This window comes from Symphalangus syndactylus, chromosome X (genome assembly GCF_028878055.3).
Source record: "Symphalangus syndactylus isolate Jambi chromosome X, NHGRI_mSymSyn1-v2.1_pri, whole genome shotgun sequence".
NCBI classification, from domain to species: domain Eukaryota; kingdom Metazoa; phylum Chordata; class Mammalia; order Primates; family Hylobatidae; genus Symphalangus; species Symphalangus syndactylus.
Window position 1 is genome coordinate 52,257,748 of NC_072447.2, and position 288,358 is coordinate 52,546,105.

The window sequence follows — 288,358 nt, forward strand, 5'->3', positions numbered from 1 at the left end:
AAAAAGTGGGCCTTGAGCAAGGTTTTGACTGCAATTCGTTTATTGGAGGAGGGGGTATAATCTTAGGAAGCATGGCAAAAGAAAAGAAGGAAAATCAATATACTGGGTGTAAATGAAAGGGTTACTACTGTGGACAACTGGGGCTCAGTGTCACTGGCCACCTTCTGAGATACTGGGTAAAATATGCCTCAGAAATATCCTGCTGATTGCTGAGGATGCTCAGATATGTATCCACTCATTTCCATCCCTAATCGGTTTAGGGTCACTATTAGGGACGGGGTGGAAGTTAACACTTGATACTTCTGTCCTACCCTACTGGCAAACCAAGCATGCTCCCATGGCCAGAGAGTGCCCTCTGGCAAATAACCGTATGGGTATGGGAGTTATTTACAGGAAATTTCTAGGGTAGAGCAAGAGGATAGGAGAACTACAATTTTATATTGCTTATGTTGCTCTCTGGTTGTTTTTTATGTGTGAGTTTTATCTCACCAACAACAATGAAAACTTTTTGAGTGCAGGGGCTACAGCTTATATTTATATTGATTCCCCCCATAAATTCTGGTGAGCTCCTTGCCACTGCAAGATTAAATCCCTTAAGCCCTTCATGATTGGGGGGCCCTGCCTTCCTCTCCAGACTTTTCTTTACCATCCACTTTCTCATCCCAGGCATCCCAGCCATTCCTCAAGCGCCTTCTGTCTGCATAGAATACCCTTTCCTCCCTTGTCCAATGGGTCAACACTGATAATCTGTCAGGATCAGCTAAGTAGCTCTTCTTTCTTAAAGTATTCCAAGTTTTCCCCAAGTAATCATGCCCTCTTTTGCAAACCACTACCTGGTTCTTACTTCTACTATACAATTTATCATACTGTACTGAAGTCCTGCCTGTCGGAATGTGAGCTTATTGAGAAAGTAATGTGTCTTTATCCAAAGCACCCAGTTCAGTGCCTGCTATGGAGTCAATGCTCAATAAATACTTTTGGAATGAATTAATGAACGTTACCAATAGATACTTTCTGATTAAATAAAACAAGTAGTTGGACATACCCTCTTTGGATACCCTAAAATACCCCTCAAATATTTGTAGATTGAATGTGTGGTCAGGAAGAATATTCCCCAGAATAGTGTGCCAATGCTCTTCAGCCAAGGATGACCAGGAACACGGCTATAATTCAACAACATGGGTTTTTACTCGTTGCAGTGAGGAAACACACATCATGGGGGACCTTACAGTGTCTCAGTAAGAGTGTGTTAGAAAGAAACTATTATAAAACTGGGGCTTTGGATGAATGTTGGGGAGGGGAACAAAGAAGCAGGGATTTGCTCTCGATCAGATGCTGTCAGAAGTGGGGGCAATCCTATGATTGGGCCTGTCGTGAAAGGCACCGTGGCTCGGATTTCGTCTGTGCTTAGACAAAATTATGAAGTGACCTTGTTCTGTTTCATTTTCTAATGGTCTCAGGGTATCTTTATCTGTGTTTGGTATTCTGTGAGATTGTTTATGTCCCACAGGAAAAAAAAAAATGGCCTGGCTGTGAGCATTTGGTCAGCTTGTAGTAATACTGAGGTGTAACTGTGAACATCAGAGAAGTTCTGAACATCAGGAGATGCTTTTTTTGAGGTGATGAGAGAAAGGCCCAAAAGAATAAGATTATATGTACAGGTACTGATAGCACTCACAAGGGTGAAATGAGAGCTGAATAGAAGAGATTAAAACCGAAAAGCAAACTCGATCTTCCATCATGCTCTGTGACCTTTCAGGTTGAGAAGAATATTAAATCCTGAAGCTCTGCTTAGTCCTAAATGTATATAATGGCTAAAAGAAATAGATTTTTTTCAACAGAAAAGCAAGAAGCACAGATCCTCCTTTGAAGATATAAACCATAAGCCCTGAAAAATTAAAATACTTAATCCAGCAGCAATATCACTTGCGTAGCAATAAAATAATAGGATTTCCTTTGCCTCCTTGTTTTGGCTATTCTCTCTTCTAAAAAATTGTTGACATACTTTTGGGTGATAAGAGTTAGATAACAAATCTGAAAGTATATAATTTATATTTTGGAATAAAAAAGGAATATGGAATTTTCTGTTGGTTAAATTGTTTATGAAGCCCTGCGACTGGAAATCTAATTCCAAATGGTCACTTAAAAGCCATTACACTGTTTATTCAACAAATTGTTTTAGAGCACTTAGTATAAGTTAGGTACCATGGTAGATGCAAGAGTTACGAAGATGAATAAAACAAATTCTTGTACTAGAAGAGCTTACAGTCCATCAGAGGAGACAAATAATCACTGACATAAAACAAACCTACTAACTCTCTGTCAGAGTTTCCCCCCCTGGCAAACGAGGTGACAGAACAGTTGCCAGACACAGAGAAAGTATAGCCTTGAGCAACTGGGTCCCAATAAATAGTCAGTCTGATTTAAATTATCTGAGACTGATTTTTCAGGGACAGCTTTTTATTTAAATATAATTTCAAACTTACAGAAAAGTTGCAATAATAGTACAAGAACTCTGGTTTACCTTTCATCAAGATTTACCAATTGCTTTCCTAACCATTTGCAAGCAAGTTAGAGATATTGTGCCCAGCAACACTAAATACTTTAGTGCATGTTTTCTTTTTTAAAAAAAATTTTTAATTACATAGGTTTTTAGGGAACAGGTGGTATTTGGTTACACGAGGAAGTTCTTTAGTAGTAATTTATGAGATTTTGGTGCACCCATCACCAGAGTAGTATACACTGAACCCAATTTGCAGTCTTTTATCCCTCACCCCCTCCCACCCTTTCCCGAATCCCCAAAGTCCATTCTATCATTCTTATGCCTTTTCATCCTCATAGCTTAGCTCCCACTTATGAGTGAGAACAGACAATGCTTGGTTTTCCATTCCTGAGTTACTTCACTTAGAATAATAGTCTCTAGTTCTGTCCACGTTGCTGCAAATGCCATTAATTTGCTCCTTTCTAGGGCTGAGTAGTGTGTATATATATATATATATATATATATACACAATTTCTTTAACCATTCGTTGATTGATGGGCATTTGGGCTGGTTCCATATTTTTGCAAGTGCAAATTGTGCTGCTATAAACATGCGTGTGCAAGTATCTTTTTCGTAATGTGTGTTTTCAAAAAGCAAGAAAATTCCCCTATCTAACCACCATGCAATCAGAATTGCTAAAATCCTGAGGAGAATGTTTGCTTCTTGGGGAGTTTACACTAAGCAGAAAGCTTACATTAATTCAAAACTCATTCCTAATGTGTGTCCCCACCCCAATCCCCCAGGGATTAGTACCTGCTTTATTATTATTGCAATGAATAAATTATTCATCAGGGTGGCTAAACAGCTTACAGAGATAAATAACACGACATGCGTGTAATAAAGATATTTCCCTTTTCTAAATAAGTAGCACTTGTAACTCAACCTGTAAGCCTGTGCTTCTTTCCAGAGAGGAAGAGTCCTCTAAATGGTACCTGAAGAGCGGGAGCTTTTAACAGGCCCTAGTGCAAAAGAGTTCAAGGCCTCAGTGATGCCTAGAGTTCTGATTGTGCCAATTCAGTCCCTGCTCCCTCACTCTGGTATATCCAAGGCTACCACAAAGTGGAAGGAGGAGGATGTGTGGGCGAAGAGTGGGTGGAGAAGACTTCCAAGAATTGGAAACTATGCAGACTAGCAGCCGGTAGTTCATTAGTTTTACTTCTGAAACGACCCCTTTGTGCAGCTTGTCCTTCCTGAGAAAGAGGTTAAAATGCTGCCATGGCTGCTTTTTAGCAGTATAGTGATTGAAACAATCCCAGGGCCTAAATAAGATGGCTCTACTTATTTGGTTGAGGAGAGAGTGGTCCTCTTATTTTCTTTTTCTCCCCTCCTACTCACTGAACATCACATCAAAAAATGAGCAAATTCCTACACTTTACTTCCTATTCCTATAGGAGCTATTTAGAGGGAGGAATGCTCATTAAAGGAGATTCTAGAATCTAAAGTTATCTGTTTTACTGAAACTGGGAAGCAAACTTGAGATGTTATTAGCACAGCTAGGACACAACTGATTAAAGTAGCTAACATCTATTGTGCATTTAGCATATGCTGGGCCATTGCTTAAGGGCATTTCATGGTTTATCTCATTGAATCATCACTATGATCTATGAGTTGGGTAGTGCTATGATTATGAGCATATGTGTCCAGTTTTTCAGATGAATAAGCTGGGGCTGAGAAAGGTGAAGGGACTGGGCCAAGGTGAGTTAGAATGGAGGCAGGATTTAACCACAGTAGTCTGGCCCAGAGCCCACTGCTCAACCACTGTGCTACCTGCCTTCCAGCTTCCATTTGCCTATAGTCTAGTGGGAGTCATAAAAGAACTAAGAGAAGAAGATGAATCCAGACTGGAAGTGGTTGGGCTTCTGGCTAGGCCAGGCGCCTCACCAGTCGGAGATCCTGGACCCCCTGGCCAAGCTCACCACAGGTGAAGAAAAAAATCCACCCCTGCTCAGCCTGGAGCGAGAAGGTGACCAAGGAGGAAATAGTGGCAGCCAAGCTCAGCATGACCGTCACTCACAGCAATGAGAAGCATGACCTTCACGTTACCCTGCAGCAGGTCCAGCGGTGAAGCAATTGCCCAAGACCTGAACCAGGTTGTTGGAGAGGCCACAGGGGTTCCACTGTCTTTTCAGAAACTCATATTTAAGGGAACATCTCTGAAGGAAATGTAGATACCTTTGTCAGCATGTGGAATACAAAATGGTTGCCAAGTCATGTTAATTGGGAAAAAGAACAGTCCAGAGGAAGAGGTTGAACTGGAGAAATTGAAAGATTTGGTGAAGCCTGTGGAGAAGAAAGTTGACGAACTGTAAGAGTTGAATAAACAGCTTACTGGACTCCAGCAAGGTTTTCTGGCCAAAGATTTGCAAACTGAAGCTCTCTGCAAACTTGATAGGAGAGGAAAAGCCACAACCAAACAGTTTATGAAGATCTTGGAAGAGATCGACACACTGATCCTGCCAGAAAATTTCAAAGACAATAGATCAAAAAGGAAAGGTTTGGTTAAAAAGAAAAAAAAAAAAAGGTCAGGCGTTCGTAGCTCAGTGTGGCACAGTGGAGCAGAACATCTGCCAGGAGACCCAGCAGCTGCAGTCTACAAACTTGGCCCTGGCTGAGTAAGGTGTGGCAGAAAGAGGCTGTGCTGCGCTGAAGAACAGCACCACCAGCTCTGCCCTCTCTGGAGCAGAATTTACCTGATTTATTCTAGGGACAACTGGCGTATTGCCAATTTTCCTACTCCTACCCCAATTCTCAGTGAAAAACTGTTGTCCTTGTGATCTTGAGTAGGGCGCTTGTCTGTTTTCTCATCGTGTCTCTGTGGCTGTGTGGTCCGGCAGCCTACTTTTTCTGGAGAGGGCCTCCCCTGCCCAGGTTTTCCCAGCTACTTGACCTTCTGGTGCTTTCTGTGGGCTGGTGCAATCTCTCCTTTGTCCTGAGATAGTTCTAGGTTTATAGGCCACCCTGGTCTTCAGATACACGAGAGCTTTTTTGCTCTTGTGATCACACAGTCCCATAGATATAAAACCAGAACCACTAGGAGGTTGCATTTATAATCAGGAATGTTGAGAATGGCTTTAGAACAGGTGTTTGGCACATAGTAGTCCAAGTATCCTTCATTGTGACCTAATTCCAGAACATCAGGCTGGGTTATTGGTTTATAGGCATTGTTCTTACCTTTTAGTGACCTGACTAGCCTCAAGACATGAAATATCAGGGGGCCATTCCTGGAATGAAGCCTATGGTTGATGCATGGACTTCCTCATCCCCAGTAAAATCTTCAGAACCCAGTGTTGACTGAGTCCGTGCTTGAAACCAGGCAGAGCAATGGCTTAGGAGGGGCAAAGAGGGGGAGCCACAATGAATAAAGCAGGCTGGTGGTGAAGCCAACCATAAATTTCCCAGGAATGACATGTGCTTCCTTCAAGGGCATTTCTATTAAAAATACCCTTCTGAGATCTGTATTTCCTTCAAGGCCATTCTTGTCCATTTTGTGGACTCTCCCGCAGAATAACTGTTATTAAAAAAGTTTGAGCACAGGCATGGTGGCACATTCCTGTAGTCCCAGCTGCTTTGGGAGGCTGAGGCAGGAGGATTGCTTGAGCCCAGGAGTTTGCATGTAGCCTGGGCAACATGGTGAGACGCCATCTCTGAGAAATTAAAAAGTTAACAAATAAATAAAACAGTTTGAATGCCCATCTTCAAGCAGAAGAATGTTTTCTTTTTGTTTTGGTTAGTGAGAAAAACCATTCTGTGGTTCTAGGCATAATTTATGTTTAACAGAGTAGCCACAACATTTAATAAGAAGTTACTGTTTGCTAGACATTGTTCTAATTTTTTAAATATATATTCACCATTTAATCCTCACATAAGAAGTAGACAGGTATTAGCCCCGTTTTGGAGATCAGGAAACTGAAAACACTTAGGTAATCTGCTCAAGGTCAGACAGTACATGGCAAAACCAGGGCACAAAGCTGGGCAGTTTGGTTTCAGAGCCACTGTTTTTATGCTCTACTGTACTACCTCTCAACCAACATAGGGTTACATGCTCCCATTCTCTTAATTCCTCTCCCTATACTTTTATCTTCCATGTTAGTCTTTCCACTTCCTCTCTGGCCCTCTCTAGTTCATTCTCCCCAGAGCACTCTGAGTGATTATAAAATACAAATCTTATATCATCAGTCCCCTGCTCAGAAACCTCCAATAGCTCACTACTTCTCTTAGGATAAAAGCCAAAGTCCTTACCTACACTTTCTCCCATCTCATCTCGAGCCCCTCTCCTGTTTGCTCTCTGCTGTCAGCCACTCTGGTCTTCTTTCAGGTCCTCAGATGCACTGTGCCCTCTCTTACCTGGGGGTCTTTGCACATGCTGCTACTTCTGCTTGGACGGCTCCTCACCATCCTTCCTCCACCCCCATCCCTTGTGTACGTAACTCTTATTCATCCTTCAGAATGTAACTCAAAGTCTCTTCCATGGAGACCTCACCTACTGCCTTGAGACCATATCAGGCCTCCAGATGGGAAGCTGTCATGGCTACCCATAACTTTTCTTTCACAGCATTCACCATAGTCCATGATAGCTTATTGGTGGAATTATCTGGTTAGTATTTGCCTTTAACACTAGACTGCATGTTCCTTAGGTTAAGGAGCTTCTTTGTCTTGTTAACAGCATTATTTCAAGTACATTGTCTTGTATATGGTAGGACCTCAATAAATATTTGGAGAACAAAACAAACAAACAAACAAGGTGAACCAATGCCAAATGACTGGGTTGAGTTGGTCAGGGAAAATTTCACAGAAGGCAGATTGGAACTAGGCTGAAAAGCAGGCTGGGTTTGATTTGATGAAGTGGGCTGTGAAGAGCATTCCAGGTGAGGGGAACCAAAGGAGCTTTACATGTCCTGGGACCAGCAAACTGAGCAGTTCGGTTATGGCAGAGAGCTCTTGCAGTCATTTGCAGGAGACCTTTATCACACTTCTAATCCATGAGAAGTAGTAGTGTGAATGTGAAGAACTCTCAGAGCCCAGTGACTATTGGTGCGTATTAGCCAGGGCACAGGGGCACTGCAATGACAAGGCGATGGGCCTGCCAAGCTCTCCCTACTTCCTTTGGGCTGCCAGCATTCCTCTGAGTCTCCATGAGGTTTGTTTAATTCAGGGGGTGGCAGTAGGAAGCCCTCACACATTCTCCACTTTGGCTTTACCATCAGCAAAGCTATCTTGTTTCCAATCTGGCTTCTTGGATGCAAGGCAGGATGAGCAATTGGCACCCCCAAAACTTCAACAATGGGAAAGTAATAGAAAATTCAATTTAAAAGGTATTAATAAATTCTACAGGGTAGACTAAGAAGAGTCTTGAAGGCTGGTATAAGGAACTTGGTCATACAAGAATTATTATAATTCTCTGTGCAAGTACACACACACACACACACACACACACACACACACACACACACACACACACACACAATGGTTATCCATAGAGGAAATCACTGTGGGACTTGTTTCCAAATTAATCTCTTGAAATTTAATGTCATCAAATTCCCATCTTCCACAAATAAATTTGCCGAGAACCTTAAGTCATTAGCAAGTAAGTGTTTTCCAAGAATTATTTGATGACCAAAGAACAGTTTAATCTACTTGGGAGACTTTAATAAAGCTTTCTTCTACAATCCCATTCTTGACATTAAAAAACATAATAAGTAATGGTTTGACAAATATTATGTATTATTTGGAAATACATTTTCTTATCCTTCTTCACAAACATTTTACCTCAAATTACAGCCTTTCAATTGGTCTCATAGGATTAGGTGATTTTTTTTTTTCTCATTCAGATTTATGTGTTTATATTTGTGTGCTAATTTGAAAATAACTTTAAGTACATATTTTAAGTACAGAGATATGAGTTTTCAATCCAAATCTGAAGATAATTGTTAACTGCTTCTGTACATCTCTTACTGCCAACAACCAGTAAATGGGAAAAATTTTCTCTAGGGAAACAGTTTCCAGTATATTCTTCTTTATTATCAAAATACTTTGCATGAAAACAGGAAGATACAGTTTTCTCCTTAACTAAGCAAAATAGTTGTCCCAATCTCTGCAAAATATTCTTCCTATGACTCTGACCCTTCCATGATAAAAGAAATGATAGCATGCCTTTGGTCTTCCTGCTTCAGGAAGCAAAGGAACTGTACGAAAAGAATTAATTTTTCTTCTCACTTTTGGGGTTTGAGATAAAGTTGTAACTCCAGCTTTTCAAAGTGCAAAGAAAACAATTCACACCTATTACTATCTGTGGGACACAAATGTATAGATTTAGGAGGAAATAACTGGCTAGAAAAATGAAACGCATTTTAAATAAAATGCTACACTTGCTGCTTCTCTTCTCTTGGCTTCTATAATTTAGCCTCCATCTGACCCACCTCCATTCTAATTGCTTTGGCTCTCTTAGTGTTCCTTAAAATTATCTTCCCTTTTCTCTAAAATGAACTGCAGAGCCATTTTTTAATCTGCATTTTAAAAATTTACTTTATTTATCTACTTAAAACACAGCCTTGTTCCAGAGAGGGTTTAAGGTGGCTTCAAAGGATCCATAACATACACCAAGAAATGAATAACAAATGGGACAAGAATGAAGCTTACACTAAAATGCTTATACAATTCTACTCATTTACTCTGGGTAGACTACAAATTGGTCTCTAAGCTTTCTAGCAGGCAGTCTAGAAAAGGAAACTTAATTAGTTACATCACTTACAGTGTCTGTAAAACAAAAACAAAAACAGACCAATTATCCAAGTGAAGCGCTGGTATTCCTAATACTAAGACCAGAACGAAATTTCTCTTGAGAGGCTTCATAAAGAGGTCAGCATGTGATGTAACCGCCAGCGTTCTCTGTAGCAACCAAATGGGAGATGCAAAGATGAATTTCACAGGGCTCTTACTGCATTTCTCTGAAAAGGTAGATGGCATCGCATTAACTTGAAAAATCAGGAAAAGCAATTTTATCATGAGTTTAGGGGTTTCGGAGGGAGGGATACAATATGATATATTCTAGATACTTGCCTCTCTGCTCTGCTGGGCAAAACCAAGGATAACAGTTAGAACAATCCAGTACCCAGAATGGCCTCAGGGAAATTATTAAACCATTAAAACTCTATGCAACACTTTGTGAACAGGAAACTGTATTTTTCTTGACAGACAAAATGCAGTTTTATTAGATCCTTAAAATACACACGTGACTCACAAAAGAACAATTTCTTAAAAACTCTAGAGCATTAAACCGACTGCAGATCCTTCACGCTATTCTGCAAACATTTTTTTTCCCTCAGCCTAGCATTTTTTTTTTTTTTAATTTTGCAAAAAGAACCTTTTATTGTTTCCATTTGGTCTATGGCTTGGTGAGTACTTCTGGATGTTGAGAAGCTCAGGCCGAAATCCCGAAGCCAGAAGAATGCAGAGGGGCACCTCGAAGGTTGCTGGGCTCTGGAAGCTCCCAGTCGTCTTTGAGCCTTCTGAAGAGATACTCCACCAGCCCGGCCTGGGGGCTGGCCAGCCTGCGGAGGTTGGTCAAGTAGTTGCCCATCTTCTTGATGAGTTTCACCTCTCGGTCTAGGAAGTGCTTTTCCAGAAAATCACAGAGATTGGGGTCTGTGTTGGCAGAACCTAGGGCATGCAGATCCAAAAAAGCCTGGTTCAGGTTCTTCTCCAGGGCCAGGGCGGCTTCCATGGCGGCCAGGCTGCCACTCCACTCATCTCGGAGCAGCTTCTGCTCATCTTGGAAGAGGCCGCAGCTGCTGCGCTGGTTCTACATCAAAAGATGCTTGGCACCCTCGCATTTCTCTTCAGCTAGCTTGCGAAAGAAGTGGCCCACGCCCTTGAGAGCCACGTCGTCGCCTTCGAAATAGAAGCTCAAAGAGAGGTAGCTGTAGGAGGCCTGCAGATGCATGTTGATCAGGCGGTCAATAGCGGCCTCCACCCCAGCGGTATACTTTTGGCGGCTCTGGGTGCTCACGGTTGGCGGGCAACCAGGAGCTAACTACAAAAGCTTGTTAGCTGGTCCCAGAAGCGAGAGATAATTGAGCAGATAGTCACGGAAGTTGTGAGTGGAGAGGCAGGGTTAGAGGGTGGGGAGAGGCAGCATGGGTAGAGGCAGAGTGGGGAAGGTGGGGAGAGGCGGGGTGGGGAGGGTGGGGAGAGGCGGGGTGGGGAGGGTGGGGAGAGGCGGGGTGGGGACGGTGGGGCTTGGTGGGGTTGGGTGGGATCACAGGGCGCAGAATCTCTCAGCCTAGCTTTTTTTTTTTTTTCTTGCATGTAAGATTTATTTTGATGACATCATTCAGCCAGGACCCTGGTTTATTAGTAACATTGTACATATTCAAATTTCTTAAAGAAATTTAATTTTTTAAATACATTAAGGGGCTACAAATGTACTTTTGTTACATGGATATATTGCATAGTGGTTAAGTCTGGGATTTTAGGATACCTATCACCTGGATAGTGAACTTTGTTCCCAATAGGTAATTTTTCAACCCTCACCACCCTCCTTCCCCACTTTGCAGTTCCAAGTGTCTATTGTTTCCCTCTATATATCCATGTGTATCCATTAGTTAGCTTCCACTTATAAGTGAGAACATGTGGTATTTGATTTTCTGTTTCTGAGTTACTCAGGATAATTGTCTCTAGGGCCATCCGTGTTGCTGGGAAAGACATGATTTCTTTTTATGTCTATGTGGTATTCCATGGTGTAGATATATCACATTTTCTTTTTCTAACCATCCATTGATGGACACTTAGGTTGATTCCATAACTTTGCTATTGTGAATAATGCTGTGATAAACATAGGAGTGCAGGTGTTTTTTTGATATCACAATTTATTTTTCTTTGGGTAGACACCTAGTAATGGGATTGCTGGATCTTGGTAGTTCTATTTTTAGCTTTTCAGAAATCTCCAATCTGTTTTCCATAGATGTTGTACTAATTTACATTTCCACCAACAGTGTATGAGAGTTCCCTTTTCTCTGCATCCTCTGTAACATCTCTTGTTTTTCTGACTTTTTAGTAATAGCCGTTCTGACTGGTGTGAGAGGGCATCTCAACGTGGTTTAAATTTGCATTGCTCTGATGATAAGTGATGTTGAGCATTTTCATATATTGGTTGGCTGCTTGTATGTTTTTTATTGAGAAATGTCTGTTCATATTATTTGCCCACTTTTAATGGGGTTATTTGGTTTTTTTCTTGTTGAATTTTTGGAGTTCCATGTACATTCTGGGTATTAGTCCTTTGTTGGAAGCATAGTTCGCAAATATATTTCTCTCATTCTGCAGGTTGCCTGTTTACTCCGTTGATTATTTTTTGCTGTGCAGAAGCATTTTAGTTTAATTAAATTCCATTTTTCTATTTTTGTTTTTGTTGCATTTGCTTTTGAGGTCTTAGTCATAAATTCTTTGACTTGGGCAATGTCCAGAAGAGTTTTTCCTAGATTTTCCTGCAGGATTTTTATAGTTTCAGGTCTTACATCTAAGTGTTTAATCCATCTTGAGTTAATTTTTGTATATGGTGAGAGATATGGGTCCAGTTTCATTCTTCTACATATGGCTATCCAATTTTTCCAGCACCATGTATTGAATATAGTGTCCTTTCCCTAGTGTATATTTTTGTCGACCTGGCAAAGATCAGTTGACTGTAGGTATGTGGCTTTATTTCTGGGTTCTCGATTCCGTTTCATTGATCTATGTGTCTATTTTTGTACCAGTATCATGCTGTTTTGGTTACTATAGCCTTGTAGTATAATTAGAAGTCAGGTAATATGATACCTATAGCTTTGTTCTTTGGCTGTTTGGGCTCTTTTTTTTGGTTCTATGTAAATTTTAGGATTGCTTTTTTCTAATTCTTTGAAAAATGACACTGGTAATTTGATAGGGGATACATTAAATCTGTATATTGCTTTGGGTAGTATGGTCATTTTAACAGTATGGATTCTTCCAATCCATGAGCACATGTTTTTCTATTTTTTGTGTTTGACTTCTGTGATTTCTTTTACCAGTGTTTTGTAGTTCTCCTTGTAGCATTTGATAACAATTTAATTCCTCTTTCTTTCCTAATTGTTAGAAAGGAGTCTTTATTTGTCATTTGGCTCATTTTTTACCATAATTCTAAGATGAGGTAAGAACATCAAAAGTATTCATAGTGAAATCCCTCTAAATCTTCATTTATGAGTTAAAACTCCCTTGTTTTTAAATTTAGAGGCTTATACACATATTTTTTTCCTGCTCCTAATCCCTCATTGGGAGTGACCATTAGTTACAGTTTGTCCAAAGTGGTCCTGTTGTGTTGGTATAATAATTAATAGCACCCGTTTCCCTCTCAAAAGGGTCCTTGTTTGGAATATATATTACATGGTCACCTTACCCATTGAGAAGGAAAAGAAAACCTATACTATGAATAGAGTTTGTGAAACATTGAACTTGACCATGATTTGTTTCCATTTTACTACTTAATCATACCAGTAAGAACCCTATCATAAATTTTCTATTCATCACTTTATATTTTTATTCATTGACCTAATTATTTCTTCTAGAAAGTTCTATTGAATGGCATATGTACCAGGTGTTTTGTTAGGTACTGGTGGCTTCTTAGGATTCAGGACCTTGCTCCATTAACTGAAACATCATGTGAATGAGTGCAAAAGATGAAAAATACAGATTTATAAATCCTACCAAAATAGAAAATAATCCATATAAGTTGAATGAGTTGGCCATTTCCTGTTGGAAGATGTTCTCACAGGGTCTCTTCTGGCTTTGTGAGTCCATGCTTAGTATTTTATTTTCCTAAATACCACTTGTTTGGTGCTGTTTCACAATTAGAACACTTTTGTGTGTTTTCTAACAAACAAGAAGGCATATTCTATTCAGGATAAACAAGATTTGAACCCCAGAGAAGAGAGTTTTGCTTTGAACTTTGGACTTTGGACTAAATAAAAATAAAAATTCATTTTTTTCAGCAACTTTCAATTTGTATTTTCTCTGTTGCTGAAAACTGACATCTTAAAATTTTAAAAAGAAGCCTAGAGTCTTCCTTTACTGCTTAAGGTAAAATATGAACACATATCCTTTATCTAAATACAGGATATATTGTCATTTTTAATTTCATGGATTGTTGTAGTCCAAAAGTATTCTCATATTGCATTTGAAGTTTGCAAAAACTGTTAGTATTCAGAAATAGTCACATTTTTCAATCCTGGGGGGAATTAACTGGATAAAACATGAGTGCATAGTTCTGCAGTCTTCCTGGCCTTGGTTCTAGGGCAGAAAAGAGGCTGGCAGTGTAGAGGAGGAGGAAAAACAAAAATTCAAACCCAAGAACAACCCTAGCAGGTAACTAAATAAGAGATAAATTAAACCAGATGCAATACTCTCCAAATGACTGCAAAGAAAATGATTGTTTTCTACCTTGTACATAAACCATTAATCATCATATTGACCTTATGATAAGGAAATGGTAAGCTTAGAGAAAACTTCACCATATAAAATATTACCTGCATTGCAGCATGTCAGGGTCATTTAATATATTTCAATTTCCTATACATTTACTTATTCTTCTTGGAAGATAAAAATTTCTACATAAACCTTTCCAGATGAGATAGTTTTCTGCCTTGTGCAAATGTTGACAAATCTTTCCCTCATTACTTTAGAAAAAAAAAGAGCCAATATCAGATCCATACTCTGGAGGTAGTTAAACACGCAGCCGTTAGAATCAGACCAAGGTAGGCTCCAAACCCAGCTTCGCCACTGTGAGTGTGAACTTAGGCAGGTAATATAACTTCTATTAGCCTCAGCTTTCTTGCTTATAAAATGGAGATGTTAATATCTCACAAGTATGCTACAAAGATTAAGTGATAAAATGCACAAGAAAATGCTGCCAAACAAGTAGAAAGAACTCAAAAAATGGTGCTGTATGATCGATCAGTTTTGGAATAAAATTGTAGAGATCCTCTCAAACCCCAGTAAGTATCAGAAGCAGATCCCAATATGTTTTTGATCCAACTTTTCTCACTGCAGACCTGTTTTGCTGAATCACCCTCTGTGGGTGGCTACACCCTTTCAAGCATGAAAGCACATAGGTACAGCTTTGAGTGTTCAAGATCAAGGCATTTAGAACACAAGCAAAGGCAACTCCTCTTCTCTTGGCTGAGCAAGCATCAACAATGCCTCCTGAGGCACTGATCGTTGTGGAAGCAGGAGGAGCAGTGCAAAGGTGGCAGAAGTATGTTTTCTCAGTTCTCCAGACCAAGATAATCATCCATTACAGAAAAAAAAAAAAGAATGAGTGCCTATTTTGTAGGATAGGGTAAGATTCTGAAACATTACACGTGAGTGGTAAAATTCACCTTCCCTTTCACTCAAATATAGACCTTGGGATGCCTTGAGAATCTTTGATCAGATTCCCTAGAAGTAGTCCCTGATATGAGGATTCCTGTGCAAGTGATTTATTGGGAAGGTGCTCCCACAGGGAGACCAGAACAAAGTGGGGAAAGCAGGACAGAGAAAGAAGCCAATAAACAAAGCTTCAATGTCAGGAAATATCACAGCTTAGTCATGATCTCAAGGTGGAGCTCTGGGGTGCAAATCACACCTAGAGTTTATTTCAACATGAGACAAGGGAACTGGGCTTTTATATTCTTGCCCAATGGTGGTGGGCCTCCCGAGGGTGATAAAAAAACCCCAGGGTACATGGGAGGTATGTACAAGTGAAGCAACTCCATTAGCCCAAGAGAAAGCCACCAAAGAAGGTCACAGGTACTAGTAACTAGCAGAAAAGCACCCTGAAATTGGGTGCTGAGCATATCAAACAGGGAGAAGGGAATTTGGGTAGGGCGTGTACAGTATGCAGCACCAGCTTGCTACCCTGCTTGACCTTGGAAGGTATCAGAATTCAGCCGTAATGAGGAACCCCAATCAGAACCTTTTTTTTTAACCAGGAATCTAATAGATAAGATGAAGACTGTCTTATAGGTATTAACCTATATTTATTCTTCCTTGCTACTTCCATTTACAGGGAATACAGGGGTTTTGGAACCTACATCTATAGTCTCCTTTACCATCCCTGAAACTCTGTCACTCTCATCAGGGGTCTCATTTGTAAACATACCAGCCAAATCAGGTCCAAAGCTCTGGCTAAGAAAGCATTTGCATCTTTTATCTGACCCTCTACTCCGTTTGACAGCATTCCCCATATTGGAACCACATATTGATTTTTTAAATAGCTTCTCACAAGTACTTAAAAGTCAAAATATCCCTAGCAACCGAAAAACTGACAGGCTGTGAAATAGCTGCTTAAGGACCTGTCATCCAAACTGAACTCACCTGAAAACTGATGTTACACAAACAGTAAAATGGTTTCTGTGTATTTATCATTTTTCTAAAAGAGACTATAAGGGGTACTGAGTTTAGTTCTGAGCTGTTCTGCTTTAGACAAGGGACCACCTTGCACCAGGCGGTTATGAAATAAGAGTTGTTTCATTTTCTTCTCCCAAAACACACACACACTCAGTCTCCTCCTCACCCCACCTGTGCCCTCCACTAAAATCACTGAGAAGCTTGCCCATGGCCCACCCTAACAGGTTTGCTTCCCCAAATCCTACCTTCCCTGTGCTTCCCACAGGTACCTCAAGCAAGCAGCACTTCTCAACTGGGGCTGATTTTGTCCCCTGGAAGACATTTGGCAATATCTGAAGATATTTTTGGTTGTCACAGCTGGGGAGAGGGCACAACTGGCATCTACTGTGTAGAGCAGCATTTTTGGCCTCTACATCAATTTTTTAAAAATCAGTATTTAAGGGGAGACACTGTTCTGTGCACTGTCTCTCCCCCGCATCAGACAAACAAATACATCTGTATATGTACAAATGTAAATAGCTTCACACAAGTACTTAGAAGTCAAAATATCCCTCGCAACCCAAACTGATGTTACACAAACAGTAAAATGCTTTATGTGTATTTGTCATTTGGTATATCTCCAGCCCCAAACGAATGTCAATAATGCTGAGGTTGAGAAACCCTGTATATGTTGGTGTCTTAGTGTAGGTTTCGTCAAAAACAGACCCTGAGACAAGGATTTGAGTGCAACTAGTTTATCTGGAAGGTGATCCCTGGAAGCACTAGTAGGGAAGAGGGGAAATGAGAGAGTGAAGGGATAAATAAAATAATAATAAAATGAGACAGTGAAGGGGTAACAGCAAGTTACCCCTATGGGGACCTAGGACTCATTCCTGCTGAGGAACTCTTGGAGATTGTGTGGAGCATGCCTTAGAGTTATCCCAAACAAGGCCATGGAAGCTGGAATAGTTATCTTCTAATTCTCCTATGTCATTAGCTGAGGACTACTTCCAAAGATGTTAACTTTCTGGCACTTCCGGCCTGCCCTTGAAGAACCAAAAGCAAGCCCTGAGATAGAGAGTTGTAGGTGTTTGCAGAAGAACCTTCATGGGCATGTATGGGCATGGTGAGTGCTGAGGGGTTATGAGTACCATACCAACAATGTCTGCTAGAGTTGGTCCTCCAAGAGAAGATGTATGGGGATTTATCTTCAGTTTCTTTTTCTGAGGATGATGCCTTAGCCAAAAATAAAATTCTAATCATGCCCCCAGTAGGTGTCCTGAAGACAAGCAAGAGTGATATGTTTTAGAGGGACCTTTTTAGAACATGCAGTTAGAAAGGCCCTTAGAAACCATGTGTTCCAGCTCTATACCAATGCACAAATCCCTTGAAGAACATCCCCAACAAATAACCATCTAGTCTTTTCTTGAATGCATTGAGGTACCCAGGAACACGTTAGCTCAGGAAGCTCGCCCATGCCATTTTTAGAGAGTGTGATGTAGGGGAGCCAAACAAACGTGAATTTAAACTTGGTTCTGCCACTTAACGGCTATGCAACCTTGTGCAAGTTACTTAACTTTTTTGAATCTTACTCTCCTTAGCTATAAAATACCAGCAATATTATCTACCTCTTAAGATTACTGTGAAGATTAAATAAGATAATACAAGGAATTTAGCTCAACTTCTGGCACATAGTAGGTTCTCAATAAATATTAGCTGTCTTCACCCCTTTTTCTTCTCCACCTTCCCAAATCTCATGTGTCAGCTCTGTACCTCATAATACTTTTGATCTTTTCATTTTGGTTCTAGCTTCCAGAAGAACAAAAAATAAGTCCAGCCCATCTTCCCACTAAACTAAGACTTCCCCCTTCTCCACGGAAACACACCTGGCTTACTCCACCATTCCTTACATGGCCTGGCTCTGTGGGCCTCTATTCTCTGGTCTCTCCCCAGAAGGTTTTGGAATCCCCTCAAGGAGATAGCTGCAATCTCATCCTGACCTGGGGCAAAATACACTTGTAGATCACGTCCATTTAATTTTGATGCACATAGATCAAAATGAGTTTTGTATGAATAGTCTTCTCTTTTAACATAAAGAAAAATCTAAAATATGGTTTAAACTTCTTATAGTCAGAAAAGAGGGCAGGAAGTGATTCTCTTTTTCTTTACCATGCTCTATTTTAACTCTTGAAAATGTTTCTTCCATGCTGTATTTGCCTCTCTCCCTCCATGATGAACAGTGCTTTCTGTTACTTTTTTCAAAGGAAAAATGTAATGTTTCATAGAAAGAAACAAGATTCATATCCTGAATAGAGGTGGCCTCATATCTCAGACGAGCTGGCAAGTCTGTCCTTGGCAGTTGCCAAGAGGTGGGTTGGACAGATACAGCTTGAGCTGGAAACAACATCCAGCCTTGAAATTTGAAGTGGCAAATTTTGCAATGCCACTCTCTCTTTCCTGCTTGAAGCCCCCGAATGTACTTTCTGGTCATACTGAAATCTGGTTGGAGAAGGAAATCACCTGACAAGAGATTTTGCTTTTCCTTACCTATAGCATGATCCAACTTTTAAAAATATATGTGTGTATGTATAAGTGTATATATATATATATATGTATATATATGTGTATATATATATGTGATGTGTGTGTGTCTGTGTGTGTGTATAAAGATGTGTGTACTAAAATACTAACAGTCGTCTCTATCTGTGTGTGACCAAGTGTTTACTTTCTACTTTTCTGTATTATCTGATTTTGGGGGCAATAAGCATGTATTTAACATTGCTGCAGGAAATTAGGGGAAAAAAGACCTGTTTCTATTTTCAAAGAAAAGGGGGAAACTTGCTGTCCTTTCTCAAGTAGGTCATATGATCTTTGCCCACAAAGCAATGAACAGGGCTCAGTGTTTGTCTCCTGAAGCCAGAGCTAGCTTGCTGAAAGGCATCCTTTAGCCTCATGGGCACCAAGCTATTTTTGCATGAAAAAATTGAAATTCAGGAACATGGAGGGCTTTCTCATCCATTCTTCCTCCCTTACTCCTCTAGGACTTCACTGGCAACCCTTCTACTCCCTACCAGCCACCAACAACTTGAGGTTCAGTCTGAGGACTGAGAAGAAAAGAGAATCCCTCCTGGGACTGAGTTGGCTTCTAGGACAGGAATGTTGCTTTATACTTCTTCCATATTCCCTGCTGGGTCTGGCACCATGATTGACACAAAAAATAACAGATGCTCAGAGTAATGGAACCTCAAAGGTCATCAGTGCTTAATAATTTCCTAATGAACAGATTAAATGTGGCTACTGGTCACTTTACCTGCTTAAGAGGTTTAAGCCACAGAATCAGATGCCTCAATTCATCCAGAGACCATCCTCAGCCAGTTCCCATTCTCAATGTCAAGGAATACAAAGACATGACTGAGCATTTATGCCTCCATGAGTGGGACAGGAGAAGGGGCCATGACCCATGGTGGGACTAGCACCAACAGGTCCCTTTTACAGCATTCAGGGCTGGTGATAGCTGCATGCCTGGCATTCACACAAATCTGCCCTCCCACAGTGTTCTTGCCCCTTCCTTGGGGTGTATGGACATGGCTGCAGGCCAAAACACAGCTCTGTTCACCAATTCAAGATAAGGAAATATCTATCTGGGCCTGACTTTCTATATAAGTACCAGATGGTAATGATTAAAATTAAATTAAATTAATGTTTGACAGTCCATGAAGGGCATAAATTGCATAGTGTGCTGCTTGTCCAATCTGTCATCTTGTTTCCCTCAGCTCAGGTCAACAAACAACAGCTGAAAGCTCCATCTCTGAGTCAAACAGTAGCTTATTTCTCTGCTATGGAAATGGCTGCTCAGTTTACTAAGTTGAAGGCTTCCATGCTGCCAAAATTGTGATTAAGATGCCTTAAAAGGCAGAGAATTCTTTTTGCCACAATCTCCAGCAATCATCTCCCAAACACAGTAATAGCAATTACTGGTTAGAGTTCAGAAACTGGGAAATTTGAACCTGGCCTAAGAGTGAACCATTGCCAAAATCACAATGCAATTTTCAGCTCTAATGACAGCCTTCTTCATTCACATGGTTTCTAGAATGTGTGGGCAGTACTGATGTGTTATCAAGTTGCAAAAGAATTCATGGCATCACATTTTAAAATCATCCATCTGCCAAGTACTCCCTTCCTAAAAACTTTCAGATTTAGATTTTTGCTCCTTTCCCCTGTGTTGTTCAGGAATCAGTGTCCAATATTAACTTTTTAGTACTTAAACCCCAAATAACGTTTCAACTTTTGCACTTTTACACAAGAACTTTGATGAAATTTTCAAAATGTTCAGCATAACTTCTTTGGTGAGAAAGATTGGATTCTTCAGGAGCAAGCCAAATAGTAGAACAAGCTACTGAAGACAGGCACAGGGTGCTGGAAGTTGTACCACCCAGATTGCCCTTCAGGAATGAAACACTTCTTTCCCCAGTTGCTGGGAGAGCTGCACTGCAGGGGTATGGCCATCTGCCCTCAGCTCCCTTCGGAGATTGCCTCCACTGAAGAAAACTGCCCCACCCAAGATTTCTTCTCCTTCTAAACTCTGAAGGGCCATCCCTGCCTTTCTGGTTATTTTCTCTACCCAGGCTTGTCTCCCAGATTACTGCCTGAATTCCTCCCAACTTCATTCAGGTCTCTGCTCAAATGTTGCCTCATCAGAAAGGGTTTTTCCTCATCTCTTTTTCTAAAATAACATACACTCAGCCCTTTCCCATAGCCCCAGCTCCAGGGCTCTCTGTGCTCTTACCCTGCCTTCATTTCTCTTATCACTACCTGCCATTATTTACACATTTATCAATTATTTTGTTTAGTGCCTGTCTCCCCACTAGCACATAAGCTATATGATGGTTGAGAATTTGGCTGTTTTGTTCATTGCTTTATCTCTACTATCCAGAAAAATGCTTAGCACATATATAGAGATTCTCGATAAATATTTGTGAATAAGTACATGAATGAGTGATTAGTTGCCTACTATCTTAGGTACTTCCTACTGCTTAGGCTGCCTAGCTCTCTCACTGCACATCTTGGGAATCAGAGTCCTGCCAAGGTAGCATAATAGTCAAGAACATAGGCTACGGAGTTCGACTGGCCTATTCACTTAGTTCATAAACAATTATATAGTTCTTAAGTTGTGCTGGGCATTGCCCTTGGCTCTTATGCTATTAATACATTTAATGCACATAACAGCCGTAAGAGGTAGGTGTTATTCCCATTTTAAAGGTGAAGAAACTCAGGAACAGAGGCGTTAAGTAATTTGCCCCAGGTCATACATCTAGTAAGCGACAGAATTCAAATGCAGGCAGTCTGTCTCCAGAATCTCTGCCACTTACCAGCTGTATAATTTTGAATAATCTCCTCTCTGAACTGGTTTATTTGCCCATGCACATGAAAATAATAATACATACTACACAAAATTATAAGCAGTTTTAAATGAGATGGTATGTGTTAAATACTTAGCAGGGATCCTTATCTACACAAGCACTTAAGGGGCAGTTGCTATCATTTGTATCCCAGTGCTTTGCCTTCCCCTACATCCCAACAGACTGCATGGACTTCCAACTATTACCCCATGTTTCATATTAGATGCCCTATCTTGACTGCTTGACACTTGCTGAAGGCCTTGAATGGCAAACCCACCCACCATTCTGATGTTCCATGCACAACCCAGCCTTGTGTCACCTCCACTCTTGACTCCACTCTAGCTTTGCCCTACCGCTCTAGACAGAGCTGGGGCCAGGTCAAGAACTCTTCAAGTCTGCCCTTCCCTGTCAGGTCTTGAAATAAAATGTATCCTAGAGGCATAAGCAACAAAATTCAAGTGGCATGACTTGCCTTTGATAACTAGCGCTACAGTTCCTAGTTCCCATTACCTGGCATAATCACTCAGATAAGCCACAGCCCAAATTTTACCAGGTGTTCTGGCCACTCTGATGCACTGTCCAGGTCCCTCTTCAATGAGGTTCTTGTTGTCTCCGGTGCTAGGAGCACTGATGGCAGACAGCCCTTAGCTCTCAGCTTCTTCAGGGATTGCCTCAGCTGAAGTGAACCACTGTGACCAAGAGGTAGTTTCCTTGATAACCTTCTGGGGTTGTCCATATCCAGTGACCTACCAATGCAGGAATAGAAATTCCCAGCCACCTTGCTGCTTGGATAATTGGCAAGCCACATGTAGGAGAATGAAACTGGATCCTTGTCTCTCACCTTATACAAAAATCAACTCAAGATAGATCAAGGACTTAGATCTGAGACCTGAAACTATAAAAATTCTATAAGATAACATTATAAAAACCCTTCTAGACATTGGTTTAGGCAAGGATTTCATGACCAAGAACCCAAAAGCAAATGCAATAAAAACAAAGATAAATAGCTGGGACTTAATTAAACTAAAGAGCTTTTTCATGGCAAAAGAAAAAGTCAGCAAAGTAAACAGAGAATGCACATAGTGGGAGAAAATCTTCACAATCTATACATCTGACAAAGGACTAATATCCAGAATCTACAATGAACTCAAACAAATTAGCAAGAATAAAACAAAAAATCCCATCAAACAGTGGGCTAAGGACATGAATAGACAATTCTCAGCAGAAGATATACACATGGTCAACAAACATATGAAAAAATGCTCAACATCACTAATAATCAGGGAAATGCAAATCAAAATCACCATGCAATACCACCTTACTCCTGCAAGAATGGCCATAATCAAAAAATAAAAAAATATTAGATGTTGGGGTGGATGTGGTGAAAAGGGAAGACTTCTACACTGCTGGTGGGAATGTAAACTAGTACAACCACTATGGAAAACAGTGTGGAGATTCCTTAACTAAAAGTAGAACTACCATTCAATCCAGTGATCCCACTATTGGGTATCCACCCAGGGGAAAATAATTCATTTTTGGAAAAAGACACTTGCACACGCATGTTTACAGCAGCACGATTTGCAATTGCAAAAATGTGGAACCAGCCCAAATGCCCATCAATCAACGAGTGGATAAAGAAAATGTTATATATATACATATGATGGAATACTACTCAGCCATGAAATGGAATGAATTAATGGCATTTTCAGCAACCTGGATGGGTTTGGAGACTATTATTCTAAATGAAGTAACTGAGGAATGGAAAACCAAACATTGTGTGTTCTCACTCATAAGTGGGAGCTAAGCTGCGAGGATACAGAGGCAAAAGAATGACACAATGGACTTTGGGGACTTAGAAGGAAAGAGTGGGAAGGGAGTGAGGGATAAAAGGCCAGAAATTGGAGGGCTGGGCGCAGGGGCTCACGCCTGTAATCCCAACACTTTGGGAGACCGAGGTGGGCAGATCACTTGAGGTCAGGAGTTCGAGACCACCCTGGCCAACATGGTGAAACCCAATCTCTATTAAAAATACAAAAATTAGCCAGGTGTGGCTGGTGGCGAGCTACTTGGGAGGCTGAGGCAGGAGAATTGCTTGAACCCAGGAGACGGAGGTTGCGGTGAGCCGAGATCATGCCACTGCACTCCAGCCTGGGTGACAGAGCAAGACTCAGTCTCAAAAAAAAAAAAAAAAAAAGACTGCAAAGTGGGTTCAGTGTATACTGCTCAGGTGATGGGTGCACCAAAATCTCACAGATCACCACGAAAGAACTTATTCATGTAACCAAATACCACCTGTTCCCTAAAAACCTATAGAAATAAAAAATTAAAAAAAAAATTCCCAGCCACCTTGGCCCAACAGGGGGCAATTCTGAAAGGCCATTCTAACTTCAGAGCTCCCTTGGGGGTCTGCCTAGGCTGTTGTTGGGCCTGCATCACAGTTTATCTTCTCCCTCTACCTGCTTCTGCTTTTTTCCCCTCCTTTCCCCAGATATTGGTCCCAAGGGTGCACCCTAATAAACATCCTGTCTCCTATGCTCCGTCTCAGAGTGGACTTCCCAGAATAAAAGCTTAGCCTACAACACGTGGTCCAGCCCAATTCACTGACACGTGTTGCAAGGTCGCAGGATTCCTCTAGAAACTACTAAACCCAGGTGACAAAATGGCTTCCCAGGATTATGACTCCCTGGTTGCTTCCCCAATTCATCCTGTCATTTTTTACCCCTTCTCAGAGGCATGACTAGTGTAGCCTAGCTGCTTACACAAAGCAGCCAGAAAAAAATGATGCCTATTAATCAGTTCTTGCCTGCTGCTGATCACCTCAGCTCAGGGCTTATCTTTCCTCAAGGAAGTAAGACAGATGATCATGGGTTGCCACAAAATGCTGGTTCTTTACTTTGACCTCCTCAGTCCTGGGAGGATTTATCAGCCAACAACAAGCTCATTTAACTACACGTCAGAAGCAGACAAAGAGTCAGTCATTAAGTGAATATAAACAACTAGGTGCTTCACATGTTTGGTAAAGGCCCGTATATTTATAAATATGCCTTTGGGCAAGGGTCAGCCTCAGTGATACTCACTTTGGGAATAACAAATCCCAAACCACTTATTTGTTATGAAAATAAATGACATTTTGATCTCAGTAATCATTTAAAATTCTGTCCTTTTAATGGCCCATAAAATCTTAACATGCTCCCTTGCATGTCAGATTTCCTAAACTACAGCTGGATCAACCTCATAACTTCCACTTGATTACCAAGAATAGATAAAATGGCCGGGTGCAGCAGCTCCCACCTGTAGTCCCAACACTTTGGGAGGCCGAGGTGGGCGGATCACCTGAGGTCAGGAGTTTGAGACCAGCCTGGTCAACATTAGTAGAAAAACCCCATCTCTACTAAAAATACAAAAAAAAAAAAAATTAGCTGGGCGTAGTGGTGGGCGCCTGTAATCCCAGCTACTAGGGAAGCTGAGGCAAGAGAATTGCTTGAACCCGGGAGGCAGAGGTTGCAGTGAGCAAACATGGTGCCACTGCACTACAGCCTGGGTGACAGAGTGGGACTCCATCTCAAAATAAATAAATAAATAAATAAATAAATAATAAAATAATTGCCTTATTTTAGTGTGTAGTACTGTGTGCTGGATAAACTAATAAAATCTTAGAAGATAAAAATGCAGCAGAGCATAACTGCTTATTTTTCAGATTTACTAAGGGAAGATACTTTATCTAATTAAGTAGATCTTCCTAAGCAAATCCTTTGCTGTCACAGCATGTAGCCTAGTTCTTACAAAGGAATGAAAGGAACACTTGATAGTCTATTGGTTTCTCATATTCATTTTAGTTTTTTTTAATGTACTTTTAGAAATACTGTTTCATTTCTGATCTTAGATTATCTGGCTACCCAAAGTAGAGCTGGTATTGTTAGGCAGGCCTGAGTCCTGATCAATATTCCATTCTTTATAGTGAAAGATGATATAATTGATGCTGATCCCAATCTGAATGGACAATCACAGCTGTAAAAACAGATGCTAGACTCCCAGGCCCATCCCAGCCATACATTTCTATTCACAGTGCAGGGCACTTGGCAGAGATGGGCATTTTGTGTCAGTAAGCCTCTGATATCCCTGGGCTGTCTGAAGATTATTTTTAAAAAGTTATGATTCACTGCTGATAGGGCTAGCTGCCTCCTGGGATTCTACAACTCCTATGGCACCTGCTTTGAGAGTTTTCATCTATGCCTCAGATACCTACAGTCACCTCATTTCAGGCCCCCTATGTTACTTGGATCACAGGAACAATGAATTGATAAGGGCTTAATTAAAACATTCTGTATAAAACATTTTATGGTTGTGAACGTCACTATAGGGGAAATTACTGCAGTTTAACATCTGCCCATAGGAGCTTCAGACTTAGTTGAGGAAACACAATTAAAGCAGAATGACGTTTGCCATCATTGAAATAGGTTGTATGACCACCTCCATAATCTCAAAGTGAATCACAGGGGTCCTTGTTAAAATGCAGCTCTCATAGCCCATCTACTGAATAAGAATCTCTGGATTGGTGATGGAATCTGCATCTTTAACAAGCTCCCTAAGTAATTCTCATGCACACTTAATGTTCAGAATCATTACCCTAGAGACTGATTATTTCAGCGCAGGCATGGTTCCTGCAATGCCACAACTAGTTAGTGATTCTCTCTGTGTTTTGGAAGGAAATAGCAGCATTCAGTGATGATCACCACTGAAATGTGTGATTAATCATTATAATGATGGTGCTGATGCCTCACCCAGAGCATCCATCCCCAGCTGCTTACACCATCTTACCCAGAACTGTGACTAGCTCTATTTATTTTATATTTAGTAGCTATGAGTGTTGGCTGCTAACAGCTCACAGCTGCAATGTTCTCTTGAGAATTACTCTCAGCTGATGGGAACCTCACCCAGAGATGCCTAAGAGGTTATGTACCCACCAGCACAGTCAATGACAGACTGGTATGTAGGAGCAAAAATCCAGTCCCTTTGCCTCCAAGGAGACAACTGTGTGGTGCTGTCTTTGCTCTAGAACTTCCTGTGGGATCAGGCTGATGCTAGACTTCTGCTGAAACCGTATTTTTGCTTAGCCTCTTCCCCTGCCTTTCCTGCTTCCCTCACTTCCTTCCTTACAGGTTTCTCCTGAGAACATTTCAAAAAATAAGTGTTGGAGAGGATGTGGAGAAAGACGTTCACTTACACACTGTTGGTGGAAAAGTAAATTGGTATAGCTATTATGGAAGACAGTATGGAGGTTTCTCTGAAAACTACAAATATAGAACTACCATATGATCTAACAATCCCACTTCTGGGTAGACATCCAAAGGAAATGAAATCAGCACATTAAAGAGATGGCTGCATGCACATGTTCATTGCAGCATTATTCACAATATCCAAGGTATGGAACCAACCTAAGTGTCCATCGGTGGATGAATGGACAAATACACACACACACACACACACACACACACACACACACACACACACACACAATGGAATACTATTCAGACTTGAAAAAGAAGATCTTGCCTTTTGTGACAATGTGGACATGGATGAATCTGGAGAACATCATGCTAAGTGAAATAAGCCAGGCATAGAAAGAAAAATACTGTGTGATCTCACTTATATATGGAATCTTAAAAAAGTCAAATCCTGTTCATAGAAACAAAGAGTAGAACAGTGGTTACCTGGGCATAGGAGGGTGGGGAATAGGGAGATGTGGGTCAAGGATACAAAGATGTAGTTATGTAGGATTAATAAGTCTCGAGATCTAATGTACAGCATGAAGACTATACCTAATACTGTATAATGGAAATTTGTTAAGAAAGTAGATTTTAGGTGCTCTTACCGTAAAAAAAAAAAAAAATGGTAACTGTGAGATAATGGATATGTTGACTTGATAGATGTGTTAACCATTTCATTATGTGTATTTATAGCAAAACATCATGTTTTAGAGGCTTTTTCTAGGGGGAAGATGTTATAAAAATAACAAAAGTAACTGTGATAAATACAGAGATATATTTGCAGCAGGATATAAAAGAAATAGAAGGTTCTGGTTCCAAGTAAAATGGGGGTAACTCCACCCTGCTTCTCCCACTCAATGCAGCTACAAAACCTGGACAGAATGCATGGGGCAGCTATTTGAGGACTCTAAAAATTAAACAGTGGTGGGCAGACTAGGAGAGAAGACAGGCCAGAATCTGAAGTACTACCAAATTGACACTGAGTTTATCATTTATTTTTCTTCTGTTATCCCCGACCTAGAATGAAGGCATCCTGAAACCTAGAAGTGGGTACTCATGCACGGACAGAAAAGCTCTCTAATTCTGTCTTGAAGAGCAAGAAAGAGATCTCCTGATGCTCAGAGAGAGGGTGGTTGTGGGAAGTCCTCTGAGATTTTTCCCTTTTCTCTGTGCTTCTGTACTCTAGGCCATCCTGCAGTAACTACGGTCGCAGCAGAACAGCAGCAGCACTGGGGGCCTACGGATGCCTAAAATTCTGAGGGAGGAGAACCACTGTTTCTGATCAGGATGGTTATGTTCCAAAAGGGTGGGGTGAATCCCCATTGCCTTTTTTCTTTCTATCTGCCCTCCTGCTGTTTCAGTTCAGGACTGACATAGGTTCAGTTGTTGGAAGTGTGCAGCACAGCATAGTTATATAAAGCCCCATCTTTCTTAGGCTGTAAGACGGTCACAGCCTGTAAGTTGAGCCCCAGGGAAGAAAAAGTAATGGGGACATTTTGGGAAGCATGAGGAAAACAACCCCATAAAATTGTGAAGTCCTAGGCTCCCTCCCTAGTTATGCATGTATGGATCTCACACAAAACAATATACCAAAGATTTTGAGAATGAAATTATGGGACAGAACACTGCTTAGGTTCTAAATTGGCTGTGGGTTTCACACATATGAGACAGACCTGAATAGCACTGCAAAAGCTTTGGAAACTGAACTGACATTGGAACCACAATTCAAAGAAGGCCGGTTGGAATGTACAGCCTGAACCCAATCAAGTTGATTGTCTATCACAGCAAAATGAACTACATTCCCTACAGGATGAAAGACACAGAGTCTCATAACCTAGAGTCTTCCAAGATGTCCAGGATAAAATCCAAAATTACTCAGCATAGAGAGAACCACAAAAAAAGCTCAACTCTCATGGGAAAAACAACCAACAGAAACAAACGCCAAGATGACACAGACACTGGAATTATCAGAGACTTTAAAACACTAATAATTAAAGAGTATAATTGGATTGTTTGTAACAAAAAGAAAGGATAAATGCTTGAGGTGATGGATACCCCATTTACCCAGATACAATTGTTACACATTGTATGCCTGTATCAAAATATCTCATGTACCCCATAAATATATAAACCTACTATGTACCCACAAACATTTTTTAAAAATTTAAAAAGAGGAGGAAATACTCTCAAAATAAATGAGAAGACAGAAAGCCTCAGCAAAGAAATAAAGGATATAAAGAGGAATAAAATGAAAAATTTAGAAATGAAAAATACAATAATCAAAATAAAAACTCACAAGATGGGCTCAATACAAAAACAGAGATAACAGAGGAAATAGTGAACTTGTTGGGAGATCAATAGAAATGATCCTATCCAAATAATAGAGAGGAAAATATATTTTTATAAATAACAAACAGAGCCTCAGGGTCCTGTAGGACAATACTAAAAGAGCTAACATTTGTGTCATTGGAGCCTTAAAGGAAAATGAGAAAGAATATGCTGCAGAGAAAATACGTAAGAAAGTAATGGCTGAAAACTCCCCAAATTTGGCAAGACATAAACCTACAGACTTAAGAAGCTCAGCAAATTTCAAATAGGATAACCCTGAAAAAAATCTGTGCCTAGACACACCATAATCAAACATCTGAAAACTAAAGACAAAGAAAAAATCTTGAGAGCCACCAGAGAAAATGACACATGACTTACATGATAATAACAATTTGAATATCAGCAAATTTCTCATCAGAAACCATGGAAACCAGAAGGAAGTGAAATGCCATTTTTTTAAAGTGCTGTAAGAAAAGAATTGTCAATCCAGTCCTTCAGTAATGAGGGTAAAATAAAGACATTATCAGATTAACTAAAACCAAGAAAATTTATTACCAGGAGATGTTTTCTCAAAGAATTGTTAAAGAAAATTCTTCAGACAGATGGGAAATGTCACCAGAGAGAAAGCTGCAACATCAGGAACGAAAGAAAAGCAATAGAAATGGTAGACATCTGGGTAAATAGAATATTTTTTCCTCTTGAGTTCTTTAAAATATGCTTGATGATTGAAAGCCAAACATAACATTTTGTGATAGGATTTTCAATATATGTAGAGGTACTACATAAAAGGCATTTACAGTATAAAGGGGGTAGGGGAAAGGGACCTATAATGGTGGTAATTTTTTTCACTTGAAACAGTAAAATATCGATTCAGAGTAGACTCAGAAAAGTTCAGTGCATATATTATAATCCCTAGAAAAAAACACAAAAAATAGTGTTTGTAGTGTTTTCCTTTTCTCTGATCAGTAAAAAACAAACACAATAAAAGTAAAAATAAATAAATAAAAAGGCAGTAAAAATACAATAGACAAAATGGAATATTAAAATATGTCCAAATAATCCAAAAAGGGAAGAAAAAGAACAAAGAAATGAAAAATAGAACAATCACAAAATAAATAATAAAATAGTAAGTATAAATCTAAACATATCAATAATCACATTAAATGGAAATGTAAAAGTCAAAAATTGTCAGAATGGATTTTTTTTGAAAAAGATCCAATTATACACTGTCTGTAAGAGACTGACTTCAAATATAATGATATAGGTATATTAAAGGGATGAAAAAAGATATATTAATACCATGCCAATACTAATAAAAACAAAGCTGGAGTGACTATATTTAAAGAATAGATACTGGCAAAGTGGCATGCTGCTGAATCTAAGCTACATGTCACCAATAATTACTTAATAACTCTTTTATTTACATTCTTTCTCAGAAAAGTTTTACCTCATCTCACTTATAGACCTTCCAGACATCCAGATACTAAAAAGCTTCCCAGCACTAGCTAGACAATTTTTTTGTGAAATGTTCACAGGTTTTGAATTAGAATCTTCCAGACTGTTCTATCTAATGGCTTACCTTAAGAACATAAGACATAACATCCTTCTCAACTCTGTTAGGTGAGCGACAGTTTTCCAGGTAGATTTCTGTTTCCTATAAAAAAATTAATGTTATTTTTTCATTTTCATTTTACAATGATAATTAAACCTACCTGATATGGCTGTACATACTAAGATGAGATACCTTATGATACATGTTTAGCACAGTGCTTGCCACATAGTGGGTACACAATGAACATAGTTTCATTCCTCTTCATTTGCATGCCTTAGAGTTATGTTTGCTAAGTAAATTGAGAGTAAGGTCTGAAGTCTCAGATAAGGTTTTATAATGGGTATGTAACGATCTTGGCCTTGAAGAGAAGCCAAGGATTGGGTGGAAAGCAAAAAAGAAGAAAGGCCTCCCAGGCAGGCCCTAGTAATAAGATAGCATGAAGGTAACCTTTGAAGTTCCAGGCAGCCAAAGGTAGGATTAATGAGTAAAGAACACTTGACAAGTAGTAGGGATATTGATTTGGAATGTAGCCTTAAGGAAACACCATGAAAAAAGTCTTACATTTGTGGATTTGAGTTGACTTCAGGCTAGCCCATGGTCACATGGAGAAATAAGCAATATTTTTCTTTGGTGCTTTTCCATTACTTATTTTTGCTGTCATTTCTATCCTTTCAGTATCTCTTTCAAGGACTCTAGTGTACTACGTATACTCACTTATTTGGGAGGAAAGTGGGATGAAAAATATCTAATTTATACTAAGGAGTTTTTGACCTAATGTATTAACCCTTCTAAATCATCATCAGTTTAAAAGAGAACCTTGGTTTGCCTTGTGATTGATCAAGAGAAAAGACTCTTCAGTGATTCAATTTCCAGCACTTCTAAGTAAGGAAGATTTTTTTTTATCAGAAAGGCTATCAACTCAAATCATAACAAAAAGATAACTACCCACTTCATTTATGGGTGGGAAGAACCCAAATTTATAGATCTAGACATGCACAGTCCAGATATAATCATGCTTTAGTGTCAACATTTTAAATGAAGCTTTAGAAGAATTTGCCTCAATTCCTCCTATACAGGTGTTCGTGCTGAACAATAGGGAGAAGCACTGCAGGGATTCCTGGCTGATACAAAGAAATGGAGAAGCAGGCAAATGAGGAAAGTCAACACCCAAGATAACAGTACTATATTAAATTCAAAGGGCCAGATGCATGATTGCCAACCATCCTTCATGTTTGAACTTAGGAGAAGATGAAGTTCAAACTAAGAAATGGTCAGGAGCAACTGTTAAGTCCAAGGTGGTTACGGTGACCAGTCCATCCATGACATCTGCAGCTTATGTTTCCTCAGTGACTGCCAGTTGTAACTAGCTTCAAAGGTTAAAAACAGAGCAAGTGTGGAAAATGCAGCAATAGACTTCTGATGCTGTAGGGAAATTTTAAATAAATATTAGAGCAGAATTGGTAGCTATTAGAACACTGAAGTTATGAAGCTAGTAGAATACAGAAGTTATGACACATGCTACCACAGGAGGTAGTAAAATCACTATTTAAAGACTCATTAGACACTCATTCATTTTTAAGACAGGATTTAAGAAAAATAATGAGATCTATCTTGTGGTAGTCCTGAGATATGAGCTAAATAACCCACGAGAGGTCTCTTCAAATCCAAGCGATTCTGTTTAAACGTTAAAACCCATCTGCTAGAATGGAAATTAAATCCGATAAGCATTCTCCTTAGAAAAACATTGCTTTGTATGAGCAATGCTCTGTTTGCTCTTCTCTTTCTCTCTTTTCATCCCTTCCAAATTAAAAACTGGCTCAAACCTATCTCAAAAGTAATTTTCTTGATATTAACCCCAACAATAGGATTCATATCATAATATACCAAGAATGTCCAATAGACTACATCTTGATAAAGGATTCCTGAACTTTGTGTTGGGAAATATTCTGAAGCTGCATTTAGAGAGCTATGGCTGATTAGCAATGCCTGCCCTGTGCAGGAAGGGGGATTAGAGCATGCTTACCAGGTGTTTGTTACTCTGCCTATGTAACAAACAAACCAGAGTATTGATAATTAAAAGCAATAAACAGACAATCTAATATTTTAATATTCTGAGGCATATATGATCTCATGGGCATCAATGAGATTTGATACATGGTATAATAGACTCCTTCCGAGAATATGGAAATAAGAGGCTAGTCATTGTTTAAAACAAAGAGATTCAATAGAAGAGGAAAAGATGTAACACTGGTGTATACTAGGAATAGATAAACATTTTTTGCAAGTCTACTATTCTAAGGTTGGAACCCTAAGGAAAACGTTTAGGTATAATTTAAAGGAGAGAGGAAACAGAACTCATATTGCTATTGCCATATACTACACTGCACGGCCTAACGGAGGACACGTGGTATTCTTCTAATATTGATTACGAAACTGATTTTAAAGGCATAGATAAAGCTGAACTTGAATCATCATCCATTTGAAAAGCCATGCCATTAACCACAAAGCTATACTGCCTAAACCTTAGCTGGGACTCTGACCTCTCAATGCTTAATAACTTTTATTTCTTTTGATAGCCTGGTCTACACAGATGTCTAAAGGCCTTCAAGGTTCACAAGGTAAATCTTGCTGATAAAATCACATTGGTTTCCTGAAAAGCTTTTTCAGGGGATTCAACCCAGAATGTCTCAAGCCTGGAGTCAGCAACCATATCTTCGCTCTTCCATTTAAAGTTGTGAAGATCTATTTTGTGGTTCTGGTGGTTGTGGTAATGTGGAAGACCCTAGTAGAGTGCACTCCTCCAGCCCCCTATCTGCTTTATCTGAGACAAGTCAAGTGTGTGTGGCAGTTGGGGATGAAGTGAGGAGAGTTGCCTGACATATTGTTGGAACTCAAAAATTTATCAAAAGAATAAATAGTTGAATGAATGAGTGGAAGTATTGAGACCACCTTAAATAGTGGAAAGAAAAGTGCCTGCTGGCCGTAGAACAATAGACATGACAAGCCAGAAAAACAGAAGCAGGCTAGTGTAGATAAGATTAGTACTTTCCTACTTTACTATCAGCAACCATCCTCCTAAGACCAGAAAACTGGGACAGTTTTGCTTAGGAGGCATGTATGTCTGTGGGATAATACCAAGACAGAAAGGCTAACCCTTCAAATTAGTAGAGGGCAGTTTATGTGGGCATGATGACATTTGGCAGCACTTAATTTGGGCATTCTCTAGCATGTACAGCATGGAATAAGAGGGTCATACAGAAGACCATATAAGTGTACAGTTTGTTCTAACTGTGAATCTGGGCTTGGACAAATAGACTTTCTTCTTTTTAATAATATACTGGTATGTTTGGAGATAAACAACATCTAAAACTTATGAACCTTTAACAATTTTATTGGAGGAAACAATTGTGGTTAGTTTTAGTGATCAAAGAAAAACTTGAAATCATTTCAGAATAAGAAATTGATTTTGTTTTTAATTGGCTGTTTTCTGAATTTCTCATTTTGGATTTTAAGCTGTGCTGCTGTTCTTTTAAAGAAAGAAAGTGTTTGATGGTGTTTGAACATCTAAGTAAATTAGGGTATAAGGCTGTATGAAATTGGGTATGTTTAAGCCTCATTTTAAAAGTGTCTGCGCAAAAACAAAAATTGACAAATGGGACTTAATTAAACTAAACAGCTTCTGCACAGCAAAAGAAACTATGAACAGAGCAAACAGACAACATACAGAAGAAGAGAAAATATTTGCAAACTGTGCATCTAACAAAGGTCTAATATCCTCAACCTATAAGGAACTTAAATTTATAAGCAAAAAACAACCCCATTCAAAAGTGGGCAAAGGACATGAACAGGCCCTTCTGAAAAGAAGACATACACGTGGCCAACAAACATATTTTAAAAATGCTTAATGTCACTAATCATTAGAGAAATGCAAATCAAAACCACAATGGGATACCATCTCACACCAGTCAGATGGCTATTATTAAAAAGTCAAAAAAGAACAGACTGCTGAGGTTGTGGAAGAAAGAGAATGCTTATACACTGCTAGTCAGAATGTAAGTTAGTTCAATTGTTGTGGAAAGCAGTTTGGCAATTTCTCAAAGGACGTAGAACTACCATTTCACTCAGTAATCCCATTATTGGGTATATACCCAAAGGAATATAAATTGTTCTACCATAAAGTCACAGGCACGCATATATTCATTGCAGCACTATCTACAACAGCAAATACAGGGAATCAACCTATATGCTCATCAATGGTAGACTGGATAAAGAAAATGTACATATACACCATGGAACACTATGCAGCCATAAAAAAGAATCAGGTCATGTCCTTTGTAGCAACATGGATGGAGCTGAAGGCCATTATCCTAAGCAAACTAATACAGGAACAGAAAACCAAATACCACATGTTCTCATTTATAAATGGAATCTAAACAATGAGCACATATGGTCACAAAGAAGGGAACATTAGACACCAGAGCCTACTTGAGGGGGGAGGGTAGGAGGAGGATGAGGATAAAAAAAACTACCTATTGGGTACTATGCTTATTACCTGGGTGATGAAATAATCTGTACACTAAACCCCAGCAATAAGCAATTTACCTATATAACAAACGTGAATATGCACCCCTGAACCTAAAAGTTAAAAAAATATAAATGAATTAATAAAAGAAAGTGGCTGTGCAGAGGATATACAGTCTTGGGAATGACTGGTGTCTAGAATCTGCTACCAGAACAAGTTTTGCCTCGGTGAATACTGACTTTGCTTTGCATTTATTTAGACAATGCTTCTGCCTTTTATGTTTTATCATTTTCAGTTATTCACAAGCATAATATTATGAAATTAAATCTATATCAATAATCTCCATTTGGGTTTTGATATCATTCTAATTGAAATAGCTCACTATCCACTTGGTGAAGTTATGCAGAAGATAAAGACATTCTCAGCTCCAATTTACTCATTATCATGGATTGTTGTTGATTAAGAAAAGGTACTTTATACTACCAGCCATCCTCCACAGAGGCTCTATATAACTTGTTATACTGCTTAATTCAATCCATAATTGAGAAATAGGCAGAAATATTTAATTCACTCTGTGGTCTTGGGCCCAGAATACAACCGAGTTTTCTCGGGAATTAGAAAAACTAGGAATTTGTAAAATGCATGTTTTCATGTTTAATTAGGGGAAATATGTAATTATGTCTTTTTGAGCTGAGGACGAATTTTCATAGAACTCATAATTCCTGGGTATTATCCATTTATGGCAAGGCAGACTATTAAGTGCTGGGAAATTAAAGCTGTCCAGGAGCAGCCCTCATCAAATGAGGGATGAAAATTGATTGGATAAGTACCCTAGCTCTCAAGCTCCTTAGATGGGATAACTCTGAGGTGCATGTTCTACATTACAGGACAGCAAACTATTTCTGTTAGGGGCCAGATACTAAATATATTAGGCCTTGCTAGTGACATTATCTCTATTACAATTACTCAACTCTGCTGTACAGAGATTACAGCAATGCACAGAGTTGTAATTTTGTACAACAAAAGTAGCCATAAACGATTTGTAAATAAATGAGCATGGCTGCATTTCAACAAAACTTTATTTATGAATATTAAAATTTGATTTTTTGAGGTAATTTACGTGTCACAAATTTCTTCTTTTGATATTCTTTAACCATTAAAACCATAAAAACCATTCTTAGCTTACAAGCTATACAAAACGAGGCTAGATTTGGCCCATGGATTGTAGTTTGCCAACTCCTGTTCTATATTATCTCTTGAAGTTTCTCTGGAGCTTATACAGTGGTATCTTCAGTGGTATCTTGCTGGAGAACTTGGTATTGTTTTCCTTTTTTTTTTTTTTTGAGACAAGGTCTTGCTCTGCCACCCAGGCTGGACTGCAATGGCATGATCATGGCTCACTACAGCCTTGACTTCCCAGGCTCAGGTGATTCTCCCACCCCAGCCTCCCGAGTAGCTGGGATTATAGGCACGTGCCAGCACACCTGGCTAATTTTTGTATTTTTTGTAGAGACGGGGTTTCGCCATGTTGCCCAGGCTGGTCTATAACTCCTGGGCTCAAGTGATCCACCTGCCTTGGTCTCCCCAAGTACTGAGATTACAGGCATGAACCACCAAACCCAGCCCATTTTCCTCTTCTTATCTGTCTCACTTCCCCATTCACCTAACAGTGTTCCCTGGAATCACCTCCCAAACAAGCTACATGCATTTGAATACTTGTCTTGCAGTTTCCTTCTTGGGGAAACAAAACTAAGAACTGGGCTGATTAATCACTGAACTGAATATTTGTTGCTTGGCATCATGAAGACCACAGGAAAGAGTCCTAGAATTCTAAGAACAGATGCAATTAAAGACTCCTTCCAGTACAGTCATGAGTGACTTAATGATGGGGATACATTCTGAGAAATGCGGTGTCAGTAGATTTTGTCCTTGTGTGAACATCATAGAGTGTTCTTACACAAACCTAGATGACATAGCCTACTACACACCAGGCCATGTGATATGGCCTATGGCTTCTAGGTTACAAACCTGTACAGCATGTGACTGTACTGAATACTGTAGGCAACTGTAACACAAAGGTCAGTATTTATGTATCTACACATAGGAAAGGTACAGCAAAAATATGGTATAAAAATGGTACAGCTGTATAGGATACTTAACCATAAACGGAGCTTGCAGGACTGGACATTGCTCTGGGTGAGTCAGTGAGTGAGTAGTGAGTGAATGTGAAGGCCTAGGACATTACTGTTCATTACTGTAGATATTATAAACACTGTACACTTAGACTGCAACAAATTTATAAAAATATTTTTCTTTCTTCAATAATAAATTAACCTTAGCTTACCGTAACCTTTTTACTTTATAAACTTAAAAAATTTTTAACTTTTTTACTGTTTTGTAATAACAGTGTAAGATACACTTTATATAACTGTACAAAGATAACTTTCTTTATATCCTTATTCTATAAGCTTTTTTCTAGTTTTAAAATTATTTATTTATTTTTTACTTTTTAAACTTTTTGTTAAAAACAAAAATACAATCACACACATTAGCCAAGGCTTACCATAGAGTCAGGATCATCAATGTTCCTATCTTCCACCTCTACATCTTGTCCCACTGGAAGGTCTTCAGGGGCAAAAACATGCACAGAGCTGTCATCTCCTATGATAACAATGCCTTCTGGAATACCTCCTGAAGGACCTGCCTGAGGCTGTCTTACAGCTAACTTTTTTTTTATCAGTAGTAGGAGTACATTCTAAAATAAAGATAAAAGTACAGTACAGTAAATATATAAACCAGTAACAGTAATTTATTATCATATTTAAGTATTATGTACCCTACATAATTGTATGTGCTATACTTTTATATGACTGGCAGTACAGTAGGTTGTTTAAACCAGCATCACCACAAAGATGTAATGCATTGTACTATGACATTATGATGGCTACAATGTCACTAGGCACACATCATAGGAATTTTTCAGCTCCTTTATAATCTTATGGGACCACTGTCATATATGTGGTCCATGGTTGACTGAAAGATAATTTCAAGAGTCAGTGACATAATTGCCCATTGAAGTTATGTGGTCCATGACTTATATTCTCAGACTCGTCGTGTGGTGGGTTAAAGGAATAACCTTTATCATTGCAATCTTCTGACTAGCACCTGAGGTAAAACTGAGAGTGTTAATACCTGCAATGAGCCCAAGGCAGCCATTTCATCTTCTTGGATCCATCACTCCCAGACTCTCATGCTGGGTTTATCAGCAGTGAGGACCCAAAGGTTCCTCACAGCAGCAGGTGCTGGTGACTCAGAGTCAACAGAGTCGTGTAACAGTCTGCAGGAATCCAGGGGCATTAGGCATGATGATAACTATTGCAGCAATCTCTGTAGCCATGGGGATTTATGAAATGTGTTTTCTTCCCAAAGCTCCCTGCAAATAACCAAAGGATTGAATTATTTCTAGATCAAGAACAGCAGGTGGTTAGACAGGACATTCATTTTTTGGTTCCATCTCACTCATTTTATGTAGTAATTGCTTTCTCTGCAAATTGAAAAAGCTTTCCTCACCCCGTTCTCTGCTGTTCCAGATGGCTGTACCCTCTCAACCTGGCAGGTGCCTGCCTGTTGGCAGTGAGGCTGTGAACTTACTAAGTGCAGCATTTTCCAATCTCCAGACACAAATGAAGCGATATTGATTCTCTACTAATGTCAGGCTTCTCTGAGGAAAGGATAGGCCACGACATGTGGACTATAAGAAATTATGAAGCTATTTCAAGCTCTAAAGTACTAGAGACTTGTGCATGGTTTAATAAAAACCTATTTCCTCTAGTCCTACTTATTATTCAACATACAACAAAAACATAATTGTAAACTTAAAAGTAAAAAAAGCTGACAATCCAGAACCAGCTCTGGGGTATTTACAAGTTCTAACAAAATGCCTCCAAAATGTGTTTTAATTTGGTTTCTATTAGCAAGTCTAATCCACTGGGACTCCCTAATTACTAAGGTAAGTCTTAACTCCCTTTCATCATTATTCTCTCTTTCAGTCCAAAATAGAAAGAAATAAATTCTTCTTAAGATGCAAATTTTAACTTGAATTTGAGTCCAGCAAAGTAAGCTGTCACTGGTTCTTTTTGAGCCTAACCCTCTAGAGAGCTTCATTTTAAAATTCAAATACAAGGAGATTATTTATCAGTGTGGTTCTGGCAGTGACATAATTGCCCCTTGAAGTAAACAAGTTGGCAGCTTTGCAAAAGAGGAAGTGATTGTTATTTATTTATTTATTTTGTATGGGAATTAGGTTCTGCAAACAAATCCCTCTGACTACTGAGGCTTAAAAAATGCTGTATGGTGTTCAAGTGAAAAAGCAACATGAAGCCAGTGAATGGCCATGGTCACAGGGTGTGGGAAGTGAAGCCATAGTAATAAAAACCAAAGTGCCAGGAAGTGGCAAACCAATGCCCAGAGCTATAAGCCTGCTGAAATTTCTAGTCTAGGTTCCACATTCCTTCTTGAAAAATACCTTCCTCTTGATCAGACACACAAAGGTCTGTGTTTCTGTGGTGTTATAGCATGCAGCTGGGATAGAGTAGGGTGAGAACTGGCTCAGGCATGGGACATCCGGGTTATCTTCCTGCGTGTAATAGTCTCTGGGACCATATGCTGCAAGCTGAGGCAGAGGAGAGAGAAGAGCTATTTCTTACCATCATTTAGCTGCCAAGTCCTGGCATGCTTTCACCAAATTACATAACTAGAGACAGCAGGTGTGTTTCAGAAGCACATGGACCATCACCCCATCTCCCCAACACACACACACACACACACACACACACACACACACACACACACACACACCTCACCTAGATCTCTCTCCAGGTCCACCCCATCAACTATGTTCTGATCTGCTTATTAATGCTGGAAAATTCACAGCTAGTGTTTCATTCCTTGGATGTAAGGCTCTGGTTTTTAGTAATGTGCATATAATCCTGGGATATATCGCATCTGAATCCCTTCACTTTTTAATCCAAACAAACCCACAATGTTTGCTGTAAATAACTCATTCAAAATACTCACAAAATTAAAGGGATAAGCTCTGTTAATCACATCTACTTTACTGTACACAGGTAGAGGGAGGGTGAGGCAAAGAATGATGCAGGAAGAGGAGGCTGTGTGATCTACCTAATGATCAGGTTGACAGAAATAAAAACTACCATTATTTTAGCCAACTCAACCTCTAATTGCCATAAGCAAGATTCTACACAGGTGTTCATTCTTTATACTTTCCAAGCCTTACTCTTTTCTATGAATGATATGTATAATAGAATAAAATTTTAAAATGAAATTCAGATCAAATACCCTGTTTGGGGACCTGGAAATAAAATTCATCAGAAAACTCTATGTGATTGTATCTGTTTGGCCAACAGAGATATTGTTATATGGCATTTCTCCAAGTTCCCACTCTTATTTATATCACTTTTCTATCCTCATAACATCTGTGCTTTTAGGAGTGTAGTAATATACTTAACTGAATACATTTCTGCTTAGCCAGGAGGAGATGCATAAAGATGTGGAAATACAGAAATTGCGATATCATCATAGCATAGGGAAAGACGAACACTCATAAACAGAGCATAAGTTGGTGGAAAAATGTGGCCATTTTATCAAAATGTATTATGTGATATAATTTAATGTAGTAGTACTTTTCCCAGAAACTTCATTGTGTAAAAGCACCTTAACAAACAAGTGGACTGAGGTACAAGATATATACAAGATACAAAAATATTCATTGTAACATTGCAAATGTGGCAAATGCTGGAAACATCCTAAGTGTTCATTAGTAGGTAAAATAAATTATTATTTATTTACATGATGGAATCTAAAGCCACTAAAATAATTAAATAAGTGGATAAAATACCTAAGATATTTTATTAACTGTATGCATATGATCATACATAATTTTTTTACAAGTAAAAATGGACATGCACATTTTCCTGTGGTTACCTGTAAGAAGAGGGATGTTGGCAGGGGAAAAAACTTACTTTTAATTTCACAGTCTTCTGAACCGTTTAAATTTTCCTGTTGCAAGTGATCATTCATTACTTATATGAGATAATAATAAGAAAATAAAGAAAAACAAAAAATGGGGAAAGGAGAAAAGCAAATTGCCCTTCTGGGAGCATATCCAGGTGTCATTTTGGCTTACATTCTCTCTTGGAGAGTGGCAATACTGGGTTGGAAGAGATCAGCACTGTCTTCCCTGATGTGCCCCGAACATCACTGTCCCTGCATATTTTATATATTCATCACCATAAACTAGTATCTATCTTATTTGGATCAATGTAAACAGCTCATAGTACCTCTTGGGGTAACGAATTTCACAAGTTTATCACCCCGACTTCACAGCTATCAGTGTGCAGAGAAGACTATGACTCTAAATTTAGTCCCTTCAATCTTTAAGAGCTGTTTTCCAGGTGCAGGATTATAAAGGCTTAACGAGTAAGTCAGTGATCATCCCTCTATGTCTTTCAAAAATGTATAGTCTTTGACTCTGTTACTCATCTTTGCTTTTCCAAGCAGAAGTATCACAAATCTTCCACTGCCTTCAAAGAGAGAGATCGCCAGTTTGTCCAATCTATTAGCGGCCCTTATCTGGGAACTTTCCACCTCCAATATGAATTTTTTTAGAGATTTTAGAATCAGAATTGCAAATGGTTTTCCCAGCATAGTTGGGCAGGGATTTTATACAGTGTTCTCTGTTTTGTTTCCACTGCCTTTTTTCTTGACAAGTCCAACTGCTTGGCCAGCTTTTTGGAACAAGTTATCCAACTCCTTTTAGCCATTCTTTTCCCTCTGCAAGACACCAAAACCTCCAGATAAAAATGAAAAATGTTCAGATGTGTCTAAATCATTGAATCCCAGAATAGAACTCAAAGAGTCATTAGATATAATCTAGTCCAAACCTCCTATTTTATAAATGGGAGAAACTGGCTGGGTGCTCATGCCAGCCAAGGTGGGAGGGTCACTTGAGGCCAAGAGCTCAAGACTGGCCTGGGCAACATAGCAAAACTCCGTCTTTACTAAAAAAATTTTTTTTAATTAGCTGGGCATGGTGTCGTGCCCCCTGTAGTCCCAGCTACTCAGGAGGATGAGGTGGGAGGATTGCTTCAGCCCAGGAGATTGAGGCTGCAGTGAGCTATGATCATTGCCATCAGCCTGGGTGACACAGCAAGACCCTGTCTCTAAAAAAATATATTCTTTTTCTTTTTCTTTTTTCTTTTATTTCTTTTTTGGAGGCAGACTCTTGCTCTGTCGCCTGGGCTGGAGTGCAGTGGCACAATCTTGGCCCATTGCCCCTCCACCTCCTGGGTTCAAACGATTCTCCAACCTCAGCCTCCCAAGTAGCTGGGATTACAGGCATGGGCCACCACGCCCAGCTTATTTTTGTATTTTTGGTAGAGACAGGGTTTCACCATGTTGTCCGGGATGGTCTCAAATTCCTGGCCTCAAGTGATCTGCCTGCCTCAGTCTCCCAAAGTGCTGGGATTACAGGTGTGAGCCACCACACCCAGCCAAATAATTTTTTAAATAAATAAACAAATGGGAGAAACTGAGGTTCAGAGAGGTCATATTAGTCCATTTTCCCGCTGCTGATAAAGACATACCTGAGACTGGGAAGAAAAAGAGGTTTAATTGGGCTTATAATTCCACATGGCTGGGGAGGCCTGAGAATCATGGAGGGAGGCAAAAGGCACTTCTTACATGGTGGCAGCAAGAGAAAATGAGGAGGAGGCAAAAGCAGACACCCCTGATAAGACCATCAGATCTTGTGAGACTTATTCACCATCACGAGATTAGCACAAGAAAGACCAGCCCCCATGATTCAATTACCTCCCTCTGGGTCCTGCCCACAACATGTGGGAATTCTGGGAGATACAATTCAAGTTGAGATTTGAATGGAGACAGAGTCAAACCATATCAGAGGTTAATCAAGGACTCTAACTTAAATCTCCCAACTTCCATGCCAGCCCCTTCTCCACCACATTTGTATACAAGAGATAGCCAAAATATTTAATACCTGTATATGGCACAGGCACTGGACTGACGACTCACCTGAGTGTTGGGGCAGGGTCCTGAAGGCAGCCCAATGTGGTGGGCAATAGCTCTTTATTTTCTGGGTCAAAGAGTGTTCTGTGGGGTCCTGGGGAAGGAGCAGAGGTGGTTTCAGTGCCAGGTGGAGGGGGAGTGTTGTGGAGCTCGGTGCGACGTCTCTTGACCAACCAGTATGGAAGTATTTAAATATATTAACAACTGGGACAGTCGTCCTAGTGTGTCCCAGGTGTGCAGCAGTTGCATTGGTCTAATTTAGATAAAACTTAGGTGTACATTTTTTCTTCATTTGTATACTTTGATGTGTGAAGACTCAGAAGCTCTGGCCAAGTGATGTGCTTTAAATTTTTCAATATTTAGACATCATAAAAATGCTAGGTACTCTAGACATTACACATAATTAAACAAAGTCCTAGGGGTCTTACAGGCTTTTAATATCAGTCATGAAAATGAAATCTTTTTTTTTTTTTTTTTTTGAGATGGAGTCTCGCTCTGTTACCTGGGCTGGAGTGCAGTGGTATGATATCAGCTTACCATAATTTCCACCTCCCCGGTTCAAGCAATTCTTCTGTCTCAGCCTCCCAAGTAGCTGGGACTACAGGCGTGCACCATCATGCCCAGCTAATTTTTGTATTTTTAGTAGAGGTGGGGTTTCACCATGTTAGCCAGGCTGGTCTCGAACTCCTGACCTCAAGTAATGACCCCCGCCTTGGCCTCCCAAAGTGCTGGGATTACAGGCGTGAGCCACTGTGCCCAGCCGAAAATGAAATCTTTAAATTGCAAAATAGATGTAGCTCCACAGAAATATGAACTCTCTAAAAATGCATGAGCTACTGCTTATCCATCTTCAAGGAAAAATGAGTCACAGTAATGTTTCCCTCTGTGAAACAGATTTTAAATTGTGATTTATGCAGTTTAAAAGCAGCTAAGTAGCCTGTGTCAGTAAGACTATCATGAGATGGTTTGATGGAGACTATTTTGGATAAATTACCAAATCAACTCAATTCCCCTTCCTCAGAGCCAAAGAGTAAAGAATACCCAGGAATGGCTGTGTGTGTGTGTGTGTGTGTGTGTGGGTGGGTGTGTGTGTGTGGGTGTGTATGAAGAGGTTCTTTGTTCTCTCCTTGTTTCCCTCTCTCCAGCTCCTCAGGAGGTGCTACAAAGACACAGCATACGTGAAAGCTAAACAACAGCATGTACATAAATATTCCTCCTCCTCCCCTGCCTAAAACCAAAACATCTATCCCACAGCTTGAAATCCCAGCATTTCATCTGGCCTTTAAAAGTCCCCCCAAAAAACAAAATTATTCCTGAAAAGTCTTGAATACTTAAATCTCTTTCCACCACAGAAAAATGGGGTTTAGTTTCCCACAAAAAATATTTTCTCATCTATTTATTTAACAGATCTTTCAAAAATATCAAAAGTTAAATCACACTTTGTCCCACTTTTAAAGAAATTGCCTTATTGAAAATAAAGACTATATAATAGAGATATAGAAGAGGCTTAAATATATATTGAATGTGGGATGAATGAAAAAATTAATCAATATGTATGTATACCAATTAGACCTCAATAAAGCTGCTTAAAATTAATTCACAGGAAGTTTAATACTTGACCTGGGGACTTCTGATGCCATCTGTATCATCTAGGGTTCAACCGGAGAAAGAAAACCACTACATACACACGTACACACACACAAACAGATTTAACCTTACACAATTGTGGAAGTTGGTTAAGTAGTCTCGGTAAGGTTGTCTTTGCCGCTTGTGATGCTGGAGCTTAAAGTCCACAGGGCAGGCAGTTAGGGAAGGGAAGATGGCTATGAAATGAGGGAAAGCAACAATAAGTTGGAACCCACAAGCACAAGCTGAAGACAAGGATGGGCTGAAACCTGTGACAGTTCTTGTTGATTCTGACCTTAGCATTGAAAGAAATGGCAAAAAACTGCAATTACCTTTGCACGGACCTAATAGTATGATTGTTCTGTGGAGGCTGGGGAGCCTTCATCACAGGGCTAAACTCACACACCTTATGCAGGAGTAGAAGCATTGGAAAGAGGAGTCAGGGGAGAGTGGAACAGTTAAAGCCCAGCTGCTGACTCTCTCCAACGAGGACAGTTAGCAATCAGTGACAATGTGTGAGTTACAAAATGGCTGTTGTTCTCTTCTGCTATTCAAATCTTACGTAAGAATTTATCTTCTGGCCCACTTTAACCAGAAACATATAGGAAGGGGATATCTTAAAAATGTAGTTGAGACTTGCCAAGTTGACACATTCCAAAGCCACCACAATAGTCAATATATTCTAGGGAGAGAAGTGTTAACATATTTCTGAGAACCAGGTTTTCAAAATGTGGAACTGAAGGTATTTACTCAGCAGGGTAAAGAAGAGGGCAAGAGTGGTGCAAAAAGAGGTAACAAAGCATATACTTGTTTAGTCACTCTCTCTCTCCTTTCATTTATTAAAATTGTGTATTATTTATTCTGTGTCAGTCCTGTACTAAATTGTATTTGCCAAAGATGGCCATAATATATCCCTTCCAGCACAATCACCTTACATTGTGATGTTAACACTCCTATATCAAGAGATGTGGTCTACATTTACTCCCCTTAAATCTGGACAGGACTGAGACTATGGCAGAAGTGACACTGCATGACTTCCGAGGCTAGCTCATAAATATGATTAATTTCCACTGGGCTCTCTATCTTTCTGGAGACTCTCATCATTTACCCCATGTTATGAGGAAGCCTAACCTATATGGAGAGGTCACATGGAGATGTCCCAGTTGACATTTCCAGCCATGATCTCAGCATAAATCAGCCAGCATCCATCACTAAACATGTAAGTGAGTGAGTTTTCAGATGATTTCTGCCCCCAGTCTTTAGGCATCCCTTCCCCTCCAAAATAAAGAAAACAAACAATGCCATACGGAGCAGAGAGATGAGCCATTCCACTGAGTCTTGCTCAAATTACAAATTTGTGAGCAAAATTAATGTTGTCATTATTTCAAGCTACCAAGTTTTGGGGTAATTTGTTACACAGCCATAGTAACTGAAACTGGCTCTTTGCCAGATCAATAAAGTATATAATGGGCAATATATATTATGTTATTAAATTGTACACAATTACCTAAATCCTTTTGCTTTAATATTGGTTAAATTGGCTTCAAGTTAAGTTTTTAATCAATACTTTTGTGTAGTGGGTTTTTTTTAACTTTTTATCTTGAGATAAATGTAGATTTGCATGCAGCTTTAAGAAGTAATACAGAGAGAGAGAGATCCCATTTACTGTTTACCTAGTTTCCCTTAATAGTAACATCTTTCCTAACTATAGTACAATATCACAGCCAGGAAATTGATGTTGATACAGTCTACCAAACTTATTCAGATCTCACCAGTTGTACATGCAGTCATGTGTGTGTATTTAGTTCTATGCAGTTTTATCACATTTGTAGTGTTATGTGATCACCACTATAGTCAAGATAGAGAATAGCTGGGTGTGGTGGCCGATGCCTATAGTCCCACATAGGAGGCTGAGGCAGGAGGATTGCTTGAGCCCAAAAGTTTGAGTCCAGCCTGGGCAACATAGTGAGATCCTGTCTCTACAATAATAATAATAATAATAATAATAATAATAATAATAATAAAATTTTAAAATTTTTATTATTATTATTTTTTATTATTTACAGATCATTTACAGAACAGTCCCATTACAAGGAACTCCTTATGCACCCTTTATAGCCACAGCCACCTCTCTTCTGCCACCACCACCTGCCAACCCCTGGCAACCATTAATCTGGTTTCCATAACTACGATTTTGTCATTTCAAGAATGTTATATAAAATTCATTCATTATGGACTGAATGAAATCATGTGGTATGTAAACTTTTGAGATTATCTTTTTTTACTCAGCATAATTCTCTGGAGATCCATCTAGGTTGTTATGCATATTGATAGCATGTTCCTTTTTACAGCTGAGTAGTATTTCATGGTATGGATATACCACAGTTAAGTGTTCACTCCTTAAAGAGCATTTGGGTCATTTCCAGTTTTTGAATATTATAACATCCATGTACTTTTTTGTGTGTGTGACCATACACTTTCATTTCTCTGCAATAAATGCTCAAAAGTGAAATTGCTGTGTTGTATGATAAGCATGTGTTTAGTTTTGTAAGAAACTGTCATGTTCTTTTTCAGAGTAGCCATACCATTTTCCATTCCCTTTAGCAATGTATGAGTGGTCCAGTTTCTCTGCATTATCATTTCAATACGTGTGTAGTGATATAGCAATATTTTTTTGTAATATGATCTGACTAGATATGTGTAAACTCTGTTCCTTCTTGTTTTCACCACGGATCTTATTTTCTTCAGAGCTTCTAGGCCTAGGGCCTGCTGAGAAATTTCACACCTATGTCAAATGGTGAGGGGATCTTTTGTTTTTTTTAACACTACCTCGTTCCCCTTGACCATCCTCCATGAGATGGAGAAGAAAATGAGTTATGTGGGCTCCATAGCTAATGGCTGGCTTTCCTTTTTTAAAGAAACTACTCCTAATAGATATGCAGAGGCTTTGTTCCAAAAAAATTTAAATACATTTTCTGCAAGATATTTTAAGTAAAAAAAATTCAAGATAAAGAATGATAAGGTTAGGGACAAGATTAAATATAAGGTTTAATATATAAAATGCATGAGGTCTCTTGCAATTGAGTCACAAATTTGCCTGTACATTTGTAGAGTTAAGAGGGAAATGTGGTGAATTATCTATTTCACAACACTCATAGGGAAATAATAAACCAGTTTCTCACAGAAACCCAGCCTGGTTCTGTGACCAGAGTGGAAATTCCCCCATGTCTATGGAGGCCACGTAGGTAATGTAAGTGAGTGAAGCAGATTGGGAATAAGACAATAAGGAGTAGGGGCTGGGGCTGTGTCAAACTGGAAAGCACATGCACAGTCTAAGGGCAGCTACTATTACTCAGCCTCAGCCAATATTCCCAGAGGGAAGCATAAACCCTGTGTTGCCAGATTTATTTTGACTTTTAATATATTAGCAACTATATCAGTGAAAACAATAACTGAACAAAATGCTTCTGTAGTCCAGAGCTGGTCAATCACTGCCAGTTTAAAACCTCTGGCCTTGAAGAGTAGGCAGAAACATGTAATGCAAGACAATCCTTATAAATATGACCTCTTTCAGCCTAGCTTTGGGTAACTATTGAATGTCACTGAGTTGGTGATTAAGATTTCTGACATGCACTTAGAATGAAGATTGTATGGCTGGTCAGGTATGGTGTCATACACTTTTATAGTCAGCCAACAATAATAAAAATACGAACAAAAGACTTGAACAGGCACTTCACGAAAGAAGATATCCAAATTGCCAATAAATATATTAAAAGTGCTCAGTGTTATTAGTCATGAGGAAAATACAAATTAAAACCACAATGAGATAAAACTACATACTCACTAAAATGATAAATATAAAAAACACCCACTCAATTGTGGATGAAGATGTGGAGTAATTGGAATGCTCCTACATTGCTGATAGGAATGTAAACTTGTACATCCTTGTCATTTCTAATGAAATTTAATACATTCCTTCCTCATTGCCTAACAATTTCTTTTTTTGTGTCATATCCAAATGTTTATTTAACTCATAACCTCCATAACACATTAAGTTGAACTTAAAGAAACGAAAGTAAAGCATCTGAAAATTGATCTGTGGATACAGGATATTTCTATAGGAAACAAATATAAAACATGAGACTCAATGAGTTTGATGGTGATAATAATTAATGCTTAGGATTCAACTTATATTCTAATTAATCTAATTGGGTTAACTACAATAATGAAATATTACATATTTTCCTCTTATGACTTTGTTTTTGTTTTTTTAAACTTTTATTTTAGGTTTACGGGTACATGTGCAGGTTTGTTATATAGGTAAACTCATGTCATGGGAGGTTGTTGTACAGATTTCGTCACCCAGGTACTAAGCCTAGTATCCAACAGTTAGGTTTTTTGTTTTTTTGTTTGTTTTTCTCCTCTCCCTCCTCCCATCCGCCACCCTTGGGTAGGCCCCAGTGTCTGTTATTCTCCTCTATGTGACCATGTGTTCCTATCATTTAGCTCCCGCTTATAAGTGAGAACATGTGGTACTTGGTTTTCTGTTCCTGCATTAGGTTTTTTTTTAATTTTTAGATTTTTTATTTCAATAGGTTTTTTGGGGAACAGGTGGTGTTTGGTTACAAGAATAAGTTCTTTAATGGTGATTTCTGAGATTTTGGTGCACCCATCACCCGATCAGTGTACACTGTGCCCAATGTGTAGTATTTTATCCCTCGCCACCCCCACCCTTTCCTCCCAAGTCCTCAAAGTCCAATGTATCATTCTTATGCCTTTGTGCTCTCATAGCTTAGCTCCCACATATGAGTGAGAACATACAATGCTTGGTTTTCCATTCTTGAGTTACTTCACTTAGAATAATAGTGTCCAATTCCATCCAGGTTGCTGTGAATGCCATTGTTTCATTCCTTTTTATGGCTGGTAGTATTCCATGGTATATATACCACATTTTCTTTATCCACTCATTGATTGATGGGCATTTGGGCTGGTTCCATATTTTTGCAATTACAAATTGTGCTGCTATAAACATGCATGTGCAAGTATCTTTTGGGTATAATGACTTCTTTTCCTCTGGGTAGATACCTAGTAGTGGGGTTGCTTGATCAAACAGTAGATCTACTTGTAGTTTTTTAAGAAATCCCCACACTGCTTTCCATATAGGTTATACTAGTTTACATTCCCACCAACAGTGTAAAAGGGTTCCCTTTTCACCACATCCATGCCAACATCTATTTTTTTTTTATTTTTTGATCATGGCCATTCTTGCAGGAGTGAGGTGGTATCGCATTGTGATTTCGATTTACATTTCCCTGATAATTAGTGATGCTGAGCATTTCTTTCATATGCTTGCTGGCCATTTGTATAGAGAAAATCTTCACATCTGACAAAGGACTAATATCCAAAATCTACGAAGGACTCAAATAAATTAGCAAGCAAAAAACAATCCCAAAACTTCTAAGTATGTACTAACCAAAAGAAATGCATGTATATATCCATAGAAAGACTTGGACAAGAATGTTCGGAGCAGCTTTATTCAGACCAGCCATTAACTGAAAACATCCCAAATGTCCATCAACAGGAAAATGAGTAAACAAAAAACTTTGGGGTATATTCATACAGTGAATGAGCAATAGAAAGAACTAATTAGGATGCATCCAACAGCATGGATTAATCTCAAAAACATTAGGTTGGGCGAAAGAAGCCCTACACAAAAGAGTATATACTGTATGATTCCGTTTATATAAGGTTCAAAAACAGGCTGGGCCTGGTGGCTTATAACGATAATTCCAGCACTTTGGGAGGCCAAGGCTGGAGGATCATTTGAGCAAAGGAGTTCAAGACCAGCATGGGTAACATAGTGAAACCCTGTCTCTACAAAATAAATAAATAAATAAATAAATAAATAAATAAATAAAAATAAACAAATAAAATTAGCCAGTCATGGTGGCTTGCACCTGTAGTCCTAGCTACTAGGGAAGCTGAGGCAGGAGGATCACTTGAGCCCAGGAGGTCCAGGCTGCAGTGAGTCATGTTTGTGCCACTGCACTCCTACCTGGGTGACAGAATGGGACCCTGTCTTACAAAAAAAGGATTTGAAGTTCAAAAACAAGCACAACTTGTGGTAATTTTCAAGCTGGTTGCCTCTGTGGGTGGGGGAACTGACTTTAATTCTGGGAGACAGGAATGTTCTATATCTTGAGCTGGGTGGTTACACGTTGTATATTTTTGCTAAAATTTTCCAAACTGTACTCATAAAATCTGCACATTTTACTATACGTAAATTATATCTCATTAATCTACTAAAATAATAGTTGGGTCCTGGAATAAAAAAAACAACGACAAGAACACTGCTGCCCTGGCCCAACCAAACTATCCAGCTTCACACAGGGAAGAAATGTCAGCCTCCATGCTGGCATGTTGTACTTGGGTGCATGTGCTGGGCTAGTTCCCACATAGAAATGGCAAAACAAGCTTCTAGAGTGCCCGAGATAGAAAATCCTTCTTTCCACCGAGGTTTCCTACCATACAGAGAGGCAGTACATGCTAATGGCTAAGAAAATGACTTTGGAGTCAAATAACATAATTCAAATTTTGGCTTTCCCAAATATTAGCTTGATGACTTTGAGGAAATTCTTACTGTTCCACGCCTCTCATTGCTCATCTATAAAATGGGTATGATAATACCTTCTTCAAAGTATCATCATGGTGATTGTCTGCAAAGTGCTCACTTAGCACGGTAACACCCATATGGTAAAGTATTCAATAAATTGTAGCATTTCATTCTATATTCATATAGGAACCAAATGTCTGAACATCTACCTTTCAAAGCTTATCTAACATCTTCTCCTTAAAGAACTTTCCACTATTCCAAGACTCCTAGGAAGAGTAACTTACTGAGTTCTTAAGGCCTTAGTGCAAATTACTTTTAGAAAAATATGACTTCCCTCAGAGAGAAGCAAGGTGGGTAGGTCATAGGGTAATTTACTTGACATAGATGTAGGGGAAAGCACTGCTAAAGGAAGAGGTGTCATTTGGGATTCCTGTTTGCAAGTAATTGAAATGATCTTTGGCTTAACCGAAGGCAGAGGCTGGAAAGTCAGGCCTGGGCTTACAGAAACCAAGGTCACTCTGTAGGCCTAGGCTACACAATTCATAGCAACTAATTTAAAGTAGGTAGTAACCAATAAACGCATGACCTACATTTGCTTCATTGCATCAATTCCTCAAGATCCAAAGTTTGGGGATAGAGTATCACATTTGTCTAGTTTACGGTCCCACCAACAGCGTGAAAGTGTTCCTATTTCTCCAAATCCTCTCCAGCACCTGTTGTTTCCTGACTTTTTAATGATCGCCATTCTAACTGGTGTGAGATGGTATCTCATTGTGGTTTTGATTTACATTTCTCTGATGGCCAGTGATGATGAGCATTTTTTCATGTGTCTGTTGGCTGCATAAATGTATTCTTTTGAGAAGTGTCTGTTCATATCCTTCACCCACTTTCTGATGTGGTTGTTTAATTTTTTCTTGTAAATTTGTTTAAGTTCTTTGTAGATTCTGGATATTAGCCCTTTGTGAGATAGGTAGATTGCAAAAATTTTCTCCCATTCTGCAGGTTGCCTGTTCACTCTGATGGTAGTTTCTTTTGCTGTGCAGAAGCTCTTTAGTTTAATTAGATCCCATTTGTCTATTTTGGCTTTTGTTGCCATTGCTTTTGGTGTTTTAGTCATGAAGTCCTTGCTGTAAACTAGTTCGACCATTGTGGAAGACAGTGTGGCAATTCCTCAAGGATCTAGAACTAGAAATACCGTTTGACCCAGCCATCCCATTACTGGGTATGTACCCAAAGGATTATAAATCATGCTGCTATAAAGACACATGCACACCTATGTTTATTGCGGCACTATTCACAATAGCAAAGACTTGGAACCAACCCAAATGTCCATCAATGATAGACTGGATTAAGAAAATATGGCACATATACACCACGGAATAATATGCAGCCATAAAAAAGGATGAGTTCATGTCCTTTGTAGGGACATGGATGAAGCTGGAAACCATCATTCTGAGCAAACTATCACAAGGACAGAAAACCAAACACCGCATGTTCTCACTCATAGGTGGGAATTGAACAATGAGAACACTTGGACACAGGATGGGGAACATCACACACCAGGGCCTGTTGTGGGGTGGGGGCAGGGGAGAGGGATAGCATTAGGAGATATACCTAATGTAAATGACGAGTTAACGGGTGCAGCACACCAACATGGGACATGTATACATATGTAACAAACCTGCATATTGTGCACATGTACCCTAGAACTTAAAGTACAATAATAAAAAAAAGAGTTTTTATTATTAAGATGGTATGCTCTCACAGGGCAGAAACTATAGCTATTCTTTATTTAAAAATATCAGATTTGCCGAGCTCAGACCAACTTCTCTTTCCTGGTTCTCAAACTAGGCAAGGCTAGGAAAGACTGGATGTCTTCGGCTTCCAAAGGGTGAGGCAGGAACCTGGAATTACCTTACACCAAGACTACCCTAATCAGGGGGAGATATTCACCAAAAGAAAATTGGGGTACCCTGGGAAGTGGCAGTGGATACTGGGCAGCTGGAAAGTAACAAATATCTACAGAAACAAAGGGCACAGTAGTGGAGGGCCAGAAAATACCATTTCCTCCTTCTTAGTGGGTTCTTAAGAGACCTTGTATTTGGAGCTCAACAACTTTTTGGTGATCCTATTATTAAATTCATCTCAACAACAGCTCTGAGCAGTAGAGAGGGACTATCAATTTATTTCCTTATTAGTGACCTGTTCTGTCTCATTGTATTTATTTCTTAACAGTCCAAGTGCTTTCTGTGGAGGTTAGCAGGAAGCCTAGAGCAAATATTTAAGAGCATCATTTGTTACATTATATGTTCTATATATTATATATTATATATATTTTTACACATATAAAAGTTAAAAGATTAGGGTGACTTCTTGCACAAATCTTAGTAAAACAACTGCACTAGCTAGTAAGTTATACGCAGTAGTCATTAAAATATTGAAATATAGGGAAATGTAAATTTTAGCTCATTTAAATGTTTCCAGAAAAAATATTTTATTTTCATAGAAATGTTACTTTGGTGTTGCCTACTACAACCTTTTTGGGAAGAAGCAGGCCAAAATATAAATTTGAAAATTGTACTTAAAATTTATTTTAATTTTTAAATTTCCCTCAGACTTTCTTATATACATTTTTCCTCAGCTTGAGAGAAATCATGTGCTGGCATACTACATTTTTTAATTCAATATGAACTTTATCAGAAAATATTTTTACTTCAGCTAATCTCTGTGTGTGTGTGTGTGTGTGTGTGTGTGTGTGCGCGCGTGCGTGCTTATAAAGCCTTGGTGAATTTTGACAACTGCCTTTTCTGGGTGGTATAATATCATAGCTCTTTTGAAATCATTTTGAATTATGTGTGAATGTCAACCAATTCAAGTACACTTCTGCTCTATAGGCAACTTCATTTAGTTAAAAAAAAACCTTGTTTTTACCATAACACTGTGCTTCACAAAAAATAATAACAACTTTCATATTATATCACAAAACAAATAACTGAATCCTCAACGTTGAACTTTTAAAATGAATTTTCAATAGAATTCAAAACAATATCATATTTTCCCTTTGACAGAATGAACTTCTAAAACTTTTACTTTGATTCAACGAATTGGGTGAAAAAAATTTAGCCATCATTGGAATTAACAGATTGTTTTATTTGAAGCATTCAATATCATTGATATAAAACTGACCTCACTTAATTCTTTGCAAAGCTCTGCTAATGAAGTGAACACAATAACATCTATCAGTTCATTTTTAATATATACACATGAACACTTGGAATAGAAATGAATGGCATTAATTTAGGAAAATGATGATTTGATCTAAATTAAAAGTCATGCTTTACTGAGTGATATGTAAATACACATTCTGAAGACGTATTAATACATGTTAAATTGCCATCTTCGGGCCCAGGCTTCTTAAATTAACTATGAAGTTTTGAAACTACGAAGTTTTCTAAGTGCAGCAAACCATCATGACACATGTATACCTATGTAACAAATCTGCACGTTCTGCACATGTATCCCGGAACTTAAAGTAAAATAAATTAAAAAAAGAAACGATGAAGTTTTGAAATAAATGTCTATGTATCTTTCACAGATCTACCTCCTCAGATTTTATATAGCCAGTCAATGATATTATTTTGGCTCCCAGGTTGGCTGGTAAATGGCTCCTAAACTTTTGTGCAAATTACATGTCCATGATCAACTTTCTTGAGAAACGGAAAGTCAGTAGTTCGGTTGTTACTAATAATCATGTGCTTCATTTGTTTTTCAAAATGAAGCATCTTGTTTACAGCTTAATATATATGCATATAAAACACACTTCTGTCCCCTCCCCCATAAGCGGGTCCAGGCAGCTCCTTCCTACAGGCGGCAGGGGAGAGGGCCATCAGGGCAGTGCCTATTTTCTCAAAGGCACTTACCCTTCCCTCCCAAAATGCTCCCTGCCTCCAGTTCCAATACAGGGGGCCAGGCAGGAAGCCCCTCTGAAAAAGAAAGGGTTCCCCCCAAACTCCCACCCCACCTTGGTTTGAGCTGCAGTTGAGGAGGACCTCGCTGAACTCTTTGGGACCCCTCATTTCTGCTCCCTGTTACATCATCCAAGCCAGAAGCACAAGTCACAGGTAGGTGGGGTTGGGGAGAACTGGTATGGTGTTGGCTCAGTCAGGTGGTTGCTCTCCTTGGAGGACCCCCCAGGGCTGATGTCTCTGAGGCTGTAGAATCCTGATTTGGACTCCTCCAGCCCCCTATTCACACCATATTTTGTGAGGTGAGCTCCTGGGCTCTCACTGGCTGCCTGAGGGTGGGGCTGATCTCAGTTGGAGTCAGAATCTGAGGAGTCCCTTGAAGAGGAGGAGCTGGTGGATTCATTATCTTCATCCTCACTGCCATCCTCCTTATTCTTGTCCCTATCCTTGATCTCATCCTCAATGCTGGACTTGGAGGAGTCCCCACCATCAGAGGAGTCACTAGTCTCATCATCTTCCTCTTCTTCCTCTTCATCCTTGTTGTCCTTCTCCTCAGACTTCTAATTGGACTTCAGGGTAGTCCAGCTGGACTTGGAGTTCAGGTCTCAAAGCTTAGTCATGCTCTTACGTTTATTGGAGATGTACTCTTTATAAATTACATGGTCCTGGGGAGACAGACTCTTGATGCAGAGGCCCAGGTGTACCTTGTACACTTCTGCTGCTCCTTGGCCAGCTTTTTGTAGTGCTCCTTCTGGCTCTGGGAGATGTGCTGCCAGCGGCTGCCAATCTCCACCACGCACTCCTTCAGTGGCAGGTGTTTCAGCTCCCCATTGGACAGCAGCTCTTGGAAACTGTTCATGGGAGGCTTCTTGGTTTCTCCCAGGAACTTTATCTTCTTGGAAGAGTTTCTAGCAGCCAGAGGTGCCTGCATCTCACTCGGCTCTCTCTCGTATCACTTTTGGTGTTTAGCTATCTTCTTAATCCATAGCAGTTTCTCCTTCTTCTTTATGTTACTGCAGGTCATCTCCATGGCTTTTGAGGCCTTCACTCAGTTGTTCTTCAATTGGGCCATGTAGTCACTAATGATGCTCTGTTACCAGATCTTCTCTGCTGTCTTGGGTGACTCTGGCAGCTTGCCTTGTGCCTAGTGCTTCCTCCTGGGCCTTGTTCTTGGCCTTCTTCTTCCCAGATCATTCCACATTTGGGCCATCAGGTAGGTCCACTCACTCCCAGAAAGCTCAGGCTGCTCCTCCCACAGCTGCTACCACTTCTCCTCAAAAAAAAAAAAAAAGAAAAGAAAGAAAGAAAAGAAATGAGCGCGTCCAATATGGGCCACTTAGGCTTCTCTGAGCTGCCCTTACCTCCATCTTGGGATGGCTTCTTGGAGGCCAGGCTGGTGGCTTGCTTCTTGTTGCTATTCAACATCTTCTCCTTCCCCAGGACCCACTACTGCTCCTCCTTGGGGAAGTCTCTCAAGTAAATGGAGGAGCTCCACCTCATAATGTTTCTTTTCCTGAATGCACTTCTTGTGATAGGCATCCTTCTCCTTCCGGAAGAGGAGCTTCCACTGTTGGCTGCACAGCACCATGCACTCTCTGCTGGGTGTGTCCTTCATGTCAGCCATGAGCTCTTCTCAGTACAGCAAGTAGCTGTTTGGAAGTGGCTTGGTGGGTCATCCACCAAACTTGTCCTTGAGCTGCTATTCTCAGCCTTGGTGAGGGTGAACTTGGTGATGCCCACCCCACTGATATTCGGCTCAAGGTGCTTCTGGATATAGTCCCACATGGTCTCCTCATATTCCTTCTGCCGATCCAGGGCTTTATTAATCCTTTTCAGCCTCTTGTTGTCCAAGAGCTGAGACCCCTGCTTCCTAGGAAGTCCTTCACCTTCTTACCTCCTTCGTAGTGGCATCTGGGCTCACTTTGAGATACACCCTCTTCTCATGAGTGTACCACAGTTGCTGGGGAATTTGGGGCTTCTTGGGGATATCTGACTTCTTGTCATTCTGGATTGGGTCAGAGTGATCCTCTTTGAATTGGGTCAGGTTTCTACAGAACTTTTGTTTCTCCTTATGGAAGCCCTGAATATATTTTATCTTCTTCTCTGGAAGCTGCTTGGATTTCTTGGATATAATCTTGGTCAGGTCCAGATTGCTCATCTCAAGGGGAGTTTCACATACTTGTCCTGCTTCTCCATGAAGAAGGGAAATAAAGAATCAGGGAATTCCTTGGGAAATCTGCAGGGTTTTTTTTGTTTGTTTGTTTGCTTGCCTTTGTAAGGATTTGTAACATGTTTCTGAGCATTGAGAATCAATTCCGTCAATGTATGGAACTTCCTGGCCTTGTTAGAAATCTCTACCCATTCAAGCTTGCACATGTCTACAGAAAAGTCCTTAAATGCTACATTTTCCCACTCCATATGTGACTTGGTAGTTTTGAACTTGGAGCTGTCATTGACTGTAAAGTAATTTTTCAAGCATTGTGGCAAAGTCAGCATGTCTTCCTGGTACCAGCAGTCTTGGCCTTTGGGGGTGGCCATTTTCAGGTCTGTGGGGCAGTCAGTTTTTCTCTTTATCCTCCAGGTGTCCAGCTACCTCTTCCATGGTGCTGGCTGACAACCCAGGACCAAAGCCACCTCACCCTTTAGAAGACATACCAATTCCCACTCAGGCAGGCTGAGAGGTGAGGGACTTTCTATCCCTCTCCCCTCCCAAAGAGGAGGTGGGCACAGGTCCCACACTCTCAGATATAACCAGCCAAGACCCTAATAGACTTAATGGGTTGGTAGATGTGGGAGCATGCTCCTCCTCTTCTTCCTAACCTCTCCCCTATCCCCTGCAACCTGGCTCCGTGGTGTGCACACTCCCCTGCCCACTGGAAACTGCTTCCTGCTTCCATGTGCAGTGAGCACCCACCCTCCACCTTCCTTCCCCAACCCTGGCCAACAAAAACCTCTTCATCCTTGGAGCACCCACCCAAGGGAGGCTCCAGGCTAGAGGGCCTGCACTTCACTTTTAAAAACTCATTGTAACTAAAAGGGTTTGTTGAAAAATAAATGCATCATCAAACAATAAAATTGTTGTAGATTAGCATCATACAATAAAGAAAAAAATACTGTAGTAAGAGCATTCAGGCTAATCTCTATATCAAGGGTTGGCAAACTATTGCCTGCAGGCCAGATCTAACCTATAACCTGTTTCTATAAATGAAGTTTTATTGGAACACAGGCACTCTCATTTATGATTATTGTCTATGGTTGCAACAGAGACCTTATGACTCACAATGCCTAAAATATTTACCATCTGGCACTTTAAAAAAATGTATGCTGACCCCTACTCTATATGTAACATGGCAGGGCTGGTCAGCCTCTATTTCCAGTACATATTTTACATACACCTAACCCAGTGTTTCCCAACCTTGGCACTATTGATATTTTGGGTTGCATAATTCTTCGTTGTGGGGGGTACTGTCCTGTGCATCATGGGATGTTTAACAGCATTTGTGATCTCCAGTCACTAGGTGTCAGTTAGCACCATCCCACTTTTGACAGTCAGAAATGTCTGTAGACACTGCCAAATATCCTCTAGTGGGCAAAATTGCTCACAGTTGAAAATCACTGACCTAACTTGTAATTTTGTACTGATCTCACAAATTGGGACATGGCAATGTCATGCAACTTGAGGCTGTAACTTAATACATAGCACAACCGGCTGCTACTTCAAGTGGCCAGTGGAAGCAAAGCAATGTGGAATACTTTTCCCACTACCTTCCAAGGCCATGAAACATTAGCCGTCTCTAGTCACAAATCGAATGCCCTGCATTCTGTCTTTAGAAAGAATGTATGAGTTTTTTTGTGTTTAAAAAAGGTCAGGAAATGAGTAATGAGTTATTGTTAATCATTTTTTAGACTTAACTATGTGTTAGGGCGAGAACTTGGTTCACTACCTGTGTATCTTACACACTGCTACAAAAGATTATGACAGAAGCTTCAAGTATAAAGTGGAGGTCTACTAAATCTATCAAACAATGTGAGCTGAATGAGTAAATAAGTAATGCATAATAAATCCACTACACAATTTCTAAGTCTTTGGATTCCCTCACCTATATCATACTGAGAAACTTTTAGCATCTCAACTTCCTTTACTCTGGCCCCCTTATTGAGTTCAACTAAACAAACAATTGGAACTACTCCCAGCATCTTAACCTAACACAATGGAATCAGAATCTCCTGGTAAGTGCTTCTTAAACAATGAACTCAGCCTTATCTAGTATTTTGTCCTTCCTTCATTGGGATAGCACCCACTGAACCTATTATGATTCTTGCCAATATCCATTAGTAAATTTGCAATTTGGCAACTGGAGCCTGCCATGACCTGATTTTAGTTTAGGTGTTGCAATAATCAGAGGTAGTGGGCTAAATAGAATTTTCTCCCCTTTTCAAGGTAACACTCTCAGCAAGGTTGTTACAGGGTCTTCAAAGAATGAAGGAACAGCCTCAGCAACCAGGAGAGAAAGGAAGATTCTATGGGGTTTGGGGTGAGTTATATGAGTCTTGCCATATGTCCCCATTTCAATTCTTGGGATCCCACTCTCTCCTAATCCAAATATAACTTTTATGTAAAATATCTGGTAAACCAATGTTTTTATGCAGCAGCCCAAGAATCAAAATCTGAGTTTTGTTTTCAACTATCTCACTCCAGTGGCTGCAAGTGATAAGAGATTCTTTGAAAAAAATCACAGAAGTTCCACAGTTTTTTGGTTTTGTCTTGATATAAGACATTAAGGCTTTGAGGTTGCTTTTCTTTTCTTTAAGCTGCCAAGTTCAGCTAGAAGCAGCTAGGCTATACTGCAAATTCTTAATTATTTAAGTCTTTCATATTATTCTATTACAACTACCACTAGATCCTTCAGAGTCTTGCCCAAAATGAGCACATTATTCCTAATGAGCATAGATAATAATTAGCTATTTCTTTCATTTGAGCATGTCTTGGACTACTGGTTGAGTCTTTAGAGATATCAACAACAATTAGAAGAGGTAATAAATCTGAGATTTCCCCTTATTTTCCTGAGGATCTGTTGCCTGCAACCTCTTTTGGTACCAATTTCTCAATCAGGTTGGTTATTAAGTAGAAAAGTCATTCATTAATAGTTCTCACAATTGCTCAGAGCCCTGGTAAATTGAGCTTGAAGCCAAACTTCCAGGAATAAACCTGAAACCATGCCTCAAAACAGACTTGATAAACTACTGCCACCGATTGCTAGGGGAAGCCTGCATTGCCACTATCCTTACACCACATCTATGGCAGGAACTCAACTTTGCAATCACCAGAAAGCTGCTGTCATTGTACCAGTAGATGCTAGGCACATCTCCAGGAGAAATGGAAGCACCAAAGATTGCTGCCTTCTAAACCACAATCTTACATGGATGCATTTGATTGCTGGGTCTAGGTCACATCATGTACAGTAGTTACAAGTGGGGCTGTGAATTTGAGTTTATACTCTTATGTTGGAGTCCAAAGGCCAGAGAGCCTGGAGTTATTTTCCAAGGACAGGAGAGGAATAGTGTGTCCCAGCTTTAGCAGATCCACACATTCATCTTTTCTCTGCTTTGTTCTTTCTGGACCCCCAATAGATTGGATGGTACCTGCCCACATAGAGGGTAGATCTTCTGCACCAAGTCTATTTTGACTCACAGCTAAACTCTTCTGAAAACACCCTCACAGACACACTCCAAAATAATGCTTTACCAGGTTTCTAAGTATTCTTTAATCTCATCAAGTTGACACCTAAAATTAACCGTAACACACACACCATCCCAAAATTTAATGTTTTAAAGCAACATCTATTTTGCTCACAAATGTGAAATTTGGGCAAGAGACAATCTGTTTCATTCAGTGTAAGCTTGGGGATAGAATCACATGAAATCTCAGTCACTCACATGTCTAGTGACTGATGATGGCTTTCAGGTTGAGACTTTAACTGAGGCCACTGGCCAGACACCTACATGTGGCCTGTCCATGAAGAACCAAACTGTCTACCCCAACACAGCTTACTGTCTACATTAACCTGACTTTACTATTCCATTGTCTTTGTTAGTATAACTTTAGTATTCCAGTAGACTATTGCCCAGAAAGACAAAAGTTGCAAGTAAAATTATTGCTCTTTACAGGAGTTCCTGAAAGTTGTATCATCATTCTTCAGTAGAAGAGTTTACATTGTAAGATTATTTGAGCCTCTAGCCTCAAAACGCTTACCTTGTAGTATCCACCAATCCTAAGATCCTTATCCTATTCTAATCAAGCTCCCGTGTTGAAAGACTCTCATAAACCAAACTCCCAGCACTCAATATAGCATCAGACCTTGTCCTCCTGCTCTGAGACTCTCTCAGATTCCATGAAGTATCACTTTAAGCAGCATATTCAACTTAGTCTTTTCAATGTGTTGTTCTGGTGGTATTTGGGAAGCCAGCATTTGACACCATGTGGCCTGGGCTTCTTTACAACATGGTGGCTAAGTTTCAAGAGTGAGTATTCCAAAAGAAAGCTATGTAGAAGTGATATAGTCTTTTTAAAGATAAGATCAGAAATCACACAGCATCGTTTACACCACATTCCAGCCATGGAGGTAACCACAAATGTTCAGCCAGGTTCAAGGAAAAGGGGATTAGACAACACAATTTGATGGAAGGAATCAAGAATTTTCAGACAGGTCTCTAAACCATCACATCCCCTAAACTCAATTAACGTTGTCTACAGGTTCTTGGAAACTGCAATTTTAGGTACAATGCCTAAGGAAGCCAACTTTCCCATAGGCTAATTGATATAAACAAGAGTGATGAGATTGATATAAACACGAGTGATATAAACAAGAGTTCCTATGGCATATTTCTGGTCACAAAAATATCACCAAACTTCTAAATAAAGACCAAAACACGTCTAATATTAAACATATTGTCGTGGGGTGGGGGGATGGGGGAGGGATAGCATTAGGAGAAATACCTAATGTAAATGATGAGTTAATGGGTACAGCAAACCAACACGGCACATGTATACATATGTAACAAACCTGCACATTGTGCACATGTACCCTAGAACTTAAAGTTAAAAAAAAGTATAATTATCACCAATTATTTGATTTTGTTCATAGAACCATACCAAATTTGAAGAAAAATGAAATCAATGAGAAGCTTTGTTTCTAAGGTTTAAAGTTAAAAGGGCAATTGCAGTTGTCCAATAACTAAAGATAATTTAATTACTTGTTGAAAATTATTTTGGCTTGATTATCTAGGAATTGGTAATCAAAACATAAGAGCATATTTTTGAAACTGATAAACTGAGTTGTTTTCTTTTTCTTTTTTTTTGAGATGGAGTTTCGCTTTTGTTGCCCAGGCTGGAGTGCAATGGCACGATCTCGGCTCACTGCAAACTCCACCTCCCGGGTTCCAGCGATTCTCCTGCCTCAGCCTTCCAAGTAGCTGGGATTACAGGCATGTGCCACTACGCCCGGCTAATTTTGTAATTTTAGTAGAGACAGGGTTTCTCTATGTTGGCCAGGCTGGTGTTGAACTCCCATCCTCAGGTGATCCACCCGCCTCGGCCTCCCAAATTGCTGGTATTACAGGCATGAGCCACCGCACCCCGCCATGAGGTTTTTTTTTTTTTTTTTTTTTTTGAGACGGAGTCTCGCTCTGTCGCCCAGGCTGGAGTGCAGTGGCGCCATCTCTGCTCACTGCAAGCTCCGCCTCCGCCTCCCGGGTTCATGCCATTCTCCTGCCGCAGCCTCCCAAGTAGCTGGGACTATAGGCGCCCGCCACCGCGCCCGGCTAATTTTTTGTATTTTTAGTAGAGACAGGGTTTCACCATGCTAGCCAGGATGGTCTCGATCTGCTGACCTCGTGATCCACCTGCCTCGGCCTCCGAAAGTGCTGGGATTACAGGCGTGAGCCACCGCGCCCGGCCCATGAGGTTTTTTAAGATAAGCATTTCTTATTTCAAAAGGAAGGTAGTAGTTCTAAATTTTAATTCTACACCTCAAATGTAATTCATTTTAACATTTTATCTACATCTGACTGATTTTATCAATGTAAAATAAAGCAGGTGGCCCAATTCAGGCAAACATATACTGAGCATCTGTTGAATGAGGCCTTGTGCTAGGTGTGACAAAGAATATAGAGACAAGAATAAATGCTCATTTGTGGTTTACTAAACAAGAGAACCAATAACTTCAGTGGTGAGATGTCCAGGAAAATTTTATAAGAGTTGCTACTGATAAGCTCAATTCCACATTCTGCTAGGGAAGAGAGAAATTGCGTAAGAGGATAAAATAATACAACTTTTTGTTTTCAGTTTTGGCTGACTTCCCAAAGGTGGAGGAAAACCAGTAAATTCCAAATACATTCACATGGCGGAGTGAGGCATCGGACTTGCAAAGAGGATGGAGCAAAAGCAATAGTTTTCAATCCTTAGGATATCATCTATCTTGAAGTTACATCATTGGCTTCAAGATGGCCACTCAGCTTCACATATTCTTCTGAAGCTTGGGAGACTGATGTCTGACACTCTCAGAGATAAATCCAAAAGAAAGTGAATATGGCTGATGCTGACCTGCCTGATAACACATTGAGAGAGTACTGCATTGGAAGTGAGATGCACTTTCCCTTTCAAGCAACAGTGGGGCAAGGGTGCTTGAATTTTCTCATGGGCCAATGGAAGGGTGGAATTGGAATTCTGCCCACGAGGATTCAATCCTATTCTGCTCTTCTATTCCAGAGCCTTTCCACACTTACTCCCACAGGCTGAGCAAAGGGCCTGCATTGTTTCAAGTTTTCCCCTCCATATAGACAATGGATGGATACTTTATTTCTCCAGTGCTTATGGGCCTAATGATTCATGACTGTGTTAGCCCCTTTTACCATTTTCAGGGGTTGCAGGAAAAATAATCCTAGGAGATTCATAATTAGAGCAGAATGTGGCCCAAACACCTGGCAATCATGTTCATCATTCTCATTTTTTACCTAGATCATCCTTGATGCCAGAGCAAGGTTTACTCAATCTGATGGACACGCCTTTTATTTCTCTTGGCATCACCCACCTCTAGATAGTCATAAAGGATAGTGGATGGCTTATTATGTCAAGTATTTCTCTCATAACTAAATAAATTATATAGATAATGCAGTGTCTGTAAGTACTTGAGGAGACTTGGAAACCTTTTACGGTCATCAAAATGAATATTTTTCTATTCATCAACATTCACAACTATTGAATCTTTATCTGTTTGTATGGTTTATACTGGGGCTCTCCACCCCTGTCCCCCTGCCACTATTATTTCTCCACTTGGCCATTCCCATTCAGAGCCTTTCACCTTTTATCTCTGACATAGCTTGGTTCAAGAGCTTAATTTTTTTAAGGTACCATGATCAAGTCAATTTATATCCTGAAGAAGGGATTACATGATGATTCAAATTTGGCATTGCTACACATAGAAGATATCTGTGTGATTTACTTACATTTACATATTGACTTCCATGACATCTAGCTTAAATCTTGACAGATGAAGGAACCCAGCAGCAGGCTTTGGGAAACATTTTTTCAATTAATAGTACATTTCGTTATACTAAGGGGAGGATTGAACATATACATTTTATTATTTTACCTCAGTTTTGAGATGGTGTACATTGTTTTTTGCTTGTTTTATGTTTATACTGCCAGTGTTTGAAAATAAATATTCATAATCCCTCCTTTTTTACACAAAAGTTACATATGCACTATATTATAAACTTGGCATTTTTAGTTAATGATATATTTTAGAGTTTGTAGTATATCAGGACATAAAAAGCATCCTCAATCTTTTTATGGTTGCATAGCATTTTACTGTGTGGATGCATCATAATTTCTTTCTTTCTTTCTTTCTTTCTTTTTTTTTTTTTTTTTTGAGACAAAGTCTCACTGTGTCGCCCAGGCTGGAGTGCAGTGGTGTGATCTCGGCTCACTGCAACCTCTGCCTCCTGGGTTCAAGTGATTCTCCTGCCTCAGCCTCCCTAGTAGCTGGGACTACAGGTGTGTGCCACCAAGCCTGGCTAATTTTTGTATTTTTTTTTTTAGTAGAGACGAAGTTTCACCATATTGGCCAGGCTGGTCTCGAACTCCTGACCTTGTGATCCACCCGCCTCGGCCTCCCAAAGTGCGGGGGTTATAGGCGTTAGCCACCACGCCTGGCCATGTATGGTAATTTCTTAGACAAATCCCCAATTGTTGGACACTGGGTAGCTTCCAAACTTTTACTATTACCAAGAAAACCCAGCTACAACAAACAACCTTGCCTATACATTTCCTTATATATGTATGTGCATACACGTATGTACATATACCTATCCAGAGGTAGAATTCCTGCGTCCAAACTGCATGAGTAATTTTGATGAATATTGCCAGATTGCCTTTCACAGGAGACGTACTATTTTCCACTGGAAATATATATGGGTGCTTGTTTCTTTACAGAGAGGGCCATAGTTTTTAATGAACTCAGTTTGTTTTTTTTTTTAATTAAAAACAAAACAAAACCAAAAAAACAAACAAAAAAAACTCTCATTTTAGAGTCCCTCAGCCAGAATCAGGCTTTACTTTCTCTGTGTGGAGCCAAGTTCATTATTTCAATTCACAGACGGTAACTCATGGGCAAATAGGTTTTTTTCTAAACATAGGTCTTAAGTTATTACATTTTGAAACATTTTTTTCTTTTGATTTCTGCTAAATTTCTATTTACATGATACATTTTCTTTTAACTAGTACTTCTTAAAAATTTGATATATTTGATCCATCAGGACAGAATGGTGGTAGCTCCACGTGGAAAGATAGGCCTATGTTCATACACACCATAAAATTTTTCCACTTCTTTACTCAAAAAATAAGGGTCCCTTGAGGCTAAAGATTATCACAGTTGACCTCGCTGTCAGAAATATTACCAGTTTGTGAGATACAAAGAACTAACTACCCTTATACATTTATAATTTATCATTTTATTACATAACTAAAAACTACTTAAAATATAAAATAACTCATTTAGGAACAAGTTTTTAGATAATTCATCCATAAAGAAAATTCATTTGGTTTTTCAAAGAAAAAGAGGAAAACAAGATTGGTGATACCATGAGCATATTTTGCTTTTAAATAACGACATGATGTTGGTCAAAAATTTATAATGTTTTAATATATAACCCCATATGACCACCAGAATTTGGGATCTTCCTTAGGTGTAGTGTCATAACAATAACTACAATAACTCACATGTTTGTGGTACTTATGGTTTACAAAGTACTTCCATGTACATGATAATAATTTCAGCTGTCATTAGTTGTATATGATATACACTAGAAGATATTAATCTCTTTTCACCCAAAATGAGAGAAATAAAAATGCATTATTTACTTAAAGTCAAAAAGCCAGTAAGTGGTAGATCATAGAGACAGAATGGTAGTTGTCAGTGGACGTGGGGAGAGGGGAATGGGGAGTTATTGTTTCATGGGTACAGAGTTTCAGTTTTTGTTTTGTTTTGTTTTGTTTTGTTTTGTTTTTGAGATGGAGTCTCACTCTGTCGCCCAGACGGGAGCGCAGTGGCACGATCTCAGCTCACTGCAACCTTCGCCTCCTGGGTTCAAGTGATTCTCCTGCCTCAGCCTCCTGAGTAGCTGGGATTACAGGCACGCGCTACCATGCCTGGTTACTTTTTTTTTTTGTATTTTTAGTAGAGATGGGGTTTCACCATGTTGGTCAGGTTGGTCTTGAACTCCTGACCTCATGATCTGCCCCCCTCGGCCTCCCAAAGTGCTGGGATTACAGGCGTGAGCCACCACACTCGGCCAGAGTTTGTTTTACAAGATAAGAGTTCTGGAGATGGATGTTGGTGATAGTTGTACAACAATATAAATGTACTTAACACCACTGAACTGTACAGTTAAAATGGTTAGGATAGTTTTATATTACGTATATTTTACCACAAGAAAAAAAAAGCCAGTGAATGACGGAGCTTGAGTTTGATATCTGTCCAACCTTTTCTTTCTACTCAAAGCAGTTATTATCCCCATGTTACAGATGAAGGGACTAAGGCCTAGAGGGACTGAATTGACTTACGTCACATAACTATCAGTGGCAGAGTTGGAGTTTAATATAATGTAAGTGATTTTACATGCAGAGGCTTAGCATAGGAAGTAAAAATAAAATCAAGGGATCAATTAACCACTAAGGACTGGGTAATCCTAGGTTAATCACTTCATCTGTTTGGGCCTCAGTTTACTCAGTTGTAAAATAAAGAGACTGATATAAATCAGAGGTTTTTTTAAAGTCAATGTTTTTGACCATGACTAAAAGTAAGAAATGTTTTATATTGACCAATACACACACACACACACACACAACCACCACCACCACCACCACCACCACCACCACCACCACCACCACCACCACCACCATCACCACTGCCAGCATACCTTATCCTAGGTTGGGTTTCCCAGATGTAGATCTTGAAATAGGGATTTGAGTACAATTTATTAAGGATACGCTCCCAGGAGAAACTGGTATTGGAATAGAAGAAATAGAGAAAAGAGGAGGAAAAGGGTAGAAATCAACCAAGTGTGAGATTTCAGGTGAAGTCCTGGCCTCAGCCTTATTCCACAGGGAGCCCTAGAGCATAAAATACTTCATAGAATTTGACCAGCCTTGAGGCAAGAGAGTTAGGCTTTCATACTTCATCACCAGTCAATCACTGGTTACAGACTACCCCAATACTATGTAACATCCCAGGCATTGCAGCTCATGGTACCTGTGGTAGCCAGTCCCCTAAAGGTGGCCCCCAATGGTCACTAGCTCATGGTATTCACACCTTCGTGTAGTTCCCTCCTACACTACACCATTGTTGGTCTGTGTGACCAATAAAATACAGCAGAAATGGTGGTATGTTGGGAGGAGAAGGAGGAGGGGGGAAAAAAGAAAAATAAAGAAATAAATAAAAAGAAATGATGGTATGCCACTTCTGAGATTAAAATGTAAAAAGCTGTGGGATCCATCTTGGATTCTCTTTTTCTTGGGTCACTGTATCTGGGGGAAGCAAGGTCTCATTTTCTGAGTAGTCCAATGAAGAGGCCCATGACATGGACTCTCATGACAAGGAACTGAGGCTTCTAGCCAACAGCCAGCAAGGAACCAAGGCCTGCAACAATGACTTGAGTTTGAAGGCAGATTTTCCAATCTAAATCAAGCCTTGAGATGACTGTAGCCCCAGCTGACAGCTTGAGCGAAATCTCATGACAGACCCTGAGCCAGAACCACCCAGCTATGTTGCTCTCAGTTTTCTGACCCTCAGAAACCATGTGAGATAATAAATGTTTGGTGTTTTAAGTCACTAGGTTTTTGAAAAAATTGTTGTGCAGCAATAGATAAACATACACTGGGTTAATGTAGCTCCAATAGCTGAAGGGTAGTTCTCTGAAGAGCTTGAGGGGATATCCTGTAGGAGAGTAGCACAAAGACGCTGGGGAATGGGCAGAACCAGTAGAAGAGACCTGAGTGACATAAGCAGAGCATCCATCATATCTGCTATTCCCCCCAAAGCAAACATTTCATAAAACAGCACTTATTATATGTGATATACTCTGATATTTTTTATTCTTTTTATTAAATGCTGAAAGAGAGCCCTCAAATTGATTTCATAATACACTAACAGATCTGACGTCCAGTTGAAAACAGTGAACGTAATCATCTTTAAGGCTCCTTATAGATCTAAACTGCTGTAATTAGGAGGTGGCACAGTTGTTATAATGATAACTAACATTTAATAAGCATTCACTATTCCAGAATTGTTCTAAGCACTTCACATAGACTGTCTTACGTGAAAACAGTAAGGTAGGTACTATTACTATCCTCATTTTACAGATATGAAAACTTGTAAATGTCAGAGGCCAGGAGGGAATCCAGGCATTCTGACTCCAAAACCTATTGTCAAGAGTGTAGGCTTCTATATTAGACTGTTTGGGTTCAAATTCTGATTCCAACAGTTGATCAATAAATGTTTTCAGTTATGATGATGATGTACCCAATTATTAGAAATTCACTGATGGCAATAATTCTCCCTATTGTCAACAGTGCAGGCTCCTGTATCAGACTGTTTGGGTTTAAATCCTGATGCCAATGGTTGATAGATGTCTTTTCAGTTATGATGATGACATACTCAATGATTAGAAATTCACTAATGGGGATAATTCTCACAAAAGGAAGTTTAGGGCCAGGGTTATGTATATCAACATTGACTGAATTCAGCAGTTCAATGCATTGATAGTAAGTTCAATGTTCTGCTCCACTTCAGCCACACTGACCCAGTCTTCACTTTAAATGTAGCCACTCATGCATTTCAATAAGAAGGGGCCTTGGCCTAGGTTACATAATGTCTGCATGCTTTAACAGCTAAAGTACACTTCACTGTAACCAAATAGGATAGAAGGAATTTCAACATATTCATTTTTATGTATTGGGTTCATTAAAGTGCATTCAAAGATAATTCTCTAACAAACAAACCTAACTAAAAATACACTAGTCACCATCATGTAGAAAGTATTCCTACTAAATTCAGTGAACATTAATTAACCTTTGGATTTCAAAAATAGGATCAATAAACATGGTGTAATTGACTAAAAGTGGTAAAAACTATTTGCAGAACCTGGACACCTGGAACTATCATCTTTTTGGTTAAATTCCTCTGAGCCAAGTCTCTATCAATTATATCTTTCCTTTCACAGGAATAAAGTATTTGTCACAGGTATTAGAGTCAGTGTAAAAGCACAACATCCTTTTAATAAAAGATTCTCAGTAATCAAAAATTCATATACCTCCAGAATGAATTATTTAGTGCTGGACACATATAGGGGAAATGTGTCAGGAGGATGTTTCAGCAGCTGCTGTGCTGTAAGGTGACATGGAAGCTTTAGAAAGAGGGCAGAAAGGAAAAAAGGCTTAAGTCCTACTTTAGATGCTATTGGATGATTATGGATTATAAGGAACAAGACTGGTTGCAACCTTGCTTGGAATACTGCTAGCAGGGGTAAGACAGTTTTCTCATGTTACCTATTTTTTGGAAAAAAAAATATCATTTCTAATATGTTGCTAAAAAGGGATTTATAGAGGATGTCATATTTCTCAAACCAAATATCAATCTCGATGACCTAAAAATTGACAATTCAAAATAAAACTTTTTCTAATTATAAAAGAAGTCATGCTTTTACAGAACACTTAATAAATGTAGAAAATGTAAAGAAAAAACACAAAGTGATGAAATATTGGCTTACGAAGTAATAATTATTTATATGTATATATACATACACATCTCCAAATTTTGTGTCTGTGTGTGTGTGCGTGTGTGTGTGTGTGTATCTCTAACTTGGCATCACACTGTAAGTTCATTTTGTAATTTTACTTTTTAAATTTTTATTGACCATCCTCACTCCCTCCTCCCAACTACCTTTCCCAGCCTCTGGTAACCATCATTCTACTCTCTATCTCTGTGAGTTCAATTGTTTTAACTTTTAGCTCCCACAAATAAACGCAAAGTTTTTCTTTTTGCGTCTGGCTTATTTCACTTAACATAATGACCTCCAGTTCCATCCATGTTGTGGCAAATGACAGCATCTCATTCTTTTTTATGGCTGAATAGTACTCCATTGTGTATATGTGCCACATTTTCTTCATTCATTCGTCTGTTGATGGACACTTAGGTTGTTTCCAAATCTTGGCTACTGTGAATAGTGCTGCTATAACATGGGAGTGCAGATATCTCTTTAGTATACTGACTTCCTTTCTTTTGGGTATATACCCAGCAGTGCAATTGCTGGATCATATAGTAGCTCTCTTTTTAGTTTCTTGAGGAACCTCCAAACTGTTCTCCACAGTGGCTGTATTAATTTACATTCCCACCAGTAGTGTACAAGGGTTCCCTTTCCTCCATATTCTTGCCAGCATTTGTTATTGCCTTCTTTTGGATAAAAGCCATTTTAACTTGGGTGAAATGATACCTCATTGTAGTTTTGATTTGCCTTTCTCTGATGATCAATGATGTTGACTACTTTTTCATATACCTGTTTGCCATTTGTGTATCTTCTTTTGAGAAATATCTATTCAGGTCTTTCACCCATTTTTGGTCAGATCATTATATTTTTTTCCTATAGTTGTTAGAGCTCCTTATATATTCTGGCTATTAATTCCTTGGCAGATAGGTAGTTCAGAAATATTTTCTCTCATTCTATGGGCTGTTTCTTCACTTTGTTGATTGTATCCTTTGTTGTGCAGAAACTTTTAAACTTGATGTGATCCCATTTGTCCATTTTTGCTTTGGTGGCCTGTGCTTGTGAGGTACTACTCAAGAAATCTTTGCCCAATCCAGTGTCTTAGCGTTTCCCCAATGTCTTCTTTTAGTAGTTTCACAGTTCGAGGTCTTAGATGTGACTCTTCAATCCATTTTGATTTGATTTTTGTATACGGTGTGAGAGAGGGGTCTAGTTTCATTCTTCTGCATATGGATATCCAGTTTTCCCAGCACCAATTATTGAAGAGACTGTCCTTTCCCCAGTGTATGTTCTTGGGAACTTTGTTGAAAATTAGCTCACTGTAGATGTATGGATTTGCCTCTGGGTTCTCTATTTGGTTGCATTGGTCTATGTGTCTGTTTTATGCCAGTATCATGCTGTTTTGTTTACTATAGTTCTATAGAATAATTTGAAGTCAGGTAATGTGATTCCTCCAGTTTTATTCTTTTTGCTCAAGATAGCTTTGGCTATTCTGAGTCTTTTGTGATTCCATATAAATTTTAGGATTGTTTTTCTATCTCTGTGAAGAATGTCATTGGTGCTTTCATTGTAATTTTATTTTTTTTTACTTTAAAAATATTGTGGGAATTTCCTTGTGTCAAATTATTCTGCTTCAATATTAATTTCATAGCTGTATAGAATTCCATTCTATGAACATAGTACTTGTAAGTCAGTTATCTAGTCAGGCAAGCAGAAACTACTCTATATATTTAATGCAGAAAAGGACTCAATGTCTTCCATTTAGTTTCTCAATTCATACAAAACTGCATCCAGGCCATCACCAACCATTCTATATGACAAATGCTCTTTTTAACAACCCCACAATATCGCCCCTTACCACAAAATCTTCCTTCAGCTTAATCTCTCCCACTGTAGGTTCCCACGCCACCTGTAATCCTGCTCAAAGCAGCCCTGAGAAACATTGCCCATTATCTCTCCATACCACCCCACCAAAATTTTCACTGCCCCAACACTTCAACGCTATTTTATGTTATTTTTCTTATTAATATAAGAAGACAGGAATGTCAGGCATCTGAGCCCAAGCTAAGCGATCATATCCCCTGTGGCCTGCATGTATACATCCAGATGGCCTGAAGTAACTGAAGAATCACAAAAGAAGTGAAAATGGCCTGTTCCTGCCTTAACTGATGACATTACCTTGTGAAATTCCTTCTCCTGGCTCAGAAGCTCCCCCACTGAGCACCTTGTGACCCCTGCCCCTGCCTGCAAGAGAAAAACCCCCTTTGACTGTAATTTTCCACTACCCACCCAAATCCTATAAAATGGCCCCGCCCCTACCTCCTTTCGCTGTCTTCTCGGACTCAGCCCACCTGCACCCAGGTGAAATAAACAGCCTAGTTGCTCACAAAAAAAAAAAAAAAGTAATTTGCTATAAGGTACAAAAAGTACTGAAAAAACACAAAGGACAAACGTGTGTATCAGTTAGCTATTGCTGTGTGACAAACCACCTTAAACTTACTGGGTTTATTTTAAAAACAATTCTGTGCTCAGCAATGTAGGCTGGGCTCATCTGGGTAGTTCTCTGGTCTCTCAGCTGAACTCCTTCCTGTTGGTTTTGGGTTGACTTTGCAGATTGTGGCTGGGCTCCCTTACATATTTGAGTTATCAGTGGAGACAAGAGGGCTGGCTAGACTCTGATGCACATGGTTTCTCATTCTCTAGCAGGTTAATCTGGGATTATTCCCATGGCAATCATAGGGTTCCAAAAGAGTGAGGAGAAGATGGTGAGTCCCCTTGAGGCCTAAGCTTAGCAGTATCACAATGTCATTTTCACTGTTTTCTATTGTTCAAAGTAAGGAATAAAGCCAGCCCAGATTCGGAGAGAAAAGAAATAAATTTTACTTCTTATGGGAAGAGCTGCAAAGTCACATTGAAAAAGGTCATGGAAAGGGAGAGAAAGAATTTTGGCTAGTTTTACAATTGATTACAGTATGTGTTACCTAGAGACCAGAAAGCTCTGCTACTCCTGAGCTGGGACCCACAACCCATCACTTAATGCTGATCTGTGAGTGACGCTAACACTGCTGCTTTTGAGGGTGCTGCTCCCACTAAGTAGGAATACAGGATGCTATAGCTTTACTAATGCTGTTAAAACTGCCACAGATGTTTTGGAAAGAAATGGCTGCCTATAGTCACTGTTGCTGCTGCTACTACTGCTGGAGGGACTTCCGGAGACAGAAAAAAGAGGCTTCTTTTTCCCCTCACCTCATAGTCTCTCCACCAGTGCTTCCCAATGGCAAACCTAACAGGAGGCTAATTAGGAAAGGAATCTGAAAAATGTAGTTTGTGGGTTTCTAGCTCCCTGAGATACAGAGAGAACACTGAAAGTATAACTGGGAGCCAAGCGAAAAATTACTGCACAACAATATAATGTTTTAAACTGATCTCCTGTGTTGAGACACAACATAAGTGTGGAAAGCAAAGCCATCAGTCGGATAGTTTCTGAATCCAGTGGACAATGATATTTAATTTCTAGGACAGGTATTTAAGAAGGGATATGTTCTCCTTCAGCTCAGCAAGAAAAAGGTAATACATAAAACAGAGCACCTCTAAGTAATTCTGTTCTAGACATCCAAGAGCAGATTTGTGTTTATTATAAAGGGAAGAACACTGGAGTTCTGTGCATGTGGAGCAACAATTATACAGTTGACCTCAAAAATTGTTTTCTTCGCATTATATTCCCATTTGGTTGAGATCTGCAGATTATTCTTAAGTTATGATTTTTGTACCTTGAAATACACAAAAATTTTACTTGCATTGCCCTATGTAACAGTAGTCACAGAATAACTATAAGGTCCTGATAATAGTTTTTCAAAATGTGTCTTTAGGGTTTAGCCTCTATACACAAAATTTTTTAAATGCTTTAATTTTTATTATAAAAATAATTCTTGTATAAAATCAAGTGAGCGTCTGCAAAGGTAGAATTTCTTCTTAATACCATACAGAGATGGTCATGTATGTTTATCCTGATTTTTCCCCATAAACACTCTAATGTATTTTGTGATTATAATCACTGAAGTAGGATATTACAATTCTCTAACTTAGAAGTTAAGAATTATGTATAATGTGTTTTGCCTTGTAGATCTTGGGTTTTAATACAGTTAAATGTAACTATTCTTTTAAAACTGCATCATAGAATTCTATAGTATGGATATACTGAAATTTATTTTATCGTTTGTCTTCCCATGTAGAGTACAAACTCCCTTAGGACAAGGACCTTGTCTTTTGGCTCACAGCTATATCCCCAGTGCTAAGAAAAGTGCCTGGCAAATAGTAGGTATCTAAAAAAATTTGTAGAATGAACGAATGTATGGCAAAACATTATTGATGAATATTTAGATATTTTCCATTTTCACTATTCCAATAATGAATTTTGCAATTAGTATTCTTGCAGATATATTTTATACATGTATTTATCTTTCTAGGGCAATTCATAGAGAAGGAATTACTGGGTCAAGGAACAAAAACAAAATTAAAGAACTCTAACCCCTCTCAAATTCATCCCATGTTCAGGAAGTACCCAACATGAAGGGAGGTGGCACTTATATTTACAAACCCAGTCTCTCTAGCCATCACTTGAGTGCTACCATTGTAAATCTCACGAATGTAGTCCTGTTACTAAGTGGCATTGGCTTTTTAATTTGTTCTGTTTTGGGGAAGTTGTCTGAGTCTCATGTTTCTACCTCATGTTCTGATCCATTCAACTGTCATTCTGTTGAAATGAGAACAGTACCTTTTGTCCCTGCTATGTTTTGTTAAGCAAGCTATATTGGCTACAAAACTTTGTGCTCCCAATATCTTTATGAACTTTTTTTCTAATCTGGCTTTGTTAAAATCATCTCATTAACCCCCAATGCTCAGGGTAAATCCCTATGGAGGAAAGGTAAGGGCTTGCATCATTCATTTTATGCCAATATTGGGCTATCCTCAGAACAGTTCTAACCCTCTGACACTAACCAAGGCTCCTTGAACCAAGTTTTCAAAGCTCAGTTCTTTCCCATCTTCAGTCGAATGACTTGCAAACATACCCTTGACAGGTCTAGTCTCACTCCTGTAGATGTTTCAGAATCCCAGGGTAAAATGTCATTTGGGCTGCTCAGGTAGGGATCCTAGAAATACTCAGATATATTCATAAATATAGAAACAGATGAACAGGGGTATGTTCAAATTTCATATCAGCAAGTTTTCAAGATAGTTCAGGGTTTCCCCCCCTTAAATCCTAAAACTTTAATATTTTAATCTTTGGGGTAGAAGGCTTCCTTTATAGAATATTCTTTTCTGATTACAAATGTAATATATGATCATTTAGAAATGTTCAGAAATAGAGGAAATATAAAATAGAGAAAATAAAATCACCTATAACTTCCTTCCCAGAGGCACCACTGTGAAAATTTTATACACATTTTCATCCAAACTCTTTTCTATATGTTTTCACACAGTTAAAGTCAAATTGCATATACTTTTGTTGTTTGCCCTTTTCTTAATAACAAAACTTTTCCTTTTTGACTACAAATGCTCTTCATATACATACTTTCTAATAATTGTATATTAGTCCACTGTTTGGATGTAACATATATTATCAGGGTTATGTGTTTTAAAAGCTGTCTTGCAAGTTTACTCAGAATAAAAAGTCAGTCATATTTTCTTTTATCACCCAGATCCACTCAGTCTTGAGTGCTGTCTATTCTATTTCCAAACAGTTTATCTGTCCCAGAGGTTTTAATCCAAGCTGGAACATCTGGGAAGCTTTTAAAAAATTCTGATTGTTGGGGTCCTGCCACAGACTGATTCAATCAGAATCCCTGAGGGATAGAGCTCAGGCATTCACATACCTCAAATCTCCCCAGTGGATTTTCATATAGCCACAATTGAGACGAAGTGGTCAGGCCAGCCCCTTCTCTCCAGCCCCACTGCCACATCCCTAGGTGGAGCCCTCCCTCAACTCCCAATGAGGCAAGTGCAATTACCTCCTAACTCTTTTCCTGTTTCTTGTCTCTTTCTTTGGCAACCTCTCATCCTTCATACTCCTTCCCAAGTTACTTTCCTAAAACACAGGTCAGATCACATAGCTCCCCTATTGAGAGACCTTCCACTGCTCCCTACTGCCTTCACTGGTGAGTCTAATTTGGGCCTTCTACCGCCACAGCCCAACCTATATTTCTATATTTTTTCCTCCTCTAGGTCCTTGTATTAGTTTGTTTCATTTTGCTGATAATGGAATACCTGACACTGAGTAATTTATAAAGAAAAGGAATTTATTTCTTACAGTTGTGGAGACTGAGAAGTCCAAGGTTGCAGGGCTGTATCTAATAAGGGCCTTCTTGCTCATGGGGACTCTGCAGAGTCCTGAGGCAGTGCAGGACAGCACATGGGGAGGGGCTGAGCATGCTAATGTGCTAGCTTAGGTCTCTCTTCCTCTTCTTATAAAGCCACCAGCTCTCCTCTCATTAAAACTCATTAATCCATTAACCCATTCATTCATTAATCTATAAATGGATTAATCCATTCATGACTGCAGAGCCCTCATGACCCAATCACCTCTTAGAGGCCACATTTCTCAATACTGCTACATTGGGGAATACGTTTCAGCATGATTTTGGTGGGGGCATTGAAACCATAGCAGTGTTCTAGTGTGCCTTGCCACTTTTCTTAGCGAGCTTTCTGCTTTTGTTCAAACTGCCTTTTTTCACACTGTTCCTAACCTGTAATGATCTCCTTCTCCAATCCTCAAAGAACACTATCATCTTATTCATACTTCAAGGCCCATTTCTAATATCATATCCCGATTCAACCAGTCAACAATCATCTATTGAGGGACTACTGTGCACCATTCATTAGTTCAACAAGTTTTTGAGTTCTACTATATCTAGGTGCTAAGGAGATAATAGTGAACAAAACAGACAGAAATACCTTTCCCTGTAGAACTTACATTTTAGTAGGAGACACAGGAAAGAAAAAAACACCTAAGCACATTTTCATAGATAAGAAAATGTTAGATAAGTGCTATGCAGAGAATTAGAACGTATAGTGACTGGGTGGCTATTTTTGTTTGAAATGGCCTCTCTGAGGAGGTGACATTTATACTGAGATCTGAATGACAGGAAGGAAGGGACCAATCATTCAAAGTTTAGGGGGCAAAGCATTCCAAAGAGAGGATCAGCCAATGTGAAGGCTCTGAGGTGGAATGAAGCCTACTTGTTTGAAGAACAGAAAGAAGGCCAGAGCAGCTGAAGCACAGATCCAAAGGGGGAGTAGTGGCAGAGAGAGTCAGAGCCAGCTTATATACGCTTTTGTTGTTGTTGTTGTTTTGTTTGTTTTGAGACAGAGTCTCATTCTGTCGCCCAAGCTGGAGTGCAATGGTGTGATCTTGGCTCACTGCAACCTCTGCCTCTTGGGTTCAAGCAATTCTCCTGCCTCAGCCTCCTGAGTAGCTAGGATTATAAGCATGTGCCCCCACACGCAGCTAATTTTTGTATTTTTAGTAGAGACAGGGTTTTGCCATGTTGGCCAGGCTCATCTCGAACTCCTGAGCTCAAGAAATCCACCCGCCTCAGCCTCCCAAAATGCTGGGATTACAGGCGTGAGCCACCATGCCTGGCCTCATATATGCTTTCTAAGTCAGGGCAAAGAGTTAAAATTTGATTCCAAGTGCAATGATGAGAAGCCACTAGATAATTTTAACCCAAAGAGTGATATGAAATGGTTTGTGTTTGAACAAGATCACTCTGGTTGTTGTGTGAACAACAGATAGAGGGGGTGACAGTAGGAGCAGGGACCAGGTAGATGCTTTGGTAGCAGTCCAGTTTTCCTTGAACTACTTGCTGAATTTGAAGCAAATAAAAAGCAAACACTTCTCTTACTCTTAGGCAAAAGATTAAAATTCTTAACGTCACCTAAAAAGACCTGGATGGGCTGGCCTCTCTCCAGCCTTCTCTATATCTTCTTTGCCTCCTGCTATTGAGCCTTGCTGATCTTCCTTCAGCTCCCCAACCTACATCATTCCTTCAGGCCACAAGACACTTGGACTTGCTGTGGTTACATATTATTTCTGTGTGTTATAAAATACACATACAATTTACCACTTTACCTGTTTTAAGGTGTACAATTCAACATTAAGTACATTCCTACTGTTGCACAACCATCACCACTATCTAGCTCCAGGACTTATTCGTCATCACAAGAATAAACCCCATATCCATTAAGCGGTGACTCTCCATTAGGGTTAGCCCTTGGCAACCACTAATCTGCCTATGGATTTGCCTATTATGGACAGTTCATATAAATAGAATTATACATATGCATCATTTTGCATCTGGCTTTCACTCATCATAATGTTTTCAAGGTTCATCCAAGTTGTATCATGCATCAGTACTTCATCCCTTTTTATGGCTGAATAATATTCCATAGTATAGATACGCCATGAAATAGATTTCATTAATCTACTTGTCACTGGACATTTATTTAGGTTGTTTTCATATTTTGGCTATTGTAAATGGTGCTACTGTGAGTTGCTCGGTGATGTGGCAGCTGTGATTATATATTGATGCATTATAGATCAGTGAATCTTAGACATGTGACAGTTTCCTATGGCTGCTGTAACAAAGTACCACAAGCTGGGTGGCTTTAAAAAAAAAACAGAAATGTATTATCTCACAGTTCTAGAGGCTAGGAGTCTGACATCAAAATGTCAGCAGGGCCATCCTCTCTCTGAGACTCTGGGTAGAATAATTCCTTGCCTCCTCCTAGCTTCTGGAGGTGACCATCAATCCTTGGCAGTCTTTGGCTTGCAGCTGCATCACTCTGATCTCTACTTCTGTTGTCACAATGGCCTTCTCCCTGTGTGTCTTTGTGTTTTCATATGGCCCTCTCCCTGTGTCTCTTCTTTTAAGGATATGAGCCCTTAAAAGTGCTTGGATTAAGGGCCCCCATTACTCCAGTATGACCTTGTCTTAATTATATTTGCGACAACCCTATTTCCAAATAAGGTCACATTCTGAGGTACTGGGGTTAGGACTTCAGCTGCACCTAGCCTGGACTTCAATATATCTTTTGGGAGGACACAATTCAATCCATAATAGATGACAGACATTACTGTGCTTCTGACTCCCCTGGAGATCTTGTTAACATGGGTTTGGAGTGGGGCTTGAGGTTCTGCACGTTCAAACAGCTCTTCCAGTGGATGTCAATGCTGCCAGCTCAGGGTGAGTGTGACTAATATGTTCTGGTTTGCGCAAGACCTTCCTGGTTTTAGCAATGAAAATCCTGAATGCAGGGAAACCCCTCAGTCCTGGGCAAACTGGGATGGCTTGTCACCCTATATATATGTCATGGGCCACAATTGGAGAGCAAGGATCTAGCTACAAGCTATGTTAATTTATCTACTAATTACATTACTGAATATTCATATTTATCTTTATATTTAAATGGTTCATTTTTGCTAGAACAGTCCAAGTTTTCAAGAATCTGGACCTAAGAGATATTCCAAAAATGCTCCAAACTGTGAGATGGTGAGTTAGCTTAAACTGATGGGTGTCTTCTGTGAATGTCATATATTAACTCACCAAATTATCTATGATGCTTAGCAGTGTCACTGTGGGCTGAACATTGAGATTTCTGACTCCTTTAGAGAATAATTATACATGGCCAAGATCTTTTGATGCTAAGGATACTCACTGGGCTTGAAGTCTTCAGTATCCTTTCCCTGCTGCTGCAGCAGTTGGAATCAGCCTGGAGTCTGTAAGAATGAAAGAGAAAGCTCCTCTCTGAAGTTGGGTTTAAGTTCATTGCAGTATGGGGCAATGCCCCTCAACTCTTGCTTAATATTCAGACCACCTGAAGAGCTTCTAAAAAGTGGAGCTTTCAGCCCACACCAAATGACTCCGAATAGCTGGGATTGGGCACAGGCATTCATAATTGTTTTAAAATACCAGGTGGTGCAAATGAGCACCCAGCATCGAGAATCAGTGTGCCAAGACCCCTTTATAACAGACACCTTGCTCAACCTGTCCCTTCTTTCACCTGCACCTATATTCCACCCTTGTATGCCCAGATACCTTTTTGTTATGGTTGACAATTTCCTTAAACAGGTTCTCCTCTTCCTCATGTTTGTGTCCTGTTTATACAGTTACCTTATGGATTGAGACCACATATAACTGGATAGAGGTAATAATTACTCCTGTAACAACTGACCTTGGCAGGCTTTTCCCAAGCCTTATTGACTCTGTTTTTCACTCTTTCACAAATATGTATCCTTAACATCATCATCCACGATTGAGTTAACCTGTGATAGTGTTGCTGTTTTTGACTAGTCTCTCAGCAATCAAGCTAAATCGCCCACTGAATCTGTGTGTTCCTCTACAAACCATATCTGGGTGGAATGTACATTTTTATTGTGATATAATTAATATATCATAAAAGTCATCCTCTTAAAGTATACAACTCAGTGGTTTTTAGTAATTCACAGTATTGTGCAACTATCATCACTATGTAATTCTAGAACATTCTCATTACTCTAAAAAGAAGCCGCTTACCCATTAAGAGTCACTCCTCATTCCTGCCTCCCACTCGCTGCAACCACTAATCTCTTTTCTGTCTCTATGGATTTGTCTATTTTGGATATTTCCTATACATGAATCATTCAATATGTGGTCTTTTGTGTCTGACTTCTTTCGCTTAGCATATTTTCAAGGTTCATCCACGTTGCAGCATTTATCAGTAGTACTTCATTCTTTTTTGTGGCTGAATAATTTTCCGTTGTATGGATGCACCGAATTTTGGTCATCCACTCATCAGCTGACAGATATTTGAGTTGTTTCCAATTTTTGGCTATTGTGAATAATGCCGCTATAAACATTCATGTATATGGTTTTGTGTGGGCATATATTTTCATTTCTCTTGGGTAAATACCCAGGAATGGAGTTGCTGGATCATATGCAAACTCTGTTCAACTTTTTGAGGAACTCCAAATTGGTTGTGAACATTATTTTTTGACCTCAGTGCGGCTTTCCTTTACAGGAGGGAGGTGGACTGTACTTGTTAGCGTGCTGCAAATGATTCTCAGGCATATTAAACATTTTCCTGTTATCTGTTAAACATTGTATGTGCAGCAAGAATGACGCCTCATACAGACCTTTCTTGTCATTTCGTTTATTTCAAAATGTAAGACAAATCTAAAAAATGGAGGAGCCTGCAGATACCTGTGGTGGCGAGGATTTGGGGTCTGTCTGAGCTCCGGGGTTCCTGCTCATCCCTCCAGCTGTATCTCTGGCCACCTGTCAGTCTGTTTCTGGCACAAACGAGGCCTGCTGGTTGCCAAGCACATGACCACTGGGCCGCTTCCATGTGAGAAGGCCCTGGCGGGTGTCAAAATGCAGAAACGTGACTGACGGGCAGGGGGGCACCCGTAAACTTCCCATAGCCAGGTGCAGGCATACCTGCAAATGTAACGCCCAACTGTGTACAAAGCAGAAATCTAAATGCCAGGGCGGACTGGGAGAGGTTCCCGTGACCTCTGACCCGGCCTCTAAATTCTCCCATTCCCTCCCCCATGTCCTGCCGCGCCCCGTGTCGCCTCGCCTGGCCTCGCGTCTCTCCTCCGCTGGCGCTCTAAGCCTGCGCGGTATTGCGGACGCGGGCGGCGTTTCCCGCATGCGCAGTTACTGCCCGGCCCGACTTTTTCAGTAGGAGCCTCGCGCGGTGCGCACTCACGCACGCGCACGGCCTCGCCTGCGCGCTCACGAGGCCTCTCGCGGCACGCGCCCCCGCCCCGCGCCGCCCCGCCCCGCCCCGCCTCCTCCCCCTCCCGCGCGCCCGCCCGCCGCCTGCCGCCGCCGCCGCCGCCGGAGCTCTGTAGTATGGCATCGAGGAGAATGGAGACCAAACCTGTGATAACCTGTCTCAAAACCCTCCTCATCATCTACTCCTTCGTCTTCTGGGTAAGTGCCCACGCCGGGCCGGTGGCCGAGTCGCTGTTCATCGGTCCGTATGATGATGCTCTGAGAAAAGAAGTGGGGAGGAAAACCCAAACCAAAAATCAAATCTCGGACCCCTCTTTAAGGAGACAGGCGCGGGGTGCTGGGTCGGGGATGCAGGTTGGCAGGGTGCGGGTCGGGGCTGCTGGAACCCTAGACCTCGCCCCGCGCAGGCTGCAAGGGGCTGCGTAGTGTCGGTGACTGCAGGTTGTCGACCTTCCAAAAAAAAATGTTAATGCATTAGTTTCTTTTTTAATCTCCCGGGATAGGGTCAGCTCCTGTGGAAAGTTGCGGGTTTATTCGTCTGTTTTCCTCGCTGTACACCCTTCTCTCCCTTCCCCTACCAGCCGGTTCGCGGCGCCTCTTGGAGCTAACCTGTGGCGGGGAGAGGACACGGGAGCGTGGGGTTTAATCTCAGATTCCCAGTTATTCCCGACCCCACGGGGCTGCGGGAGGGAGGCACCAGAAGCACCTTGCCTGCCTGGCTGGGCAAGGGCGACCGAAGTCTCCCAAGCGCACGATGGGGAGCAGGCGTTGTCACCGCGTGGAGGCGCACGAAAGGGAGAGGGTCTTACATAAGCCGGGGGCATCTTTGAGGTTTCTTGGTGACCCAAGAGATGAGTCTTTGGATTCCTTTCCCACCTCCCTGCATCTTTACACTCCCTATCTGGTCGTTCTGTCACTGCATGAGCACAATCCGCAGCGCCCTGGCGGAGGGTCCGCTCCAGTTGGTGATAGAGATAGCGCCCCAACTCTACTCCTCATCTATCCGGTGCTGCCGCCGGTCCTTGAAGCTCAATGCAGAAGGGTGACGTCACCCCTCAGCCAGGGCCGCGGGGGGCTGCGTGGTGCACCTCGGGGAGGGATGCGCCTTTCTGCGCGGGGGATGGGAGAGGAGGAGAAGGAGGAGGGGGCTCCAGGCTTGTGCCTTACCTCATCCTGTTTGGCAAATCATGGAATCAGTGCAGGGCTGACACTGCAGTGATTCACTGAGAGAGGTGCGTGGTACTTGAAGACCATTCCCCGTTATTTCTCTTTTCATGTAGATGACCCCGTCTTCCCTAGTTCCTTACTCCCATAATCAAGCTACAGCTACCCCACAGGGGAATGAATATCGACCCTCTTCCCCCCTTGTCCCCCAAATCTGGGTCATTTTAGCTTCGACGGCAGTCATTTTGAAATCTGAGGCTCTGTAGGAAAAGCCAGTTCAACCTTTGGTTGTTTTCTTCTTGCACCCCCACCCCCGCCCCTCACCCACCGCCACACATTAGCCCTAATTTTGCTTTGAAACTGGAGCACAGTGCTGTATGAGGTACCGAGAATCAGCTAGATGGCAAACCGGACTGTTTGCAATGGTCAAGGAAGAAGCAGAGATTTATTGAGGATCAAAAATATTCCTAATGCACCCGGACATTTCCTTATCGCTGGCGTTGGTGGTTCTTCAAGTCGGGGAAGGTATGGACTCCCCAGACCACACATACCAGGAGCTCTGCAATGAGCTAGGATATATTAACTGGCATATTGCACAAGGCAAACACAGAAACGGACTTTATTTGGACTGACAACGACACAGGTTGAAATGTCTCAGTAGTGGAATTGTGAGCTATGCACGGATCATATCATCTTATGCTCTGCCTGTAAAAAGCAATAACACATGCTGATTGCTGAAACTTCCCAGTAGCCATTCCTGGGAACTGGTTTAGCCTTTTATGTGTTTCCTTAAATCTCTTTTTGTTTGGCCCTTTATCATTTACTTGACTTCCTATTTGTTACTGGAGTAAATCATATGGGGGGTATTTTTAGCTTCCTTAAAAATAAGGTGTACAGTGCACATGAAGAAATATTGTTCTTTCAGAATCACTGCAAGCTGGTAAAGAAGGGGGTCTTCCAGGCTGAGGCTTTTCATATGAGCACTTTAACTCTCCTTGCTTACATTCCACCCCTATGAATCTAATTACTTAATGCCCCCAATACATCTTAAACAATCACTGCATTTTATGTCCTCCGGAAGTTCCTTGATGCCTTCATTTTAATTTTTTCTACTTTCAAGATTTTCTTAGTCTTAAATGTTTACCTGGAACATTTTCAATGGTTTAAATACCAAAGCCAGTTCTGGCTTTGGTTGTTGTAATCATTTCATACTTACAACCAAAAGAATAAGATCTCTTCAGATGTGTGAGGATATTTTAAACAAGACATTATTTTTAAGTAGCCTTATTGAGGCATGATTCACATGCCATAAAAGCCACCTATTTAAAGTATACGATTCAGTGAGTTTTAGTATAAGTAGCACATATTTTAGTATATAAGTGGTATATATTTCTGTATATTTAGTATACTCATAGATATGTGCAACCATCACCCCAGTCAATTTTAGAACATTGCATCATTTCACAAGAAACCCGTTTCTTTAGCTGTTATCCCGTTTACCCCCCAATTTCAACTTCCCACCCTCATGCCCACCCCCTGCCAGCCCTAAGCAACCACTACTTTCTGTCTCTAGAGATTTCCATATTGCAGGCATTTCATATAAATGTAATCATACAATAGTTGCCCTTTTGTGACTGTTTTTTTCACTCAGCATAATTACTTCAAGGTTCATCCATGTTGTAGTGTATATCAGTACTTCATTCCTTTTTATGGTGGAATAATATTCCATTGGATGATTATAGCACATTTTGTTTATCCATTTGTCTGTTGGGGACATTTGAGTTGATTGGGTCATTTAGCTATCATGAATAATGGTGCTATAAATATTTATGTACAAATTTTTGTGTGAACATGTCTTCATTTCTATTGGGTATGTACCTGGGAGTTGAATTGCTAGGTCACATGGTAATTCTAAGTTTAATTGTTTGAAGAACTGCCAGCCTGTTTCACAAAGCAAAGTACTCCTTCCCTTTGACCATGAAGATTCCAATTTCTCCACATCCTTGCCAACATTTGTTATTGCCTGACTTTTTCATTATAGCCTTAGCAGGTGTGAAGGTGGTATCTCATTGTGGTTCTGGTATGAATTTCCCTGATGTGTAATGATGCTGATTGTCTTTTTTATGTGCTTGTTGGTCATTTGTGTATCTTTCTTGAAGAAATATTTATTCATATCCTTTGACCATCTTAAGATGTGGGTTTTTTTTATATTAAGTAGTAAGAGCCCTTTATATATCTTGGGTACAAGTCCCTTATCAGATACGTGATTTACAAGTGTTTTCTCCTATTTTGTGGGTTATCTTTAGATGGTGTCCTTTGAAGTACAAAAGTTTATTTTTGTGAAGTCCATTTTATCTATTTTTTTCTTTTTTTGTTTATGCTTTTGGTGTCATATTTGAGAATCCTTTGCCAAAACCAACGTCACAAATATTTACCTGTTAAATGTTTATAAGAATTATTTCTCAGTTCAGTAAATGCAATTGGTAAATCTTTCTTCAGCACTTAGAACTATGTCTGACACATAGTAGGTACTCAAATATTTGTCAAAACTTCTGGGACTATGCTAGGTAGTTTACAAAAAGATGACCTTGGTGGTCTTGTTTGTTTGTTTGTTTGAGGCAGAGTCTCGCCATGTTGCCCAGGCTGGAGTGCAGTGGTGCGATCTCGGCTCACTGCAACCTCCACCTCCTGGGTTCAAGTGATTCTCCTGCCTCAGCCTGCCGAGTAGCTGGGACTACAGGCGCGCGCCACCACGCCCAGCTAATTTTTGTATTTTTAGTAGAGACGGGGTTTCACCATGTGGGCCAGGATGGTCTCGATCCCTTGACTTCGTGATCTGCCCGCCTCAGCCTCCCAAAGTGCTGGGATTACAGGCGTGAGACACTGCACCCGGCCGACCTTGGTGTTCTTTAAAGTGGAAGGTGGAGGAAAGATTAGACAGAATTATTTCCTTTGTGTTCGTGCGTTGTTTTAATAGGAATTTTTCCCTTTCTTTACCTTAATTTAGATTTAGAACTAGAAGGCATTTGAACTTAAAATGGTGGTAGAGCAGTAGCATCATAAAGGTTGACATACTTGAGCATATGTTAAACCAGAAGTCTACACTTTTGAAAGAGAGATTATTGTTTTATCTGGCTTTCTCTTCTGTCTATAATCACACTCTCTGAGGTGTTTCTCTAAAGTGGTGGTTCTCAAAAGGGGGCAGTTTTGCCCCCCTCCCATATTTGGCAATGGCTGGAGACATTTTTGGCCATAGCTGGTGGGGAGGATGATACTGGCCTTTCGTGGGTAGAGGCCACAGATGCTGCTAAACATCCTACAGTACACGAGACAAACCCTCACAACAAAGAATTGCCTTGCTCAAAATGTCAACAGTGCCACCAACCTCTGCACTACTGGACTCACATAGCAGTAAGTCCTGTGAAGAAAAAATGGAGCGTTATGCAAAACTGTATATTTATTGGTGTTTGGAACCACCGTAGCAGGGCATGTGCAACACAACCACGTGAGAAGAAAAACATTCTCTATTGTGTACTATATAATTATTTGAAGACGAAAGGTAGGTACCTCTTTATATAATTGTGTTCAAATAGATGGGATGATTTGTCTTTTGGTTAAATCATATCACCTGAATGCTGTGTAAACTGATCCTTCATTTCTCTTGATTTGTATGTTTTATTTTCAGGTTTATAGAAGAGGAGGGAAAAACACACCTAGGAGTAAGTTATCCTGTGCTTTAAAGACTAGCAAACAATGTCAGGCTCATAGTAGGTTTACTCACTAAATACTTATTTCCTTAATGAATGAATTAATTAATTAATAAATGAAATTTTATTGACTACTCTTGGGCTCAGTTATTTATTTCAACTCACCTCAGTGGGGAAGTTTTTTTAAAACTGTTATTTCTAGTCTACCTGTAGTGATTTAAATTTACTCCTCCAATAAATGTGTGAAAAGATGGAATAGCAGATTTTACAAGGACTTGCTTATCCTAATGATAGTTCAATCATTATATTTTTGTGATCAGTTAGTCTGTCAGACATTTTGGTTATTTAAATTTTTAATTAGAATTTGTTAAGCATGAATAAAAAAGATCTTGCCCTATGTATATAACAAAATATCCTTTCTTCACAACCAATGTAACTGTTTCAAGATCAAGCAAAGAAATGTAATAAATATTTTGCTTACCAGGTGAATTTTTGTTTTATTTACACATTTTTAATATATTTTAAATACTCATCTGAGTTCTAAGCTAAGATTTAAATCCACCATGTGTGAAGAGAAATTTCCCTTGCTTAATTCAAGTGTATATTGGGCCTGATTTCTCCCTTGATTATCTAAGGAGGTAATTAGCTTATCAATAGTGCTATCAAATTCTTCTATGGTAAATATCAGCGATTTGTTTTTCATTTGAGAAACATCACTAATCTTTTTTGGAAAAATAATTTAAAACAATTTTTTTTTTTTTGTCCAGAAAGTTTAGGTACTTGGGATATAAATAGAGGGAAAAATCTTAAAGAGCAACTCCTAACATTTTAAAGAGTGTTTGAATTTGGGCACTGTATTAGTCTGTTGTTAAGCTGCTAATAAAGACATACCTGAGACTGTGTAATTTATAAAGGAAAGGGGTTTAATTGACTCATGGTTCCACATGGCTGGGGAGGCCCCAAAATCATGGCTGAAGGCGAATGAGCAGCAAAGTTACATCTTACATGGTGGTAGGCAGGAAAGATTGTGCAGGGGAACTCCCATTTATAAAACCATCAGATCTTGTGAGACTTACTCACTATCACGAGAACAGCATGGGAAAAACCTACCTTCATAATTCAGTTATCTCCCACTGGGTCCCTCCCACAACAAGTGGGAATTATGGGAGCTACAATTCAAAATGAGATTTGAGTGGGGACATAGCCAAACCATATTAGGCACATACTTTAGTTTATAGTTATTCTTTTGCACATCAATACGATTCAGTCATTCACTGAATGTCTATTACATGGCAGGTATTGAGTAGTCAATAGAATGTGTACCAACGTTTACTAGCTGCTGCTTTTGGCATTTTACCTGCATTTTAAAATGACACATGTATTCTATTTCTCAACTTTTCAGTTTTAGATGTTATGTACTGTCTTCCCACTATGGAAGATGAAGATTTAGCTCTCCTGCCCCTTTCTCCCATACTCGTATCTTCCCTATATTGTAGTAGACCCTAATATATCATTTTATCGTTGTCATATTTTGGTTAGAGTGGTCGTCAGTGATTTCATTAATATGACTAGGTAAACCTAGTCACAGCTGAGCCATGTAGTGTGTATATTATGATTACTTGCATAGTTTTTGTTTTCTCTGCAGTTAAGAATTGCCTTGTTTGGTCCTTTGCTTTTTAGTTGCCATGCTCACTCCTAATTTATCCCTGTACTTTCCCCAAGATCTGTTTCTTTACTCAGTCTGTTCAAACACTTCATGTGTCATATCAGATTCTTGTTCTTGGAGGCATTTCTCCCAAAGCTTTCTGATCTTCAATCTGGACTAGTATTTTCTGGGCCTTTGAAACAGTGGACATCAATATAGTCTCCCTTCACCATCATCCTGGTGAATCCTGTCTCCTTTTATGTTGGATCCTCGGTTTTTGAGATGTCATGTCTTTCTCTTCCTTGGTGTTTTTTTTTTTTTCATTTTGGTAGAGCAAGTTTAATAATTTTCTGGAAAAAATGATGTATTGGGGGTTAATTTTTTGAGCTCTTACAGGTATGAAAATCTTATTTTTCTCTTGCACTTTATTTGATCGTTTGGCTTAGTGTAGAATTGTAGTTTGGAAATCATTTATCCTCAGAATTTTTCTGTCTCTCCCTATTCCAAGTCTTGTTCTTGTTGTTAGTGTTGACAAATCAGATGTTATTCTGATTCTTCTTGAATCCTGCTTTTCTTCTCTGAAAGTCGTTACGATCTCTTGCTTGCTCTGAAATTTCACAACAATATGCTCTGGTATATGTCTATTTTTAACTATTTCCTGGGTACCCTTTCAATCTGGAAATTTTCTGTATACCTTTCAATCTGGTCCTTGAGTTTGGGGAAATTTTATTTTGTTTTTTGTTTTCTTTACCTTCATTTTTTTCTGTCCTATTTGGATGTTGGACCTCCTAGACTAATCTTCTAATTTTCTCCCCTTCTATTTTCTACCTCTTTTTCTTTTTGTTCTATTTCTGGGAGATCACTTCCACTTTATCTTGCTGCTATTGCATTTTTCATTTGTTTCATATGTTAATTTCTAGAAGCTGCTTTATGAGGTCTGAATGTTCTTTTTTTCTAGCATCCTGTTTTTGTTTCATGAGTGTAATATAGTTTTAATATCTCTCTGAAAATATTAGTAATTTTTTTGAGTTTGCTTCTTCCTACATAGTTTCCTTCAGACTGTTCTGTTTTCTGGCATATTACAGGCTTACCTCAAATTTATGGTCATGTTTTGCTCTCTTTTCTGTACATGTTTAAGAGGGGGCACTACGAAGCTGATTGGAAGCTCTTAGCCTGAAGTAGGTGTTTATCAATTGTAATTTGGGTGATTTGGCTGGGCAGTTGAGTTTTAGGACCAAGGTCAATATCTTTAGGTCTTTTCTTTTGGTCTCATCAGATATCCTACAGAAGAATCTTCTAATTGCTCTCTGAGTAAAGAAGGTGAGAATATAGAAGTCTCTATATACAGTATATAAACCTTTGCTTAAGCCCCTGTTTCCGGTGTAGAATCCATGTCCACTGTGCTTATATTCCCCAGTTCAGAGACTAACTCTTTCACCCTCCAAAGAATAAATATCTGAACCTATAGTAGAATGAGTAGAGGCCAGAGACAGGAAGTTGGTGGCAGGGGTGGGGGTGGGGAATCTAATTGTTTTTCGAAAAACTCTTACTGGAACCTACTTATTTTAGCTCCCCTTTCCTCCCTACTTCCAGGTGTGCATGGAGCTGCTAACCCCTGAGTCTTTTGGGGATGTTCAGGTGCAAATATTTTATTTTGTGCTTCTCTCACAGCTGCCATAAGATTTGGCTTTTTCTCAGCTTTGAAGAGATCTTTGTGGTTGTCTCCCCTCTTTGTTATTGTAGGTTAAAAACATTCTTTTAGTGTCATTTCAGTGGAGTTTTGGGAGATAGCCAAGGTAAATGGATGTGTTCAATCCGTCATCTTTAACTGGAAGTCCTTTATAGCTTTATCTCTACATTAGATGGTACTAATTAAATACCCAGTTGATTGTGAGTGATTGAATACAGCATCTAAAACAGCAATAGTCAGGCTATTCTAATAAATATTGGTACCCAGTTTTCAATTTTTAAAAAGCTTTTGGATTTCAAGGAAGCGTTCTAAGTTGGAACAGGCTTACTAAGACATATCCTCTGTAAGGTCATCTGGTCATCAGCGACCGGACAAATGGAAATGAAGCTCTGAAGGTTGCTGCTGCTTTTTCTGCCCTTCTTATTTCTTCCCACCAGATGAAGTCCCATGTGTCTTCTGACCTAATTCAGACCTTGCTGGATTAATTTAGTGTTTATAGTGTGGTGTGTGTGTTGGGGAGAGGACCTTGATGTTAAACTGATTATTGCTTGGCAGTTTTTCTTTTACTACAGTGATAACCCTTCATGGTTATTATGGGACTTGTACATTATAATCTGGAGTTTTTTCTTATTTTATCAACTTAATTTACCATATGCAATATACAGTTAGGATGTGTGAACTACCTTTTATAACATTTGGGGAACATTAAGTCTTTTTCACTTACTCGTTGCTTAGAAATTAGCTGAATTTTGGTCTAAATAGAATGAAATACTCTTCTCCATTCTAATCACAACTAGAGTTCTCGATTTGACCCTGTTGTGAGTTGCATTACTTATTCAGTGATTGTTCTTTATATACTGCTTTAAGTAAGCACCTCAGAAGGTGCTGAAAATTGAAAGTCATTGTGACTGTGTTTCTTGGTTTAAACATGTTAAACTCTTGACATAGATGACTAATGCACTGCTAAACCCATTTGAAACAGACTTTAAAAATATATTCTGATGTCTTTTTCTCCTTTAGTTCCATCACAGCAGCTTCCATTCTGAGTTACCTCCTCATTGCAAGCAGATTTTTGGAATGCTGCTCTTAAATTTCTTATTTTGGCTGTTATTCCCCTTGCCATGACAGAATGATTTTCATTCTTGGCTGAAAATTTTTTTCATCTTACTGCAGAACCTCACTATTCATCAAGAAAAGGATGTAGAGGAAAAAGGAGAGGGTTTTCTTTGTTTTGTTTTTCCTTTTGGTTATTTGATCAGTTAAACAGGTAAGCATTTTATTTATTTGTTTATTGCCTTTTAAAACATTTATTATTACTTTTATAGATTTAGCGAATACAAGTGCAGTTTTGTTACATATATATATTGCATAGTGGTGAAGTCTGGGCTTTTAGTGTAAAGCATTTAAAATAGTTTAAACATCACATTTCGACTCTGGAAGATTTTCTTTGGTGCTTTCTACAAGATATAGTGGGATTTTCCCATCATCATCTGTTTCTAGGAGAAATTCCAGGTGCCTTATACTAGAGGATGATGAGATGAGTCAGACACAGGTACTGGTGAACAGTCTAGATCAGTGATTCTCACCCTGTTTGCCCATAGAATTGCCTAAGGGGCCCTAAAGAAGATACTTAGACCCCATCCTAAGAGATTCTGATTCAATTGGTCTGGACGGAGTGCCAGAATTGATATGCTAAAATATGCTCCCAGGTGATTCAGCTGTGCAATTAGGATTGAGAAACATTGATCCAGGGAGAACTCAGTAGATAATAGCAGGCTTGGTTCACTTGAACCTCCTGGATCTGCAGGTAGCTACGGAGTATCTAACCTAGTACTGGCAATATTAATTTGGTCTTCGTTGCCTGAGAGTCTGGAACCAGGCCTGCAGTGTCTCTCAGTAAACCAAAATGGCCTTGCACTCTTAGGAGACCATGCTAATCATTCCTGACTAAAGCAATGGGTATCAGAATCACCAAGGACATTTAAAAACACGGATTCTTAGTCCTATCTCATAGAGTTTAAGTTTTAATTGATATGAAGAGAAACCTGGGTGTGTGAGTTAAAAAATCCCAAGGTGATTCTGACTCCTAAGATGTAGCTCTATGGGGCTGTGATGCCATTTGATATAAATGAGTTCTTACCTCATGAATGCTTTCCTATGATATGATCTGTGGTACCATAAGGCTGAATTGAGGAGAGTATTCCACAAAACAAGATGTAGTCAATGTAGCATTTTTCTTACCCACTTAATTGGTCTTTGGCAAGGGTCTTCAAGTGAACTCTTGGAGTTTGGAGTAGTTTCCATTCCTTAGGGGGAATCTATTTTTTTTCACAGTTGTTCTGAGAAGTTAGGGAAAAGTGGGAAAAGTCTTGGTTTGTCAAAGACAAACCTCTGTCAAAGAGAGACCATAATCCAACATGTAAAACAAAACCCAGAATTCATTACTTACCAAAGTAAGAGACAGCTGTGTTAAGCATAGTCTGTGAGTGAAGCAGATTACTGATCTTTTTGGGAAACATAGTGGTGTTTTGGTTACAGAGGCATGAGTGGTTGAACTTGACCTTAGAAGCATGGCTATTTGAGTGAGACTATTGTTGATTGACTCTGAGAAGCATGTTCACTGCAGTGTGTCTGCTGCTGATTGGCTGACCTTGAATTGTGTGAAGCTCATTGTAATTGGCTTCCAGAAGTGTGTTCCCTGAAGCAAGTTGAGTTGTTATTGATGATTAGTCTGAGGTGAATTGCCCTCCATCAAATAGATTTAAAAGTTGGTGCTGGTGGTTACTAGTTACCATGGCTATTGAATAATCAATCTTTTTCTCATCAGTAATACAGAGACTTTTATTCTTACCTCAGACTGCTATTCTTCTTAGTGAAATGAAGTTGCTTCTGCACCTCAATTCCCATTCATTCTTCAAATATCATCATGATGATGTGTAGAAATCCTGGATCAGCTCATTGTTCTAATCACTCCATAAATACTAATTGATTGTTTATGATTTCCAGGGATTAGACTAGGACTTCCCAAAGGTAGACCCCTTTGGGGTTGAAAAGGAACCCAAAGCTTGATAAGACTGTGGAAAATGTTGCTAAACATCCCTTCTACATCCCCATTTCTATTTGGGTTAAAGTTCTGTTTCTGGTGAAGCTTTTGCGGACTTCTAGCTCCTCCAGATTTCTGTTTCATATTTTGAACTGTATCACTCACTTGATATTCTTTTAACCATTGCATTCTATTGCAGAGGATTTAAAATTAGACTTAATGTGAAGTCTCATCTAGTACATTTGCTGTGTGACCTTAGGCAAATCACTTATTCTCTCTGAGCCCCAGTTTCCTCTTTAGAATTGAGAATATCTATGATTACCCACCTCAATCAAGTGTTGAGGGTCAAATAACATTCAAGTGCTTTATAAACTAAAGTGTGATACATATATATTTTGGCAACATTATTCCTTAGGGTGTAAAGTGTTTCTTTCCTAGTTTCTTATACATGTGAGGTACTGTATCAATACTTGTTAAATGAATAAATTGGTCAGAATATTCCCCATCCTGGAAATTAAGAATGATTCAATTGTAGGGTTTTATAGTTTGCTACCAAAGAGAGCTGAGTTAACAGAGTGGTTTGAACAGGAACCAAAAATAGGACTCACTGAGTTTGGTCCTGTCATTGGGATAAAGGTATTCCTATCTAGGATGAATAAATATAAGTCTGACACTTAGAGTCAAATAAGGAATTGGTGACTTCCATTATTCTTTTTAAAATAAGCTTTTCTTTTTGGAACAGCTTTAAGTTTACAGAAAAATTATAGAGATAGTGCATAGAGTTCCCATATATCATACCACTATTTTTCCCTATTACTAACAGCTTACATTAATATGATACATTTGTTATAGTTAATCAATATTGATAAATTTTTATTATCAGAAGTCTGTACTTCATTCCTATTTCGTTAGTTTTTACCTAATATCCTTTTTCTGTTACAGGCTACCCCATATTGCATTTAGTAGTCATGTCTCCTTAGGCTCCCCTTGGCTGTGACAATTTCTCAGACTTTTCTTGTTTTTGACTGTTAACAGTTTTGAGGGGTACTGGTGATGCATTTTGTAGAATGCCCCTCAATTTGGATTTGCCTGATGTTTTTTCATGATTAGAATGTAGTTATGTGCTCTGGGGAAGAAGACCACAGAGGTAACGTGCTATTTCAATCATATCATATTAATGATACATACCACTAACATTATTTATCACTGTTGATATTGACTTTGATCACCGGGGCGAGATAATTTGTCAGGTTTCTCCACCATAAAGTTGCTCTTTCCCCGCTTCTCATATGGTACTCTTTCAAAGAAAATCACAATGCACAGTCCACACTTACGTGAAGAGTTACGTTCTACCTCCTTGAGGGTGGAGTATCTACCGTTATCTTTATTAACAAAGATGATTTTCATTCAACAAATGTTAAAACCAACAGTAAGTATTTGTTTAAACAAGTAGTAAAATACTAAAATTATTTGAGCCGGTCAGAAACTGGACAGAGATTCTTGTTTACCATTATTATCTATGATTTGGTTTATCTAGCAAATGCAGTAAGAAAAAATTAACATTGGAGAAAGAGATAAAATTATCTTTTTACAGATGTAGTTGTTGTAAACTAAATAACCCAAGAGATGTTAGGAAAAAACTACTAAGAGAATTTGATAAGATGGATGGATGTAAGAGAAATATACAACAATTAATTTCTTTTTATTATTTTAGCATAAGCCTTAGGAAAGAGAGGAAGGCATTTCATTCACAGCAGCAACAAAAATCATAATTACTTCAGGATAAAGTTAATAAGAAAGGCAAGGCTCTTATATGAAGAACAATAAAATCCTATCTTGGGTCATAAAATGAGATCTGAACAGATTAAATGATACCAGATGTTCTTGGGTGGGGAGATTTAGTATCATAAAAATATCAGTTTTCTAAAAATGTTTTTAATGTATTTCCCAATAGAATACTGACAGGATTTGGGGGAGGGGGGAAGAGATGGTACTTGATAAAACTATATTGTTTACATAGAAGAATAAATACCTGAGAAATCAAGAGATATTTTGGGGAGGAAAAGAAGTATGTGCCTTATCAGAATATACTATTGTGGCAGATAGGCTATAAGATGTCCCCCATAATCTCATCTCCTGATATTCATGCCCTTGTTTAATCCCCTCTGCTTGGGTGTGGGTGAGACCTGAGACTGTCGTCTAATTAATATAATATAATGAAGTGATCAAATGCATATGACTATGTGTGCATGATTTTATTACATAAGATTGTAAAGTCTATCTTGCTGAAAGACTCTGTTCCTTTCTGGCTTTGAAGAATCAAACTTTTATGTTATGAACTGCCCTGTAGAGAGGGCCACATGGCAAGGAACTCGGGGCAATCTCTGGCTGACAGCTAGCAAGAAACTGAGGCCCTCAGTAGCCAGCAAGCAACTGAATGCTGCCAATAGTCAAATGATCTGGGAAGCAGATTCTTCCCCATTTGTACCTCAGATGAGACTAGAGCCCTGCCTGATGCTTTGATCGAAGCTTTGCAAGACCCTGAAACAGAAGACTCAGCTAAGCTGTGCCCAGATTTTTGACCCACAAAAACTATGAGATAATAAATGTGTTTTGTTTTGAGCTTCTACATTTGTGGTAATATTGTTATGGAGCAATACAAAATTAATACAACTATAAAATCAATTCAATATGCTGTTTGCTTAGAAATACATAGGTCGGTGGAACAATAAAGAATCCAGAAATAAATTCTAGTGAATATGATTTAATAAATGAAAAGGAGCATTCATTTCAGTGAGAGAAACTAGATTTAAATGATTCTGATACTACGGGATATCTATATGAGAGAAAATAGAATTGGAGCCCTCACTTAGATGATATGAAAACTTCCAATTAGTTTAAATGCTCAAATATAAAAATAAAATCCTACGAGAAAATGTACATACCATATGTACAAATTAGGAGAGAGACTGCCTTATGTAAGCTGGAAATTTGGAAGCCATTAAATAAAAAATAAATGTGTTTGGTTATAAAATTTTTAAAAATTATGTGACGAAAGGTACAATAAAGTCAAACAGTTGTAGTGGGATAAAAAGCTTGTCAGACTATTAATATACTGCTTCCTTCATTCAGAAAGCTTTGTTAAAAAAAAAGTCTGTTTACTTTCTGGTACAAACTTCTTCTCAATGTGGACTGACAACAGTTTGCTGACCAGACATTGGTTTGTCCACTAACCACACTTTGGGAATTATTGCTCTAGAGAAGTGGTAGGCAAACATTTTCTGTAAAGGGCCAGATAGCAAATATTTTATTTTATTTATATTGTGGGCCATATAGTCTCTGTTGCAACTAGTCACCTTTGCCATTGTAGTGTGAAAGCAGCATAGACAATATGTAAATGAATGAGTAAGGCTATAGTCCAATAAAACTTTATTTGCAGTCAGATTTGACCCGTGGGCTACAATTTGCTGATTCCTGTTCTAGGGGATACAACTAGAAGGAAGGTCCGATCCTTACCCTCAAGAATTAAAATCTAAAGTTTAATATGGGCCTATTGGAATGGGAATGAAGAAAGCCTCATGATTTTTATCTTGAAAGAGCTGGTAACGCACTGTCCAATAAATTAACCACCTGAGCACTTCAAATGTGGATAGTCCAAACTTGGGATGTTTCTACATGTAAAATAAATACCAGACTTTTAAGAGTTAGTATGAACACTGTAAAATACCTCATTTTTTACATTAATTACATGTTGAAATGGTAGTGTTTTGGATATAGTGGTTTAAATATACTAGTAAGATTAATTTCACCAGTTTCTTTTTACTTTGAATGTGATTTTTGATTGAAGCTTTGTAATACCCTAATTTAAAGTTAGATATGTGGCTCTTGGACAGCAATGAACTGTAAGCAATGAACTGTAAGAGAGCTTGTGGGGCTGGGGAATTTGGAAAGTTCATGTGGACAGAGTTCACTTGTAGAATGACAGGATTTTGACAAGTGGTTCTTGGAGAGGATAATGAAGGCTATCAGCAGAATGGTTTCTGTGTTTAGGACAGGAATAAGTTTAGCTGTAATAAAAAGTGAGGCATGCAGCAAGTCTAGGTAAGTAGGCATAAGCCTTATTGTGGGTTGATTGCATGAGTTAGGGTTTTGGGCCTGCTATGGCCAGTAGGTGAAGACTAGTCCATACTTTTGAGCAAGGAGTAGTAACTTTGGGAGCTACACTTTGCAGGCCTAATCTGGAAGTAGTAAGTTGGTTGGGTCGAAATAAGAAAAGCAAAAAGTGGTGAAACCAGGTTAACTAGGTAAGAATGAAGGTCTAATATAGGATGACAATGGGAATGAAGAATGGAGGACAGGGGACAGCTACTTCATGATGTGGCAAGAATATTTGTGAGAGAGAACCCCAGTATTCTGTGCTTAAAGAGCATGGATGATGGTGATACTTTCATGAAAATGCAGACCTTAGAAAAAGCAGGTTTGAGACTAATATGATGTGTTCCATTTTGCATGTGTTTAGTTTGAGACAAAGGTAGATTTAAAAGATAGGCTGGTTGTCAGAAGCTTGTTTGCCTATATTTTTCATTGATAGAGGTGGCCCTAGGCAATTATTTATTTTTGACCATCTCTATACTTCCTGACCCTCCCCACCATCTGCCATGGTCACAGTTGACCTGGACCTGTCACAGTTGACCTGGAGAGCAGATCTGACCTTTAAATATTTGTTTGTTGGGTGTTCAGTGGAACTTGAGATAATCAGGTTTGTAAGATCTGAATGGAGAAGTTCTTTTTTAGGCATTCAAACTCAAGATATTCATGTCCTTTGTAGAGACATGGATGAAGCTGGAAACCATTATTCTCAGCAAATTATTGCAAGGACAAAAAACCAAACACCGCATGTTCTCACTCATAGGTGGGAATTGAACAATGAGAACACATGGACACAGGAAGGGGAACATCACACACCAGGGACTGTTGTGGGGTGGGGGGAGGGGGGAGGGATAGCATTAGGTGATATACCTAATGATAAATGACGAGTTAATGGGTGCAGCACACCAACATGGCACGTGTATACATATGTAACAAACCTGCACGTTGTGCACATGTACCCTAAAACTTAAAGTATAATAATAACAAAAAAAGGAAAAAAAAAAAGAGACGTGGTTGGTGTAGGGGCAGAAGGAGAAAGTGACCCAGAGAAGTAGCAGAGACATGTGCGCGGTGAACAGCTGGAGTTGGACCAGTGAACTCCTGGTCACTAGACTGTGTAGGCCCATGGACAGCTCTACTGCAGCCCATGCTTTTCCCTTCTGGCCTGAAGAGTGGCTTTTCACAGTTGAGATGAGGCCTGGCTGAGTGGGTATGATTCCTAGCCGCCTCATTTCCTCCTCTCTTAAACCCCCTTGGCTAACCAAAATGGATGATCAGATAGATGTTTGAAGTGGCTAGAAAGGCAGGATTGGAATTAGAGGAGGGGGTTGGGGTGGAGATACAAAGTTGTGAAAGGCCATATGTTCATTTCAGAGGCATAAGATAGTAAATGGTATTCTTTTCAACTGCACAGTAAGCCCAGAGTTCTAAACGCAGTTAATGCCGAGTTGCTTGCTGATAATAGGTGTAATAGGTACAGCAAAGCATTTGGCCAGCAGCATTAATGGATGCCTACGATTCCAGTAAAGACTTGTCTAAGGGATAAAGTTTCTCCTACAGGGTAAGAGCAAGTTACTTATTAATCTTCTTAACAGCTGCTGCTGTATTTGGGAAGGGAGGCTGCAGGTTGTTTTAGTTTATATCCTTCAGAGATGTTTTGAGGACAAACAAGTAACTGCTTGGTATGTTGTGTTTTTCAAAAGATAGCCCTGGTATACAGAGGTGGTAGCTAGCCTGAGGGTTATGTAAATGACTTAGAACAGGCCGCTCTTGGAGTGGTGCCTCAGTGAGTACTTTGGGGGGCTTTTTTCTCATATAGATGACAAATGGAGGAAAGGTACACTTCTCCACATCACTGGAAATTCAGTCTTTTAAACTAAGATGTTAGAAGTGAACTCTGAGATATAGCATGCTAATAATTTTGAGAGAAAAAAATACAGGAAAAGAAAGGTACATAAGTGAATATTGTACTAAAAACACTGTTCAAATGAGCTATCTACAAATTACATATACATGCATATGTGTATATATGTACACATGTATACATATACACATATGTATGGGTATACATATGTGTATATGTATTATGTACATATATGTATACATATGTGGGTGTATATGTACACATATACATAAATATATGGCAGGCCATTTTTGTATAGAAAACAATGCATGTAACAAAACCTGAGGGGGATCCACATCAAATGTTAACAGCTGTGGTTGGGTGATAAGACAATTAATAGACTACTTCTTTCTGTGTGCTTTTCTTTTCCAAAGTTTTTTCCTCCTTTTATATATAACATGAACTACTTTCGTAATGAAGAGAACCATTAATTCTTTTTTAAAAAATCAGAATTACTCTGGACATTTTCTGGTATATAATTTTATGTCTCAAAGATAGAGTGCCTTTATTTTTTACCACATCATCTCATTTATAATGTAGTTCATTAACCTAGTGCATTTTACGGATTTGATTAAATTAATGCAAGGCCAGGCATGGTGGCTCACACCTGTAATCCCAGCACTTTGGGAGGCTGAGGCGGGCAGATCACGTGAGGTCAGGAGTTTGAGACCAGCCTGGCCAACATGGTAAAACCCCATCTCTACTAAAAAAAAATACAAAAATTAGCCAGGTGTGGTGGCATGCACCTGTAATCCCAGCTACTCAGGAGGCTGAGGCAGGAGAATCACTTGAACCTGGGAGACAGAGGTTGCAGTGAGCCAAGATTGTGCCACTGCACTCCAGCCTGGGTGACAGAGCGAGACTGTGTCTCAAAAATAATAATAATAATAATAATAATGCAAAGCAAAAATGCATTAACTTGGTTTTTAAGCCTTGTCTCTTCAAAATAAAGAAATTTATTTTGTTCCTATTAGGCATTTAAATTTTTTGGTGATGTATTTCAAATGTAATCCTAAAACAGAATGATATGATAATTTTCTGTGTATCTACTAACTAAACAGTGTATCTACTACTACACCTACTAAATAGTAGATTTTGGCATTATGCCTTATTTGCCTCAGGTATTCAGTTTTTAAAGAAATATGAAAAATTTACAGTTGATGCCCCTACATCTCCTCCTCTCTGTCATAAATTCAGAGTTTATCAGTTGGGCTTATTTTTATACACATATTAACATTCACATACCTATAATTATTATACAGTATTTTCATATTTTAAAACTAGAAATGAATCATGCCATGCATATTGTTTTGAAACTTGCATTTTTGCTCAACATTGTTTAATATGTTTCCATGTCGACAGACCTGGCTTTAGTTTAGAGGCTGGCAAACTTTGGCTTGTGAGCTAAATCTAGCCAGCCACCTCTTTTTGTAAATAAACTTTATGTATTGTCTATGGCTGCTTTCACACCAAAACAGCAGAGTTGAATAGCTACAACAGAGACTGTATGACCCAGAAAGCCTAAAATATTTACTATCTGGCCCTTTACAGAAGAAGTTTGCCAACCCCTAGTCTAGTTCATTCTTTGTGAGAGGGTCTCCAGTGTAGCCTATTGAACATTAAACAATTTGGCTTTTATATATTTTGTCCCCGTTTTCCATACTTAGCGAAAAAAATAAATAAATTTAAGGCAGCTATGGGCTCTGTTCCTAGATGTTTTATTTAGTGGTTTTGGAGAGAGAAGATACTTTTATTTTTGATTTAGTTTTTCTCAAAGTGGATTATTATTGCTTGAAGAGAGAAAAGGGCTGTGTGGCCCACGTGGAGCAAAATGAGAGTTAGGAATTTTTCTGTCAGCAACAAAGGAGTAACCACTGCATGCAGTTAACTGTCTTAGGTTATGGTGATGTTGTTACTACAATTAATAGCTACTACTATGATCATTGAGCATTTAATAAAGGTCAAGGATAGTACTAAGCACTCCACATGCATTATCTTGTTTGTTCCTTGTAACAATCTATTGAGGAAGTAATTATTCCTCATTTTGAGAGGAGGCAGCTGAGATCCAGAATGTGCCCCAAGGTCGTGTTTAAAGTGAGGTTTCAACTTGGACCTCTCCAGCCCCACTGGGTCCAGTGCACGATTCCAGGAGTACAGTTCTCCGGGGTAAACCTTTGAAGAGATGGGTTAGAGGGTACTCTTTGAGAATCCCTGCTGCCCCAAGGGATAAATTCTCACTGACTCCAGCCTTGGCTTCTAAAATCTGGCCAAGGCTTGATGCACAAGGGAAAAGCCTCTGTTTTCCGCAAAGGTCAAAGTTTACAACTGTAGTGGGGATAGTTATCCCACATGGCTCCTTTGTAGAAAACTGAGGCCAGGTCCATCTTGTCACATGTTTTGCTATTGTCCCAGCTCAAAACTTCAGTTTCTCAAGGTTTACATATAGTGGATGCTGGAGATGGTCCAAGGGACCTTAATGTCAGGGCCAGTGCTCTTGAGAGCAATTGAGCAACTGCTCATTCACTTTCAAAGGTTTGAATCTTGTATTAGTCTGTTCTCACACTGCTAATAAAGACATACCCAAGACTGGGTAATTTATGAAGAAAAAGTTGTTTAATGGACTCATAGTTCTACATGGCTGGGGAAGCCTCACAATCATGGCGGAAGGCAAAAGAGGAGAAAGACACATCTTACATGCGGCAGGCAAGAGAGAGAGCATGTGCAGGAGAACTCCCTTTATAAAACCATCAGATCTTGTGAGACTTACTCATTATCACAAGAACAGCACGGGAAAGACCCGCCCCCATGATTCAATTACCTCCCACCGGGTCCCTCCCACGACAAGTGGGAATTATAGGAGCTACAATTCAAGATTTGGGTGGGGACATGGCCAAACCATATCAAATCTATAAATATTTCTTCTCCCCTTTAGTTTATGGCTGCTGTGGGTAAGACATAAGAAATATTGAAGACTTTCATGGGGATAGTCTTTTCACTCTGTCATTTAAAACAAAATTACCTTGTGCCTAAAACACTCCAAATTGCTGGCTCAGACCCCTGGGTATTATTTCTCCTGCTGCTGTGAAATATGGTAAGAATGTGAACTTGCCTCCTGTGGCTATAAGCACCCAACCACTTTGAACAAGACAGAAGCCAAGGCATTAAAAGCTGCTGGAGATGCAGGGTTTACTTTTGCTTTGCTTTAAAGAAACAAAGCTGAAAGCAATGGGAATCATCAGGCATTTTCCTATGAGCTGACACTAGCTAGACATAGTAATCTGCACACGGACACACAGGTAAGGCTCATTGGCACATGGCCAAGTAAAAGTTTGTCAGCTGGGGTGATCTTGCCTCCTCTACCTGAACCCGCTTTCAGAAAATAATTTGACCAGTCATGTATACTGCCTATGAATGGTAACAGGAATTCCTGCCTGTATCAGGATAATTAGCTATGTTACCTCTGGTGAGAATGTAAGGTATTAGCATTGGAGAAAGTCTCGTTCTAAAAAAGAAATTCCTCCCAGGCTGTTAAAATTACATCCTATAGATGGACCTCTTTTTCTGCTTGTAAGACCAGCTACACGCCAACATCAATGACAATAATTTATCATATGTTACGAATACAAAGCTCAACACAAAATGTTTCTTAAGTGATATTAGTTAATGCACATGTATTCTACTTCTATTAATACCATCACACCAAACTGAGATACCATTGTCCTATCCCAGATCTATCAGGTGGCAGAAGGAAGTGTTATAGACCCTGGGGTCTAACTTTAACAGACCTGGCTTAAATCGAGTGTTCATTTGTAACCATGTCAATATTTTTCCAACCCTGCTTTGGGGCCTCTGACCTCCCTTTGCACGAGGTCTCTATGATTGTAAAGGTTTGACTAATAAGGATTTTGGAGGATTTGTATTTTAAAAACAATCTATTTGTAAGATGGGGCATTGATCAGATAGAATGAGAAAGCTGCATTCAGATTAAGTCTAAATTTAGCAGAATGTGTAAAGTTGTGTTACCTTTTGTGTGTAAAGTAACCCCCTACACCTGCTCCAGCAATAAAAGAATGGAGTTTGTCTTTCTTCTCTCACTCCTGCCTCTCACAAATCTTTTCTTGCATCTATTGTATCCAGTCGCCTCAACTATAAATCCTAGGTTTTTCTTTCAGCCTCATTCACATCCCATGAATCACCAAGCCGTGGTGAATTTAATTCTTAGATTAAATTAGTAGCTCTTCCATCCCTTTCCTTCTTTTCATCTCACCACTGTTTTTTCATTCACTTGGACCTTTACAGCAGTTTCCTGGTTTTCCTACCTCTAGCCTCATTTTATCCCATCCATTCTGTTGAAATAGTTATTCTAAAACAATCTCATAAAGCCAGTGTGATAAAATTGGTAGTTTCATGTTATCTGCAAGACTAAGTTCAAAATTCCATGCATGTGCTGATAAAAGACCCATTATGGTCCTCACTGTACTTCCTCCCCATTTTTTAGCTTTCATTCTGGTCACCAGCTCTAGTTTCTCTGCTTAGCAAATCTCACTTGTCTTCAAGATTTCATTCAAATGTCATATTTTCTGGGAAGCCTTGCCTTTTGTGACACGCTCTCCCTGCCACTCTAGAGTCATTTTCTTTCCTTTACACCTTCTTTGAACTTTGCCCATCCATTATAGTACTCATGTTGTATCGTAATAATTTGCTTACCTGTCAGCCTTCCTCAATTACTCATCGCATTTATTCAAGAAATATGCTAGGAATATTGAGTGCCTGTTCAAATCCAGGTGCTGAGATTTAATTGTGAACAAAATGAACAAGATGATCTGTCAGGAAGGGAGGAAAATAGACAATAAACAAGAAAATAAATATGTTAACTTCAAGCATTGATAAGCGTTCCAAAGGAAAGAGTTCATGAGGTGCTGGTGTGGGAGCCTACTTGATAGAGTCATCACAGAAGGCGTCTCTGAGGAGGTGACATTTGATCTGAGTACTGAAGGATAAGAAAGTCCATAATGTACAATTCAGATGATGCAGAATTCAGTATTTTTTGCTATTTGCTGACCATTGTTAACCTGATCATTCTAGTTATTGATATCTGCTGAAACACGTAACTTAGAAGTCAGTTTATGGTTTTGGTTTGCTGTCACTCTCCCTGCATTCACAGCAATGCCAGATTCACCTTTCTAATCAATTATTTTAGCATGGAGAAACATAAACCTGATTTGTGTGTGTGTGTGTGTGTGTGTGTGTGTGTGTGTGTGTGTGTGATGGAGTCTTGCTCTGTCACCCAGGCTGGAGTGCAGTGGCACAATCTCAGCTCACTGCAAGCTCCGCCTCCCGGGTTCATGCCATTCTCCTGCCTCAGCCTCCTGAGTAGCTGGGACTACAGGCACCCACCACCATGCCCAGCTAATTTTTTGTGTTTTTAGTAGAGACGGGGTTTCACCGAGTTAGCCAGGGTGGTCTCGATTTCCTGACCTCATGATCCACCCACCTCGGCCTCCCAAAGTGCTAGGATTACAGGCGTGAGCCACTGCGCCTGGCAAACCTGATTTTTTTAAGGGCGATATATAAATAATGGAGTAGAAATGGAAAAGGACTGTTTTAGATAACGTTCACATGGGCATTATTAAAAGATGGCCATGATTTAAAGCACTTCATTGTTGATACAATTGTGACTGGGATGAACTAATAAAATTAAGGGGGGCCATTCTGCCATTTCCTGAAACTTGCATGATCCTTTATTTCTCTCTTCTTTTTCCTTATATCTAAACTTGAAAATTTCTCCACTTATTTCTCTTATCCAAACTGATCTCTCAAATCATCTCAAACGTGTGGAGTTCTCCTTTACCTAGTTAATGTCATTCAGGTGTGGACTTGCCTATGTATAAATGGTTGTGTGTCTTTTTTGTGTTTGAAAGAGTCTTTATGTTGTGAGAGATGTATAAAAGGCTGCAAAAATATTTATGTACAGTTTAGAGAATAATTTAATTAAAAATCACATACTCACGTAGTTAATCTCCCAGGTTAAGAAAGAGAACATTGTCAGTAGTCCCAGAAGCCACCTCAGTTCCCCTCTCCCTTTCTATCATGTTCTCCTCATTCCCCTCTTCCCTTTCCTGAGAAACTCCATACAAACTTATTTACCATCTCCTTGATTTTCTTTATAGTTGTACCACCTATGAATGAACTCTTAAGTGGCCAAATTCTTTTCTCTTTTTTGGTGTATTTTTGAACATTATATAAATTGAATAATACTCTTTGTATTTTGTAACTTCTTTCACTTAATGTTGTTTGAGATCCATCCATGTTGCTGCTTGGAGGTATATTTATTCTTTTTCATTGCTGTAGAGTATTTAGTTCTATGACTATACCATAAATTATCTGTTCCATTATTGGACATTTGGGTGGTCCTCAATTTGCTTTTATGATAATGCTGCTACGAACACTCTTTTCTTTCCTGTTGAATCTGTGAAAATATAGATGCATCTTTAACTTAATATATAACTGTTAAACTGGTTTTTTGAATGGTTGTATATTGGTGATAATTCTGGTTGTCTGCATCTTCTTCAGTACTTCCTCTTATTAAACTTCTCAATATTTTTCCAATCTGGTAGATGTGCTTTCAATTTGCATTCTCTGGGTAATAATGAGGAAGTATATATCTTTGTTTGTTGCCCATTCTTATATCAGTTTCTGGGTCATATTTCATTTTCCCATAAAAGGCATCTTATTTTTCCCCTAACTTCTATAAGTTGAAAGATTTTTGATTAATAAATTACATTTTTAAGAAAAAATTTTATTTCTATAATTCTTGGAATTGTTATACAATATGTATAAAATATTTGTATACAGATAATAATTTTAATACAATACAAAATATGTAATTATTCAATGGATGTGATATAGTTTGGATTTTTCCCCTCCAAGCTTCATGTTGAATATAATTCCTTGTGTTGGAGGTGGGACCTAGTGGGAGGTGTTTCAATCATGGAAGCAGATCCCTCATTAATGGCTTGGTGCCATCCTCCTGGTAATGAGTAAGTTCTTGCTCTGTTAGGTTCCTGAGAGTTCCTGCAAGAACTGGTGAAAAAAGTGTGGAACCTTTCTCCCCTCTCTCTTGCTCCCTCTTCTTGCTATGTGACATGGGGGCTCCCCACTGCCTTCCACCATGTGTGGAAGTAGCCTGAGTCCCTCACCAGAAGCAGATGCTGGTACCATGTCATACCATGTACAGCCTGCAGAACCGTGAGCCAAATAAACCTCTTTATAAATCACAGAGTCTTAGGTATTCCTTTATAGCAGTGCAATGCAAATGAATGAATACAGGATCACTCATGATGTTCTGACTGAGCTTGTTTCTTTGCTTCTCTGGATCTTGCAGCTTATCACCACCAACTGGAACCTTGGCCTAGGCATTTTCTTTTAAGTCCTAAAAATGCCCAGTGAGGCTTCTTTACTACCTTCAAGTCCCCTCAGTGGCTCAGAGACCTGGCATTGGACTAGATGGATTGCTCAGATTTCTTTCAACCATGATTTATGTGTCTGATAAAGTATTGTGACTTTTGCTTCACCTCAGTTTGCAGAATTGGGAGTTTTGCAATATTTGATATCAGGAAGGCTTTGAATATTTTTCATCTAATTTCTTTTGGGGGTTATTTCCTTGGAATATATTCCTAAATGTGGAATTATAAAACAGTGTATTTCTTTTAACCTGGTATGTCATATGTTAGGAGATGAAAAGATTAAATGACCTATTTGCCCGGAATCTGTCCCACACAGGGGCTTATTTAAACTGCATTTTGTCAGTTTAATTACTAGGAATGAGTAGTATAGATTTTTCTTTTAATTTGACTAAATGTTGAACTCAGGGACTTGAATTTTTAAAAGGCCAATTTCTTGAAAAATCATTTATTGAAAGCCTAATGCATATTTTCATGATGTCCTCAGAGTATATGATCAATTCTTTAATTCTTCTGTGTTCTACTGGAACAAATGACCAGTTTATGAAGTTATTGAGAGACTTGGTCAATGACAATGATTTATGGCTATAAAACTTGAGACATGAGTATAATGATGACTCCTGGAAAAATGTACTTGAGATGTTTCCAGATTAGCATGTGCTCTTTAGCTATGGTGGAAGACATTGATCATATTGATTACCTATATTTGAAAGTGTCCTAAATAACCCCTCAGCCATGAATATTCTTCATTTTTTCCCTCTCTGCCAGTTTGTTACCTTTCACCACCAGTCTTAGCTGACTTTACATAATAGGTTTTGTAATAAGTGTCTAATGAGAAGGTTTTCAACGGGGGGTGGTTTTGCCCTTCCCTACAGGGGATATTTGACAATGTCTGGAAAGATCTTTGGATGTCACAACTGAAGAGGAAAGGTGCAACTGGCATCTAGTGGGTAAAAGCCAGGGATGTTGGTTAAGTATCCTACAATGCTCAGGATGGCCCTGCATGATGAAGAAATATGTGGCCCAAAATGTCAGTAGGTCTGAGACTGAGAAACCCTGTTTTAGTGGAAATAAGTTTTTATCTTTCCTTACATTTTCTCCCCATTCACTGTTATTTTCATGTTTTGTGAGTGAATTATCAGTTCACATTTATGTTCTGTGGAGCTCTAATATGATTGTTTAATCTGCTTTGTTGTGGAGATTCTATATATGTACACACATACACAATAAAATTTGCCAATTTTAAGTGTATAATTTGATGAGTGTTGACAAATGCGTACAGTTGTGTGACCACCATCATAACAGTGTTTGATATGTTTAAATTTCATGTAGTTTCCAATATACATTCATTAAATAATATCATATTCTAGGACAGAAGGAAACCTGAAGTAATTCAGGTACTGACAGGTAGCTTGTGACTGATAGGTAGAATATACATGGTAATTAATGAAGGATAACACCCTTGAACTGACTTCTGAATTTTACCATATTTTAATATTAATCTAAAGATTCTTAATTTTACTTGGACATGATTTGGCCCCTGGATGATTGGCTGAGAGGAGTTTCTATATTGTGAAACAGGAAATCTATATTAACATCTCTCATAAAATACTGAGTTTTATGTCCACAAATTCCTAGATTCTCTTTGCATCTTCTAGGTCTTTTTTATTCCTGCAGGTATAAAACAAGACTGAGTGTTTGAAGGGAAAAACAGAATATATACTTCTTTCCTAAAGGATAATGTCCAGAATGTTGGTTGCTTTGGTGGTTGAATTTAACCTTGGTAAGTAGTAGCAGTTGTCTGCAGTAAAGTGGATGGAAACCCTTGATTCCATTGTTGAACCACCTTCTTAGAGTGAGAGGTTTGTCTCGACCACTAATTGCTATAATTGGAGCTTGAGAGATGGTTTGAGATGAGTCTTGAAATGATGTGTGTCTATCTGCTTGGCAGGTGTTTTCTCTTTCCTTTTAATTCCCTTTCCAAATCAAGGTGGTATTTGTAGTCGAGGTTTCATAGGGAGTTTGCTAATGTGTCTCTAGGAGAAACACAGAAAAGCTAGATAGAAGGGTGGTCTAATTTGATTTATGTCCTCATCATTGTGGTGTAATGAGAATATACCAATTTTTGCATGATGGCAAAAAATGAGGTAAGCATTGGAGCACTGAAACATTTAGAGGTATTTAACTACATCTTAATACTACAGGCTATGGCTCAGAATAACCATAGGAATCTTGCTGTTTTTATTTGTGGGTTTATTTTAGGCAAACTATCAACAGTGCTGAAATGATACTCTGTGAAAAGGAAGAAAGAATGTACCCACAAATTTAAAATGCTGTGTTTGCTGGTTTTCTTCTCAGCCTTATCCACCAATCAAGAATTGTTGGAGAAAAGTCACGTTGAATAATTCTGCCAATTCCACTATGTAATCTTGGGATGAATTGTGTCGCTCTGCATGGTAACCTCAGTATTTCATAACTGAGGATGAAAATGGTTTTTCAACTTGAGAAAAATCAGGACTCTTTTGGAACAATATTTCAAATTCCAATAAAAGACTATTTTTTGTTTGGATGTTCATCCTCTGTCCCTTCTTCCTTAGCCTCTTAGCCCAAGGTGCTATTTTTATGTACTGGCAGTCGAGTTCCAGAAGTGAGTGTCTTATCCTGAAGTGCTATTTTGAAATGGCCTTATTCTATTTTTTGAAAGAAATGATTAATAAAATGATCCCAGTTTATCACTGTAATGGACTAGAATAGGAACAAAAACCTCAGGCATTTAAATTCCCGTTTGTCTCTACTCTTCTTCACTGCATACTCTTCTACTGTTTACTTTCAGCATGCTTCTTGATGTGGAAGCCATTTTGCTAATGGATCTGTGGCTATTTCACCCCAGGTCGCAGCCAGGTTAGCATTAGAAGGATGGGTTGGATTTTCTGAGTTCAGAATTTCTATTTGGTAGCACTCAAGCCTTTAGTTGCTTAGCCACTTCAGGCCACAATTTGGTGAAAGTGCTTAAAGAGCAGTGCAAAACTTTCAAAACCTGGGATGTGAGACAGATTTGGAATCTTACTGTACCAGATTTGTGTCCTGATATTTATTCAATCAGAATTTTCTCATGTCTTTAAAAATCCTTTAAAAATACCATTAAATGGCCATGTATTTTTTCATCCTGAGGTTCATTTATTTAGCAATTTCCCTACTGTTGCATATGTAGGTGTTTCCACTTTTTTACTAATATAAGATTATGATTAGTAGCACTTAAATCTTTGTCTTCACATTTCATTATGTGTTTAAACTAATTTCCTTGTGGTCGAATTAAGCACGAATATTTTTAAATATTGAAAATTTTTGCTAGAAGAGCTTTCTCAAAGGATGCTTACCAATATCCCCATTAATTGTATAAGAAAATGTCAATCACAACACACTCTTGCCATTGACAAAGATTTTTTAAAATTTGGAATGTATAGATTTAAAGATGGTAAATGACATATACCTTTTATATTATAAGGTGAAACTTAAATATTTGTATTTTATGAATTTTCTGTTGTTTTGCTCTGCTTTTATATTATAAGGTGAAACTTACATAATTATTTGTATTTTATGAATTTTCTGTTCTTTTGCTCTTTTTCTACGTTCTGTTAGTGGTATTTGATTGTTTTATTAGAATGTTTATACATTAAAGCTATCAATCCATTGTTTTTGTCACAGAAAACCAGATTTATCATTCCCCCCTTAATTTATGAGGTAGAAGCTAAATACATTATGCATTTGATAAAACATAAATTCATATATAGCTATGATGCTATAGAGTAGGTTGACGTTAATTTCCATTTTCTTCTCTGTAAAGACCTAACTGGTGATCATTCTAAGGTATTGTGACCACAAATTTCTGGTCTGATCTGGATTCTACTTTTCTCCAACATTCTTATGATGCAACCCCTTGCATTTCTGCAAAATAATATTTGGTCATAATGTATTATCCTTTTTATGTTGTTGGATTCGATTTGCTAAAAATTTTTTTTTGTGACAGGGTCTCATTCTGTTGCCCAGGCTGGAGTGCAGTGGCATGATCATGGCTTACTGCAGCCCTGACCTCCTAGGCTCAGGCAGTCCTTCCACCTCAGCCTCCTGACTAGCTGGGGGTACAGGTGTGCACTACTATGCCTGGCTAATTTTTTATTTTTTGTAGAGATGGAGTCTCATTGTGTTTCCCAAACTGGTAATTTTGCTAAAATTTTAATTAGAATTTATGCATCAATTTTCATGGGGGTTGTTGGTGCATAGTTTTCTTATAATGTTGTTGCTTTTTGTAATAACAGAATGCTGGCCTCATAAACTGAATTGGTAAGTGTTCCTTTTTATTCTGTTTTCTGGAAGCGATTACATAGAATTGGTACCAGTCTTCCTTAAATGTTTTGGAGATTTCACCAATGAAGCCATCTGGGCCTGGAGTTTTCTTTGTGGGAAAGTTTTTAACTATGATTTCAACTTCTTTAGTAGATATAGATCAATTCAGGTTGTCTGGGGTTTTTTGAGGGAGCTGTGGTAGTTTGTGTCTTTCAAGGAATTAGTCCATTTCACCTAGGTTATTAAATGTATTGGCATAACATTTTTAATAATATTCTTTGATTATGCTTTCAGTATCTGTAGAAGCTGTAGTGTTGTTACCTTTCTCAGTACTTACATTGGTAATTCATGTCTTCTCTCTGCATTTTCAAATCAGTCCAATTAGAGATTTATCAAGTTTGATTTTCTCAATAAGCAAGTTTTTTATTTCATTAATTTTTCTTTCTTTTTCTTTCATTGTCTTATTGTATTGATTTTAGCTCTGATCTCATTTTCTTCCTTCTACTTTCTTTGGAATCAGTTTTCTCTTGTTTTTCTGATTTCTGAAGGTAGAAGCTGAAGTCATTGATTGGAGACCTTTCTTCTTTTCCCATATAGCCATTCAATGCTATAAATTTTTCCCTAAGTACTGTTTTAGCTGCATCCCAAAATTTTTGATATGTTGTCTTTTCATTTTCATTCAGTTCAAAATTATTTTTAATTTCTCTTTTGATTTTTTTCTTTAATCCATGGATGACTTGGAAGTGTGTTATTTCATTTTCAAATGGAGATTTTTCCAGAGATCTTTCTCTTATTAATTTCTAAATTAATTTGTTTGTGGGAAGAACATACTTTATATGACTTGAATCCTTTACAGATTTATTGGGTTTTGTTTAATAGCCAAGAATGTAGCCTATCTTGGCAGATACTCCATTTGTGCTAGAAAAGATTATGTATTCTACTGTTGTTGGGTGGAATGTCATGTCAACATTGTTAATGTTTAAGCCTTTCATATCCTTAACTAATTTTCTCAATACTTGTTCTATCAATAGAGTCTTTTCGAAATCTCCAATTATAATTGTGGATATGTCCGTTTCTCCTGACAGTTCTATCAGTTTTGCTTTATGTGTTTTGAAGCTGTTCTGAAGCATAATGTTTAAATGTTTAGGATTGTTATGTCCTTGTGATAAATGGAGCCCTTTATCATTATGAAATAAGCTTGTTTATCCATGTTAATATTCTTTCCTCTGAAATGTATTTTGTCTGATATTAACATAACAACATAACCACTTCAGTTCTTTTTTGAATAGTGTTAGTATGTGTATTAATCTGTTCTTGCACTGCTATAAAGAACTACCTGAGACTGAGTAATTGATAAAGAAAAGAGGTTTAATTAGCTCATGATTCCACAGGCTGCACAGGAAGCATGGCTGGCGGAGGCCTCAGGAAACTTACAAGCATGGTGGAAGGCAAAGGGGAAGCCAGCATGTTCTACATGGCTGGAGCAGGAGGAAGAGAGTGAAGGGGGAAGTGCTACACACTTTTAAACAACCAGATCTCATGAGAACTCACTCACTATCATGAGAACAGCAAGGGGGAAATCCGCCTCATGATCCAGTCACCTCCTGTCAGGCCCCTCCCACAACACTGGAGATTACAATTTAACATGAGATTTGGGTGGAGACACAGAGCCAAACCATATCTCTTCCCACTCCAAATTTAAACCTATTCGTACCTTTATGTGTAAAGTGTCTTTCTTGTAGCCAGCATGTAGTTGACCCTTGCTTTTTAATTTAATCTGAAACAATCTCTGCCTTTTAATTGGGATGTTTAGTCCACTTACACTTAATATAATTGTTTATATTTTTAGGTTCAGATCTATTATCTTGCCATGTTTTCTATTTGTCTCATCTGTTCTTTATTTCCTTTATCTCCTTTATTTTTTATTTTTATGATTCTATTTTATCTTACCTGTTAGCTTATTAGCTATACTTCTTTATTTTGTGCTTTTATTGGTTCCTTTATGGTTCATAGTATACATATTTAACTTATCAAAGTCTACCTTCAAGTGATAGTATACCACCTTGCTTATAGTCTATGAACCCTGTGATAGTATAAAATACAGCTATTTCTCCATTCCTAGCCTTTTTTTCCATTGTTTAATACATTTTATTTTTATTTATTTTTAATTTTTGTGGGTACATTGTAGGTGTATATATTTATGGGGTACCACCACACTCCATTGTTATTTTTGTGTAGTCAGTTATATTTTAGATATTTAAATAAGAAAAAATAATTTTACATTTTCCCAAGCAGTTATTTCAGTGCCCTTCATTCCTTTACATAGACCCATATTTATATCTAATATCATTTTCTTTCTTCTTGAACAACTTATTTTAACATATTTTATGATTCACTGATAATTAATTTTTTCAGCTTTTGTATATCTGAAAAAATCTTTACCTTTGTTTTTGAAAGCTATCTTTGCTAGTATAGATTCTAGGTTGATAGTTGTTTTTATTTTTGTATTTTAAAGATGTTTCTCCTAGATTTTTTTGCTTACATTGTTTCTAATGAGAAGTATGTCATCCTTATCTTTGTTCTTCCATATGTAACTTTTTTTTCCCTCTGGTAGTTTTAAATTTTTTTCTTAATGATTTTCAGCAATTTTTTAATAATATATCTTGGTATTGTTCATGTTTTGCTTGGGGTTTGTTGAGTTTCTTGAATATGTGGGCTTATTTTTTGCATAAAATTTAGAAAATTCTGACCATTAATTCTGTAAATATTTTTTCTATCCCACCCTTTTGTGGTTCCTTTTATGGAAGAATGGTATTTAGAAACTAGGGGCTGGGTGCTAGGTATGTTTGTTGCTACTGGAGTGTCATTGCTTCTTGGCACTAGCAACAGCTAGGAAATATACTTGAGTGTAATAACTGTGCAAACACACGTCTATAGTTATATGCTATGGTTTAAAAGTTTGTCCCCTCCGAAACTCATGTTGAAATTTAATTGCCATTCAGTATTAAGAGGTGGGACCCTTAAGAGGTGATTAGGCTATGAGAGCTCTGCCCCCATGAATGGATTAATGCTGTCATTGCAAGAATGGGTTTGTTATTTCAAAAGTGGGTTTCTTACAAGAGGATGGGTGTTGCTTCCTTTTGGCTATCTCTTGCCTTCTCTTTGCCCTTTGCCATGGGATGACACAGCAAGAAGGCCCTTGCCAGATTCCAGCACCTTGATCTTGGATTTCCCAGCCTCCAGAAATGTGAGAAAATAAGTTCATGTTTTTTATAAATTATACAGTCTCAGGTTTTCTGCTCTAGCAGCACAAAATAAACTAAAACATTTTCTGAGTTTCTCTTTTTCTATCCATCTATTTATCTGTCCATCTATTCATTCATCTATAAAAACTATGAGTTCATACTGAAACCTTTGATTCTAATCTAATACCACATGGTTCATTATAGCCTTCTTTCTCTGATAGTGAGAAACCTGGTTTTCATTATCTACAATATATGTAAACATATTTCTGTATTTCTTTAATCCTCATAGACATGGAGTGGTTTCAGAACTGCTAACCTGTACCCTTGTAAGAAACACATTTACTAACTAGAGTAGTTCTGGGTACTGTTTTTTTGTTTGCTTTTTTTTTTTGTTTTTGTCTTAAAATACAGTAGCCAGTCAAGATGCTGTTTTACACAGTTAATAAGGTTAGTTCTTTTCTTCCCCACTCTCTTTATTATGGTTATATTATTCACTTGTGATATAATTAGGTTCTTTGTTAGTGTTTGTATTCCATTTTGTCCCCTTCCCCCAAACACACTGGGTGATTTTATCACTGACTTATATTTTCAGTACATTAAACATGACAATGCTTCTTAGAGTCAGGGCTACACAAAACAGTATACACAGAAGTGTCATTTCCTTTTTATTCTTAGCACCCCTCCCCATCCCCCCACTTTTTCATCCCTTTCTCTATTGCCTTAGATAACCAATATCTTTAGTTTCTGGTTTATTCTTAATGTATTTATTTTGCACAAATGAGAAGATACATGAATGTTTTCGTTCTTAAATGAAGGGTAGCATACTACAGATACTTTTTTGCGCTTTGCTTTTTAAAAATGTTTACACATTTATAGAAATACAATAAAATTTGTTTTTATGCAAGTAAAAATTGTCTATATTCGAGGCAAACAATGTGATGATTTCATATCTGTGTACATTGTATAACGATTGCCATAGTCAAATTAATTAACATATCCATTATCGCCCAGAGTTACCATTTTGTGCATGCATGGAGGGGGTGGTGGTGAGGACACTTAAAGTCTGTATTTTGCCTTTTTTACTTCGGTTTATCCTGCAAATCATTTCATATCAGTTCATAGAGATCTTCCTCCTCCTTTTTTTATAGCAGCTTGGTACTCCATCATGTAACTGTATCATAGTTTAGTTAACCATTCTCCTATTTATGGACATTTAGGTTGCTTCCAATATTTTGTAATTGCAAACTATTTTTAACGAATAATCTTGTACATATGTATTTTTTTTATTGGGGGTACTTTCTTAGTGCAGATTCCTAAAAGTGGGATTCCTGGGACAAATAGTTCTTTTTGTCCCTCCATTTGCTTGAAGAATTTCTGATGTGTATCAGAAAATAGCAGCTTTTCTTTGCATTTCTTTTCTCCTATGGTTTTGAGCAAAGCAAAAACAAATTTGTACAGGAATATAGATGAGGACATTTTCCAATGTGTCTATTGTTTCAAGTACACTCCTCCTAATATCTAACTTTTATCCCTTGAGCATTACATTTTTACTATCATCTCTGCTCTTTCTTTAATCATTTATTTTCATATAACTCATTACATATGTTCTGAAATGTTCTCAATTCATAGCTTGAGCTAAGTAAGATGTGATGTCCTCATTTGAAGTATAATTATCTGCATTTTGTCTTTTTGTTGTCAGATTTAAAAATACAACAAAAACAAGGTTACATTAGTGAGAAGCAGTCAAATGAAGACAGTTATTTTTTCTTCTTAACTGCAACTGGTACCATGTGTACTGAAATAAAATTGGTATAAGGAAAATGAAACAGCTATGAACAGTCCTCAAGTAGCATGAAAAATCAGACTTGCTCAAGTGGTGAAGAACCCTATGTTTGGTCTCAAATGGAACTTTGAATTGTTAAATTTAAATTATTAAACACAAACTATCAAGGTGGAATCAGTGGCCTGAAAGAATCAGTCTTGAGTGTCCCAGAGGCCTTTCTTACTTTCTGCCTTCTACAATTGTCTGCCCCTCTGCAGTAGTAGTGAACACAGTCTTCTTTTTATCTGGTTTGTGGTTATTTTTGTAGCTCTACAAATCTTTGTGGGAGACTAACGTTCCTCTGAATTATATCTTAGAAATCAAATTTCCACTGGGGCATTTGCATCAAACTGCTCTTCTTGGTGGCTCTTTAGTGCCAGATTTCCTTCCAAAATGACAGGTTGTGTGATCTGTGCTTCTACTGCCCTTTATTTCACAAAGTCGTCTTTGATTTATTCTGTGTATCTGGGGGTAAGAGCATAGAGGCAATGAGAAGCAAATGCCTTTATCTGCAGATAACAGCTTCCCTTATCTGCATGTTAAAATGGACAAGTGCTACTTTGCCCACTTGTGTGTCAGTTGCCTGCAAATGAAGCATTCTGTATCTTTCAGATGACTGTTTCTTTACTTCCTTAATGCTGCTAATGGTCAGTTGAGAGAAGAGAAAAATACTCCCAAACCTGAGATCCTATTTGGAAAGCAGTATTGAGATCCTAATTACTTTGTTTTATTTTCCATACAACACTAATAGACTTAGGCAGTAAAATCAATAGCATTGTCAATTCTAGACTGCTTTATATGTGGAACTGTTGATATTCTGAAAGTTTACTTACTTTTTAGTATCTAATATATAACCTTAAACTGAAGTGCTTTTTAAAATCTAAGTAATTATCATCTATTGGACGTAGGTCCATATTGAGGCTGATAAATTTCTTGGGGGAGCTTGTGATCTACACCCTTGCTACCCAAAGTCTGTGCAACATCAGCATCATCTGGGTGCTAGTTAGAAATGCAGAATCCTCAGGTCTCACCTCAGACCTTCTGAACCAGAAGTTACATTATTCACAAGTTCCCAGGGGATTCACGGGCACACTAAAGTTTGAGAAGCAGTACCACAGAAGATGGAACATTTATTTAGGAATCAGGCCAGCTAGAATTCATTCCTGGTCCTTTTCATTCTTTTTTTTCTGAAATAAGAACTTGCTTCTCAATTTTTCAAAGCTTTGGTCTTCTTATATTTAAAACATGATTTAAAACTGAGCTTTTTCCAGGCTCATGGAAGATGAGCAAAGGGGTCATCTTGTTATGAAGTCTGAGAGACACTTTTGAACTCATTCTGGAAAAGAACATAACTAAAAATTTGGCATTGTTACTGACTTTCTCTGTCCACCTACAAAAGTGCTTTTTGAGGCCTCAAGGTAGGACATGATCTCTTGGAAATATAGTCAATTCTTATAATCTGTGGGTTCTATATTTGCAAATTTGCCGACTTGCTAGAATCTATTACTATTTGTAACCCCCAAATCAATACTTCCAGTGCTTTTGCTGTCACTCACAGACATGCACAGAGAAGTGAAAAAATTTGAGTCACCTGACATGCACATTCCCTGTTAAAGTCAAACAAGGCGATACTCTACCTTCTTATTTCAGCTCTCATACTATAAACAAGTATTTTTTTTTTTGTAATCTATTTAGTGCTGTGTTTTTCCTGATTTTTTGTGCTTTATGTTGTTGATTTTGGTGTTTAAGGTGGTCTTTAACTATAGTGCTGAAGGGCTATTCAGTGTTCCTAAGCACAAGAAGCCTGCGATGTGCCTTACAGAGAAAATTTGTGTATTAGATAAGCTTCCTTTGGGTATGAGTTAGAGCAGTGCTGGCTGCGAGTTAATGATAATGAACCAAAAATATATGTTAAATATAGTGTCTTTAAACAAACACACATAAAAAAAGGTTATGTGTTGATTAGGTAACAAAAATGTTGTGACCAGAGGCTTGTAGGAACTTACTCCTGTATTTCCCCTAGGAGCAATGGTTCAGTATTTGTTAATTCAGTCTTTGTGGTGACTTCATAAAACATAAGTGCTGTAAATATTGAGAACGAACTATATGTTTAAAACACAATTAGACTAAGATTTTAACTGGGTATCACATTTTCTCTTCTGTGGATGATAACAAGATTAGCTTGTTATAAGAAATTTTGGGGTTGTGTTCTGTGAGTACAATTTCAAATAATAATAACTGGTAATTTATGAAAACATACTTCAGTATTTGGAAGGTTTCTTGGGATGGAAGCGATATTCCAGAGAGGCTTTTCTCTTCCTATGGGCAACTTTTTACTCTTTTAGGCATGGCACTTGAAACAATTGTACTGCAGTTACTTTTAGACCACCAATGTGTATGTTAAGCTCATTTTTTGTTGAGTCTGTGTCTTCTTTTTGGTCAACTTTGCTGCATAAATATCACAGAAATCTGTGTCCTCCTCTCCTGTATCCATGATCCATGCAGCTGCTTCAGTCCAGGTCCACATCATGTATTGCTTGGATCATAGACTAGTATTCTAACTGTTCTTACCCATAGCCCACTCTCTAGTGCCACCCATTTTGTAGTATAGTAAATCTGATCCTATCCCTCCTCTGTGTGAAATCTCTAAGTGGCTCTCTGGGATAAAGTTGCTTTGGGACAAAGTTCAAGATGCTCTAAGTTTTAACTCTTGATCTTCTTACCACTGTGTTTGGAGACCCCTGATCACTTGATAACTCTCCCACCTCTGTGCCTTTGCATAATGTCCCTCTGTTTAGTATACCCTTTTTTTCTTCTTCTTCTTCTACCAGGAAGTTGATTCCTGGGCTAAGACTCTGCAATTACCTCTTGTATTATTGTAGATTTTTAAAATTATTATTTCCCCCCTCCATTAGGCAGTGAGAACTTTGAGGAAAAGGAGTGGTTTTGTTCAGCTTGGTGTCACTAGTGCCTTATATCTTGTATAGGAGTTTCTGGCCATTAGATCACTGGAAATGTTGAATAAATTAGAATTTGGGGGTGAGTCTAATGTGACTACTGTTATAACAAACTGACTTTGGATCGGCAGCCCTAATCTGCACCAGTTCTAACATCACTAATCTTTAAGAAAACCCGGTATAGAACCCATAATGAGCATTCAATTCTGGAAAATATAAAAAAAGGAAAGTGAACAAATTAGTTATAAAGTACAATAAAAACAGTAGCTACTTGTTATATATGGTCAATTGTTTTAAAACAAATGATGCTTCGTATAACATTTGTTTGCTTAAGAAGTAACAAATGTAAAATAAATTAATGCAATAAAGTATTCATACTCTAAATTTTACTTCCTGCTTTCCCTGATTCATACAATGAGTAGTATACAGCAGTAGAAATGAATGAATTATTGCAATACACAACACTGTAGATGAATCTTATTAAGTTAAAGTAAATCACCCAGGATTGCACGACAGGAATATATCAAAGATCAACACAACACATGGTTCTTGATAGTGGCTATCCTGGGATGAGGGAGGCAGGGGAAGGAAATGGAGGTCACTACATAGGGAGATGTAAGTTATTATCCATGTTCTAGTCTCTGTTGGGTAGTGGGTTCATGTGTGTATGTGCATATTAATAAACACAAGAATGCCATGATGAGTCCTCATGAATCAAGGATTTTGATTAATAGGATTTATGTAATTCTCTTCACCCAAGTTCCACACTTATTTAAAAAAAATCTTATTTGGAAATTTTAGGGGAGCCTCCACTCCTTTATCCTCTCTTGAATGTGAATTAAGCACATACGTAAGAACTGTACATATTTTGTATGGGAAAGAAGGGGAACAAAATGACCAAATATAAAATGTAATATTAATGGTGAATTCAAAGACAATAGGCATTATGAAAATGAGAAAATAATGGGAACATCACACAAATAGCCAGCCTTTTTTGAGTCAATCAGGTACTGGAGATGTGGAGATGAATTGCAATCAGGTTTAATGGAGTCCCCCATTTTGCAGTGCTTGTATTAGCTTGCCCTACATTTTCTTGGCAGCAGGAAGCAAGCAAAGGGCATTATTCAAAGAAAAGCAACTGTGCGACACTTGTGAGAAAAATATGCATCCTGTTTCTTCCATGTTGCATATCATAGAAAGAAAGCTCTGCCTTCCAATTTTGTGAGAAATACCCTTCATTTGAAAATGATTTTGTTTTACATTTCTCCCAATAGCACTCCCATGCTCAATTTCTTGTCAATCCTCTCTTTTCTGCTAGAATCCTTGAAATCTCTTTCTAGTAGCAGTTGGTACAAGACAATGTGCATTTATTTTGGTGGCAGCATTTTCTAGTTTTCCTGCCAGATTGTCTGCCTTCACAATGAAGTAGTTTTAAGGCACTTTAGATTTCAGCTGATTCCCAGTATCAGATGTGAACAGACAAAATTCTATCTGAGAAGAAAATCTCTTTTTAGGCAGAAACTTTAGTTACCCTCTTGGCAGAGTCCAGAGAGAGGAATCAAGGGTTGCATGGATTCTCAAGTCATTTTAAAAACCATATCATGAGTATTTTCCTGTCTCCTTGGTGATATGTGACCGTTTTCCTCCTGGAAGAGCTGTTCCATATATTTTTAGTAACAGCAGGAGAGGATAGACATTTGGGTGAGCTGTGTACCCAGCTGGAAAGCCTAAACATACAAAGGGTCTTAAGTTTCCCTTGATCTTGTTTTTCTCCCCAACCCCCTACATTCTTTTTTTGTAAAGCACAGAAATGGAAGGCCCACTTCTGAAAAGCATCCCACTTCAGGCTTACTGACTGCCATTCACTTCTTTGGCCCTTTGTTCTGTTTCTTCTATCAGCAAGGGAAGCACGTAAGCTCTGCCAGCTGTTTGTCACTTCCAGAGATATTATGCTGTTTCTGTCTCGTCTGTCCAGCCCAGCTAAGAGTGGAATCTTACAATTTGACAACCTATAAATAGGAGGGATGAGAGGGTATAATTTAGCAATGTTTTTTGTTTTCCAAGCCTCATTTCTCTTGCCTACATAGCTAGCAAGTGTCATAGACTTATTGCTTGATTGAATTTGGGTAGTTTCTAACAAAAAGTGGTGTTCTTTTCTTCCAATAAGCAGGAAGGCTGCTTTATATTCTTTCTAATAGCAATGGGCATTACATTAGCACCTCCCTTTCAAAATCACATACCCAGGGCTTTGAATGAACTGTGGCTTTAGAACAAGATTTTTTGAGAAGGTGGGAGTGGTGTTTTCATGAAATAGGTTAATTTGTCTGTTTAAGCCAAACTGTGACCTCATGAACACCATCATCCAGGGAATCAGCCAGCATTATATACACATTAGATTGAATTGTATAAATTTCCCTTCATATAGGGAAGTCCCTTGAGCAGACGTTTGGTCTGCCCTTCCCAAGTCTCTTTTGCAGAAGGTGTCCCCTCATGAATACCTCAGCACAGGGATCAATACTACAAGGTAGAGTATAGAAGACCATGATATTCTGAAACAGGCATGGAAACTGGATGTGAAAATATGCAGTTGTTAATTAGTAAGCAGGGATACTTCCCTTTCTGGAAGTACATATCATATAGGGTATATCATACAGGTAGGATGATATTATTTTGGGACTTAGATAATCACATAAAACTGCTCAAACAAGAGTCAAGGGAGTCATTTCTAAGAAAACAATGGTAGAGACTGTGGTCCCTGCCATGGGGTAAGTACAGTTGTGGGAGAAGCCCCAGAATAGATACTCTACAGATGGATCTTAAAGGCTGTTTTACTAAAAGAATTTCCATTTAAAAACTTGTAAAATTTACATGAAATAAATATAAATGCAATCAGTAATTATGGAAATTGGCATAAACCATCTACCATTTAATTTATCCCCATTGACACAAATATTTATCCTCCATGTTTTTCCTCTAACCTAGCATAAAAATGTTTTATGTTTTTGTGTGTGTTTTGAAAGATATACTGGCCACATAGCACTTCATTGAACTGAATTATAAGATACATCTACTGGTAAGGGAATGATTAGCTATTGTTGTATAAAAATCCATCCCCAAACTTAGCAGCTGAAGACAATAATTTATTTGTTCACAATTAAGCAAGTTGGTAGTATGGGCTAGACTCAACTGGGATGGCCCATCTCTGTTCCACATGGTGTCATCTAGGCCTACTCATGCATTTGGACCTTAGCTGGGGTGGCACACTACATTCTCTCCCATCTTCCTGGAGGCCAGCCTAAGCTTTTCACGTCATAGCAGATGAGTTCTCAGGAATAATGAACAAGCAGTCTTGATGCTTCTGTCTACATAACATTGGCCCATGTCTCACTGGCCAAAGCAAGTCACATCACCAAGCCCAGTGTCATTGTGGGCGGGAAGACTACACAAGGGCTTAGATATGGGGAAGTGTGACTTACTGGGGTTGTTAATGTAGTCATCTCCCACAGTGGACCTTTTAGTTGCTAAATGCTTTTAATATAATGAAAGCAACACTACTAGTTGCTGTGATGAGGTATGAGAGCTGAGCATGAAGGAGAAATCATAGGGCAGTCTGACAAAGGGATTGTTATGATAAGTGTTTTAAGTATAATACCTAATCACTTTTTGTATTCCTGGAAAAAGAATGCATCAAAGGCAATGAATAAATATAAATAGACTAGTCTCCATAAAAATGAACTCTCATATGGCAAACAGCATGAATAAACAAGGAAAACACAAGCTGGGAAAATTATTGATAATAGACAAAGGCATAGTATTCTTAACAATTAACAAGAAAGACAAATATGCCAATAGAAAAATCAACAAAGGTCATGAATTGGATATTTACAAAGAAGAAATATAAATATGCACATGGCTGCCAATAAACATGCAAGAAAACATTCAATTTAACCAGTAGTCAAAGAAAGGCAAACAAAAGTTTCTGACAAATTTCAATTCTTAATATATTTTCTTTGCACTTACGTAATATAAAAGCAGGGTAAGAGAATGGAGAGGTGGGTGGGAGGAGTTGCAATTTTAGAGAAAATGGGCAGGGAAGGTCTCTCAAAGGTGGTAACATTGAAGCAAGGCTTCAGTGCAGTGAGAGCACAGGCCATGTGCTCCAGAAGTGTTCCAGGCTGAGGGAAGAGTAATGACAAGGTCCTTAGGTGGAACTAAGCAGTGAGAAAGCCAGCTAGTATGTGACTGCAACCACTTGAGCTGAGTATTCGGGAATAAGTGGATATTCTGTACTACTGAACTATTCAGACAGACACATTCTGTGTGATAAGCAAAAATGTGGATGTTACAACCCATAGAATGGGAAAAACTTTTGCAAATCATATATCTGAAAAGGGGCTTGTATCAACAATACGTGAAGAATTCTTACAAGTCAATATTAAAAAGGCAAATAATTTAAAAATGGGCAAAGAATCTAAATAGACATTTCTCTAAAGCAAGTATACAAAAGGTCAATAAACACATGAAAAATGCATGATATTAACCATTAGGAAAATGCAAATCAAAACTACAGTGAAATACCACTTAATGCTCACTAGAATGTCTATAATAAAAAAGAAGTGTTGGCAAGGATGTAGAAAAGTTGGAACCCTAATACATCGCTGGTGGGAATGTAAAATGCTGCAGACACTTTGGGAAACAGTCTGACATTTCCTTAAGTGGTTAAACATAGAGTTACCATGTGATCCAGTAATTTCAGTCCTAAGTATATACCCAATAGAGTTGAAAACATATTTCCTTACAAACACTTGTGTATAAATGGGCATTTGGGCACATTATTCATAATAGCTCAAAAGTGGAAACAACCCAAATGTCCATCAACTGATAAATGGATAAATAAAATGTGATATATCCATACAATGGAATATTATTTGGAAGTTAAAAGGGATGAAGTACTGATTCATGCTATATCATGGATGAGCCAGTCACAAAAGATCACATATTATATGATTCCATTTGTATAAAATGATCCAGAATAAGCAAATCTGTAGAGCCAGAAAGTAAATTAGTATTTGCCTAGGACTGGAGGATATGGGGTAATTTGGGAGCAACAGTTAAGGGATGTAGGGTTTCTTTAATGTTACATAAAAATAATGTCTTACAAATTTAATATTTTAAAAGGGATTAGAAATTAGACTAATTCCTTTGAAAAATATTAAATTCTTAAGACATTGATATATTTTATGTAACATTAAGTGGAGACTAGAATTACAAAGAGGCAGGACCTAGCCCAACTTGGGGGGTGAAAGAGTTGGAAAATGTAAAAGATAATAAAGACAAGGCATCAGTTGACTTTGGTCTTGGTACCCAGATGAGCCACAGCTACAGCCTTCTTGAAGGTATTAGGTCAGAGTTTTCTAGGATAGTAGCTGATGTAGTAAGTGTGATCTTTTCGTCTTGGGATCCTGAATCCTAAGTCCATAATATTGGTGATTTACAACCTGGAAGTGATGAATGCAACACCAGACATCCACCCCCAACATTTCTGCATCACCAGAAGCTACTGCTGTGATCCCCATACCTAATGGGGCCCCCTTTGTGAAGTTACACCCAAATTGGAGCTTGAACTTTTTTTCCAGGGGAAGTATTTTTAAATGATTAAATTTTTTATAATGCCAATTTTATTGTAAATCTATTTTGATTGGACATTTAAGACCACTTATAACATTGTTTAGTGAGGAAATGTGTCCAGCTTTCAAACAAAGGATTTAGAAATGATCTTTTGGAAACGTAAATTATTTTGTGAGCTAGAACTCCCTACATTTCAGAGCTCCTCTCTGAGTCTTGGTGTGGATATGGAGAAGGACAGCCTGAGAAAATAAGATAAGGGACTCCAGTTCTTCTTTTACATTAATATATAGTCAAGTTCCTATTCTAGCATTTGCTGCTCTGATTTTCTGGGAACTACTTTAGAAGTCTGCGCTTAGCTTGTTAGATATGATTTGCATGCAGTCAACACCCCAGAACTCGCATGTATGATGAATTTCATTAATCTAGTGATTTGTAAAAAGAGTTTGAATTAAACGCTCCTTCATGCTCCAGAGACTGCATTGGGCTGCTCTGTAATGGTTGCCAGTTTCTCCAAGGGTAGTGATGTAAAAACGAAAAGACAACTAGAAATGAAAGATAATCCAGAGACCTGCGGGTACAGCATTGCAGATCTTGAAACAGAAAAATAGTGTAGCTTTATTTAGATGTCTCACTGCTTTTTTTTCCTCTCTCTCGTTTCGTGAAGACAAATGATACTCTCACTGTGCTTCAGCTTCTTACTCTATAATAGTAGTTTTCACTTAGGTGAGCCTCAAGCACCTGGAGAGCTAGTAAACATGCAGGTACCCGGACCCCACACCCAGAGCTGCTGATTGAGTGGACTTGTGGTGGGACTGGAGAATCTACAATTCTAACAAGCACCCAAGCAGTACTGCTCCTGCTAGACCAGTGAGCACACTTTTCGTAGCATTCATCTATAATATTTAGAAAGCCACTTTCAACTCTAATTTTCTACAATTCTGTGATTTCATATTCTGACATCTGAGGCATCTGTGTGAGACCAAAGGTGAGCACTGACGATTGAACTGCCCAACCATTTTTAGGACTCACCTTCTTCCTGATCCTGCAAAAACCAAAACATGGCTACGTTTAGTGTCTGCAGAAAGACTGGTGTCGGGTCTAGTTTCAGCCTTGAGGAAAAAAAAAGAAAAAAAAGGTGGGAAAGAGAACCAATTCTGAGTTAGAATTAAGATTACCAAATGAGTATTGAATGGCTTCAAAGCTATCTTTCTGTTTCCCGGGCACCCCCAAACCCTAGATTCCCTTGAATCTTTCCTGACTTAGCCTGGTCCCTGGTAGGGAAGGACCCCAGGCTTTAGGAAATATGGGAGAACTGGAGAAATAAAGCAAAGGGGAGGGCGGTGGCAGTGTTGTAAGAAATAAGTCGAAGTAAATTGGGGACACTTAAGCTTTCAGTTCCTTTAAACATCTGTTTCCTTTGGGCAATTCACACTTCCAGAAGAGTTCTTGAGATGCCGTTTAAAGATAAAAAAAGTAATGTTACAGCTCTTTTAGAATTTGTCTAGCAGGCTTTCCGGTTTTTACCAGAAAGCCCCCCCGCCAAAAAATATATATATATTTTTTTTTTAAAGAAAAAAGGTGAGGTAACTGAACTGTTATCATATACCAAAGTTAGGGTCTTGAGAACCTAAGGTTTTAAAACACTTGACTGCTGACTCCAATCCAATATGGGTAGCCCTCACTTCAGAAGACAGTATTTGGTTGTAAAATGTTCAGTTCCACTGCCTTTGTTTTCTGGCCGTTTTTTAGTGGATAAGAACTATGTGGTAACTTTCCTTGGTGCCATTACTGAACTTATTTTAGACAACTCTTGAGAAATATGGGAAAGTTGAAAAGTGGTCTGTTCCCCTTCTTTATTTTATATACATAGTATTATTTAGTATATCTTTATTACATTTTATTTTTAAAATTGTGGCTATTTTATTCATTTTATTGTGCCAGCCATACATAATTGAATAATTAAAAATTACTGCCTGAAAGAAAATTTCCCACAATCCCATTAATCAAAGATAACTTCCTTTAACATTTTGCTGTGCATCATTCCATACATTTTTTTCAGTGATTAATATCCTTATTTTCCACAAAAATGGAGTCCTGCTATCCAAATAACTTAACCACCTTTTCCTGATAACATTATCGCAGATATTTTCCCGTTTCACTCAATATTTTGCTATGCTACAGGACCCCATTGTATGAATATACCACCCTGCAGGTAATCAGTGCTCTTTTTTGCTATTGACCTTTCTTGCACGTGCATTTTTCACATGAGTGTCCATTACTTCCTAAGGATAAATCTCTGTGTTAGAGGATAAACACTGTAAATGCTTTTAATATGCAGTACCAAATTGCCCTGTAGAAATGAGCCTGTTTACACACTCTCTCAGCAGTGTCTGATGAGTAATCTGCATGTTTCAAAATGAGCTTTCATTATTTTTAAGAAGCAATTTTGTGGCATTAGAGAATTTAAGTGTTGGTTTTTGAATGAAAGCATCAGCAAGCTGAATGTATTTGAAGTGGTGTTGGGGAATATTATTTGGAGCTGTCTCTCCTCACACAACCTTCCTGCAGCATTTTTGCACTGCCTTGATAATAAATCAGTTCTATTATTAGTGGAAGACAGAGAGACTCTGAAATGTTTACCATCAGGCTTCCTCTGTGTTTAGGAGCTACGTGTATGAAACTATTTTTCCTCAAATACTATTTTATATTTATCTGTGTAGTTGAAAAGCTTGTGCAGCCAAGTGTCTGTTCTCACATTTCAGGACTGCATTCAGTTTTGATCTCCTGTTTTAAGTATTTTTTGAATCAATAAATTTCTGTGCATGGTGCTTGGCATGCAGCATATATACATATACATATGTATATGTGTATACATATGTGTGTGTGTGTGTGTGTGTGTATATATATATGTATATAATTAAAGTAAGAGAAATCCAAGGACCTCTATCTCCTACAAGGCTACAGAGAACTCTTTAAAAAAAATATTCCTTTATCTTCTAGGTGAGACAGTTACATACTCATTTGAAAATAAAAAAACTTGGAATTCTAAAGCCGTTCTTGCCAATTCCTGCAAATACAGTGCTCAGATTTCACACCAGGTTATTAACAATGACATGGATGTCTGAAATGATGGAGAGAGGGTTGGACCCAGCAATAAAGAAATGTCGCTAGGTTATGTTAAATTTCCCTCTTGGACCTCAAAAATGCCCCTTTGGCCAGAGCTGGATAAAGTTCCATTATAGAAATAAGAGGTAGTACAAAATATCTGATAGATTTTTGTACTAAAAATGTACGATTGGCATTCCAAAGAAAGTTGTATCTGATTCTGTATTATTTGGGGTTCTTGACAGAAACTGGCTTGACAGTTTATCCAACATTACTAAGGCATGTTCTGTGTCATATCCATTGTTTTAAGCATTCTATAAACATCAACTAATTAAATACTCACCATTTTGTGATCTATGGGTACTCATATTAGCCCATTTCACAGATAAGGAAACTGAGGCACAGAGCAGTTATATAAGTTGTCCAAGATCACTCAGCCAGTGAGTGGCAAAGCCAGCAGTCAAACCCAGGTAGCCTAACTCAAGATTCTGTGCTCTTAATTACTTAGCTATGCTGCATGGCATATATAAACATACACACTGTTAAAGCAGTGATGGTTTTTAGGAAATGTTAGCTTATATTTTCGACAGGAGGAAACTGGTCACTATTATTCTCTAATAGACTATAGTTCTTACCTTTGACTGAGCATTAGAATCACCTGGGGAGCTTTCCAAACTCAACCCAGACCACATCCCTGACCTAGTAGATCATTCTTGGAAGGTGAGACCCAAGCACCAGTAGTTTTTAAAGCTCCCCAGGTGATTCCAGTGTGCAGCCACGGTTGAGAAGCTCTAATCTGGGAGAAGAGTCATTATTGACGGCAAATACTTTATCAGAAACATCTGAGGAAAAAGTACTGTGGCCGTGTCTTGATACACTTCACTGACTCTACTCAGAGGTGAGCCTATTCACAATGGAGCAATCTTCTTCAAGTGGAGGCAATTTAAGTCTGAGAAAAATTATTCTTTCTGAAGATGCTGTTTCCAGTGATATTTTAGAAAAGTCAAGGTATAAATCCACTGGTGTTAATGTAATGTAGCCAGCTGTTTCACTTTATTAGTCAGGTGAGTGGAATATAATGCTCATACTCAAATCAGTGCCCAGTTGCTTTCGATTGTCTGCATCTGAATTTTGAGTTGAATTCCAAAAGAGGTAAGAGAAAATCGATGGGTAGGGAAGGCAGGCCGCATCTCAGCCAGATGGCTAAACAGCATGAGACTTGGGCTGCAGCATCTTCAGTCCTCTGTGAATGCTGTAGAATGATTTCTTTCTTTCTTTGACTAGACACGGAAGGAAAATATTCAGCACATGAGAATTTGGAAAGAGTTTTTCTGTTGGAGCAGCTTAGTGAAATCGAATAGCAAGATGCCTTTCAAGAAAAGTGACTTTTAGTCATGGTGGTATGCGCGTAGCATACATAGTGTTTAAGGAAATCGACCAAACATGGGTCAGTAGTTAACAATAAACATTTCTGCTGCTTCATCTGAATCATGCTGGGAAAGTGAACCTGTTGTCTGGGGTATTTATTTTGGAATTGGCAGTTTGTTCAAACAAGACTAAGTCACGTTGGGGAAATGGTGAGAACAATCTCTTTTGGCTAGACACTTCAGTTTCTCTCAGAAGCCTGTCAGCTTGCAGGAATCCCCACTAGTTGAGGAGCATTAGGGCATTTCTCATGGCTGTATATGAAAGCTAATTACAGAGGGTCTTGTTTCTGTTTGTTCCTGCCATAAAGTGTCTTCTAGAATTGCTTTTCTGTGACTGCTGTCTTGGGCCATATTAAAGGATCGTGATGGTTGGAACAGACTCTGTCCACTGCTGTTATGGGGAACAACAGAGACAAATGGTATAGATTCTTGTACTCTTTGTAACATAATCTGTGACCCAAGTCATCTTATAAATTGCAAAATGTATTGTAAATACAAAAGAATGTTTAGTAGATATAGGTACAATATAAAGAATTATTTTAAAATACTAATGGGCCCACACCCCCAGTTTAAGAAATGGGAAAATAGCAGCTCCTTAAATACCTTTTCTCTGTTCCCTTTCCCAGTTGCATAACCTCCAGAGATAACCACTACCCTGACTTGTCACTCATTTTCTTCCTTATCTTTTTAGCATCCAGAGTTATGTATGTATCCCTAAACAATATATTGTATGGTTTTGAAAACCAAGCAGCAAGCACAAACCTAGCTGTGCAAGGAAAGAGAGACATCGGTTTTGTTTGATGAAAGCCCACCAGGTCTCTGGGAGAAATCTGGCTTCTGCTTTCAGAGCTTATTGTGGGGAAGTTGGTGGGTAAGGCCATGAGTGAATCTGAGGAAAAATGGGGCTCCTGATAGGCAGGACATTTGACAACACTTAGTGTGGAACTGGTACTGAGCGCCCAGCAGGAATGTGGTGGGGGCACAGGCTGCTCTGCGTTTCCTACTCTTCAGCTCTTTGATGCCTGCCTCCAGTTCTCAGAAGGCTGCCTTGGAGTGAAATGAGAGTCCTTTGCTGGTTCAGGCAGTGGAGAAGAACAGGAATCTCCTCAGCCCATGCCAGGAAAAGCAAAACAGAAGAAGCCTCATCCAGCTCACCCCATCATTGTTTTCAGGTTTAACGACAGCAGGCGTCTTGTGATGAAAGTTCTCAGTGTGCCCCTCTCTTGAGTCACATTGCACCAATCTGGACTGGTTGTCTTCTTTTAGTACACAGCTGTCATCCGGAGCTTCCCTTGGCCTCTCTCCTGAGTTAGAGCTTCTTTTCTTTTTATATCTTCTGTTTTGCTTGCTGGTTTTAGTGGAGCACTTCCAGTAACTTTGTGAGAAAGGGTACAAGGGAGGTAAGTTTTTCGAGGCCTTGCATACCTGAAAATGTCTATTCTACTATCATACGTGATGGGAGTTTGGGAGTAGAATTCAAAGCTCTGAAGGAAAATTAATACATTGATCTGTTGTCTTCTATTTCTACTATTGCTGTAGAGAAGTATGAAGCCATTCTGATTCCTGACAGGATACTTAGGACCTGATTTCTTTTTCTCTCTGCAAGTTTATAAAGTCTTTTTGTCCCCAAGGATCTGAAATGTCACACTAATGGGCCATGACATGGGTTTGTTTTCATCCACTATGCTGGGCATTCTATGACATACTATGTGCCATTTCATTCTGACACCTCAATTCTTCAGTTTTGGGAAATTATTTTTGAAACATTTATTCTCCATTTTTCTTTTCATTCTGCAACTAACACTCAGGAGCTGGAATCTCCATAACAGTTATCTGATTTTCTGTTTTCTCCTATTTTTCATCTCTTCGTATTTGCTCTAATTTTGGAGTAATATCTTCTAACACTTCTCTTATTTTTGATTTCTCATAATAATTTTCAATTCCAAAAGTGTTTGTTTCGGTTCTTTAGTTTCCTGGGTTAAAAAATCATTTTCTTGTTTTATGGATGTAGTATCTTATGTCTCCAAGGATATCATTGATATATATTTGCTTAATTTTTCTCCTAGGTGTATAGTCTCTGTTCCCAGTGCTCCTTTGCTTGCTTATTTTGATCTGTCTTCCTTGGTAGAGGCTTTTCTCAGATGTCTGATAATCCTTGGTTTCTTGGGAACTAGAAAGCTGCTGTGAAGCTAAGCAGGTTGGTGGAGCTTGTTGAATTTTTTTTCACTATAGAGTGATCTGGGTTGGGCATTTGTCGTGAAATACCTATGACAATATATCTTTAGGTCTTTCACCTTGCGTTATTAGATGCCCTAGAGAAGCCTTCAAGTCTCCTGCGGGAAGGGTAGGTCTAGTGCTTACTCTGGGAGCTTCTTGGGGAAAGAGGACTTGAGGGCAGTCTCTGCGTTCAGGGTTCAGTGTGTATTTGGTCACTTAATGACCCTATTTTCATTAGAATGCTCATGACCTGACTATGCCTCCCAGGATAGGTACCCTATGTTTTACCCTCTTTAGGAAATAATCCTCTGGATATTTTCCTGGCTGGGGAAAGTGCAGTCCCTCTGTGGAATGGAAAGGGGAGCTAGACATAACAGCTTCTCAGATGCCTTCCTTTCCAGCCTCTGCATGTTTGAGACCCCCTTGTCCCCCAGTTTCAGAGGAGCCCTGTGCCCATTTTCAGCTTTGCTCACTGCCTGAGATTTTTTTTGTTTTATTTTTGCTTTTTGTTTGTTTGTTTGTTTGTTTTTTTCATCTTTTTCCTTTGCCTGCTGAGTTGGTTACCACTCATCTGTCTGCTTTGGAGCTTCCAAAATGTTGTTCCTATTGTCCCATCTCCTGTTTTCCTGAGTTTGTCTTTTAAAAAACATTTCCTTTACGTGGTTTTTATGGGGTTTCAAGAGAGTGAAATTAGATGTATGTATTTCCATTCGACTGAACCTGAAGGGTAGAACTGTTGTTTCTTTTTTACATTATTGAATCCAGTACATTTTTGACTATTCAAAGCCCAAGGCTTCTGACCATTTATGGAACACCTTTGGGCCAGGTACTGTTGTTGATTTCTTTTCACGTGTAGAGATGCAAGTAGGAATGGATATTATCCTTAGTTTACAAAAGACAAATTGAAACTCAGATTAAGCAGTGCATCCAAGGTCACTGCTAAAAAGTGGCAGCGCTGGGATCTGAATGCAGTCCAAGATTTGGGTTTTGAAACCCTGTGAAGGTTTTTACCAAGTTCAGTTCTTCCCGTACACCAGGGGCCGAGTTGAAATAATGCCTGTGAATCCTATTAAGATCTCTATGAGTTAACTGGACTTTGAAGAGAAAACTATTCTGACATGTTTTGAGTTGTGTAACCTTGATTGGGCTTTTACAAAGTGAATGGGGCACCCACAAAGCGTGAGAAGCACCTGCTTTCCCCAGCTGCCGGGACTCTCGCCTCCCTGCTAGCTTGGTGTGTGGCTGAAGGTCATTCATGGGCACTGTTGTGCTGTCTATCTGGAGAACAAAGCTTGCAGGGTTTTCTGGCCCACCCAGTAGAATGTGTGTCTTATGGGTGATATTGTGCAGTAATGAAGGACTTATTTTCTATATGGCCACAAGGCTAGGTAACTCATTACCCATTCAGTGTCATGAGCACCAGCATCACATTTCCCTATTGAGAGTTTTGCTTTTTTTGCAACAGTATGAAGTCACTGATTTGCAAAATGAATACAGCCATAAATGGGAGCTGTAGAGGCTTTACAGATTTATTCTTTTTTTTTTTTTTTGTAAACCTTTGTCAAACCAAATTGTTCAGACCAAATTATGTATCAAAAACTGTTTGTTTTCAGCACTAAAGAGCTGCCTATAGCCTTAAGTATGGACTAGGTGGATTTGAATATTAGAGTATTAGAAATATTGCTAAACAGTGAAATCCTTTTTCCCCTCGAGTGTTGAGGGGTGTTATCATTCTTATAACAGGTTTCAGCTTCAGTGAGCTTTCTAAGCATGGCTGCTTAGTTAAGTACAAGACTCTGTTTATATTCTTTTCCATAACTATAGCTAGCCCTTTTCCTATAAGAATGTAATATAAAATACTGACATATAGCTGAAAATAAACTTTTTTTTCCCAATGCAAAGTAATATCAACCTGCCTCTGCCTATGAAACCTTGAAATGAGCCGGGGTTCCATTTTCATACAGTGTCTCAAGCCAAATTATTTTTAGTTTCTTTAGAGAGAACCCTTTTCATTTAAAGGGATTGAAAGAGCACTGGACCAATTTCAGCTGCTTTAAAATGCACATTCGGGGTCTTTTAATGTCCTCTCCAGGTTTTTTTTTTTTTTTTTTTTTTTTAAGAACATTACAAGGACACTCTGTAAACTGCATTACTATATTGGTTTTCAAATTTAACTAGACCTTTTACCTAGAGAAGAAAATGATGGGTAACATATCCCATGAGTATTTTATTTGAGAGAAATAAAATGCTTAAAGTATTAAAATATTTTATTTTTAACACTTTTTCATCATGGGGATATCATCTCTTCCATTCTTGCCTAAAGAGAAATATTTAGGTGTCTCATTGTAGAAAAATCTGCTATTCCAAAGCCAGATTTCGAATCCCATGAGAAATGTAGAAGACCTCGTGAAGGCAGACCTGTGATTTTGGGGTCACCATCACTCTAGACAACCTCGCACAAGGGAGAATGACTGGAAAGAAAACCGGACTTCAGAGTCAGATCTAGGTTTCAATCCTGTCTCTACCTTGCATTCTTGGAAAAGTCATTTGACTTCTCTGGGCCTGTTTCTGCATCATTAAATGGGGATAATTTGCAGCTTGAGTAGCTATTGTAAGGTTTAGAGAGAATGTACATCAGAGGCCTACTGCGGCAACTGGTGTGTAATTGCAGGTTCTGATCATAGTCATAGCCCTAACTGACAGCACTTAGTACTTGTTAGCTTCTGTTCTGAGAGTTTTATGTGTGTTAACTCATCGAAGCCTCACAACAACTCTCTAAGGTAGGTACTATATTAATATCTCCACTTTACAGATGAGAAAGCTGAGGCACAGAGAGTCTGCCCAGGGTTATACAGCTAGTAAGTGGTGGAGCTGGGCTTTAAACCCACAAAGACTGGCTCCAGAGCCTCTCTCTCAACGGCTATACCTTAAGCACTACACAGGGGTGGCTGATAATGATGTTCTGAATCGTGGTCATCTGCGGGGCAGAGTTCCTGCCTCATTCATCTATGGCAGGGGTGTCCAAGGGCAAGAATATGGTCATGGATTCTTAGTTTCTGTTTTGGTTGGCCAGCAAAGCCCCTTCCTCATCCCTCTTTTCCGCTTATTACTAAAGACAGAAACTTAAAAACCATGGCTTCATGCTGCCAAAAGCCTAAAAACAAAACAGAACAACAACAAAATAAGGTGGGTTGGACAAGCTTGATCTATGGAGTACCCGTTGCCTGCTATAGGTGGTGGTAGATTCTCCATAAGTGCTTGCTGAATGAATGTATGAAGCACTTTCCATAGCTTACTGAGGTGGGCTACTCTTGCTACACAAAATGTATTTTCCCTCAGAGCCACTCTATGCAATTTCCCTGAGCCCCTATGAACCTCCTCTCACCTTTGAGTGCTGGTACCATACTCAGTGTCAGTATTTCCACTGAGCTTTCCATGGCATGGGCAGCCTGTCCACAATCACCTTGCAGTGACTCTAAAGGATTTCCTTGATAAATATTGACTTTGAAAGCTATTCCACTAAAGCAGGGGTTGGCAGAATTTTTCTTTAAAGGACCAGATAGTATTTTAGGTTTTGCAGGGCACAGGGTCTCTGTCACAACTACTCCACTGCGGCTCAAAAGCAGCTACAGTGTCCGTGGCTGTGTTCCAAGAAAACTTTATCTACAAAGAGCCTGGCTGGTTGCATTCGGCCCGAGAGTGCTGGTTTTCCCACTTTCTCATGCTGAAGAATCATCTTTTTCAAGTAGAGATTCCTGGGCCTACCTCTGTTAAAAGATAATATTCAGAAAAGGCAAAATCATTACTTTCATACAGATAAGGATGAACATGTTTTAAAGATTTCATTTTACCCACATGAGGGAACCTGGCAGAAGTTATAAGCAGTTCAAAGGGAAAAAGTCAAAAAGCACAAATTTATATCGAGTAAAGGAATAGAATTGCAAATGGAAGCAAAACTGATTTTGTCCCCTAAAGGGGGAGGGAAGTCAGGCAAAACCAGACAATGATAGAGTTTTTAATATCTTCCAGTTGCCTACAACTTATGAAGTTGCAAAATAGCTCAAACTCAGTGAGAGCTTAGAACCTGCTAACCTAGAGGGATGTGCTCTATAGACAATACAGTTTTGCATTTTATGCACGCTGGAGAGACTGGTTCGGTAGTCTCATGTTGTACTCAGAAATCATTTTGAACAGGCTCCCAAAGCATTGGTCAAGCAGGAAGACTTCATGCCATACTTTCAGCAACACTGGTTCATTATTTGTATGCTGTTCTCTTTATTTAGAATACTCCTTCTGCTCTGCGAGCCTCTCTTCTGATTTAGGGAAATCAGCCCTCATCTTGTGAGGCTTACCCATCCATTTGATCAGATGGGTGATAGTTTTCTTTGTTGTGGGGATTGGAAGGGACAGGGAAAGATTGACTACTTGGAAAAACAGCCTCATCTTACATTTTTACTATTTGTTTGTTCACGTCGGAGAGAAGGACAAAATGATGGAGACTTAAGCGATACGATGATTTAAAAATATTTTGGGTGGATTAAGGAAGGTGTTTGTAATGGAGGAAGAATGAACCTTGGAAGTTGTTGGTGCAGCGAACCTCAGGAAGGTGGAGGAAGGAAGATGGAGAGAATCAGGCCATCACTGGGAAGGACCGTAGGGTGGTACAGACTAGGAGAACAGGAAGCATGAATTCTAACTAATCAGGACTACAGAGACTTCAATAAACATGTTAGGGAAGTCAGAACTCGTTAAGTTCACAGTCCATTATACATTTACTTTCTTACTGATCTTTAACTGTCAGCCACTATTCATCTCCATCAAATGCTGTTCCTCTCTGGATAGAACAGCAGACCTGGCTTGTGCATTTCCGGAGGATGGGGAAGTTCAGAAAGCCCCCAGACTGTCAGCCAGCTGACTTCCTTTTTATTGGGCTTTTTCTCTGTGTGAATAAGCAAAGGAATCACAGACGGACAGATGGTTGGGTGGGTGTTCTTGATAGCATGTATTTGGAAGTTACTGTCAAGTCAGGGTGCATGAGGCATAATTCCCCCTCTGATTTGCTTTCCAGTGGGAACTTTTGTGTATGAGAGAGAGTGGGAGAGTAAGGAGGGTTCATTTCCCCACAAATCTTTTACTCAAACTGTCTGGCTTCTCAGACTATACCTCTAGTCACTGAGCTACCTTGAGAGTGGTACCATTTCATACTAGCTAGGAGAGTCTTCATGTTAATTCCTTTGCTCAGTGAGTTCAGCAGTTTACAGGGCAGACATTTTCCTTCATTTGATTCTCTGTGAGATGCTGTGTTAGATCTAGGGGCTTCATTGGACAATGGGCACAGATCCTGGCTGTATGGGATTGGGAGTTGGTCTCTCTGTGGATGGTGGTAGGTGGGGAGGCATCTGGGTGGCACAGACTGTGGAATAAAGTAGTTGTGTTATAGTGGAAACTGGGTGGCTTTTCTTCTTGGCGGTGAAACTGTGTCTTTGAAGACATTGCACTTTGGCACCTGTGCCTTGCTAAGGATTTCATCCCTATCTTGTCTTTGTCCTGAGATTATATCTCAGGACCTGCCAATTTTGCTGGAAATGTCAAGTTACTATGCACTGAAAAATCTCAGACAGCCAAGAAATGTACTATTTTTGCTAGCATCAAGAGCCTAAGTGATAAGAGTGTGCAGGTGGTGGCCACTGCTGTGCCTGGGATATCTCAGGCCTCCTGCTTGACTGGGAGGCAGCAGCCATGCCAGCTGTTTGGGCCCCACTCACACCAGGGCCCCCATAACATCGGAGTCTGCCCTACTATGGAATTTGGGATGCTGCCTTTGTTGCATTCTCTCTGCTTTGAGTACTTGGTGCTTCCTAAAAGAGCACAGCAAGTGTTCTTTGTAGGTGATATTGTTCATGCCCTCACCTTGTTTAGACTCCAAATGGTACCTGAAATGGCGTAGGTTATCAGTGTTTATTAGCTAAGGCATGGCTCAGCCTTGAGTCCCTCTCAAGAGCTACAGGAAAGGGCTTTGCGTTGTTTCTAAATGATCCTTTGCTGCTTATTTTAATCACAGAAGCCTTAAGGGGGCTGATAGTTGTATGAAGGGTAGGAGCTTGTTTAGCAGGCAGGACATATTGTCATTTTAGATTCATAACCCTTCATTCCTGAATTGGATTGAAAATCTGAGCAGCTCTGTGACATCTACAGTATTAACATTCTTGGTTTTGTGTTCATGGGTTGCCAACACAGAGCATACTCCGACAAAACTGTAAAATTGTATATAACTTAAGAATGAATTTTTTATGATTGGAGGCTCTCCTGTATTGTACAAGTCATCTTATTTTAGGGTTGCAGATAGTAATAAATACAGAAGTTTTATAAACTTACATTTGGAAGTTAAATAAAGAAAAATCACTAAGGAAGTGTATGCTCCAAACCAAAAATGAAGCTACTCAGATTTTCCTAATTTAAACATAATGTATTTTCCCATTCTTTTCCCTAAGACAATGGTATCTATTCCCTGTGCTAGAGAAAGTAGCGTGATGTAGTTATTGTTATTTAGACCCATTTGGAAGTTCCTGAGGGACATGGCGAGGGTGGATGTACTTGTCTGCCTGTGTAGCAGTGTGGAAGCCATGTTTTAGGAAAGAAGTGGTGGGACATGGAGACAAAGCAGGTAGGAGAGTTGTGAATGGGGTAGGGTGACTTCTGCAAGTACACAGTACTGACGTTCTCCTTGCCTTTCAGTTGCAACTCTAACTCATCAGTGATGATAGGCTGTCAGGAAAATCTTCTTCGTGGATGTTATAAACCCTAACTACCACCCTGTAAAGAATTCCCCTCCTCATGGGAGCAGATGGGATGGCCATACCTAACAACTTGTCTCTTACTGTTGAGCAAAGCCCTGTCTTGGTCTTTAAATCATTTCCTGCGAGATAGGCTCTGAACATGTGGCATTTGAAAATCCCTTTCTTAGGGCCCTTGGTTTAGAAATTGCTTGCCTTTTCTGTTTGAGACTGGGAGCCAGGTTTATCTTAATTCATTCTGTGTCACGAATGAAACAGAGGACTTGTTACTGCAGACCTACAATTTTTTCTGGAGAAAAGGTATGAAAGGGATCAGAATCTCCCCTCCTCAACTCCAGCAGTGGCCTGATCTGGCCCCTAGAGACCTGACTACAAGGTGTGGACAGTTCCTCTGTTGTCTACTGTCCACCTTCAAGGGATCAAACCCAGTTCTGAAACCCACAATCTGTCAGAGCAGAGAAGAAACCCACCATCAGGCAAAAGGACTAGGCATAGGGCAGGTGGAATCTAAGAATATCTTGGCACTACATTGGGTGAGGAATATAGAGTGTGGGGAGACTTCTGATTGGTCTCTGCCCCTTGGCACGCTGAAATTCCTGACTCACGGAGTGCAGGACATGTGTTTTTCCTCACTCTGTTCCCAACATTTAGCACAATGCCTGGCACATAGTAGAAGCCCAGTAAATATGTACTTAAAGCCCGTTAGAATTAGCAATGCTTTCCCTTCTGAATAGATTGGGACAGCCTATGGATCTTGAAAGGTATAAGCAACCAAGTGTGTTAGACTCTGTAGCTATTAATTACCAAACAAAATTATAGTCTTGTACTCTAAGAAGCAGCCATGTCTTGAGTGAGAAGGCTTAAGATATAAGGACTAGATATCAGCAAGGATACCATAGGTTTGGAAAGACATTTTAATTTACCCTTAGAATATACAACTTTACTGATTTTTAAGGATGATCAGCCCATCATATAGCATTTTATTTTTTACTTTTAAAGACAATCCTGTTTCTTTTACCTTCACTTGACACAGGGGTTTGAGAAGTCCTGGGCAGGTATACCTGGTTATTTTGTCATTGGTAGTCTTTTTAACTTTTAGAAAATAATCCTAGTAAACTAAACATGAGCCTCTGAATAACATGTTGTCTGCCTTTGTAGCTATATGAGAACAGTGGTAGACCACAGCTTTTGATGGGGACTTTTGAATAAAATAACTAAACCCAACAACACAGCAAAAGCTCATCTGGGAAAAGGACAAAGAGTAAACTAGTAAAATGTAAGGGGTGGAAGATCAGAGGAATTCTCATCAAAATATTGCAAATTATCCCCTGAACACAAACTGGTAATGGTGGTTTGCTTAAGGGAAGGAAATTTGGAGATTAGGGGTTCTGGGTGAAAGGCAGATTCTTTTTTTACCATATATTCCTTTGTATCTTTTAAATTTTGTATTACATTCATTTGTGATCTTTCAGAAATAAATAAATAAAAATGCAGTAGCTTCCTGATCAGAAAGAGGGAATAATTGCTGTCACTTGCATTTCAGAAACATAGCATCCAAACCGATGTGATTGTGGTGACCTGTCCCACTTAGTTTTGCTGATGTACTATAATTACTTTCTCTAGTGAGGCTGACTTCAGAAACAGATGCAGATGTAGAGTTTTAATCCAGGGTATGCTGTATATAAGTAACTTTTGCATTTACAGTCTACCATTTGGCTTTTTATGGCTAATAATCCACAAAGATCTAAACTAATTTATAAAGGCAAAAACTACTGATTTAATGTAGTACTCTGCTTCTGTATCCCTGAAGTGAGTCAGAAAAATTTCAAGTTGCCACGCCTTGGCCAGACCCCACAGTATATTGGTTATTGGTCCTGAAGTTAGTTCGTTAAAATAACTTGAAATGTTTCATGCTTAGTTCTAGGATCTATGCTTTCTTTGATTTGACTGGGACTGAAAGGCTCAGAATAACTGAATATCCTTGGCTCTAAATAAGAAGCTGTAACTTTGGGCCAGGTGCAGTGGCTCATGCCTTGGGAGGCCAAGGCAGAAAGGTAGCTTGAAGTCAGGAATTTGAGACAGTCTGGGCAACATAGCAAGACCCCCATCTCTATAAAAGCTTTTTAAAAGTAGCAGGGCATGGTGGCATGTGCCTGCAATCTCAGCTACTTGGATGGGTGAGTTGGGAGCATCGCTTGAGCCCAGGAGTTCTGAGCTGCAGTGAGCTGTGATTGCATCACTGCACTCAAGGTTGGGCCCCAGAGCGAGACCCAGTCTTTAAAGAAAAGAAAAGAAGCTGTAATTTTAGTTAGGATTCTGACTGGTATGCAATATCTTGCATTAGATCAGAATTGGGTCCTACTTGAGAAGGTGGAGAGATTGAGTGCCATGTTGGCAGTTTACCTTCAGTAGAATGTAAAGTAAGCCCATGGTGAGGCAAAGAAAAGCAGTCCTAGTTCTCATGCCTGTCTTTAATCTTGGTTTCTATAACTTGTTTAGTCCAGACTTGGTTCTTTCCCCTCTTTTTCTGATGTTGATCAAGCACTAGTGTGATCTGCAAAATGATATGCAAATATTAGTTGTGTGTATATTTCTCTTTGGGATAGCCTTGCCTACTGAAGAGAATAAGAAGCTGGGTTTCTCCTCATTTACATAACAAGTAATATGGTATGGAAGATGGAACCGAAGATTTGAGGTCAGAAGACCTAAGTTCTATGACTTTTCTACAACCTAGATGGTAGGTCTTAAATCTTGATTGATTTGTAGTTTGTTGTTTTATCTGTACAGTTGAAGCTAACCCTTCTCACCTCGTAGGGAAGTTGTGGAGATCCGAGGAGAGCCCATGTGAGGCAGCACTTTGTAAACCCTGAAGTGTGATCATTGTCAGTTTTATTTACTCCTATTTGTGAGCATTACTAGCAGACCCTTCGGTTTCTGAGAAATTTGGCTTTCTTTTTGAATGATGAGGCAAGCACTGAAGCTAATGCCATGTGGTAAGATCAAAGACCTTCCTGGAACTCAGCTTCCATTCCTCCCCATAATCATGAAGAGGATTCAACTTCAATCACTGAGAAGTTGAAAGCTCACTGTGCATTCTGGGAGTTTCTCTTCACCTGGCTTCCAAAGCACCACCTTCTCTTGGCTATCCTTCTATCTCACTGGTTGCTCTTTCTCAGCCTCCTTTACAAGTTCTTATTCTCTCCCCAGTCCCTTAATGCAGGGTGGGTTCCAGGTCTCAGTCTGTGGCTCTTTCCTCTATACTCGTTTGGTGACCTCATGCCATCTCATGACTTTATACATTATCAGGTTGGTGCAAAAGTGAGTGAGGTTTTTTTTGCCATTAAAGTAATGGCAAGAACTTCACTCACTTTTGCACCAACCTAATAGCTCAATCCTGAAAACTCGCAGACTTTCTCCTGAAATCTGGACTCATATTCCATAGCATCTCTATATTGATATCCCAAACTCAATGTGTCCCCAAACTGAACAGATTTTTCTTCCCTCAAAACAAAACATAAACCAGTTTTGCCCACAGCTGCACCCTTCCTTAAATCCCCACTTCTTTATTTCCTAAATTATGCTCTAGATACTTCTCCATGGACCCCACCCCCCACCCCCCAGTGCCTTTGGTAGAGTCACAAGGAGGAGAAATAAGTGTATCTCAGTGTTAGAACTGAAACACAACCCACATTGTCATCCACTGTGCTTATTTTAAGGATGAGGAAACAGACCCAAGGTCACACTTGGGATGCATGGATTCTTATTCTCTTGGCAAACAACTCTGAGCGCTTTTGAGTGTTTTTTTGTTTTGTTTTCATTTGTTTCAGATCCATTCAGTGTAGTCATTTATAAAGATGGATAGCCTAGGCTGGCTCCAGGCAAGAGGCACAACCAAATAATATATGAGACATAATTTGACTTTCAGCATTTCTGTTATATACCTAGTAAGCTACGGCCCCCCCGACCAGCCATCAAAATGTTGTTATTTAAAGCTTCACATTGTAATGCTGTATTATGCCTACCAGCTGGAGGAAATATTGCTGCCAGATTGGTTCTGACCACACACATCTCTTGAGACCCTGAAAACCAGGTTCACGATGAAAAGTACTATGCAAGGACAATTATTGTATTTATTTTTAGGTTGTTAAATTATTTATGTTAACAGTCGAGAGACTTCTCTGTTTTTTGACTAATGAATGTTGACTTCTCTAAGTAAGGTTAGTAGTGCTCAGTAACCTTACAGGTCACTGAAGAAATAGGTTTCAGTTATTAATGTTCTCTAAGCTAAGAAACATTGCCTAGAAATAGTAACTAGAGCCTGAAGATTTAAGTCAAGAAGAAACAAATAATCAAGGCAGAATTGTCTTGCCCAATTATAAGTAGTGTATTTAATCTTTCTGTATCTTGCTCCCTTGAATTAGAAAGCAAAAATACAATATTGAATATTCATTCCTCTAAGGTGGTAGTTCTCAAACTTGGCTGTACATTGGTATCACCTGGGTTTTAAGGAATATTCATGCCTGGGTTTCACCCCCAGATAATCTAATTTAGTTGGTTTGGGATGTGGCCCAGGAATCAGGATTTTTTTAAAGCTCCCCAGATGATTTTTAATATACAACTAAGGTTTGAGAGTTTCTACAATCAAGTCTTGAAAGCAGTTTGCAGAGGTCTGTCCTAATTTTTTGTTTTCTGGAAGAGACCAAATACCCTTGGAATTTTCCATATCTTTTACTCATTTATGGAAGATATAAAGATGAAAAATGGTTCCCCCTTGCCTGTAAACAGTATACTTTTCCAGACCCCTGAGCACTAGCAACATGTATCTAGCCAGTTACCAAGGCATGGAGCAGATACATTTCCCACCCTGTTGAGCTTAGGAGATTCTTATTATTGTCTCCCTTAATCTGTCTAGATCCTAAGATCAGCTCACCACCACCCACCGAGTAATTGCAGGCCCGAGATTTGAACCCTGGTCTTTCTGACTTTAAAACTCCTTTTCTTAACTACTGAGGCAAAGTCTAGTAGGATTCACCAAACCCCATTCCATCTTCTTCCTAGGCACACAGCTAAACTACCTTTCTCAGCCTCCCTCAGAGTTAGGTGTGGTCAGATGGCTGGGTTCTAGTTGATAATGAAAGCAGAAGTAACGTATGCCACCTCCAAGCCTTGCCTCCCCAGGTGATCTTCCATTCTTTCCTCATCTGTCGGCTACAACTGAGGACCATCTTTGGATGGCTCCCTTCCAAATACTCACAGTGTAATTCTATGTGAACAAAAAGAATATGTTAAGGGAGAGACTTGAGGGTTTATCTATTTAAGCAGCTAGTCCCACCTGAAGATAACTACTGTGTATTAATGACCCAATGGAGAGGGGAAAATAATAGAGTAGAGATCCAAGGAGATGAGATCCAGAGCACAGGTGAAAGCATTAGTTTTGAACAGGACACATCTTTGATTTTGAGAATTGGGAAGGAGGATGAAGCAAGTGTGGATACATGAAAATTTTAGAGGTATGAGGCAATTTTCTTTCTGATAGCTTCAATTTTCTTTGTGATGTATGAGACATAAGTCATCTGTGGGAACTTTGTGGGACCAAGTAGGTAGTTTGAGGAGATAGTGTTTTGAAAAACATTATCTTATGGAGAGTGGAAAAGAGATCCAAAGGAGAAAATTGCAGACAATGTCAGGAATCTGTTGAGGATGAGAATCACGTGAATTTGTCACTGCAAAGACTGTTTCTTGTTCACTGCTATTTCTTCAGTGCTTGGCATTGTGCCTGGGACAGGGCAGGCTTTGAATAAATGATTGAAAAATAAATATAGTGGTACTAAAGAAGTGAGAGCTGGAAAAATGAGAGGGCTATGGTCAGAGAGTGGGATTTTAAATGTACTATTCTGGAGGTACTTTCAGGTTTTGACAAATTTTATGTTCTGGCTATGGGAGTAGGTGGCAGACATGGAATGAAGGTGAAGATCATTGCCATTGGGAATACTTCAGGACTGAGATGCTAAAGGCAAGAAGTCACCCTGGATGATAGGGCATGGGATAAAGTATAACCATCAACCAGCTGTCAATCTTTTAAAATATAAAGAGATTGGTACTTGACATTAATAGGAAGTGATAGAGTGTGGTATATGGTATAGCCAGATGGTCTGAGCATCAGGAGAGCAGGATGACTATTCGGGAGTGAAAGGGCAGTGATCTGGAAGTTGCACTGGGGCATGAGAAAGATGTTAACCATGCCTCCTGGCAATGACTGTAAGAGAAAGGGCCACAGAAGACGCAGTACCCTCAGAGGAGATCTGTGTTCCAGAGAGGGCTGGGAAGTGAAAGGCACATTCAGAAGAGAGGAGTTTATTTCTCAACAAAATAACTTAGTAACAATGGGAAGACTTTGGGTAGGTGCATAGGGGTGCTGCAGTGAGTACCAGTTATCCCTTGCCACATTAATGCTGCATAGCAACCATAAATCCTTGAGAGCATTCAATAATAACTTTATTTTGCATGTTTCTGGAGTCAGATTGGGTGGGGGGGGCCTAGGTGGCTCTAATGGTCTTGGTTGAACTTACATGTCTGGGGGTTACCTAGCCGTCAGCTAATCTATACTGGCTTTGGCTGGGGTAATTTGGCTCTGCTTCATGTGTATCTCATCTTTCTTCTGGGATCAATGGACTAGCCTGGGTATGGCCTTATCATAGTAAAGACAGAGACAAGAATGAAAGCAAGCAGAATTGCTTAAGTGCTCTTCAAGCTTCTGCTTGAGTCGCCTTTGCTAACATCTAATTAGTCCAAGAAAGTCACATAGCTAAGCTTCAAAGTCACAAAATTATATAGCAAAGGGTGGGGATATAAGAAGAGGTATGGAATTGGGACATGTTTTGCAATTTATCACACATTGGGAAAGTGATAAAGAGAGAAATTGAAGAGACTATGGCTGGAAGAATTTGCATTGAGGGATGAGCAAGGATGACTTGTAAGTTAAGCCGGTGTGGTGGTTGGCTGGCAGAAGCATTAGGTTCCAGTAGGCATCTGATAGATTGGCAGTGGGCACTCCGAGCCTCCTCAGAGGAAACTGATCCACTTACCCTCTTGGCCTTAGTTTCTGCATATGTAAATGGAGATGCTAACACTTTTCAGATTGTTAGGTCAGTGAGGTAATACTTTCGAAAGCATTTTGTAAACAACTTAAAATATGGGGGTAGGTGTGAATGTGTGTACTAGTCCAACACCCTTTTCCAGCACAGATAAACTTTCAGGTAGCTAGTCCCCAGGCATGTGAGTAAGCCCAGTCAAGATCATGAGAGCCACAATGAGGAATGTTGGGGCCAGATTACCATGTAAAGTCTGTATAGTTGTCTCAAACCCCTGCCAAAGCTAAAGTGACTCAAACCCTGTGGTTTAAAAAAAGTCTCTTAAAAACTATTTTATCTTTGGTATACTTTCAAACTGAGTGGTTTTTGCCCCTTGTGGGGGGATGGCACAGATATACATATGTATCTGGCACACGATGGCACCGAGTAGACACTAAGCCGGTAATAATGCATGCTTCCTCTAGAGGGCAGTGCCCTCCACCCAGCCCTTGCTAAGTCCTCTGGTGGCCACAGTAGGACTCTATAGCTCTTTCTTTCAGATCACCTGCTGAGAGCCCTCTGGACTTGAATAGGGGAAGCAAGTCTGCCTAACTTCAAGTGGCTTGCACTGGGCTGTCTCTCTGAACTCCCTTGGATGAAGGTGAACTTCCCTGCTGTCTAGAACAGGCTTTTCAGATGCAGAGTTCTAGATCCTATTGTCTTCTCCTGAGCAATGTCCAGAAATAGGAGTCCATTGGCACTGATGCCAAGTACTCTTTTTATACCCCCCTCCACAATGCCCGCTGTGGGGCATGGGAGCTGTGTTGGTAAGTGGACTCCCAGGAGCGTCCTGTAAGTCCTAAGCAAGGTATGCAAATAACTCCAGGAGTGATCCTGGTCACATCTATGAATGAGGACCTATTTATGAATGTGGCTTTGGAAAGACTTTGGCAAATATGTTTTTTTTTGTTGTTTTTTGTTTTTTGTCTTAGGAACACTTACGGTGGCAATTCTGTTAAAAATAAAAAGAGAAAAAAACAACTCCAGTCCTCTTTTACTGAGCAGGGAAAGAGTCCTTACCTATGCATAGTGGGTAGAGTATAGTACCCCTCTGTGGAGGCTTTCAAATGAATGTCACGCATTTTGACTTAAGTAGCACAATAAAAATCTCTGCATGCAAGATTGTACTATCTGCCTTATTCTTCTGTTTCATCTCAGGTCAATATTGAATGTCAAAGCTCCTTATTTTATATTCAGCTGTCAACTAGGTATTCTGATGGTTTTTAACACCTCTGACCTCTTGACCATTCCTTGGTGGATTTGGAAAACTGAGTTATTTATCAGTTTATTTACTTGATTCTCATTTCACATTTACCAGGCATTTGTTTTTGGGGGATTTGATGACATCATCATTAAAAGGAATGCCATTCACTGGAGTATATTAAGGTTTGTGCAATGCAGGTGGCTTTGCATTTTTATAGCTATTTTTAATGGCCAGTAAGTTTTAGGCCTTGGATGGTCTTTGGGCCTGTCTTAAGTAATATAGATATAGTCAAGAACCGTGTTGTGTATTTCAAATGCTTTTCTCCCTTGATATTTTTGTTTTCTTTTTAAAGAAAATCTATGGCAGTTTTGTTCAACAGGAACAATATGTGAGCCTTGTGAGTGATTTTAAATTATCTAGTACCCACATTAAAAAGTAAAAAGAAATAAGTAATATGCATGAAATGTTCTGTATCTTTATTTTTCATATTCTTTGCAATCTGGTGTGGATTTCACACTTAGAGCACATCTCAGTTTGCACTAGCCACATTTCAAGTGCTCAGTAGCCACTGGCTAGTGCAATGAATCACACAGACTTATAGCACTAAGACGGTGATGTGATACAATGTGGAGAATCTTCCACCACGGTTTGTGTCCTTTGTTGTTGTAAGCAGCAGCATCTTGATTAAATTTGGGACAATACACTTGAATTACTTAAATTGCATCCCTAATTATCACACGGTTCACTTGATTACCCTTTAGCACCTTGTTGCTTTTTCAGTAGCACTGGAAGAAAACGTGTTGAGAACCACTATACTGTTTCCGAAAAAGCTTTGGAATAGCAAACCTAAGCAGAAATATTGAGCCTAGCTGCTCTGAGAGACAGTATTTATGTGAATGCATATACACGATAAAAGACTCACCACTTTAGAGCACTCCTCTTAGGAAAAAGGGACAGGAGGTGTGATGCTTAGGGCCAAATATCTAAGAGCACTACAGCTTGTTCCACCTTAATGTTCCTCTGACCTGAGGGCCTCCAGTGCCCTTTAAGTATGGCTAACATTGCATGTATATGTAGGACTTACAGGAATTTGGCCTTCTCCTGGGCTTTTTAGAAAAAAAGTCTGGGGAAACTCAGACTTGTATCAATTTAAGTCTCTGCTCAATTTAGTATTTCCTGTTCTACAATGATAGAGTGCCTTTAGAATCTTGTCTATAGACTCTGGAAACCAGTCCATTCTCATTTAAAAGGTATTGACTTTTTTTTTTCCTTTGGGCTCTAAAATTGGCCTAATTGTATAGTTACGGCCAGAATGAGTTTGGCTTCCAGTTTACAATCTTGTACTATGGAAGGTTTAGGATTCTTATGGTTATGCTTGAGAAGAATGAGATGTTTTCAAAATTTAGAATGTTGTTAAGGAGAAATGAACAAAAAGGGATAACTTAAATTTCCCCATTTTAATTTAGCTATTTTATGCCAAGTTTCAATCCAAAATATCCAGATCAGTTTAGAAAATGATTGTGTCCTTCATGTAGTCTAAAAAGTGTTACCATGCCCTGTTAAGTTTATGATTTTGATTTATTGCCAAATGTGTAATTGTTTCTAGAAGAAAATATATAATGATATATTGCTCTGCTCTGTAGCCATCTTTATATTCATGATTTTTGGAAATCAATAACCCACATGCTTAAATGGTGGTAAATACACAGATATTTCCTAACAAATATTAATCTAAAAGGTTTTTTTTAGTTTGTTTCTACCTCTTATGGTAGGACTGAATTTACCTCCATCTAACCTCAAAGTTAGGCCTGATGGTGAGGACTGTGTCACATTGGTATGTCCAGGTAAAGACTGTTTATGAGTATAGCAGTATCCTCAGTATAATGTAATTTTAAATCCACACATACAAAAGGGGACCAAATACGTGTAATCTGTTAGTTATGTGTACATCTCTACTATTCTGATGTAATGATTATGTCATGTTCACAGTATACCTTTAGGCCATTTGGGGAGCCAGCATGTCTTTTTAAATCCCTCTTATTTGTTCTTTTAACCTTTAGAACTCTCTTTTTAATGTGATCTGAGATAGATCCAGATGATCTCTTTGTACTCCCAAGTTGCCTTGAGAAGACCCCAGTGATCAGCACCACAGTCGGTCAGAAATGCCCCATCTGTGATGACAAGTGAGCAGTGCTCATTTCTACCTCTGCGCTATGTGAGAACAGAAATACAGCACCAAGAACTAGATAAATCTTGAATACCAACCTTTTCATCTGTGCTGTCCATTTATACATTTCTTTGAGTCAAAGAGGGATGAGTATATTTTTCCCCTTTAAATTGGATAGCAAATGATCAGTGGGCTAGAATTCTTCATTATTCATAGATGTAATAATTTTAAAAATACAAATGGCTTTTATTTTCTTAATTTTTGAAAAATCCAAACATGAAAGTAAATATTTACCATCTGAGTCTTTAAACATTGTTTATAAATGTTTTAATTCTGGCATTTTAATAGTGGTGGTCTCAGTGCATTTTATGGCAGGAAGTTTGAGAAAAATGTAAAGAACTGGTGAGGATTGGGGTGGATGTGTTTTTGAATTGCCACAGTTCTTTTGAGAATTTCAGTGCCCCATCAATTTGCATAGACACCATTTGAATAAACATGGCCTCTGCCAACAAATTCACTGAAAATAATTTTCTTTTTTAAAAAAAGGAAAGAGAAAATTCCAGTGAACAGTTTGCAAACTTGAGAAATGCAGCCTTTGGTATAAAACAAAGGTGTGCTCAGAGAGAACAAAAAGAGGAGTTGTCTTTTATATAGAAAGTTCCCTGATCCTCTTATGCAAATTAGGGATACAAACTTGCTTACTTCTGATTGGTTGATGCAGACCACAGACTATTGGTCAATTCAAACAATGTAAACAGGAACAGACAGCTATGGAAGTCCCAAAGTTAAGTGAGTTTAGGGGTTTTCTGGGAGTGCACATGTATGATGTGCCTCTATTTTGGATTTAGGTCGTTAGCCACTCAGGATCCATCTTGAAGGACTGGCTCTTTCAGGATTCACATTTCATTCCTTGTTTTGATGTTTTCCCAGAATCCCAGGTTTAAATGAAGTAATTGCTACACTTTTAAGACATCTGTCTGTTGCTTTCCTAATTTGAGGGATGTGGATTAAAGAAACAGCAGTTGCTTCTTGCTATATGATCCATTGTACCTTATGCAAAGTTAAACATACCTAAACTCTTGGCTTTCATATTGTGACCATACCCCACTAGGACAATGCTTTCAATAGGTGTAAAACTTCCAAAGGCTTTTTCAGCTCTGGCACATCTTTGATATATCTTTTGCAATTTTTTTTTTTAGGTCTGATGACTGTGTTAAACTATGGAGAAGACACATCATTTAGAGAACATTCTCTAGTGGATTGGTTCTAAAATTAGACTTGTCTTAATTGGCGTAAACTCTCGCCTTCTAATTGTGCTAATGCCATTAAGATTTCAACAGCACAGCATCCTGAAGTTGCTGCAGACAATTGATCTGTGTTTTCTACCAGTAGCAATGATGACGCTAATTGGTAAAATTCTCCTGGACAATATTATAGGATTCTGAACTAGTATATTATTCGTTTAGTTTGCATAAAACTCTCCTTCTACACTCAAATGCTCCAAAATCAGTGGCTTTTTACCCTTTATACAAAATTTTATTTCTAAGCAACACTGTTATAAGATATTCTAAAAAATTGAATCACTAAAATGCTAAGTTTGAGCTGGGGGCATAGAGAATTGTGTTAACAAGAACCACCAGAGTTAATTTCAACTACTAATTCTGTTGAGCTACTTTCACTTTACAAGTTCACTTCTGTTTGCCTGCCAGCAGCCAGAAAGGAAGATTTGAAATGGTTGTCCTTATGGCATCGAATTAATCTTGGAAAAAGTTGAAATTTGGTTCAGTTTCATAATTTAATGTTTTAACATTCATTGACTTTCATTTGCCACCATTACACTGTCAGGAAGATGTCTCTACCAAGTGTTACACATGTGTATATCTACAAAATGGCTGTTACCAGGAGGGAACACTATAAGGCTTCAGTATTACTTGTTGTCATCACTGTTAGTGAGATTTTTTTGCTTCAGTACTCAAGAATACAAACCAGATCATTAACTGATAGAGAGGAAGAAAGATAATCTGTAGGAGGATATATTGGAGGAGGATATTTAGCCATACAATGATAGAAGACCAGAGGTCATCTGGTCCAGTTCATGAACTACAGAAGTCTCTTCTGCCATTTCCTGGATCAAGGAGCATCCAAGCTCCAGAGATGGGGAGCATACGACCTCACCCAGTAGTCTGAGGCAGTGTGTGCCATAGGTTTACTTACTGGGAATTTTTCTTAAGTATGTCTTGTTGAAACTTCTTTTTGGTCTTGGTTTTTTTTTAGGTAACAAAGCAGAATAAATCTATTTGTATTTGCATGTGATAGATTTTTAGGATATTTAAAGATATCCATAATACTTTTGTGATGCTGAAGCCAACTCAATTTAAACTATTTGTCAGAGAGAAGATTTATTTTAGTTTTTCTATTAAGGAGCTGATTCTCCTAATTGATTTAGCCGTCAAGTAGTTATTGAGCACATACTTTGATTAAGGCCTTACAAAGTTAAGTAATGCCTAAATTTGGCCTTAAGGGAGCTTGTCCAATAATAGAAGCTATATACACAAATGATGGTTACAAACTGGGCCAATACTCTTATATAGATGATGATATAAAGACATTCTTAATTGATTATTTTAGCAAAGTAAATGTTAAGTTTAAAAATTTTATGTTAACTATTTAGTGTATTTATAACATTGAGTATGATAGTAATATAGCTACTTCTCCAAGTAAATCTAACTAGTTAACTTAATTATGAGCATTTTCTTCAACATACACATGACAAAGCAAGCACTTATTTTGACCCTCCATCTTTTTTTGTAGAATTTGAAATTTTGATACTTTATTCGTGTCAACATGGACTTCTTATTGGGTTTCATAGCTAACTGAGCATTTCTTATTTATAGATTAGTGTCATTTGGTTTCTTAAATTTTTTTCTGTTTACATTTGCAAGTCCTTTGTCAATTTAAATAAAGTAGACCATAAAAGGAATAATATTTTAATACCTATAGATTATATTGCTGTTTGTCTAAGAAAATGCTTAAGCGACCTCTTATACTGTGTTCTTAGATGATATTCACTAACTTGTTTATTCTTGCTAAAATTTTCTTTAAGATTTTGTTAACTACAGCCTTCAAATTTATACATGAGATGATTGCTAGATGCCTGTCAGAACTATTTCATTCATATTAGTAAAAGATTGATGTAAGATAGCACTGTTATTCTAGTTCATGGTGGCTGGTGCTTGAAAGGATCTAAATAAAAATTTTTAGGACCAGTCATTGTCACTTTTAATTCGAATCAGAATAATTAAATTGGAATTAATTTAAATGTGTATACAGACGGTCTTAGTGCAAAGAAATAACTGACAAGAAAGTCCTTGAATTTGGGTGCCTGACAGGAGAGACTACTGAGGTATTCGAAGATTTGGGGGAGAGGAAAAGTCAAATTGGAACACATCCTTAAGAATCTAAAATCTCCAGTACACCTGCATAAGGCTTCAAAAGGTAAACACCATCAAGTACTTATTCCTGTATCATTCCACAACTCATGCATATATGTGAATAATTGCAGAATTTTGTAAAACGTTTGTCCATATCCTATTAGAGATCTGTGCTGCAGCTAATTTAAAACTGAACCATGTTCCTGGTTTCTGGGACTTGGCACTTGCCTCATTCCCCTGTTAGGACTGTGACCTTCCTGGTCTGTGTTTCACCCCACAGATCTCCATCCAGTTGTTTTGGCTAGGCCCCTGATTCTACCTCATCTGTCTCTGAGATGGGCTGAGTTTTATAAGTGGGCTGGAGAAAACCACCATGGTAGCAGCAGACCAATTTCTCCATCTACTTAGGGACTTTATTTCCAGCATCCAGATTTTCTTTTCCTTTTTGCTCCTTTTCCTTCATGAGGGACCTCACATTTATTGATACAACTCTCTGCAGCCTCCAGGGGTCCTCATAAAACTTCTTTCCAGCCTCTCAGGGGTATGAGAAAATTGAGACTCAAGAGGTGCAAGAATGAGCACTTGAACCTCAGCCAGATGATGTTTCTGAACTACTGCTGCTCATGTGCATAACCTGATAAGAAGCCATGGTCAGGAGGGATCCAGGAAGTGAGCCCCTCCCCCAAGCACAAGCATGAGGACATTTATCTAGGGCAAAGGCCACAAGGGGAGAAGGATGTGGCCCCTGGGTCGGGGTGGGAGAACAAGCATAGCCCTGGTTCTGACTCCATGGTAAACTTCCAGGTGGTGAACTTGAATACCTGCTGCGTGGACTCTTGCTGTCTCTTCAGATTATCCTTCCTCTCTCTCTCTTTAATCTGCCTTATACAGATGTGTACTTGGGAATACTTCTATGACTTATAACTTCCTTCCATGAAAATAAATTATACCTTTACTTGGAACCCTGAAGGTTGGAAGAGAAAGGAGCTAATTAGTCCAGTCAATTAAGTCAATTTTAAGTTAATTTTAAATGAAACACTCCCCTAGATCTAGTTTGAATTTTTTACCTTGGGTGCAAGGATTTTCTAGTTGAGGCCAAGATGCCCTCAAAGGTAGAAAAATACTATGAAATACCTCTTCTGTTAGGTTTTGGCAAGACTTTTGGGGGCAGAGGTGTGTCATAAAGGGATCTTCTATACTATTTCCATTTCCTGAGGAAGATGATGTAGGTCTCTGGTTACATTTCTTAAGAAATTCACACCATTTCCCATCTCGGTTGATGAAAATTAATGCTCTTTTGTTCTTAGAAACATCCTTGCTAGAAAGAGAGGAAAAGTAAATTCTGGAATAATCTAAAATGATGATGATGATACTTAATGTCTATTGAACACTTACTATATGCCCCACGCTATGTGTTAACCTCATTCAGTCCTTAGTATAACCTTGTGAAAAAGGTACTAATATTATCTTCATTTGTAGATGAGGAAATTGAAGCAGAAATAACTTGTCCCAAGTTCTACAGCAATAAATTGCAGAGTAGGACTCAAACACAACTCTGTCTCACCTCAAAGCCCATTTTCTAAAACACTGTTACCACTAGCTATGTGGGCCCTTCCAGTTGAGGTAGGCCATGGTTCTGAGTGGCCCTGTGCTGTGCAGGCCTTTATGAGTAGTACCCCATGAAGTTCATCACAGACTTCCCATTTTTGGCAAAGGATTCGATTATTCATTTTCAGGTGAAACTTTTAAAAGTCCTTCTTTGTAGCCCCATTAATTTTATGCATTTGCTAATTAGGGTTTTTTTTGTTTTGTTATTTATTTGTTTATTTTGCAAAACGTAAGGGGGCTATACCCCAGAATCAGGCCACATTTGAGTGCAATAAACGTCTCACTGTTGATCAGAACAGCTAAGCATACCTGCCCTGTCCACTGTTTAATAAGTCAGCCTACTTAACAGCAGGACAGAAGCCGTTTTCTTTTATTGTTTTCTTTTCCCTTGCTCATACAAAATTCTTTCATAACTATCACCCCGACTTTGAGTGAATAACCGTTACTCATTCTCTTCTCATAGAGAAACATTTAAAATTGTAAGTTACTTTCTGTTCAAACAGTTGTCCCTGTTCAAAATCAAATTTCTTGCACTTAGGATCAGTGAGACTGCTAAGCAAATCCCCAAGATAAGTTTTGGATAAGAACGAACTCAAAGATCAGAGCATCGTGGAAAATGGTAGAACTCCAGCCCCAAGGCTATCATATTGAGCAGAAGTGAAAGACGACACCAACAGTAGAGGACAGTGCTGAGGCACCTGGTGGGAGGCAGGCCCACAGAGGCCAAGACTGTATACCCTGTGACAGAATCAGCATGAGGGGTAGGGCAGGGATTTCTTTCTTTCTTTTTTCTTTTTTTTTTTTAGACAGAGTCTCACTCTGTCACTGAGGCCGGAGTGCAATGGCGCGATCTTGGCTCACTGCAACCTCCGCCTCCCGGGATCAAGCAATTCTCCTGCCTCAGCCTCCGGAGTAGCTGGGATTACAGGCATCTGCCACCACTCCCAGCTAATTTTTGTGTTTTTAGTACAAAAAGGAGGTCTCGAACTCCTGACCTCAGGTGATCCACCAGCCTTGGGCTCCCAAAGTGCTGGGATTATAGGCGTGAGCCACCACGCCTGGCCGGATTTCTTTTTGTCCATAATTTCTCTAATAAAACTATAGTCCTGTTGAAGAAACATCACAGGACAAATGGCCAAGGTGTTACAAAGCGCATGACTAAGAAATAACTGCTTCATAATTGAGGCTCATTGTTACATCCTGACTTTCTGGGAGGTGTTTCCTTAGCTAGAAACCCTGGAAGTTCCTGTGTCCTGGTTAGGATTTCAGCTTACTGCTGCTTTTGGTGTCTTGCAAATTGGCCTTTGGGTATTCTAGTGGGCAGATTTCCTTCCTATAAAATTCCAAAAATACTGTTTTTAATTCATATGACCTGTATGTTTCCACGAATACAGTTATTCTGATGTTGCTTTAACCTTGTGCACCATGGCAAATATTTGCTTCCTCTAAAACTCCCTCCCCAGTTTGCTTCCGTTTTACACGCTCAAGGCCAGTCTATTCTAAAAGAGATATATAATCTTGTGTGCTTGCTTCTAGACTTAGAAATGTCATGGCTATCATTGCTTCAGTTCAACCCCAGATCCCTTGGGTGGCCCAGCTCAGCAGAGCTTGTTTTCCTTCAAGTGCTGCTTAGTTATTGTTGAGGCTGCTGAACTCACTTTTTCCTTCCCAGTGCCTCTTGAAACCCAGCCATCTTTCCCCACAGGAGAGTAAGCCCCTGCTGATAGGAATCTTCCCATGTGCCACATGCACACAGCAGTTTGCCAACGCAGATGGCTGCCAACGGTTTTCTCCTAGTTGCAAGTTTATTTTCCCTGGATGGCAATGCTGTGCCACACGGGTGGTCCGTGACACACTAGGCTCCCCATTGATAGAAGCTTCTTTGTGGAGAAGTGCCTCTGGTGTACTTGGGGTTCCCACAGACATATGTGACAGTTGAATAAGTGAAAAAATATTTTCATATTTTAGTGATTTTTGGCTTATTCTGCAGCAGAAGGATGTGTCAATATTAGTGTACGCTATGGGCTCCTCAAGAGGTAACAGATTGCTCCAGCCCTAGGGGGGCTTCACTGGCTGTTACATCAGACCTGGAGCCACCAGAGAGCCCCCTATAGGCAGCCACCCATGATTGGCCTGCTAATGAAAGTGTTAAGGATTCCACACTATGTACCCCTACTTTGTAGGGCATGGCATGGGTCCCTGGCTAACTCTGCGAAGCAGGGAGAATGAGCATCTTCCTACAACTGCACATTAGGGAGCTATACCTCTCTTCCCCCTCACTTCCCACTTCTGGTAAAATGCTACAATCTTTAATCTTCTGCCCATTTTTTAAAAATTGAAATTGTATTGACTTACCTCCTTCACCCTATGTGACTTTCTGTCTCCAAAATCACAGGGCAGGCCCCCTATGGCACAATCTGAGTGCTACCTATAAAAAGGTTTTTCACACTGTGGGTTACAAAGATCATCTTAGTGAGTCGTGATCAGCATTTTAAAATATTGAATACAATGGAGTAGAAAATAGAATACATGCTCATAGTGAGGGTAAGTATTGTTTTGAGAAAGCCATGTTTAAGCTGTATATGTGTACATATATGGATATTCAGCATAAATCTGATTTTTTTATGTAGATCGTGGTCAAGTCTGGAAGCCCCTGATTGTAGAGCCCTATCTTCTACCTTAGTCTCAAAGTACCTGCCATTCCCATCAGCTTGCCTTTAAAGTTGGGCCAGCTCCTGCTCTGCAAAGCCTCAATTGTGTGGAACCTTCCTTAATTATATGGGCCTTGGGCACTCCAGGTCTTAAATCATTAAAGAAAGATTAAATTACGGCCACACTGCATGTTCTAAGGCAAGGGGTGTACTCATGGGCTTCAGATTTTTTTGAGTTAAGACAAATTGGTCTTCTATTAATTCTTGGTTAATAAGAAAATTCAATTTAGCCCAGTATGATGCTCTGTAAGCATTTTGGATATTCAAGGCTTTTCTCTGGAATGCAGGGGTTTAAGGCATACAGCAAGCAGGGACTTTGCTGGGGAAAGACTTTAAGTGTCTTTTCTTTTCATGCTTTAATAGGTAGAAGCCTCCTAGTGTACATGGAGAAATATATTTAGCTACCTTTACGACACCCTTTGCCTCTGACCAATTATATGGATAAGGAATTGTTTTAGCAAGCTCTCCCCAGCCACATCTAGAAAGTTTCCTCAAAGGCATATTTATTTAGTCTTTAGAAGGGACTTCTCATGTGATAATGAGATAAGAATAGCAGCAGCTCTGGGTTATTGGGCATTTAGTGTTAGTCACAGACCTAAGTGATTTACTTCACATTATTTCATCTGATCCTTGTAACAGCCCCCCTGAGGTGTCTGTTGTCATCCCCCTTTTACAGAGAAAAAAAAATAAACTGGGTACTAAGGAAGTTATGTAACTTGTCCAAGGTCACATACCTGTGAGTGGTGGAGAAGGGATTCCACTGAGTCTAGCACACAAGTCCAGCACTCACATGCCATGTGGGATGGCCACTTTACATCGTCTGATTTGGTTCTTATATTTTCCCTTCTGCCTGGAATATTCTCTCTTGTTCATCCCCAGCCATCAGAATCCATTCTATCCCATAGGCCCTAGTTTGAATCCCACCTTTTGTGAAATCTTTTTTTGCTTTTCCTGGTGAGAAGTGATTTCCTGCTCTCTGTACTCTTGTGGCACATGGTTATCTCTCTCTTGGCACGTCACATTCTGCCACATACTGGGTTATTGTTAGATGTAAATATGACCTGTTCTTGGGTTGCCGTTCTTATGGGATGGTTCTATTGCTTCTTCTTTGGTTTGGGTGAGAATGTATGCACTGTCTTCATCAGTGGGCTCTGCTTTGGCAACTTCAAGTTCAGGCTTAGTCTTTCCCTCATCTCTGAGCAATGATTCATGTCCTAAAGGTATGAGAGTATTTTTTTCTCACTTTCATTGTAATTGCCACATTTCATATGAGGACCACTTATTTTCTAATTGTGATTCTATTTACCAGAATTATTCTAGATTTTTCTAGATTCTTCTTTCTGGATTCTTCTAGAAAACTCAGCCATGAATGGGATAGGATTTTAAAAAATATATACCCAAGTAAAAATGGACAGTTTTGTACTACAATGGATCTGTCCCATATTTTACTGTCATGTGCCTTCGTGGGTTTTGAAATGGAACAAGGAAGATGCCAGGAGAAGCAGAAGTAGGTTTAAAACATGTTGGTGTCAAAACTGAATTTTCATTGCATTTTAGAAGCCTGAAGGTAATTGAAATTTAGTTTTTCAGGATTGAATGTTTAGGGTGCCTTTCTTGTAGGGGAAGGGAAACTGCCATTTCTTTAGTCCCTTCTCTGTGCTGGACTCCACATTTAACATGTTTCTACTTCTCCTGGCTTCTTCCTCATCCCCTTTCAAAACTCATAAATAGCATAATAGAGAAATATGAGAACAAAAGGGCAACTCCCAAGATTGCATCTTATTGTGTTTACGGATATGGAAACTGAGGCTCAGTGAGATTGTACTCAAATCAGCTAGGAAATTATTACCTATCTGATAAAGCCTGAAATGGAACCCAGGCCGACTTTACCCCAAAGCTCTTTGTCCACAGCATTTACTATTCACGAAGAAGCCTGGAAATTTTCTGTTTGTGATGAGAGAGAGACTTTCAGTGGACATCTCCTCAACAAGCAAGCCCTTCCTCCCCTTGCCAAAGCTGACTTGATTAAATCACATATTCTTTAAGAGGAGTCACTATTTTATTGCCTTTTAAAGGTATTTTCTCTCTTGAAATGCTAACATTTAACTACAGAATATGCGTTTAAAATGAAAATGTAAGAAGTCTGGCATTTACTGTGTGGGAAGGAAAGATTGGAGAAAGATCTATCTCATGCTTCTTAAATCACATTAAGTAGGAGACATCTTCCTATGAGCTGAGGCTGATTCTGCTTTGGAGGTTGAATAACAGTGGTTAGCAGTACATTTCTTGAGCACTTGGATGTTTCGGGTACAATACTAAGCACTTTAGCTATATTTCATTTAATACCCACTATACCTCTGTGAGATTGGTTATCCTCATTTACATGAGGTAAGGGAGGCTTTGCCCAAGGTCATGTTAGGTATTCATGGGAGCTGGGTTTTGTGCCTGGTCAGATTAAAAGCCAAAGCCTGTGCTCAGTCTTTCTGCTAGAGGATTTGTGTGTAGAATCTTGGCCTTGGATACTTGGTACACAACCTCCCAGTGGGAGGTCTCAAGTATGTTTGCAGCATGATTAGTGCCCAGAGTGCAGCCCCCTCTCTAAGAATTTCTACTGTCTGCAGTTCTGAAGAGAGGCTTTGAACTTTCACAAGTGAAGGTTTTCTCTTCCAGGTGTGTGTTTGTAGTTGAAGAACAAAGAAAACTGTGTGATACTAGTAATGCAAGTTCCCTTGGGAAGGCATGTATGTTGTTCTTAACTTGCTGAACCTATTATTGCTTATCTTTACCTTCAGGGTGGCATTGACAGAGTTAACTATGACAAAAGGAGTCCAAACCCCTCTCTGAAGGAAGTAGCTGTCCTCTGACCATCTCTACCCAATAGCGGGGTTCTCTCTGTGATGCCCTTCTCTGGTGTACCCTAAAACTGAAATCTATAGAAAAGAACTATGTGCCTCTTTCCTCCTCCTTCCTTTCACTCTCCCCTCTTAATTCACCTCCTGATCCTTTCTTTAAATTTTGTTCATGTACTCCTTCAAACTCTCACAAACAATAAGGTCTGAGTTTTGTCTGATGGTATGTAATTTTCACGGCGCTTTCCCATTTTGTCTCCATGGTGCAGACATTATCTTCATTTTGCAGATTGGAGGTTGAGGCTCGGAGGTCTTAGCCAAGATCACAGCAAAGGTAGGATGAAAGAGAGAGTAAATAGGTACCAGAAAAGGAAAGAAGAAATGCTTTTCTCCTGGAATTTCCTCCTTCTAGTCTTTTGGAAAGTCCTCTTACCATTTTTTCTCAGGCCTTATGAAGCCTTTCTCCACTAGCTGATGCGTCATGCTGCTACTGCCTCTTCATTTTCATTACAAACTATAAAATCATTATTTCACTTAGGTACAAAGAGCTCTCCTCCTTTTACAGTAGATATTTGTCATGTTTCTCCTGAAAGCCATTAACAATTTCTGTTTTTCTGTTTCCGGCATGCTCTGGGGTGTGCGTTTGTGTTGCCAGAGTGAATGTGCAGCTTCTCTTCAACCCTGTCTGCAGTGGTTCCCAGAGATTAAAGGGAGCACACCTCGAGGTTATTTGTATGATTAAATTGAGCAGCTGTGGCTAGGACATTTCAAGATTGGACTTAGGATTCAGGGTGACTGTGACTAGTTGAAAAACTCAACAAAATGATGTTGAATAAGGACAAGTGGACAATACCATCATGAGAGGAAAAAAGCCACCCAATCTCCCAGTGGGTATTTATAGGACAATTATGCTTTGCTCATTATTGTGCTGAGTACTGAGGTTGACTCAGAAAAAGCTGAGAGGTTGTCTCTACTCTCCAAGAGTTTAAAATCTAGTTACAGAGCAAAGACTTAAACACACGAAACAAACAAGGAAGGAATAAATGGCTATAAACAGTGGCCTTTGTAATCTATGGTGCTCAGAGAAATAGACTTAAATGCAGCAAAATTCAGAGGATGAAAGATTCAATAAGAAACAACCTCTGACCAAACCAAGGCTCCTGCTACTGAGAAGATGCACATGTAAATGATTAAGATCGAGTGTAATCACATAATACAAACAGCTACAAGAGTAAGCAGCTGGAGGGCAGTGGTTAAAAGCATAGACTGCAGTGATGCTGCTTGGGTTCAAATCCTGTCCCTGGCATTTCCTGATCATGTAATCTTGGGCAGCAGTTTATTTAACCACTCCCTACCTCCATTTCCTCATCTGTAAAATGGGGAGTAATAATCCTACCTCCCATGAGGTAGGATTATTATAAGGATTGAATAAGGCGATACATGCTTCTAAGAGCTCCTAGCCCATGGCAGTGCTTTGTATGCTGTGGTGATAGTGATGATGATGGTGTCAGTGGCCAGCAGCCCAGAAACGGGAGAGAACCTCTGCTGGGGAAGAATGGGATGGAGAGTGGGGAAACTTGCACAATGGGTCCTTAGCAAAGTTTCTTAAATGTCCAGGCAGATGATGAGGAAAGACACAAAATTACATGATAGGTTGGGAAGGGGGCTGCAGCTTGTTGGGTATTGTTGCAGCATCAGATTTGAGTATAAGGGATTTAAATCCTGGGAGAAGATATAACCCGCATTGGGCTATAAAGGATGGGTAGAATATTAGTAGTTGAGGAGGAGGGCTTTTCACTATGAACAAAGGTATAGAGTTGGGCTGTTTGTTCAAGTAAATATAAAAGAGGATGTGTAAATAAAGCAAGAAAAGCCACAAGAGGGGGAATGTGTCTTCAATGTGGTTGGTAGCTAAGACTCAGCAGAAAGTACTTAATACTGAAATATCAAATTGAGGTTTAGCCTATATTAAACTAAAATTTCCCCAATTTTACTAAGAAAAGCAAAATTGTTAGAATAGAAGCTGGGTGTGACAGGAAAAAGATCAGTTCCAAAGGGACTTAGTATAGGTTAAGGAGTGAAATTTAAAAAGATTTAAACCAGGGCCAGGCACGGTGGCTCATGCCTGTAATCCCAGCACTTTGGGAGGCTAAGGCAGGTGGATCATGAGGTCAGGAGATCAAGACCATCCTGGCTAACACAATGAAACCCCGTCTCTACTAAAAAAAAAAAAAAAAAAAAAAAAAAAACAAGAAAAAAAAAAAATTAGCCGGGCGTGGTGGTGGGTGCCTGTAGTACCAGCTACTCAGGAGGCTGAGGCAGGAGAATGGCGTGAACCCAGGAGGCGGAACTTGCAGTGAGCCGAGATTGAGCCGCTGCACTCCAGCCTGGGCGACAGAGCGAGACTCCTTCTCAAAAAATAAAATAATAAAATAAAATAAAAATAAACCAGTTTTTGCTTTGGTGGTAATGAATGAGAGATAATGGGAAGGAGGGGCAGAAAGAGTGGTATCTTGCCTGTAAAAGACCAACAAGGTAAATCTCTGGGGTTTGTGGAATCCGGACAATGCCCTGTGCTTCTCTCACTCTGACGCTATGAGTGTTGCTTTCAGTGCAGGATACATGGCCCCAGTGGGTATAATAAAATTAACGGGACCCAAACTCCCTCTTCTTCTCAAACTGCGCTGACCTCAGTAAACTATGCACAGGAGAGAGGTTTTGTTTCAGTAGGGTGATGTATAGGCTAAAATTATTCTGAGTCACCTGTTTGGGGGAACATTTTGCTGAGAAGTGCTGATGCTTCTGACCTTGAGCTTAAGGAATAGCAGCACTGTTGTTCTGGTGACATTCTATGATGTTAAATCTTTATTTCAACCTTGTGTGAACAGACAGTTTATTGGGAATGAGGAGAAAGCACACTAGTATCAAAATAAATCTTCATATAGTCTATCATAGCTTATTTTTTCAGATAATGAGTGTCCCTTTCAATATATATCTTTTGCATTTCCTTAATGAATTGTGATTTTCAGAATAAATTAAGTATTGTCACTATATACAGTCCTGATAAGACTGACCTTGTTCCCCAGAGACTCTTTTACACTGCCTTCAACTCCCATCTGTAATAGAAGTTGTTTAGAGGTCTTTAAAGGTGACATTTTGAAGCAATCTGTAGGGATGAATAAATGACGTGGATTCTAGTCCTGGCTCTGCCTCTAACTCACTGTGTGATCTTAAGCAAATATTTTGCCTCCCCAAGCCTCAATCTTCTCATTTGTAAAATTGTGAGGGTTGGACTAGAGATGATATTGATGAAGATAGTAGCTAACATTGATTGAATGCTTCTGATGTACCGGATGTTATTCCAAGTACTTTATAAATATCAATTTGTTTAATCCTCCCATCAGCCTTGTCAGGTAGGTACTTGATCATCATTGACTCCCTGTTACAGATGAGGGAATGCACACACACAGGTCACTGGCCAAAGCTCTGCCGGCTGGTAAGTGGTGTAGAACAGGATTACTCTAACCCAGGAAGACAACCCCTAAGCCTGCTCTCATGGCCACTGTGGCCTCCTGCCCCTCACTGTCTTGCTGCTGACAGTGATGTCCAATGTGGTATCCAGTGAGGGTTTAGAAAATGTCATGACATCCGTATTTGCAGTGAAGTCACCCCACCCATCTGCACTCATACACCAACACCAGTTTGATCCTACTCAGGCTGCTCATTGCTACTGTGATGTGTGGCATCACTTCAGTTGGCTGGAGTGGGGACGGGGGCAGCCTTGGAGCCCTTGCTAATTCCCAGGAGCTTCTAATTCTGCTGCTCTGTGAGCCTATTGCCTCCTGGCTGGGTCTGTCCACCTTGACAGGGTCCCCATAGTAATCCTATGGCAGACCTGCAAACAAAGGAGTTGACAAATTTTATGCCTCTTCCAAGAGCTCAATTTAAAACAGCTGCTATTGCTGATTTGCAAATGAATGACAAAGCTGTGCACCTGTAGTCCCGGCTACTTGGAAGGATGAGATGGGAAGATGGCGAGTTCAAGCCCAGCCTGGGCAAAATAGCAAGACCCCCCCATCTCCAAATTAATTAAATTTGTATTCAAGGGATGATTTGAAGGCAAAAAAGAAAAGAAAATGAATGACCGTGAATGACAGCAAACTTTCTCTTGAACAGTGAGCATAGGAGGGGCTGTGCAGAAAGTAAGGAGATGACTATTTTCTAGCTGCAAAACAACGCTTATTTTTCCCAAAAGCCAGAGCAAACCTCTGGATTTATAACTGTCTAGAAGCTTAACAGAATGAAAGATTCTCTCAGGAGGCAATTCAGAACATAAAAGGATTCTGGACAGTACAGATTCTTGGTAGCATGCATGGCTGTGGAAATACTTGGAAGCACTCAATAATAACATAAATAATAATAAAAATAACAATGGGAAAACCACTGCTTTTGTTTGACATTTCCTGTTTACCAGACCTGAATGCCTGGTTAGTATATTAGAGAAATTATCTGTTTAAACCTTTCATCAGCACATCAGTTTACATATGAAGAACTTGAAAGTATAGGGTTGTTTTTTGGGTGCCTGCACAATTTATGTTTAAGTTAAGGTACTTCTTGTCAATTACCTGGTAGTGAATTACTGATCTGGTAAATTCCAGACTTATTGGTCAAACAGACTTAAAACTCTGGTTTTTAAACTAGTAATAGTTGGTGTACTTTCTATTAAAAAAAACCTGTAAATACAGTAAAACTTTGGAAAAAGTAATCTAGCAAAAAGTATAGATCCAATACCATAGAGCTTTTCTATAATATCTTTTGTATTACATGTTCATAAAAGAAAAGGCTGTAGGATTTTGTGGCAGACAGGATGTGGCTATGGCTTCAGTTAGTAAATTTTCTTGCAGGGTTGGCTCCTACAAATATTAATGTGTGTAGCTGTGGGATTTTGTGAAGGTAGTGTTTGTTTTTACTCTTTCCCTGAAGTGGCAGTGGAATAGAGTAGAAATATTAGGAGCAGTGAATGCACGTAAAACAGGGATCCTTAGCAGGGGCATGTCAGAAAACCAAAGGAGGGAGGTGTATGTAGTTGGAGAAAGTGCGTTCGCAATTACCATTGCTTGGAAGAACTTGTGAAATGCCAGATAATCTTAAAGGAGGGCATCAGCTATTCTATGCTTACCAAAAGTTGAAAAGCTCTAATTACTTCCTTGTTCAAGTGAATGATGATGTGTAATTTACATGCTGTAATTATATGCATTCATGTGGCGTGGAATGTCCCCAAATTTCAAAAATTGCATTAAGGTGATAGAATTTAGAAATAATATTTATTTTAAAATTCTGCCTTTAAGAACGAGAATGTGCAAGCACAGGTGCAATTATGTACTTCATTGCTTTTATCTGTACTTCTGGGACATTTGTGTCTTCATATTGCCAGAGAATGGTGGCCACGGGAAAACAGGTTGTCTCAGTTCATGGTCCCTCACTGAGGTCAGAGCTTAAATTTCCCAGTGTTCCACTTAGGAAGAACAGTGCTAATGTGTATCTTTTTAAGATAACTCAGCCTGAAAGCCTTCTGACTTTCAGTGAGAATGAAGGGTACACTAGGGGAGAAAATAGGCATCAAAGTTTGGAGAGGGCTGTGCTGCCTATAGATTTTCTTCTAATTACATTCACCCAGAAATGCATACTTTAAAAAAATTATGCTCACTACTCTTTTAACACAGAAGCTTCTACTGGTTGGTTTTGCTAGTTAAAATCCTTTAGTTAAGCTCTGTAAAATTATTCCCTCACTTGGATTAAAGGGATAGAACACATGCAGTTAATACATAAACCCTCATGGTACATTTGTCCTGAGTTTTACTGAAATATCTTTTTACTGAAATATTTTTAGTAGAGATGGGGTTTTACCATGTTGGCCAGGCTGGTCTTGAACTCCTGATCTCAGGTCATCCGCCTGCCTCGGCCTCCCAAAGTCCTGGGATTACAGGCATAAGCCACCGTGCCCAGCCTTGTCTGTGATACAAAATTTTGTGTCACGGAATTCTATTTTTAACACTATTACTTTCTAGAAGGTACCAAACATACTGATAAAATAAGCATTTATTGAGTGTGTACTATATTTAGGGCACCATACTGGGTGCTCCTGGAAATGTAAAACACAATGATTTGGTCCCTAACCTCAATTGTTTGCATGCTATTAAGAGGACAAGATGGACATTTGTGAAGTTTCAAGACAAATTGAAACTGTAATCTGCAAAGCAACATAATTGTGGCAGCATTGATTGAACAGGCTTTCTTTTAGCCCTTTGATATTTAGTCCTTATTCTCATGGTTTGATTATGGAAGAGTCCAAGATGCTGAATGTTAGTCAGATTGATTGAGTCCTGTGGTTCCGGCAGCTTGTCAACCCTGGTTGCTATACGTTTGGATAATGTTAATAAATTCATTGTTCAGGGGAGCTTACAGTGTAGAGAACCAGGTTGAGCACAAGTCAGATGCACAAAATACAATGAACTATACCAAGTAACCAAGAAAACTAACTTATAAAAGTTCCTGGCATGGTGTAGTCAAAATGACTTGGCCTATGATTAAGGACATTGGGTTTTTGCTTTGTCTTGGTCCCTAACAGACTGTGGAACATGGGGCAATACTTAACTTTCTCTGAGCCTGCATTCTTATCTTGAAATGGGTATGCTGATTATGTGAGCCTCATGGGATTATTATGAATACTAAATGGAATTTTACGAATGAATATACTTTATAAACTGTAAAGCAGCTTACAAATGTTAGAGGACATTTTAATTTCACTTGTTGCATAAAATCCAAGAGCCATTTCTCTTCCTCCTGCTGTCTCTAATGATTATATAATAACATTTTTTCACTTATTCTTTTTCTGCTTGTGTTTTGAGGTTCTCCCTCACAATTACACTCCAATCAAAATAAAGATTATTTGCATCACTACATGTGTCCCTCCTATTATTCCTGACTCCTTCATGGACAGTCACTGTTAGGATTTTGATCGCTGTAGCTTAGTTGAGCCATTTATATTTATTTATTACTTGGAGTTGGGGTCTTGCTCTGTTGCCCAGGCTGGAGTGCCGTGGCACAATTATGGCTCACTGTAGCCTCAAACTCCTGGGCTCAAGTGATTCTCCTGCCTCACCCTTGGAGTAGCTAGGACTACAGGTGTGGGCCACCATGCCTGGCTAATTTTTTAAATTTTTGTCATAGTGACAGAGTCTCGCTATGTTGCCCAGGCTGGTCTCAAACTCCTGGCCTTAAGCAATCCTCCCACCTCAACCTCCCAAAGTGCTGGGATTATAGGCGGGAGTCACCACGCCCAGCCAGGCATGGTGGCATAAGCCTGTAATCCCAGCTACTCTGGAGGCTGAGGCAGGAGAATCGCTTGAGCCCGGGAGGTGGAGGTTGCAGTAAGCTGAGATCACACCATTGTACTCCAGCCTGGGTGGCAAGAGCAAAACTCTGTCTCAAAAAAAAAAAAAAAAAAAAAGAAGTAAAAGATGCCAATATTATGTTATTCCTGTTAGGTAAGGAGGGTCCCTGGTGTAATCCCAAATGTGCTTGCTTTTTTATTTACTATATTATTTACTTTTTAAACATTTATTTTTATTATACCCTCTAGCATTTTGGAAGGCACTTATTTTATATATGCTTGGTCCTTAGGCCCTTTCTTCACCCCAAATGAGTATGTTAACAGATTGTGACACAGTGTGATACCTCTTCTTATGCTGTATTGTCCACACTGACACATTTCTCATGACTGCCAAGCCCTCATTCTTGCATGGGAAGAGTCCCTGCTGTAGTAATATTAGCCACTTGCTGAGCTCACAAGTCAGAAGTGGGGTGGTGGTTCAAGAGATGTGGTGAGAGGCTCAGTGACGGTGAAAGGCTATCTGAAGGATCCTGCCAACGCCATTGGATCATTTAAGCGAGACCTACTTTGAATGGTCCATAGAGTATGGTGAGTTTGGCAACAAGCCAATTCCTTTAAGCTCGTGTCTTCATTTATTTGAAGTCACTTGGCATGTAGCCTTATGTGGTCAAAGACCTAAGCTACACTTTTGGGAGGAGCTGAGGGAAGAGTCTGGCCTCCTGACAGTTGCCAGTATTGCACCCTCCTTGTAGGCCCCCTGGTTAGCCAACCAGGGCTTCTGTTCTCTCGCTGGTACAGGCTGCTTGTGGCTACCTGAGTTGGGTTTCCCTGGGGTCCGTTCAGGGCAAAGAGTTGTGCTGTTAATAGGTCTATCAGCACAGTTTTCTGATGATGTACAGGATGCAGTGTTTAAAGTCAGGCTGAACACATAGGCTGCCTCACAGTCCCTATCCTTTATTTCAGGAGGAAAGGGATAGCCAAGTCTCGCAGTGACAGGCATGTTAATCAGTGGGTCGCCCGGCTCACAGCCTTTTCTGACCATCTGTTCTCCTAGCACTTGCTGATAAGATGGGGCATTGGGACATGGCCTTGCCCTCATCACAGCTGATGTCTTCCGAGAGGTCACCAGACCTGAGACAGGCCCCTCAGATTCTCTCTTCCATGCATTTGAAATTTGTGTTCAAGGCTGCTCATCAGTCTCTGTTGGATTTTTGAATTGAGAATGCTTTAATGGGAGGCTTTTGGACAGAGAGAGCCAGTGTGCATAGATAGAGAAGAATGCAGCTGATGTGCAAGAGAAGTACATCCCAGAGCCCTGGCTATAAAGAAGGGTAGCTCCTTTGGCTTCCTGTCCCAGGAAGTGCCAGTGGCTTGTGCTTCCCCACAGGATGCCCATGGCCCTCAGGAAGCCCCTTGCTTAAGATGGCTTGTATCATCTCTTGCTAGTAGCCACATGATTTGTGGTTAAGATACTTTACGTTTGAATAATGCGAGGCAAAATGAGTTGAGAGAACGGTTTAGTAAAAATAATATCAATTGATGTAAGAAGTCAGAATATAGCCATGGTGCCTGCTGGTCCATCCTGCCAGCAAGCCAGTGCAGTCCTTGGTCACAGTCACTCACAGTGTATGCCAGGGCTTCAGACAGCCCTTGGCTATGAGTGAAGACATATGGTAAGAGCCAGGGGCTTTCCTGTACCCAGGAAACATGTCCTTGGCCATAACTTGTGTGGAGCACAGGTAGGACTCAACCATTCTGGCCCTTCGATGCAGCTTTAAAGAGTGGTCACTGGGCCAGTCACTTTCAGCTGACACTGTCAAAGGGGAAGGATTTCGGCTTCTTGCTGAGAAGCCTTAGCTTTCTAAAATAAGTTGTTTTGGTGACTCTTGGGGAAGGAAGAGGCTTACATCACTGGTCTTCGAGTTGAGGGACGTGATTACCAGGTTATACTTTTCTGGACTTCTCATTTGTCTAAGACCACAACAGTCGTATTTGTTTCTAAGCACAACATGGAAGGAATGCAACAGCTTCTGATGCTGTTTCCAAACTTGACTATTGCATCTCTCTAGCCTTTTTTACATGTCAGGATCCCTGCCCAACCTCTCCCATCTCATGCCTTCTTAGCAACCTCAGAAACCAAAGAAAAATGCCCTGTTAATGTGTCCTCGATGAGAGCTATTTGCAATCAAAGCACTCTTTCCGATCATATTTCATTATCAGAAATGTGATTATATATATATATTTAATAACAATCCCATGAGGGACTCATCTCTTTTCCAGGGAGCAGATGACTGGGGATGCAGATAAGGTGTACCCAAAGTCTTAGAATACAAGGTAAAAAATGTCAGTAATGGCCGGACGTGGTGGCTCACGTCTGTAATCCCAGCACTTTGGGAGGCCGAGGCGGGTGGATCATGAGGTCAGGAGATCAAGACCAGCCTGGCCAACATGGTGAAACTCTGTCTCTACTAAAAATACAAAAAATTAGCCGGGCGTGGTAACGGGCGCCTATAATCCCAGCTACTCGGGAGGCTGAGGCAGGAGAATGGCGTGAACCTGGGAGCCGAAGCTTGCAGTGGAGCTGAGATCACGCCACTGTACTCCAGCCTGGGCGACAGAGCGAGACTCCATCCCCCCCCGCCAAAAAAAAAAAAAGTCAGTCATAAGAGGTATGTGGAAAATCTTAAGCATATTCAGAAGAGGATGAAATGATTATTGTCTTTGAGTGTCAGGAAAGGCCTCTTGGTGGAAAGGTCATCTTCGTTGTACTTTGAAAGGCAGGTAGGACCTGGCTGGGCAGCGATGGGGCAGGAGGGCTGAGTAGGTAGAGCCCTGTATGTATCCTGCAGGAGCAAGCTTGATGGTTGTGTTGCCTCAGGTTCCAAAGTGGAGTTGTATTTGCCCCCATAGCCATGTAACGAGCTGTGTAATTTTCTGTAGGAATAGATCTCTGATGCAATATACCATTACTAATAGCACCTTATTAGACACTTCCTCTTTTTAGTTCCAATATACGTCAGGTTTTTGACAGAATCCTTGTCTATATGTGAAAAGTATGAAGGTTGCAACTATAGCTTTTGTAAATTTGTCTTTAACCAGCTTCACTGATTCTTAAAGTCATCCAGGATTTCTGACTCTAAGCGATGTAGAGTGTATTTGCTTATGGAAAATAGAAGAATTAAAATAATAAGGCAAATACTCCTTCCGGTGCCATATCCTCTTTTAAAGAACACAGCTCATTTTCATTGCAGCCCCATTACACTGAACAGGCTTTTCTCTTGCTCTTAATGTGACAAAATTATATGACCTATTGCTTTCTTTGAAGATCAAAGGAAATGAAACTCCGGATCTGGGAAAATGGTTTCCCCAATTCCTGTGCTGTTAAAGCTCCTATTCATCCATGTATGAAAATCCAGTTAGATAATTGGCTAGCAAAGGCTAGCCAATTGGCTAGCGCAAGGATTCTGGGACAATAGTCAGAATGAGAACAGGTTTTGAGAAACAGTGTAACTTAGGCCTTCCTGCTGGATTCCCAGTCATAGGACTTCTGTCCCATGGTTGCATCCAGAGTCTCTATGGGGCTTCCCAGAAAGCTGTTTACCTTCTGTTGTAACACCTCCCGAGGCAACCCACTCCATTTTGGGCAGCGCCTATTATTAGAAAGTTCTTCCTTGTAATGAGCCAAAAATCTGTTTCCCTATAACTTTCCCTAATCCTGGCTTAAACATAGATTTTTGAGGACTGGCCTAGAAACAAGCCACCAGGTATAACACGGTTTCTCAAAGAAAATACATTTTGAGTTTCAAACAAGTAATGTATAAATAATCCGGAACACAGCCCAGTTCATAAAATGGAGTATGCCCAATAAGGGGCACGGGAGGCCCGTCCCAGGAAAGGAGAAGGGAAAAGGCCAGCGCCCCCAGGGTCAGTCTGTAGAGTCCATTTCTTCCCACTCTGCTTTTACCCATGTTTCCTGGCTATTGACAATTAGAAACTGCCCAAGAAACCTCGCTGTGGAAATTGGTTCAGGGTACTGGTTTCCTCACAGCTCACTCGTAGGAAGCCCTTAGGCAGTGTAAAGAAAACCAGGCTTCTCTTTAGCGTTCACCTACCTAGAGGAGAGGGGTCAGTGACTGGGTAATATTGGACAGAGGAACTCAGCCCTCGGCCTTGACTGCTGTTACTTACACTGCCGCAAGAGGCAGAATATCATAATGGCCAGGAAAACTGCCTTCGAGGTGGACAGAAATTGATTGGACTCTGAGCTATACCACTTATTCGCTTTGTGACTTTGAGCACGTTGCTAAAAGTCAACAACCGAAAGCCTCAGGTTTTCATCTGCAAAACAGAGATTAAGAATAAATGTGATGAAGCGTATAAGGAGCACGGTACTGCTCAATAAATGTCATTTATCGCACACATACATGGTTAACTGTGTTTCCAGACTGTGCCCTTCGTTCCTGAACAGCCAATCAAAATCCCCCTCCCAGGCTGTGGGGTGAGCAGATACGATGCGGTTGCCTTATCTGGTGATTCAGCCCATCGCTTTTGGTTAGAGCTACTTTGAAAGGCAATTCCACAGTTTCAGAGTGGGTTCTCCTCATATATGTTGCACCTGTGGCCTCTTGTTTCTCTTCTCAGGGCCAAAACCAGAGTACTTAAGTTTCTTAAGCTTTCGTTCTAGAATGTGCTTGGTGGAAAACCAATACTCAAGACACTACAGTTTTCCATGTGTTTGTCAAGCTTTATTGATTCTTCAGATCAGTCCTCCCATAGGTTTGTTCCTGGTGCTTATGATATTGAACATTTCTGGTTCACCTCGACATATACATGAAGATATTTATTTCCCATGCTGGCTTTTAAAGTATCAAACTATAGCTTGGAGTGGAACATGCTTTCATTTCTATAGATTTACCTGCTTGAAGGAATAATGGATAGCCTTTTTTTTTTTATTATACTTTAAGTTCTAGGGTACATGTGCACAATGTGCAGGTTTGTTACATATGTATACATGTGCCATGTTGGTGTGCTGCACCCATTAACTCGTCATTTACATTAGCTATATCTCCTAATGCTAATGGATAGCCTTTTAAAATAAATGAATTATTGGCCATGCCTATAGATCTTATTTATTTTTAATTATGGCAGCCAAATTCTCAGGGTTGATTCAAGGACAAATCAGTGTCAGGATGGATGATGCTGGCTTATGAACTCTTCTTGTGGAAGAGTTAGGAGTAAAGGGTTGAGGAGAAAGAACCTTCTACAGACAGGCTAAAGAGGACATTAAAGGAAAGCAGTGGTGGAGGGTCAGGGCTTTGAGTAACTGTTCTGCCATTTAGTGGCGATGACCTTGGGCACGTTTCATAGGGTTATTAAGAGGATTGAGCCAGATAAAGCATTAAAGCACTTAGCATAGTGCAGGGCACATAGATAGTAAGCACCTCAGTTGTACATTTTTTAAGAGAGAGGGAAATCTTACGTAAATGCTGTTCATTATCTTGGCTCCTGACCATCAGTTACAGACCTCATAGAGTTATAGGATATTAGAGCTTCAAATTACTTTTCTATTAGTGATGATGGATTAGAAGGAACTATTCCCATGCTTTCTCATTTAGTCCCCCTTGTGGCCAAAAGCAGACATTTATGAAGCAATGTGCTGGATTAGAAGCAATTGGCCAAAGAACAGGTTTTTATCTGAGTGCAACTGCCAGGGCCTTACAGTAGTCAGACCCACCATTTAGCCTCCTTGGTGCAGTGCTAGACTTTATGCCTCCAATAGACTTTATGCCTCCAAAGCTCATACTTACTTACCTGCCTGCTGTCTTGTATTTGGCCAGTTAGCAAATATTTAACTAAGCCCCTCCTATGAATGGGCATTTGTCTTGGCCCTGGGGATATACCCATGAATAGGACAAAAATCCTGCCCTCACAGAACTTAACATTCATTTTGGTAGACAAAGTGAGTAAGGTAAATAGTATATAAAGGTGATAGGTGCAGTGGTGAAAGATAAAGCAGGAGCCCTATGAGGGAGTGGAATTCTGGTTTCAAATAGGGTCATCAGGGAAGGGCTCATGGAGGAGCAGAGACTTGAAATGAGAGATCTTGGAATTCCAGGCAGAAGGAAGAGCAAGTGTGAAATCTCTGAGGCAAGAGCATGCCAAGAGTGTTGAGGGTGAGCACAGAGGCCTGTGAGGCTGCAGCAGAGTGAACCAGTGAGGGCTGCAGGTCAAGTAGGACCTTGCAGGCCAGGATAAGAACATTGACTTTCTCTCTGAGAGATGAAGTGTTGTGGGAGGATTTTGAGCAAAGTCATGATATTATTGGACTTAGGTTTCAGCAGGATCATCTCAACTGCTGTGTTGAATAGAGAATGGGGGCAAGGGTGGATGCAAGGGGAGATGGAGGCTTGGCCCAGGGTGGTAGTGGTAGAAGTGGTGAAGTGTCCTCTTTGTGCTTTTCCAAAATGTCTGATTTTTGGGGGGCCCAAAAACATATTACTATTACCTTAAAGTTATTTTTTTCATAGTACTCTGTCAACATTAGACATCTGAATTTTCCCTGTACATTGCATTTAGTAGCAGTACCACATATATATATATATATATATATATATATATATATATATATATATGCAATGTGTACCATATATATAGATATATATATATATATATAGATATATATATATATAGATATATAGATATATATATGCAGTGTGGACATATGAGTGTTGAAAGGAAAGCTAATTAAGTCACTAATACAAGTTTTTAAGTTTTTTTTTTTTTTTCCTTAACTCACCTCAGGAGAAAGGATCATTGAAAGGAGAATCCTACCTTACTATTTATATGAGAATCTTGCTCTTGAACACTGCATACATGCTTTCTTTTCCAGGTTTTTCCACATTTAATAGTAGGTCTTCTTCTAACATTATGTCTTGTTGGCTCCAGTTTCACCTGAAAGGAGGCATGAATTCTTCAAACCACCCCACCTCATCACACCCCATCGATGCATAGCCACATAAAGCGTGGGAATTCAGTGACTTTTTTGCCATCTGAGTTCTAGCTTCTTCCTGTGTATAAAGTATTTATTAGGACTATGGTTTTGGTTTCAGTATTTTGAAGATGATAATCCTATATATAAATTATGCAAAGAAGATTCTCCCTTTTGAAAATAATGGAACTCCAGGAAAGCCAAATATGTTCAACATAATTATGAGAAAGAAGTGTGCCACTGTCAGATTGGCATTTATGGAAAAATTGTTACGATTCGTTTTTCTAGATTCATTCCCATCCAAAATTCACCAGGACACAGCCACTAAAACGGAGCTGAATTTGAAGAAGAGCTTGTCACTAAGATTCATTCTGTATTTATTGAGCTGATTCTGTTTGATGGATATTAGGACAGAATGTTTGAACAGCATGTTGTCTTGGAAAATCAGGTATGAGGTATGGCTGAGGCTTTGGTGGATATAAAGGAGGAAAGGATTCATTCCTTCCCCACATGACTCTTAAAATCTTGATGTATTAATACAATTAATACAGGGCAGAACAAATGTGTAGTCAGTACAAACATTCTGTCAACACACATTAATATGTGGCTCTTGTTTATAAGCTTATTCTGACATGGTCTTTTTAAAAAGTATCTTATTAGTGTAGAATTTGATCCATCTTTTCACAGCGCTGGTTATCTGAGGAATGGAAGCAAGGGAAGGGGTTTCTTGCCATAACTCTTCTTTCAGTGGTGGTTGGCTATCTGCTAATGGCACTAAGACTGTTAGTGCTCCTGGCACTCACATGACCTCAGTGTGTATTCAACTGTGCCAAAAGATAAAGGAGGTGGGACGTAGAGGGAATCCCCCAAACATTAAGCTTCTGTCACTTTAGCCACTACAGCTGGTGCAGATTTCTAAGTACATAAATCTCCTGGTAAGTGGCTTTGCTGGCCCCAATTCCTAATAGGCATTTACCTATATGATGTCTATTTATATATCTGGGTCATCATGAAACCAGAGGTATGAGCTACATTCATATAGTCTTAACCTCTGGTTTGCTTGCTTCTTCCTTTCACATGCTCTTGGACTCTCAAAGTTGAAATAAGACCTTCACTATTAGTATAGATCAAAAACCTAAGTCCTGTTTTAAACATTTGCTAGGAGAACTCAACAATGCTTATAAAGAAAAAGTAATGCCAAGAGGCTCAGAATAAGCTACCCTTAACATTCTTCTCTGATGTAATAGAACATTTCTCAATGTGTGGATATGTGTGCAGTTAAATTCTTTCTTTTCTTTTTGCTTCTGGGCCTTTTTGGGGAATTTAGTTTTTAAGGGAGAAGAAACCTAAAGTTTGTAAGCTTTTAGGGTAATATAAAAGAAATGAGAAACCAATTCAATAGGGCTGCCCATTTTTTCTCTTTTCCCAGTGTGATATACAGAGTACCTAATAACATGTTCAGGAATTTTCTGTGACTCTATTTGTTGAATAATGGAATTAAGTATAAGGTAGAACTGTGTGGGCCTCATTTGAAGGAGTTTAGTTATTCAAGTAGTAAAAGGCTCTCTTAACAAGGTGGCATTTATTATTATTTTAGCAGCTGTATAGCCCTGATTTTCTGTGACAGGCCAATTTCAAAGATCTCTGCCGTGTTCAGATTCTGTTTTTAATTCTGAAAATACTGTCACCATATGGGTCAATTTTTACCACTTCATGGGCCCACAGGACATTAGAGAGTATTCAGTCTCTAGCCAGCTACCTCCTTGAGCCACCCTCCAGCTAAACTCCCCAGGATGAGTACAGAGCCCAGCAGGTGCAGCCCCTTGGTGAATGCTGTTGACCAGTCTTTGGCATCCGAGCTAACAGTTGAATTTGATATTTGTCCCTCTGAGGACCACTGGGCAATTCAAAGAAACAAACCAAAGAAACAAATAACTCTAGCACTGGAAGGGCCCTGGGGCTAGTCCTGCCACTTTGTAGATGATGAACTAAGACACAGATATGCAACATGACTGGTGTGAGCTAGTGGTTGCAACTTAGAGAAGGAAGTATGGTTTGCTGGACCTACAGCATGCCTGGAGCCATCTCCTATGAAATGATTAGTTGTTTCACTACACATATGAAGAGACTGTAATAGACCCACAGTCAAAGCTAGAATTTCTGACTTTTCATAGTGCTGTTCAAAGCCATTTTCATATTTTCAAAAGCATCTGTGATTTGTTAGACCTTGTTAGACAATCTGCATTTTAGACTCTGGCTATCTGATCCCTGATAAAATCCAAATAGAAGCTAGAGTTTGTGACAAATCACTCTAGCTTCATGACCTAGCTCCTGAAACTTGAAGTCTATGAATTGGATCTAGGATGTAATAATATTAAAATACAAAATGTAATCTCAGTGGGCTGTACTGGGTACAAAAATAAAAAGAGTACCCTGTCTGGTCATTAGTATACGCAGGATCAATGAATTGTGCTGGTGTTTTGTTTCCCATAAGTCTTTTTTTTAAAAAATAAGATCTTGCTCTGTCACCCAGGCTGGAGTGTGGAAGTACAATCTTAGCTCACTGCAGCCACGACCTCCTGGGCTCAGGTGATCCTCCCACCTCAGCCTCCCAAGTAGCTGGGACTACAGGCATGTGCTGCCACACCTGGCTAATTTTTATATATTTTTTTTTTTTTTTTGTAGAGATGGGGTCTCACTATGTTGCCCAGACTGGTCTTGAACTCCTGGCCTCAAGTGATCCTCCCACCTTGGCCTTCCAAAGTGCTGGGATTATAGGCACAAGCCACTGTGCCTGGCCTTGTTTCCAATAAATCTTTAAAGGAGAAAAAGTCTTTCTTCCATGTCCTACTTCTCATATTGGCAGCCACCTTTATAGACTTGTCCACTCTGTTTTGTGTCTCTTTGCTGTTCCCTGTCTTCCAGCATTGTCCTCTCAAGTTCTAGTGACAGTCTTCCTCAAGCCTTAGTCCTTGAACTTCCCACCATCTTCTGCTTCTGTTTCCCAAGATTCATTGTTCCCTCTTAGCTGTCACTTCTGGCCTCACTCGGCCCTCACCTGCAGCTCTGACTTACTCCTAAATTCAAGCCCCACATTCACAACTGCCTTCTGAACATGTTGCCTCTGTGACCTTTGGTCACCCCAAACCCAATAGAAAACAGAGCCTGGACCAGACAGTCTCTGGATTTCTTATTGGTTCTCAGATTCAATTTTAACAAGTCAGCACTTAAGATTATCTCACTCCTCTCCTGCTTCTTAACTTCCCTGTCTCTTTTTAGTGATACCACCAACCTGTCAGCCATATAACATGTATTATCTTCCACATACACACACACTCATACCCACAGAGGTACACATGTATACATGTACACAAGAGACAAAAATGGAGTAAAAAGGTTGAATTGGCCAAAATACTTGCCTAGAGAGAGTTCAAAGCACATGTCTTGATAACAGTGGGATCTTCTTATAAAAAGTAAAGCTTTTGTTATGCTAGTGAGCTTATAAATGTTTGCGTGTCTGTGTAAAACTACAAACGCATGTCCTGCTGGGCATTCTTCCTACCCTTTCTTACCCAGGAGCCTCTGGCCACCTTGGAAAGCTGACAGAACAGTGGGCTTCAGGTCCAGAAATGAGCCAACTTTCCTACCCCTGGTGCTGGTGGCTTATCAGTTATAGGGAGAATCTTAGAAACTCTCTTTCGTTTGCTTAAAGGCACAGCTATAAATATATTTCAGCATGACTGAGTGTGTCAAGTTTGAGATTCTGATTTGTTGTATCAGAATGTTAGAGCTGGGAGGGAAGCACTGGCAATCAGGTTTCTCTACCTCCTGATTTTATTGAAGAGTGAACTGAGGCCCAGAAACATCAGGTGATCTGCCCAAAGTCACACAGCTCATTAATGACAAAACTACAGCTGAAGCCCTGGTCTTGTAAACCCCAGCCAAGAGCTCTAACATTTTTAATTCTCATTTTTTTTTTGAGATGGAGGCCTTGCTATGTTGCCCAGTCTGGCCGTGAACTCCTGGGCTCAAGTGATCCTCCTGTCTCAGTCTCCTGAGCAGCTGGGATTACAGGTGTGAGCCACCACACTCAGCTAACATTCTTTTTTTCTTTTTCTTTCTTTCTTTTTTTTTTTTTTTTTTTTTTTTTTGAGACAGAGTAAAGCTCTGTCACCCAGGCTGGAGTACAGTGGCGTGATCTTGGCTCACTGCAACCTCTGCCCTGCGGGTTCAAGCGATTCTCCCACCTCAGCCTCCCAAGTAGCTGGGACTACAGGCATATGCCACCACACCCGGCTAATTTTTGTATTTTTAGTAGAGGTGGGGTTTCACCATGTTGGCCAGGATGGTCTCGAACTCCTGGCCTCAAGTGATCCGCTCACCTCTGCCTCTGCCTTCCAAAGTGCTAGGATTACAGGCATGAGTCACCACGTCTGGCCCCAGCTAATGTTCTTTTAAATATATTGAGTCCCTTTCTGCTACTCATCTGGAATAGGTTCTCAAGCCCAGTGAGGAATCCCAATAAATTCTGGTTCTTAGTCTATTTTAAAAACACTAAGTATACATACAATTTGTAATAAAATTTTAAGTTGTAAATATAATGGATGCACACTGTTACTTCTTAAAATAAGACCATAACATTATACAACCTGCTGGTTTCTTTGCTTTTCTGGTTACTTTCTCCATCTCTACCTAATCAGGTCCCAACATTGTGCAAAGATTTCTCCTCCTCTTTGTCCCCTTGGCACACACACTCACGTAAGAATCAGCTAAGAGAATAGTTTGTCAGGTACTTTTCCTCTTAAAACCTAACATCTGAGGGATGTGGATTTTAATTATTGATGATGTGTATGGAGTTTCAGTGTCATGCATTTTTTTCTGAGTTACAGAATCCTCTGGGGGATATTTCACAATACCTTTGTGTGTAGTTGCTGTGAAGGAATTAACCTGTAAACCTCTGGGATGATTGAATTGTGGGTCAACTAAAATGCAATCTAGCTAAGACTTCTGCCTACGATCTAGCCTGTGTGTTTCTTTTTGTTGGTTTTTAGATGCAGTGCTTTCTATTCCATATGGCTATTTAGTAAGCAGTCTCTTTTTGATAGCTTGTACCTCTGTGATTCAATTTTGGTGTCTTTTTTTTCTTTAATTGAATGATATAGTAAATATGAACTTGTGCCATCATTAGAATAATGTGTATATATTCACATAGAAGGTGGGGCTTATGAACCTTGTATTAAGGATTTAATGATAGAAAATAAGGACTTTGCCCTCTCAGACCTGGCACAGCAGTTGCAGCAGTTTCATCATAAGGTCTGTGGTCTGCATGCACAAAACAGAGTGGGCTCAAGTAAAATGCCTCTGGACAGGTGAGAAAGATGGAAGCCCCCTATTTCTGGCACCTCTCTGAAGATCAGGATGCTACAAGATCCACAGAGACTTACCAGCATTAGCCAGGTTGACCTGGCAAGAGCAAGGAGAATTGTTTATGTTGGCTACTTGCTCCCCTAATGGCCATTTTAGGATGAAAATAAACCTTAGTAAGTCTGTTTCAGAGCATTTTGGATACCGCTTGGCATATTGCCAAACCTATCTAAGTTTTCTTTGAGTATAATTTTAAAATAATATGTATCATCACACAGAAGCCTTTTCAGTTCTGATCTAACTCTTCTGATGCCATGATTATAGCTTTACTCTGTCTCATCACCAAGCCTAAATTAATAGTAGCTAGTGGTACTTTGCTACCCATAAAATTTGAGCTGTGTTGTAAGCACACAGAAAATGAGATGCCAGGAATAAGCAAGAAAGGGAGAGCCTCAGCCTGGTTACTTCTGATGGAAGGCTGGGCCGGCCATCCTGGCTTGTGGTTGATTTGGGAGCATATAAGGTGGTGCTGGTCCTTGACCAGGCCAGTCATGTAGTTTATCTATGGTCTCCTATCTCCCTCCTCGCCGAACCACAGTGTTAGCTGCTTGCTGATCAGCTCTTCTGAGAAAGAAGCAAAACCTCCATGAGTAACTCCAAGGTAACATATGCTGATGATTGATTTAGGGATTTGAGGTCTCTGAGGAGCTCAGACCCACAATTGCTTTGGTGAACTCCGAACTTACTCATTGCACCTCACAGCAGGAGAGAGATGTTTAAAAAGAAGAAAAAAGTCCCTTGCTTTTCAGTTCGAAAGTCATGCTTGAGACATGACTTTTCTGTGGGTGCTTGCAAAAGTACATGTGTGGAGTGAATGTGTGTTGACAGGAGCCAAGAAAAAATTTATACATATGATAGTGGCTTTTATCTTGGGCTTATCTTTGTATGGTTTTTATCCGTAGTGAGAAACATTTTTATAGTAAGAAGAATGTGATAAAATGCCAGTTAGAGTGTTTTATGGATCTTTAGCCCTTTGCTTGTAGGTGTGTTTTTTCCTTCAACTATCTGGCAATTTCTTCTAACACCCACCTCACGTCCACCACCAACCACTACTACCACCAAATATGGTCTTAGTCACCTAAGGGTATGCTGCAGCCTAACCATTTTCTCCCTTGTCTGTTTAATCTTTTCTTCTTTGTCTTTAGCCTTGTTATTTCCCCAGATTACTGGCCCTGTCTGGTCCAGAGTGGCATTCTTACCATTTCTGATAGTTCTTCACAGAGGTTCAGAGGGTACAGCAAATAGATGGCTAACATGAAACTTCTTTTCCTTTCTTAACTCTACAATTGGTTGCTTATTCATTCGTTAAATGGATAGGTACAGAACATTGACTGTGTGCAAGGTACTCAGCTCCCACCCTCAAGAGGTTGTGCTCCTGGATATGCACAGGAGGATAAGCAGGGTACAGAAGGACCATGGTATACTGCAGAGTGACTTTGAGGAGACTGAGAGGAGTGAGTACAGTGTGTACCATAAGAATTTAGGATATAGAGTGATAGGACGGATAGGTAAGAAGATAGGATGGATAGAATTCTAGGTAAGAGGATCATCATGAACAAAGATTGGGAACTGCCCAGAGAATAGCTGTTTTCCTGGAACCGTATAGAGTGGAGTTCAAGCTTCTGAACAGAGCTGGTTCATCAGGAGTGTTTGAGTATGACAATAGCAATATTGGAGAAGGACTTCCTCTTCAGGTTATTCTTAGATTCCTAGCACATGAGTGCTGGAAGGGGCGTGTCTAACCCAGTTTCTACGTTATTAAGAGGAACATGAGTCCCTCTAAAGCTTGACCTTGACTGGGTCAAGGTTAGGATGTTGGATATTTTCTCTCCCATGCAACATGGTGCTCATAGTATTGTGTTTGTTGCACCCACTGGCGAACTTATAAAAACCACCGAGGTCATTATAAGGAGTCTTTTTCTGAGAAGTCATTATACAAAAAAGAAACACACATGTTTACAGCAGCACGATTCGCAATTGCAAAAATATAGAACCAGTCCAAATGCCCATCAGTCAATGAGTGGATAAAGAAAATGTGGTGTATACACACACACACACACACACACACACACACACACACAACATGGAATGCTACTAAGCCATAAAAAGGAATGAAGTAATGGCATTTGCAGCAACCTGGATGGAACTGGAGACCATTATTCTAAGTGAAGTAACTCAGGAATGGAAAACCAAACATCGTATGTTCTCACTCATAAGTGGGAGCTAATCTGTGAGAATGCAAAAAGCATAGGAATGATACAATGCACTCTGGGGACTGGGGAGAAAGGATGGGAGCAGGATGAGTGATAAAAGACTACACATTGGGTACAGTGTACACTGCTCAGGTGATGGGTGCACCAAAATCTCAGAAATCACCACTAAAGAATTTATTCACATAACCAAACACCACTTGCTCCCCAAAAACCTATTGAAATTAAAAAGTCTTTTTCTGAAAATGGAGTATTTGTGTAATTTACATTTTATGAGCATTTTAACAAACTGGTATAGGTTTTGTACTTACCTGAGGAGAGGCTTCATATACAAGGCAATGATTGCGTTAGGATAAATTATGTTATGAAAGAAAAGGCATTAAAATGATCTTGGTACTGTTTGCCTTAAAATCAGGATTTGTGTTAACTTTGACATACTGCATGTAAGATTTGTTCTGGTAGTAACTGAACTTCATGAAATCACTGGTCACAGAAATGTAAGTTATCAGACTCTCATACTTGATTAGCAGTATACATTTTCATTAAAGCAATCACATTCCAATAAGGACCAGCAATAGCAGTTCACAGAATGCAGCTGCTTAGTTTGTATTTGAAGTGTTCCTGTATCTTTGGGAGCAATACCATGAAGTCACAAGTTTCCGAATGAGGCATATATTCAGCCTAAACAATGACTAGCCTAACTGAATTTTTGCTTTTGTTCAGTACATTTACATTGTGATGTTTACAGCTTAGGCTGATAATGCTATGGTGGAAAGTATGGGGGAAATTTCTCTTTGGTCCCATTTTAAATCACCTCGCAGTATTTACCGGATGTAGAAGTTGTGTAAGTATGTGGCATCTGATAAGCTCTGTTTTATAAAATACAGGTTCTAAGACCCAGAGAAATAAAAAATATATATATATTTTTTCTCAATGGAATAGTAAGCATTTACTCTGTGCCTGGCAGTGTGCTAGGCATTAGTAAAAGATGGCACAGGCACTGTCCTTTTCTACATAGTGTCCATTGCATTTTTACCCCTAATGACTTGACAGTTGATTCTTAAAATTTGATTTTAGCAAGTAAAAGGCATTTTATGTTTCCGTGTGGGGGAGTATGGCAGAAGAGGCTGCTCAAGGAAAGTACTTTTTTAAACAACCACCGGGTGTCAGCAGAGGACTTAGAACTCTTGGCAACATCTGTGTTCTTGGTTTTCTTGGATTTCTTAATTCGCTAGGCCATCTCCACTGGAATTTTTCAAAGGCAGTCAACCTCCACAGGGCCACTTTCTCCCAAATATTAATGTCAAACACTTTCACCGCAACACTGCATCACGATTGTTTATCTTTGCCTAATAAAAGTAGCACTAGTTCCTCAATCTTTTTCTGATTTAAAACCTTTAATTCTGTCTTTCATGGTAAGGGTTCTACAAAGTAGACAGGCTGCCGGGGTGGGGAAGTGTCACCAAACTCTAGTTGTTTTTACTGACCTCTCCCCGCATACAGGTATAGCTCACCCTTACCTTATGCAGTGAAAAGTACAGGTACCATTCTTGGTCCTGCACACACACACACAAATCTGATAATGGAGCTTGATGGTTCCAAATTACAGAAAGCATTTTCAGAGTATAAAGGAGAGAGGTCTAAGCATCTTCACTGGCCCAGCCATTTGGTTCATGGTATAGCATATATTTGGTGGTGGTCGCAGATATTAGGAACTGTGTATTGATTGACAAGGGAAACCTTGGCAAGGTGGGTATTGATTTGTATCATGCCAATTCTCTCCAGTTTCCTCACTTGAGTGAGCAAACTAGACAGGGATCCAAGGCATTTGGTATGAGACATTAGGCTCTAGAGTGGGGCCAAACTGGAGATGGTCTTTCTTGGACACCCAGGTTTCTTTCAAGCTTCATGCGGTATCAGAAGTGGTAGCAGTTACAAGGCTGTCAGTTTGAGTTGCTAAGCTATTGGTGACCTGAAAGACCAGCTTGGGAGATGGTTAGAGACATAAAGCAACCCCAGTGGCTTTAGCAGCTAAAGCTGCCAGGGCGTGTGGCCTGCAGGGGATGGGGTGTTAGGCATAGCATGCAGCCTGGAATCTATCCCATAAAGTAAAGGCCTGATTGATGCAGGGTTCTAGTTCAGACATGCTATAGGGATTTCCTTTGGACTGATCAGTGGGATTTGGCAAATCGCATTACAGCTAATTCCAGGAACTATGCAGATTCTTCTGTTGTTTTATATTGAATAAAATATTAAGACAGCACATCAATAGGGATTCAAAAATATTTGGAATATTTTGTTTTTGTGGAAATTTCTGCAATAATAGTCAAAGGGAATCACTGTGTTCCTGAAAACATTGTGCACGATGTCCATAAAATATACTGTGTACACACATGCCATCAAAGAGGGCAGCTGTCATTCTTCATGGGGTTATACCCAGCTTGGTGTCAGGCAGCAGCTGGGGGAAGGCTCTCAGACCTGTCGTATGATGTGCTTTGTAAACTGCTTTTTAAAAAAGAAGTTCTTTATTGTTGGCTTGACTTCTGATTAATACAATAATTGCATATGGGATTGTGTAAGGGGCACGTTTATCGGGGAAAAAAAACAAAGTGTCTTTATGATGATTTTAGTTAACACTCTCTGACATTTCTCGTTGCTCAGGGAATCCTACAGCAAGTACCATCTTATTCACGGAAACTTAAGTCTTCAAATTTGGCCACATTGCTCTGTGCTGATTCTCACCTCTCTTGGCAATAGCTTCACACTCTCCTCTCCCTCTTTCAGATCACTGGGGTGATCCTGCTGGCTGTTGGAGTCTGGGGCAAACTTACTCTGGGCACCTATATCTCCCTTATTGCTGAGAACTCCACAAATGCTCCCTATGTGCTCATCGGAACTGGCACCACTATTGTTGTCTTTGGCCTGTTTGGATGCTTTGCTACATGTCGTGGTAGCCCATGGATGCTGAAACTGGTGAGTATGTCACAACATAATACTGCTTTCTCAACTATATTTTTGTAAAAATGTAAATTACATGGAGGTGAAGTGGTTCGTCTTGAGGTCACAGACAAGACCTTAACAATTTCAGTCCAGACTCTTTCCTAATCCATCCTTTAATCCCCTAGAGGTAAAAACAACCCCAAACACAGCCTGGCACGCTAAATCTAGGCCCAGTCCCTCCGGGTAGATGATGACAAAGCAGTGGCCAGTGATCGCAGTAGTCCATTTGTATCCTCATGACAAGATGCCCTGTTTCTTTTCTTTTCTTTTTTTTTTTTTTTTTTTGTGAGACAGAGTCTCACTCTGTTGCCCAGGCTGGAGTTCAGTGGCGTGATCTCCACTCACTGCAAGCTCCGTCCCCTGGGTTCATGCCATTCTCCTGCCTCAGCCTCACAAGTAGCTGGGACTACAGGCGCCCACCACCACGCCTGGCTAATTTTTTTGTATTTTTAGTAGAGACGGGGTTTCACCATGTTGGCCAGGATGGTCTTGATCTCCTGAACTCGTGATCCACCTGCCTCAGCCTCTCAAAGTGCTGGGATTACAGGCATGAGCCATCGTGCCTGGCCTCGCCCTATTTCAGTTTTGAACTATGTCTTAGAAGTCTCCTTAAGCATGTGATATGCAGCTTTGGTGGGCAAGGCAGCATCCTGAACATAAGCAGACTTTCACCTCCAAGTTCCTATTGGAGAAATACTTTCCACCTCCTTGAGCCTGGCCATGCATGGATGCAGGTATGTGGTCTTCTCTGAACCTGTACTCCCTGTCTCAGTGCTATGAGAGTTGAGCTAAGCCAGAGCCTGCCACCCAGAGGACTTATGCAGTGTCAAGTGTTGGCTACCAGGGTGCATACTCTCATGGGACAGATGAAGCAGTGATGCTTCCCAGCTGATAAGGGCAGACTATTGAAAGGCTATTACTGTGATTTTTAACTTTTAGGTACAGCAGTGAACTAATTCTCTACTCACTGTTCATGTTCTTCATTGATGGGGATTCATGGTAAAGGATTTTATAGATAAAAATTAGCAAGGACCTCTCCTCAAAATAAAATTTTGTTTAAAAATATCTATTTCAGGCATCTTACTCCATGAAAGGAGAAGCAAAGATTCCATCAGGGCCAAGTTGCCTGTCCCTGTGTAGCCCCAGGTTGTAGTAACATTTAATACCATCTAGTGATATATGTGGGCGTGAGAGTGGTTCATTCCAAAGGAACCATCTTCCCAACTGGCACTGGGCAGTCAGTCTCTGTTGTCAACCTCATAGAAGTGGTGCTTGACTTCGCCACTTTCTATCCTGCAGACCATACAGGAGGCTGATGCCTCAGCCACCACTGATTCTTCAGGTTGATGGGCAAGCCATAATGAGGCCCATCCTGAGGCACTTCTGCTGCTGTCACCTGACACTCTATTCTAACACCCTGAGTCTACCTTCTAGTACTTCTCATAAACACTAGGGTTTCTTTTGGTCTAGTGCCGTGGTCCTCAACTCCGGATACATGATTAAATCACCTGGGAAGCCATTTGCAAAAACCTTTGCCAGCATCCCACCGCTAGCTGGTTGAAGTAGACTCCTCAGTGGTGGTGAGGCCCTGGCATCTTATTTTCTAAAAAGCTCTCCAGAGGATTCAGTCTTGTAGCCAGTATTGAGAACCTTTTGTTTAGCACAATGAGCAAGGGGAGAATTAACTTCAAAAGCAGAGAAAAAAAAATTCTAAAAAACCATCCATTCAAACAAGAAGGGAAGTGATGTGGTGTTGAGACCTGACTGATTCCAACTAACTGTTTAAAGTCTTTAGTGGCAAGGTTGTAACCTCCTTGGATCTTTGTCTCCAATTGTAACAAAACAGAATTGGACTAAATCACCAAAGTTTCTCCCGGCCCAAATACTATGACTGGAGAGGGGTGGGAGAAGTGATATTTTTATGTTCTAATTCTAAATTTGCCTGTGGGGCAGAAGTATCCCATAGCTGAGTATAATGTCATAAAATAGGGTATGTGTATAAACAATGGAATAGTTAGTTCTGGCCTCTTCTGGAGGTGGCTTCACACCACACTACCATTTTCTTCTCCTAACACAAGTTCGCTGGCAGGTGAGCATTTTAGGAAGTAGAGAAGTTTTTTGGTTTGGGGCTTAATTTGGGTCTTTAAAAATATATTTTAGATCAAATTTTAGATTCTACATATGTGTAAGATACCTTAGTTATGAAAGTTTGTTCCAGATTTCTCCAGGTGAGCCAAGCTGATAGGCACAATGCCGGTCTCTCAGTGAATTCTCCCCAGCCTGTGTACTCCAAAATACATATGCATATTAAACACACATTCCTAGATTGAGGCTTATGTGGGTAAATTTAGAGAAGAATGTTTTAGATTTTTTTTCTAAACTTTGTCTAGGGAGTGTGAGGACTTGTCTAATTCCCGCTGATTGAAAGTAACCTACCCTGAAGAAGCCCTCTTCTTAATCCTGATGTATCTGACTTAGTCTTTGTGTGCTTAATTTTCAGTATGCCATGTTTCTGTCCCTGGTGTTCCTGGCTGAGCTCGTAGCTGGCATTTCAGGGTTTGTGTTTCGTCATGAGGTGAGTATACACAAGATGCAGAACTCAGTTAAAGGGTGTTTGGGAGGAGGATTCTTGAAACCTCTTGAAACGTGTAAAGGGTGCATATAGGCTAGCTGGTTTCCTCAGTGGTGTTGTTGTTTTCCAAAGATCATGTCATATGACCTGAAATTTTCATGAAATTCTAAATGTGGGAATTCCACCAAGCTTGAAACCTTCATTGTTGATCTTCACTGTTTCTCTGTGTAGCCATTGCATAAAATGATTCTCTCCCGTTATAAAGCAGTGACCTTCAATATGGATTACATACTCCTTAAAAATAGCTGCTTCAGGCTGGGCATGGTGGCTCATATCTGCAATACCAGAGCTTTGCAAGGCCTGGGGCAGGAGGATCTCTTGAGGCCAGAAGTTCAAGAGCAGCCTGGGCAACATAGTGAGAACCCCATCTCTAAAAAATAAAAAAATAAATTAGCTGGGTGTGGTGGCTTGCCTCTGTAGTCCCAGCTACTTAGGAGGCTGAGGAGGGAGGATCACTTGAGCTTGGGAGGTCGAGGCTGCAGTGAGCTAATATCACACCGCTGTACTCCAGCCTGGGCAAGAGAGTGAGATCCTGTCTCTATTTTTTTTTTTTTAAATAGCTGCTTCAGTAAGGCACAAGTGTATATCTGTATAACAAGATTTCTAAGACTATAAAGGCAAGCCAAACTAATTGTCTTGCTCCCTCAAAATTTTATCATTGACTCCATAAATAATAGTAAAGCCAGAAGTAGACACACATGTGTTAAAAAGAAAAAGAAAAAAAAAACAAGATACAGGTGGAAAACAGAGAGTGTTACTGTGGGTCTCGAAAGTCTGGCATCATCTGTTCCCAGGCCCTGTTTTTTTTTTTTTAATTTTTTTAAAATTTTTTCATTAACCCATCTTGCTGCACACTTAAAGATCCCACTATTGTGCTTGGCCAAGTTCAGTTCCCCCTGAGCTTGCCTGTATGCTCTCTGCTCCCCTACTGCCTTGTTTTTCCCCTTTACCAAAGACAGTATCCCAGATGCCAAAGCTGACTCCCAGAACCCAGTTTGTATGGGTGCTGCGTTTGGAATTAGAACCCCATTCATAGTCTCTAGTGAAGTGAGACCTGATGAAGTTTCGGCCTCAACAGCGCTAATTAGTGCCCCTCGTGCATGTATGAACACCAGGAGCAGCCTGGCTTGTTCCTACCTGAGCCTCTTGTTTGTTGCTGGGAGTGCGCTCTGTGGAGGGGTTTTTCTCTTAATGGTGCCTGCTGCCTAGGGCCTGGAAATCCTCCTGTACCTAATCTCTTTTGCCTGAAACCCTGAGGGCTGTTGTGGGAGGAAGGTACAATGCCGCTCTGACCACCAGCGCTGGTCTTGAGTTTGGCTAGTCAAACTCACATGATGACAATAGGTCTCAGTGCCATTTAACAAAAGCAGAAAGATATAACAAAGGAAGCACAGCTTGCCTGCTAGGCAGTAGTGGGCTTGTTTCTCCACCATGACTCCACAAAATAGTCTAGCGCCTTTTCTGTGTATAGTCCCCCATCCTAAGAGACAGCTTAAGTGTAGTGAAATGAGATGACACAGCTGGGTGTGGTAGCCACCTTAGCTTAGAAGCTGCATGTAACTGGTGTCTCTATCTCTTGTAACTGTCCCATGGACATAGTTTACAGCATTTTAGCAAAGAATATGCCTAGTTAGGAGAGTCACCATACTTAGCCCTAAGCTTCCCACCAAGTAGTTATTGTCATTTGCTGTCCTCCCAATCTGGAGGCATTTTACCAATTGGGGGTCAGTTTTATCACAAACTCAGTGGCCTGGTAACACATTCGACATTCCACCTTCATCAGGTTTCCGGGGAAACAGAGCTTGAAAGTTACCCCAAAGTCAAATGTGTTAACAGAAAAGGTTTTGTTAACCTTTTTTTTTTTTTTTTTTTTTTTTTTGAGACAGAGCCTTGCTCTGTTGCCAAGGCTGCAGTGCTGTGGCACAATCTCTGCTCACTGCAACCTCTGCCTCCTGGGTTCAAGCGATTCTCCTGACTCAAGCCACCCAAGTAGCTGGGATTACTGGCGCCTGCCACCATGCCTGACTAATTTTTTTTTTGTATTTTTAGTAGAGATGGGGTTTTGCCATCCTGGCCAGGCTGGTTTTGAACAGGCTGGTCTTGAACTCCTGACCTCAAGTTATCTGCCCATGTCGGCCTCCCAAACTGCTGGGATTACAGGTGTGAGCCACTGCACCCGGCCGACCTTTTTAAGTTCTTGTCCTTTATCCTCATTTTTTTTTTTTAAATTTTCCTCAATCAAGACAGGTAAGTGAAAGTTGGTTTTGCCTCACTATTATGGTAAAACGGGGATCAGTTTTTGACCAAAACATCAGTCATCCTGTCCACCCAAGTGGTTTGTCTTTTATGAGCCTCCTGTGTAAGGGCAGAGAAAGTTATAGAAAGATGGGCATTCATCAATTCAAAGAAAATAAGTAGAAAGCTCATGCCTGAGGTTTGGCAGCTCACCATCACAGCCCTTTCAGAAATGGACAGGCCCCTCCAGTAGGTCATTCAGCAGGTCAGGCTTTCTCTGGATTGAGGCTGAAGGGAACAATTTTTTAAATTCTGGAGCTTAAAAAACCCCTGGTGAATTTTCTGAGCTTTTCCATCTCGGAAAATGGGGCATTGCCTCCCTGGCCTACATTTATACAGAGACTTTCAGAAGAGGCTCTGTTAGGGTAGAAGTTGGTAAGAATTGGAGTCAGTTTGGGCTGTGGTGGACTGCAATCACATCCCTCCTTGTCTTCCATAGATCAAGGACACCTTCCTGAGGACTTACACGGATGCAATGCAGAATTACAATGGCAATGATGAGAGGAGCCGGGCAGTGGACCATGTGCAGCGCAGCGTAAGTTCCAGAGGAGATGGGGATGTGAACTAACTATGAGGTCTAGGCTTAGACTTATGGGCTGCCTGTAGGTTGGCCCAGTAGTTGCTATTCGTTCCCGTTCTTCAACTCTTAGTCCAGTTCCATTGCCAAGAGTTGACACCCAGTCCTTGTCCAGGCTCCAGTTATTCAGGTAATTAGTGTCAAGGAGGACCACTCCCTTGAGTGTGCCTTGTATGAGTAAGGTTTGCAAGTATGCCAAGGACAGCTCATTTGCTCTTCAGATCTGAACCCTTGGCAAGGAGTTAGGCAGTGAGTGTGTGACAACCTTGCTTAGAGTTGGCTCCCGCAGGCTGGCTTTCTGGAATCGATGTCTTCAGGCTGGGTGGAGAGCTCAGGCGAGCTGCATTCACTGGCTGGGGCAGTGGAGTGGGCATAGAGTGGACCTAGAAGAAACTGAGGATCTGTTAGGTATGTGAAGGGGGTGAGCTGCCTGATGCTTTGCGGAGGATATGGGGGAAATAGAAGAGAGATTTCCTGTCAGGATGGCAAGTGCTGGCACTCAAGCATAACTGCCCATCAGGAATCACTAAGGAGGCTTTTGCTTTGGTTTTTCTTGGTTTTGTTTACTTCAGAAGCAGTCTTTTTTCTAATTTATTTTGATAAAAGTTCCAACATATACAGAAAAGTCTCAGGAATACTGCAAAGAACTGTATACTCAGATTTACCAATTAATTATATTTTTGCCCCATTTGCTTTAATAGTCTTTATACTGGGGTTGGCAAACTTCTTCTGTAAAGGATCAAATAGTAAATATTTTAGGCTTTGAGGGCCATACACTCTGTCACAACTACTCATCTCTGCCACTGTAGCACAAAAGCAGCCACAGACAGTATGTGAACACATAGTTGTGGCTATGTCCCAGTAAAACTTTATTTACAAAAACAGGTAGCTCCTGGGCTATAGATTACCAACTTTGGCTCTCCCTTTCTGTATGTGCATCTTTTTTTTAAGGAACTACTTACTTATTAGTAGATATCCCAGTGGAGAGTTTTTTGAAACCGTATTTGCCTCAATTCACCAATCAATAGTCCTGATTTAGTGGATGAATACATCTATATCAATGTAGGTGATTGTGAGTTGGACACAGACGCACTGCTTTGCTTTGTGGAGGTGATAAGAAAGCCAATGTGATATATAATCTAGGACTTCCTTCTTGGAGATCAAACAAGCATCAATATGGGTATAATTGTTATTGGAGCTTCCATTCATCTTGACTCACCAAAGCTGCACATGTTGTCTTAGGGCTTTGGCCTGTGTTTCTCTTGTAAAAGTTACAAGGCAGTGATTGAGGAGACCACATTTGATCTGCCATTTTTTGATTCTTTTCCTTTCCCTGTTAATAGCTGAGCTGCTGTGGCGTGCAGAACTACACCAACTGGAGCACCAGCCCCTACTTCCTGGAGCATGGCATCCCCCCCAGCTGCTGCATGAACGAAACTGATTGTAATCCCCAGGATCTACACAATCTGACTGTGGCCGCCACCAAAGTTAACCAGAAGGTACCTGCTTTCTCCCAGCCCAGATGGGACCAGCGGTGAATGTCTGGGAGGGCTTTTTTGTTTCTGTGAAATTATGACAAATAGATTTGAAATAGTAGTCAAGGGAAAGAGAATCTTACTTTGTGGTTCCTTGATTGCCTGGGAGAGGCACTTGAGGCTGCTCACTTCTAAAAGAGAAAGCTGTGACTCAGATCAGCCTTGTCTTTCTCTCCCACGGCAAGGATCTACCAGGCATAGTTAGGAAGGTTTAGCAAGCAGTTCCTGTTAACCCTGATGCTTATGTCAGACAGCGAGTGTTGGCTTTCTTCTTTTGGGGTGTCCGTCTTCTGCTTAATATACCATCTAAACATGAAATTGTTTGCAGTTGGGTGTCAGTCTTTGGCAGCAAGAGGGGAGTAGAGTTGACAGACAGCATCTGCTTCTGCCAGGAGGGTGGCCTTTATTTTAGGGAGTTTACTGCCATAGGAAAAGAAATCAGCAACTCCGATTTAACTCACTGTCAACCTCCCGACTCCCAAAGAAATTAGAGAGGGGAAAAAAGAGGACTAAATGAAATTTAAAAGTTAGTACATAGTGAAAATGAGGGAAATGAAGTTTTAGTAGTCAGAGAAGAGGAAAATCAATTCTGCATTCCACTTTACAGAGAATACGATGAAGACGTGATATAACTGCATGTGAAGATTATCTACATTCTTAAATGTTTAGAGAAATACCATATATAAAATATATTTTGGTAAACAAAAGGGAGGAAAAAACCTACTATTGTGTTTACTTCCTGTTATTCAGTCAAGGGGTAAATCTTTTCTTGCTAAGGTAAAATTCTGTTCGTATGATGCCTTCAAAATTCTATGTGATCTGGACCAGCTACTGAATAATTCAGAGAAAAAAGATAGTTCAGTAAGATTCAGTACTGACAGCTTCTTGTCTAAGTTAAAAGGACATCTGTTTCTATTTGAATCTTCTTATGAACCCAAACATTGAGGCTTCCTTCATCTCTTATTAGTTAATAAGGTAACTTCTGGCTTCTTCATGGACATCCCCACTGAGTACCCATATGTGTCATTATGTTTCCATTTTATGAAGTGATAAGCATACCTGGCATGTGGTAGACACTCCAATTTATGGAAGGCAACAAGTGCTGTATGGCAGTGAGATATTTGATATAACAGAGCTTCAGAAGGTTGTTCATGAAAGCAGTACCCAAGTCTTTTTTTTCCCCCACTCAAGCTTCCTCTTCTTTTGTGAAAATTGAGGATCCAGAAGTCAGGAGCACAGGGTCTAGTGTCAGGCTCCAGTAGAAATTCTGACTGAGCCACTTGTTGGTTATGTGATCTCGGTCAAGTTACTTAACCTTTCTCAGTCTCGCTTTTCTTGTCTGTAAAATGGGGATAGTAATAGTACATGCTCCTTGTGCTTGATTTGAAGATTTGATGAGATAAAGTGTCAAAAGCACAGTGCCTGGCACAGATTATGACACAGATGTGATACATGTTAACTGTAATATAAATGATGATGGTGAAATTTGTCTTCTATATCACATGGAGTCTTTTATTAAAAATGATGCAGCAGTTTCTTATAGGGAGGATTTTTTGTTAGTATGTAAAAACAAGTTTGGAGACGTATCTTATAATGCATCTATAATCCTTACAATTATTTCCAGAAAGAGAAATGGGGTCACATTTTTTCATTTCATTGATAAACCTGCACATTGACCTCACTTTCCACCTTCCCGCTATAATCCAACTTTATATTTTCCTGGCCACCTCAAATACTTAAAGATCTGCTTAACTTCTCTCTTACTTACCTTATAGCCTCCAACCTGGCTCCCTCAGGGGAGAAAAAGTGAATGAAAACTAAAATTTGTCTACCAAGTTTCCTTAGACATTCTTATTTAATGCCCACCTGAACTTATGAGACAAATTACTTTTCCTTACTCAATGTCAGACACCTAATCTATACAAGGTGGAAGATTGGAATGGGGTAATAGTAGATGCTCATAAATGTTACCCCTCCTCCCAGTGACTCCTTCCCCTAGGAAGCTTAACTACTGCCACATTCTAGTTATATGGAATCCTGTGACTTAGAACAAGTGGATCATCCCTGTAGATCCTGTGGTGTCTTGGACCCTGTACTCTGATAGCACAGAAAGATGATTCTTGGCTCTTACCAGGACGCTTGAGAAACCTGTCTTGTACAGATAACTGGGAGAGAACAGGAGGAAAGTATGAACAGTTAAATAGGATATTTATTGTTTGGATTTGGGGACAGGTTTTATTTTGATTTTGCTAGCAGGATGATGAAATGTCTGCACGTTCAGTTGGCTAATAGCATTGGCTGAAATCCTACTTCATAGGAATTCTTTGACAGTTCGTAAGGGTAAGAGGAACATCGTTATTCTGCTTGGCAGCTACAGAGATACCTCTTCCCATAACCTGTCTGGAACTAGCTTTCTACTTCTAGTAGTTAAAGTCGGTCACTTGCAGATGTTTTCCATTGGTGACTATTGATTTAGACATGCTGAGAGGGCGAGCAAATGAACTGTTCTGAGTGTTTCCTAGGATACTTAGCAGGTCTGTGTAGATTTATCTCACACCTGACAACCAACTTTCATATTAGGAAATTGAGAGAGATTGTTGTGAGTAGATAAGATCATAGTTTAGGGGAAAATTTAAGGTTGAATGCAAACATGGCCTGTGGTTGTAGTATTAAATCAGCTCTTGCAGTATGCGGATCTGTGCTGAGACCTGGAAAATGAACTTTGGGGTTCATGCAGTAAATAACAGAAAAGTCCAGAGATGGAAAACATTTATTTTGACATTGGTCTCTTATTGTTTAAAAACAAACAAACAAAAAAACTAAGTTACTTATATCTTCTCATTTTAATTAATCCTATTACTGATATGATTCATTAACTTGCTTTCTTATTTGGAGTAAAAAATAATGAGAAAACATTTCTTATAGAAGAGTGCTTCTCACCTTTCAATGGGCATGTGAAGCGTCTGGAGATCTGGTTAAAATTCATTAAAAATATGTCAAAAGGAATAACCCATGGATTTGGCAGATTCTGATTCAGTAGGTCTGGGGTGGAGCCTCCAATTCTGCATTTCTAACAAGCTCCTAGGTGAAGAAATACTGCTCATTCAAGATCCATACATTGAGGAGCAAGGTTTAGACAGAACTATTTCGGCTCAGTTGTACTAATGCCAGGCAGCTATTTCCTTTTTCTGGTTTCTCCTACTGGTTGGTGTGGCCTTACCAAAAATAATGTGACCAAGTCTAAAATCTTCTAGAATGGAGTAGAAATCATACTTTAGAAAATATATTCAGCTTAAGTATAGAATTGAAGTGCACAGAAAAAAATCTATGCCAAACTATTTTGCAGAATAAGAAAATAGCTCACTTTGCTTCTCTCTGGGTTGTATTATCAGGTTTGTGTTTCCAAACTTTGAGCTTACATAACACTGGTGCTGATCTGGACCTCATTCTTTAGCCCCATCATCAATGCAGGGAGAAGATACAGTAATGATGGCCAGCCTGGCAAACTGCTGTCTTAGCTGCTACCTTTTGGGAAAGTGTTAGAATATCCACATCTCTTCTCATTTTGTCTTCTTTCTAACCCAAATTCTTCTCTCTTCTACTACTTTTTGAAAAATAGTGTGAGGCTGGGTACGGTGGCTCATGCCTGTAATCCCAGCACTTTGGGAAGCTGAAGTGGGTGGATCACCTGAGGTCAGGAGTTTGAGACCAACCTGGCCAACATGGTGAAACCCCATGTGTACTAAAAATACAAAAATTAGCCAGGCATGGTGGCACACACCTGTAATCCCAGCTACTCGGGAGGCTGAGGCAGGAGAATCGCTTGATCCCTGGAGGCAGAGGTTGCAGTGAGCTGATATCACGCCACTGTACTACAGCCTGGGTGACAGAGTAAGACTCTGTCTCAAAAAAAAAAAAAAAAAAAACAAGAAAGAAAAGAAAAGAAACAATGAAAAAAAATTGTGTGATATATAGTCTCACTAGTAAAAGTGAAATCAGTAAGCTTCTACTATGGGGAATCAAATTTCAAAACTCCCCATGAGTGATAATGTATTTCCTTTCCCACTCCTACCCTGGCCTTCAAATGTGCATCAGATAACTAAGGAGTATAATCTGTCAATTGCATTGAAAACATGTGTCACACAAAGGGAACAACACACACTGGGGCCTATGGGAGGGTAGAGGGTAGAAGGAGGAAGAAGATCAGGAAAAAAACTATGAGTACTAGCCTTAATACTTGGGTGACAACGTTATCTGTACAACAAACCCCCACGACACAAGTTTACCTATATAACAAACTTGCACATGTACCCCTGAGCTTAAATAACAAAAGAAAACATGTCTCAAAGCACTACTGGTAAGTTAATGCACCATTTTTTTTTCCCTGCATGCGGACTACAAATGTATATAGATACCGCTTAATAGAAGACACAGCATTGGCAGAATTTTTTACAAGCTATAGGAAATGTTAAATTGTTAAATTTGAACTTAAAAAAGGGGAAACATGGTTGGGTTTTTTTTTGTTGTTCTTCAAATGTTATTAAAACTTAGTGTGCCATTCTTGATAAACAAGAACCAGCTTTAATCTGTTTATTAAATTAATGTCTTTATTTTTCACAGACTTTATACATTTTAGTTGAAGCCCTTTTCCAGAAAACTGGAAAAAGACCATGTCTTCCTAGCTGAATAAGTCAGTTCAGGACTCTAGGTTGATTTGGCCAGCTTCAAATAAATATACTTACAAATTCTCTCTCTCTCTCTCTCTCGCTCTCTCTTTCTCTCTCTCTGTCTCTCTCTCTCTCTCTGGAAAAATGACCCTAGAACATAGGTTTTCCCTATTTAAAAAATCCTAATGGTCTCATTAGGAAGAACCCTAAAACTCCATAAAGTTGGCAGATATTCAAACACTTCCCTCTAGCCAGATGATTTCGGTTTGATTATTCAAGATTTCGTCATTCATTGTCAAAATGCTAGTAACTATGTTTATGATCCTGAGATTTCCTGTTCAAGGATGCGGAATGTCTTTTCAAGTCTACTTCTTTGTCTCTATAGTGTTTGCTTCATAGATCTTACAGATTTCTTGCTAAATTTAATTCTACTACAGAAACATTTGTCAGTGAAATTGTGTCTAAGATTGGCTTTAAATGGGATGGGAGTTGGGGAGGTTCCAATGAAGCAAGATTGACCAAATGTTAATTTGTGATGTTAGGGTCATGTGTCTCTGTATTTTTGTGTATGTTTGAAACCTTTTCTTATTGTTTTAAGTTTGAAAAGAATGCTAATAAATCCCTAGAGTGAGTTGCAATTGTATTTGCTGAATTAAGGTTGAAGTGTATGTTGGGAGTGTTTTGAGTACACATAGCCCAGCTTGGCCTGAGTGAAAACATGTCTCTAAGACAGTGTCTTTCTCTTTCCAGGGTTGTTATGATCTGGTAACTAGTTTCATGGAGACTAACATGGGAATCATCGCTGGAGTGGCGTTTGGAATCGCATTCTCCCAGGTAGCCTACATAATTGTGCAGAACGTGGTCTAACCTTTCCTCTGTCTCCCTCCCTGGCCTCCAGATTCTCTGCCTGCCTTCCTGTGCTTTGGGAAAAGCTGATAGATGGGGTCAAAGCTCCTTGCTCATTAGTCCTCAGGTGATCTGTTTATTGATTTTTCTTTTTCAACTCAAATGAAGTTTTGTCATCAAGGGAATATCAGTTACAGTTAAACTAATGACTAGCTCCAGAAAAACAACTGGCTACTTCTGTGGGTCAAATGGAGGTTAACTGAATAACGTGCTGGCATAATTGGATCATAAACAACTCAAAACATCAAATGGCTGATCTGGATTTGGGGGAAGCTCTTTTCCTGATTGACCTGACCCTTTTTTGCTCTCTCTTAGTTCCTATGTATTACGGATGAGATCTCTCCCTTTAAAGAAAGCCTAAATTTAGCAAACTTCAACTTGTGATCATTATTTTAATCTCTAAGTTTGGCTATTTGTAACAGGTTTGACTATTCTTATGTGGTTTCTTAAGAGGAAATCAAATTTTGTGTATTAAATTTTATATCCCTTTATCTGTACCTACCCTCAAAAAAACAATGGGAGAAGTACTATGCCAATTAAGTAAACCACACACACTGGAGGATAGAGTAAGATTAAGCTAAATCTAAAATGTAGCCCACATCCACCAGGCAGGGCATGGTCCCACAGGCTTCTGATCTCTCAGACAAATGATACATCCTTGCTATACTGTTGCTTTGGGTAGAAGAATCAACATGTATAGTTAACAAGCAAGAGCAAACTTTGTTTATGTTTGACTCAGACTTTGTTCAGACCAACAGATCATTTTTCAAACAAAGCTCGATTAACGTCTGAGTAATGTCTCCACAGCTCTCATTTATTTTTATTTTTTTATTTCTTTTTATTTAGGACCTGGTGTCTACAAGAAATCACAACTCTAATTTCTACATAGGCTATCTCAGACTCTAATTACTTTTTCCCTACCCATCTGTATCTCTGGCCCTCCTGCTTAGCAATGCAGATGCACTTTAATTTTATTCCAGTTTGTTCCTAAAACTTTCTAATTGAAATGTGGAATATACAGAAAGGTGCATAAATTATGTTTACAGCTTAATAAGTTACCACAAAATGAACATAGCTGTGTAACCCTCACTTAGATTAAGGAATAGAACTTTAGCCTAATGGTTTGTTTTTTACTAGACAGCCTTAGAGAAGCAGAAGAGCTTTTCTTCCTAAGCAGTTACAAAACCTGTGAGACATTTTATCTCACAAGAGCATGTGGGCTCAGCCAACACAAGTGTGTTTCTTGTTGCAATTTCAAAACTATCTTTTACCATGCTTTGTTATTTCTTGTTTTTGTTTTGCAGCTCATGAAGTGAATTAAACCCTCAACACTCCAACACATAGATAAACCAGAGTGGGGTCACAAAGAATGCAAATTAACTCAGTCTCCAGAGACATTTGAAAAGTAATTGCTACTCTGAAATTTCTTCTAGTTGCTATAATATTTCAATAATAATACTCAGCAACATCACTCTAATGACTGAGGGACATTTTAGAGGATCCCCAAACCCTGGTGACTGATGCAAATGTGCAAGATGCACTTGACAGCCTTGAACATCCTGTTTACTTAACACATGTATGTGTAGCATCATATTGTTAACATCAAAAGGGCAGTCTTGTGTTTGGCATTTGAGGAGACCTGTCCCATTGGAGGAAAAAAAAATATTGCTGAAGTCTGCCCTAATAGCTATCCTAGAACCATAAAGGGACATTATGCTGATACTGTACATTAGGAGAAGAGAGCCTCAAAGAACCTGGAATCTCATGAATGAAACACCTTATCATCCAAGAATATTCCCATGTGGCCATGAGCATGAGTGTGTGTGTGGTATTAGGAGGATCCTATTTTCATTAATGAGATGAATCAAATCAAATGAATCTTTCTCCAAGTAATGAACCTGATTAATACCTCTCTTCCACTCTTCTCTCACACATCCCAATGAAGAAATGTATGATTAGACAAATAATTATCTGGCCTGATTAATCTCTTTGTGCTACCTTAAAGAAATCTGTGATTTGTGAATTGTCGAATATGCACTCTGACCCTCTAGGCCAGTGAGAGAGGGGCTTTGGCCTTAAGGAACCCCAACTCTGAAACTCTCTGCAGTGAGTTTAGGTCTCATCAAGGTACCACGTTGTTGGGGTGATAAAACACAAAGCCCAGTGGCATCATACCATGGTGCCCGTACTGCTCACCCGTGTGGCCAGGCAGGTCCAGCAGGGCAGAGACTTGAGACCTGCTCCCAGGTTCAGGCAGGGAAAGGAATGGCTATGGCTGGCATTTGCCAGCCAGATGCACCAGGAACTGCAGCTATTGATGGTGCCATCAGCCTCAGGGGTCCTGAAAGCCGAAGTTGGCTTCCAGACGTCCATAGATCCAGGGCATCCCTGGGACAATGGTGGCCACTTACCAGATGCCTGTTCACAAAGAACCAGCCCTACTGATTCTGGTCAGTGACCTGGAACCAGACCTTTGGCTACATGTGTTCAGAAATTTTAAAGCCAATGTCATAGTAAAATTTAGCAAATGTTGGCTGATACTGATGAACCAGTTGTGTTGGCCTATGCCTTAGCCTTCCTATAATAAAGAAGGCTCTACTAAATAGAGGCCACAGAGAGGACAAACTGGGTAGGGAAGGACAGAGCTCGCTCTCTCTCTCCCTCCCTCCCTCCCATTTTTGCTCTCCAGCCCTCGACCTTTTTCTTGCCCTTTGCTTTGCTTGCTCTTGTGACCTCCATGCTACCATCTGTTGGAAGAAACTGGCCATGCACATCTATTGTCTCAAAGATTAAAGGTGGTATAAAGTATTAGGAAAACTAAGCTGGGTCTAGCCTTTTAATAGACTGGGCAAGAACTTTGTCCCCTGTTAGCTAACTTAGCTAATTGAAAGCTCTTGAGTGCTGTTTTTGAACAGCAGCAGGGTTGTGTCAAGCATTAAACACTTCTCTCTACAAACTTCCATTACCTTTGCCCTCTCAAGGTAAACCTCATTTGTCTGGACTTGATGGGCAGGGTCTGCTGCCCTATAAATTTATGGCAGAAGGTTGAGTGTGTTTAGTAGGGTACCTCTTCACTGCATCTTTGGCAACTGCTCTTTCACTCGAGGGCTTGTGGGGAGAGTGAGAGATGGAGCATGCACACATATCACCCCTGTCCTATCCCCACCCCCAAAATGGCCTGGAAGACAAGAGCCATGGGATGTCTGGGCATGGACATGTTTATTGTTCAATTTGTGACATTGTGTATATGTACATACGCATGTGTGTCTGTGGTGGGGTGGTGGGGTGTCCTCTGGGCTTCTGTATTTAGTACTTCTGTGTCTAAAGTAAATAGACCCAGGGCTTTGCTAGACTTGGAACCTGTTAGGCTGGATTAATTCCCCATATCATGTAATATTATAGTCCTGAGTAAAGACAGTAGAGCTGTTTTCCAGAAGGGGAGGGTTGAGTGACTCGCTTGAAGTTGGGCAGCTACTATAGATCCAGGATTATAATTCTGACCTCTTCACCTGGCTTGCTGTATTAACTTTTAAGGCCAGAGATCACCCTTGTTCCTGCCTCTGATAGCACCTGAAGGATGCTTTTATAACATTTTGTGCTTTTATAACAAAAAGACTTCAGTCTGTGAAATTCAAAAGGAAAAGGTACTCGTAAGAAAACACAGACCCTATTACTACCCATCCATTTTCTAACCCTCACCCTCCTGTCTGGCCTCCTCCAGGGTCTAAATGCTGCTAAGGTGATTCATTATGTGCCGGTCATTCTTTTCTTTTCCGGGGCCCTTGAGAAGACCTGTTTACCTTTTCTATGTAGAGGGCAGGACAGAGCTGGGGCTATTCTTAGATAGGACAAGAGGGTACAACCTTAAGCTCTGAGAATTACCTGTGTAGCTTAGGGGCGTATTCTTTAACCTCATAACCCTCAATTTTCTTATCTGGAAAACAGATTGTAATATTGTACAGGTTGTGGTAAATATTCAATACAGGCTAGGTACAGTGGCTCATGCCTGTAATCCCAGCACTTTGGGAGGCTGAGGCAGGCAGATCACTTGAGCCCAGGAGTTCAAGACCAGCCTGGTCAACATGGCAAAACCCCATCTCTACTAAAAATACAAAAATTAGCTGAATGTAGTGGCGCACAACTGTAATCCCAGCTACTCAGGAGGCTGAGGCAGGAGAATCACTTCAACCTGGGAGGTAGAGGTTGTAGTGAGCCGAGATTGCACCGCTGCAATCCAGCCTGGATATTCAATATAGTCAGCCCTCCGTATCTGCAGGTTCTGTATCCATGGATTCAACCAACTATAGATTGAAAATAACAATACAACAAAAAATAATGCAAATAAAAGCAATATAATATAGCAACTATTTACACAGCATTTACATTGTATTAGGTATTATGAGTAATCTTGAGATGACTTAAAGTATAAAGGAGGATGTGCATAGGTTATATGCAAATATTACACCATTTTGTATCAAGGACTTGAGCATTCTAGGATTTTGCTATCCTTGGAAAGTCCTGGAACCAATCTCCAACAGATACTAAGGGATGACTATAATCTGTTCTACCTGAATGTGTTATGTACCTGTGACACTTATTTGATTTTTGACATTATCAAGTGTGTTCTGGTGTTTGTTGGTTCTGGAAAATGGAAGTTCTAATAAAAAGAGACAAGCTATGAGGTTCAAGTTTGTTACACTCATATTTTAGTTTCTCATTTGGCAGAATATTCTAAAGGTTACAGCCATGGTATCTTCAGCCACTTGGCAGTAAGTGCATGAGACTATGTATTTTATGGCACCAAATGATGTTGGCCAGAGCCTTGGTAGGAGATAGGACGAGTCCAATAAGATGATGATGCTTCCTTACCTGAAAGCGGTTATAGTTTGCATATTTCACAGCACAATTTTAATTTGAAAAAGGAAGATAAGAAATGAGAACTGGAACCTGCATGGATAGGTTAAGAGCCAGGAGAATGGAGTTCAGGTGTTGCCCTGACCAACAGTGGGACCTGAAGTGGCAGCAGGTGTTTCACCTATAAGATAAGGGTGACTAGGTGGACTGGATGAGCAGTTCCCTGCCCTGGAAGACTTGTTAAAACACCAGTTACTGGGCCCCACCCCCCAGTATACCTGATTCAGCAGGTCTGGGGCGAGATCTGAGAATGTGCATTTCTAAAAAGGTCCCAGGCAATCGTGATGCTCTTGGTCCTGGGGTCACCCTTCTAGTGAAACAGGTTATTCCCACCTCTGATCCAGTAAAACATGCCCAGTTATCTAAGGAGGGACTACACTGGCCAAGAGAAAGCAGCCTGTAGACTTAAGTGCACAATTGGGCTCCTCTCTAAAGAATGCTGATCCTCCAGATTCATGAATGGAAATTTTCTTTTCTAATGAACAGAACAAGATGTGCTTAAGAGTGTCTTGAGATTATCACAATCATCTTTATTAGATCACTTGTGCCACAGTTTAGATCAAGGCACAAGGACAAGTGGAGGACTAGAATCTTCTGAGGAGATAGAGGTACTACATCACTGGTTGCCCTGAGGCCCCTAAAAAAACTAGGAGGTGGGCCCTGGGTGTAGATGAGCCCACTTAGGCCTAAGATATCTACATGGCCGAGGGACAGAATATAGAGCCCCACTTTCCCCTAGCCCCTCCTACCTTTTCATAAGCCGTGGCTTTCTTACCTCACTGGTGAATGTGCCTGGTCAAGAATAGTGTCTCTATTCTTGCCTCAAGGAAAGAACTCTTATTTTGTCAGCTGGGTGTGGCTGAGATATCATAGTATGCTGAGAAATCTTCCAAATGCATGTGCTATAGATTTGAATTAAATTTTAGCCTTCCAGTTAACATATCACTAAATTCTGTGTTCCTTAATTTTTTTATTACTCTCATAACATGAACAAATTTTAATACTCCTTAAATGTCAAAAGTTGTTCTTAAATGGCCAGAGTGAGCTACAGCTGGAACATGATGGCCAGTTTGAGAACTTCCAGTTGGCTCTGCAGTTAGACTCCCAACAGCTGAGATCCCATGGTTGAAATCTGGTTTTATCTTTTGCTCTAGTGCCCTTTCCCCATTTACATACAGAAACACTTGGTTGTTAAAAAATTATGTCTAGTGATATGCATATATCAAAAATCACATGATACCCCATAAATATATAAAATTATTAATTACAAATTAAAAGGGTGTGGTTCGGCGACTTGAGATTCTCGTTTTCGTTTTTCTCCCTGGCAACAGTTAATTGGCATGCTGCTGGCCTGCTGTCTGTCCCGGTTCATCACGGCCAATCAGTATGAGATGGTGTAAGGAGAAGGTAGGTGACAGTGGGGAGTGTTTAATTTTGAGGGGTCCCCTTTGGGATACTTACTACCCTTCAAATGTGCAGGAGTACTCCCTGGCCATTGAGCTACCTGATCTTGGTGGCACTTGTCCATGTTCAGAAATCTCATTTCCGTGGTTCTGGGAAGGAGGTATAATGGGTTCTTTTGTGGAAAATGTGGAAATTTTTTTTCAGCTTGTTATCTTTCTTTTCAAGTCCTTATTACTGGTGAATCACTCACATGTTCTTATTTCTCTCTTAGTCTTTCAAGAACGATGGAATAAGAGACCTGTTTTAAAAAGGAACTGCAGCAATCTTTGAAAGACTTCCAAAGAATGTTAGAGCACAGTACATAATACACCTGCCCTGCTCCCTCTATCCCTTACCCCCCAACGTGCAACTGACACTCCCACCCAGTCTCTGCTCCACCTTTCAGCCCACGTCACGTGTAGTGTCCATTTTGTGAAGCCCTGTTGTGCCACAGAGTGTAGCCAGGTCCCCCTGCAGCTAGTCCTAGTGAACCTCACCCTGAGGCCCTGCATGGGCCAGCCCCTCCATCTGTACTTGGTCCAACTGCAACTCATCATCGGTGACTGGTTATCACACCATCGCTGGCCCCTTTGGGCCCTGCATGTAGTGTGGGAGGCTCCTGTTAGCTCCTCACTGTGGTAAATGCCACACACCTTTAAGTAGATAAGCAGACGATAGTTATCTGTTCTTTTGACTTAATCTCATTTGGTTTGATTTTCCCTCTACTAAGGCTTTCCTACCTTCTTCAGGCTGCCTAAGACATGTAAAGAAACACATCGGTAATTGTCCATGAGGAGAAAAAAAAAGCATGTGTCATGCATGAAGGAAACTGAGCTTTAGGTGGCCTCCTTGCTTGTTACATACCTGGGTATGTGTAGGCAGTTTAGTGCATCTTTGCCTCTCAGTTGAAACCTGTATAATCCTGTTACAAAGCTGTGTTGTTGCTTCTTGTGAAGGCCATGATATTTTGTTTTTCCCCAATTAATTGCTATTGTGTTATTTTACTACTTCTCTCTGTATTTTTTTTCTTGCATTGACATTATAGACATTGAGGACCTCATCAAAACAATTTAAAAATGAGTGTGAAGGGGGAACAAGTCAAAATATTTTTAAAAGATCTTCAAAAATAATGCCTCTGTCTAGCATGCCAACAAGAATGCATTGATATTGTGAACATTTGTGATATATGTATTAATAAATAGAGCAATTACAAGCAGCTGTGTTCTGGTTCTGTTCTTTGGTTCTTATGAAAGTTTTAAAACACATTTCTATTCCATCTTGCTCTTCAGGACATTGCAGGCAGGTGGACCATCTCATACACTGACACACCTCTCCATGTGTGCTCCCACCCCACCAAAATAGCATCAGCAGCAGAGAAGCTAAAGGGTTAGATTTTTTAAATTATTGTTATGGACACTTTAGAAACTTTAACCACTTGTCATGAACAGAATACATTGTTGTCTGCGGAAATAGAGCCTTCATATCATTTCAGGCCTCTGAAATCCTTGGGCCTGAAATCCGTGAAATAAATACAAAGATTTCAGCTGAGTTTTTAAAGTCTGGATTTCGTTTTTTTAAAAAGGAAATGAGCCTCTCTTCTTTCCTTCATCGCTTCTAATGAGCATGAATTCTTCCCTTTCCTCTTTCTTTTCTGGGTTGGATTGAATAAACTCAATCTAGAGAAGAGATTACATCCTACGATTCAGCCATCCCAATGTCCCAGTTTGTACTGAAGTATGGAATGCTTACACTTGATTTAAAGAGCATTTTACCAATAGGTGCAGTATATTATTTGCAATCAATTTCTTCTTGATGAGTCATCCAAAAAACAACCTAGTAAAAGCATAAATTGATCTGTTACCAAAATGAGTGGATCTAAAAGGCTCCCTCTTGTCTATAGCACAGACTGTAATTAGAATGGAGATGGCTTTCTAACTGTATGCATTTATTAGCCTGATCTCTGCATAGAGTAAACCCTACTACAACACTGACAAAGGACACTGCTTAAACCTTCAGTAGTGCCCTCTTCAAAAGGTCAGCATTTTTAGTGAATTAAGGAGAGCTCTTCTATGGAAACATATGTAGCTCAAAATTTTTTCACATTTCTGTTTGTAATTTCTATTTCATTATATATCCAAATGAGGCTTTTCTGTAAAATCCTAAATAGAGCCCAACCCATGGTTTATCTTTTTGCAAACTATGTGCTTATTGGTATACTTTGGTAAGTAAGAAATCTATACACTTTCTAAATTAAATTCAGATCTCAGAATAACATACTTTTAATGTGAAACATTTGGACCAAGGTTGATTTTACTTTAAAACTATCAAGTGTTCATGTTTCAACTCTGAATGACTTGTGTGTAATGTCCTTTCCTCTTTCAAAGGAAACTTAAAAGACACAACTTGAAATACTTTCTTGTTTTCTTTTATTATCTTCTCCTGCCCTTTTTTTGAAATATAACGTTTACTTATGGTAAAAAAACACAAAATGTGAAGTGTACAACTTGAACTTGCACATATGTACAAACCAGTGTAAACAACTGCCCAGATTATATACAGAGTATTTCAGCACCCTCGAAAGTTCCCTGGTGTCCCTTTTCAGTCAGTAACTGCAGCCCTCTCACATCCCCTCGACCCTGCCCAGGAGTACCACTAATCTGAATTATATTCCCATAGATTAGTTTTGTCTCTTCTTCAACTTCATATAAATAGAATCACACAGTGTGGACTGTTTCGTATACCTTCTTTCACTCAACATTGTGTCTGCAAGAGTTAGTTACATGATGCATGTAAACATAATCTTGTCTTCATTGTGGTATAGGATTACATTATACAAATATAGCACAGCTTACCCATTCTTCTGGACATTTGGGTTGTTTTTTAGGTTTGGGCTACTATGATAGAGCTGCAATGAGCATTATGGTATATGCTTTTTGGTGGACATAAATAAACTAAATAAACGTGTAAGATTGCTTGGAAATAAGGTATGTTTAGCTTTAGAAAGTGCTACCTAACATTTTCCTAAAGTGGTTATCCTAATTTATACTCCCATCAGCAATGTAAAAAAGGTCTAGTTGTTCCACATCCTCACCAACACTTGATATTCTCAGTCTGTTTTATTTTCGCCATTCTACAGATGTATAGTGTTATCTAGATTTAATTTGCCTAACACTTTCACTTTTTCATTGACATTGACTATTTCATTGTATTCTGTCCATGATAAATGGTTAAAGTTTCTGAAGTGTCCATAACAATTTTAAACATCTAACCCTTTAGCTTCCTTGCTGCCTGATACTATTTTGGTGGGGTGGGAGCACACATGGAGATTTGATTTCTTCTTTTGTAAGATGTTCAAGTATTTTGTGTATTTTAAAATCAGTTGTCTTATTGATTTGTAGAAATTCTTTCTATATTCTGGACACAAGTCCTTTCTTGGATGTATGTATTGCAAATCTTTTCTCCCAGCCTGGGACTTGCCTTTTCAAGAAAAGTGAGTTCTGGATTAACAATACGTCTGGTTAGAGGTAGAAGCAATGACACAAATAATTCAAAATATTAAAAGTCCTTTCTTCCTAGCAAGAGCAATGTTTGATTCCACAATGCCTCCACTATTTGTTGGTTGACTTTAGAAGGAGCTTTGCCTTTTATTTGTGTTGTGCTTATGCTAATGTAATTAGTTTACATTTTCTACAAATATAAAGATTTGCAGCTGGGAGGAGGAAATAATTAAAACGTGTCATTTGAAAATGTCAGGAGCCAGGCCCAGTGTCTCATGCCTGTAATCCGAGCTACTCAGAAGGCTAAGGCAGGAGGAACACTTGGGCCCAGGAGTTTGAGGCTGCAGTGAGCAATGATCGTGCCACTGTACTCCAGCTTGGGCAACAGAGCAAGATCCTGTCTCTAAAAAAATAAATAAATAAAATGAAATAAAATATTGGGGCATCCCCTAGCAATCAGACTCAGAAAAAAAATATTGGGGGACAGGCTAAGGAATTTAGGTTTAAAGTAACAAAATCCACAAAACAAAGGTTTTCTTGTTTGCACACATTTAATTGTCAATGTTAAAAGCCTTTGAAAAAAACTTAGGTAATAGATTTTTGAGATTATAAATCATAGCCCAGCCCAGAGATTGTTGAGGTTTGGCCTGAGTTTTTTCTTTGTTAAAACTCCCCAGTTGATTGGAATGTCCGGGCAGAGTGGGAAACTCTGTACTAGAATCTGGCTTCAGCTCACATTTTTCACCTCGTGCTCCATGTCTATCCCATTTACTTGAGATTGTTTTATCCCATGCTTTCATTCTCCCTGTTTGGCATGCCTTCTCCCAAGGCTTCCCATCTTCAAATACCGTCTTATCTGTGATGTTCTTTTGATAACTGCAGTCCTAGCCTACTGTGGCAACTGTCTTCTGTGCCCCACATTTTAAATCAAGTATTAATATTTTTCAGAATGTTGTCCATTTTTCCTGCTTTCAAGTTTATAAAGTTGTTATAGTAATGTCTTATTTTTGAAATTTTAATGATACCTACTTTTGTCCCCTTTTTCATTCCTAGCATTATTTCTTTCTTTCCTTTTTTCCATTCATGCTGAAAATTTGTCTATTTTATGTATTTTCAAAGAACCAGCCTTTTGGTTTCATCCTTTCTATTGTTTAGTTTTTATTTCATTAATATCTGTTCTTCCTTCTGTTTTCTTTGGGTTTCCTTGGATTTTCTCTTTTGTCAATTCTTAGCTCATTAATATTTTTAACCATCTTTTCTAATAATTTCATGAAAAGCTGTAAATTCTCATCTAAGTGCTACTTTAACTGCATTTCAGTTTTAATTTGAATTTTTGTTGTCTTTCAGTTCTAGACATCTTGCATTTTCCATTAGAATTTATGCATTGAACCATACATGGGGAATTTTTTTTTAAAGTTTCCAAACATGGATTTTAGGGCTTTTTTGTTCAAAAAACTTGGTTTGTATAATAAAGATTCTTCATTTGTTGAGACTTGCTTTGTGCCTGGGTATGTGGGCAGTGTTTGTTCTGTGTGTACTTGAAAGTATATATCCTCTCTAATTGTTGGGTGTAGGATTAGGACAAGCCTGTGAATATATCCAAATGGTAAATTTTATGAATATTAGTAAAATCATCTGTTCTTATGAATATTTTATCCATTTATCAGTTTTTAAGAATCATGCATTAAAATCCCCCACTATGACTGTAGATTCTGTCAGTTTTTGCTTTATATATTTTTAAGCTTTATTGTTAGGGACATGCAGGTTTAAGATTATGTTTCATAGATGAATCATTTCCTTTGTCATTATGGACTTTCTTTTCCCTCAATTATGATTTTTTCTTTAACATTCATTTTGTCTGATATTATAGTTATAATTATTTTTTCTTTTGATGAGTATTTGCCAAGAGTATTATTCTATATCTCTCTGGTTTCAGTCTGTAATATTTTTGAGTTAGACATGTCTAGGCATGTCTGTTTCACAACACATAACTGCATTATGTTTTCTTATTCAGTCCAATCTGAGAAAGCTTTAACAATTCAGTGTTATTACTGATGTTTTGGTTTTATTTCTACCATATTATTTTTTCTGTCCACTATTCATTTCTTTTCTATTTTGCTTCTTTTCTGTCTTCTCTTGAATCAGGTATATTTGTATTTCTTCTTTGGAAATTATAGATTATATTTTTATTGTTTTAGAGGTTAATGTTAATCTCCTAACATGAATATTTGCATTTAAAATTAATCAGAATAAGGATTCTTGAGAAAGATGGGGATCTTTCTCCAAAATAACAAAAAGACCTTGGATTGTTTTAATTCTAGTCACCACTCACTTAACTTCTATATTTTTGTTGCCTGACATTTTATTTCTACCATCTCCCCAAATGAATATTAACTATTAGTGGCTTTACAGTTTATTTAGACCTACCTAAATGTGTACCATTTTGTTTTTCCCCATTGCTTCTTGCCTCTTAATCCTTCTGGGTTCAGAGATCTATATGTGGTAAATAATCTCAATTTGCACCAGTAAAGTATCATCAAGAGACAAAATTATAACAAGTTAAGTTTAAAGATCTTCATTGGCTTTATTTGTGATTCCAGAATTGGGCAACACTTCATTCCATGAAACAGAATCAGTGTTTTAATGAGATGGGCAGAAGGAGTTGGCTTTATAGACAGAGAAAGTCTGAAGAAAGCAGAAGCAAAGAACAAAGAGCATAGTAGTCCTTTCAAAGCTACTTTTCTTGTAAAGCAGGACAAGGAAACAGGGCAATAGAAAAATAATAGTTAACATCAGGTTACTTCGGGACACTTTTTTGTGTAAGAATTAAAGCAGAGGGAACTTCATTATCAAGCCTATTGAAGATTATAAACTGGCTTGCTAGGGAAATTAGCTGTTTCTCCTTGCAATGTCAGAAAACAACTTAGTTTAGATTTAGTAGTGACTTTAGGATAGGTGACTTCATTTGGATTTTTAGTCTGGTCTGTTGGGGCCTAGAACAGAAGCTTGGTCCAAAACAATGGCCTCCTATAAATTTCATTTAGCAGTGTATATTTATTTCCTAAACATATTTTTAATCCACTATTAGAGGTTTTGCCTAATGTATCTAGGTCCATTTATTTCCAGTTTGCCATGTTGCCAGGATGTATATTATATTATTTGCAGTGTATTATATGCTGCCTTCTAGTTCTCTAATTATTTTACATGTAAGTAATTTTATTCACAGTTGATTAGGAGCTTTTAATAGTGTTCTTGAGGGCAAGGATGATGTCAATACTGTCTTTGTATCCCCCCAGTGACTGGCACAGAACTAAGCACTTTCCGGGTTCTCAAATTACTTTGAGTAACGAATGAATGAACTCCAAGTCCTTAAACTGTGTGCCAGAGCTTATCCGGTCTTTTATGAATATATTTTCTTAGGTTATTTCAGTTGTTCCTTACGTCCTATTTGCAGTTTTATCTCTAGAATTCTGTGGCATTCCTTTTTTGCCTCATGTCTTCTTTTCTACCAGTTAATGCATCACTATTTTTGTCTCATAGGTATGTCATAATTTTTCTCAATGCCTTCAAAATAACTATGTGTCTTGAGTAGAACTGGTATGATCCAACCTTGATTCTCACGTAGACTTATAGTCAGAATCCCCAGAATTATGTTCCTTGGAGGAGGAAAGATGGTTGTCTTTGTTTCCTGATAGAACCTAAAGCATGTAAAAATATGTTAATAAACACTAAAAGGGTCCAAGAACAGATAAATGAACTCCTCCTGGCCCTGTTAGCTCTCTGCAACAAACAGCACTGGATGATATATATGCACAGAACTTTTGACCTAGTGTGTGGCATTTCCAGGGAGTGATATAATTTAATTTAAAAAATGATTATTTGAAGACCTACTGGACTTAGATCATGAGACGTGAAGAAGAATAAGAAAATGCTTTCAAGCAGTGTTGATTAATTTCCATATATATAGCAGATCTTGTAATCTAGTAGTCTACTATAATAATTCAGGTTTGTACAGTTGATTGTGAAAGGCCAATGTGATATCTATGACTATAACTGTCTTATCTATTGCTTTATAACACATAACCCCATCACTTAGCAGTTTAGAATAACAAACATTTATTATCACAGGTTTTTGTGCGTCAGGAATCCAAGTGTGGCTTAGCTCGATGCCCCTGGCTTTCACGTTCTCTCATGAGGTTATAGTCAAGCTATTGGTTGGGGCTGTAGTCTCCTGTGAAGGCTCAACTTGGGGAAAAGGAATCAGCTTCTGAACTCATTCAGTTGACTGTTGACAGGCCTTGGTCCGTTTCCACATGAGCCTCTCCACAAGACTGCCTCAGCACCTGGTAGTTGGCTTGTCCCAAGATGAGCAATCAAAGAGAGAGTGTTCAGGACAGAAGTCACTATTTTATAACCTAACACGCTACCACTTCTGTAATAGTCTATTTGTTAGAAGTCAATGAGTTAATCTAGGACACAGGAGGATGACACAAGGGTGTGAATATTAAGAAGCTGGGACCACTGGTGGCTGTCTTGCAGGCAACCTGCCACAACTATATTTGATTCACTTCCCTTTGAGATTTATTGAGTGACTCTCACAGTTAACAAAGAATAGCAACTAAACTAAGGAAGAGAACCATTTTACAAGTTAATACTCTACTCTCATTGATCTTGATGTTTTTCATTTCTTTGTTTGTTTGTTTGTTTTTTGAGACGGAGTCTTGCTCTGTCACCCAGGCTAGAGTGTAGGGGCGTGATCTTGGCTCACTGCAACCTCCACCTCCCGGGTTCAAGCAATTCTCCTGCCTCAGCCTTCCGAGTAGCTGGGATTACAGGCGTTCGCCATCATACCCAGCTAATTTTTGTAGTTTTAGTAGAGGCAGGGTTTCGCCATCTTGGCCAAGCTGGTCTTGAACTCCTGACCTCGTGATCCACCCGCCTCAGCCTCCCAAAGTTCGGGGATTACAGGTGTAAGCCACCACGCCAGGCCAATGTTTTTCATTTCTTTCATGACCAGCCAAGACTTTTTTGGCATCACCTTCTCAAATATTTCTCTTTAGGGGGTAGTTCTTTTATTATTTGTTTTTGTTTGTTTGTTTGTTTGTTTTCTTTTTTACGAAGGTGGAAGTTCTGATAGTCAACAAAATCAGACTGAAATTTTTCAAAATGTCAAAGCTATTTTTCCATTATCTTGGGAGATTTTCTAATTTCTGGATATCGACTTCTTGTGAAAAAATAGTAATTATCTCAATTCTGTATTACCACACATCTCTTGGTAAAATCGCTCTGAAAAAAAATCATTAAAAATAACTTGGTATTTTATTTTACCCATTCTTCCATTACCTTTATTTACTTCATGAGGATTCTTTTAAGTTATGGTTGATACTGTTAAGGAAATGGAGTGGTAGGGTTGTTTTATTTGTAATTGCCCGGGTAGCCAAAATATTACATTTTTAAGCAGACACCGATAAACTGATAAATGACTGTGTCCAACATACCCTCCAGAATAGTAAGGGTCTAGAAATTAGGATACAGTTGAAGAAATTTGTGATAATCTGGTTGTACAGGTTTATATATATGGCGGTGGGGCATATTAGGGAGGTACAGCAAAGCGTAGGAAACCATTGTCTTTAAAGATTGAGTACTTGAGGCTCAAACCCGTCTGTCTTCTCTATGCTCTCCTCCTGGACAATTTCATCCATCTGTGTTGCTTCAATTACCATGTTGATGGTGGTGACTTCTATCTTCAAATATCTAGCTCACACTCTTATTTGGAGCTACAAATGTGTACAGTTCAGCTACCAATAACCATAGGGCTGAAAGTAGGAACAAAACCCAGAGTGGTGGTAATGGTGAGACCAACTTGGACTCAAATGGAGGGAAGGTCCAAATCAGTCTGGTTTGGATTAAAAGAAATGGGAATGTTGATGGCTGATGTGATACTTCAGTTCTTCTTGGCTTAAAAGAATTTAAACAAGAGACACACAGCAAAGGAGGTATGGCATAGAGTAATTTATTGCTAAAGAAAAAGAATATTGTGAAAGTTAGGTGTGGAATAAACAGTACACCCTGAGAGAGGGAATTCAGGGCAGGCTGTTCATTAGGATGAGACAGCAAAGACTGGCAGTAGAGAAACTCCCTTTATGGAGTCTTCCATAATTATTCATAAGGAGTTGGAAAGAGGTGTTACTAGTTAGTATGTTCTGGGTGGTCTTCCAGGTGCACGTGAGCAGTACCTGTACATGCTTGTTCCTATATTGCATGTTTCATTAGCATCTTAAATCTCCACCCCAAGGGTGTGTTTTTTACTATTATAATGAGCAAAGGGTCAGTTTGAGGACAGATAAAATCAAAATGTGCATGCTGTCTAGAAGGCAAAGTCCCTACTGAAGATAGCTTTGCTTGAATGAACTCAATTACAATGCAAATGTTGCAGCTTATTGTGTTGACTGGTCACGATGGTTGCTGCAGTTGCTCAGTCAAGAGAACATGGTCATTGACTACCTATCCTGCCTTGGGAATTTTTGGTGATGTTTCTTTGAGCAATTGTTCCATAGATATTTATCAAACACCTACTATGTATTAGGCACTATTCTGAGTGTGGGGCTACAGTGGTGACAAGACAGAGAAGGTATTTGCCATCATGGAACTTACATTTTCATAGAAACAGGCAGATAATGTGTGAATGAATAAAATTAGTGATGGGCCTTAGAATGAAAATGAGTGACACTGGTGATGTTACTTTAACAGCTTAACGTTGAACTATGTGTTTGAATGAGTTCACAAACCTGAGCAGTCAGGCTCTGACATCTCATTTGAGTTAATTTAAAGATGGGCTGAAGTCAGATTTATACATACCTGAGGTTTTGGGTGGGGCACTGTGGCCACAGTTGACTGCGTGGATACCAGCCATTTATGGTTATGCAAACAAGGCCAAAAACCTCTTGCAAATTAGGACCCTTACGAAACTTTTCAGAAATTCAATTAATCAGTAATTATAGACATTCCCTTCCAAGGGAGAAGGGCATAACAGGCAGAAGGGCATAACAGTGTTCATGGTACGTACATTAACAAGGAACATACTTGCTGTAATCATGGTTGATTTAGCTTTGTGGACCAGCTCTGGCACTTCACTATTGGAAGCACCCCAGTTCTACCTGTTGTATATATGAGGGTTTGTTGTCAGGTTGGAGTTGAAGAAAGGATTTCATAGTGTCAGTCTTAAATAATGAATTCAGAAGATATAATTAAGTATAGAGTTTATTCAAGCTCAGAGTTAGAGGATGGCCACTCTAGAACACAGCTTTAAATTGCTGTGAATGTATACTCTAATCAGCAGCAGTTACAAGTGTTTTTGTTTGTTTGAGACAAGATCTCCCTCTGTCACCCAGACTGGAGTGCAGTGGCACAATCAGGGGTCACTGTAGCCTCGACCTCCTGGGCTCAAGTGATCCTCCCACCTCAGCTCATGCCTCCTTCCCCAGTAGCTGGGACTACAGGCATGTGCCACCACGCCCGGCTAATTTTCTTGAATTTTAGTACAGACAAGGTCTCACTATATTGTCCAGGCTGGTCTCGAACTTCTAAGCTCAAGGGATCCTCCCACCTCGGCCTCCCAAAGTGCTGGGATTACAGGCAAGAGCCACCATGCTTGGCCTACAAGTGGATTTTTAAAGAAAAAAGAGGCAGGTTCCTAAATTGCTTACCAAGAATTTACATTAAAATAAATTATAGGTTGACTATACATTGTTCTTTGTATCACAAATTCGAAGAGCATAAGGATAATGAAGGAGGTAGATAGACAGGTACAAATGACTTTAAACCAGTGTCCCCCGCATGGTTGTGGGGTGTGGGATGACTGATGTCCCATACTAATGTCTCTGTGAGCCTGCTAAACTTTGCACAAACTCAGACTGCTTGAGCTATTTTTCTTTTTTCAAAAGCTTTAAGAAAAAAGTTGGAAAATCTCTGAGTTAGATTATGACACTAATGAGAGGAATCAGAGCTGCACAAAATGTAGTCTGAATCAGCAGTGTGGGCACCACCCGGGAGCTTGTTATAACTGCAGAATCTCAACCCAGAGATTCTGTCCCACCCAGAATCTGAATCTGCATTTTAACAAGCCCTCCTGGGGATTCGTGGTCACAAAAATTTGAGAAGTACTGGTTTAGGATTTAGGCCACTGGATTCCAAACTTAGCTGTACTTTGGAATCACCTGGGAGTTGGGGAATAGGCTGGGCGTTGGGATTTTTAAAGGCTCCCCAGAGGATTCCGATGTGCAGCCAAGGTTGAAAACACTGAAACACTGATTTAGGCCACAGCCTGAGCCCTAATATGATTGTTGTCCTAAAAATATGGGCTGTTTTGCCGTTAGAGAACCAGGTTTATAGTATAAGTCAATCAGCTAGGACCCTATACCACTAGGGAAAGGTGACAGCAGCCCACCCAACATCCTCCTTGCATATGAAAGCTAGTACATAGTGAATGGAGAATGGTTATTCTGGTAAGTGGGTGGGGCAAGTGTCAAGGGCATTGAGAATTCCTTTCCAGCAGATGGTATCACTTATCAACTGGTTTAGGACAGCAGTGAGATCTCATTTATATGCAGCAATTTTCCTCTTCACCAGGGATTAACTCCATAGAAACACTCAGACTAGCCTGCCTGCTACTCACCCTGTTCAATTTAAATTTATTTTATGTAATTGTATGCAATAATTTATCTGTGAAATTCCTCTAGGGGAGGAAGCCACATGGATAGCTCAAACTGCTGAAGGCAGTAAATAGAATGGCCTCATGCATTCATTAAGTTATAAAGCAAACAGCAGGGGATTGTTGGGGAAAAGGAGAGGTGACTGAATACTCAAAAGAGGACACCTTTGGGGGAACCCCCCACCATCTTCTTCCACTCCTCTCTCTCCCAGAAATGTGGTTCAGAAAACCCAATCTGCACAGTTCAATTTTTTTTAATGAAGACTAAATTATGGAAATAGGCAAGTGTAGACTTCACTTTTAAAATTGCAATGTTGGCCAGGCATGGTGGCTCATACCTGTAGTCCCAGCACTTTGGGAGGCCCAGGCAGGCGGATCGCTTGAGCCCAGGAGTTCAAGACCAGCCTGGGCAACATGGCAAGATCCCGTCTCTACAAAAAATACAAAAAAAAAAAAAAAAAGTGCTGCGCATGGTGGTGCACAGCTGTAACCACAACAACTCAGGAGGTGGGAGGATCACTTAATCAGGAGAGGTCGAAGCTGCAGCGAGCCGTGATGGTGCCACTGCACTCCAGCTTGGCTAACAGAGTGAGATCCTGTATCAAATAAATAAAATAAAATTTGCAATGTTAAGTTCTCCATGGTCCGAAAGTCACTTTAACTGAGACACAAAGAGAATTGAGCTAGGAGAAAGTATGTGTGAAGTTCTATCTTCTTGCTCAAAAAGCTGGCTGCAGTGAGATTTTGGTATGATTCTTGCATGCATGGCTATAATAATAACAAGCAAGAAATCAAAGCTGATACCCTGAGGGGGTAGGTATTCTTTTTATTTCTTAGATGAAGGGACTAAAACTTCCTGGAGTAGTGATCTTTAAAATTCAGTGTCTGTGACAGCTGAAAATGCCAAAATATGCTTAAATTGCAGAGCTGCAGTAAATTCTATTTCACACGAATTAACTATGAAAATACCATTGCTTGTCGACCACTGCGTATGTGATCAATGGGCAAATGTAGAGTGGTCAATCCACTTGCAAAGAAGTTATTACAACTGAGAAATAGAAATAAAATCCTAAGCCCCCCAGTTGATTGAATGGACTCCCTCTTGGCCAAGGGGACCTTAGAGTAACCTTGAAAACTGAGCTCTTGGTCCTGACAGGATGGGAGGTCAGACACACCTTGTAATACCTCTTCCCTTGCTAACCACCATTAGCCTTTCTTTCCTAAAGGCTAAACAGAAACCAGCCTTTTAGAAAGACTCCACCACTGATACGGATCAACCACCTGCCGCTGCCCCTCCCTTTTGACACAACAAGGGACCAGCATTCCTTCCTGATAAGAGACCACCAGCCACGGCTCTGGCCAGTCTACAAAGAATGCAGTAGTGAGGGTTTTCATGTCCTCTGCTTTACTTTTTAACATCAGAGGGCTGAAAACTGCACCACTGGATCATGCTAACACTGCCATTTTTGAACATGGGTCCCATAGAAGGGCATGAAGCTCAGTTGCACATGCTCATGTTTCCCCTTTCATAAGTATTCATAACTCCTCCTATAGCTTATTGAATGTGTACATTTGACCACCTCGCTCAACTGGAATTCCCGTCTTATTCTCCCCTCCCTCAAAGTATCTGTTTCTGGCTTCTGGTTGGAGGCTGAAACCTCGTCTCTACCAAAAATAAAAAAACTTAGCTGGTGCACCGTAGTCCCAGCTACTTGGGAGGCTGAGGAGGGAGGATCACTTGAACTCAGGGGGTGTAGGTTGCAGTGAGCCAAGATTGTGCCACTGCACTCCAGCCTGGGCAACATAGTGAGACCCCATCTCAAAAAAAAAAGACAAAAAGCATGGAATGCCAGTAGTTGGCAGGTTGGGAAAATGGGGCAATCTGGGTAAAAGGGTACAAACTTTCACTTTATGAGTAAGTTCTGGAGACCTAATGTATAGCATGGTGAATATAGTTAATAAGAATGTATTGAGGCAGGGCTGTGACCCATGCCTGTAATCCCAGCACTTTGGGAGGCCAAGGCAGGAGGATCATTTGAGCCCCAAGAGTTTGAGACCAGCCTGGGCAACATAAGGAGACCCTGTCTCTACAAAATAATAATAATGTATTGTGTACTTGAAATCTGCTAAGACAGTAGATCTTAGTGTTCTGAGCACACACACACAAAATGGTAACTATGTGAAGTGATTGATAGATACCTTCAGTAGATTAATTGTGGTAATCATTTCACAGTGTATGTGTATATCAAAAGATCATGTTCTATACCTTAAATATATACAACTGTTATTTGTCAAGTATACCTCATTAATCTAGGGTGATAAAAGGAAGAATGAAAAGAAAGCATCTTGAGAACTTCTAGTTTCCAAAGTAAATGCTTGTGGGATATTACAAACTCATTTTTCATCAATTACTAATTTTCTAGACTGCTTTGGTATCAAGAAGTGCCTCATTCTTCCATCCTTGGATTAGAAATACTGATCCCAGTCCCCAGTGTTTAAATTGCTCACAAGCAAGAAGTAGGGTGACATTAAGAAGGAGGATGAATTAAATATCAATCAGCAAAAATGGTGTTTCAGAAATGCCCCATGAGTGCTAATGTTACCACTGCATTAATATGGTCATATCTGTGAGCAGGGCTATGGTGCCATATAGTGGAAACACTCTCAAGATGTGAGTCCAGAAACCTAAGTGTCAGCTTAGATCTCAGAACTTCCTGGGAAACTTGTGTGAGTCTCTTAAAAGCTGTACACTTCTATTTCCTCATTTACAAAATGGTGAGGGTGGGACGAGATGTTTCTAAATACCCACAAAACCACTTTGACATAGCTGAATAATTGGTTAGTCAATGGCCACCCAAATCCTTTGAGGATTCTTCAGAGTTAAGACGATTGAGAACCAAGCCAGGCCTTCCCAGTTAGGGACAATCCCACTGGTGAAGACCCAGCCTCCAGCCCCTTCCCTACCAACATCTGCACAGTGTCTCTGGGATCACACACACACACATACACACCATTGTGGGCAGAATTTGTGGAAAATCACCTTTCTACAGCAAAAGTTATCTTCTAGATTTGAATTTTTGCCTTTTTCCATGATTCACTGTGATGGGAGACTCGTGAAATTTTGAAAGCGCTAATTAAAATGCAGACTATATTATTTATAAATTCACAGAATTAAGAATAACAGCAGCAAAAATAAAATAGAACAACTTCATATTGAAAAAAGTCTTCTACCAGTGAAGGATTAACTGGAAAGAAATTATTTCAGTTTTAAAATAGGTATATATAAGGGACTATCAATTCCAGCTAATTTAGAGTACAAGAGGCCAGATTTACCCTCCTGCCTGAAACAACCAAATACCAGGAAAAATATATGAAACAACAGTTTTCAAGACACTAGAACCAGTCAAAGAAGAACAGTGATCCCTGAGAGAGAGAGAACAAAGGAGAAGAGCACTGTGTGTGCCCCAGCTTACTGGCTTGAGAGAGTTTCAAAGTTATGATGTAGGAAGAAGAAACTCCCTGAGCCAGAATCTCTGAGAATAGACAGAGCTGAGAATCCCAGCAGACTCAAGCAGCTAGAGCAGGGGTGTCCAATCTTTTGGCTTCCCTGGGCAACATTGGAAGAAGAATAATTGTCTTGGGCCGCACTTAAAATACACTAACACTAATAATAGCTGATGAGCTAAAAAAATATATCACAAAAAAATTCTCATAATGATTTAAGAAAGTTTACAAATTTGTATTGGGCCACATTCAAAGCCATCCTGGACCACATGCAGCCTGTGAGCCGCAGGTTGGTAAAGCTTGAGCTAGAGTTTGCAGGACAGAATACTGGAGAGGAGAGAGCTGGGCAAAGAGAGAACTCTAGAAATCTACAGAGGGACCCAATTGAATATTCAGTAGAGTAGAGATCAGTGCATATATGTGGAAAAACTACCAAGGGCTGGGGAAATTATTACCCACAGGATTAGAGGGAACAGTACTTGGGGCTCAAACAGGTCCAGGAATAGTGCCCCTTCCCACCAGCCAGACTAGGAAAGCTCGTAATTCACAAAGCACTGAGTAGAGAGTACTCAAAGGCTTTTGCCTCAGTAGTGGGGAATAATTAGCTGTAGAATAAACATGGCTCTGTTCCCCTTAACAAATCTTGAAAGACATGGGCCAGGTGTGGTGGCTTACAATTGTAATCCCAGCAACTTGGGAGGCTGAGGTGGGAGGATCACTTGAGGCCAGGAGTTTGAGACCAGCCTGTGCAAGATAGTGAGACCCCATCTTTAAAAAAATTAAAAACAATTAGCTAGGCATGGTGGCACATGCCTGTACTTCCAGCTACTCAGGAGGCTGAGGTGGGAGGATCACTTAAGTCCGGGAGTTTGAGACTGCAGTGAGCCATGAATGTACCACTGTACTCCAGCCTGGGCAATAGAGCAAGATTCTAACTCAAAAAAAAAAAAAAAAAAAGGAAAGAAAAAGAAAGAAAGAAGAAAGAAAGACTTGAAAAGATGAGATTGTTTTGAAGTAGCTGAGCTGTATCTCAGAACAAAGCTTAAGAATATTTACAGGAATACACAAATATCTAGGACTCAACAAGGTAAAATTCAAAATGCCTGGCACTCAATAAAAATTTACCAATATGCAAAGAAGTGTGAAAATAAACCCATAATGAGGAAAAAAGCAATCAATGAAAAATAACTCAGAACTAAAATACAAGTTAGACTTAGCAGATAATGACATTAAAATAATTACTATAACTGTATTTGAATAAATATGGCCAGAATTGCCCTCTTTTTATTTTTAGAAGCAGGGGTCTCACTATGCTTCCCAGGCTGGAGTGCAGTGGCTATTCACAGGTGCCATCATGGCACACTGCAGCCCCAAATTGCTAGGTTCGAGTGATCCTCCTGCCTCAGCCTCCAGAGTAGCTGGAACTACAGGTGCATACCACTGAGCCTGGCCAGAGTTGCCCAAATTTGATAAAAACTATGAACCTACAGATCCAATAAGCTCAACAAACCCCAAGTACAAGAAAAATGAAGAAAATTACATTAAGGCACATCATAAACAAATTGCCCAAAACCAGTGATAAAGAGGAAATCTTTAAAGCCACCAGAGGACAAATAGGTTATGTACAGAAAAACAAAGATAAGGATGACAATTGACTTTTCTTTGAGAAAAAAGTATGAGAAGAGAGTGGAACAATATTTTTTAAAGTATTGAAAGGAAAAAAACCCTCGTCCTAGAATTCTATACTCAGCAAAAATATCTTTTAAGGCAAAAGTGAAATAAAGACTTTTTCAGACGTAAAGTTGAAAGAATTAATCACCAGCAAATTCACACTATAAAATATATTGAGAGGTCCTTTAAGCAGACAGAAAAATGACACTAAATGAAAATATATGTCTACAAAAAGGAATGTCGAGTGCCGACAATGATAACTACTTGGGTAAATAAAATCTTTTCTATTATTTAAATATCTTTAAAAGATAATTATTTAAACAAAAATAATAGCAATGTAGTGTAAGTTTTATAATATATGTAAGAATAAAATGTATAACAGCAATAGCACACAGACTGGGAGGGGAGAAATGGAAGTATACTTTTATAAGGTTCTTTTACTATATGTGAAGTGGTATAATATCACCTGAAGATAGACTGTGATTAGTTAGGATGTATACTAAAAATTCTAAACCAACAAATAAAATAAAAAAGTTTTGATTAACAAGGCAATAGATGAGATAAATAGAATTTTTAAAATATTCAATCCAAAAGAAGATAGAAAAATGGAAAAAAGAGAATAAAGCACAAAAATAACACATGTAGCAAGATGATAAACTTAAACCTAAGCTGGGCATAGTGGCATACATGCATGGTACCAGCTACTCAGGAGGCTGAGGCAGGCGGATTGCTTGAGCCCATGAGTTCAGGGCTATAGTATACTACAATCACACCTGTGAATAGCCACTGTATTCCAACCTGGGCAACATAGTGAGACCTCATTTCCAATAAAAACATATATGAACCATGTCAATAATCACATTAAATATAAATGATCTAAATACCCCAATTAATAAGTAGAGATTATCATATTGGATAAAAAGCAAGAGTCAACTAATATGTTGTCTATAAAAACACACTTTAACTATAAAGACACAAATAAGTTAAAAGTAAAATAAATGGAAAAGTTATTCCATACTAACACTAATAGAAAGCTGGAGTGACTATATCACTATTAGACAAATTAGATTACAGAGCAAAGAATATTACCAGGGTTAGATAAGATCACTTCATAATGATAAAGGGATCAGTTCACCAGGAGGAAATAACTATCTTGAAAGTTTATACAACTAATAAATAAATCAAGTAAAAAATGATAGAGGTACAAGGAGAGATCAACAAATCTACAATTATAGAGACTTCAATGCCCCTCTCTCAACAATATATAAATAAATTTTTAAAAATCAGCAAGAATATAATAGACTTAAACAACAAAATCAACCAACTTGACCCAAGTGACATTTTTGGCACATTCCACCCAGCGACAGCAAAATATACATTTTTTATTTTTTTGAGACAGGGTCTCACTTTGTTCCCCAGGCTGGAGTGCAGTGGTGTGATCATGGCTCACTGCAGCCTCAACCTTCCCAGGCTCAGGTGCTCCTCCCACTTCAGCCTCCCAAGTAGCTGGGACGACAGGCATGCAACACCACGCCCAGTTAATTTTTGTATTTTTTTTTTTTTTTTTTTTTTTTGTAGAGATGGGGTTTTTCCATGTTGCTCTGGCTGGTCTCGTATTCCTGAGCTCAAGTGATCTGACTGCCTCGGACTCCCAAAGTGTTGGGATTACAGGCGTTAGCCACTGGGCCTGGCCACATTTTTTTTTCAAGTGCACATAGAACATTTACCAAGATAGACCATATTATGGGTCACAGAAAAAGTCTCAATAAAGTTAAAATGATTCAAACTCATACACAGTATATTCTCCGATCACAATGGAATTAAAGTAGGAATTGGTAACAAAAAGATCTCTGGAAATTCCCCAAATATTTCAAAACTAAACATACTTATTAAAAGCTCATGATTGAAAGAAGAAATCCAAAGGCAATTAGAAAGCATTTTGAATTTAATAAAATTAAAAGATGACATATTAAAATTTATGAGATACCACAAAAGCAACACTTAGGAGGAAATCTATAGCACTAAATGCCTATATTAGAAAATAATCAAATCTTAATCCCTAGCCAATGATAGCAATTTCCACCTGAAGGAACTAGAAAGAGGAAATTACACTCAAAATAAGCAGAAGAAAGGAAATAATAAAGATCAGATAGACAATCAATGAAGCAGAAAAATAGAAAACAGTAAACAAATCAGTTTAATCAACAGTTCATTCTTGAAGAATGAAATTGATAAACTTATAGTCAGAATGATCAGAAGACAAATGAGACACAACTTACTAATATATCAGAAATGAGCAAAATGACATCAGTACAAATTCTGCAGATATTGAAAGGTTAACAATGAAATGTTTTGAACTACTTTATTATTAGTATTAGTATTTTGAGACAAAGCCTCGCTCTGTCGCCCAGGCTGGAGTGCAGTGGCATGATCTCGGCTCACTGCAACCTCTGCCTCCCGGGTTCAAGTGATTCTTCTGCCTCAGCCTCCCAGGTAGCTGGGATTACAGGCATGCACCACTACGCCTGGCTAATTTTTGTATTTTTAGTAGAGACAGGGTTTCACCATATTGGCCAGACTAATTTTGACCTATTTTATGTCAATAGATCTGACAAGTTAGATGGCTGAAAATTTCTCGAAGAACAGAAAGTAGTAAAGTTCACTCAAGAAGATAAATTTAATGTACACAGCCCTTTTATAGAAATCAAAACTGTAGTTTAAAATCATCCCACAAAGAAAATCCAGGTCCAGATGACTTCACTGGTAAATTTTACCAAACAGTTAAGAAAGAAATAATACCAATTCCACACAAATTATTCCTGAAAACTGAGAAAGAGGGGATAATTCTCTCTTTATGAGGATAATTCTTTCTTAAAGAGGGGATAATTCTAATTCTTTATGAGGAAAGCATTACTCCAACACCAAAACCTGAAAAAGACATTAAAGAAAACTACAGAACAATATCCCTCATAAACATGAGTAGAAAAATTGTAAACAAAATTTTAGCAAATTGAATCCAACAATATATAAAAACAATAATACACTATGACAAAGAGTCAGCATTTATTTATCCCAGAAATCAGCACTTCTCTTCTACCTTTTACTGGAAGTTCTAGGCAGGACAACCAGACAGGAAAAAGAAATAGAAGGCAACTAGATTGGAAAGAAATTAATAAAAGTCTTTATTCAAAGAAAATATAATTTTCTATGAAAGAAATATAATGCAATCTCAAAAACTTAAAAACAAGTGAATTAGCAATGAATATTCAGAAGTTGAAATTCTTAAAATACCATTCACAACAGCATTGAAAATATTAAATACTTGGTGATAAATTTGACAAAAGGTATACGAGAGCTATATATTGAAAACTTAAAAATATTGCTAAGAGAAATTAGAGAAGACCCAAATAAAGGAAGAGATATATCTTGTTAATTGTTCACAAGACTCAAAATTGAAAAGATGTCACTTCCTCTGAATTGATAAATTCAATAAAACGCCAATTAAAATCCTGGCAGCCTTTTTTTTTTTTTTTTTTAGGAAACGGACATGCTCACTCCAAAATTCACATGGAAATGCAAAAGGACTTAGAATAGCCAAAATAACTCTGAAAAAGAAACCATCATCCTCAGCAAACTAACACAGGAACAGAAAACCAAACACTGCATGTTCTCACTCATAAGTGGGAGATGAACAATGAGAACACATGGACAAGGGAGGGGAACATCACACACCAGAGCCTGTTGTGGGGTGGGGGGCAAGGTGAGGGAGAGCATTAGGGCAAACACCTAATGCATGTGGGGCTTAAAATATAGATGATTGGTTGATAGGTGCAGCAAACCACCATGGCACATGTATACTTATGTAACAAACCTGCACATTCAGCACATGTATCCCAGAACTTAAAGTAAAATAAAATAAAATAAAATAAAAAGAGTAACAAAATGGAAAGGCTAACACTACTGGATTTCAAGAATTAAATAAAACATCAGTAGTCAAAACAGTGTGGTACTGGAGTCAGATCAGCAAAGAGATCAATGGAGAATAGAAGTCCAGAAATAGATTCACACACATATGGACAATTGATTTTTCACAAAGTTTCAAAAGCAACAGAGTGGATAAAAATAGCCTTTTCATCAAATGGTGCTGGAACATTTGGATATTCACATGCAAAAAAAATGAATTTATGGCCACACCTTGCAGAGAAAAACGAATATGAATCACAGAACTAATGTTAAACCTAAAACTATAAAACTTCTAGGGAAAAAAAAGGAGAAAATATTCACCTTTGGTTTCACAAAGATTTTTTAGGTAAGACACTAATAAGGGAATAGAAAGACAAGCTACAGACTGGAAGAAAATGTTTACAAAGCATGAATCTGCTAAATAATTTGTCTCTCTAATACATTAAAAAATCTCAAAACTCAATAAGAAAACGATGCAATAAAAATGGGAAAAATAGTTGAACAGACATTTCACCAAAGAAGATACACAGATGAGAAGTAATTAAATAAAAACACACTTAATATCATTAGTCACTAGGGAAATGAATATTAAAACCACAATAACATATCACTACTCACCTATTAGAATGCCTAAAATTAAAGTGATTTTACCATACTAGGTGTTGATTTACCACAACAACTGGAAAGCTCCTACACTGCAGGCTGGAATGTGAAATGATCCAACTACTTTGGAAAACATTTTGGCAATTTCTTACAGTGTTAAAGAAAAACCTACATATGATCTAGCTATTCCACTCCTAGGTAGCTAAGCGAAATAAAAACATGGTCCATACAAAAATTTGTACACAACTGTTCATGGCAGCTTTATTTGTAATAGCCAAAAATTGTAAACAACACAAATGTCTGGTAACAGGTGAATAGATAAACAAACGCTAGTATATTTATAGAATGGATAATAAGAAATGAACTAATAATATGCATAAGAACGTGGATAAATCCCAAAATGCTGGCTGAAAGAAACCAGACAAAAGAGTATGTACTGTGTGATTCCATCTAAATAAAATTATGGAAAGTACAAACTCCTCCATAGTGACGGAAATCATATCAGTGGTTGCCTGGGGGCAGGTCTAGGATAGGGAGGGGCAAAAAGGCATGAGAAATTTTTGGAGTGGGGCTGATAGATGTGTTTATGATCACGATTGTGGTGATGATTTCATGTGTGTACACATGTCAAAACTTATCAAATTATACACTTTAAGTGGGTGAACTTTAATTTATGTCAAATATGTGTGTCAAGACCCAGCAATTTCACTCAGGTATACATATAGTCAAGAGAAATGAAACCATCTGTTCATGGAAAAGCTTGTACTCAGAGGTTTACAGCAGCATTACTCATAATAGCCCAAAAGCAGAAACAACCCAAATGTCTATTTACTGATGAATTGATAAATAAAAGGTGGTATGTCCATACAATGAAATACAGATGATCCTGACTTATGATGTTTTGACACAAATTTTTTTGAATTTATGATGGTGTGAAAGCTATACACATTCAGTACAAAGCGTACTTCAAGTGCCCATACAAGCATTCTATTTTTCACTTTCAGTACGGTATTCAAAAAATTACATGAGACATTCAACATTTTATTATAAAATAAGCTTCGTGTTAGATGATTTTGCTCAATTGTAGGCTAATGTAAGTGTTCTGAGCATGCTTAAGAACAGCTAGGCAGAGCTACATTTGGTAGGTTAGGTCCTTTAAATGCAGTTGTTTTTTTTTATACTTGAAGTTCTAGGGTACATGTGCACAACATGCAGGTTTGTTACATATGTATACATGTGCCATGTTGGTGTGCTGCACCCATTAACTCGTCATTTACATTAGGTATATCTCCTAATGCTATCCCTCCCCCATCCCCCCACCCCATGACAGGCCCCCATGTGTGATGTTCCCTTTCCTGTGTCCAAGTGTTCTCATTGTTCAATTCCCACCTATGAGTGAGAACATGCAGTGTTTGGTTTTTTGTCCTTGCGATAGTTTGCTGAGAATGATGTTTTCCAGTTTCATCCGTGTCCCTACAAAGGACATGAACTCATCATTTTTTATGGCTGCATAGTATTCCATGGTGTATATGTGCCACATTTTCTTAATCCAGTCTATCATTGTTGGACATTTGGGTTGGTTCCAACTCTTTGCTATTGTGAATAGTGCCACAATAAACATACGTGTGCATGTGTCTTTATAGCAGCATGATTTATACTCCTTTGGGTATATACCCAGTAATGGAATTGCTGGGTCAAATGGTATTTCTAGTTCTAGATCCTTGAGGAATCGCCACACTGTCTTCCACAATGGTTGAACTAGTTTCCAGTCCCACCAACAGTGTAAAAGTGTTCCTATTTCTCCACATCCTCTCCAGCACCTGTTGTTTCCTGACTTTTTAATGATGGCCATTCTAACTGGTGTGAGATGGTATCTCATTGTGGTTTTGATTTGCATTTCTCTGATGGCCAATGATGATGAGCATTTTTTCATGTGTCTGTTGGCTGCATAGATGTCTTCTTTTGAGAAGTGTCTGTTCATATCCTTCGCCCACTTTTTGATGGGATTGTTTGTTTTTTTCTTGTAAATTTGTTTGTTTTGTTTTGTTTTTTGAGATGGAGTCTCACTCCATCGCCCAGGCTGGAGTGCAGTGGTACTGCCACCTCTGCCTCCTGGATTCAAGCAACTCTTTTGCTGCAACCTCCTGAGTAGCTGGGATAACAGGCGCATACCACTGTGTCTGGCTAATTTTCCTATTTTTAGTAGAGACGGTTTTCACCATGTCCAGGCTCACCTCGAACTCCTGACCTCAAATGATCCACCCACCTTGGCCTCCCAAAGTGCTGGGATTACAGGTGTGAGCCACAGCACCCAGCTAAATGCAGTTTTAACTTGTGATATTTTCAATGTACAATGGGTTTGTCAGCACATAATCCCATCATAAGTCGAGGTACGTCTGTATTATTGGGCCGTAAAGAAGAATGTAGTACAGGTATATGCTACAACATGGATGAACTTCAAAAACATTAAGCTAAATAAAAGAAACCAGTCACAAAAGGACAAATATTATATAATTCCATTTATATAAGCTATAAATAATATTTATAGAGAAAGAAAGTAGATTAGTGGTTACCTAGGGCTGGGGGTGGATAGAGGTTGTGGAGAAATGGAGAATGATTGCTAAACGGTACAGGGTTTCTTTTTAGGGTGATGAAAATGGTCTACAATTGATTGTGGTGATAGTTGCACAACTCTGTGAATATAAGTGTACACTTTAAATGGTTGAATTCTATGGTAAGCGGAGTATATCTCAGTAAAGCTGTTATAAAAATATGTATGTAGATTATGAATTGTTAGTTATTTTTAAAAGGTATACTTTGTGTTACCGAATTCTTCTGAGTCTTACCCTAAGGGTGGTTGTTTTTAAAAAAGTGAATAAAATTCTTGTACCGGTTAGTAAGTATTCTATCTCCATTGCACTGTGTCATATTTTCTTAAGTTTATTCAGGTTGTAACAATATATGAAGGATGTTTGAATTCCTTGAATTCTTAGCACACCAGCTTGCCTCTGAATAGTCATTTCTGTATATGTAAATATTTTAAAAAATTGTTTCTACAAGCAGTTGTGTGCTTTTTCTGGCTATGTGATAGCAAGTGCAAATCAGCAAAGGAAGGGAGTATCTTTGTTTTAAAACTTTTCATCGAGGCAAAAGACAAACAGAAAGTACTTATATAACAAGCACGTTTTGGATGGATTTTCACAAAATAAATGCACTAATAACACTAGCACCCACATCAAGATACAGACCATTCCCAGCATCCCAGAAACCCCCTCACCTTTAGTAAAATATGTCTTTTAAAAAATATTGTAGTAAAAACTACATAGCATAATTTTACCACCTTAACCATTGTTAAGTATACTGTTCAGTAGTGTTAAGTATATTCACATAGTTGTGAAAAAGAGCTTGAGAACTTTTTCATTCTGCAAATCTGAAACCCTATACCCATTAAACAACTCTCCATTCTTCTTTCACCCCAATCCGCTGGTAACCAGCATTCTACTTTCTGTTTTTATGACATTGACTACTTTAGATATCTCATACAAGTATAGTTATACAGTAATTGTCTTCTATGGCTGGCTTATTTCACTTGGCTTAATGTCCCCCAGGTTCACACATGCCATCACAAATTGCAGAATTTCCTTCTTTTTCAAGGCTGAATAATATTCCATTATATGTATATACGACATTTTGTTTCTCCACCAACATTTGGGTTGCTTCTACCTCTTGGCTATTGTGAATAATGTTATTATGAATATGAGTGTACAAATCTGAGAATGTCTTTTAATACTAAGAATAGCTAACACTGTTGGCATTAATGTTTGGAACTGTTCTAAAGGTTTTGTATACAATATTATCTCATTTAATTTTCACAATGATATGAATTGGGGAGTGCTCTTATTATCTCCCTTTTACAGATTACTAAGCTGAAAAACAAGGGGGTTAAGCAACTTTCCAGAAGGTCACACCAGTGAAGTTGGAATTCTTAATGAATAAGTAGACTGGCAACAGGGCTATGCTGTTAATCACCATGCTATACTGCCCCTTCTTTATTTTCTACAACGATGCTACAAAGTGTCTCCTATGAAGCATTGCCCACGTGTGCACTCATAAAATGTTCAGGCCACCCAATTACAGCTCTGTTTAATTAAAAACATGAGCATTCCCTCATGGAGCCCCACATTTCTTTCAATTTTGACTCATTTACAAACTGCAACATCATAAAGCATATTTATTAAGCACCCGACCTTCTAAAGCTCCTTTTCTTGTTCTGGCCAAGCATTTCAGAAAAGCTGTACATTGGAATGAAGAAATCAAAATTAGCGTCAGTACTCAATTCTATAAAAACTTATTAGCAATTAGTACAGACTTAAGGGGGGAGGGGAGTAATTAGCCCTCTTGCCCTGAAAATTAATGGGTCCTTTTCATTATACCCCTAAGGGGTATTTTACCCAATAACATTCCATTTCAGATTAATATAAAATGAAGACTATGTTATTTGAGAATGCTGGCTACATAACGATTACAAACCACAAATCTCACAAAGATTAGCCGAGAAGGAAGATCAAGCAGAACAACGAACTATTAATAATTCTAGACGGGATGAAGGTAATAAAATCAATGTGTCAATCATTCTACCAGAATCAAGAAGACACAATATTTTTTGAAGGCACTGCCAGGCTTGTGTAAAATAAGAGTTGATGTAGTTCTGTATAGGTTAAACTAGGCTTTCAGGAGTGGGTAGTTAGTGGGTAGTTACAAAAGAAATTAAATATACTCCATAAATTTCAATTTTAAGGTGCTAGGGTCTATACAAAAAGACACTCTCTCTTCTACATTGCTAGGGAAAATCCTCTTCCCTTTCCTGAACAAAAAGGCCAAAAATGGCTCAAAACATCACAGATTGAGTGTCAGCTACTCCAAATGAACCACTAGGGGGCAGACGCAAACAGAAACTGACCAACAGGTTACCAGAGAACCCATTCACACTCAGTGACTTGAGATAGACTGCTGATAATTGCTTCCTATGTGTCAAGTTGAACCTATATTTATCTTATTTCCTTACTAATAACCAGAAACCAAAATAAAGCTGCCCATTTTTTTCTTTTGTTTTTATTATGATGTTTAAGTAACCATTTGTAAGGAATACTGACCCAGGGGCCGTGAGAGCAGCTACATGAATGCAAGGGCAATACAGTTTTATTTCTATTCCTCTCCAACTCCAGTTTTACAGTCCTTTACATCTTGACAGGCACTGGGTGCATTCTGGCTTACGCTTGTGGTTCCCCTCATCACTGGATGACTTGGGGTCTGATTCCAGAAGCAATATCCCCAAACAAATCTGACTTTATAAGGCAGCCCATTGCCACACACATTTAACCTATACCACAGTCATTTCGTAATAGGCAAGAGTTCACTCCTCCCACTACATAATGCTGTGTTGAAGCTTAGCCAGGAAAAGTTACAAAAGATAGAAAAACTAGGTGTCAGACCTATGCAGTAAATCGTGTAATTCCTGCCAATTTCTGAAACTTTCATCCTACATGAGCCCACGAAGAAATAATTTTCTATAAGCTGGTCAAAGCTGGATTGTGAAGTACTCCCAACCTCATCCATGTATCACTGCAATTGTTGTCTATATGCTGAGGAATAAAAATTGACGGTTTTTCATTCAGCAAACTGGACACTTAATATGTGCCAGACTAAAGACGCAAAAAATATGAGCCCTGTCCTCATGGAGCTTGCAATCAAGTAGAAAGCCAGATATAGAAAAGAAAGAATATCATAAATAAATAGAATATTATGTTTTATGTAAAATCAGTGATTTGGACAGGGTGTTGCTTAGCTGGGAGTAGGGGAGGGAGATGAGAGGGATCAGATATCAGATAATGCTTTGCTTCCTGAGGAAGGGGACCCTGAGTTCAGTGTTAAAGGGTGAATTGAGATGGCCAGATAAGGCTGGGTGTGGTGGCTTACGCCTGTAATCCCAGCAGTTTGGTGTTACTGGCGGGTCTTTGTTCTTAGGGCTCTCAAGATGGTGGTGGGCTGCTACCAAGATGGTGGTGGCCGCTCTCAAGGTGGCAGCAAGCCTTTTGTTCTCTGACCTGGGGTTCTTGGCCTCACGGATTCCAAGGAATGGAACCTTGGGCCATGCGGTGAGTGTTATAGCTCTATTCGAAGCTGTGGGTCATGGAAGAGAACCGTGGAACCCAGGTTCACTACTGTTCAGCTCGATTAGGATGAACCCAGGCACTTAGCTGTGCAGGAACAATGGCAAGCCTAAATTTAGCCCGATCGGGAGCGGCAAGGAGCGCGCCACTGGATCAGAAGCGCAGCATACACCCTGCTGGATCTGGAGGGGTGGAAGTCAGTGGCAGGTCTGCAATGGCAGCGAACGGCAGTGGTGGATGGTGGGCGAAAGCTCAGCTCGAGCGCGAAGAAACATGAGCCAGAAGAGTGTGCAGTTGCAAGATTTAATAGAGTGAAAACAGAGCTCCTATACAATGGGAGGGGACCCAAAGGGGGTTGCCCACTCCCAGCTCGAATGCTTGGGGTTTATATCCCAATCGTTATCCCTCCCCCTGTGCTCTCAGATGATAGATGATTTGACTATTTCTTTACCTCCTGCTTTTGGCCTAATTGGTATTTTAGTGAGCCCTCTTTACTACCTGATTGGTCAGGTGTGAACTGAGTTACAAGCCCCGTGTTTAAAGGTGGGTGCGGTCACCTTCCCCAGCTAGGCTTAGGAATTCTTAGTTGGCCTAGGAAATCCAGCTAGTCCTGTCTCTCATTGGGAGGCCGAGGCGGGGGATCACGAGGTCAGGAGTTCGAGACCAGCCTGGCCAATATGGTGAAACCCCGTCTCTACTAAAAAAAAAAAAAACAAAACAAAAAAACCCCACAAAAAACAAAAATTAGCCAGGCATCATGGCAGGCACCTGTAATCCCAGCTACTTGGGAGGCTGAGGCAGGAGAATCGCTTGAAACCAGAAGGCAGAGGTTGCAGGGAGCTGAGATTGCACCACTGCACTCCAGCCCGGGCAACAAGAGTGAAACTCCATCTCGGAAAAAAAAAAAAAAAAAAAAAAGAGATGGCCAGGTAAAGAGAAGGTGGAAGAGCATTGGAGCCAAGGCAGACATCTGTAGTAAGAGGCAAGGCAAAAATAAGATGGGTGTGATGGTGGTGGTGGGGTGGGTAGATACCACAGAAGTTCTATGTTGCTGCTGTGTTCACTGGGAGTTGTGAGAGACAAAGCAGGAATAGGCAAGGACAGAGCTCTATGCGCCTTATACACCAGGTGGAGAGTCAGGGACTGCAACGTTTAGTCAACAAAGAGCTGGGAGCTGTTTTGAGTAGAGGAAATTGATTGCTCTGGAAGGATTTGAGGGGCATGAAATTAAGATCAGAGAGACTAGTTAGGAAGTGGTACAATTATCCAGAAATGAGGCAAGCCTGAGCTAAGGCACTGATACTTGGGGTCAAAAGGGGTGACATTTTGAGATTCAGATTGGCAGGGTTTGGTCATTGGTTGGATATGTGGATGGGGTGAGGGTGAAAGAGTAATGAGGAATGACTCAGATTTCTAGTTTGGATGGCTGGAAGGGTGGTGGGGCCACCACTGGAGATGGTGAACTCAGGAACAGGAGCAGAATTAGAGGACAACAATGAGCTGGATTTTAGGTAATTTGAGAGTTTGAGGTATTTCAGAGATATCTAGGTGCCGATATCTGGCAAGCATGTGAATATCAGCCAGGTGGACCTAAAAGTATGGCTCCAGAGATCGTTTAGGCTGCAATTTTTTTTTTTTTTTTTTTAGTTGGAGTCTCGCTCTGTCACCCAGGCTGGAGTACAATGGTGTGATCTCGGCTCATAGCAACCTCTGCTTCCCGGGTTCAAGTGATTCTCCTGCCTCAGCCTCCTGAGTAGCTGCGATTATAGTCACCCACCACCACGCCTGGCTAATTTTTGTATTTTTAGTAGAGATGGGGTTTCACGATGTTGGCCTAGGCTGCAATCTTAAGTCACCAGAAGCAGAAAAGATGGGGTGGATGAAATTTTTCCAGAGAATGAGTAGAGCAAAAGGACAAGAAGAAACCCTCGGAGAACCCCAGCATTGAAGGGATAGGTGAAAGATGTGGGTCACCAGGCTGGAGCAGAGAAGGAACAGTCAGAAGCAGACATCTTGTGGCAGAAAGTTCCAAGAAGAACCTCAGATGATAGGTTAAAAGTATCCAAACATCCTACTCGTGTCGTTATCATTTAGTAAATATTTGAGTATTTAGTACTATGAAAGTCATTATAGGAGGAGAGGGGATCCTGAGAAATCTACCACAGGACCCTTGATCTCAAGAGCCCTCTAATCTAGTGGGAGAAACAAACCACGCTCATAAAAGAGGTCAAATGAAAGCCCAGAGAAGAGCCAAACAGCTGGGGAGGGTGAGATCTGGAGGACTCTGTGGGAGTAAGGGAGCCAAGAAGATTTTAAAGAGAAGCAGAAGTTGGCTGACCTTGAGGGCCAAATGGGCCATAGGTGGAGGGTGCACCAACACAGGGGAACATGATACAAAGGCCAAGAGGAGGACAATCTAGTATTTACTGTGGATGGGACAGCCACTTCACGTTAGAGAATCGAGACGGATCCTACTGGAGAGGTAGCTCAAACCCAGGTGTTTAAAGGCATGTGTGCCTGCCTTGGGGAATTCAGATGCTGCATAAGGGGAAATGGAAAGTTCAGGAAAAGGACTATCTTTATCAGCAAACCGTGACCACGTGTGTATCCTCCAAAGAGGAGTAAGAGGAAATGTTCCTGCCCTTCAGAGACAAATCAAAGGAGCATTTCAGAGAAATCAATACAACAGTGGTGTATCTTTTATTATGTATTTTTGAAATAGTCTGACAAATTCAGTTTTTGTTTCATTTTCAGACGATATAATTTATCTGCTCTCTTTGTTGCCAAATTTCCTGGTTACTGTTATTTTCTGCTTAACCCTCAAACTTCAACAACAACAAAAGATAATAAGACACTATCTCAGTGAGACTTAGCCCCTAAGAGTTTATAAACTTCATACTTTAATAGTAGCTTTTCTACTTCACAGTGCCTCAGAGAAACCTATGCCTAGATTCTTCAGAAATCACTAAAATACGAGCACATTAGCCAAGTGGATGATAAACTGTAATATCAATTTGGTACTTTAAAGCAAAAGAACTTTCTAAAATGCGATTGTATCCCACTCCTATTTAAAATCCCGAAGACTTACAATTCAATAAAAGAAAGGCTAACAAGTTAATGGAAAAATGGGCAAAGGGCATAAAGAGGCATTTCAAAGAAAAAGAATTGTGTATGGCAATAAGCACATGAAAAATGTTTCCTTTCACTCTTATACTTCACTAACATTTAAAGAAATGCATATAAAGAAGCCAGGTTGCTGCTTTCACATCTGAAAATGTTTCCTATCATCCATTGTTGGTAAGGGTGTAGGGACTCTTGTCCAATGTTAATGGGAGTGTAAATTGGTGTTTCTTCCAGGAGGGAAATTCAGTACTCACTTTCATATTGTAAATGCATACACTCCTTGACCCAGCAATTTTACTCCTAGAAATTTCTGCTACAAATATTCTTGCTCAAGTGCTTCAAGATGTGTGTAAAAGGATATCCACTGCCATATTTTTTGTTGTAGATTTTTCTTTTTCCTTTTTTAAAAACAAAATCTAGCTCATCCAGTAAGACGGGGCTGAGTAGAGTCACTGTGGTGGCTACATACACTGGTCACTGGGAAGTCACAAACAAAATCTTGTAGATTGAGGTGTGCTGCTGTGGCCTTGTCCATGATCTACATCCCTAGACACCGTCTACATCCTCTTTTAAAGACTCTTATTTGTTCCTGAAAATCTTGCCACTATGTGAAGAGCTGTTTCCTGAAAAATTGCCTACATTAGTCTTACTGGAAAAAATTGTATTGTGCTCTAACCCAACCCAAATACCCTAAAATGTTTTGCAGACAGAAAAAAAATCAATTTGACCTTTGAAAACAAATTTGTTTAAGTAATAAACACCAATTTGCAAGCATGTACAAAATGAAGGTCCACTGTTCTTGCCCAAAAAAGAAGAGACTTGACAGTGGATGGTGTCGGTGGAGTGGCATGCAAGGAAGTCGTTCCTTGGAAGGGGAATTTGGCTTCTGTGTGTTTTCTTCATCATGATATGGGCTCATGATTATTCTGTGCTGAAACTCTTCTTAAAAAGAAAGTTAGCTGGCCAGGTGCGGTGGCTCATGCCTGTAATCCCAGGACTTTGGGAGGGCAAGGTGGGTGGATCACTTGAGGTCAGGAGTTCGATACTAGCCTGGCCACCATGGTGAAACCCTGTCTCTACTAAAAATACAAAAATTAGCATGGTGTGGTGGCACGTGTCTGTAATCTCAGGTACTTGGGAGGCTGAGGCAGGAGAATTGCTTGAACTTGGGAGGTGGAGGTTGTAGTGAGCCAAGATCACACCACCGCACTCCAGCCTGGGCGACAGAGTGAGACTCTGTCTCAATAAATAAATAAATAAATAGATAGATAGATAGATAAATAAAGTTAGCTATGTGGTAGCCCATGCCTGTAATCCCAGCTACTTGGGAGGCTAAGGTGGGAGGATCACTTGAGCCCAGGAATTTGAGGCCAGCCTGGGCAACATAGTGAGACCCCTGTCTCTAATATAATAATAATAATAAAGTTATAGCATAGAAAAACATTTTTAGGGCAGAGTAAAGGCTAAACATGGAGTGTTTTGATCATGTCGAAATAACACACATGAACCACAGACTGAAAATATGTGGGAGATGCACCACTTCACCCCTCTCACTTGGTCTGTGTATGCAAAGCAAAACATTTTGGCTTAACCCATGCATTGTGCAGTTCCAATTAGTTCCTTATGAGAATCTCTGACTAGAAACCATTATTCAAGTAAACTGGTGAATGCGTCTTTGCCTGAAACCATAATGTAAAAATTCCACTTATTATAATGCGTTTATTTAGTATGTTTTGTGGAAGAAACAGTACGCCAATTTTTTAAAAAAAAGTTATTCCCCACGCCAGGCATGATGGCTCATGCCTGTAATCCCAGCACTTTGGGAGGCTGAGGCAGGTGTATCACCTGAGGTCGGGAGTTTGAGACCAGCCTGACCATCATGGAGAAACCCCGTCACTACTAAAAATACCAAATTATCCAGGCGTGTGGCACATGCCTGTAATCCCAGCTACTCAGGAGGCTGAGGCAGGAAAATCACTTGAACCCGGGAGGTGGAGGTTGTGGTGAGCCAAGATTGCGCCATTGCACTTCAGCCTGGGCAACAAGAGTGAAACTCCATCTCAAAAAAAAAAAAAAAGTTATCCCCCAAATGGTGCAACTTTTCAAAAGCAGTTATAGCAAAGCAAAGATTAGTAATTAAGTGAAAAAAGAGGCAAGTTGCAGAACAACATAGCACAATCTCCTTTTTAAAATGGCACATATACACCATGGAATACTATGCAGCCATAAAAAATGAGTTCATGTCCTTTGTAGGGACATGGATGAAGCTGGAAACCATCATTCTCAGCAAACTATCGCGAGGACAAAAAAACGAAACACCGCATGTTCTCACTCATAGGTGGGAATTGAACAATGAGAACACATGGACACAGGAAGGGGAACATCACACACCGGGGACTGTTGTGGGGTAGGGGGACGGGGGGAGGGATAGCATTAGGTGATATACCTAATGCTAAATGACGAGTTAATGGGTGCAGCACACCATCATGGCACATGGATACATATGTAACAAACCTGCACGTTGTGCACATGTACCCTAAAACTTAAAGTATAATAATAATTAAAAAAAAATAAAAAATAAAGTAAAGCATCTTAAAAAAATGACATATGGCCGGGAGCGGTGGCTCACGCTTGTAATCCCAGCACTTTGGGAGGCCGAGGTGGGCAGATCACGAGTTCAGGAGATCGAGACCACGGTGAAACCCCGTCTCTACTAAAAATACAAAAAATTAGCCGGGCGTGGTGGTGGGCGCCTGTAGTCCCAGCTACTCGGAGAGGCTGAGGCAGGAGAATGGCATGAACCCGGGAGGCGGAGCTTGCAGTGAGCCGAGATTGCGCCACTGCACTCCAGCCTGGGTGACAGAGCAAGACTCCGTCTCAAAAAAAAAAAAAAAAAAAAAAAAAAAAAAAAAAAATGACATATACCCATAATACATGTTTCTGGAAAGAAAATCCTGAAAAGACGTATAAGAAATAGTAACAGTATTTTTTTTGGGAGGAGAGAGAGGGGGGCAAGAAAGACGTGTGCTGTTTAAATTTTTACTATGTGAAAGTAAGATTTTTATAATACAAAACACGCTGAATGCAGAATACTTTGGGGATCAGTGATTTTGTACACTAGAGAAAAGGGTTAGCGTTAGTGTTCAGGTGTTAACATAGAGAACACTGCAGGATCTGTCCACATAGGCACTACCCACAGCCTGGAGTGCCTCATTACAGCCTCACCAAAGTACTTGCTGTTCCCAAAATGCACTATGCAACTCTGAACCTCTGTGCCTTTGTGCTCTAAACTCATCTATCAGGAAACTTCTCATCCTTTAAGATCTAGTTCAAGTGGACCTTCCTATCGGATGTCCTTCCTGACTTCTCCAAACCCTAGTCCCTCCCCAGGCAGATGGGCTTTTTCTGGGATGGATACTTGCGGCTCACCTTATGTGCTGTGAATGGCTCCTCTTGGGCCATGCCTAGCTGCTTGGGCTACCATTTTCCAGCCCGAGAAAGGGGTAGCTGAAGGTAGGGTAGGAGAGCATGTAATACCTGCCCCAGTCTGGGTGCAGGATTTACTCACAAATATCATGGCATCTCTCCCCACTTTCGTCTATCAGAGCCAAACAGCTGCTTTCTGTACCTCTTCCCTTAAGGCTGTTGGACCAGAAGCCAAAGCCTTAGCTCTTAGTGGCTTAGTCCATGCTAGGATTTGGGAAGATGTGTCTCTGACTACTTTGGGCTCACCTACTAGATTTTACTGAATGAGATAAGTTAATTCTTCAGAGCATGCTTCTGGGTTATGTTGGCCAATGCAGAGTTGGCCTTAGAGTCTCAAGAAAACTCTTCATTTAAACTTAATGAGACAGCCAGGTGGAAGGGGGTCCCTGGAGAAACTCCAACCAGCCTGCCCAATGAGGTGGAGCCTTGGGAAGTTCACGATGTTTGCAGCAGGGAAGAGCGTGGAGCCTAAATTTTCGTGGCTGTGGGATGGACAAGCACCCCACCTTTAGCTGAACTAAGGAAAAGTCCTGCAACATTTTTGGTGTGCAATGTGGGGGCTCAAGAAGCAGGGAATGAAACAGGGACTCAAAACCTCTCACTGTAGCTTCTAAGCCTTTTCATCCTGGGACATCTGAGGGTGGGGAAAACACGCCCCCACCCCCCATTACTCCCGGGTCTTTTCATGACCTTTTCCTTCCTTTTTCAGGACCCACCGGTGAACAGCAGCTCCCCACCGCTCCCCACTCCCTGCCAGGTCTGGGATGCATGGCCCAAGGATCCGGTATAGCCGCTGGCTGTTTCCCAGCCACAAGCCACGGTAGCCTTCTCCTTCCCCAGCCAAAGGGTTTTACTCCACTGGACAGTAATTAAGCTTAATCTTTTCTCTCTGATGAAGGAACCAGTTGCACAAGAATAAGAGGTTCTTCCTCAGGCATTTAAAAATTTTTTCTTTCCTCTTCTCCACCCTGTCAGCAGTTAACGTTTAAAGTTTATTTTTTTCCCCTTTACTAGGCCAGACCCCCCAACTATCACTGTTTATACTTCCTGTAAAGGTTTAATTGTGGAAAAGGATTTGTGGGGCTAGTCTTAGGTTGTGGCCAATCTGATGTGCTTTGCATGTGTGCATGGTTTGTGCTGCAAGCCTCCATCTTGTTTTACATCCCGGGGGCAAGCCTCCATCTTGTTTTACATCCTTTTGGCAAGGCTTTGTTTAGCAATCCTGCCTTAGGGAATACGTTTCTTTCCGAATTGATGTCTGCATGTTTTCCTAGCCCTGTCTTTTAAAGGGCCCCACCCAATGACTGGGTTTTCTTCTGCATGTCTGTGTGTGTACTGTGTGCAACGTCTGTCCAAAAAAGCTCTAATTAATTTGGCCTAAAGAAAGACAAGTGCTTGAAATCAAATATGTTTTAAAGGGAATGTAAAATCTGTGGTACCTTTCAGTTCACGTGACTTTAATCTTTAAGAAATAACAGCCTTCAAGCTTATTGGTAAAATGCAGGTCAGATGCAAGGTTTGCTAAATGTTTTAAGGTTACAAACTGCTTATGGGGTTTTAAGAACTATTTGACTTGCTGGCTTCACAATTGGTAAGGCCTAGGAACATGTGGAACTAACCTAAGGCTCTTACCTAAGGCTCTTACCTAAGAAGGCAAACCTTGGCTGCAGTTAGCACACAATTAAAGCAATTTACCAAGTTTTACCTTAAAGTTAAAAATTGCTAGGAGTTACGATTATAACATGTAATTGAAACTACTGAAAATAAATTTATATGCAAGGGGTATAAGAATAGTAAAATGTGTTTTTATGTAAAAGGCTATAAGAAGGCATGGAAATGTAAACTTTTTTTTTTGTTTTTGAGACGGAGTCCCACTCTGTCGCCCAGGCTGGAGTGCAGTGGCGCGATCTCGGCTCACCGCAACCTCCACCTCCCAGGTTCAAGCAATTCTCCTGCCTCAGCCTCCCAAGTAGCTGGGATTACAGGCACGTGCCACCATGCCCAGCTAATTTTTGTATTTTTAGTAGAGACAGGGTTTCACCAGGTTGGTCAGGCTGGTCTTGAACTCCTGACCTAGTGAGCTGCCTGCCTCGGCCTCCCAAAGTGCTGGGATTACAGGCGTGGGCCACCGCGCCCAGCCTGGAAATGTAAACTTTTGCCTAGGGTTAAACGATTCTTTTGAGTTAGATAGGGAAAGCTGAAGGTTCAAACAGGTGGTGGAAAAGTGGAAATTAATCTTGCAGAAGAGATTCTCTGTGTGAACATATTAACTAAATTCAAAAGGGTTATGAAAGGTTTTTGCTTCTTTAAAATGTCTGAGTCATCATTTTGGGAAAATAAATAGTTTGTGGTAACCTGAAACTGTATTTCATAATATGAAGTGCTTTAAATGTATTTAAAAGACTTCCCAAAATCAAACTTAAGTTTTTAAAGTTGTCTTTCTTGACATCTGGCTTTTCAAATATTTCAGAGGCCCCCTGAAACACCCAGAAAAAAAGAAGTAAACAGGATTATGTGACATGTGTAGGTACATGGGATTGCTAAAATGATCTTCAGTCTTCTTCAGATTATACTTTTGTGAATAATACTAATATATGTTCCAAAATTGTATGGGATTTCTAAAATTCTAATGTCTGAATATATGCTATCAATCATAATTAAGGTTGCTATGTTAAGTTACTGTAAACCACGGAGATAACCAAACTTCTTTGTCAATTGTGTTTCTAACTTTAACCACCCTGGATATTTTGCTGTTCATAGACAATTGTCCAGTTTTCTTTCTTTTCAAAAGATGGTTTATAATAAGCTATAGAACTGTAACAGGTGCTCTCAAATACAGGCTTCTGATAACTTTGGAAATTGTAACATTGGAATAAAGGAAAACGCACAGGACTCATGAAGAGCTGAAATGTTCACGAATATCAAGCAAAACAAAAGTTAACTAAATGGACTGAACTCAGAAAGCTGAAGCAAACTTTTTGACTTTTGGTTGTAATATTGCTAATCTATGTTTGGTTTTTCATAGTCAAAGAAACTTATTTAAAACTATTTACAGCCTTTAAGAATTGAGTAAGTTATACTCCTATGAACAAAATTTGGAGCATGTTTGTTTCTCTCTGCTTGGTACCTCTAGAATTTGGAAACTCTCTGTGAGTATTCTTAACTTATGACAATATAGTTATTTGCATCAGTGCACTAAGAATTCATTTTTCTTTTGCAACAGGACACAATTGGAGAAAATGGTTATTTTACCAAGGCTTTGACTGGAAGGATATGCTTCCCTTTAAGGAGTCAAGCTCGACTTGGAGAGCCATTAAAAGCCCCATGGGGAAACTGGCTTCATACTCCTGCCTACACAGTCCCTGGACAGGGTTCCTGACCCATGGTCAGTAAAGAATGTCACTTTCTAACAGGTCTAGGAGCTCCAAGTTTATCTTGGGACCTTAAGAGGAGAGGATCACCCAACTCACAGGTATTTGAGGATACAAACCCATGGTTGGACTTGGCTTTAAAAGGTCCTATCTGAGATTCCTTGTGGAACAGAATTCCATCAAAGCCAATCCAAAAGGCATATGTAGAAATAATTATTCTTGCTGCACTTTATGCAAATAATCAGGCCAAATATAAAACTAAAGTCTATTTTGCAAACCACTCAGTTCTATGATGATTTGTTTTTTAACAAACATGAGGACTGGAGAGAGAGAAATCATGTTTCAAAACTTATATTTGTCATTAAATTCTAAACTCACTAGTTGTTTTTAAGTTTTTGCTTACATTTTAGACTAACCCTGCTTGTTCCTATGAACCAACCAGTAATTTCTGGCTGCAGTTCAGAAAGAACAAAAAGGATGGGTATTGTAGAAATCTGGATCAATATTCTAGTTCTGAGCAATTATCCTGCCAAATCCTGCCAGGTGATGGGAATAAGTAGGATGCCCATCACCCAGAAGTTTCCTTTTGGGAAAGTAAGACCAAAAAAGAGCTAACCAAAGACAAATACCATGTGCCCAAATCCTAGCAAGCATAACTACAGCCACCAGTTATCTGGGTTTGTCACAAAACATCCTTTCCCCTCCCTCGTTGGAGGAGGACTCAGTTCCACAGTTTTAACTTACCATTCGGCTTATGATAAGGTGTCTATGTAACCCCCCGAGACACATTTTTGTCCAAAACTGAATTCCAGGTTTTGCGTCAAAGCCCTAGGAAGGAAAACTGGATCTGAGGGATCCAGAGGCAAATGACAACAGAGGTTAAAAGGCACAGCGCAGGTGAGCGTGGCCGATCCCTGCTGATTAAGCCAAGCCCAAGCTTTCTGTTTCATGGATAAAGGCCAAGTTAATATCCACGGCATAAATGAGTTCTAGGGAACTCCAAGGCTACTGACAGTAGGTGGGAAAGAGACATAATTGAGAGCAGATAATTCCTATTCTTTAGCCCCCCCACCACCCTGCTTCATTGGTGAAAGCCACTTTGGCACTCATGCCAGGACCTGCCAAGGAAGCCAGGACTCGGGGATGCAAGGATGAAAGATGGAAAGAGGACGCTCTTCGCTTTCTTCCTCATGTACCGTGAGTATCTGCTAGGAATAGAAGGGAACCAGGGGTGCCTGCTCTCCTTTTTGTAGATGGGTAGCCACTCGTCTTCACTCTGTACCCCTTTCAAATGCATCCTGAACCCCTGGGACTCCTTTAAAAGTTGCCCTCTCTTTTTCCTTTCTTCTCCTTGGTCCTCTCTTCACTGATAGGTAATTGTGTCTCTGTACTATGGGACACTCCCCTCAGATGCATCCTCCAAACTGAAAAGAGTTAATTTTCCAAACCTTAAACTGGTTGGCTTAGGATTGGGCTCAGGGGAAGGGAACCCAGAAGCCCAACATACCAGCAAAAGGGTAAAGTTTATTACCAGTCGGGCTTTTGACCTCCCTCTCCCTGTGTAAACTGGTAAAAGCCCTCGGGATTTTTGAGCTGTCTTTACCCCTCCCCTTGTTTCATTTTGATACATGTTTTCTAATAACCCAGTTAGTCTGTTCTTGCCTTCAGGCCATCAAACTCCAGACAGTCATGCAACCAAAGCCTCTGACAATGGCCCCTTCTGCTGGGAACCCTTAGGCCTCTGAGGGACATCTGACTGCCGCTTCCCCAAAACAGCACCCCTATCAGCCAGAAGCAGTTAAGATTGGTCTTCATCCTTCTCCTTAATCTAATGGCAGTTAGATGTACTTCTTTAGAGGGGGGGATGAGACAACCAGGCGGGAAGGGGTCCCTAGAGAAACTCCAACCAGCCTGCCCACTGACGTGGAGACTCAGGAAGTTCACAGGGAGTTTGTGGAACCCGGGATTCGAAGGGCCTGGTGGGAAGCGCTCTAGCATAGGGACTCTGGCCTTGCAAGAGTCCCTGTCTCCCACTTTTTCCCCCCTTTCACCCAATAAAACCCTGCTTTACTCACCCTCTAAACCATCTGCAAGCCTAAATTTTCATGGCCATGGGACAGACAAGGACCCCATCTTTAGCTGAACTAAGGAAAAGTCCTGCAACATTAGAAAGTTCATTCAGAGTTGGTTTCAATTTTTTTTAATAAGAGAAGAAAAATTATCTAGAATGAAGTTCCTATAACATATGCAGAAGTCTGTTTTGTTCTTTGTGTCCTTACACCCAAGATTAAATGATCACAAAGAGAACTACAAGACATATTCACTAGAAAGATAAGCTAGAGAAGTTAGTGAAGTTCCAAAAAAGAAAAACAATGTGAGGACACTAGCCCTACCAAAAATTCAAATCTGCATTGATGTATGTCTCAGCAATTGGAAAAGTGGGTGAATAAAGAATGAGGCCAATGAGAGAGAATAGAAAGTCCAAAAATTGAACCAGGTACATGATGTTACTACATGACAAAAATAGCAACTCTAAGTTTACTCTAAAATAGGAATTAGAATGAAGAGCTTGTAGTAATATGCTAGAAGCTAATAATAAGTAAACAAACACACTCAGTGAAGAGGTATACTGTATTTCATCAGTTCTAAGATGCACATTTATTCACACATTGACGTCTGTGAATTTGGGATTTAATATCTCAGAACTCAATGGTACCTTGCAATCTTGCAATTGTTTGTCACTTCTATATCTAAATAGGCCTAAAAGAACTCTTTCGGTGTATATAAAATAAAAAGTTAAGTGATGAAAAAAATAGCATCTCTAATCAGTAGGCTCATAAGGACTTTGGATTACTGGATTGTGATCTGAAAAACAAAAGTTGGATCCATACCTCAATATATCTCATATGACTGTATGCTAGAACAAGCTTTAAATGATTCATAGATTTAAATGTAAAAATAACAAGAAGAAAAAAAAAGAAACCATAAAAGCATTTCAAGAAATATGAGTGAATAGACCAAGAATATAGATGAGTCACAAAAGAACTAATATAAATGGCTTCTAAAACCTGTAAAAATATGCCTAATCTCAGTTATTATTATAGAAATAGATATGATTTCTCACCTCTAAGACTGACAAAAATCTAAACGTGTAACAACACATTCTATTGATGAGGTTATGAGCAACAAGTATCAGATATTACAGGTGGAAATGCAAATTGACACTATCAGAATTACAAATGTGTTTACCTTTTGAACTCATTCTACAGATGCACCTGCACATATAAGAAGTGATACATGTTTATAATTATTCACTGAAGTACTGTTTGTAATAGCAAAAGACTGGGCACAACCCAACTGTCCATTAATAGCAAACTGGTTGAATAAACTTTGCCACATCCACACAATGGAATACCATGTGTCTACTGAAATAGAACAGACACTGCTCTATGCACTGATATGGAAAAACACTGGAACACAACTAGTATGATTGGTTACCTAAAGGGAGCAGTAGAGAAAGGGGTGAATGGGGAGGGTGGTAGAGGGAATTATGCCTTAATATATGTCTTTCTGTATCACTTTAACGTTCTACTATTGTGAATGCATTTCCTTTTCAAAAAATATAAATAAAAAATTTAAATATGTATTACAGAAATCTAAGTTGAATGTATTTCATTGTATTAACAAGACAAGCCTGTTAACAAACTTTGCCTCCTTATTAGGATCTATTGTGATCCTTTGCTTGTTGTGATGATCCTGTCATATGTCATATTAAAATGTAATTGTTAAAAGGAGAAGTCCAGAAAATTCTGATTACACCTATTAGGTCCATAGATTAGAAGAAAGATATACATAGATAACAGTTACAACATATATTTCCATCAGTTATTCACTGAGAACTCATATGATGGAGGATGTTTGGGTATTTTGTGGGTATACAAAAACGTGACCCTTGGCTTCAGGAAAATGATATTTGATTGTCAAAAAGAGATTTGACACATCAGCTCCTAGTGGGAACTTACAGCAGGTTTCCTCGCTAAGATTAAGTCATTAAACATCATGATTGTTAGAGAAACATATCTTGGAATCTTGTTCAGCCTATGTGTCCTGGAGGCTGATTTTATCTCCACTGTACCAACCCCAGAAGGTTTTACCATGGTGCTGGATCAGAGGAATGTCATGATTCAAGCTTTCCTTTTCACGACTCCATCAACATGGTTTTCTTCATCTCCAGCATTGGGATTTGCTCTGTCCTCTCTCTATCTTTCTGCCAGCACGGCTCTCTCTTCCCCTTCTTTTTGATGCTCTTCAGTCACCTAGAAAGATGTGCAGTGGCATTCACAGTCAATGATTGGCAACAGATTTTCCTCACTATTCTGCCATAGATTCAGTATTTAAATTGATGGGAAACCAAGTGCAATCACATGAAATTGATTGCCATTTGGGTCCTATTGATTATCCTGCCAAATCTAAGACAAGAAGAATAGCTATGCTGGATGGTAAAAAGGCAGTGACTACACATATTTCAGTTGTCATTTAGGGTTGGCTGCAATGGCATCTGCCCATTGATCTAGACCAGAAAATATGGAGTTGCCCTTACAAAAAAGCATGCCAGTGGGGGGAAAACATTCATTCTTGCCCACTGACGGTAACCTCTTAAACTTACCTTCTATTTAATTAGGAATTCACTAATTCTCCCTTTTCTAACCTACAAAACTGAGAACTGAGGACTTCTGGGACTGTGGTGGACTGAGTTACTATAGATAATCCTCCTACTGCAAAGACACAGAGATGCTGGATGAAATATATCACTGGTGAAGTTGCTAATCAGCTTAAGGAGATTTTGGGCTGAGACGATGGGGTTTTCTAGATATACAATCATGTCATCTGCAAACAGGGACAATTTGACTTCCTCTTTTCCTAATTGAATATCCTTTATTTCCTTCTCCTGCCTGATTGCCCTGGCCAGAACTTCCAGCACTATGTTGAATAGGAGTGGTGAGAGAGGGCATCCCTGTCTTGTGCCAGTTTTCAAAGGGAATGCTTCCAGTTTTTGCCCATTCAGTATGATACTGGCTGTGGGTTTGTCATAGATAGCTATTATTATTTTGAGATACGTCCCATCAATACCTAATTTATTGAGAGTTTTTAGCATGAAGCGTTGTTGAATTTTGTCAAAGGACTTTTCTGCATCTATTGAGATAATCATGTGGTTTTTGTCTTTGGTTCTGTTTATATGCTGGATTACATTTATTGATTTGTGTATGTTGAACCAGCCTTGCATCCCAGGGATGAAGCCCACTTGATCATGGTGTATAAGCTTTTTGATGTGCTGCTGCATTCGGTTTGCCAGTATTTTATTGAGGATTTTTGCATCAATGTTCATCAAGGATATTGGTCTGAAATTCTCTTTTTTGGTTATGTCTCTGCCAGGCTTTGGTATCAGGACGATGCTGGCCTCATAAAATGTGTTAGGGAGCAAAGTCTCAGGATACAAAATCAATGTACAGAAATCACAAGCATTCTTGTACACCAATCACAGACAAACAGAGAGCCAAATCATGAGTGAACTCCCATTCACAATTGCTTCAAAGAGAATAAAATACCTAGGAATCCAACTTACAAGGGATGTGAAGGACCTCTTCAAGGAGAACTACAAACCACTGCTCAATGAAATAAAAGAGGATACAAACAAATGGAAGAACATTCCATGCTCATGGGTTGGAAGAACCAATATCATGAAAATGCCCATACTGCCCAAGGTAATTTATAGATTCAATGCCATCCCCATCAAGCTACCAATGACTTTCTTCACAGAATTGGAAAAAAATACTTTAAAGTTCATATGGAACCAAAAAAGAGCCCGCATCACCAAGTCAATCCTAAGCCAAAAGAACAAAGCTGGAGGCATCACGCTACCTGACTTCAAACTATACTACAAGGCTACAGTAACCAAAACAGCATGGTACTGATACCACAACAGAGACATAGATCAATGGAACAGAACAGAACCCTCAGAAATAATGCTGCATATCTACAACTATCTGATCTTTGACAAACCTGACAAAAACAAGAAATGGGGAAAGGATTCCCTATTTAATAAATGGTGCTGGAAAAACTGGCTAGCCATATGTAGAAAGCTGCAACTGGATCCCTTCCTTACACCTTATACAAAAATTAATTCAAGATGGATTAAAGACTTAAATGTCAGACCCCAAACCATTAAAACCCTACGAGAAAACCTAGGCAATACCATTCAGGACATAGGCGTGGGCAAGGACTTCATGTCTAAAACACCAAAAGCAATGGCAACAAAAGCCAAAATTGACAAATGGGATCTAATTAAACTAAAGAGCTTCTGCACAGCAAAAGAAACTACCATCAGAGTGAACAGGCAACCTACAGAATGGGAGAAAATTTTTGCAACCTACTCATCTGACAAAGGGCTGATATCCAGAATCTACAATGAACTCAAACAAATTTACAAGAAAAAAACAAACAACCCCATCAAAAAGTGGGTAAAGGATATGAACAGACACTTCTCAAAAGAAGACATTTATGCAGTCAAAAAACACATGAAGAAATGCTCATCATCACTGGCCATCAGAGAAATGCAAATCAAAACCACAATGAGATACCATCTCACACCAGTTAGAATGGCGATCATTAAAAAGTCAGGAAACAACAGGTGCTGGAGAGGATGTGGAGAAATAGGAACACTTTTACACTGTTGGTGGGACTGTAAACTAGTTCAACCATTGTGGAAGTCAGTGTGGCGATTCCTCAGGGATCTAGAACTAGAAATACCATTTGACCCAGCCATCCCATTACTGTGTACATACCCAAAGGACTATAAATCATGCTGCTATAAAGACACATGCACACGTATGTTTATTGCGGCACTGTTCACAATAGCAAAGAGTTGGAACCAACCCAAATGTCCAACAACGCTAGACTGGATTAAGAAAATGTGGCACATAAACACCATGGAATACTATGCAGCCATAAAAAATGATGAGTTCATGTCCTTTGTAGGGACATGGATGAAACTGGAAAACATCATTCTCAGTAAACTATCACAAGGACCAAAAACCAAACACCGCATGTTCTCACTCATAGGTGGGAATGGAACAATGAGAGCTCATGGACACAGGAAGGGGAATATCACACTCTGGGGACTGTTGTGGGGTGGGGGGAGGAGGGAGGGACAGCATTAGGAGATATACCTAATGCTAAATGACGAGTTAATGGGTGCAGCAAAACAACATGGCACATGGATACATATGTAACAAACCTGCACATTGTGCACATGTACCCTAAAACCTAAAGTATAATAATTAAAAAAAAAAGAAAAGAAGGAAAAAAAAAAGAAAAATATCACTGATAACTTTTAAATATATAGTTTAGTTCAAATAAAGGAAGGGAAATCCCTGCAAGTACAAAAATAAGAGGTAATCAAAAGCAAAGCCCCATGGGTTTGGGAGGGGGGTAGGGTGCAGTGTCAGGCCCATATGGAGGTCTTCATGGCCAGGCGTTAGGATTAACGGCCCATATAGGAGCAGAAGACATGGCCTTGGATCCATAAATAATGAGTTGGAACTTATTTCATTTTACAAAGCGAGGACTCCAGTAAAGCTGTCTCCTGAATGAAGGTGGACTAGAAAAACTCTACTGATTGGCCCAAGAATTTAACAAGGGAGGTTGTCATTGCCTAAAACTCTAAACGGATTTTTTTAAAAAAGTTTCCTGGAAGAAAATGAAGCCCGAGGTATGTGCCACAAGTGGGTATAGAATATAAGTTTTTACTACCCATACAGTATGAAAGTCTAAAAAATTAAAATAAAAACTGGTGTTAGATCAACAAAATCTCTGAGCCATCTGGCTGAGAGAAATAGAAAAACGATTTTGGAGGAATCCTGCAATACAGGGTATAGGGGATGTCAGAGATGTTTTAAAAACATTGGCCGAAATATTTTTTATATTCCACTGAGAGTTGGGGTCTATGTTCCTTCTACTTAAAACCAGGCAGGCTCCTACTAGGACCCTGAAAGAAGCAAGAAAAAATAAAAAACAAAAGTAAAGATAAATAAATCCAAGCAAGCCTGTGACCGCTTTGACAAACAGAACACAGCAGAAGTGATGCTACCTAATTTCTGAGGCTAAGCTTTAAGAAGTCTTGAACCTACCATCTTGTTTGCTGAAAAAAAAAATTCACCATCAGAAGACTGCCATGCTGGAGAGTCCACATGTAGGTGTTCCCACCTACAGTGTCAGATGAGCACTTGGCTCACAGCTAGAATCAGTTTCCAGCCCTGTGAGTGAACCATCTTGGACGTGTAACCCAGTCAATCCTTCAGTTGACTGTAGGCCCAGCTGGCATCTGACTGCAACAGCATGAAAGAATCCAAGCAAGAACTGCCTAGTCAAGCCTTCCCTGAATTTCTGACCCACAAATGTGAGCAACATAAAATAGTTATTTTAAGCCTCTATGTTTTGGGAGAATTTGTAGAAACAGACAAACAGAACAAAGGGGAAGAAAAAGTCTCTGCTGAAGAGATGCTCATTAACACAAATTTTAAACATGAAAAGAAATGGCCCGCAATGAAGGAAAAGTCCACAGAAATAGAAAGATATTGAGAACTGGCAACAATGTAACCATCTGAAGGATACTATACGTCAGGTATGTTAAAAATGATTAAAGAAGTTTGACAACACACTCTGCTAATGAGAGTGTGGTGAATCGGGCACTTTCATGCATTGTTAGTGGGAGCACAAGTTTCTAACTGCTAACCAAATGTTACCTATGGAGAACAATTGGGTTATATCTATGAAAATTATAAATGCAGGTACCCTTTGCCCAGCAATCACCCTCTGTGACTCGGTTCCACAGATACACCTGAGCACACATAAAATAAAAACAAACACATGCACAAGTTATTTACTGCAGTATTATCTGTAAGAGCAAATGGCTGGAAACAACCCATGTATCTAGAAATAGGATACTGGTGAAACTATAGTATGTCCACACAATGGAATACTATGTCATTGCAAAAAATGAATGAGTTCATGACTTCATGTGCAAAAAGTAAGATACAATACCATCTATATAATATATAATACTACTTTAAGGTAAGAAAGAGAAAAATCAGGCTGGGCATGGTGGCTCATGCCTATAATCCCAGCATTTTGGGAGGCTGAGGTGGGCAGATCGCTTGAGGCCAGGAGTTGGAGACCAACTGGGTCAACATGGTGAAACCCTGTCTCTACTGAAAATAAAAAATTAGCCAGGCATGATGGTGAAGGCCTGTAATCCCAGCTGGTCAGGAGGCTGAGGCATGAGAATTGCTTGAGCCCGGGAGTCAGAGGCTGCAGTGAGCTGAGATCATGCCACTGCACTCCAAGCTGGGTGACAGAGTGAGACTCCCTCTCAAAAAAAAAAAAAGGAAAAATCAGAATATAAATTCAAAAATCCTTATATTTGCACAAAGAAACACCAGGAGGGTACACAGGAAACTAATAAAGGAAGTTACTGGGAAGAATATGTCATTTTGATTTTTAAGCTACATGAATAAAATGAGACATTTTAAAAATGATAAAAGAAGGAGTCAAAACTACAATAAAAGGAAAAGACTATGAAAAAAGAGAAATATTTGAAAAGGGAGTATGAAAAATAGAGTCATTAGAATGAAAAATTGAATTAGTAGATTAGATACAGCTGAGAATCAACCTAAGAAAATTACTTATAATTCAGCAAAGAGAAATGAATAGATAGAAAATACGTCAAAGAGATTAGGAAACATGAAGGTGAGAACTGAAAGGTCCAACATACATCTAATAAGAGTTCCAAAAGGTGAAATTAGAGAAAATGAGGTAGAGACAATATTTGAAGAAATAATGAATGGGAAATTTCCATAAATGAAGAAAGATGTTAATCATCTGTTTCAAAAATAGGAAATTTAAAAAAATCCCAATACAGAAACATCACAGTGAAATTGAAAAATACTGAAAACATATAGAAAATTGTAATCAGAGAAAAAAGACCAAGGAACAAAAATTAGACTCAAAACAGACTTAGTGGCTGCAGCAGCAATAGTGCCAGAATACAATTGAATATTATCTTTGTTAACCTCAATTCTATTCTCAGCTAGATTTGCATTCAATACTGAGACAAAACAGACATTCTTAGACAAAGAATGACAGCACTGACCACTCACAGACCTTTGCTGGAAAAAAAAAAAAAAAAAAAAAAACTTTAAAGGATACACTTCAATAACAAGGGTACTGAACCCAGAAGGAAGAAGTGGAATACAAGAGACAATATGAGATAGGTCATTGCTCAACATGGAGTTAAAATCTAAATACATATTAACTATAAAAACAATAGCAACGATGATGAGTAATAGGATGTTAAAAATGGGACAACTAAATACTGGGCAACAAAAACATGGAAGGTGGGAGGATCGTGCTTGGAGTTTGTGCTCCAAGGTCTTATCTTGTTCAAGAGTAAGGTGGAGATACTAACTTTTCATGTCAAGCATGCATGTTCAGCATTTAAGAATCAGCACTAAAGTAAAGAAATGGAATCATAACTTCTAAACCAGAAAAGAAAGAAAGAGCAAGCAGTAAAAAAAAATAGGAGCAATTCAAGAAAACAGAAAGAAAACAAGAAAAGGTATGATACAAAGGAAATGCAAAATAAAATGTTAGAAATAAATAAAAATATATTAGGAACCACAATAATATATGTGAATTAAACTCAAAAGTTATAAAATAGTTTCTTACTTTAGATTTTTTTAATCCAGAAAAACTCCTTAAACATAATGACACAAAAATATTGAAAGTAAAGGGATGAAGAAGAAAGATATACAAACCAAAGAATAACAAAATAGTCAGATATGGCAATATTTATGTTAAACAAAATATACTTCAAAACAAAAAGCATTATTTGATATTAAGTTGTTCGCTACACAGTTATAAAAAGAAAAATATGACAGTCATGAATTAGCTTGCATTTAACAATACATTTTCAATATATATAAAGCAAAAATCAATAATATTGCATAGAAAAACTAAAAACTGTACAATTAGTGGGGAGTTTTAACACATCTTTTTCAGAAATACATAGACTAAGAGGGTAAAATCCTAATAAGGGTATAGAGGATTCATACAATACAATTAATAAGTTTTACTTAATGGTCATGCATATGTCTGAGTCCAATAATTTGCAAATAGATATTTTTCTCAAGAACACCTAAGAATACATACAAAAATTGACTATATACTTGATCATAAATATGTCTCAGCAATGTCAAATATCTCACTACTAAGCAAAATTACTACATAGGAATAACTGTACTACTCTACATCATGTGTCATTTGACTTATTTAAATATGTTTATGTGTGTGTGTGTGTGCCCACACCACAGGCACATATCTGGAGGGATGGAGGGAGAGTAGGGGTTTTCTAAAAAGAAAAGATTTAAAAAGAATTATTTGGAAAGATTATTTCTCCAATATCTTTCTTTCTTTTCAGAAACAGTGTCTCATTCTGTCGTCCAGGCTGGAGTGCAGTGGCATGATCATAGCTCACTGCAGCCTTGAACTCCTGGACTTAGGCAATCCTCCCACCTCAGCCTCTAGAGTAGTTGGACCTACAGGTGTGAGCCATCATGCTGACTTTTTTCTCAATTTCTCGAATTATTGTAACCTACGATTTCATCATCTACATGTTGCTATTTTCATTGCATTATTGAGCTGTCAATCAGAAGAGTGGTGTTTAATTGACAACAACATTTGTTCTAAACATCTATGAATGAAACATTTCGGTTTGACCTCTATATGAGGTTTTGGTGGCAAGAATGAAATGTAGGATAATAGGTGAAAGAAGAGATCTTAAAAATATCTTGGTTTCTTTCTTGTCAACCTATTTAAACATTCTTATTAGCTTTGTAGTCCTACAAGAAAATAGCTGAAATATGGAGAAACTCATTGCTTTCTTAAACATTCCTGTGATCTTATTCCTGCGAACTTCACAGCATAAGAGAACCTGTATCGCCGAATGATGGCAAACAAATAATGAATTGAATCTGACCTCTTTATTACAGGCTGAGGTGCCCCACTTATGTTTTTGTTTTTGTTCCTTTTTACATCAAGCACAGTACAAAATTCTATGGCTGTCAAGCCTGTAATTACTGCCTTGCATATATGACGAGATTAAGAATTAGGCTTGTCTTTTTGACAAAGTTTCAGTTGTTAGATTTCCCAAACAGTATTCTAATCATAGATCACTGAGGCATGGGATGAAAGATCTTGTCTATGTGATAGAAAGCTGAAGACTTAGTTTCCAAGTCCATCCCATAACTGCAGAAACTTTGCGGACACTCACCCAACTTCAGTATATCAATGTAAAGCTTATAGCATCTGTTGGGACTTCCAAACTTATTATATTGGGCCGAGTTCAGGGTATATCAAGGAGAATGCAAAGCCATAAATGCACATAAAATTCATGTATAGAAAAATTGGCTGATCTGATATTTTTATTTCATAAATACCTATTAAACCATCTAGGTAGATAGAGAAATTTAATCATAATTAGTTAAAATAACGATTATAGGATATAATGGGTGAAATATTTGGGTTAAAATAATGACTGTGAATTGCAAGATCTTAAAGTCATTTCTGAATCATCAGAAAGGGTGTGTTCAATGCCCTTCAATGTTGATTATATTTTATTGTATCGTCAGTCCTGGAAAAATTATTGATCCTTGCATGGAATAAAAAGAGCAGAATAAAAATGACAATGTTTCTTAACTGCCTACTATGTGCTGGCACCAGACTAATGCCTTTGCAGGAGTTATCTCATCAAATCCTCAAGGTAGTCTAGTGCAGTGGGGTATAATTGTCCCTGTTAAGCAGACATGAGACAGGCTGAGTGATGCTTTCTCATTTCCAGGGTTACCTAGCTGGTGGATGACATCTCAGCATCAGACTCTAGGTGTTTCTTATTCCAAAGTTTATGTTCTTCCCACCACGTGATGCCACTATATGCTCTACAAGCTGTATACTTTGAACTAATTGTTTAATTCACAAGAAGGTACATTTTTGAACCAGAAACATATCCACTTTGCAAAAGAAAGCCAATACGGTTGCATCATTTAAGTCTCTGAAGCAGCTCTGTTTTCTCATATTTTGAAGGATGCATAACCAGTTGTATCAATTTCATGTAGCAAACCATCACAAGAAAAACAAATATTATGTTTAATTTGCAAAATTGAGTTCTACAACTTCATTTATTCACTTGTTTGTTCTCTTCTTTAACAAGCATTTATTAAATGTTTATTATGTGCCCAGTATCACATTAGATATTAGAGAAGATAAAAAGCAATAGAATACACGTCTTCTATTATAGAAAAGCTCATAATTCAGCTGGAGAAAAGCCATGTACGAATATACAATTAAAAGCAAAACAACTGTAGAATGATTCTAAAATAAAATGTAGACAAATATAAGACAGTGTATTTCGAGCTTCAGAATTCAAAGAAAGGTAAATGTCACTATAAAGTATGATTAATGAGGCAAGGCTTAGCTGATGAATAGAATTGTAAAGACTTAAAAAAGAGTGTGATTTGGTTCAGCTAGGAGGGATACTTGGCTATAGAAAATAGCAGAAACAAAACAGAGTATGGGACTGAATCCTCTCTGATCTCCTAATCTGACTTAGGCTTTCCTCTTCTGCTCCCTCTTCGAGCACTCGTCACATTTTTCTGAGAATTTATGAAGCTACCTGCCTAGTTCCTGTAAGCAAGGGCTCTGTCCCTTCATTTAAACATCTCTGGCACATAGGAGTTTCACATATAGGTAGTGAATGAATGAATGAATAAATGACAGGTGACCTTTGGTTGAGAAAGGAATTTGGTGGGTGGTCCATGATTAGAATCATAGACTTCCCCAGCTCTATTCAGCCTAAATAAATAGTGCTGCATATATTGAGTAAAAATTATGTATGACTGGCTCATTTTATTTACAATATAAATGAATTATTTAAACAACAATGGTGTGTCTTTTGCTAGGTGTTGATTGGGCAAATCTTGTCTGCTTTAGTTGTTCCAAATTAAAACATTATTTTACCATTTCATGCTTAAATGAGACCACATGTGCCCTGCCAATTAGAATTACATCACGTCTCTTCCTATTTTATATTTCAGTCTCTTGGATGATATGTGCCTGGGTAAGACTGTTACAGAAAGCAGTCTTTGAAAATCTGGTGTATCATTCCACCTGTTCACATATATCAAAACATCACATTGTACTACATAAATGTATACATTTATGATTTGTCTATTAAAAATAATATTAGTTTCTTTAAAAAAAGAAAATATGATGCAGTAACTAGTTAATTATTGATTCTGTAGTAAGGGCATCAAATCCAAAAATTGTTTTTTCCACATCATTTATTATTTTTTCCAACTTTTATTTTAGGTTCCAGGGTCCATGTGCAGGTTTGTTACATGGGTATTTATAAATTGCATGTTGCAGGGGTTTGATGTGCAGATTATTTTATCACCCAGGTAATGAGCATAGTACCCAATAGGTAGTCTTCTCTCCTCTCCTCTCCCCTCCTCCTCGCCTCTCCTCTCCTCTTTCTTTCTTTCTTTCTTCCTTCCTTCCTTTCTTTCTTTCTTTTTTTCTTTCTTTCTCTTTCTTTCTTTTCTTTCCCTCCCTTCCTTCCCTCCCTCCCTTCCTTCCCTCCCTCCCTCCCTCTCTCTCTTCTTTTCTTTTCTTTTTTTTCTTTTCTTTTCTTTTTTGTCTTTTCTTTTCTTTTCTTTCTTTTTCTTAGAGGGAGTCCCACTTTGTCACTCAGGCTGAAGTGCAGTCTCAGCTCACTACAATCTCTGCCTCCTAGGCTCAAGTGATCCTCCTACCTCAGCCTCCCAAGTAGCTGTGACCACAGATGCACACTACCATGCCTGGCTAATTTTTTGTGTTTTTGGTAGAGACAGGGTTTCACCATGTTGCTCAGGCTGGTCTCAAACTCTTGAGGTCAAGTGACCCCTCCCTCAGCCTCCCAAAGTGCATGATTACAGGCGTGAGCCACCGTGCCTGTCCCCCAGTAGGCAGTTTTTTGATCTTGAACCTCCTGCCACTCTCCACTCTTGAATAGACCTTGGTGTCTATTGTTCCCTGCTTTGTGTCTATGTGTATTCAATGTTTTGCTCCCACTTATAAGACAGAACATGCACTATTTGGTTTTCTGTTCCTGTGTTAATTTGCTTAGGATAATAGCCTCCAGCTCCATCCATGTTGCTGCAAAGGATATGATTTTATTCTTTTTTATAGTTGCATAGTATCCCATGGTGTATATGTACCACATTTTCTTTATCCAATCTGCCATTGATGGGCATTTAGGTTGATGTTATGTCTTTGCTATTGTGAATAGTGCTGCAAATAACATACATATACATGTGTCTTTATGGTAAAACAATTTATATTCCTTTGGGTATATACCCAGTAATGAGATTGCTGGGTTGAATGGCAGTTCCATTTTAAGTTCTTTGAGAAATCTCCAAACTGCTTTCCACAGTGGCTGGACCAATTTACATTCCCACCAGCAGTGTATAAGCATTCCCTTGTCTCCACAACCTTGCTAGCATCTGTTATTTTTTCACCTTTTAATAATAGCCATTCTGACTGGTGTGAGATGGTCTCTCATTGTGGTTTTTATTTGCATTTCTCTAATGATTAGTGATGTTGAGCATTTTTTCATATGTTTATTGGCCATATGCATGTCTTCTTTCAAGCAGTGTCTGATCATGTCCTTTGCCCATTTTTAAATGGGGTTTTTTTTTGCTTGTCAATTTGTTTAAGTTCCTTATAGATTCTGGATATTTGACTTTTGTCAAATGCATACTCTGCAAATATTTTCTCCCATTCTGTAGGTTGTCTGTTTACCCTGTTCATATTTTCTTTTGCTGTGTAGAAGCTCTTTAGTTTAATTAGGTCCCACTTGTCAATTTTGTTTTTGCTTTTATTGCAAAATTTTGGCATCGTGGTCATGAAATCTTTGCCAGAGCCTGTGTTGAGAATGGTATTTCATAGGTTTTCTTCTAGGGTTTTTATAGCTTCATGTCTTATATTTAAGACTTTAATGCATCTTCAGTTTATTTTTGTATAAGGTGAAAGAAAGGAGTTGAGTTTCAGTCTTCTGCATATGGCTAGCCAGTTATCCCAGCACCATTTATTGAATAGGGAGTTGTTTCCCCATTGCTCATAAATGTGAACTTTGTCAAAGATCAGCTGTTTGTAGGTCTGCAACTTTATTTCTGGGTTCTCTAGCCTGTTCTATTGCTCTATATGTCTCTCTTTGTATCAGTACCATGCTTTTTTGTTACTGTAGCCTTGTAGTATAGTTTGAAGTCAGGTAATGTGATGCTTCTGGCATTGTTCCTTTTGCTTCGGATTGCTTTGGCTACTCAGACTCTTTTTTGGTTTCATATGAATTTTAGAACTTTTTCTAATTCTGTGAAAGATGTCATTGTTAGTTTGATAGGAATGCATTGAGTCTGGAAATTGCTTTGAGCAGTATGGCCATTTTAACTATATTGATTCTTCCTATCCATGAGCATGGAATAAAAAACCTACCATCCAGAAAATGCCATAGACCTTATGGATTCATAGCTAACTTCTATCAGATGTATAAAGAAGAGCTGGTACTAGTCCTAATGAAACTATTCCAAAAATTGAGTAGAGGCTCCTCCCTACCTATCCTATGAGGCCGGCATTGTTCCGATACCAAAACCTGGTAGAGACACAACAAAAAAAGAAAACTTCATGCCAGTATCCCTGATGAACATAGATACAAAAATCTTCAGCAAAAGCCTAATCCTGTAGCACATCAAAAGGCCAACCTACCACAGTCAAGTAGGCTTTATCCCTGGGATGAAAGGTTGGTTCAACATATGCAAATCAATAAATGTGGTTAATCACATAAACAGAACTAAAGACAGAAACCACATGATTATCTCAATAGATACAGAAAATGCTTTCAATAAAATTTAACATCCCTTCACATTAAAAACCCTCAACAAACTAAGCACTAAGGAACATACCTCAAAATAATAAGAGCCATCTCTGAAAAACCCACAGCCAACATCATACTGAATGGGCAAAAGATGGAAGCATTCTCCTTGAGAATCGGAACAAGACAAGGATGCCCACTTTCACCACTCCTATTCAACATAGTATAGAAGACCTTACCAGAGCAATCAGGCAAAAGAAAGAGTAAAGGACATCCAAGTAGAAAGAGGGGAAGTCAAACAATCTCTCTTCAGAGATGATATGATTCTATATCTGGAAAACACCATAGTCTCTGCCCAAAGGCTCCACCTTCATAACCTCATTACCTCCCATAGGCCCCACCACCTAATACTATCACACTGGGGGTTAGGATTTCAACATATGAATTTGGGGGAGACACAAACATTCTGTCCATAACAGTAGCTCTTGTTTGCTTACTTCCTACTCAAGGTCCCTGTCCTTAAAACCCACCTCATTTAAACATGAACCACAGAAAAAGATTGCGATCAAACCCCTTACAAAAATATAACAAGTAAAAAGAGGGAATGAAGCAAATAACGTATCAGCAGATAATGAAGACACTGAAGAGAAAAATACGACCAAAAGACAAATGAAACCTATTATGTAATATTACAAAATGACGTTCAAAGAAAATAAGAAAACTATAAAGCTGTGAAAGAGCAGCTTATATTTGGAGATTTCTCAAAGAACTTAGAACAGACCTACCATTCGACCCAGCAATCCCATTACTAGGTATGTACCCCCCCAAAAATAAATTATTCTATCAAAAAGATACATGCATTCATATGTTCATTGCTGCACTATTCACAATAGCAAAGACATGAAATTAACCCAGATGCCCATCAACTGTGGATTGGATAAGGAAAATGTGGTACATATACACCAAGGAATACTATTCATGCATAAAAAAGAATTAAATCATGTCCTTTGCAGCAACATGGATGCAGCCAGAGGCCATTATCCTAAGCAAACTAATGCACGGACAGAAAACCAAATACTCCATGTTCTCACTTATAAGTGAGAGCTAAGCATTGAGTACACATGGACATAAATACAGGAACAATAGACACCATGAACTACTAGCGAAGGAGGCAGTTAAAAAAACTACCTGTCACGTACTATGCTCACTACCAGGGTGATGGAATCCTTACTCCAAACCTTAGCATCATGCAATATTCCCACGTAACAAATCTGTACATGTACTCCCTGTATCTAAAATAAAAGTTGAAATTTAAAACAACAAAAAGAAACAGCAGCATAGACCAGAAATGAAAAAGCTCTGAAATGGTATAACTAACCAACAAGAGTGTGTGAAAAGAGCTTTCAGGGTTGGGTGTGGCGGCTAACACCTGTAATCCCAGTACTTTGGGAGGCCAACGAGGGAGGATCACCTGAGCCCAGGAGTTTGAGACAAGCCAGGGCAACATAGTGAAATCCCATCTTCTAAAAAATAAAAAACAATTAGGCAGGGCTGGTGGTGTGCACCTGTAGTCCCAGCTACTTGGAAGGCTGAGGCAGGAGGATTGCTTGAGCCCAGGATTTTGAGGCTGCTTTGAGCCATGATCACACTACTGCACTCTAGCCCGAGGAACAGAGTAAGTCCTTGTATCACACAAAAAAAGAAATTTTATGTCTTGAAACAGAGTCAGTGTATTAGTCAGGGTTCCCTAGAGGGACAGAACTAATAGGAGATATATATATATATATATATATACACATACATATATATATACACACATACATATATATATACACATACATATATATATATATTAGAGTGAGCTGAAAGTGATATATATAATATATATATATATATATATCAAGGGGAGTTTATTATTATTATTGTTATTTTGAGATGGAGTCTCGCTCTGTTGCCCAGGCTGGAGTGCAATGGCCCAATCTCTGCTCACAGCAAGCTCTGCCTCCTGGGCTCACGCCATTCTCCTGCCTCAGCCTCCCGAGTAGCTGGGACTACAGGCGCCCGCCACCACACCCGGCTAATTTTTGTATTTTTAGTAGAGGCGGGGTTTCATCCTGTTAGCCAGGATGGTCTTGATCTCCTGACCTCGTGATCCACCCGCCTCGGCCTGCCAAAGTGCTGGGATTACAGACATGAGCCACCGTGCCCAGCTGGGAGTTTTTTTTATTAACTTACACAATCACAAGGTCCCACAATAGGCTGTCTGCAAGCTTGAGGAGCAAGGAAAGCCAGTCCTAGTCTCAAAACTGAAGAACTTGGAGTCCGATGTTTGAGGGGAGGAAGCATCCAGCACGGGAGAAAGATGTAAGCTAGGAGGCTATGACAGGGGTGGCTGGGGAAAGAGGCTGAGTGTGTCCACAGAACAAATCATCCTATCACCTTGATTATTAAACTCCTCCTCTGCTGAGGTCATCCACTGGTGAGCACTCACATGGGATACAAATATCTTCACAGTTTTTGACCACTCAGGTCCATCCACTTACCTCTTCCCCAAATTTCTTCATCACCAATTTTCCTATCATGCTTCTTTCAAGTCCCTGACAACCAGCCAAGCCATTGGCTGCAGCCCATTAATCAGTATATAATCACACATCTGGCCATTTCTCCTTCCATGCAAAGTCCACAACCATGTGCACTTCTCAAATTTCTGCCCACTGGGAAGATTTCCTTTTAAAAGGATGTCCTAGAAAGGGCTGTAGTGCTATTGCTGTCCACTTTTGGGTGGTGCCTGCATATTGTGCAGAACCATCTGTGAACCAGGCCCTAGTCTTCTCTTCCTCTATTAACTGATCATAGGGAACTCCGCATGAAGCCGTCGGTGCAGGCTGGGGGAGAGAAGGCAGGGCGGCAGGAGTGGAGACCATGGGCATTTGAGCCACTTCTTCATGTAACTTACTTGTGCTTTCAGGACCTGCTTGAGCCCGTTCACTCATATACCACTTCCATTTGATGATGGAATGCTGCTGTGCATGACCCACTTTGTGGCTAGATGGGTCAGAAAGCACCCAGTTCATGATAGGCAGTTCCGGTCACATGGTGACTTGATGACCCATAGTCAAAAGTTCAGTTTCCATCAAAGCCCAGTAACAGGGCAAGAACTGTCTCTCAAAAAGAGAGTAGTTATTTGCAGAAGATGGCAGGGCCTTGCTCCAAAATCCTAGAGACCTCCACTATGATTCGCCTATGGGAGCCTGCCAAAGGCTCCAAACAGCATCCCTATCTGCCACTGACACCTCAAGAACCATTGGATCTACTGGGTCATATAGCCCAAGTGGCAGAGCAGCTTGCACAGCAGCCTGGACCTGTTGCAGAGCCTTCTCCTGTTCTGGACCCCACTCAAAACTGGTAGCCTTTCAGCTCACTCGATAAATGGACTGGAGTAACACAGTCAGCAAACAAAGAAAAAATCATTTCAGAAAGAAAGACTCAGAGTAACACAAGAATGAATATAAACCATGTAAAGTACAGTAAGGGAAAGAGAAGATAGGAAAAAATGAAACAAACAGAAATAAAATTCCTCTGTGAAAAAGTAAATTTCATCATCTCTATGGTCTTGAATCTTGCTTGACGACAAAACCCACAATGTTTATTTTTCTAAGTTATTTGTTGAAGTTTGACTAATCTTACTCAAAGAGGTTATAGTTAATTAATTTTTAAAATATCCAGTTTCAAATAGATATTCCTGAAACCAATTTTGCATCCATATCCTTCTCAATTCATTTGATAATTTGAAAACATTAACAAAAACATTTTTAATCTGGTTTTCAAAGGGAACATCTGTGCATTATTGTTTGTGACAGTGGCTTTGTTACAGCAAGTGAAACATCTGGAGAGACTTGATTACTTGTCGACAGAAACTTCAATGCAATACATAGGTGAATGATAATGTATTCCCACTGGGTTCAAATGAATAAGCCCAGCCAATGGGGTCAACTAAACTAATATTCTGGTGCACCACAGTATTTGAACCCTTTTATTCTGAGACATTCCTTGTGGTGGGTCTGTATCTGCAGCCATTTTGGGTACTACCTAACTTGAAAGAAGAATTAAGACCTTTTAGCTGTGGCTTTTACACTAAGTATCAGATGTGGCCCATTCACTCTCATTCTTAGGTTAATTCTCTGCTAGAAACAAAGAAAATTGAAGTCTCAATAGTCCAGACTGTTTGAACCCATGTTAATAGCATTTTTCAGTCCTTCTTTTCAATACAGAGTTTCAGTTCCCTTGGTTGTTAGAGTTAGTTGGATAGTTAGTTGGATAGCTGTTATTTGCCAAGGAACAGCTTTAGGGCTGCAGAGATCAATAGATGAACAACTAGCTTCTAAGACCACAGAAGATAATTCATTGACCATTCTAACTTTATTACAGCTTAATTAGGTAAATAGTGTAATGTCTGTGAATGCCTAACAAAGTGCTAGACATGTGCTAAGAATGCAATAAAAATTGAATCTAAGTGTGGCAGACACTACTGGTTATATGCACAAAGGATATTTCCTCCTCCTTTCTTGATGGCAGAGAACCTCTCTTCCCAGAGATTGAAAATACCAACTTCTCACTTAACAGGCTCTCTTGCAGCTAAGGCATGGACATGTGACCCAATTCTGGCCAATGAGAACTGAGGAGGGGAGCTGGTGGGAAGACTTCTTCCCCAGTAAGAAATCCCTCACGGGTGCAGACATCTCTTTTCTTCAGCTGGGCATTGTTGTGTTTTCATTCAATGCCTAAACCCATGGCAGCCATTTTGAAACCATGAAGGGACAAGCCTAGGTAGCCATAAATACCCTGAGGAGATCAGGACAGAAAGTTGGAAGAAGTCTGGGTACTTGGTGCCAGTGTGGAGCCACCAAACCAACTCTGACACCACCCACCAGAGGATATCTTGGTATATTAAAAATGAGAAGTATCCTTAATGACGAAACTATTTTAGTTGGGTGTTTAGATACGTGCAGCCAAAAGCATTAAAACCAATACACTAAAGGAGTGCTCTCATTTTCAAATATCTCAATAAAACTCAAAATCAGTTTGCCCTTAATGTGCCCCAGAAAATGTGGAACAATAAGCTGCCACTGGGGAAGTGGGTCCTCACCAAACCCTGAGTCCATTTCCATATTCACCACTGCTTGTCCTCAAATCTTCCACATCCACAAAATGAGGATGGTTTTTGTTTTTCAACTCATTAAGAGTTTATGATGACTGGTGACCTAATCGATTTGTGGTCCCCAAATTAAAGACACTAGAAAAGATTTTTTTTAAATGGTAGTTTTCCATGTAAGCTTTGCCCAGGCTTTGCTGTAATTTATGAATGTGCTAACAGACTAAAGGACAAAGTGATATGTATCACCAGCAGAGTTCTGAGAGCCTGCATAATGTACATTACTCCTCATCATCACACAAGTAATAACCATCAAACACACTGGTGAGCAATGAGTGACTCCCTTGCTTCTGAGCTTGTACCCTGCATTGTACCTGAGCCTGGTGCCCAATAACCTTTGAGGATGACATCCCAAAGAAATCAGAGGCCCAAACAAGAGCAGAACAAACCAGCACAGTGCCTCAAAGAATCCAGCCCAGATTTAAAAGCAATGAACAATTACAGGTTATCTGATTAATATTTAATGAAGATGTAAATGATGAGAGTCAATACTGAATTGCTTGGTGAAATCTATTCCAGCAAGAGAAAGCAGCAGTGGTCTGTAGAAGGAGGGGGAACTGTCTTTCTTATTAGCCATTGTTCTTTAACTTCTCCCCAGCTCTAGCTGAGGCCTGGGCTCAGATTCCCCAAACAGCTGACAGTTGCAGCGAGAGTGAAATCAGTCTTATAATCCTCCTAGCCATTTTATTCCTAATTTCCCTCTTCGTATGCCCTTTTTCTCTTTCAGACTGCACTCAGACACAAACTCCACATAGGGTTTCTGACATCAGACTTGCCTATTGCCAACATTCTGTCTGTCCCTCTGTCAGCTGGCTGTCTGCACTGATGAGAGAGACATGATGACTCCAAGGCAATTCACCTCTGCAATGTGGGGAGAGCCGCTGAGCTCGCTTGTGTCAGAAGAAGCTGCCAATTCCTCAGTCAGAGCTTGGGGGCGCTTCTGAAGGTGCTGGTCCATGAAATAACACAGGAGAAAGGGAGAAGCCGCCAGAAGTAGTGGAGAGAGAATCGAGGGCTACAGGGTGTAAGTGAAGAATGATGGCTGACTGTTCAGGACACTCAGCCTTTAAGGGGCCAAAAGATGCCAGGGGCCTGTCTTTATTGCTCGGCCTACTCTTGGCCCTCCACCCAGAAGAGGCAATAACAGTGTTGAGGGCTGGGAGCAAAAAGAGAAAAAAAAAGAGCTTTCTAGGAAAACATTTTCCCCAGCGAACAGCCCCTCCTCCCAACTAAGGTAGGAATTGAAAGATGCGAAATCAAGCCCAAAGGCTTCTTTTCTGTTTTCCCAGTTGGTCTAGAAAAGAGCAGCTTATTTGTCCAACTGGTAGAGAAGGATGCATCGACTTTCCTGGAGCACCAGTCTGCAGAGAACAGCAGCCTGTGGGAACTGGTTCCTCATGTTGGGGGCTTCAGTCCATTCCCAGAGCAGCCAGGCCATCGGCATAAGCAGCATGAAGGCCCCCAGTCAAGCTGCCCAAGTCCCAGAGGATTGGGCTTTGCCTTCTATCATGATGATCACGTCCTCCCCTTGCACATTCCTCTGACCTCTCCTCAGCCTGCTGTAGCCTCAGAGAGACTGTGCATAGGGGAATCCCAAGGATGGCTGCTCACACACCTTCTCTCCCTGCTCCAAAATGCTCACCTCAGAGTGGGATGGTGAGAAGAGCTGCTCAGTCACTCTGTCATCACCTTTCCGAGCTGTTGCTTTGCTATCTGGTAGCTCAGCGGGTGCCTTCCTGTCTTAGTCTATTTTATTTGCGAAGACTGATTCAAGGATCTACAGAACTCTCAGTCCCACACTAATTTTTTTCTTTCTCTAAACAGACTTGTGAAGGCTCAAGTGAGGCTACATGTCATCAAAGATGAAATGTTTTGCCTTGCTATGTTAGAAACAGAAACCACTCTAGGTATTTCATACAGACTGGGGATACTACCAGAAGTTTGTCGCATAGGTCCTAGAAGAGTGAGAATTGAAACAGGGACCCATAAGGCAACACAAAGATTTGCCACAGCAGGAAGTTGCTGCCACCCTTAGGACTGGGGCAATGTGGGAGGCAGTGGTGTTACCAGAGATCAGAAGTTAGGGCCATAGGGCAGAAGCCAGAGATGTAGTGAAGGCTGCCAGGTGGGTGCTGGGACTGTGGGAAGTAGAGCTACCAGATGGGGATTGTACTTGTCTATTGCTGCAACACAAATGATCCCCAAACTTAACCACTGTAAACAACAAACTTAACTGCCTTACAGTTTCTATGGGTAAGGAATCTGGGAGTAGCTTAGCTGATGGTTCTGGCTCAGGGCCTCTCATGAAGCTGTAATCAAGGTGTCAGTGGGGCTGCAGTTATCTTAAGGTTCAACCAAGGGAGGGTCTGCTTTCAGGCTCACTCACATGGATGCTGGCCTGCCTCAAGCCTTTGTTGGCTATTGGTTGAAGACATAAGTTCCTTATTGTGTGGCCCTCTCCACAGGGCTAAACTAGAGCAGTATGACAGCTTTCTTCCTCTAGAGCGTGAAATCGAGAGAGAGAGAGAGCAAGAGAGAGAGAGAGCATGTGAGAAAGGAAGAGCAAGATGGAAGTAACAGTTGTTTTGTAATCTAATCTTGGAAGTGATATCCCAGTACTTCAGCTATATTGTTAGAAGAAAGCTTCTAGGTCCAGCCCGAACAAAAGGCATGGATCCTAGGAGGCCAGGATCACAGGGGGCTGGATACATAGAAGTGGAGGCAGCTTCAGGTTTTGGGGGGCCTGAAGCTTACACGATCTGGGGAACCCTTTTTAAGAAAAATAATGAAAATTACAGGTATAAAATTACACACAGGTCTATCGACCTGTGAATGTTTAAACAAAATGAGGACTATCCAGACAATAAAATATTATTCGTCAATATAAAGGAATGAAGCATCAGTATATGCTACAATGTGGATGAACCTCAAATATATTCGGCTCAGTGAAGAAAACCAGTCACAAAAGACCATGTTCACTTACGTGAAGTGTCGAGAATAGGCAAATCCACAGAGACAGAAAGTAGATTAGTGGTTCCCAGGGCCTGGGGTTGGGAGCCAGGATTGACTGAAAACAGACACGAGAGAACTTTTGGGGGTGATGGAAATGTTCTAAAACGGGATTGTGGTGATGGTGATGCAACTCAATAAATTTACTAAAAACCATTGAACCACATCCACTTACAATGGATGAATTTTATGGTATGTAAATTATATTTCAATAAAGCTGTTAAAAAATGATACACACAGGGCATTGGAAGAGGTCTGCGCAAGTGAGAGGCCCTGGAGCTTCAGCTTCATTAACTTTTCAGGAAACTCTGTGGAGGAGACACAGCTATTGCAGAGATGCTGCCTGAGGCAGTGAGAGGGTGGGGAGATCACCTGGCTTCTTCCCTCTTTTCTCCCTCCAGTCTTCTGCCTGTGTTTTCTATTGGCTCAACCTTCCCGGAAGCCAGGGAAATGGAGTGCCTTGTGATACAGAGTGGAGGATACAAAAAGGTGGGAATAGATCTGAGAGTAGAGGTGAATGACAGGCTCATGGACCAAACCCTGCAGTGATAGCTCCACACCCACATGCTAAGACAGCTTGGAATGACTCTACCTTTTGGTGTGAGAGATGTCTTGAGAAGAACTCCAGACAAGGCCTGTGTTGAATGAAGACCTAAGCTGTTGATTATTTGTCATCAAACATTACAGGATGCCGGATTTGTCAGTTAGCTTGTCACTCATTGGTCACCTGAAGGCTCAAAATCATTTAGTCATACAAATGTATGAATGAAGGGATGGAGAGCAGGCTTTGAGTGGGTAAGAGGTGAGGGATGATGAAATAACTCATGAAAGAAGAATATATTGAAGATGTTAAATATTCAATATTGAATGTATTTTCTTGGCTGCTTTCCTCACTTAACTCTTAGAAGCAATGGGTACTAAAGGCAAGGCAATGGGCACAGCTGGCTCAGGGTACAGGCAACTAGAGGACACATTTTTCTGTGAAGAAATTACAAACAACACTAAAACCAACCACAAATTGGTCTCTTTTTTCTTGTTAGCATGTCTAAGCAATTCTAAACAATGTCAATGATAAAATACTCCTCCTTCACCTCCAAAATATCTTTTTGGATTAAGTTCTACAATTGCAGAGGTTACCGCTGAGTTTTAAAGAACATATGTAAGTTTCAAATTGGCATATTTTCATGACTTACCCTTTTAATAAAGTGTTTTCTGCATGGACAATAATGCGAGAACCCCCAATCATACAGCAGGCTGCTGACCTACGTGGAGTCAGCCACAATCCATTTGATTCTAGAGTAAGTTCATGTTGGTTCAGAATCATTTGAACTCACTTCAGATGCAATTTGCCTCTCCATTTGCTGTGGTACTTACATATTCCTACATTTAAACAATAGCTTTGAAATCACAATGAGAGGACCGTGGCTGAAAAAAAAAAGAACTTGAGATGCTTCAATCTGTCATTCAGTGTGCACATCACTCACGGAATCTTGTGTTGTTCACTGAATTGGACATGTTTCTTCATGTGGGTTCCCCCTCCTTAAAATCCATTACTATAAATAAAAATATTAATTCAGTTTATTTTTCCTTTTTGGTACTGTAATATTTATTTTTGTTTTGCTTTTTTCCTGGTGTGAAAGTTTAATAAAAAATATTTTCACTATCTGTGTTTCTCTGGGACTGTTACAATTATTACTTTCATTTCGTGATTGTTACTGAAAATGATTTTGTTATATGAGGAAGGGAGTGTTAAAAATAATCTACTCTGGATGTCAAATATGCTAGGTATGCTACTGCTTATAATAAAAATAAATCTGTCTCCACAAATAAGGAAACTGAGGCTCAAAGATGTTAAGAAAATTGCTTAAAATTACACAAGTAGTAAGTTATAGACCAGCCATTCTAACAAAGATTGTACAGTCAATATACAGCACATAGGCTTAATACATAGGAACTCATTTAATACTAATAGCCACATGAATGGAGAGCATCCCCATTTTGCAAGTGAGGGAATTAAAGTACAGAGAGGCTAAATGATTTGTCCAAGTTCCCACAGCTAGTACCATGGCAGAACAAGGATTTGAACACTGGTAGTAATGCTCTGGATACTACTGTGTAATCTTCACACTGGGCTTCCTCATCAACCAAGGTCCACTTTGAAGGCCGTGCTCAGCTCTCATGTCAGCTGCAGCTGAGCAACTTAGCCCTACTTGCAGCTGCTCTGTTCTCTTCCACCATCCTCTCCCATGTTTTAGGATATCATCCAGCAGATGCATGTGGGGGATTTCTAAGAGCAAAAATTGCAATATGCTCTGAATTCAGTTCAGCTTGGTTGTCTTCCAAAGACTTTGAGAAGGGAAGAATGGAAAAGAAGACTGACTTTTTCGAAATAGGATCCATGGCACTCTAAGATATATTTAACTCCTGTAGGCATCTTTGCGTGCTTTAATAAAGTCTGAAGAAAACTGCTTATTGGTGCCACCACAGGTAATACTGACCCACAACACTAGATGGCAAAGTGGTGCTACGTTACTGTGTTGTGATCTGAAAAAGCCTGGTGTAAGTCTTCCAAAAAAATCCAAATCTACTGGGCTTTTTTTTTCTTTTTAATTTCTAAATTTATTTTAGGAAAACAAAGTTCTATGTGAAGTTAACAACTTTAAAAAAATCATTGTTTAGAAATGCCCTATTTTGAATTGTCCAAGTCTTTCAGGCTCTCTCAAGTAGGTAAATACATGTCTTCTTGCCTAATGGCCATCTGGTCAAAAGCTACCATCTAATTGATCTGATAAAACAGGGAGGATAGCAGAAGATAATAGAGATAGTATGAAATGTACTTTCAAAAGCTGCATGTTAACATAAATGTGACAAATGTATATGGTGCAGATGTCATCTGGCATGGCCTCTTCTGTTTAAATAAACTTAGAAGCAAATAACAAATTGGACACACCGCTGTTCATTTCATTCATTCAGAAATAAGTGGCTTTTATGTAAAAGGCAATCGTAAGCAGCACATAACACAAAGAATTCTACTCTGCCATTTAAAAAATCTGTGTTCTAGATGGGGACAAAAGACAAATGCACCAACACTGTTAACAGTCAGCGCCCGAATCATTCTTTCTCCAGAGCCTCGTGGTGAGAGCTGCTGATTTCCCCCTCCTTTCTTCCTCGCAAGCCTTGGGACCACCCAAGATCCTGACCGGGGCAGACAGTATATCAACATATTAAGACTGGGCTCCATGCAGCAAGAGCTCAGGGCTGGGTTTGTATTGCTTTCTGAATTGTCTTGGCAACTCAAATCTAGCATACTGCCTGCGTTATCAGAAGTGCTGAATAACTGTTAGCAAGAGACAGGAATCAGTGTGCGTAGCCACCAAAGAAGAGAATTTGTCTAGGATGTTTTCTAGAATTTTGCCACTGGCGATGAAGAGAGGGTGGATATTACTGGCATAGAGTATCATCAGCAAAGGCACAGAGGCAGAGAACTCTGTTCTGGCTGGCAAAGTCTGCTATGGTTAGAGCCGTGATCCTTAAAGGGTGAGAGTGTTGCTCTCCCCAGCAGTATCAGCATCTCCAGAAACTTGCTAGAAATGCAAATTTTAGGCTTCACCTCAGACCTAGGAAATGAAAAAGTACTGGAGGAGGGGACCTGGCCATCTCTGTGTTAACAAGCCCTCTATGTGATTCTGATACAAGCCCAAGGTCAGAACCACTGGGTTAGGGTATAGGCCCTGCCAGGGAGGGTTGATAAACAAGGTGAAGTACACAGGTGTTAGACCTTGAAGGGTCTTGTGCTAAGGAGATTTTTTTTTTTTTTTTTACTGTTTGTTTTATCTTGTAGGCAATATGGAAGCCATTGAGAGTTTCTAAGTAGGAAAGTGACCAGAACAGTTCTTCAATTCAAAACAGTTGCTCTGGTGATGGCATCGAGGAGGATGTGGAAGGAGGGAAGACATCCTCCTTCTGGGTAATTCTAGCTTCTCTTCTCTCTTCACCTCAAAGCTCTGCCCTTGGATCTCTTCTCTTTCTATAGCCTTATCTTCTGCTGACCTCACCCACTCTTCTGGTGTCAGCCACCCCCCTCAGCAGTTGATTTCCAAACCTCTTCTACCTCTATAATCTTTCTTTTGCTAAGTGTACCGACCGGCTCAACTTCCTGGATGTCCAGCTGTCATTTTACCCAAAACACAGCCAAATATTAACTCATCTTCCACAAACTAGAGTTTCCCCTCCTGGTTTCTTGACCTCTGTTAATGCCTTGACTGTCTACATTGCCATTTAGGCTATAACTGCCAGTGGGATCACCCCCAGAGCTTCTTCAAGCACCAGACTCAATTAACCACTTCCTATTCACCATCCCAGGAATCCTAGGCACATTCTTTTATCCCAACATATTGACATGTTGTCAGTGTTTGAGGGTAAACATCTTAAGGGAGAAAATGAGCTTCATTTATATTTGCATCACATTGGCATCCATCAAAGATAGGGTAGACAATGGAAGTTTAAAGGAGTAAATTCTTCCCCTTAAAGCTGAGGGAGAAAAACACATCAGAGAAGAGTAGAGAGATGCCTGCAATGCCAATGGACACAGAGGCTGCAAACCCCATCGATGCCATAGATGGTCCCTGGCAAACCCTTAAAGCCAGGTGGAGATTGTTTATGAGGAAATAGAATTAGGTTACAAGGAATTATCAGAGATAATAGGTATTGAAGCAGAGGGAACAGGTGTGGATTAAGCTTTCTAGAAGCCTGGGGAAGATAGGAAGGGAGATGGACTAGTAGTATTTCACAGAGGGATGGTAAAGGGAATATTGGGGGGGGGAATTTTGGGGGGTATTATTTGTTCTTAAAGATAGAGGAAATGTGAATATGCAATTCAAGAAAAATAAAATAATCAGCAGAGCGAGAATGACTTAGGATGACAGGGAAGGGTCCAGGGAGAGCTCAAGCATCACAAAGAGGCAGAAGTAGATGAGATCATGGACACAGAAGAAGAGGCTAGCCTAGGAGTAGGAGATTTGGCTAACAGACATTAGCAGGTGTGCTGCATTTGTAGTTTGTGAGCGTGTCTTCTCTGATATCAGTGAGGAGAAGGTGGATAAAGATCCAGAGATATTGAGGCTGTGAGGATGAAATGTCAGCAAGTTCATGTGGATGCCTGTGTTGGTGAAGACAGACAAATGAAGGCAGGGAGAAGTTGATGGCCTTGGGGAGAGTGGAAAATGTTTAGGAGAAACATCTAGAATTTGATAGACAATGAGAAACAGGCCCCAAACATAAGCTTGCAAGCCTTTTGAATTTTTTTTTTTTTTTTGCCTGCCTCCAAAATATTCCAGCTGAGAGATGGGGAGGCTGGGCTACCCATACCCCACATCCGGCAGTCATTGATTATTTCCCCTGCCCCCAGGGGTCAACCCTCTCTCATGGGCCAAGCACAGGGTATTCCAACAGCCTGACGACAATCCCCTCATAAAGATGTAGGTACTGATCATCGGAAATGAGGCTGAGGTGCATGGAAATGTTTTATGGATCTGATAGGTTATGGGCCGAGCACCAGTGGCATGTGCTACGCAGTCATTGTGCTTCCTGGCTTGACTTTGTAAGTGGTATTGAAAAGGTTCCATGGGATCTGGGATTTTCCTTTGGATAACTGGAAGAAACAATGGAGCAGAAGCATCTGGAGAGGCCTGAAATGACACTTCTCAGTCTACCCTAGCAGTTTCCGAGCTTTGCCCACACTGGTCCCACTGCCTGTCTGACCTTTGCTCCTTCCCCTGCCTGTTGAAAGCCTTCCCATATTCAAGCCCCAGGTCAAAAGTCACTTTCTCTCTGAAATCTTCCTTGACCACCACCTTCACCCTTCCCTAAGCACAACTGTTCCCCAAAATAAGAACATTCATGTAGTGCCTTACAGTTTAAAAGCAATTGCACATACCTTTTTTATATATATACATTATGTTAATTAGCTCCCCTCTCTCCTCTGCAGTTCTTTGGCATTCTGTTCATTACAGGAATGCAATGCTTTATTGATTTATATTTTAAGAAAAAAAACCCTAGATCTTCATTTTGTCTACCTGACAGTGAATTTATTAAAAGCCAGAGTCACATCCAACCCACCTTCATATCCCATATCTCTAGTACAGCACTGAGTCCATATTAGAAACGTAAAGGCATAAATTGAATTAAATGAATGAATCTTTATTTAAAATATATGCTTACAACAAGCCGCCGTCTTCAAGACCCAGTTCGATGACAATTTGTTCTTATCCCCCACTAGTAGTATCTTCTCCAGATTAAATAAACATAGCTCCTTCTACATTCAACCCAGAAAAATATTTTCGTTCTTTAGGATTCAAAGTGACTTTGTTCAGACTTCTCAAAATTATTCATGTATCTTTAAAGCTAGGGATTCAGAAATGGCCCTGGTGAATTCTGAACTATCAATACTTCTAGGCACATCAATACTTCTTGGTGAATAATTGTGAACCAATTATTCTTGGTTTGGCACAGGTTTGGGGTGGGTTTTGGATTGATTTTATTTCTATTTAGTAAAATATATTAATAGGTACAACAAGGTTCTTGCCCCTAAATTCAGTTAGCATTATTCTTCATTGTTAAATAGTGAGGGCTTCTGTCTTGAATGGCATAGTAGAAGACCAGCTTTTTTCTTAGGATCAGCCAGAGTAAATTATAAATAGGCAGTTTAGTTTTAAGTACATGCCAGTGTTTTTGATGTGTAGCCAACTCAGAATCCTCTGCTTAACCCACAGCATCCACATGGGAAAGAAAACAAACAGAATGACCTCCTCAAGTCTAGAAATATGTGGCCAGGTTGCCCTAATCCAAACTTCACCTACAGTTTCCTTCAATTTGTGGGACTCCCAGCAAGAAGAATGTGGTAGAAACCATGTTTTAGCACTGTGAATACCACTTCACTGATGGCTGCGGATATGGTTTGGCTCTGTCCCCACCTAAATCTCATCTTGAATTGTAGTTCCCATAATCCCTACATGTTGTGGGAGGAACCCAGTGGGAGGTAATTGAGTCATGGGGGTGGTTACCTCCATGCTGTTCTCGTGATAGTGAGTTCTCACGAGATTTGATGGTTTTATAAGGGGTTTTTTCCCCCTTTGCTCAGCACTTCTCCTTCCTGCAGCCATGTGAAGAAGGATGTGTTTGCTTTCCCTTCCGCCATGATTGTAAGTTTCCTGAGGCCTCCACAGCCGTATTGAACTATGAATCAATTAAACCTCTTTCCTTTATAAATTACCCAGTCTCGGGTATGTCTTTATTAGCAGCATGAGAACAGACTAATACAGCGGCCATGTTCTGAAAGCTGTTTCTAGCTCTCCTTCTCACTGTTGAGATCTGCTGGGAAATAGAAATTGTGGTGAAAGGGTGCAGTGCTTCCTATACTGAGCTACACATGAGGATAACTGTATGTATTAAAAGTATGGATTTCCTGGACTTTACTCCCCTCAGATACTGATTCAGTTGACCTGAGGTTGGACCAGAGAATATGTACATTGATTATCCATTTAAAGTTTTTTCATATATATATGAAATATATATTTCATGGTGTGTGTGTGTGTGCATATATATATGTATATATATAAGTGTGAGTAAGTTACAAGTCAAGCAACACTATGTCAATCAAGTCCCCTCTCCTCCATTTGATATTTGACGACCTAACACACACACACACACACACACACACAATGAAATATATGTATCATATATACAATGTATCATATATCATCATGATATATATATATGTGTGTGTGTGCATATATATGTGTGTGTGTATGTGTGTATATATAGATATAAGATTGTCTAAGATTGGACTCTTTCAGAAGCAGACCCTGAGGCAGGAATGTGAAAGCATGCAGTTTATTTGGGAGGTAACCCTGGAAGCACTGATAGGGGAGTGAGGAAGGGGAGAAAGATTTTCACCTCAGGATACAGGTAAGATGGGATATTTGTCAACTTCCATTGTTGACTCTCCGGCACTTCCAGGTTGACAAACAGGTGAACTAAGGGGGCTCTGGCAACCAGAGAAAGTCCAAAGACAAAGAGTTGCAGCTGTGTTCAGTTGAGGGCCATCTGGTTGGCTTGCACAGAGATGGTGAACGTCCAGTTGGGGCACTAACAGTGTCTGCTACAACAAGCATCCCTGATGTTTTGGATATAACCAAGGCTCAAAGTAGACCAGATTTGAGTAATCTCACTAGGATTTTATGCAAAAACCCAATAGTTTTATTTGCTTTTTTTCATGATCTTGCTGATCAAACTCCCTCTTCTCAACAACCATCAACAAAGATAACAACTCCTGCCTTTTACATTGAAATGGATTTCAATTCACTCTGAAATTTAAGCTACAACATTTATTACCAAACAACTTGTGTGAGCAATGCATAGCTGACTTGAAAAGGCTTGGATTAGAAAAAAAGAAAAAAGCATAGGGTCTTATCATTTGCAAGAGAGGAAGAAGAGAAGAATCATAGTCCACAGTGAGGTGTCTAAATTGTTTCAGTAGTTACGAAATGAGGAACATTGATGTTTTCCATGCATCAGGACTGCTTGAGATCCCTTCCAGCTGCAGCATTGGGACCTTAATAAACGAGCCATATTATGTTTATACTTTACTGTTTAAGTAATGCTATTTCACTCTGTGTAAAGCCACTTAAAACACCAGTGGAAATACATGCATGGACCATGAAGCAACTTTAAATGGATAATCAATTTTTATCACATATTGAGGGTTAGACTGGCATATCTGAGTGAATTATGAAAGTCTGTATGTGCTCTGGCTAGGAGTGTTTGCATACCAGATCTTTGTCTTTGTTACAATACCAATCTATTGTGAGGTAGTTGGGAGTTTCCAAAATCTAACACTGAAAAAACTCTTTTCTTTATGAAAGAATTTTTCAGAACTTTAAATACACAGGTATATTTTAGATGTAAAAATCTTAATTCCTTCATATGACAATACAGGGGATGTGATCAACACCTAAGACATCAAAAAGGTATGACCAGGGTGAACATGAACTTACTGATGAAAGTCTAGAATGCACAGTCTACCCTAAAACTTACAGGGTATGGTTTTGGAAGAAACATGAAGAAATTGTCTATGCAGTAACCAGTAAACACATGGAACTCAATATACTCACTAAGCTGGGCAGGATGAGAAGGTAAATGTGGTCAAGGCAAATTTAGATAAATTCATTGATAAGAGAATCATAACTGTTCACTGAGGGGAAATTAGGCAGGTTCAGGTTACATCCCTAGCCTCTGAGGATGATGTCATGGATACAAATTGCCACATTCTTAGAAAGCGTTGGTATCACCTTCAGAGATAGCACAAGGTTGGTGGACCACACAGCTGACAAATTGTGACATTATTTATATTCATTAGAGGATGCTGAAAATGTCATAAAACCTGAGTGCCTTTAACCACCAAAAAGCCATCAGTTCTTTAATCTCCCTACTTCCTTGAAACACTTGCCCCTGCTTTTCTGGTCCCAAAGCTGAATGAGGTGAAGAATGTGCCCTGCCACCATTACCCTCCACTACACATCCCACAAAGTACACACCAACTGTGACTAAGACTTCCTAAAGCACCTTCCAAATCAATATTACCCTCTATTTGTAAGTAAGGATCCAGAATTATAAGGCAATAGGCCAATCTTAACTCTTTAATAAAGTGGTTCATGCCTCATCCAAATATTCATTAATTCAGCACATTCAACCATGTTCTAAGCACTAAGCTAGATTCAAGATAGAAACTCCTGCCACCGGGCACGGTGGCTCACGCCTGTAATCCCAGCACTTTGGGAGGCCGAGGTGGGGAGATCACGAGGTCAGGAGATCGAGACCATCCTGGCTAACACGGTGAAACCCTGTCTCTACTAAAAATACAAAAAATTAGCCGGGCATCGTGGCGGGTGCCTGTAGTCTCAGCTACTCGGGAGGCTGAGGCAGGAGAATGGCGTGAACCCGGGAGGTGGAGCTTGCAGTGAGCCGAGATCGCGCCACTGCACTCCAGCCTGGGCGACAGAGCGAGACCTTGTCTCCAAAAAAAAAAAAACAAAAAAAAAAAGAAACTCCTGCCAACATATTCTAATCATCAGTTGGTTTCACTTTTAAAACCCAGCATTATGTGCAGTGTGACTAAGTGACAAGTCAAGTAACACTATGTCAATCAAGTCCCCTCTCTTCCATTTGATATTTGACCACCTAACACACTCATACACTCAGGCACAACCACAGGGGACACACATATTGCTGAAATCTGAATCATCATATCATGACAGGTTTATATCAAGAGTTCTGATGCTATAAAATATGATATTTCGCATGTGACAATTTTAACCTATATTAATTGATTCCATTAAGTCTTGGATTTTTTTAAACCAGTCTGTGTGCTGAAATGAATAAACACACGTATTAATGTAAAATACTGTTACACGAGAAAGAACATTCTGGTTTTGTTTTGCATCATCATTCACACAGATCTTTTCTAACCTATATTATTTTTCAAGATGTTCATAACTCTCTGAGAATTTATTTCTATTACTTGTGCCCCCTTATGGCTTTCAGGTGAAGTAGAAGAAGGAGGAGGAGAAAGAGGAGGAAGGGGAGGGTAAGAAGAAATTTGAAGAGATTGAATTGGGAGGCCGAGGCGGGTGGATCACCTGAGGTCAGGAGTTCGAGACCAGCCTGGCCAACATGGCGAAACCCCGTCTCTACTAAAATACAAAAATTAGCCGGGCATGGTGGGGGGCACCTGAAATCCCAGCTACTCTGGAGGCTGAGGCAGGAGAATTGTTTGAACCTGGGAAGCGGAGGCTGCAGTGAGCCAAGATTGCACCACTGCACTCCAGCCTGGGCGACAGAGGGAGACTCCGTCTCAAAAAAAAAAAAAAAAAAAAAATAGAGAGATTGAATAGATTGAATTTATCATCAAAGACGAAATGACTTGTGAATAACAAATCAACAAATGTCTTAAGCCAAAACTCCATTTTCAGTGATAAACATATCAAGCTCATTTAAGAAGTTAATGATGACAGCACTTATATAATTCATATTAAATTCATTACAAATACATTATAGGTTTTGGTTTAGGAGAAAAATAATTAGAAACTTTCCACTTAAAAAAGTTGCTACTAGATGCTGGAATCTGGGATACATTATAAAACTCCTGGTTAAATCAAGAAATACTTTGAGGACAAAAATAATGCATGAAAAGTGTTTTAAAAATTAAAATTAAGATAGCTCCTTCCTGCTCAGTAAATGTCATAGCAAAGGAGCAAAATTATATTTTACTTACTTTCAGTAAAACCTGGAACACCTGCCTTTGATGCAAAATTGGCATAGAATATAAAAAACATGCAAAGAAATGAAAAAAATGTGAAAATATAAAAATGATTGGCTGTACAATATAACTTTAGGAAGGTTTTTATATTCCTGCATCAGATTCTTAAACTCTAGCCGAATTTACTAAGATACCTCAAAAGTAAATAATGGCAAATAAAGAAATTCATTCATTTGTTTAAAAGCACTTTTAAGTACCTAAATGTCTTATGTATTAAGTAGTTTATGAGAGTAGTTGAAGGAAGGTAACAAAAGAAGTTACAAAGTATTTTTAAGTTGTAATTAAATTGAGAAGCAAAACACACAAAACAATCAGAATATTATAAAATAATACATTAATAAGGAAAAAATAAAATAATATAACACAATTTGTATACATAAATGCAGAAAGAACATAGATAAAAGTGTCTGTTTCAGTTTAGAAAAATAATTTATGTACCACAGTAACTAGTCAAATAAAAAATGTATTACATATCCATATACTCTAAATACATGCAAACATAGACACATACACATAATTAAACATTTCTATTACTTCCAGATTATAGTGGTAATCAGGTATTTTTCTAGTTTATGTTGTATCCACTGTAGCTTTTATTTTTTAATTCTCTAGTTCGAGTGTGATAGTAATGTTGAGTAGTAATCAATAAATTGTGACTGGGCATGGTAGCTTTCGCCTGTAGTCCTAGCTACTTGGGAGGCTGAGGCAGGAGGATAACTTGAGCTCAGAAGTTTGAGGCTGCAGTGAGCTATGATCACGCCACTGCACTCCAACCTGGGCGACAGCGCAAGACCCTGTCTCAAATAAACAAACAAAAACCCAAACAAATAGTAAATTAAGAGAAAATAGCAAATAATCTTCCTAATAGTGAAATCCCCATATATCCTTGAAATGAACTTTGGCTCTGTCTAATTTATATAAAATTCCTTACATATGTGTTTCCAATTATTCTACATTAGGTAAAATATGCAATATTGCTATGTTCTACCCAAATATTCTTCTTCCTCATGTATCTAAATCCTAACACATCTATAACACTCGTTTGAGGAATAATAACATTTCAGTGCACTAGGTAATACATATGTTTTTTATTTGCACAAAGAACTGTGTTTCCTCAACTGATTTATGTACCACCTGGACAAAATTATTTTTATTATGGTTTATTTCATTTTCTTCAGCATCCAAAACTGAAAAATACTTGTAAACTGCCAATGACACAATGACAATGGTAAAAAAATAAATAAAATAAAATAAAAAAGAACAGTCTTGAAATTCAAAAGCAAAACTCCACATTTCTTCAGAGAAACCCAAAGAAAAATGTAGCTGCAATACTTTTAAACTAGCAAATTCAAACTAAAACCAAACAGCAGCCCGGTTAATTTATGAATGTCCTTATGGATACAAATAGCTAACCAACTTACAAATAAATTTGCAGGTTGCCTTAAGAGTCTTTTCTAGGCAGGGCACGGTGGGTCACGCCTGTAATCCCAGGACTTTGGGAGGCCAAGGCAGGTGGATTGCTTGAGCCCTGGAGTTCCAGACCAGCCTGGGCAACAGAGTGAAACTCTATCTCTACTAAAAATACAAAAAATTAGCCAGGCCTGGTGGGCCACATCTGTAATCCCAGCTACTTGGGTAGCTGAGGCACGAGAATTGCTTGAACCCGGGAGGTGGAGGTTGCAGTCAGCCGAGATCACGCCACTGCACTCCAGCCGGGGTGGCAAGAGAGAGATTCTCTAACGCCCAGTTTTATTCTCTCCCCTGACCAATCCATAGACTTTGTGGAGGGTAGGGTGAGGTGTTCTGAATTATACCAAATAACATACACATTTGTAAATTGTGGATTTACAAAGTAATTTGCAAAGTAATTACACATTATGCCCGCCCCTATGCACACATACACTCATATACATGCTCACAGAGTTGTGGCTCTATGTGCGATCTCTATAAACACTCACATGTAGACAGAATGTCTCCATGTGCATTATGAATTACCTACTAGCTTCTAGAGCAGGGGCGTCCAATCTTTTGGTTTCCCTGGGCCACACTGGAAGAAGAAAAATTGTCTTGGGCCACACATAAAATACACTAATACTAATGACAGCTGATGAGAAAAAAAAAAGTCGCAAAAACATCTCATAACGTTGTAAGATAATTTACAAATTTATGTTGGGCCACATTCAAAGCCGTCCTGGGTCACGTGTGGCCTGTGGGCCACAGGTAGAAAAATCTTGTTCTAGAGCCTTCCAGATACATTCCGCAAAACTGATTTGGAACCAGCAGTATAGAGTAACTTGTATAATCTAGTTGGGAGCTGCAAGCTAGTTCCCAGAATTGCATAGCCTAACCCACGTAACAGCCAGTAAACTCTGCTGGATGGGTTGAGTTATTTCTCAGTATCCCCATAACAAACAGTGACTTTTTTTCCTGTGGACAAGCCAAACAGAAAATTCTCATTTCTCTACTGACGAATGAATTTATTTTACATTTATTGAGAACTCACTGTGCTCAAAGCTGTGTTGCTTATGAACAAAGAGGACACACACACACACACACTACAAGACCAAGGTGAATATAGTAGCTGCTATCAGGAAGGTCGAAATGAGAATGCAGAGGCAGGAGATATTACCTTTGACCAAGGAGTTCAAGGGTGATTTCATGAAGGAAGTCTTGGTTTGGCTATTCCTTAAAAGATAGGTGTGAATTCAATGGGTGGGAATGGGGTTAGAGAAGGGAGTGGGCATAGAAGTGGAAAAAGTAAAAAAGTCACTGAAGAGTACAACACGATCTGAGCATGGTGTCATGATAGAGAGATGATGAAACCAGAGAAGACCAGTAGCTGGGAGCAGACAAAGGGAGCTCCAGTTAATACGGTGAAGAATTGGGTGGGCAATAAAGACCCATAAGAAGGTTTTCATTATTTGTTTTTAAACCGTTTTTTATTGTGAAATATACCACAAATTCAGGGAAGTATATAAATCAAAAGTGTTTAGCTAAAGAAATTGCATCAAACAAACACACAGGTTGAGGAATAGAACATTGCTAGCACCCCAGGGGCCCCCTCTTCAGGTGTTCTTCTAATTACTTCATCACTCCCTCAAAGGTAACCACTAATCTGACTTTTACGATAATGACATCTTCGCTTTTCTTTATAGTTTTACCACCTAGGCATGCATTCCTCAAACATAGTTTAATTTTGCTGGTCTTGCAAACTTTGTGTAAGTGCAATTATGTAGTATATATTATTTTGCATCTGGTTTCTTACATTCAGTGTTGTATTTGTGAGCTTCATCCGTGATGCTGTGGGAGCTGTAGTTCCTTTTTTTTTTTTTTTTTTTTTTTTTGCTGTAGGGCAAGTTTGCTCAACCCGCAGCCCATGGGCCACATATGGCCCAGGATGGCTTTTAATGTGGCCCAACACAAATTTGTAAACTTTCTTAAAACATTATGAGATTTTTTTGAGATTTTCTTTTAGCTCATCAGCTATTGTTAGTATATTTTATGTGTGGCCCAAGACAATCCTTCTTCTTCCAATGTGGCCAAGGGAAGCCAAAAGATTGGACATCCCTGCTGTAGAGTATTCCTTTGTGTGAATATATCACATTGGTCCACTCTACTGTTGGCAGATATTTGGATTGTTTCTAGTTTGGGGCTATCATGAATAGTGTTGCCTTCTTGTGCCTGTCTCTTGATGCGTGTATCATCTCCTGATGAGAGGAGTGCCGCACTTTAGGCCAATCAGCGTCACAGTAACACGTAAAGATAGAGTAGCCTACAGCGAGATCTGTGACCAGGAAACTCCTTTGGAAATCAGGAAACTAGGTAGGCATCCCCTAACTAGTCTTGAGGGTCCAACTTGGATTGTTGCCTCAGTTGGCAAAACTCACTAGGCTGAAAGTCTTCAGTTTCCAATATTCAAATCAAAGTAGGAGTAGTTTCTCTGGATTTTTTTTCTTTTAGCATTTAGCAGGAGCAAGGAGTTGGTCCATGATTAACTCCATCACTGGTCTATTTATGACCTACTTTAATTTTTCATTCTATTTATTTGGTTAGTTTGAATACTGTAATAAGCAACTGAAAATCCACAGCCCCAAACAAAAGACAGGACCTTGGTAATGACCACAGCTAACTGTATGTTTCCCTCATCGTTCCATCTTCTGGCCTCTCCCTACCTCGTGCAGAGGTATTTTTGAACATTACATAAAACCCTCAAAAAGGACTATTGACCCCAAGTAAGTATCCATTTGTGCTAGGCAAGTAGAAAAGAATATTGATTTCATTCTCTTTATGTCTTATTACTTCCATGGAGGCAGACAAATGATAAAACGATAAGTTGTGTGAATCATGTGAACACACACTCATCTGGGACAAAGCAATTGCAAAGTCTTTACAGTTTTTTCATATGTAACTACTCATTCCCTTTAGAAGGATTTCTAGCAAAAATATAGCTTATGCAGCAACAGATTTCAGTATGATCCAGGCTATCTGAGAAACCTATTCCTTGATGATAAAATCGAATGGCAACACGAAGTTTAAATGCCTCTTCAGTATGTTTTGCTACCAAAATTGCTTAGTTTTCAATTTAACCATGCATTTAATCCTTTGGTGGACTGAGTAATGCCACGACAGAGTGTAAAGGAATTGGAACATCATGAGTTTGAGAAAAGGACAATAAATCCAATATTGCAAAATTACAGTAGATGGTGCTAGATGGGTGCAAAAGACTCCAACAGCCATCTGGGCCACCTTCAAGATTTCTCCTGAGCTTAGCAGTTTAGAAAATGTGCAATTTAGATTTATCAATTCAGGAGAGGCACTCAGATAAAACAGTTGAATTAGTGAGATCAATGAATGCAGAACCCTATAATTAGACAATGTTAAGGTTTTTATGGAAATTAACAATGAAGACAACTTTAAAGCCGAGGTCAAATCGTTGATCTTTCTGGGGTGTTGGTGCCAATGTTAAATTACTAAAAGAATGATTTTCCATTCATTTAAAATAATGTCATCTGTAAAGTTAATTTTTAAACTAATTTGCTCTTGGTATTAGTTATTTATCATTTATACAGTATTTGTACACTTTGTAGGTTAGCTTTGAGATTTAAATGTCCTATATAATGTATGCAAAGTGATTTACAAAGCATTACCTAGTATAAATTATTCTACACATGTGAAGTATTATTATTTTTATTATTATTACCTAAAGTGCTTATTAAATATTTGTATTCATTACTTTTTTACAGCCACTTTGTCCTGGATATTCCTCTTATTATTCTTTTGGCTTTTCAGGTGAAACAGCTGAGACATAAGATAATGAAGTGAATAATTTCAAACATGTATATATTCCCTTTGCAGCCACAGTACAAAATGACTTTCAATCAATGAACCAGAGATCAGGCAAGCACCTGTCCTTAATGAGAGGGTTATCTAGGGTTAACCCTAGATACAATGAAAATTAACAATGGGAGCGATTCCAAACCATCTCACTGTTGTGGCTCTATAACAGATGCTTCCCTCCCATGATCTGCTGAGCACTCAGTGGATGCATTGGTCCTTGGCTTCCTTGGAGAAAGGAGCAACATGACACCACTAACCACACTCAGGATGTGACTTATCAGAATCTGTCAGTGACTGCAGGAAAATGTTGGATCTGGCGTTAAGTAACCCTTTTTCTCTCCCCAGAGCCACATTCGGTTGAGGTTCATGTGTCGGACAGGGCGTGGAAGAAATTCCTTTTCTGAAAGGTAACCCTTATTGTCCAGCATCTGATATGTCCAGCCTAAAATATTCTCTTAAGTGCATATTAGCAAATCCTTGGAACTCCAAAGGCTTTTTCAGAGGCTGAAAGATCAGATGTTTAAGTGAATTCTCTGTATTTATGAATCATTATGGCCTATTGATTGAATGTGTGAGATGTAGTTCTAATGTCTGTCTGCCTTACGTAAAAAGTTCTATGGACCGAGATATTATCCACAATGAGGGAGTTTTAATGGTGTTTTGATTTTTACAGGACCTAGCACCTAAATCGTTAAATAAATATAATTAATATTACTATTTGTGTTTAAAAATAATAGTCAAGTGAATATTTCTTTTACTTATTTTCCAATATGTGTTTAGTACTTATTGTCCCCAGAAAAATGTACCTCGTCCTTGCTGTGATCAATAGTCACAGTAGTCATGGTGGATATGTCTTCTCCAATCACACTGACAGTATACGCAGAAACTAATATGCAATAGGTCTGTCCAGTAAGTATGAGAGGAAAATTTTATCTATATTTTTACTTTGATTATTTATTTATTTTGAGACGGAGTCTTACTCTGTCACCCAGGCTGGAGTGCAGTGGTGCGATCTCAGCTCACTTCAACCTCTGCTTCCCGGGTTCAAGTAATTCTCCTGCCTCAGCCTCCCGAGTAGCTGGGATTACAGGCTCCTGCCACCACGCCCGGACAATTTTTGTATTTTTAGTAGAGACGAGGTTTCACCATGTTGACTAGGCTGGTCTCAAACTCCCGACCTCAAGCAATCCACCCACCTCGGCCTCCCTTTGTGCTGGGATTACAGGCTTGAGCCACCGCGCCTGGCCTAAAAATCTGTATTTTCTAATGTCATAGAAGGTATTGCTGTAGTTGCCCAGCATCCGACTTTCAAATGTTAATAATTAGGCTGTGGGCCAGGCCTATTGCTCGGCAGCTAATACACTGTGCATGCTACCGCGCAGGAGACCTCGGTCTGGTGCTAGCCGGAAGCTCTCCTATCTTCTAGCAGGAGGGAGGAGCACTGTGGAGGTGACACTGGGCGCCTTAGAGGAGAGAGCGGCGTGATGTATCACCACTCACCAGCCCTTGCCAGAGACCTGTTTAGAGTGAGATTACAGTCTCAGCAGAGCCTCTCATTTCTCCTGGTCACGGGGTTACAGAGCACTTTACAACTTGTGCTACAGGAAGGCAGGGAGGGATTTAAATGAGAGACTGGAAGAGACCCTCCATAAACCTCAGCCAGAGCAGCCCTGACTCACAGTAAGTTTCTGCTTCCGCTGGCTTAGAGATGGCCAGATCAATGTTTTTAGAAAAATGTAAGCTTTAAACATGGAATGGAATATGAATTGACCATATTTCATCTGATCACAAATTTATCAGACAACTTGGAAAGCCTCTGAAATTCTGGCACTAAAATGGTTCTTTCTCAGAATTGGGGTATCTTTACTATTTGTCTCTATGGAGCACCTACTAACACTAATGGGAGAACAACCCTAATAAGGTCAACAAAAATGTTCTTGTAATAGTGTTCATTAACAGCGCTGCTAGATGACTGCTTAAAATCGTTTCTGCTGTAGTCTCTCCCGTAGATGAAATCATTTGCTTCATTTTTAACCGTTGCTTGGAATTCTATGCTTTCCAAATCTTCATCTATGTTCCTTACCTTTAAGACGTGACCTAACAATTTTAATTCTCAATTTCTGGGGCCAGGTTCAGTGCTTTTTGAACACTAGTCTGCCAAAACACGAGATAATATTCCTTTCTTGAAATTGCTATCAGTATTACCATCCAAGGGCCCCCATCAGCTGCCCAGGTTCCTAACTTCATCACTTTGTTTTTTCTCCTCTCCTTTGCCTCCCACATACAATTCACCACAAAGCCAAGCTGTTTAGTTTTTTTCCTCCACAATATCTCCAATATGTATTTGTTAATCTCATAAATATTTATGAAGTACTAGGAACAGTGCTACAAACGGGAGTTCTGTGCTAGGGCTGCGCATGGGCTCTATTTATTTTCATGGTCATCACCTTGGACCATGTCCCTGGTTGACTAAAGATGGCCTCAAATTCTTTGACAGTTCTCTCATTGAGAAATTGTACACATTTAATGAGATTATAAACCTTCTAAGGTATAGGCTTTATGATCTATACATGAATTGAATATATGACCCAGCACAGCTAACATTTGTTAGCCCATGAAAAATATTCATGTCAATTAGAACTTGACAGAATCCTGTCAGTGTTGATGTGATTCCTGGGAGTCTTCCCAAAAGCTTGAAAAGGCTTTTATCTCTAGAATCAGAAACTTTATTTATTTATTTATTGAGACAGGGTCTCACTTTGTTGCCCAGAGTTGGTGTGCAGTGGTGGGATCTCAGCTCACTGCAGCCTTAAATTCCTGGGCTCAAATGATCTTCCCACCTTAGCCCCCCAAGTAGCTGGGACTACAGGCACCTGCCACCATGCCCAGCTAGTTTTTTGTATTTTTTGTGGAGACGAAATTTCACCATGTTGCTCAGGCTGGTCGCAAACTCCTGAGCTCAAGTGATTCTCTTGCCTCAGCCTCCCAAAGTGCTGGTATTACAGGCATGAGCTACTGCGCCAGGCTGAGAATCAGAAACTTTGTATTGAATTGTCTAAATTTCCCTTGAAATAGCTTATTACAACTTTTTCTTATGATGGTTTATAAAAATTGTGATTTTTTTGTTCCTATAACAGAAAGAAGTAAATATTTCCAAAGATTTTCTAGTGTATTTTAACAGATCAGATCTGTACACCTGGTAGAGACCCCATAAATAGTTTGAATCTGCCATGTAAATTTCATTGGGCAGTGATCATTCATGTCCTTAGATTTATTTTTTTAGCTTTATTGGGGTATAATTGCTGTACCAAAAATACATACATGTAATATATGCATCTATGCATCTTGAGTTTGGTCATGTCCTTAAATTTAAATGCTGATTTTAAGTTATCAATAAAACACTTAAACTCTACAAGTGCTTTGCAGTCATTCTGGATGGAATCTAACTAGCTTAATTTGAAATTTAGTGTAGCTGACAAAAAGCTATTAAGTGTAAAGTTGATGTGTCAAAGCATGGTAAGTTTAAAACTACATAAATACGCTGCACAAACAAAAATAACAACCTTCCATTGTTCAGAGAATTCTTATTTCTTCAGTAATTGCTTTAGGCCTTCACCCACCACTTAGTTGAGTAAAACAAAGCAAGTAAAAGGATGAGTGACATTCATATTTTTTTGACATGGGGTCTCACTCTGTCACCCAGGCTGGAGTGCAGTGGGGTGAGCTCAGCTCACTGCAACCTCTGTCTCCTGGGCTCAAACGATCCTCCCACCTCAGCTCCCTGAGTAGCTGGAACCACAGGTACACACCACCATGCCTGGCTAAGTTTTTGTATTTTTGATAGAGATGGGGGTTTCACCATGTTGCCCAGGCTGTTCTCAAACTCCTGAGCTCAAGCGATCCACCCATCTCTACCCCACAAAGTGCTGGGATTACAGGCGTGAGCCACCATGCCCGCCCGACATTCATTTGTTTCTCAAAGCCATAAGCAATGTTGGCCCTTGTTATTACGTGTGCTTTATTTTTACAGACATTTAATAAAAACAAACAATTCAAGGAATATACATTGATCACTTTACCATGTAAAAGCTCTGTGCAGAAATTGTTTTTCCGTGATCTACTGGGGTGGAGGGGGGAGAAATATATGTAAATAACCAGAAAATACTGCAAGATGTAAGTTGCAAAAATGAAATATAAAAATACAAGCATGATGCTTTAGGAAGACCAGGGTGGAAGAGATGAATTTTACTTAGGGGAAGGTGTGGATGGGGACAGGACTCAGACAAGGAGTCCTGAAGGAAATTACTTTCCTTCTAGGCATTGAGGAATAATTTCAATCAACATGGAGGGCAGAGATGGAAGGGGAAGGACTGAAAGGAAGAATAATTCTGGTTGAGCGAACTGCATGAGCGATATACAGGGTAAATTTGAGGAATGGAGAAGGCAGGTTCCACTGTGGCTGCCACACAAAATATAAGGTGGATGGGGGAGAAAAAAAAATGTGAAAAGGCAGACTGGGAGGGACTTTAAAAGACCTTCTGAGG

General features: G+C 39.5%; 1 protein-coding gene, 1 long non-coding RNA gene, 1 other non-coding gene and 3 pseudogenes across 3 annotated transcripts; 3 read left to right on the forward strand and 3 right to left on the reverse strand.

Moving 5' to 3' along the window:
• The first annotated feature begins 1,283 nt into the window (after positions 1-1,283).
• Positions 1,284-5,213, forward strand: LOC129475282 (BAG family molecular chaperone regulator 1-like; annotated as a pseudogene).
• A 3,823-nt stretch (positions 5,214-9,036) lies between these two features.
• On the reverse strand, positions 9,037-37,566 carry LOC134735994 (uncharacterized). Its single transcript, XR_010119604.1, has 3 exons — positions 37,542-37,566; positions 30,484-30,558; positions 9,037-9,486 (listed from the first exon to the last, which is right to left on the reverse strand). It is a non-coding gene; the product is annotated as an uncharacterized lncRNA (long non-coding RNA).
• LOC129475283 (ferritin light chain-like) lies at positions 9,960-14,834 on the reverse strand (annotated as a pseudogene).
• An 18,069-nt stretch (positions 37,567-55,635) lies between the features above and the next one.
• Positions 55,636-57,856, reverse strand: LOC129475864 (nucleolar transcription factor 1-like; annotated as a pseudogene).
• A 24,590-nt stretch (positions 57,857-82,446) lies between these two features.
• TSPAN7 (tetraspanin 7) lies at positions 82,447-204,986 on the forward strand. The gene is made up of 8 exons (XM_055267497.1): positions 82,447-82,581; positions 184,586-184,774; positions 187,302-187,376; positions 190,168-190,263; positions 191,649-191,804; positions 197,258-197,341; positions 203,659-203,734; positions 204,003-204,986. Exons 1-7 carry the CDS (start codon positions 82,501-82,503, stop codon positions 203,725-203,727), a joined length of 750 nt encoding a protein of 249 aa, XP_055123472.1. The 5' UTR covers positions 82,447-82,500; the 3' UTR covers positions 203,728-203,734; positions 204,003-204,986.
• Positions 126,618-126,679, forward strand: LOC129476559 (U7 small nuclear RNA). The gene has a single exon (XR_008654990.1). It is a non-coding gene; the product is annotated as a U7 small nuclear RNA (small nuclear RNA).
• Positions 204,987-288,358: the final 83,372 nt, after the last annotated feature.

Bases quoted from the DNA above. Each gene is read 5' to 3' on its own strand.
- TSPAN7 (XM_055267497.1), top strand. From the start codon at position 82,501: ATGGCATCGAGGAGAATGGAGACCAAACCTGTGATAACCTGTCTCAAA. The intron at 187,377-190,167 runs GTGAGTATACAC...TGTCTTCCATAG, and splicing joins GGTTTGTGTTTCGTCATGAG to ATCAAGGACACCTTCCTGAG. The intron at 197,342-203,658 runs GTAGCCTACATA...CCCTGGCAACAG, and splicing joins TTGGAATCGCATTCTCCCAG to TTAATTGGCATGCTGCTGGC.